Raw genomic sequence first — 238,221 nt, 5'->3', positions numbered from 1 at the left:
TGACATTTGGGGATTAGCCATTTGAGGGTTGCAGGTACAGCGTGGGCAGAGTCAGCAGTGGGATTTATTTTATGCGCATCTAATACATCTCGTCAGAACGCCCCCCCCCCCCCCCCCCCCTTCTTGTAGGGAACCCCCTCAACTTACGGGAGACTTTAAGCGCTGGAACTGGGTTTCTTTTCTAAAAGTTCCCTGACGAGGCGCGAGTGCCAAAATTGTAAAAAGATGAACGAATGCGTAAAAAACAGCCGAACCATCCCCACTTTGTGACCGGTTTTCTCAGGAAGGAATAATTTTGAAGTATTTGTCATAGTACCAGGATGGGATTGAGGTATTTACAACTAATATTTCACCTTTAGTTGGAAACTGGATTGTTCTCAAAAAGTTCCCTGGCGAGGCGCGGGTGCTCAAATGTCAAAAGACGAAAGACATGTTTTCTCAAAAAGAATTTACTTTGGAGCATTCGCCATTATACCAGGATGGGCTCGATGGGTCTACATTTGATATTCCACCTTTAGCTGGGAACTAGGTTTTTTCCCTAAAAGTTTCCTGGCGAGGCGTGGGTGCCAAAATTTCAAAAGATGAACGAATGCGTAAAAATAGCTGAATCATCCCGACTTTGAGACCGGTTTTCTCAAAAAGGGTTCAGTAACGTATCAACTTCTTTTTGAGTGGGGGAGGGGGGGCAAACCAGCCCCCCCCCCCCCCCCCCCCCCCCCAGGGCCGGGGGGTGGTGCCCTTGGTATCCCTTGGGCGCCGCCGGTCAGTGTTTGCCCTGCCCAGTGGCGGCTGTTTCGGGGGGGGGGGGGGGGGGGCAAAACACATGCCTTGACCCTCACTCTGAGAACTGGGGGGTAGTCGGTTAAAAGTCAAGAAGGTAGGAGAAGCTCCTCCCACAAGCGTGATACGCCCGTTTCAAATCCCTCCGCAGTCGAAAGAAGAGTTCACTAGAAACGCTCCTTGTTCCGCTTCAGTGGATAGATAATGACCTCAGAGTGGTGCCAACTTGCCTTCGACCCCCGCTTTTTAAGAAAGCGACCTTTGTATTTATTGAAAGGGGAACCGAGCCCTTGAAAGCAGCCTTTGTATCCATCGGAGGGGGAAGCTAATCCCCGAAAGTCGTCTTTGTTTCCATCGGAAGGGGAAAAACTCTAATCTCCCTCTCGTGACTTCCACAATGCTAAGTCAAAGTCGAAAGTTAAAGCCAATATGTACAAAAAGGCAAGAACCTCCTCGCGCGTTGGCCGCGACGTCACGGAAACGATGGACGCTATTGGATGCGGAGGTGGCGGAGGGATATATGATTCCCTTTGAGGGGCATTTGCCGCTACCTTCTTAACCTGTAACTTACTATAGCGCCCAACTTGCCCCCCCCCCCCCCCCCCCTCCCCCCGGTCGATACGCCGATGAAAGGTTTTTTTTTTTTTTTGGAGGGTATTTGACATAGTACGAGAATGGGCTCGAGGACTCAACATGTTATATTCCGTCCTTAGTTGGGAACTAGGTTGTCCTCAAAAAGTTCCCTGGCGAGGCTCGTGTGCCCAATTTTCAAAGATGAAGGAAAGGGTAAAAACAGCCGAACCATTTCCACTTCGAGAGCAATTTTCTCAAAAAGAATTAATTTTGGGGTATTGGAAACAGTGTCGGACAAAATACTTGATAAAAGTATTTAAGTTACTAAATACCTGCTCCATAATGTATTTAAAATACTACTCAAGTTACTTTCACTGTAAAGTATCTTGAGTATAGTACAAATACTTAGAAATGTAATTCAATTACTTTTGAAGATACTTCCGCATTGCGTAATTTGTATCGACGCCAGTGACAAGCACAATTATACAGTTTCGCAGATCTGGTTTACCCGAATGGTTTATTAACACAAAACGAAAAAAAAAAAAAACAGAACATCGTAGGGCTATTTTATGCAGTCCAACTATAAGGAGCAGGAGCAGCATATCACTGATACATGTTACAAAACATTGTGGGACAAAAAAAAAATAGAGGTCGCTTTAGCTATTTGCAACTTTCACGACCCATAAGGGGCGCGCTGGTGCCTAGCAAAATGGCTGTCATCTATATGATGGTCATAGACCATCATATAGATCAGGGGTGGCCAAGCTGCGGCTCGCGAGCCGCATGCGGCCCTAGGCGTGTGCGGCTCGCGTCTACCCCCCCCCCCCCCCCACACACACACACACTCACCCGCCTCCCTCCAGGTCATACCAGTACTTCCCCAAAAGGAGAAATGGAACACGTTTTAAATCGAGAGACCGGTTGAAGTTTGGTAGCCTTGTGCTACTGCTACCTTAGGTGCAGTTGGACTGCTTTTGACTCGGATAGATTGAAAGTAATTTAAATTTCGTTTGTTTCGAAAAAAAATTTGCACCCCCCCCCCCCCCCCCCCCTTTTCCCGTGGCTCTTGGAAGTTTCGTGGTTTTGTTTGTGGCTCTTAGGCCAGGTCAGCCTGGCCACTCCTGATATAGATCGTACGACCATCTATATGATGGTCGTAAGCGGCGCGGTCGGCAACGCGTAATTCTAGTTTTTCTTTATACGAGCAGTATTAGAGCCTTACTTTATTTTTTCCTGCACGGAAGGTGTAGGCAATCACCCTTTTTGTGAAGCCGAGCATCCATGAGCTAGGAAGCGCGATTCTGACACCGCGGTACCATAATCGCTGAAAGTTTCGAATAGTGACATCGCTGAATATCAAGTCCTGCGGCGCACGTTAGACGAATCGTCGAACTACAATCTCTATTCCCTACATGGGGGGTTTACTATAAATGGATGACAAAGAGAGCCCAGATAATAGCCACGGCACTGGTCGCACCTTCTTCAGGTAGGTTGCGTTCAGAAAGGCACTCGACGCTGGGGGACGCTTTGTTGGCATTTTGAGAGGTCATCCTGCGCGTAGTTGGTTTCCTGTCCTGCTCTCTGTTTATCAATGTTCGCTTACAGACAGTGTCCGCGGGAGAAATAAGTGCCGGACTGACGACAAAAAGAAAAGAAAAAAAAAAACCTCGACGTTTTGCCATAGCGGAATCACATATATATATATATATATATATATTTGATTCCGCTATGGCAAAACGTCGAGGGTTTTATATACACACACACACACACATATATATATATATATATATATGGGTGGTTTCATCTCAAATCGTGCAGGCAAAAAGGGTCGAATTTTTAATTTCGATGAAAAAAATATATGTTATGGCGCCGTTTCTAAAACCGCAGTCGACACAAACCGCAAGTTCGTCGGATTTTTTGTTCTCGACTTATGAATTTTTAAAGAGGCCGCGGCGAAAAGCAGTGTTTTTCACACCCGTCGTGGGTCGGATGTTTCGCTTGATCTCCCGCCATGGATTTTCAGTCCACATTATATTATCTTTTTTGAAGCACTCTGTGGACACATTTAAAAGGCTCCAATACCATGAAATAATTTTAGGCCTTTTGCTTTTTTTCTGTAAAAATGTCAAAAACGCCTCCTCGGTCAATTGTTGACGAACTTTGACAATTAATTACTGGCGATCTACTTGGGTTACACCGATATTTTTGATGTCCACGGAGAGCCCAAAACACGCTCTTTATATTTATTATAAAATTCCTTGGCTGTATAAAATATCCTTCGCGGTGCGTTTACGTTAATATTATGCAAAAAACAAAAAGTACCATTTTTGAAATTGATTTTCTCAAAAAACCCATTTTTTATTTTTTTTATTTTTTGTTCAAATGTAGATATGATAGTTGTCTACACGAAAATTAAGCCTAGAAAGTGTATATTTTGTTTGCATGTTTTATATTTAGGCCTCAATATCGGAAAAAGACGTCTTTGTTTTGCAAGACCTAAGTCAGACATAGCGACCCATGCGTCTCTATGAATGGTGAAAAAGTTTTCTTGAATTTTCTTCGGCATTTTGTAATCAATTATAAACGAATTTTATGGTATTGAATATTTATGTATGTTTTGATAAGAGCGAGAACCATGAGATACATATCTAACCAAATCAGCAGGCCTAGTAGACTTTCAATAACCAAAAGGCACAGACGTTGTATTGTTTCGATTTATAAACCTTTGAAAGTAAACTAGCACGACTAGCTATTAGCTGCCATATTGCTAAGACAAAGAAAGTCACCACATCGTCGATATATTATATACAATTCTTTACGAAACCAAACACTGGGGCTTGTTCACCGCACATCGCACAGGTCACCAGGGAATGTCCTTTCACTTCCGTAATACACAAAAGTGGTGACACAGAAACGGTCCGAAACATACAGAGAGTGTGTCATGGAGAGGGGTAGGAAAAAGAATAAATAAATAGGAATTAATTTGCGCAACTCCGATCTTAACGAAAATTGCGTTAAAAAAAATAAAATAAAGTATTTAGGTTCGAGCGGTGGCAAGGCGATAGGTCCACGCCTGGTGGAGAGTCAGACAAAGACGTCGACGGCACGTAAAGGTAAAACAAACAAAAAATAAATAATGTAATAAAGACGGGAAAACCCAACCGCACATGGCAAGAACAAAAACCAACTCCCCCGGGCATTCCCTAAACGGGACGCAACCAAATGCGTGCGAACACGCTCTCTACATCACCGCCAGGCCGCTACGCAATGACGAAATAAACCCAACAACTGAACAGTACTAACAAACAGTTAGTAAGAAAAAAAAAAAAAAAAAAGAAACGTTCAGAAAAAACCGCACCCGAGAAACAAAGTTCAGCGGGGCGAAGAAACACACACGAGTCGGTCCCACGCGACATTGAAGTCTGGCAGGATGACGGCGTCCAGATGATGCTCGAATCTATTCCTCCCTCTGTTACGCACATCCACGATGGCTGTGCGGAACAGTGGCTGTACGAAAGGAAGTGAAGAATAGATTCGAGCAGGCAATGCGCGAGAAGGTAACCGAGACTATGCTTCAAGCTTCATATCGGGAGAGGAGCTTTCGAGGTAGTTTCTGCAATTACTCAAACTTTCTCTTTCCCCTTCCCTTTTTCAAAAGAACACGTCAGCCGGCGCTAACGTTTTATCTCGGGAGGAGCCCACTCTTCACAAACGGTTATAGTTGACAAGGAGGCTGACTTCGACCCAACTAGTCTCCGGGCAGAATACAAACACAAGTATATTTACCAACACGCTCGTTTTAATGTCAGTCTCCGGGCTTTGCTGTTTCTAAAAGAGATAACCCTTTATAAGGATAGAACGAGCGGGTTGGTGGGGGTAATTAAACTTAAACACTCCCTTCTCGTTTTCTTCCTCAAGTTTAATAGATAACCCTTCAGTGCTATCGAATCTCCCCGGAGAGAGAGAGCACGGCCGTTTCAAGGTAAGGATAGGGCGCTCGAAGCTAGGGCAAACAGGTGGTATCGTTTCACGCATGCACGGATGGCTGGTTTCAAATTTCCCCACATCCCTAACGAAACCGGCCCATCTTCGTGTGTGCGTCTGCGGGATTTCTGTCCCGCGCCGCCGGTTTTAGCGCGCAAGCGGCGTTGTTTTGCCTGGCAGAACAGTTGTTGACCGTCGACATTGTAAGGCCGTGGTGTCCTCATCCTTTCAGGCAACGATTCCTTTGCTTTCCCTTGTGCAATACTCTGACAGACTCCTCCTGGGTGGCTGTCACTGTTCGCCGCGTCAACGACACAATCGTACCATTTCACTCCTCGTGACACAGGGTGCGCTGCTCGCTTTACTCTCACGGGCCGTCCCATCTAACACAATGAGCGCGAAAGGTCGTGGTCATCTGCTGGCTCCGAAAGGGCGGGACGTTCATGGAGGCCAATGAGGGCCCCGAATCAATACGACGTCTGCCGACTCCTAGACGTTAAGAATTTACGACACCTGCTGGTCTGTTAAGAAGTGTTGCTTTCTCTTTTTGGAACTCCTCCGATGTAGCTTGCCGCCTATAATAAAATTTAAAAAATCAATAAATATATCAGGGTGGAAATACTGTGTTTCATTTTTATGTGAGAACGTTGAAAAAAAGAAAAAAACTATTTCCAAGCTCGTGAAGACGCGCAATTCGCAAGTGCATTTCGAGCCGTAAAAACACGTTTTTGTACGATATTGATGCTTAAATGTAGAACATACAAACAAAATATACACTTTCTAGGCTTGATTTTCGTGTAGAAAACTATCATATCTACATTTGAACAAAAAATAAAAAAAATAAAAAATGGGTTTTTTGAGAAAATCAATTTCAAAATTGGTACTTTTTGGTTTTTTCATAATATTATCGTAAACGTACCGCAAAGGATATTTCATACAACCAAGGCATTTTATAATAAATATAAAGAGCGTGTTTTGGGCTCTCCGTGGACATAAAAAATATCTTTGTAACCCAAGTAGATCGCCAGTAATTAATTGTCAAATTTGGTCAACAATTGACCGAGGAGGCGCTTTTGACATTTTTACAGAAAAAAAGCAAAAGGCCTAAAAATATTTCATGGTATTGGAGCCTTTTAAATGTGTCCACAGAGTGCTTCAAAAAAGATAATATAATGTGGACTGAAAATCTATGGCGGGAGATCAAGCGAAACTTCCGACCCACGACGGGTGTGAAAAACACTGCTTTTCGCCGCGGCCTCTTTAAAAATTCATAAGTCGAGAACAAAAAATCCGACGAACTTGCGGTTTGTGTCGACTGCGGTTTTAGAAACGGCGCCATAACATATATTTTTTTCATCGAAATTAAAAATTCGACCCTTTTTGCCTGCACGATTTGAGATGAAACCACCCATATATATATATGTGTGTGTGTGTGTGTGTGTGTGGTGTGTGTGTGTGTGTGTGTGTGTGTGTGTGTGTGTGTGTGTGTGTGTGTGTGTGTGTGTGTGTGTGTGTGTGTGTGTGTGTATGAAGTGTATTTTTGTGACCATTTCGCATTTACTTCTATTTGTCATTTTCTTGACACTGAAGTTTGCATTGTTGTCGTTGGTCCTTTCCCGTTCTGCGTTGCGCCTCAGTGCGGCAATCTCTAGTTCCGCAAAAACCACCCCTTTTGTTTGATGATTTTTTTGGGGGGGAACTCTAGAAAACAAAAAGCGTCTTTGGGAAGGCGAAGGGAAAACCTTCATTGTACGAACTTAGGGTGAAATATGAGTCACATTCGGCACAAAAGCGACGTTTTCACAAGCCCAATCTAAGTCACCGTAGGTTCTCGGAGTTGGGAACAGGATTTGGTTGCTCGAAAGAATGTTCACATTTGCTCGTGCCACGCCCACGCCACTTCATACTGAAAAACTCGAAAAATAGCGGAATGTCAAAAATGTATTTGAGATAATGAGTAGAAGATACTCAGAAATGTAATTTAAATCGAGTATCAAATACTCTCGCTCAAAATAATTTGCAAGATACCAAGATACTTCAAAAAGTATTTGAAATAGAGTATCTTGAGTAGGGTATTTGAGATAGGCACAAGTCTGCAGTACCCAAAATGAACCCTTTTTGAGAAAGCCGGTCTCGAAGTGGAGATGGTTCGGCTGTTTTTACACATTTTTTTATCTTTTGAAATTTGGTCACATGAGAAATTACACATAGTTCCAGGATGGGCTCGAGGACTCAACCTTTTATATTCCGTCATTGATTGGGAACTGGGTTGTCCTCAAAAAGTTCCCTGATCAGCCTCGTGTGCCCAAATTTCAAAAGATGAAATGTGTAAAAACAGCCGAACCATCTCCACTTCGAGACCGGCTTTCTCAAAAAGGGTTTATTTTGGGGTATTTGCCATAGTACCAGGATAGACTGTTGGATTCAATATTATATATTTCGGCTTTGGTTGGAAGCTATACGTTGTCATTAAAAAGTTTCCTGGCGAGGCGCGGGTGCCCTAATTTCAAAAGATGGGCGAAAGCGTTTAAAACGGCCGATCCATCCCCACTTTGATACGATAGTACTCGGTATGCGTTGATTTATGCAGTTTTGGCATGATGGACGCGGATGATGAAATTATCACCGCGTTTTAGCACCCTTGTGCCTGTGGCATGAGTGCTAACAGTAGCGCACAAGCGTATTTCCCATGCGCTGTGATTATTTCTAAAATGTATACTTATACAGTGGTTTTCGATGACGCTCAGGGAGCTTCTAATTTGAACAATATGTTTATCTTTCCAAATAAAACAATTCAACAATTTTAGTTAATTATACAACTTATCGTGACGTTTAGCCGTTGATATAATGACCCCCTGGCCGTATAACTTTCGTGATTATATTGCATTCGTGTAGCCTTAACGGATTTTCAGAACTGATGTGAGCCTAAAATAAACGCCCTGTATACATGATATAAATGGAATAAACTTAATATGGTTGCACATTCGGACGTGGTGTAAATGCCACATAAGCGATAGTTTCTTTACTTCGTTCCAACTTAAGTCCAGACGCAGCCGACGCTACGAGATAATGAGACCATTCAAGCAGCGTCAAAAGAGCAAGTCACTCGGCCTTTTTGTGTTATGATTCGTTAGTTGGCAACGGGTGCGGCTGTCACACAGAATAGGGTTCGAATCCAGCACGGCCCGGATCCTTATTATGACGAAAGCCTTGTACTCGAAAAAGCGACGGCGTTGTCCCCGAAAGATGGTCCTAAAAATACGTCATCAAGCATACGCCTCAGAAATAAAACACAAAGAAAAGCACAGCAACGCAGATGCCTCGTCACGGAAGCCGTCGTGAGGCCAGCGCAGTGGGGGACCGTGATGTCATCGCCGGAGCGCCGCGTGCGATCGGAAGACGTGGCGAGCTGCTTGTCCGCTGCGTATACGAATGCTTTCGCCTTCCTACCCGTAAGCAGGCTCGAGTGCTTCTGCCGAATTTTTGATTAATTCTGTATTCTTCTAAAAATTCCAGCCAATTTTCGACTTCCATCGAGCGTTTTTGTTCAGAACATTCTTGGACGTGCCGCGAGTATGAAAGTAGCCGCGAGCGAGTAACGTACTTAGTAGTTACTTTTAAGGCCAAGTAACGAGTAACGGCTTTTCGTTAGTAACGTGTACAACAACGTTTAAACAGCTTCGTTTTAATTCTAACCTAAATATGTGTCTATTGCGACAAAGGCAGATGGACAACCCGAAAAACAACTTAACACTATGACGGTATAGCAACGTTTATCGCTAAACACGTCAGTCAAGCTCTACATTTGTTAAGGTGAAAAAGTTAAAAGAATGAAAAATTTATAAGATGCTCGATCGGTACCGCCTGGGCAGGCACAACCGATATTAAAGCCAATTCGATATAAATTAATTGGATCCTTGGATCAAGTGGAAATTTCACCAAAAAGCCAATTGGGGACGAAAAAAGTGGGCCACACCTAGAAACAGCCCAGGAAAAACCGACAGGGAGAAAGGACCCCCAGAACCCGACACCACCCCTACCCCGCAAAGGGGCACAAAAGGGCAGTAGGTCGACGATGGGCAAAGGGCAACAAATGCACCCAACAACCACCACCGTAGTGATATTTGCTTTTCCTCGCCTCCCAAGGAGGAACCCCAATAAAGGGGTCCCCCCCTGAGTAGAGAGGGAAAGTCGAACTTTGCAGCTGGGAATGCCCTTCACCCAGAAAACACAATAAGGTTCGTTTGTTGAAACCTACAGAATCGTGTACAGATGGCTGTAGCTTACGCCAGCTAGCCTAAGAATAAGAAAGACAAACATATGATTCCCCCGCCCTTCTAAGCTCATTTTCTTCCCCTAACTATCACCAGGCAGTGTGGCATATCACCGGGATGACCTTAGGGGTATCGGGCAAAAAAAAAAACAAAAAAAAAAAACTAAGAAAAGCACTAGAACTTTCGAGGAAGGTCTAGAGAACTGCTGTCATTTAAAAAATGACACAAATATTCTTGACTCATCGCCAAAGGAAAAATTGTTCGCCCCCGCGAGTGAAATTTCTTACCTTACGTCGAGGAGGTGAAGAGCATTCCTGTATGTTACACGCTTCCACAAATACAATGTAAAAAAGAAAGGCATCCGGACCAGTAGATTTGCCGAACACGCAGTAAAACAAGGGCACTCCTCGTTTGTAGAACACAGTGGACACCGAGAAGCCCTGGTGGTAATAAGTCTCCGCAAATCCAAACAACATAAGAGAGCATCAATCGCTCGTTGGCCGCTCTTCAGAGGTGCTGATACATACCGGGACTACACCGAAAGGGTTATTTCAAGCCCCAACAAAGCACTTTTTTTTTTACAAGTACTGTTGATTTTCATTAGGGATTGTAGCAGGGTGGAAAGTAACATAAAACGAGGCGTTAATGTACCAAAGAGTTACTCATTCAGAACACAAAGCGGAAACAAATGTACTTACAGAGTCTTGGTTAATAATTTCGTAAGGAAGCCCATTCCATTCTACAATCGTTCGAGGAAAAAAGCAGAATTTGAAATTGTTAAGGCGCGGTTGATAAGGTGCAATGGCAAGTGAGGTTCTTCCTCGGGTGGCGTAACCAGTAGAGAAAGTGATGTATTCGTCAACGTTATTTCATACTGCCCCTTAATTAATGAAATAAAAAACGAAGTCTGCATACACGGTTTCGTTCTTGAACCGGGACAAACCCAAGCTGTTAGATAAGCTCGGAAATGGTAACATTTTGACCAGACGAAACATATTCGTTCGATTTCTCGGCGCGGCTGGCGCGGGCGCCGCGCTAAATGATACGGCATAGTGATACGGGAAGTTCAGGCGGAGTCACGCGGCCTATGATTGGCCCCGGCCGCACGTCGCTTTGGCTGCGTTCGGACGTGAGCTGAGTGTTTCGGATTCAATGTGTCCATTTTTTGTTTAAACTTTTCATGCAGAAATACTTGAATACCTTCCGTGCCCACCGCGTATCATCCATTTCGGTCAACGTTTACTCAAATTTCAACTTACTAATTAGCTCACTGCTTTCAAAAGACGACCAGCCCGATACCCCGTGTACACATGCATTTGGTGTCTTTCCATGTGCTCCCAGTGTCAATCTGCCTACGCTTCTTTGTCGAATTTCTAATCCTGATTGAACCACTGATTTCATCCAGTATCCCATTGCCAAAAGACAGGCCTGGCACCATCACTGCTTTCCATATACCTCTGACCACTTCATATATATTATAATTCCACAGTGCCCTGAGCTTCATGATAGATTCATTTATTTTCCCTTTTCTAATTATATTCTCTTCGTGTCCCTCTAGATATTTATCTTCCCTCATTAAGCAAGACTCCCAGATATTAGTATTTTCCTACATGGTCTATTACAATGTCTTGTATCCTCATGGGTTCCCTAGCATTTCTTCGTGAAACAGCATTACACCAGACTTGTCACTTCTAATATGTAAATCCGGCAATAGCCAACGCGGGAAGGCACAGAACCCATTGTCAACTTCGAGCTTTAGAAGCAGAGAGAACAAAAGAGGCAGGAGAATCCCAGATTCAGCTCTTCCTGAAGCACAACACTGCCTTTCCTTCGAGCGCGTCAGTAGAACGACTCTTCAGCGTCGCCGGAAATGTATTCTCAATGAGTGGGGAAACATCACTGATGAAAACTTCGAGAGGCAACTCGACTACTGAAAAGAAAAGAATAAACCATGAAAAAAAAAAAAAAAAAAACAGTTGCGTATTTGGTCGTCAGAGTAACGAGAAAAGTAACTCGCTACTTTTGAAGTACTGTAACGCGTTCTTTTTGAGAATCAGTAACGAGCAACATATTTAGGTACTTTTTGAGCGAGTAACGAATAACGGTATTTAGTTACTTTTTTGGGGTAGCGTGAACATGTCTGTTAATTAAATCAGAATAATTTTATTTAAATCGCTGTAGCCCTACAATAGTGTTTTTTTTTTTTTATCACTAGGTGTATTTTTAAACATGACCGATTGATTGATCAATCCGCCCGATCGCTGAAAACAATGCGGGAGAAATAATTAATGTAAATTTAGAGTACAGTTTAATCAGCAACTTTTTAGTCAACGCCGCCATAGCCTACAAAAATAACTTGACATTTTTAGATTAGTGGATAAGCTTTAAATGCTTTTTCTTTTGCGTTCTGATTACATTTTTGCAATATGACATTACTTTGTTCTTTCGCTCGATCTTGTTTACTTGCACAGGGCATTACGTAACTGCGAACGGAGTGAATGGTAGAAGGAGAGCTCAAACGTTCCGATTTACCCTTTGTGCTCGTGTTCAACCTGATCTAAATCGTTCTTAATAATCCCTTCATCTAAATGAAAAAGAAAAGTGCACGTAGATAACATAAAATAATAGACAAAGGGTAAATAAAAACAATATTTTTGGGGATTATTTAAGCGGAAAAGGTTTGATTTGAATCGTCGTTAACCAGTATGATCTAAATCACGATCTAAATCAGGATTTTAGCCGCGATCTAAATCATCTTGATGTTTAATCTTCACCCTGATTCTGCAGCTTCGTCATTCGTTGGGATCCTTCGTTTTTTCGCCGTGATTGGTTGTCTCCGTGTTCAGCAAAAAAGGCAAGTTGGATAAAACGTTTATTCTTGTGATTCTTGTGCTTCTTCGCACTAAAAAGAAGTAAAAAAGAAAAAGGTCTGCGTTTTTTTTTTTTTTTTTTTTTTTTTTTTTTTTTTTTTTTTAGAACACGAAGACAGCCAATCACGACGAAAATTAGAAGGATCGCCAGCAACTGACGAAGCTCGGCATATAATTAGATCTAAAAAAAACGATGTGCGCAAGTACAATGCGCCCCCTTGTCATATTTTTTGTCCAATCATATGACGACCTCGTCGCACAAAACAAAATAATTATCTGCCCCTTTGCGCTTATGTTAGTATGGCATTTGCGAAGTAAATTTTTATTATTGACACAAAGTAAAACAAATTAGATTATTTCGCTTTTGAATCGAAATAAAAAAAAAAAGAAAAAAGAAAGACAAGCAAGAGGGTGCGTGAGAACGAGATCTACTGAAAATCAGTGGTCGAGAACAGAATCTCGACCGCCTATCTGGTACCTTATCCGGAAAATCTGATGAACTTCGACCGGGTCAATCCGCCTGGACAGCTTTTTTCCTCAGCCCCCACCATGCTTACACATGGTAAATAAAGCTATTAAGCGTTCCGTCCGCACTTCCAAAATTTTCCGCATTGCGCTTCTTTTTTTTTTTTTCTCAGAGGAATCGGGTCGCCTCTAATGAGGCGCGGCAGTTGTCAAGTGTCCCACGAAAAAAAGGGGTCAAGGACCCGGAGTAGCACTACTAACCGCGGCCGCTCCTCTGCTCCTGTTACGTGGCAGCGTCGCGTCCGTATCAGACGGAAAGACTCGGAAGCGCGATCTCCGATATCCACACACACAAAACGAGCCCACTGTCACTGTCAATCACGGCAATCCCCTGTTGGTTTCATTTAGTCTCGCATGAGCGACACGGAACAACAACCATTCCCGCCGTCGCCGACGACACACACACACAATCCGGCGGAAACGATACGGCGCTGCCGCGCATGCGCAAGAGCGTGCCAGAAGGCGAGGCCGCTGGTGCACAGCTTTCCGACTCCGGGAAAATCTCCGCGGGCTCCGATTTGTTTATGTATCCGTGAGTGATGGAATTTGTACCTTTTACGTCGGTGCCACTGGGAATCGGATGAAGCCATCGTGCGAGCGGATCAACGAAGCGACCGGGCCTTCGAAGGCGACTGCGACACTCTCGGAATTCGGTTCACGACGACGCCGAAGAGCATGAAAAGTGGCGACGACGGTCGGACCGACGTTAGGCCTAGCGCCGTGCTGTGTTTTCTTCCGCCGAAATATGGGTTTGTCTTCCCGTCGCTAACGAAATGATGTCCAAGCAGGAGGGAAAAACGCACCAAGCGCCGAGCCAAGCGAGAAAAGAGCCGAATTCCTGGAGCCAAGCCATCTACGACGCGGTGGTGACGGCCGACGACAACGGAAATTTGAACTTGAGCGTCGACGGAGGCTCCGACAGGGGCGATTTCGCCTACTTCAGTTGTGTCAATTCGGAAAAGGCGAATTTCCTGAGTGGTCGCATCGAAGACGGCGACACGATCTTGGAGATCCAAGGACACCGTGTGGCCGGATACACTCGAAACGACGTGCTGTCGCTGCTCAGCTACAGCGCACGAAACGACAGTGCCGTCTCGGTACGAGGCGTCCGAGCAGGTAGGTCTTCCCAATTAACCTCTTGAGACGTCATTTTTCGTCCTCGTTCTTTCGCGTCGAGCGATCTGACCGAATTTATTAGTTAGTATATGCAGTGACATGGAGAATATTCAGAGCCCGTCGCAGCGCTCCAAGCATGTGTTGTGTGCTCGCGCCTTTTGTAATGGCGCACGCAAAATCGGCCGAAGACGTTAAGAAATAAAGTACGCATCCAAAGAAACAAACACTCGCAGGTGCGCTTCGAGGAATAAAAACGCGGAAACGCGGCTGCCAAAAGGAATACGATCCCTTTGAAAGATCAACGCCGATAGTGCGGCGCGCAACTGATATCTCCATTACTCCAAATCTTTTTTTTTTTTTATTTTTTGTCGTTTGTGGCCGGTATTTTTTTTCCGTGCAGCAAGTTTAACCACTTGAAAGGAAAAGTTTTGAAGAGCTCTTAATACTAAAAAGAACCAGAGAAAAAATATGCGTCTTTTTCGTGTTTAAAACGTGCCTCGATTCGTGTGTTGCGTCGGCATTTAGGCGGTGAGCTCTCTAATGCCATGCATTACGTCTTGGTAATGAACGGTTTGCGTTGTGAACTCACCTTGTGCGCGTGCCAACTTTTGCAGGGTACCTTACAAAAGACCTGCGGCAGTACCTGAATACCCGATTTCAGAAGGGTTCCATTGACCACGACCTCCAGAACACAATCAGAGACAACTTGTACTTGCGAACTGTACCTTGTAAGTGAAACTGTTCCTTTTTATTTACTTTTTTTATTTGGCGTGCCACGCCTGTTACCAGTAAGGAAATGTTTGCATTCGTCGTTTGTTTTGAATTTTTGTACGACCCTTGACATGAAACTTCGGTTGAGGTATGGGTAGGGCTCCGTGTTTTCGGAGTTTATTTTTTCGTGAAATTCGGAGGGTGTTTTTCGGAGTTTATTTTTTAGCGAAAATTCGGTGTTTATCGGAGTTTATTTTTCGTAAATCCCCGATCCTCAGAAATTCGGAGATTACTATCGCAGTGTTTCCTATTAAAAAATAATAAGTAATAACCGGATGCAAACGTATGCCATATAAAAAATGAAACATTCTCGTATCAATTAAGATTTCAATTATTCAACTTATCAATTAAGATAAGTTAAATTTGGCGTTGGTGTCATTTTTTTTTTTTTTGGATTTTGGTTGACAGTGTTTTGTTTTAACAATGTTCTGTTTTTGGATTTTTATGCTTACCTGCCTAATTACTGTTTGTCTTTGTGTGCAATTAGATGTGTGTGTCCACTCCCCTCTATAGTGCCTTCGGGCCCTGAGGGAATGAATAAATAAATATATAAATAAATAAATACTAGTTTGTCCCACGACAAAAGTCGCACACAAGTGTGGCTTCCATAAACGTCGATACCTTAAAATCAATAAACTGCCGGAGGTAGCCGCAAGGAAGCTTGTAGTCATCCCATCAATCTATCCCGCGGCTGCGCGAGGTGGAGTGGTTAAGGATGCAATAGAGAAGTTTCAACTGCCCCTCTTCCATATTTTATGCAATCTCTATGGTCCATAGCTTTCACTGTTACCCCCAGAAACATACCATCCCCTTTCTCTAAATCCCAAATCCCATTGCCCAAACTGGAAACCAAAAGAGTGGCTTTTGTCGCGACACGAATGGTACGATGACCTGTTTCCTTTTATTTATTCACTTTCCCACAGCGCCAGGGTAGCATTACAGTAAAGGGGGGGGGGGGGGGGGGTATTAATGTGATACATTTAAGCAATACAAAGGAGCATAACAGAACACGCACATGCATACCCAGTACACGGGAAACAAAAAAGAAAACATTTGTCACAATGCAGCAAAGAAAGCGTCATTGTCCAAAATGTGAACAACCTCCGAAGGCAATTGATTCCATTCGCTAATAGATTTGGGGAAATAAGACGATTTAAACTGGTTTGTGTTACATTTATATTCACATACCTTTCGTTCGTGATCGGCACGATGAGAGATATAATGCGGGCGGGAAATGTAGTTTTCACGCTGTATACCAATTCTGCAGTGATAAATGTTATGAAATAATTTTAGCCGTAGATTTTCCTTTTTTTTTTCATGAGATTCTCAGCCTAAGAATTCCTTCAGACTTGTCATGCTGAGTCGCCTGTTATAATTCCCGGAAACATATCTAGCCGCTAAGTTTTGACCTCTTTCAAGTTTATTTCTATCAACAGCAGTTGGTGGGTCCCAGACTGTACACGCGTGCTCGAGAACAGACCTGATATAACCCTGAACCAATCTTGACGAGACAAGCCGTAAGACCCCCCTTTGACAACGGTCGGAGGCTTGAAAGATAATTATGGTATTATTTTCCCAGGACCATTCTTCCTGCGCTGCTAAAATTAACAAAAAAAAAAAAAAAAATTGCTTTGGGGCGCATAACAATTCGGAGTTTATCGGATAAATCCGAATTGCCAAAAATTTTACCGGCGGGTGTTTTTCGGAGTTTTTCGGATTTATCCGAAAACACGGAGCCCTAGGTATGGGTTAAGGAACATGAGGGACCATTTGGAGCTGAATTATAGGGAACTAGTTTTGTGCAGGTGTGCCTGGATATCTTTATTATTTATTCATTGATATATTGTATTTACTGTACACCAATATTGTGGCCCAAGCAGGAATGTATGTAATGTTTATGCAGAACTATTCTACCAAAAATTATACAAAGTGGCCTAAAAAAAAAAAAAAAACACTTACAATGTTCTTTTTTTTTTTTCTTTTTTTTTTTTGTTAAAAAACAGTTATGCAACACTGGACGCTCATTTTCCGCCGAAATGTAGCTCCCAACGGCCCGGATAAGGTGCCAAAGTTTCCGAGCTTGGCATTATTTAATTAAAAAGTTCTAAGCAATTTTTGGAAATTGTCAACAAAATATTGGCGCTCGACGAAGTTTGCAAATGCATGGAGTTGATTAGCTTCAGCTTGCTGGAGCAGTCCCCACTTTCCCATTGAGACTTTCAGAAAATCACTTATAACTTTTCATTCGGATAAGAATTATTTCTGAAACTTTGGCATCTGGTATCTTACCGGTAGCGCAACATCTGGGCAGAGACTGAGTGTTTGGCGATGCATAGCTTATCTTTGGGGTAGAAAAAACACCGCCTTAAAATACTGGGCGAGCGCCCACTCCACTTTTGCTGAAAACTGGGCTAATTTAGGCATGGGCGCTTGTCCAGTCAAATCGGGTGCTTAATGTACAATTTGTAGAATTCCCAAGTTTGGGGAAATGTTAATAGTGGGCGCTTGAACTAAGTGGGTGCCTCAGAGATACTTAATGGTAAATTTGTTTCGGGGGCACGCCCTACAGGGCAACAAAAGGGGGGGGGGGGGAGGGTTATTATTCATTCACTTGGAGCGTCAGCATGAAAATGATGCCTGTACTTGCTTTATGCCATTGGTGTGTCACTCATTAAAACATATTTAGTGTGCTCAGTCTATTTTTGTACTTCTTATTGTAATCATCTCCTGAACAATAGCTGATGAAATCTTTATGACCATTACGGTTGTCATTCTATTACCTAACAAAAGCACTTTGAACTTTTATTTTTTTAATGAGACAAATAGTAATGTAATCTGTAAATATTAGGAGCATTTATAGCACTGATGGCAACCCTTGTATGGTGCGTCGTGTTTATGCATTGTTATATGTCGTGCGACTGTGTGGCATCATGAAGCCGTTCTATTCACAGATTACTTATTGAATAGTATACCTTACCAAAACTGTGTGAAATATAAATTGATTTTTATCTCTTGGCAAGGGTCAGCTGTACTGTTACACTCACGTCCCATTAATTAATATGAATACATCGCTATAAAGACAAGTTTTGGGGACAAATTGGTTAAGTGCATGCATTTTGTCTCATTATTATGGACAACTCATATTATGGAGGATTTTTTAAGCAACAGAGGTGACCGTATAGCCCTCGATTTGCCTGAAAGTTTGCTAAACACACAAGCAAACATCGCTGAAATAGCAACCCAAATTTTTTGCCAAAATAAATATTTTCTGCAAAGTTTTTGAATTTACAATTTTGGTCCTCACCATGCTTTTCAAACTGAAAATCTCTACTGGCAACAATGAAAAAGTGACGTCAGCAGAAGGCAGGGGTCCACTCTTTGAACTGTAGACTTTCTTCCCAATTTATTAGGAGCCGTTTCATGGTGTCAAATGTATACTTTGGAAGCTTGTCAAATGCTCCTCATAGTCCATTTATAGACTGCCAGCTTGACCTGCAGCCTGCCTTTCACTGACGTCACGCACTGAAAAGTGCAGGCATATTTTAATGTTGGTTTTGACATCATTTTCATTTCCCGATTTCTCAATAACTATTCTGAATTTTGCGATACTGAATAGCGTACCCTAAAGGGTAAAGTCGGATGATTTCAAAAATATAGTCAGTTGGGGTAGCTCAAAAAATTGACGGAGTACCCCTTTAACAGAAAACACCGTAGTAGTGAAGTAAAAAAAAAAAAGAAAGAAGGTTTAAGTGTCATTTTGTAATGGAGGCACCATGCTTTTAGGCACCACGAGGAGTCCCAGGGAAGGAGAGGTGAACGGGGTCGACTACACTTTCCTGACACTTGAGGATTTTGTCGCCCTCGACAGGAGTGGAAGCCTTCTTGAAAGTGGAATATATGAGGGTAAGTCTCACTTCCTTCTATGGCAGTGTTCTCAAAGCGTTGTGTTCATCCCTGACTGCGTCACTTCGACTTACATTCTTCCCATGTATTGCAATATGTGAACTGATTCATGTGGGCATGACTGCTGGCATTGCTTGCTTTGCCCATAGGTTCTTGTACACATCTTGTGTCGAGATTGATGTCCTTCTATAATTTGTTTCTTTACTAAAACTCGTTTGTTTTTTATTCTACAGTTGTGGGTAACCTCATTGAAATTACTTTGTTGCACCATAAACTCGCTTAGAAGACCGCAGAATATTTACTTTGCAAGTATTCTGGGGTATTCTTGGCATAGCATTCTTTCGGGAGAAGAAACACCAACTGACATTTTATCCATTTGATCCTCTTGGAAATTGAAAATTGCTAGGTCTCCAATTGTTTCACCTTCCCTTTTATAAAATGACACTTTTGAGCATTAAATTTTGTGCTTTTAAGAATTGGGCTGGTTCTAGTGAGTGGAATTACCTTTTTTTTAATGTAGTTCTGTAAGTTCATGTAGTATCTAAACATCCTGAATTTAAGCGTACTTGCATTTTTGTAACCTGTTTAAATGAGTTTGTATGTGCTGGGCACCACCACTGAGGAATTGGTTTTAAGGCTATCGGTTACTCTCAAAGGCAAGTAATGTGTGCAGCTAGAATCAAAAGAATCCATTACACTCTCCAAGAGCTTTAGTAGGGGTCACTGGCAATGAATGTATGAAAACGAAATAATCGTGATGACTGCTTTTTATTTGTTCTTATTGATTACCCTTGTGTTATACAGCTTCATTGTTACCTTATGCCAACAGGTGCACATATGACATTCAAAAGCCATACACTATGTGTGGAGGAGACCTTTTCAATAGTGAATGATGCTGTGAGAATTTAAATTAAATCTTGGGACAGATATAATTATTTTGCCATACCAGGCTTTTAATCTTAAGCATAGTGTCAAACCAAAAACAGACAAGACTGCATTATTTTTGCCCGAGCCAGAATTTAATTGAAACACCGCCTCTTCCCATACAGCTTTAAATCCTATTCCAAAATGGGCTTGCTGGTTTTGTTCAACTCACTTTAGGAAGTTTGGAACTTTGCTTTCTTGATAGTGTAAACGACTTAATTTTTGCGAAGACCTAATTTTCGTGAATTTTGCAAATCGTCTGAAATTTGTGAAAAATAGGCCCTGCGAACAGTTCCGATAAAATGTAAACACAGTGGAATCTATACGAGATCCCACCACGTTGGAAAAATTAGAACTCGCGAATTATTCCAAAACTTCAGCTCTGACCTATATTGCGAAATATTGAACACGCAAAAAATAAGTTGTTTACAGTATTTGACATTTTGATAAAAAATAAGCCTAGTTTCTTTTTTTCAGTAGAATATGTTTTTAACGCAAATCTGGACCAGTTTGAACCATTTTTTTTTTGTATTGTTGTGATTGAGCCATTTTCCTCGAATTGGAACAAAAAATGTTTGGGATCAACAGCGTGCTCTAAGAGTTCCAGGCAGTTGCCTACTTTGTGCCTGCTTTGGGCCCACCAATTTGTAACATCCCATTCATTGCTGCAATAATATTGAATCAAGTTGTTCAAACTTCAATCGTCTATGGCATTGTAACACTGCACGGGCACAGTTTATTTTTTATCAAGTATCTAAAGAAACACAGTGGCCAATTTTACCTTGGAACTAATAGATTGTAATTTTTCATTCAAATGAACTCCTTGGCTACTAATTATGAGTGCCACTTGTGCCATCCATCACGAATCAATAGGCCCAACTATGCGTCTCGCTCGTGTTCTGGAGCTTGTTTTGTGTGCTCTCCGGCATTTGGCAGCGCTTCTACTATTGCTGTGTCCTCTTCAAGTTATTTTGTTGCTTTTTTCAAATTTTATTTTAGCAATTTTTTCACAAAAATTTTAATAAAACATTGGACATCTCCAAGTGTGGGGAAACGTGACATGGCTTCAACTTTAGCTGTTGAAGAAATACAGAAACTTTTTTTTTGAAAGTGATGAGTGTTTCATCATTTTTGATGGCGAGTCGCACCACCCCTCCAATGACTCGGAAACTTAATTCAAAATCAGCGATTCACGCAAAAATGAAGCGTTTTTTGGCCTCCAGATGTTGTTTGTTTTTCTCCACCTTTCCGAATGTTTCCAGCAGTACCATACAGTGAACAACTACAGAATGGGCACATTAGATGGCCAGGAATTGACAGTGAGAGCAACAAAGAACATCGAGAGGCCTACAAACAAACAAAAAAAGAAGAAAACTTGAGTATGCAATGGGTTAAGATGTTACGAAAAACAAGAACCTAATAGTATACCATCTTGCCATAGTTAATGCCTATGTTGAGTATGGTGCCTTGGTCTAGTGTTTGTTGTGCCTCGTTTACTTTCCTAAAACTGCCAATAAAATTAATCGAAGTAAAAAAAAAAACAATACTTCACTAGCCGAAATGCCACGAATAAAGCTAGGCCATCACTCGGAAAGGGCCATTGTACTCGTTGCCTGCTTTACCAACTTCATGGCTATTGCATGAGCTCAAGGTGTCACTGCTGCTTGCTACACATTAAAAAGCCAGACTAGCAGTTGTACTCAACCGACCCAGTTTCTTGTCTACAGCGGAGACACCAGACACCCATTGGGGCTGGCTAAATTCTTGCTGTCTAGACCAGGGGTCTCCAAACCCTGGCCTGCGGGCCAAATCCGGCTCGCGGGAGTCTTTTGACCGGCCCGTGGCTGGCCGCAATCCTTTTAATGAAGTCCGGCCCGCCGCCCGCTTCCAGCAAGTCTGCTGCTACCAACGCAAAAGCGTGCACAAGGAAATGGTGCCTCAATGTAAACCAAAATACCAGAAGAAAAAAAAGGCATGTTTTTTAATGATAATATTTGTTGGACATTGCCATCACTATTCTTAGTACCATGTTTTATATATGGAATTATGTATGTTGAAACTCCTTTGAGTTCCCGTGTATATTGTGCTTAGAGTCCTTTGTTGTATCTATTGCATATTGTCAGCATCAGTTCTATCATTATTGCCAGTCTTCTGCCCTGTGTGCACATGCCTAAGTTCCTATGTGCTTTGAGTTATGCCTGGTAGGTTTTCTGGATCCCAATTATTTGTGTCATTATTATCTAACTATTAAATTTAAAAATGAAGTACAGTCAAACTTGTTTATAACGAACAGCAGGAAACGCTACGATCAGTTCGATATAGCAAAAATCATTTATAATGAACTTCCATGTTGCATTGGTTGTAAAGCGAGAGCATCTCTTTCTTTCTCATCTCTTCGCTTCCCCCTTGTAACTACGTGCTGGAAAGTTTTTTTGTTTGTTTTTTTGCATGCGTGCAGAGTTTGTTTTTTTAGCTTATCTCCCCTTCTGAATTGTTTCTGTTTGTGGGCAACGATTTTGGGATGAAAAGTATTATTGTTTTGTGCGTGCATGCAGAGTGTATTTTTAGCTTTCTCCCATTCTGAATTGCTTCTCTTCGCTCAATTTTGTTCGCAACTTGAGCTTTTGGAATTTTCTTTTCTTTCCTATTTTTTTTTTGGGGGGGGGGGGGGACAGGCTAGAAGATGATTGTTTGCGCATTTTTGAAAGCCTTTGTGGGGGGAAGAAGTTCGATATAGTGAATATGTTGTTCGTTATAAAAAGTACTTTTTACATGCATTTTTATTTAACTTTACTGTGAGTTCGATATCGACAATAATTCGCTGTATGTGTCTTTGTTCTAAACGGGTTTCACTTTATATGTACTTATCCACCCTTTATTTTAATTGTTACTTGTAGTTTTTTTATTTCTATGCTTGTCTAGGGTAATTAATTTAGTTTTTCCTCTTTTATAATTGTTTCTTTATTTACCGGCCCTCGAGACAGCGACAGATCCCCGATGCAGCCCCTTAGCCAAAGTGTTTAGAGACCCCCTGGTCTAAACATACAGCAAAATTAAGTTGCTTGCTATAGCGATGGCATTAGAGGGGGAAAGGTGTGGGCCTTGCCTTGTGGGTGGTATAGAGCAGACGCAGGAGAGTGACACCCTGTCCGTTGACCCCCCCCCTCCCTCCAATTGAAGCTTCTCCCAGCCGTTTTCTCCTGTTTGACTATAGTGATGATGTGAGCCTTGTACAGTAGGCTCGCATTATTAAAACTTGGATTTTTACACTCCTGGTTAATTCCAACAAATTTCAAAATTGAGGTTTTCCCGTTGTTTTCCTAATATATCATTAAGCCGCTTAATTTGGACTGCGTTTTCATGTAATCTATACTTTGTTCTAGCGGCCCTGTTGAGCGCGTTTCTTACTGAGCACCGGTGCACTGCAGAGAAGCAACACCCGCGGAGCTCGCTTCTGCGGGCGGTGCTTCTCCGCAGTACACCGGTGCTCGGTAAGAAGCATACTCAGCAGGACTAATAGTCCACAGTAGCCAACTTTTTGCTGGATGGACAGACTGAATTTTGTTTTGAGGCATCATGTGCTATCTAAACACACTTCATAATAGACAACATTTTTGAGGGATGAGTAAGCTTATGTCATAGATGTCACCTATGTTTTGTGTGGCATACCCGCTTATGATCAGTAGGCCGGTGCAGAAGAAATCATCAAATATCTGCTTTGAATGTGTATCCATCGTATAACAAATCACAGATTAGTCTCACATCATATTTAGATGAATTTCTGATAATTCAAACTTCCAGCAGCCCAAACAAAATGCGTTGTTTCGTAGAGTTTGAATTAGTGAGTGTGCACCGTAGATGGTATCAAACAGACGCAGGCAAGTGTGTGACCTCCTGTCCGTCGTAGGGAACCACTACGGCACCCCGCGTCCCCAGGAGGAGGGCCCGTTCCCGGCCCTGCTGCCGGGAGCCCACCCGTCCTCGGAAGGCAAGCGGCGCAGGAACCGCTCCAACGTGGAGGCGATGACGGCCAAGTCCGTGGCTCAGGACCCGCCCCACGGCACGCTGCAGGACGCCCGCAATGGCAGCCATGCACCCCAGGGAGACGGCCCGGCCCACAACTCCCAGGGCAACAACTCCAGGTCGGGGGTTTTCTCTTTTTATTCTCAGGGAAAGTTTATTTTGTGGCATACTGTAAACTCTCGAGCAAGCACCCATGCAAAATTTTGAAGCAATCATCTAAAACTAGGGATGGGCGCTTCGTAGGTCAACAGTATGTAAAAAAAATTTGTTCTTAATGTTAAAAAATTGAGGGATGGGCACTTATTGTGGCATGGGCGGATGCTCGGTATTTTACGGTGTGTGACCTATCCAAAACTAAGTAAGTTTTTTGGGAGTTCAATGTTCCTTTTTTAAGACCACGCACTTGTGATTCGGTTTTCTTTGAATTGGGAACGTGCTTATACTGCTTCAAATCGAATAGCAGTGTTGTCCCTAGCTTGAACACTCTGAAGAGAGCCAAAGTGTCGTGGCTTTTCCTTGCACTCTGAGTGCTAAGAATGATTCAGCACTAGTTAATTTAAGCCACTATTTACACACCCCTACTTTGGATTTAAAGCCTCAGAAATTATAAAGCTTTTTCTCAGGCAAAAAAAAGTTTGGTACTTGTTTATGACAGATAAAAAAAAAAAAAAAAGGTCCTTTGTTTGGGGATTTTTCTGCCTTGGAAGCTATGCATAGGGAATAGTTATTGCTAGCAGCTTGTATCTCCCATATTATTTTTTAAGTGAGGACCACGTGCCCTCAAAGTTTGGTTGGGCGGCAAGGGCATCAGATAAAGGAAAAGATTGCTTTTGTAAGCATTGGCAGTGCTGATCTCCTAGCTTTCAAAACTATCGATATCCATGCTAGAGTGCATATACCGTAGGTGTTTTTGTTTTCATCTCAACTGTAATAGAATTTGTAATTTTGATAGAAAAAAAAAAATGTTCTGAAGACATTCTTACAATGAAAGCAGGTGCAAACAGCAAGTTCGGTGTAGTTCTTATTTACATGTTTGACCATTGATGTGGCCAAAACAAAAACTGCTGACATCTTTTTTTCCTTACTCCTTAAACTACTGCCTGGAGGGTTTGTTTGAGATGCACTCAGAAGAGAATTTATTATGATGTATGAATTCAAAGACTTAAAATTTTAGAATATTTCGAAATGTCAAATTGTGTTTCTTTGATGATTTCTGCCAAAGTTCGGAGGCTTTTTGATGTGGACTATTCAATTTTTTTTTTATTAATTTTGATATTTGGAGGAAACTAAAAATAAATCTTTTTATTGATTCAATGGTTTATATGAAAGACCAGGAAGGTTAATGTGCATTTGAATAAACAACAACTATCTCAAAGACTTGGGCAAAGGTAAAATAGTTTTTCTCAAAGACCCCATTTTTTACTTGCTTAATTTTCTTTGTTTTAATTTACAGCCAGGTATTATTGTGGTTAGCATAGATTTTAATATTTTATGTTAATATATGTTGATAAAATGCAACGGTAAATGCCTGTAGTTGAGCAGATGCTGTTCTGGCTTTTCAGGCTTAGGGGGTACCGCACCGGTAAAGTCAGACCCCAGAGCCCTTGAGAACTGCTCGTCATAGGGCGCATAACACGCTTCATTACCTGACTGCCTTCACTTGTTGCTGGCTTTACAACATTATTTATCTTCTACTTGAGGGAAAATACTGGACAGGCTCAGTTTCAGTGGTTTTTTTTTAGAGACATTGGAGATGCACTAATCCTTTTCCTTGAACTCTTCACACAAGTAACCACTTGGGAAGCCTCTGTTGAGCGGTCCTCAAAGGACTTCAGCAGCATTGTCGGCGCTTGCTCGGGGGGATGAGGGCTTCCTCCGCAGAGCCGTGATTGGGTGTGGTGGGCGTGTGCAGATGTTCCACGCCGGCGTCCGTGGTGCACACCAACGGCGGTGGGGTGGGCGCCCCCAGAGAACAAGGCAACTCGTCCTTTGACCTGGAGCCCCTTCCCGCGTACTGGGAGAAAGCCTACACCGAGGACGGAGAGCCCTACTTCATCAAGTGAGCCCCCCCTCCTCCTCTCCCAGAATCGAGCCCTTTCTTTGTCTTGACCGTCCGCATGTCGGGGCTCGTGAAGGAAGGCAGCTGCTTGCTTTCGTTTTGTCATAAGTTAAACACAGTCGGAGACTAAAGTCCTGTTCACACATGCAGCATAGCACTACCTCAACTCTATTGTCAGCACAGGAAATAGCACCGATATTGCTGACTCAGTACTGACTTCCCGCTCTAGTATTAGTGATACAACGCTGCGTCGGTGTTATGTTACATTCAAGTCAGCACCGCACAGTGCTGATTTAGCGGAGAGCACACTTAAAATCATACGCATATTATGTGAAAAAAGGAGTAGGTTAACTTTCGGCGTACAACCGAGAAACGTTTAAAAAATGTGTGATTTTTAGATTATGTGACCTGGCAAACTTGTCCTTGCAGCGAGGGGCAATGAAGTAAAGATGAGTATCGTTCCCAGTCAGCATTGTTTGGTAATCTCCAGTTGTAGCTAACTAACCCCATTTTGCTGGGGTCATCATTGGCTTGGGCACTGCAATTGCTGAAGTCTTGGGTTCCTTGTTTTCAGATTAATCCGAAAAACTCCAAAAAACACCTGCTGATAAAATTTTCAGCAATTTGAATAGATACTATTAACTCCAAATTTCAATGTACCTAAGCAAAAAAAGAAAGACAGTATTTTACGATTGATTTTGGACAGCGCAAAGGGCCAGTGGTTTTGAGAAAATGTCACAGCACTTTTTTTTAAAATCTCGGACCATTGACAGAAGGAATCTTACCGCTTGCCGTGTTTGCGCGATTCTAGCGCGCCCTTGATTGTAGCACAGGTAAATTTAGCTCTCAATAATCTTAAAAATAATTTGATGCTGATTGTATCGCGTAGGTAAAATAATGAGTGCTGAACACCACATACCTGAAAGACACTTTTAATGGAACGCATAAACATATGTACCCACACGCACAAACAAAAGCAACCACACTAGTTGCTGTCGGAGTCTGGCGGAAGTTCCTTATCGCTGTCCACGGACCACAAAATGTCATCCTCGCTTCCATCCATGACGTTGGAAAGGCCGCACTTTTAAAAGGAGCGTACGACCATCGCCCGCGGGATTGCTTTCCAGGCATTGTGCACCCATCGCGCCAGGTCGTCGAGCGTCGCTTTCTTCCAACGTCCTGCTGGCGTCAGAGCGTGCTCGCCAGCAATGAGCCACTCGTTGTGTGCTGCACGCACATAGTCCTTCATCGGCTTGTTTAAGCACACATCCAGCGGCTGCAGTTGAGACGTCATCCCGCCGGGGTGGTCACCAAGTCGGTGAGGCATGCCGCAAGTTTGTCCTTGACACGTTCGCTGATGTGGCATCTGAACGAGTCTAGAACCAGCATAGAACGCACTCCCAAGTCGGCTCCTGGCCTCTTTCGCCACACGGCATCAATCCAGTCTATCATAAGGCCTGTGTCCATCCATCCTTTTGGGTGCACGCGAACAATGACATTCTCCGGGAACGTCGCATTGGTAGGCAAAGTCTTCCTCTTGAAAATCAAAAAAGGGTTCAACTTGTGCCCGTCCGCCATGCATCCTAACATCGCAGTAATCCGGTGTTTTTTGTTACCGGTTGAGAGGATCCGCACCTGCTTGGCTCCTTTTGTTTTGGTAATTCGAAAGGTTATCGAAAAACATAGGCGTTTGTTCTGCGTTCCCAATTTGTCCGATCATGTGGCCCCTGTACTGTCGAAGCTTGATCACAAAACGTTAGAACGCAACCAACTTCTCTTCATAGGCTTCAGGTGGCTTTTGGCAAATGCTCGTCCGTCGTTGGTGACTAACCCCTGCTCGCTTTGAAACAAGAGCGAGGGATCTTGTAACCTCTAGCAAGCGCGAGGGCTTTCGCCTTGATGATGTCTGAAGAGAAGGGCAGCTGCTTCAGACGCAGGGAGTCCTCCAGCTCTGGAAATCGTCCCCGTTGAGGGCCACTGAAGCTTTTCCTCAAGGCTTTGCAGGCGAAAATCTTGTCTCTCTGCTTCCGCCAATCGCGCACACACGTTTCCGGGACGCCCAGTGATTGAGATGCTGCTCGATTACCTTGGTCCTCAGCAAGGATGATCACTTTCCGTTTGAATATTGCCTCGTAGTGAAATCGCTTCTGTTTCTCCAACTTGCCGACGACCGCAGCAGCTCCGCTCAAGCACACAGTGACACGAGACAGCACGGCGCTTAGACAATACGAAAGTAAAAATGGCGGCTCGCGAACGAAAGAAAAGAAAAGAAAAAACGCGCACAAAACACGTGATAACGTGACAGATAAACGGGAAGAAATATAGCGGCTGCACACTTCCTAACAAGCGGTGGCATGCCCCACCTAGCTGATATTTTTTACTAAAGATTTTCTTTTTACTTCCAATTTTTTTATTTTTTTTGGGCCCGATTGTACGCGCATGCAGTTTCGAGCCTGAAATTTCGGGAAAAAAGTGTGCGTTAAAATCGTGTAAACATGGTATCTCACCAAGGTTCATCAGAACAACAGGTCTTTCAAGTCACGACAAAGGACACTTTCCCGTTTTCCAGTTTGGGCCATAGTGCTCCTTAGAGGAAGGAGGGGTTGTGTTTTTGTAACTGTGAAGGCTGTGGACCATAGAGGTTTCATAAAAGGGGGAAGGGGGGTGGGCAGTTGAAGCCTCTATATTACACCCTTTACCGCTCTGCCCAGCGCAGCCGCGGGGTGGTTGGTGGATAGGATATGATGAATACAAGCTTTTTAGCAACCACCTCCAGGAGTTTATTGATTTTAAAGTTTCAATGTTTATCGAAGAAACACCTGTTCGCAACTTTGGTCGTGGGACAAATTAGTGTTGCCAATGACAATGTCACCAATGCCAAATCCAGTTGAAGAAATATTGATTGATACAAGCTCGTTCTTTTGAAGCTAGCACACGCTTACACCCAGATATAATTATTTTAATAAAAGAACACTGCAAAATTAAGCTCAGAATTTCGGAGAAATGGGAATCGAAGAAAAATAAACTCCGAAAAACACCCTACAAATTTGGCGAAAAATAAACTCCGAAAACAAACAAAATCCTAATTATCTTTCAGGGGTGGGGCACCACCCCGGATATTGCCGTATGTGCGAACCGGCCTTTAGACATACAGAAACGCAGACACATATATTATGAGCACAGGGTCACAAGAGATTCAGTGCACTTGATCAGCTTTGTCGTTACCAGCACTCTCGCAAAAAGATTACGACCGCCACAACATTGTGTTCTTTACGCTGCTCGATTCTCCCTCTCAGCTCCTAGCGTTGGCTGCACCCCGGCTTAAGGGAGGATGCAGGGATCAACTCGCGAAAAACATAAAAAAAGTTAATTTTTACAAAATAGACTATTTCACATCTATGGGTCTTCCTCTATGCCCTCCCAAAGTTTTTTTGTTAAAAAGTATTTCTGAGTGCTCTAAATAATCACTTATATGGGGTCAGGTAGCAAAATATTGCTTCCAATCCGTGAAAAATCTATGTTTTTCAAACCCTCCTTTCTCCGCGCCTGTGCTACCAAGCGCGGCCATCTTGGTATCTATGGGAAGTATATTTTGTCATCTTCCTACCGTATTTACTCGAACCTAACGCACACTTTTTTTCCGGAAAAATAGGTCCCAAAATTGCATGCGCTCTAGAATCGAGTACGACCCAGAACTGCGCTACCATATCTCCATCAACATTTCAAAATGGCCGATCTATTGCGCGTTGAGAGGCTTAGAGCGTAGCCAGCGCTTAGCGTAGTCGTGTGTTTCTTGCGTTCGTATCAGCATGGAAGTTCCAACTGCAAAGACACGCCGCATTCACCATGATTCTGGATTCAAAAGGAAAGTGATATTGTTTTCGGAGAGCGATGGAAATCGGGCCGCATCACGTGCTGTTAGGGTTCCAGAAACTTGCTTGCGGGACTGGCGCAAGCAGAAAGAAAGGATTTTGGCCAGCAAGTTTCAAAGATGAAATGCTTTGGGCCATTGACAGCGACAAGGAGTCGTCCGACAGCGATGACGAGTGATGCATACTGCCCCACGGGCGCTGCCCCGGACCGGCGTCATGATAACGACCTTGCCGGCGAGAGACGGCGCCGTTCATTTCATCGCAAGATTGACGCATTTGGAATAAACCTTTGTTGTTCCAAGTGAGAAAAAGGTAAATTTCTGTATCCAACCTACAAAAACTGGTGTGCGTAACAATCGAGGGCGCGTTAGATTCGAGTAAATACGGTATTTCCCGCGCTTACCGTCTCCTCAAATGCGAACTAAGCACATAAAAAACACAACTTTGGAAGCCTCCCGGATGGAAACAGCGGCCTCCGATTGGCCTTCTCTGCTGCGCGGGTCGGGCGCGCTCCACCATTGGCCGGCGGAGTGGTTGCCCCTAGCAACAGCGCTGGCGAGGCCGATATCTGGGAGAGCGTCGTCTGCTCCTACGCCGCTTTCGCCTGCTCGCTTGCTCGCCGTAGGTGCTTTTTATTGTTTCGGGTTACGCTGTTTTCTTGCTCCCGCTTGGACTTTTTGGCGCGATCATGGATCGACGATTCTTCGAAAAGAAGCACGGTACGACGCATCGCTTCGGCAATCGCAAGCGGAAATCCCCAATGGCCAAGAATAGTAAGAAAACTTCCCTCCTGCCGCCGAGTTTCGAAAGTGCGCGTCTTGTTGAAGCGCAGTTTGCTACGGACGGCTTGAATGCACGGCCTAGCACTTTGCGTCCTGTTACTGGCGTCGAAGACATGGCCTCTACGAGCACCGATTGCACCATTCAGGCACATTTACAACCAAACTTTGTTTTGGCGGAGGAGTCTTGCGAGTGCGCTGCTGCGGTCCGCGAGTCATTGAGTTCAGTGTCGGCAACTGAGTGGAAGATGAATCTGACCGGCGAAGGTTAGAAACCCGCAAGTGCAGAGTCATCTGATGAGTATTTGGTGGTTCAGGTCACGGCACTGAACGCGCTCCTTAGCGAGACACCATGCCCAAAGTGCTTGCAGCCGAGTCACTGTCGTGCAGCGAACAAGGCTTGGTTTGGCGGTGAAGATGCTCCTAACTTGTTCTACGTGTGGCGTTGTCTCTAACCATTGGTCATCACCGCGACAAGAAGACAGCCGGGCCTTCGAGGTGAACTTGAAGTCAATGCAGGCCGTGAAGAGTGTTGGCAAGGGTGCAACTGCACTGACAGAATTTTGGTCTGTTATGAACGTGTCACATCGGGGAATGCACCACAAAACATTCCAGGAGCACCTCAAGTCCAAGTTCAGCCCTGCCGCAGATACAGCTGCAGCAGGTGTATTCACTGATGCCGTAAACGCTGTGCGCAAAGTGTACGAAGAAATGGACCCAACCTTCACAAAGAATGTGACTGTGATATACGACGGCACATGGATGACATGCGGTCACACATCCTACATAAGTGTGGGTACCGTGATTGAATATTACACAGGGTTAGTGTTGGACTCTGTAGTTCTTTTAACCCTTTGCCATGGGTGTGCAGTGGGCCCAAAGCCAGATGCTGAGGGCTACAGCCAGCGGGTGCAGTTGCTCAAGTGTCAAAGGAACACTGGAGTGAAGTCGGGCAGGATGGAAGTTGAGGCGGCCCTGTTGCTCTTTGGACGTTCTCTAGCCAAGAACGACTTGCGCTACACCAACATTGTATGCAACGGTGACAGCCACACTTTTCTGGCCCTCGGCGAGGATGCGACTTGCGGGTTTATTCCGTTTCAAAAGAAAGACTGCGTAAACCACGTGCAGAAGAGGATGGGATCAGCTCTGCGTGCCCGCATTACCAAAGGCAAGAAAGGACAACCCTTGGCGGAAGAGGCGGCCTGGCGCAGGAGCTGATCAAAAGGCTCACCAGCTACTACGGCATGGCTTTACGAAGCCACTCTGACGTTGACGAGATAGAGCGAGCGGTGATGGCGACGTTCTATCACAACTTTGACAGATGAAGAACCTCATCATCATCTTTGTCCGCCTGGACCCATGAGCTGGTGCAGACATCGAGTGGCAGAAGCTCAAGGCGAGCCTCAGCCAGCTCACAAGTACAAGCTGGCGAGCCATGTTGCCACTGCCCTCCTGCCGGTGTACCAGTGCCTCTTCGAGTCTCAGCTCCTTGACCGGTGCGAGGGAAAGAAGACGCAGAATGCAGCAGAGAGTCTTCACTCGGTAATCTGGTCGGTGCTTCCAAAATATGAGCACGCCTCCCTGATTGCAGCAGAGACCGCCGTCAGCGAGGCAATCTGCAAGTTCAACTGTGGTAGCTATCGTGCCTACACGGAGTTTTGTTCTTCCCTCGGCATCCGACCTGGAGGACTCGCCCTTCGTAGGGCAGCGGAGAAACACACCTCGCGAAAAAAGAAAGCTTCAAAAGCTCTTGAAGCAAAAGGTCAGAAGCCAAAGAAGGGCCGTGCTGAATAGGTTGTGGAAAACTACGAGCCTGGTGGCTTCTAAGGTGCAAAGCAGAACCTAGAACTTTAGAGACTGTTTCCTCTGAACTTTACTTTTTGCTTTCCGCTCAGCTCGTGGAGCTGATATCTTGGCACCCGCTTTGAACATTTTTGTTTCATTTGTTTCATTATACTCTTTGGGCTATGCTACAGCTCATGACATTCTTATTTTTTAGATTATTTAATTTTTACTCTATGAGGGGGTTCTTTGTCTGCATGTCCTTTGTTCCTGTCCAAACCAGGTGACAAAAATTAAAAAAAAATTATGACAAAAATAAAAATAATTCAAGAATGTCATGTCTTCTAGGATACATTTGGGAATATTGTCGTTGTAAAACAACCCTTCTGTTGTATCTTTTTAATTCTGCAGGCTCTCCACAAAGACCAAAGCAGAAAAGTTTGATAAATCAAAAAGTAACTTAGATAAGAAAGGGATATTTTGGTTGTATCACCATACAGGGCATTACCAACATATGTGCCAAATTGTATTAGAATTATTAGAAAATTAGAAAAGTTTCTGTCAATCCCCACTTCGTCCCTTAAAGGAGCTGTGCAACGATTTTAACGTTGAAAGAATTGTCATTTTCTGCTTTTGATATTGTTCACTGTGTCACAAATGGCAGAAAACACACCTCCTTTCATCGCAATGTTGCGATTCCACCGCGTAATAGCGAGGCAAAACTTGGAATATTTCTCGACCTGCAGCCACGAGCGGCGGCCATGAGAAACAAGCGGCGTGACGTCACTTGGGTCGTTGTAAGAAAGGTAGCAAGTTGTGCGAATACCTGCTCGATAAAAGGTAACTTTTTTTATAAATCTTGTCGTTCCAACATATATATAAATGCGTCAACACCCTGGTATCATCGACAAAACTTTTATTATTCGGAGTTTTAGTGGCGCCATCTATCCTAGGTCCACAAAACCGCGAACAGCTGCCAGAAGCCGGAGGGGGAGGGGGACAGCACCGGACGGGCAAGGACGGGTGGTCACGCGGTCGCGAGCGGATGAGTTCTCGCTGCTCGCTGATGGCTCTAAAGAGAGAACTTTTCCGGAACTCCGCGCCTACTCTAGTGACGTCACTGTGCACGTGACCCGGAAGACGATGCACGAGTTGAGAGGCGGCAAAAACCTGGATCTTTTTCATTTTTTTAAATAAAAACTAGGGTATCCAGGCAAAATCTGTTTTCTGTAGTTCACTGCAGAAGTGTCAGGCATCAACTTCCACAATTATTTAAGCAAAGCCCTGAAATTGTTGCACAGCTCCTTTAAGCCCGACTTACAAGAAGTTTTTCCGCAACTTAGGAAAATCCTTCTCGACACCCTTCCCGTTTCTCCCTTTCCCACGGCAACTTTGACGGAGGGAGACTCCGATCTTATTCCGGCTTATCCAGCCCCGAGATGCAGCAACAAAAGGATTCCCCCGTCGAGATAGCACTGGGAGAGGGGGAAATGGGAAGGGTGGCGAACACGAGTTCCCTATCCCGCAGGAAACCTTTTTGTAGGTTGTCCTTTAAGGTGAAACAAAGCATAGTGGTGGTTTGTGAACAGTGGATGGATCAAATCAAATAGTGCGGTCTCATTCCTAGCTTCCTAGAAGGTTGGCATCTCTTGTTTTTCCTTGCACTGGGAAAGCTATGAATTATGTGGCACTATTTGATCTGAGCCACTATTTGCACACCCCTAAAGGCTATGTTACGCTCCAACGTTTAGCGTAGCAAGCTGGCGTAGCCCAGCGCCCAGAGATACTGATTGGTCGCAGATGTCGAGTTCCTGCTCGCCGGGCAGTGAAACGTGCACATTGCGCTACGCTGCGCTACGCTGCGCTCAACGTCAGACTATGACAGAGCCTTAAAGTATGACCCTGCGAGTTGCTTCTTCACATCCAGAATTTTTCAGTTACATTGAGATCTTTCTTGAGAAGTAGGTTGAAATTCTAGAGACACTCTGTGAGAAAAAGTCAAGGCCCCCAGGGTTTATGTCTAAAATTGATAGCAAATTCCATTCTTTCTGCAGCTTTGGGAACAGGGAGCCTAATGTGCTTGCAGTATAGCTTGTCCAACAAACAAAAACACCGGAAGTTTTTTTTATATATCTTGTAATTCGTATTATGGATATTGGCCAATACCGTCATGAATTATATTAGTGGTATAGCCAGCTTTGTCCTGCCCTCAAAAAAATTGAAGTGGAACCAAGAAAAAAAAGTTATAGAGATTACTATTTGCATGTTAATATTATTAGTTTTTGGCAAGGGGGCCTTTACGTATTGAAATAAGAGAAAGCACAATGCAATTGTTGTAGGATTAACTTGTCACATTTAAAAGTCGCTTTTGGAAAGGGGGGGGGAAGGGTCGACAGCTGATATGTTCGCCCTTATAGAAGAACCTTGAATAAGAACTAACATTTAGTTTTGCCTTTTCTTTTGATTTTAGCCACAATGCAAACACGTCACAGTGGCATGACCCAAGGTTGAGTGAATCTCGAGTCTCTTACGATGGAGAATTTGGTAAGTCCTACTTTTATTTGTTTAAATCGGGAAACCTTGTTAATTCATAAGCATAAAGGGAGGACAAAATCTCCAAGTAATTGCAGTTTGTTTGACTTTTTTTTAGTAAGTTTGTAATCCCTTTTTTAAAAATAATTGTTTTGGCTCTGTCTTCTTTTAATCGTCTTTCTTCTGTTATACTAAATGAAAACCTTGGTATTGCACTAATTGGTGGCCATCATTGTTTGTTTACACAGAGCTGCCGTACGGTTGGGAGAGGATTGACGACCCTCACTACGGAACATACTACATCGAGTAAGTCATTCAGTCATTCCATTTTAAGGGCAAAGCTCCTTAGGGTCTAGCCTTGTCCATCCGGCGTCCGTGCTCACATCGATTGCTATCCCATCTGTCTTCTTAAAAAAAGGAAAAATGTTTGCGCATTCGACAGGATTCGAACCTGTGCGGGGAGACCCCAATGGATTTCTAGTCCATCGCCTTAACCACTCGGCCACGACTGCGGGACGAGTAGGGTGCTCTCAGATGTGGTAGTAACTCAAGAGCTGGGGATGTCACGGATGGAACATTGCATGTAGCCGCTCAAAGTCTATACAGGAGAGGGCGCTGCAGTCAAATGCGTATATAATCGCGTTAAACTTTGCATGCATTGGCTCAACGTTTATGGACGAGAGGGCGCTGCGGTCAAATGCTCAAATGCATATATAACCATGTTCCATACCACACATTCTTTTTCTGACATGGATGAAAACGATGAGAACCACTGACTCTGCATTTCACCGACCATAAAGCAGTAATAATGAAGTCGAAACGCAACCCGGAACTCAGCTTACCTATGAGCAATAAAAAAAAAAAGAATCAGCACTACCTATGAAAAAAATCAGTATCATCAGCACCACCAGAGCTTCGCCCCAATCAACATCATTCACCACACGGAGATGGGGTCATGTTTTACTTATACAGCTTGGTGCAACGAAGCAATGTGGGACATTGTCACTTGCCACTAGGCTTAGCCAATCTGTGCAACCTTTCTTCGCTGGCTTGTGGGACTGGGAGTGGACCCACAGCATTTGTCAGGTTCTCACGTGGCCCCTAAGGAAGTAGCTCGTGCTGAAGCGATATTGTTCAGTGTTGCTCGCATCATCCGCTGGGCCCTTGTCTTTGCAGCCACGTCAACAGGAGGACGCAGTACGAAAGCCCGCTGCCACACACGAAGATGCAGACATCCCCTTGTGAGAATTTGTTTTTGTTTGCACGTCATAATTGTCTTTCTTTCGAGCGTAAAACAAATGCAGTCATTACGTGACAAAGCGTTTTTCTCTTTTTTTATCCCGAGGTAACAAAAAAACTGGCTGGAGCCACGGCTTGAGCATGTAGAACGTCGTAGCTGGTTTATGCTGAGTTAAAAGTAACCAAAAGGTTCATAAAAGGAGAAACAGTGTCTCTTTACTGAGCCCGAATTTTTGACAAATCATTAGGGTTACTCATCGCTTTCTTGCATGCATTGTTAAGCGTACAATAAATGTGGCATTTCAGAAATAAGTGCTTAGCAGTTAAGTTCGCACTGGTTCATACCTGCCCATGTTCTTGCTGGCTTTAGTCGTGTACTTCTTTCCAAGAACGCTCGATTCCGAATCCTACATTGTTGATAGCTTAACTTGTACAGTTTGTTGCGCCGAGACATCGGCTTTACGACTTGCTTCACTCTGCGCAACCACACCCATTACTTTACGATGCAACATTTGAAAACCAGCAACCCGCATCGAGCCTTTAGCTTCTTTACCCTTGTCCCGATCCCATACAGTCCCATTTCTGGGAAAGTCCCCGTATACTTCGTTCGCCCCCTAAGCTAGCAGTAAATGAGGGCTACGTGCTCGCCGGGCCAATCCACTGCCTCCCTTTTATCGCCCGACGCCTGTCACCGACCGCGAGTGTGGGAGGGAGCGTGTTTGTGCGGTGAAAGAAATGTATGACTTCCCTAAGCTTCCACTGCAGTGTCAGCTTAGGGGAGGTTGGATCATGGCGGGCAACTGCCCGAGTTTGTCGTCTATTGAAGTGCAATAGGACGTTTTCTGTTTTCCGTCGGGCAGCGGCTGTTTTACGCACTCTTGGCTGCTTACGACCAAGTGTCTTAAAACCTCTCGTAATCTCGTTCGATGAGGGAAGACACTGGCGCAACGGCCACCTTTCGGGTGGCCGTCAAACACTCGGCATTTCCGTGAATTTCTTACTTTGTTTGCGAGTTATACTTTTTTTATTGCCTCGAAAAACTTTTGACCAAACTATAAGTGACCGTTTCCCATAGGTAGTACACACATTTGATCTCGCAAAAACCGCAAAGTAAAATAAAGTTCCAGTTCCACCTCATAGATGGCGCCAGCCTATCCTCTCTTCGAAAGAGGTAACAAGAACTCCGTCGCAAGCAGACGCAAACCAGCCTTTAGCCGATTGTGGCACGTTTCGTGTCGTCCGTTTTCGTACCACACCTCACAGCCGGGACGTCGGTTCGGTGATTCGCGGTGCCTCTTTTGCAGCGTCTCTCGGAGGCCCTGCCCCGGGCAACGGCAGCCTGGGCGGCACGCTGCCCCTGCGCCCATCGTCCCCTCAGCCGACGCGGCAGTCTCCCGGCGGCGCGGCCCGCCCCACCCCGCCGCAGTCAAGCCCGGACGCACGGAAGGACGCCCCGTCCTCGGCCGTCCCCCTAACCGCCGCCACCCCCACCCCCCGGCGAACTAACCGTGAGTCGCGCGGCCGTGCCCCCTGCACCCCCCCCTCCCGGCACTCCCCGCTCTTCCCCTGCCTGCCCTGCCTGAACGACGGGGGCAAGCACCCGACTAACGCTTCGCCCCCGTCCTCGGAAGAAGGCGCTTCTTCCGCCGGAGGAGGGACGGGTCCTCCGGCAGGGCCGCCCGCCGTCCCGTCCCCCGGGGAGAAGAGGGCGGAGCGGACAAGTCTGCTCCAGGGGGCCGGGTCGCCCGGCGCCGCTCGGCAGCAGCGAGCCAACGGCGGGAGCCACCTGGGGCCGCCGCCGGCGAGGGGGAGGGGGACTCGCGACGACACTTCCCCTGCTTCCTCCTCCCTCCCCGCCACAGGTAGAGCACCTCCCCCCCACCCTTTTTGTTGTTTGGATTTCGTGGTTTTTTAGGTTCTTTATGCACACCAACTTGCGGCTGTGGCGTTGCACCGCTGCGACGGTGCTGCCATGGCACTGCACGTGTGCAGACGCATCTTTCGTGAGAAACCAATTTCTGCACATGCGCAGTGCCTACGCCTCGTGCGGGCGAACGCAAACCCGTTTGTAAGCAACGTGTTGGTTTCTAGGAAGCTCCCGCAGACCTAGCTCGGTCGCGTTTGTCGTGCCCTAGCAAGTGAGTCGTGGGAAATGGTACCGGCAATGCAGCTCAGCTTTGTTCCTGATGCTCTCCCTCGTTGTGCGGCTCTCTTATGGCTTGACATCATATAGCACGGTACCAATGTAGCATTGTGTGCAATGGAAGGGGGAGGTTGTTGTCAGGGCTCTATCTCGGAAATGTCTGCAGTCACTTAAAGTGCTGAGATTCAAAGCCTGAACAAGAATGTGTGATGGCTTGATCTATAAACTGAAAGACAGCTGCAAACTGTTTATTTCTTTCAATTTATTCTTAGCGGCTTGTGTTGTGTGCCACCCTGCAGGCCACAATGACCACCACGGCCGCCTTCCGTACGACTTCACGCGAAACCCGGCGGAGCTGCAGGGCGACATCATCCACTCGTCGCTCGTCAAGAGCGCCCGGGGCTTTGGCTTCACCATTGTCGGGGCGGACGAAAACGACTCGGAAGAGTTCCTCCAGATCAAGAGCATAGTGCCCAATGGACCTGCCTGGGCAGACAGAAAACTCAGGACCGGTGAGTGCTGGCCGCTTGACTCTGAAGCTTTCGCTTTGTCCGAAAAATGTCACGTTCAAAGCGATAGCACGTTTTACTATCCATGTGGTGATCGTTAGCTTCTTTATTTGAATGCGAAAGCATTAACTGTCCCATGGAGCGAGTCGACGTGATCAGCCATGCTAAACGGCAGATGAATTCCCGAAGCCTCGATCTGAGGCATCCCAGCTTTGAAACCATGCAGAAAGCCACGCAAAATGGCAGTGATATAAAGCCGCCGAACGTCAGTTTCAATTAGCGCCATCCCATAGCACTGCATGCCCGTACCGGAGCAGAAACGGCCAGGGCGCCTACTGATCCTCTCGGCGCATCGGCCATTTCTGCTACGGCATGGGCACGCAGCGCCGAGAGGATCACAAACGACCTCGGTGCCGAGAGGATCAGAAGTGGCCGCGGCGCGAAGAACGACATTCATGCTTTTGCATTCACAACTCGTAATAAGAAGTGCTTAAGTGTACCTCAAGCCTTTTTTTCCGACAGTGAAATGTTTGAATCACGGTGACATCATCAATGATGTAACACCGCAGTTAATAACTTTTGTATTTGTGGGAAAGGATTATGTTTTTTCCTCTTAGTGTTTAGGCATGTATACGTATTGGCCACAACCTCTAATGAACTTGGGAATAGAAAAATAGCAGACATACTGACAGTGGTGCTCAAGGTAGCTTCTTTTCTTTTTTTTACTGCTTCCTCCATCCAGTTCTTAGAAGATGTCAAGGTGAAAAAGCGTTGCTTTGGAGGATACAATAACTTGTTCCCTATTGAATTGCTTTCAGAAACTTTTTCTGGCATCAGGCCTTCCATGACAGTTTATTAAAGGTATGAAACTGCCAGTAAAGAAAAGTTGCATACGCTCCTAATGCTGGTCGAGGTGTTTTGAGTTACTGACATATAATAAAATAAATATTAAGGTAGTTTGTGCCTTTTTGTAAATTGACACTGCAATAGAGGTTCTGCTCTTAACAGTTTCAAGTAGTACAGGAAAAAGCAACATTAATTTTTCCAATTTCATGCACTTTTTGGTTGGGACTGCCGTGGCTCTCTGTGCCTTCGGCAGAGCATAAACTTGCACAAGTTGGTGGTGTGTGGCAAGGTAAAAACAGTGGAGAAAAGACTAGGGAGTTGTCTTCAGATAAGTACGGCCGATCATGTCCAGTTGCCATTTTTAGTTTTGACGAAAAAAAAAATATTTTGTTAACTTAATGCCCAGCAAAACAAAACCATATTTTGTATTAAAAAAAAAAAAAGTGTTGCCTTTGCTAAAACAATTTAAAAGCACACTCGATCCGAAGCACTTTCTGCAGATTGCGCAAAGTTGTAATTTTGGGCACGTCCCCCAAAACAGCTGCTGTGGCTGTGGGTCTGGAAGTATCTACCGACAAACTATGCATAGGGAGGATCGACCGAAAGTATTTACCACGCAGTATCGACATCGTTAGTTTGAAAAGAAAGATGAAACGGAGGTATCGACGAGCATGTAGCTTCCACAACACTGTCAGCTTGGTGGTAATATCCCTAGTCATCGCCCACCCCCCTGCCGCCTGAAATTCATAAAAAAAGTGGGGTGGGCCATGTCTCGGTGGGTGAGCAGAACAAGTTTAAAAAATTGGAAAAAAACGCCAAGTTTAAAAAATTGGAAAAAAACGCCCATTTTTTGTGCATACCTAGCGTGGCTACACAAAAGATACATTAAACTCAAAACTCAAATTAGTTTTATTGTTTTATACACAAAATGCCCGTAAAAGAATATTTTACTATTGCGAAGTTTGTTGGTTGCATACGTGCCTTGAACACTGCCGATCAGCATACGTTTGTTCCGTGAAAGCACGTTACACCGCTATGTTCTGCTCTTTACAAGAAAATAGAAAAATTAACCAGGTGCAACGAGCGAGCGAGCGAGCGGACTAAAGATGTGACGAAGAGCAATGCTGAGAAAGCAGAAAGTGTGGCGATCGTGTGGGCAAATACTTTGGCGTCAGGCCAAGTCGGGCGCCTTGTCAAGCTCTTGCGCAACCTTGCTTGGTGCATACATGCATGCGTTTGTTCACAGCATGCTATCAACACGGGTTAAGGCGGCGTTGCTGCGTGGCGTGGACGGTAACAAACATGGAGCTCGAAATGGGACGCTCTACAAACATCTGTGTGCGTCTTTCCAGCAAAGCTTTATTTACCCGTTGACTTTGTCTTAAACATTGCAAAACCGCCGTCGCGACGTGCCAGGAGAAACAGGTTCACGGCGACCTTACTTCGGCGGAGACAGACTTTAACTTTACACTCCGCGATTACATTCCAGGATATGGGGCGTTCGCTTACCTTGCAATCCCTGAATGGGGTAGTACTGCTTGTGTTATCTTTCCGACTTTTTTTTTTTGGTAGATTTTTTTGTATGCAAGACAAACTTTTATTTTGTTATCTTCATCGTTTTCTTTTCGCACGGATGCACTACGACGTCGAGGTCGCTCGCGGAGGAAATGCATAAACAAAGGGAAGTGTCTTTCTCTCCTTCGTTTTACACTGTCACGGACATTCTTTAGCTATAAGCTCCGCAACCGCGTCATTTCAGTAGGATGAATGTCCGCGGATCGCGGAGTCAGCGTTGGGTATTTGAAGGGGTGGGCAATGACTCGGTGTTCTTTTGGAAATCAATATTGGCCCAAGAAGTGGGTATTACGGTAGTGCTCCCTGCGTTCCGTTGGCTGAATCAACCATTTTTGTGTTTTGTGGCCTGCCACAACGGCGGCTCTCTTGCTGCGCGGAGCCACTTCGGTTGCCTTTATTACGTGGTTAAAAATTAATTTTTAGATCTATATTTACGGCACGAAGCAAATTTGTAGAGTGGTCGCTGAAGTCATGTGACTGGCCGCTATAGTCGCGTGATGCTTGTGCTCTTTCTGGAGCTTTTTATGGGCTCTGAAACTTTGTTATTATTCTTAGTTTTAAGTGCAACAAAAAAACTGGAAGATATTTTGTTGCACGTTTTGACGTGGTGCTTGCACTCCCGAAAGAGCGCAAGCACCACGTGATAGGCCTGTGCGCCGGTCAGAAATTGACGGTGGCGGCGCGCAGGAGTGCTCTCTTCTGGCAACAACGTAGAGAAACGCATTCAGTTGGAGCTGCACCAGGCTAAGCGTGTAGCGTCCGCGTGGGAACTCTTGGGACTTCAGCGGCGGCGCTGAAGAGCTTTGGCGTAACTTGCGGCGGCAGACAGGTCTACCTTGTGACCAGTGGCGGCTACCGCCGGCATCAACTACAAATTCGTTTTGTGCCGTAAATATAGCATACATACTCATAACTAAGGACAAACTATCGAAACCAGAAATATTGCCCAAGGAGCTCAGCGGGAATTGGACCCTCGACCATGCAATCCGGAGTCTGACGTCTTTGCTCGGCGCCACAAGCAGAAGACGAATGAGAGCGCAAGCAACTGGACTAAGCATGACTTGCCGGCGACGATTGCCCGCGGTAGCTCGCGCATGTCCGCTGCAGGTGATACTGGGTTCAGCATACAGTCGTTGACCAATCTTTTGGACTTCGCAGTGACCGAGAAAACGTCCGAATAATAGAGCAGTCGGAAAAACCACTAGATTAAGAAACTTGCCTTTATCATGTCTAAGCTGGCTTAAAAAACCCGTAAATGGTGCCTGCACGCCTTGTTTGAGGTTACGCCTCTGCTTGCGTTCGGCAAGTTTCTATTAGCTTGAGAATCACTGCCTTCTTTCCTAGCGTTACGGTCGAATACTTTCTGCACTTTTAGCGACACATCGTGGCAGCGGAAGAACAGATGGGGCAATAACGTCCAAGCCAGCATAGTCCGAAAACATGATTCACCGAAACAAGATCGAGATGAGAGACGCAAGTCCACGTCTGCAATGGCGAGTAAACAAAGCAAAATGGTGACAACAATGATGATGATAATGACCTGCAGCTAGAGAAAAAAAAGCCGTGCAGCATCACCTAGCAGTAGGACTTAGCAGTACTCAAGTAGCGCTGCCAAACCAAGCCAATCCACGTGCAGCCAACATAGAATCCAAAATGGCCGCTTCTCGGTGTTGTTTCCGCTGATCGCTCGTGACAATGTTGTCCGAAAAATTTACCATTCGGTCTTTAGGCTTTTCGAAACATTGGTCGTGATCATGGACTATTTCTATTCGGTAGGTCACGGTTCCTCCTTTAGGTCCGAAATATCAAACAAGTCCGAATTGTCGGAATCAGTCGGCAACTGTACTCTATTCAGCGTTCTTAGTCCGCGGGCTACCATCGTACGCGAGTCATACTACCATACCTTATCCGCAGTCCACTGTCGAAGTCCAGCCATACTTAATCCAGCATACTTAGTCCGCAGGTGACTGTTGGTGGCGATTCATACTTAGTACGTTGTACTTAGTCCACGGGCGATCGTTGATGGGGAGTCACAGTTAGTTCAACGTAATTATACTTAAATCCCATCGCAACCAACGTAACAATCCGACGGAGGCAAAAAAGCCGCGCAAACAGCGCATCGTCACGGCGCTTGTTTTCTTTGTGGCTTTGCTACCTCTGGTCAACCAATCGTGCTAAAAAAAAAAGAAAGCTCAGAATCACAGTGCCTTCATTGTACGTGATTGGTTTCAGTCGGCGATAGCCACCCTATTTCTGTCCATGAACCAACTTCGTAGCAGACGAACTACTGTCTTTGCTTGCGTTAGCCGACTATCTCTCTAGGAGCGCTATCTTTGCTCGCTCCGCAAGAGACAAAATAGATCTCACTCTCGTGGTGACCAAAATCGGACCCCTGGTGCATTTGTTTCCTCTACTCGCCCCACATCCTATTTGCCACTTTTAATTGTGCTTTCCCCTCCGGTCCTGACCTGCCTGCCGCCTCTGTGCGTAGTTGTTGAAATTGTCGTAATTGAGTGACCACATCACAATTCGGCACCCGACGTGTCCTTACCTGCCAACCTTTGCATCCGCCCGTGTGCAGGTGACGTGCTGGTGTACGTGAACGGGGTGTGCGTGCTGGGCTACACCCACCAGGGAGTGGTGTCCCTGTTCCAGTCAATCTCCCCTGGGGAGATGGTGCACCTGCAGGTGTGCCGGGGGTACAGCCTGCCCTTCGACCCAGATGACCCCAACACTGAGATCGTCACCACCATGGCCGTCAGCTCTCCTGATGCCGGTGTATCGCTCCACCCTCGGCGGCCGGACGACTACCAGGTGGGAGGGCTCACTTGCGGCTTTGGCGGGGAAGCATTTTGCCAAAAGAGACCCTTTTTTAATTGATTGATTGTTTGATCTATTGACGCCATAAATAGGCACCGAAAAACATGTAATCTCGGCGTGAAACGAACCTCGCAAGACAATCCCCCCGCTCTTTCCCAAATCTGAAAAACAAGATAAATTCTAAAAATCAAATTCTACCTTCATTTTCTCCTTGAAAAGAATGAAATGTTACAGTAGAACCTCGTTGATACGTTTTTCAGGGGACCGCGGAAAAAAAGCGTATCAACCGGGAAAGCGCAGCAACCGATAACGCTCTTAAAGGCACTCTATATGAGATAGAAAGCAGCTCTTATGCAATGGTTTATTTTATGCACTTACCGAACTCTTTTGGACTCAGACACGTTCACAAAAGCGCGTAATATCCACCTGCCGCTTCGAATTAATGGTGTGCAGTAAAAGTCGTTTCTCCAGAAGCCGCATTCCCCTCTCACTCTCCGCGCAGTCATGAACGTTTACGTAGCGGCGCAAGGTGTCCAACGCAGCGGTCGCGTCCGCAAACGTGGGTGCAGCGTAATCGTTCGTTTTTTGCTCGTCTTCATCACTTTCTTCGTTGTCGGCAGTAGTGAGGTCGGCCACAATGTCCGCTATGCTCTGCGGTTCAGAGGTAACGACGTTGTCGTCAAGCGACGCATATTCGCAGTCGGTAATGGGAGCTCCCATTTTTGCCATAGCATCTTCCATTTCTCGAGAATCATCGGCGTCTTCGTCAGCGTTGTTTTTTGTTAACGCTTGTACTTGCCCCGCGCATTGAAACCCGCACTTGCGGAAGCAGTGGTGCACAGGATGGCAATAAAATTTGATATACATGGTAATTTGGTAAATGTGAGGGAGCTAAAAAAACAGCGACAGCAGCCTTGAAGGTGGATGGAAACGCCGCGAAATCTGTGACTACTGCAATTGGCCAGCCGGTGCCAAGGTCAAGCGCGGCGCTGGGCAACCGCGGCAGTCAGACATCTTGCCGACTTTCTCGCTGAGCGTCCATGTTAGAGCCACAGGTCTCTGCATTGATGCAGTGACCTGTGGCTCTGTTCTCGAGCAGATGGCCTCTAAGTAAGAACACCTTACTTAGAAGATTTGGAGGCTCAGAGAATCCTCGAGGGTATTCTGAGGAAGCTCCGGGTTCCGAGGAACCCACTTCGAGGATGCACGCTCCAAACGGTGCATCCCCTTACGCAGGACATCTACTCGAGCAAGAGCCTGGAAGAGCTGGACGGCGGGGAGTCCCGCACGAGGCCGGCCAAGTCCATGCCAGACCTGAGCGGGTCGGAGCGGCCCCGGTCGCAGCCACAGCGGCACAACAGCGCCGACCTACTGGCCCCCGGGGGAGGTCCGGACATACTGGACTTCGGGGCGTCCTCTCCGGTCGGGGGCAAGCCCAGCCAGCCACCCCAGTTCATCACGGTCGAGATCGTCAAGGGCACTTCCGGCTTTGGCTTCACCATCGCCGACAGCGCCTATGGGCAGAAGGTTGGTGGGCACTCGCTCGTTTGGGACTCGGTCGGTTATGGTCGCTTAAAAAGAGAGGGCAGCAGAGAGGGGCTTCGGTCATCCCGCCTCCGGCTTTCTACCTTTGACGACGCTTCAACGCCTCGTGCACCTCGAGTGCGTGCGTAGCCAAATTACGGCGGAAGGCACGGAGCGCATGCTAGAGACCGGGCTTTCCAAAGATGCCTTGCCATTTTTGTTTTGTCGCGAATATACATTTCTAAAAAACAAACTTTGGCGCCAGGGACAAAAGAACCTTTTTTTAGCTCTCCCTCTACACTGACGTGGCTCTCATTTTCTGAACCATGCAGACCTACCGTATATGACTGCGCACAGACACTGAGTTTAGCGGCCACCGCCAAATTTAGCGCAACTTTCAAACTCAGAACTGTGAGTCCGATAGTTTGTTTTCATCACACATTGCTACCTTGTCCAAACCCTTCCTTTGTAATGCCCTTGGAAAGGGACCTTTGAAGGACACATGCAAAGGAAAAAAACATTTTTTTAAACAGCTTAGATGGAAAAGGATGTTATAAAACAATTTTACAATGAAGAAACAAAACTTTTAGAGCTATATTTACGCCGCTAAACGAATTTGTAGTTGGCGCCCGGGGGCGCCGCGGAAACGTGGCCCTTATTTGTCACGTGGTGCTTGCGCCCTTTCCGAAGCTTCCTTTGGCTTCCTAAAGTAACTAATTCATCTTTGATTGAAGTATAACAAAAAACTAAGAGTAATAAGTAACTTTTAGAGCCCAAAGGAAACCCCTGAAAAAGTGCAAGCAGACGTGATAGACCTCTGCGCCGGTCATATGACGGCAGTGGCGCCCCGAAGCAGACGAATTTGCGCGGCGGCGGCAACAGCAGCTTGAAGAAACTCTTTGAAGTGGCGTCGCACAACGTTCTGCGTGCGGAGTTCTTCGTTGTTAATTCATTTTATAATGTTCTTTTTCCATCTACCCTGTTTAAAAAAAAAGTTTTTTTTCCTTTGCATGTGTCCTTTAAGGATAAAATAAAGGCAACAAATGAAAAGAACTCACGAAAGAGTACCGAGCACAGTGCGAAACGCATCACACATTCCGTGTCTTCTGGGATTATCTCGTCTAGAGCGCGACCGGGGCCGCTTTTTAACCACCGTTGTCCTTTCCTCGCCCCCAGGTGAAGAAGATCCTAGACGAGCCCCGCTGCCAGGGGCTGCAGGAGGGGGACATCCTGGCGGAGATAGAGGGGCGGGACGTGAGGGGCCGGCTGCACACGGAGGTGGTGCAGGCCCTGAAGGACTGCCCCGTGGGCCAGGGCGCACGCATCACCGTGCACCGGGGCAGGCACACGGCCGCCTCCCCAGCCAAGGTCAAGGCACGCGCCGCCAAGGTGAGCACACTCTGGGACCCGGAAAGCCACTTGATGAGCTTCTCTTGTCGGAGCGTGTTCCCAAACTGGGTTCCCTAACTGGGTTACCTCGGGAGCCCTCGGGTGTTGCCCAAGTTCCCAAATTTGCTTGACCGCCCTGCACCAAAGTAGAAGCGTTCTCCCCATTCAGGTGCTATTTTAAAAGGCCTGAGCGTGACTGAGATGCCTAACTTCGTGGGGAAAATTCCTGAGTATGTGCGCTCATCTTTACAATGTCTGTAGGCTTCTGCGGTGCTTTAATGCAAAGGTTTTACAACTTTTTGTTCTTAAGGAACATGTATCTGCCTCAAATAGATGCCAAGGAACTCCCAGTCTCGTCTGAATGCAATAAGGCAGTTAACAAGCCTTGTAAACAATACTGTACATACTAGGGACTTCTTGGCTCATGGCTATGCATCATTGGGTGACTCGGATCTGGTAAACTATTGCTTAAACTAGAGATATACTTTTCTTAGGGGTCGGGTCGCTTAAAGAAATTTGGGAGCTCGGTGAACCCGTGATGGTGGTCCGGGGAACTCCTGAGTTCCCGGAACCCGGTTTAAGAGCCTATGCTTTAGCGCACTAATGCCAAGATCAGGAGGAGTTTCTCGGCTATCGTGATGAAAATGGACAGTGTTGGCTGGTGCAATGTTTCAATGATGCTGCATGGTGCTCCAGCGTATGCTTTAGCCGCTCCATCCTTGCTCGAAAAGCTTACAGCGCAGAGTGGATATCAAACGCACGCCTTCGAGATCCAATTGAGGCAGACCCTCTGACATCAGCGGGTATCCGTACCCGCTGCACGTGGCAAGATTCTGGATCTTGCCAGCACGTACACCGCATAGGCACGTAGCCTGCACCTCGAAGGCTGTCGGCTCACTCTCCGGGTACGACGACCGAAGAACCTTGTGGCAAGCCACCGGCAAAAACACCGGGTCTCGCGTAAACCAGAATCGATCACACACAGAATAGCTAGTGCGTCCCACCCCACTGGCCAGGGTGAGACCGAGCGGCGCGACCGAGCAGCGAGCGAACGGGCGACCGAGGGCAAGAAAGAGCAGGTGGCACCCTCTCCTTGCCAAAGCCAACTGCAACGAGCGCCCGCGTGCTCCATTCGTTTTCGGCGTCATGAGGCCCGCCTAGTACAACAGGCTCTCTACAGCCGACGCCGTAGAAGTAGAAGAGCCCGTGTCGGGAGCTCCGACACTCCAGTCCCCAAATGTTGGGAAGGGGGGTACCACTATCTGTCGAGTAGCCATGAAACACTCTCAATCTGCATATAACTAGACTGAAGGTTTTGCAGTGTGTGGAAATCAAATCTATGCACCATTTATGAGAGATGGTTGCTTCAGAACATTGTCATGATCAGTGTTTCAGGCACGCAGCAAAAGAATGATGCTCAAAATATATGCTGCTCGGAAGTGTTACAGGTCTACCCAATAGATGGTGCCAGCATGGTACCTCGTAAGCAGGTACAGGCAGTAGCAATGCCGTCTACCAAATGTGCGAACGGGCCTTTACGATTTGAAAATTCGAGTTTCTCCAGCTCTAGCTGCGGCGTCAAGAAGCTCGGAAGACCCCGTTTAACTCCGTCGCGGACTGTTTTTAACGTTTTTGAGGACGGCAAAGCGTTTACTGTGGTTTCGGACAAAGCTTCAAGGAGGTGGCAACAATGATTTTAAGCATCAAGTTGGCTCCAGCGTCCCGAGGGGTTCCCCCAACTTTTAAATTTCCTGAAGCGTCGCTGTCTCCGAGTTTAGTGCTGTTCCAGTTCAAACACTGTTTTAGTAGATCTGAGTCACTCATTATAGCATAACTAAGAGCCACTAGTGTGCGCCTTATTGTTTGCAATGTCTGTAAGCTTCTTTGCCGCTTTAAGGGGGGGGACATGGGCCTAAATTTAAAATATTTTTGAAAAAATTATTTTTTCAGTTTTGAGGTTTTCGGTTTTAGAAACTAATTATACACCCTTCCACCAAATTTCATAACCATATGCCAAATAGTTATATGTTGATATAAAATATTTTCAACACATCGTGAGGCAGTAACAAAGTAGAGGAGTTCAATGTTTGAATGCATTTTTCTCAGTTGCACCTTTTTCTGCAAACTTCATACGAAGGACTCTTTTGTTTCAGGTTGAAAGTCTTCGGATACCACAATCAACATGTTTCTCAACTGAAATTTACTGGGGAATCGGGCTATCTAATTTATTTTCTTTTAAGTTGAAGTCCTCAGTGACAGTTTTCAAAAATTTACATAGGGCAGAAAATACATCTCATATTTTGAGGTAATAACTTTTCCTGAAATATTTACATTTAAGTTATTAAAACTAGATAGCCCGAAGTCCCATATTCATCACTTTATATTAAAGCAAGCAAAATTGTGCTTAATAGCTTCATTTGCATACCATAGATTTCTTAACAAAGAGTGGCACATCATCTTATGCAGGCATATAAAATTGACTTAGAGAGCTGAAAGTTTGCACAGTACATCTATGTCTGAAGTTAAATCTCCCCTGAAAATTCCATTCTGATCACTTCAGTAGTTCAGAAGTTTGACCTCTAGCCAGTGTCCCCCCTTAATGCATTAATGCTGGGACCGAGATGGGTTTCTTGGCTAACAGTTAAAAGAAATAGGGGTTCCTCGAAGTCAAAGAGTTTGAGGACACCCGATTTAGTGGATCTCTCGAAGACCATCTCTGTCTTGCTGGGTGACGGGCCGGCAGGGAGCTCAGTCGCTTTTGCGCTTTTCAGGTCCGGCCGTCGGAGGACTTCCTCTCGAAGGGGTCCAACTCCACCTTCTCCCACTTTGCCCTCAAGAGCTACCACTCAGGTGAGTGGGAGCGGCACTACTCTATCTTTGATTTGTAGGAGTGCGGGAATATCTAAAATTTATAATTTAACATTTTTGTTCTTTTATTGGTACTTGCACACCCCTTTGCGGACACCCCTTTGCGGAAGAAGCTCGTTGATGTTTTTCAGGGGACCACAGTAAAAACGAGAAAAATGTATCTGCCGACGCTTTGCGGGCCCACCATAAAATTCCGTAAGACGCCCTTCTGAAATAAAGAGATGAGTAGTAAAGAATCTTTGAAAATGCGACAGAAAAGTTTTATACAAGACGTTACTCCTTTGCCATACTAGCGTGGCAAAGGCAGTGGGAACACAAAATGCGATGAGAGAGTGTGGAGAAACTGTATGTACATGAGGAGACTGGTGGCACGAAGCCGCCCTGTGTCGTGCAAGGGAAAAGCGCCTGGGCGCTCTGGGGACAATCTAATGGTGGGTGCCGTCTTCTGCGGTTGCAGTGTAAATGGGACTTTCTCAGAGCCTGTTGGAGTGTGAGACGCAGTGGACGGAGCTTGCGGAAAACAGAATTACGAAAAAAAACATTGCAATAAAAACGACAAAGAACAGAAAAGAGTACAGAGACGGAACACTGTCTGTCAACTGCTTATTTTGGAAGGAACGCCCATTGGCGTGGTCGCACTAAACAAGAAATACATTGGCGACGCTCCGTCCGTATACTCTTCTGTGTCCTTCGTCGTTTTCATTGCGCTCTTTTTTTCGTAATCATGTTTAACCAACTCGTCCAACTTTCTACCGGTAAACAGAACAATTGGAACGCAGCAGCGCCGAGCAGAGCCATGGTGCCAGCTCGCAGTAAAAGAAATCCAAAAGCTCAAACATATCTCAACCTGTTCCGGCAAAGGAAACGGCGGCTTTCTTTTTTGCCGCTCTTTCTTGCGCTCTTTCTCCGGGGTCCAGGGAAGTCCAGAGTGCGCTCGTTTCACCAAGTAGAGCACCGCTGCTCTGTCCGAACATGTGACGTTTTCTCCCCCGCCGTGAGACGCACGGAGGCATTCGAGGAAGAAGTTCGGCTGGCACCAGTGTCTAATTGGCAAGGAGAAGAGCACTGTGTCTGCGTTCGGATGGCAGTCGGCCTGCAAACTTCCATTGCTGACACCTACCCTAATATGGCTAAGTGCCAGTGGGCTGTAAATTGCATTCTGGATTAAATTGGTGATAAACACCGGGACACTTGCTCAAACCCCGCGAGACGGGAGCTGATACAGCCGATTGCAGACACTGCAAATTTGCCTTTCACGGTGCAATAAATGCCACAGAAACCGCTACAAACTCCCTTGTCACACATACCGGTACCACAGACCTCGCTGTTGATGCGATTCCCGTCGGACACCGTGTGTTAGCCGGCAGGAATCGGGGGGGGGGGGGGGGGGGGGGGGAGGGAGGGGGGGGGGGGGGGGCGAATTTTCAGAATTTTTTTGTTGGGGATATTCAGCCAAAGAATAAAAGAGGATAGATGGTTAGATGGTCTCTCTGGGGAAGCCCTCGATCATAGGGGTTTGTTGCGGTATACTATATGAGACGGGGAAAGACTCTCACGCAACAAATTATCTTCCTTGAACTTTAGTGGCTGTAGAGAACTACAGTCGAGCCCGGTTATATCATACCTAGGTATTTCGAAATATTGTTTATATCGAACAGTCCAAACATTCCCTTGGAAATCGCATGTAATAGGATAAGAGAGTTGTTTTTCTGTATCGAACTCCCATGGAGGGGACACTAGATATAGCAAACAAAGCAGGGCTGCCCTGCCCGTCCCTTCTCCCTTGGTCGGATTGCGCAGGCAGCGAGCACATAGCTTGCGTTGCGGGGCTGGCAGACCACCAAGCCAGCATACGCGCACCACGGGAATACAGAATACGCAACAAAAAAGCAATTGGAAGGATGGCAAAAGCAAGGGGAAGGGCACGCGCGCACCTAGGGATGGCAGTGAGTGCCCACTGTTGGAAGGGTAGCGTGCACTCTTTCCCCGAACACAGTCCTTAACCACAAGATAAAATAAGCAAAAAAAAGTCTTTTTTTAGTCGGTGTGTCCAAAACGGTTGAGCAATCGCACTTTGACTGCCTTATCTTTGGTTACCTTTTTCTTTCACAATTTTAACTTTGCCCGTGTTTTTTTGTTTTTTTTTCGTTTTTTTTTTTTTTTTTTGCTGCTTGAATTTAGTGAGGTTTCTTTTTTGTTGCTTGCTTAACTTTATTCCATGGATCCAGAGTTTATGTGGCTCGCTTTTTTCCCTTTCATTTTTTAAAATTATTTTCGTGTTTTGTTGCCGGCGCTGTGTTGAGGTCGTGGTCAGGTGTAAACGTTGAGAAAGTAAACATGTTTTTTGCAAACACCATCGGGTAATGCTGGCTGCAGTGGTGTTTGTGATCTTCCCCAACTAAGCTCTACTGTATTTAGCGGCTCTTAGAGGCTATTTGGTAAGGTCCGGTTTGTCGCGGCCTTCAGTATTAGCAGACACCGCAGAAATTTCAGTTGGAGCTTAAGTTAACATATTTTTGTATATCAAATTATTGATATATCAAACTATTTTACGATCCCCTTTGAATTCGATATATCCGGGTTCGACTGTACTATGTTTGCTATAGCATAGATTAAGTTACTTTATGGAACAGATCTTATAATTAGGGGGTGAACTGTATTCCCAATCAAAGATAATTGGGGGTGACCTATACTCCTAACTAAAGAATGCTGACTTACGTGAGTGAGCAAAGTGTCTAGGCGTTCCCCAACGTCGGCTACTGCTCCTTCGATTCCGACGCAAAGCTGCGAAGCTTGGTGCGGTTCTGGTCGCCTTTAGAGCGGTTCAAATTGCCTTAAGAGTCTAGTCTAAGGTTATGCCTGCCCGGTCAAGAAGCTTGGTGTAGAGGAGCAGAGCAAAAGGAAAAGGGCAGTCAAGGCCACATAGCCCAACACATTGTGTTCGGTTGCAGTTTCTAGACATGACAGCCAAGAAGTCGAACGCAATGAACAGAAGGTTAATACAGATGTCCCAACGGCATTTCACAGGGACCATCGTTTGTGGACGTAGCAGCAGGGAGAATGCGTCAGTTGACACCGTATCAATGAGGTTCTACTCTCATATAACACAGTACAACTCGTAACACACACTCTAGTTATTTGCAAGAATTTGTGTTTAATGAAGATCTTTTTCCCCGCACGGTTTGAAAATGTGTATCACCAGATAATGTTGTTTCACTCCATGCTTCTGAGTTTTTATTTCATTTAGACACAGCAAGGCTATTGTATGTGGCAATTTTTATTTTTTGTTTCTTATTTGCTATATTTTGCTTTTGTCCATATTTTTTATTTTATGTAACAGCGTTTTGTGTGTGCATCATTTGCTGCTTTAATTTTATTATTTTCTACTTTTCAAAGTGTGATTATAATCACTACTATCAAAACCCCTAAGTTGGAACTAATATTAAGGCAAATAAAACTAAAATTAATGTGTAATTAACGAGCAGTCAGTCAGATTGCCACTTATTATTGCATTAACCCTTTGCAGCTCTGTGTCTTTATTCCTTATTTTGCTCATTACAATTGCCAAAGAACTACGGAGCATTCCGAGTTGAAAGAAGAGCTTTCGAAGTCTCCTTGAGAGCAGACGATTTCTCCGTAGTCTCGAGAAACGCCGCTTGAAACGAGCAGCCGAAAGAAGTCGTCCTCCGGTCATTGGTTCCTTGCAGAGGGCTACGTTCCGGCCTACCAGGGCCAGTACCGCAGCAAGACGCCAACGGCCGAGCTGTACAGTTCGCGGGACAAGGAGGCCGTGGTGGTGAGCCGCCCCAAGACACCCCTGGTCGACACGCGCCACTGGACCTCCTCGGAGCAGCACTCCCCGGCCGATGACGCCCACCCGAACAACAACAGTTCTGTCGACGAGGCCGGGCCAGCGCCTGCAACCACAGCTTCCAGCCCCGCGAAGCCACCTAGGACCGGTGCGTTTCATTCCTCTGGTTGGGGAACCGATCGATGTTGTCGTTGCTACTATTCTTGACCTACCGCACCAAAGGCCAGTTCATACATGCGCTGTGAAACGAGCCGTAAGGATCAGTGCCTGCACATAGGAAGCTGAAACTTTTACCGAATCTGTATTGAGGTGGTGCATTTTAGCCGGTGAAATGTTAGAGCATAGCTTCCTTTCTGCGAAAATTGAGATGAACAAACTTGCTTGGGTTGTTGGCAGACAGGTTTGCAGACAACAGACTGCGTCACCCGCTCCATCACGTCGTATCATGCGACGGACAAGGCCAGCAGACGACGAATTGCGTCATCCACTCGCTGCACCTGTCGGGAGATGGCGCCAGGAGTTACAAAAATCGTTAACCGAATCGTCTACCGTCTGTGAGTCCGCCTGCCGTCGATCTTGCAAGTTTGTTGGATTTTTCACAGAAAGGAATTTATGGCTTGAAACTTCATCGGCTAGAATGTACCAGCATAATGCATGTTCTGTGAAAATTTGAACCTTCTGTGCGGAGGCACTGAAATTTCTGGCTCGTTTTAGACCGCAAGATTCATTGTAGCCACCCTATATACCGCAGCACTAAATCAACACTAGGAACAGCTCTGATTTGCTCTATCACTAATATAGCGCGTAGTCCATGGTGTATCATCAAGGTCAACGCCATTCCCAGCACCGACTAAAATGCACTGAGATAGCATTAGCGCAGTGGCGTGTGTGTGAACAGGCCTCAGTTTAAAGGAACACTGAGCACCCAACCCCTTTATTTTTTTACAGCAATAGCTGTCATAGGCTTTTCCCACCAGTGGAAAGAATGTTTGTTGTCGTAGCGCGTAGGGCATCTGACGTCGATATTGCCAACTGCTTGAAAAAGACTGCCCACCATCGCGGTGCCCCCAGGTTTCGATCCTGGGTCTGCTGCGTGTGTGAAGCGGGTGCATCAAAATCTGATTTGTTTTGTAATTATGTTTTCCTACGGACAGTAAAAGAATGGAATTGTCTGCCAAGTGAGATTGTTGCCTTTCAAAATCCAGATTCGTTTTTCTCACAACTCCAGCATTGTATCTGATTGATTGCACTTGTGTTCTTTTCCTTGCAAACCAAAATTCTCTTTATGTGTGCCTATATCCGTGCATGAGTTTGTACATATTATTTTTTGTGTAACTTATTGCCTTGCTTATCTGTGGTTGCTTAAGGGGGGACACTGGCTAGAGGTCAAACTTTTGAACTACTGAAGTGATCGGAATGAAATTTGCAGGGAAGATTTAACTTCAGATGTAGGTGTACTGTGCAAAATTTCAGCTCTCTAGGACAAATTTACATACCTGCATAAGATGATGTGTCACTTTTCATTAAGAAATCTATGATATGCAAATGAAGCTATTAAGCATCATTTTGACTGCTTGAATATAAAGTGGGGGATATGGGACCTCGGGCTATCTAGTTTTAATAGCTTAATTGTAAGTATTTCAGGAACAGTTATTACCTCAAACTATGAGATGCATATCTGTCCTATGTCAATTTTTGAAAACTTGGTTTTTTATCACTGAAGACTCCAACTTCAAACAAAATAAAGTAGATAGCCCAATTCCTCAGTAAATTTCAGTTCAGAAACATCTTGATTGTGGTATTAGGGTACTTTCACCTTCGAACAAAAGATTCCTTCGTATGAAATTTGCAGCAAAAAGTGAAACTGAGAAAAATGCATTCAAACATTGAACTCCTTTACTTTGTTGCTGCCTCACAATCTGTTAAAAATATTTTATATCAACATAACTATTTGGCGTATGGTTATTGAATTTGGTGTAAGGGTGTATAATTAGTTTCTAAAACTGAAAACCTCAAAATTAAAAAATGAATTTTTAAAAAAAAATTTAAAATTTAGGCCCATGTCCCCCTTTAAATTTCAGTGTTTCGTTTTTGATGATGACTGCCCCTACTGTAATGCCGTATGGAGCGCTGTAGGAAATAGATGAATAAATAAGATACATAAGTGCACGGAGCAACTGAGAAGCAAAGTTTTGCTCCTGTTTATTGAACACTCAATAAACGGAAGGCCAGCTATGTCTATCGATAATGCATGGGCTAACTACGGCAGTGGTACAATCGTTCTCGATACACGGTTCACAAAGAGCTACGCCTGATCCGTGGGCAGATATATGCTGGATTCCGCTGGCAATTTACGGGAATTAGTATATCTACAGGCTAAATAAGCTATTGAGTGTAAATCGGGGTGGTGAGGGCAGGGGGGCGTTGGAGAGGCTTTATCTCAACTAGCTTCATTTTGCAACAATGTTTTTTAAACCAATTGTAAACGAAACCTACAGTATTTACACGATTGTAAGTCGACTCGATTGTAAGTCGACCGCCCCCCCCCCCCAGAATGCACATCAAGAAAAAACAAAAACAACTTTAGATGCGCGTTTTATTGCGAGCACGTGAGAACGGCAAAGTATCTGTTTCGGATGCCGAGCCTCCAACACGCGATCTATGCCTTCTGGCGTGCTTTGGCCGCAGATGCACGCGCGAGGTGCATGAGATGCCCAGGCGTTATCGAAACTAGGAAGTTCACGCTGGAGGCGGGACAGCTGGAGCAGCTCCCTGTCGTTCTCACTCCATCCGCGACTAGACTATGACTCGTCCGCACTGGTGATGTCAGTCCCGTCATTATCACTGCCACGTTCTCGAAGCACGTCGGCGGCGGCGTCTAACGAAATCTTGCACTTCGCAAATGATCAACTGCATCTTCCGCGCTTGCTCGGCGATCGCGTTGGACGTCACGGGTAGGGACCGTTTGCACACTTTTGCGCCGTACGTTGCAAGCCTGACCTCCAACTCCGGAAGGCATCCCCACCTGTCCAGACTTTGGACTGCGGAAGCCTCTTCGTTTGCCGTCACATCCCGCGCCACTGCAGACTCTACTGGAGCATCACCCACTCCGACGGGTCAAACTTGCATCCACCAGCGCACTTGGTTGCTTCTGAGTGAAGAATGGCCATAAATGAGCACTGAAAACCTAAACTGCCCCGATCAAGCGTGTCAATACAAAATAAACATAGTTCGCGCTCCAGCATGATCTCGACACTCGATCAAACGATGTGCGACCGTGAATCGCGTGAAAAACTGCGAAGGGAAGCCGCGGGGTGAGTGAGCCGTGAGGCTGTTCCAGCGGCCTCCGGAGTTGCCAGAGTGGCTCATACAAGAAGTGCCGCCAACCCCCGGGAGTCAGGCGCGCCGTGCACTGTTCAAGTCGAGCTCGCTCGTAAAGACCTGCGCTTCCGAAAGTCGCAGGAAAGGTAAGACAGACGCAGGCGATGTTGCGAGCGGACGACGTTGCAAAGGAGCAGACGACGCTCAGATAGTGGGTCGCGATCAGCCAATCAGGGCTCGGCGTTCCGACGTCACCGCTACTTCCTTTTTCATGCGCAGAAGACGAAATTGAGCCCACTTGCGAGGCGTATGTTTTGCCTGTTATACGAAACCTGTTAAAGAAAAGTCAAATTCCGCTCCCATCAGTGGATTCTGAGATTGCTTCTTCGACCCCAGAAAAGAGGAATGCTTCAGAATTGGTCAGATGAGTCGCAGAACATAAATAGAAAATATTTTGCTGAAACGTTTTTTGTTTTTTTCTGGAAAAGTTTTTTTTTTTTTTTTTTTTTTTTGGAAATGGTGTTTTGAGGGGCAGTCCAATGTCCCTTTGAGAGTTAACAAAAGCCTGTTTAATTTGAAGCTTGCTCCAAACCTGACCACCTGTGTTGTCGTATTGTAAACAACTGGCCATTCCTAAATTTTTTTTTTTTTTAATAATGTTGAGGGAAGTTATTAGTATTAGATGAGTGCTTGTTTTAAGCTTTGTCAAAGCCAGTTTTGGTCAAGTGTTCACTTATAAGCTACATCAGAAAGCCCTTATGGGGAGTCTTAAAAAGCCTTCTTTTTTTCCTTTTTTTGCAGGTCAGTATGGTGCGTGGTACTTCGAGCCCACTCGGCCGCAGGACTGGGCTAGCCAGAGCTTCCGAGAGGCAAGGCCAGTGAGCCTCGGTCAGCTGCAGCAACAGCAACAGCAGCTTCAGTTACAGCAGCAACAGCAACTTCAACAGCAGCAGCAACAACAGCAGCAACAACAGCAGCAGCAGCAGCAACAGCAGCAACAGCAGCAACAGTCTTCACCGAGGTGGTATTCTTCATCCAGGGCAGACTATGGAACATCTTCCTTATATGGACACAAGGCGGCCATTAGCAATCCAACGTGAGTGTCGTGATGCTGGACGCTGATTCTTGGGCTGCGTTTAAACAACTGGGAAAGTTTTGTTCAAAGATCACAGGAGTCAAAAATTGTGCGTGCATATTTTATGCCACACAGTTTATGAATTTCAGGCAGCAGGGGGCTGAGTGATGACGGTTGGTAGAAATCACCACCAGTCCTCAACCAGGCATACTTCTTGCATAGTGACCTCAAAATTGGTGCGAGTGCTGTCTTTGTCATCTGTGGCGAGGCTTTTTTTAGAAATTGATAGCGTTTCTAGGGTTATTAAACTGTGAAATCCTGTGTGCCTGTCTGTCGTGGCTCAATAGGTAAGTTTAGCCAAAAGTCTTTCCCCCTCTAAATTTAGCTGGAAAATTTAATGGAAGTATAAACCGCCAGGTAAATGCTTCCCCGCTAGGTTTAGCAAGGAAATCGAATAAATGTAAGACTATACGCCGGTTTATTTAGAAAAAAAAATTGGCGAGAAAACGGCACTGTGCCGAGGTATACCGAAAGCACCGAGCTTGACGGACGTTCAGAGAAGTGCAAATGATCTCAAATGCCATTGCATTACATCGCAACAGCCAGAGCGAAGTCATTGTCTATTTTTCTAAAAGTTTGGTACCCATGATTTTAAAAGGGGTGCCTTAACATCGTTCTCGAAACGATTTGTGTGCCTGTTAGGTCTGACCATGGTGTCTTTGAGCACACCTCTGACTGCCGTGCTTGCAGCATCCCCAAAGCAGTCCCTCAATTTCCACTCGACGACGACGTAAAAGTGTTGCGCCGTTGCTTGCTGTGATCTTGAGGGAGTGCGGTGTCGAAAGTGGACAGAAGGCGAAGTGGAACGCCACAACGACCCTCGCATCCGCTTTGGGGCCACTTTCGATGCATGGGCAGGGTAGGGAGGTAGACGCACCAGTCAAAGACTCATTCCTGCCGTCGTCTCATTTTCGAAATGATGGCAGGTCTCCCATGAACCCACCGTCGGACGAGAGGCCGACCCCGCCGGCCGTGTCCCAGAAGGACTGGTCGGCATCGACGGCGGACAGTCTGCTTCTCGGCCGGAGCTGGAACTACGGCTCGCCGGACTATGGCTACTCCCGCGGGCCGTCCCAGCGTGCCGCGCCGGTCCGGTCCCCGCTGTCCCCGGTGTCCCAGCAGCTGAACAACAGCCACATCAGCACAGGCAGTGGAGGCTTCTACGGCCTGTACGGATCCCCCACCCTGGACGGCATCTCGCCCTCGTTCCCTCAGGTGGGCTTCTGGAGGCCACTTGCGTTGTGCTCACGGTGTAAAATATCTGTGGGTGCGGACACCGCACGCGTCGCAGCTGCCAGGTTAAGGGAGGAGGTGGGGAATAAATATGAACTTTCTTATTTCTAGAGATATCTGAACGAAATTTACAGGGTGTGTTTATAGCACAGACATAAGAGTAACTGCAAAGTTTCATGGAGCTGTGCATATTATTTCTCAAGTTACAAATATTTATCAAAATCGTCCATATGCATTCCTTATCCCAGGTCTGGAGAATTTGAAAAAGGTAGTAGCGGCGTAAAATTTGTTATGATTACCCCTGGATACATTCCTCAGGGCATAACAGAGCCCTTTTATTAAATTTCTTTGTTGAAAAATTTTAACGCAACTTTGAATTTTTGTGTAGTCATAAAACCCACATTCACCAAATTTAATTTTTTTATTATAAATTTTTAGCGCAGTTTTCTAAAAAAAGGGCTCTGTTATGCCCTCACAAAGTTATTAGAGAACAGAATAAAAAAGACAGCACAAAAATCCATTCATCAGTTCCTGAGATATCGCTGGGACAAGCAGCCACGACAGTGAAAAAATCCATTCTGAGAAAACAGCACTTGAAAGTTGCACCCAGATTTTCAGCTTTAGAATGACCCTGCAGAATAGTCAGAAGTGTTCTTGTGCACTTTCTTCTTGTTCCGCCTTTCCAAATTCTCTTGATGTCGTTTGCTGGCCTTGTGCAGACGTAGGGCATCTTTCCCGGCAGCTCGTTGGAGGGCTAGATGGGTCGGCTGAAGTCCCACTGCAACCGATATTTCTGCAGTTGCCTTGTAGCAGCCGGCGTTGAACCTAAACACCGCTTCATGCAGTGCAATTTGCTGGCATAGCTCCAAGTTCGGCTTGAGCAATATCACAATGTCTAGCTTCTGCTTCGATCTCCTCACGTGTCAGGAAATGCGTCCGCAGATGGGTGCTAGAAGACGCGCTCCTACTTGTCGCGGCAGGCGGAAGACGGGCGCTGGGACCCGCGATCTCGGGAGGAACCACAACGGTCGGCATGCTCGGCACTCCAGGCGTGAGCGGGGCGATGCGTTCTTCCTCGACGACAGCCGATGGCACAGAAAATCCATCACTGGAGGTGTTGACGCGATCATCATTGACGGCACGCCGTGCAGAAACTTCCTAGTTCGCCATCCGCACTAACTTCATGGACCGCTTCCGCGCGCCAAACGCGCGCACCGTCTTGTACTTCGAACCCCGCATCGTGTGCGACCACGAAACAGACGGGCACGCTACACGAAACTACTCAAAGAAAGTTCGGAAAACGATCGTAAAGATGGCGAAAAACGAAGTGGAACTGACTAAAAGAGCGCGTGCAAGCAGACCACTACCAAAAGCAGACGACGCGAGCGGCAACAGCAGGAGAAACGGAGGAGGAGAGCGCTCCGCGCGCGGAGAAATCGCGTCCCAGCCAATAGCAGTCGCGCGCTCCCCCGCACGCTCCTCGAGCGCGCGCTCTGTCCAATCGCGTTCTTGCGATTGCGACATGGAAGAACGGCGACAGTGCCGTAACCACGCGGCCGACGCCATTTTGGGAGCTGGCAAAAAAAAGAGAAAGAATTCACGTTCAAAACAAGACTAAGATGGCGGCCGTCGGTCCAACGCTTTGAAAATGGCGAGCGCGCGAAGTTGGGGTTGATTTTGACGTTTGACCGTCACTTGGATGCTATTCAGGCCTCGTAAATAATTGTTTTTAAATATTTCCCCATTGTATTTGGTGCTGATAATTACAGAGAAGGTAGTTTATGAGATATACAACCGAAAAATAAGGTTTTCTAAAAATCGACTTTTTCGCGATTTTCCGGTTTTCAAAGCCCGCGTCCCCCCTTAAGTCCTCGTCTCGATTGCAGGCAACGCCACCAGATGGCTCTTACGTTAGGTGGCTGGTGGTAGCCCGTCGCATGCCACAGCCTTTTGGCACTTGCGCTGCGCGTGTTGCTTAAACACAGCTTCATCCTTGACCCTAGTTTCAGGCCTCAGTGGCAGCGAGAACAGCTTTATGAATGCAGTGAAGCGGAGAGATCTGTGGTGCGGTGTTTGAGCTAGCGTCCGTCGGGGTCGTAGCTGACGTATCGAGCAGAAAGCACACACGCCCAGGTTTCCTGGCAACGAGGCACTCTTTTACAGCGGAGCCTTTAAGGGCTAGGTTCCCCAGGATTGTGTCCGGTATGTCGACACAAACCTACCTGGACAACTACTGCCATCTATAAGCAACGGCGGCAAGCACACAACCAGTATGGTTTCCGCCATCGCTCGTACATGGCGGCAACCTTTCCAGCTATAATAGAAGAATGGATAGTTGGGCCCATTGGTGGGGATTCATCGTAGGAAACGGTGTGAAAAACAGACGACGACGACGAAGAAGCACACAGTGTATCGAGTACAGCTCCGCTGGTCTTCCTTCTTCACGAGAGTGGAAAGGCTGAACGATTTTTTGTTTTGGCTCGCTTCTTTTTTCCTCAGCTGTGCCATCTGGCCGGTCAGGACGCCATTGACCAGATAAAGTACCATAAGACTTCTGGTCAATTGCGTTGCAGCGTTCAGAGTACTGCGTGTCCTCACCTTATCTTACACCGTGGTTTTACCCCAGCAATGAGCTAGTTGGCGTCGAAAACTTTTGTCAAGTTTTCTGCCTGTTGGTACTGTCCAACATGGCCTTGCTTCAGGTAACGAGCTGCAGCAGCATTTGCAGAATTGGTAGTCTTGTGCAAATAGCGGATTTTGAGTTCGAAGCGAGTAGTGGTTTTGGCCGAATATTTTCAATTCGAATATCGAATAGTTTTTTCACGCTTTTTACTACCATTGCATAATGCTTAGACGAAAACCCAGCTAAACTTGTGAAGATTGTTCCACGTGTTCATTTATAAGCTAAGATTAATCTATCTATATTTATGAACTGTGACCTCAGAAGGTCTGGTGTCTTGGGGTGGCAAGTAAACGACGGATTTGACATAAAACGAATCCTGTAAAGATGGCCAACTATACCCAATGGAGTTAATTTACAAATCTTGCTTTATAAAATATTCTTTCTTTAATCTCGAGTTAAAAAAGAATGAATCGTGCATGATGAACACAGGTTGTAAGGGCATCTCTGCCTAGCATAGTATTCTCTTGCATAACAGTTTAATTTTAAAACTTTTACTGCAATGTAGATATACACATTCACAAAGTTTTCATTTATTTTCAAATACAGTCGGCACAGGCGCACCATCCCGCCTTGAATGTATGCTTTACTTCCAAGCATGCAATTACGATATTCATACTTTTCCAAGCGTTTATCGCGGCGGGTTACCCCGTTGAGTGCACTTCTTACCAAGCACCGGTCTGCTGCAGAGAAGCAACACTTGCGGAGCTCGCTTCTGCGGGTATTGCTTCTCCGCAGCGCACCGGTGCTTGGTAAGAAGCGCACTCAATGGGGCTAACCCGCCGCAATCAACACTTCGAAAAACGCGAATAGTGCAGTTTTTCTCGAAGCGAATATCGAATAGTGTGTTATTCGGAACTACTATTTGAAATTTCGAATATTCGCACAGCCCTAATAATTGGGGTGCCTCGGATTTCAGTGACGTTGGAAGAGTCAGTTTCTAATTTAGTAAAAAAATTCTGTGGTTGCGCAGGGAAGTGTTGACAAATGAGGGTTAATATTACTGCGCTTCTTTATTCCCATTCGAACTGGATGTGGCCCACCTTGTTTCGTCCTATGTGCAATCACTCTCCACTGCTTTCTTTTGTCTCCTGGCAACTTTGGGAGTGCAGATGCTTGTGCTTTCCCTATCCCTAACAACTAGGGCTGGAGTGCCCTTGTAAAGCTGCAGCTGTCACTACTGTCAAGACCTCTCATAACGAAGTCAGTGGGAATCGTAAATCACTTTACTATATCCGCATCTTCTTTATATCTGACTTTCATAAAAGTAACACAAAAAAAAAAAAAAAAAACATTTTGGTGCATTTATTGTGCCTGCAGAAAGCAGTCGAGGCTTCCCTTTGCGTGCTCTCTGTTAGATCAAAGCTGCTTCTCGCCGACTGCGAGAAGAAGCTCCGATCGAGGGAAGATCCTGCGAGCTACGTATGGACCGTGATGATAGCTGTGACGGCCTCCGCGGAGGGGAGGATGCAGTTTATGCGCAGTTTGTTGAGTATGGCATGCTTTTGTTTTAAGGAGATTGCCTTTTTCTTCCCCATTGAGGTGCCAGTGGTGCCTGGACTTGCTATTGTCGAGTGGCGATGATTTGCCGAATCAGTGCTTGAGTGAAGTTAGACTTTCGCGCAGAGTGACCATGCCGAGCAGGGATGGCGACAGGGAATACGAAGCAAACAAAGAAACGTGCACAGTAATAAGTTTGCACTCAAGGTCATGTTTCGTCGGTGTAAACGGCCTAGATTTTGACTCCTTGCAGCCGGCAAGGAGTCAAAAGCTTTTACCGTCCGCAAACGTCTTCTCCTCAGCTACCTCACCATGCTGGCCACCCAATGCAGGCAGGCACATTTGTGCCAATCTGCCCATTGGGCGTCCGCCATTAGATTGCAAATCAGCATGCCAGGACGGCTTCTCCGCGTTTGATGTAGAAAAGCCGCTTGCCAAATAAGGAGCGGGGAGCAGATGGCGATGCAGAGGCCGCCGCTGCTGGCCTTTGCAGCATTCCCGTTCTGGGTGGCTTTCTGAATTAGAATATTTTTTAAAACTATCTCTAATTTTTTTTCGCTCTATCCGCGAGAGCTGCTCAATTTTCTTCGCTAAAAACGGACACAAATACATTTAAGAAATGATAAGGGGAATGAGAAATCGAATTCGCTTTGCTATAGCCGCTAGGTCATCATGACCGACTTCGTTATGAGTTGGCGCAACAGTACCACCACACGCTCCTTACGGGACATAGCTTTTCAGAAATTCTGTTGTGTTCTTATTATGTAACACTACGGATATAGATTCAATGAACTTTTACCTAGGTGTATCAAAGGATAACCTTTAAATTTCTCAGTAGACTGCTTGTAAACGGAACCTACGCGAAGCGCAAGTTTGTCTACTTGTTGCACAGGGGTTGCAAAGATGTCAGAATGCCGTGCTCTTATTGACTGATTGAAAAAGAAATAAAAATGGTGGTTGAACCTTAATGCATCTAGTATTGAGGTCTACCCTCTATCCTTCTAATCAAAGCCGATCAGAACTCGGCGTCGTTCTGATTTCACCACAACCCCTGCGCAAGAAGCAGACGACCTGCTTTCCTGCGCCATTTCTGTCAGAAGACTCTTTCAATTATAATTTACTGCCGCTTGACAAGAAACAACCCTTCTCGTTCAGGACGGCATCTCGGGCAGGAAGCACTCCACCTCGTTTGAGCACGAGCAGCCCGTGACGTCGGCCGCGCTGCGGCAGAACTCGACAGGCTGCGACAGCAGCCACAGCGACGCGGTGGACTTGACGGTGACGCTGCATCGGCAGGAGAGCGGCTTTGGCTTTCGCATCGTCGGAGGCACCGAGGAGGGCTCTCAGGTGAGTCCGGAGAAATGCTCGGGCTTTGTTTCCTTTTAGGTCTGAGAAATCGATTTCAGCCCCCAAAATATCAAATTTCCACGCATATTTCGCTGCATATTGGCCACTTTCCACTTTCTTGATGTCAATCTTAAGCTCTCGTGCAACTTCCGCTTTATATTGTTCATTTTTCACTTGTTTGTTAGTCTGTTTGATCACGGTGCTGCACTTTGTCAGCTCTTGTTGGCAGAAACAGCCAAGTTGAAGTTGGCGCCATTTGGAACTATTTGTAGACAACGTTTAGTCCACCAAGCTCACTTCAGTACTAAGCCTATGGGCAAAAAACCTTTGCGCTCAAAGACCACGAGAACGGCAGACGGCCTCCCTTCTCGCGGTCGCACTCGAAAAACATGGACCACAAGGACAACTGGAAAAGCCATAAGAATGGGCAGATGGTGGCCATGTTGGCTATAGCGCAACTGGAAAACCCGACTAGAGCCTCAGCCCAGCTTGTTTGTTTCATAGGACGTGGTATCGAGGCTACAGGGCAAAATCAAAATGACCAAAATGGCGGCGACTAAGCTCGTGGCGCTATCACGGTGGCTGTTTTGTGGCTGTAAACTGAGGAAATTGCACAAATTATGTCCGAAATATGGAGCAGTAAGTTTTATGGCATCCGAAATTTTGGTCAATGTTATACATTAACTCTACGGGGTGAGTGACGGTTCGGCGAAAATGTCCGAATAATTGGACGTGTCCAAAAACTTGGCGTTCGAAAACTCGGTCGGCAACTGCACATCTAAAATAGGACTTCCCGACCTTTGGTTTTGGCCCGAGGCTGCTCGGGCGACATCGTCTTGCTCTGTCGCCTGCCGTTTTAACATTTAGGGGAAGGGAAGAGTATTTCCTGCAATTTCGGACGAAGCTTCGGAGAACCGGCAACAACGATCTCGAGCGCCGAGGCAGCCGAAGCGCGGTTGCTCAGAAGCGTGGCTTCTCTGGCGGTACTGAGGATGTGGGGTTCTCTTCAGGTGTCCATCGGCCATATTGTACCCGGCGGGGCGGCGGACTTGGACGGCCGCCTGCAGACCGGCGACGAAATCGTGTTTGTGGACAGCCAGAATGTGCTCCATGCCTCCCACCACCACGTGGTGCAGCTCATGGGCAGTGCCGCCCTCAACGGGTGCGTCTCCCTCGGGCTGCGCAGGAAGGCACGCTCCTTGGGTGAGTGCTCGGCCCCTCTCCACCGGCGGGTTGGAACTGCGGTCGAGGTGCCCGCATTCCGAAGGAGGCTTATTGTGAAGAAGCATGTAACCGAGATTTTGGTTGCACATCGAAAGATCCCCGGGTGGTCAAAACTAGTCCACCACTGGGGTGTGCCAGGTGTCCGTAGTTACCGAACGGACGAATGCCTCGCTGTGGTATGTCGCAACTTCAAGAATTAGCACGAGCTTGCTAGGCACAGTTACGTCTCCTTGACCCTTTACGAGTAAAGACGGTGCGGCGTGAAATATGTGCTACGCGACATCCTATTCAATGTTGTCCTTCAAACGACCACCGGGCTTTACGCATATTATGCACCGATTGAATTGGCGCATGTTTATGCATCAATTCGAACGGCGTTTGTTGTTTGACCTTCTTACTAAATTTAGTGGGAAAGGTGATAGGTCACGTAATGTAACTTAACACCGAAACTTCTCAAGTCCAGGCCATAAACAGGTTCCACGTTAAAAGACAGACTTCCATTTAGACACGGTGGAAAGAGGAAATGGTGTGGAGTGTTGTGTCCCTCCCTGCAGTGGACTCTCCACACCGGACCAACAACTGCGAGGTGACGTACCCGTACAACGTGACCGTCATGCGGCACGAGAACGAGGGCTTCGGCTTCGTCATCATCTCCTCGGTGGGCAAGGCAGGCTCCACGATAGGTACGCACACCTCTTCCTCATTGTCACGGGGGGGGTCAAATCCTGCAAAAACAGTTTGCACACTAATATGAGAGAATATCTCCAAAACTGTTAGCACTGGAATTGTTATTCATCATCCACACCCGCTAGCACTGAGACATCTCGCAGCACCAGGGTTCTGTTTTCTCTTTAAAGCAGAAATCATGCAAGAAAATTTTGTGTGCTAATAGTTAGCATAGTTAACACTAGAGATCCTCAGGGCCAGCTATCAAAATTTGATATTGAATTTCACATCAGTGGATCCAGTAGAACCGCCGTAATGGCAGGTGTCATTAAGGTCATGGCGTGGTAACAAAGGCTTCCGGGACTCTGTCTAAAAGGCCACTTCTTGCAGCTCTTTGCTTACGACGTCAGGTATAACCTGAAACCACGACAATTTCATAAAATCTGTCGAACTGCGCTGGGGCAAATCTGTCGGCCCGGGAGGGTCGTTCTCCGAGGCGCCAAAGTCATAACTGATATCCGAGCTGCCGACTGTGGCTAACGCGCTGCTGCTTGGCAAGGCTGTAGAGCAGACATTGAGTTCAATTCTCCCTTCAACTGGTTTTGATATAAATGGACACTGTACCTACTAAAATTCATGTTATTACAGTGTTATCTTTTTTTTCTTTTTGTAAAATTAAGAAAACATGTAAAAAAAAAACAAAAAAAAAAGCATTTCAAATTGCCTCTTTTTAGACTTTTTTTTTTTTTTTTTTTTTCCTGGACATTAGGTAAATCAGGTTGATGGTTAAGTTTATTTCATAACTTCGAGTTCATAAAAGAATTGAGCCCTACGGGCGTCTGTGGGAGAATTAGAATTTGTTTGTTAAATCGGGAATTTCATGAAGTTGGGTTTCACGAAATTCAGTTTTAGCTGTACTGCTATGGGATACACATTAAAGCCCCTGATTTAGCAGTCTTAATGCGTCGACCAAAGGGACCCCCAGAGCAAAGGCTCCAGTGCAAAGGCAAAACCGACTTCCCATTGCCCGAACGTCCGCGCGACAAATTTAACCGAAGGAGAACATCGCATAAATATGGTGACTATTTATATATTGGTTAGACTATAGGTTCTCAGACTGGGTTCTTGGGAACCTAGGGGTTCTTCAGAGCACCCTCACATGTTCCCTCAGCGGCCAAATTTTCTTGGCCGTCCCTGCAGCCACTCACTGATGCGTAACTATGAACCAAGACTCCTTGATGGGCACATTATTGTTCACGAGGTCTGTCGGCCTCTGCACTGTTTCATCACGTCACTGCCTAGACCTAGAGGGGTTCCTCGAGGTCAAAAATTTGGAGAACCCCCCCGGGTTAGATCGGCAGCTTCAATCAGGTTCGAACCATGGAGACTCGGATGTGTACGGAGCTGTGCAGCGAATGAAATGTTAGTAGGGCTTTTACGGCGTCTGCCTTTTTGGGCTCGTTGTGCCGGGCGAGCGTCGCGTTTGAGAAAACCAGCGGAGCATGCGCGCGTTTATTGCAGGTGGCTTTGGCACCGGGAGAGGGTGAGCGCAGCAGCGGTACAAATGGTGGTACCCTCGCCCTTTCACCGATAACAGTAGCGGTCGAGGCGCAACACGTTCGGCCAATCGCGGTTGCGCCGGGGGTCATGCGGTCACTCTCCTCGCCACATGTTCTTTCTCGCCTCTGGTTGCTCGTTCCCTTGACGGTCTGAGCCTTTGCGTGCAAGAAGCGTACGTCGGAGCAAGCAGCGGCTGTTCGACGGCGTAAATGCGCTTGTGAGAGAGGACGTTGCCGACGTGCAGGCATCGACGGGCTCACCCTGGGTGTTGGGATGGAACACATTTGACGTCGAAAGCGAAGAGTGGACTCGCTGTTGCAACTGAGCGATTTGTGCAGCGAGTCCACGAAAACGTGTTTGGTCCTGTCTGTTCTGCGCAATCAGTTGTGGTTTACGCGAGACCTGGTGTCTTTGCCGGCGGCTTGCCACGAGGCTCTTCAGTCGTCGTAGCTGCCAAGCAGCATGACTGCCTTCAAGGTGTGTGCTACACGCCTACACAGAGTTCAGCAATCACTGCGCAACGAAGAAAAAAGAAAGAAATGTCAGATGACTGTGCGACGCAACATCATAGAAACGTTGCACCAGCCAATACTGTTCATTCGCATCACGTCGCGTGATCGTCTGCACAGTTTTGTTTTGAGCGTTCTCACGCCTGTCTCTCTCGGGGTGCAGGGCGCATCATTGAGAACAGCCCCGCCGAGCGCTGTGGCCAGCTGCACGTGGGGGACCGCATCCTGGCGGTGAACGGGATCAGCATCCTGGACATGCACCACGGGGAGATTGTGAACCTCATCAAGGTGTCCGGCCTCTCCGTGGTCCTCACCATCGGGCCCCCGCTAGGTAGGCGCCTGGCAGTGAAGTGTGCCCCCAGAGCTTACGGCCTCGCGTACTACCAAGACATTTGTATCTCTCCTCGTCTTACGCTTGACCTTTGTTTTTGCAGATGACACATCTAGCAATGCCTCAGTATCACAAAGGGTAAGTTTTGCCAGCTTTTGTGGAACTGTGTTTGGAACATTGAGCCAAACTTAGGGTGGGCGTGAGTTGCACATGTTCTTCCGGCGTCTACACCGACGTGCATGTTTGCTGTGCTAGCTTCCCAGTGAGCTCGTGAAAGTATGTCGTTGGAGAGCAGTTCACACTCGAGTTCTTTTGTGGTCAACAGCTGGCACGAGCGAGCAAACCTATCAATCTTGGGCTTTCCTGTTTGCTTGTAATGCGCGAGTCTTCTTTCGCACGCCGAAATTTAGGCAAAATAAAGTTATAGAAGGAACATGGAGTGAGGCATGCTCTGTAAGAATGTAGTAGTCACTGTCAGCATTTTTACGTGCTTTACTGGTGCAGACATGATGTAATGCAGCTGAAGACTTTTTGATGTCAGTTCTCCTAGAACCTAGCTTAAAGGGGCCCTGCAATCGTATTTAAGCGTCTACCTTTTTTGCGGTTTCCACGTCTCTTGGGGTTGGGGCAAGCCAGCGGGCATGGAGAGGGTAACTAAATATCAGTGCGTCATATTTTAACCGGACGACGCGGAAACCTTCTCCACCGACGAGGGCGACCCGCGGTACCGAAAGCGCGCAAAATGTGACATCTTTGGTCCTGGGCTTGTCACTGGTCAAAGCCGCTAAGAGCTTTTTTTTAGTCGAGATACAAAATAAAAGTGTCGCGAACCGTCTCAATTATGTATGAAAGTAGTTTTTGTTCACTATTTTAGATCAGAAAAGAAACAAATGCAGTTTAGAAAGTACGGAAATGAGAAATGACCCGTCGACATACCCGCCACCAAGCGGCGGAAGAAAACGGCGCATACTAGAAAAGGCTAGTGGGATGAGGCTGCGACAAACGAGGAGCGTAGAAAGGTCCCGGATGTACGCGGCGGCGCTGTGGTCGTATACCGGCTCAAGAATCCGACCGGTTCCGAGCGTTCCGAAGGCCTTCGGCGCGGGCCCTGTTGGCGATTTGGCCATTTGGCGGTGCTCAGCGCAAAGTGGCTCCCGTTCTGAACTGATCTTTACCCCGTGTTTGCTGTCGTTTGTGGCCAATGAAATGTTATGCCGAATTAGTGTTTAGTCGCGCTGCAAATGCGATACGAGCTGCCCTGGCCGCCCGCTTCATACAGCCTATCCAACACGTGCTTTAGTGGCGCCCTCTCGAGCCGTCGACACGGAGTGCGGCAGCCGTGAGCGCTCGATGAGCTCACTACTCCTCCTCTAGTTCAAGGCCACTCAAGGCAGGACCTACGACGTCATGAAGGAGGTTATTTTTTGCTTGTTTTTGTAATTCTAATTTGCCTATAACTTTTAAAATAAAGCGAAATTTGAGAAAAGAAAAGTTGGATTAAGTTACTACGTTCAGTACGCTCGGGTTCAGTGCAAATTAAAAAACCAGTCAAAAAGTCATTGCAGGGCCCCTTTAAGATGTGCTTAAAATAGGACCAAGAATGCTCAGACACTGCCCCACCCCACTCCTTCTCCCCTAACAAGTAACACACGGACAAGGAGGAGAGAACACACAGGACGAGGCACTGACTATCAACTATCTATTCAGGAGACGTACAGAGAAATTCATGCGAGGACTACTTCTTCTTTTGCCTCTTCTCCCCATCTGATTTTTTCTCTCTGCTCAAACGTTGTCTCTCTCCCATCCCTCTTTTGAGCTGGCCTCTCTCCGTGGTTTCCTTTCTCTCACTCCATCTTTCCTCAGAGCTCTTGTGCGTCGGGGGCCCACGTCCCGGCAACAGATCGCTGGCACCCCACCCTTTCTTCTGCTGTCGAGGCTCTCGGCTTGCCCGCCCTGGACGGCTGTCGGGGAAGGTGTGCTTCTCTCCTGTTGCCTGCTCTCTGCCTTGCCCGTCTCTCTCTGCGTTTCCCCAGCCGCAAATCTATTCGTACAGGACAGACAGCGAGGCTCTTTAAACAAAATATGCGAAGGGGGAAGTTTTTCTTTTTCTTTTTAGCAGTTTGATTGGAAGAAGGGCATCATTAAATTAATTTACTGTGAAAAAAAAAAAAAAAATTAGAGCTATATTGACGGCTCAAAACAAATTTGTAGTTGGCGCTTGCAGGAGCCCGCAGAAAAGTTGCAACTAGCAGTCGCGTGACTGCTAGTGGCCACGAAAGAGCGCGTGGTGCTTGCGCTCTTTCAGCAGCTTCCTATGGGCTCTAAAAGTTAGTTATTTGTCTTCCTTTTAAGTGCAACAAAAAGCTTTCAGCCTTTCCACTCTGGTGAAGAAGGAAGACCAGGGAAGCTGTACTATGGTGGGACGACTTTTTGGACGACCTCAAGGACGCCGCTTAGAGGACGACCTCAAGGACGACCTCAGGGACGACGTCTAGGACGACCTCAAGGACAACATCTAGGACGACCTTGAGAACGTCTAGGACGGCCACGAGGACGACGTCTAGGACGACCTCAAGGACGACGTCTAGGATAACCTCAAGGATGACTTTTAGGACGACTTCGAGGATTACGCCTAGAGAAAATCAGCCTTTCTACACTGGTGAAAACCAGAGTGGAAAGGCTGGAAAGGTGGCTGTTGTGTGCATGCGGGTGCCCGGAAGAAGACAAGTTCTCGTCCGTCGGGAGCGATTTTTATTTTGCGACTGACGAATTGCTTCGCGGCAGCTCGCTGTGCCTCTTATCAGGAGCGCTGATAGCAGGGACCGGAAACGGAAACACGACAGTGGCCACTTTCTTTATGCGACAGCGGCGAACCAGACAACCTGCGAGCCGGTTGTCTGGTTGCCGCCGTCGCTCGTAAGTGGCGGTAGCTGTCCAGAGTTTTGTTTTGACATTTATTTGGTGACAGACACGGAACTGGGGAAACGAGCCCTTAACAGCTCCGCTGTAAAAAAACAAAGATTAATAAGTAACCTTTAGAGCCCGTAGGAAGCTCCCGAAAGAGTGAAAGCACCACGTGATAGACCTGTACGCTTGTCAGAGATCAGTGTTGTGCCCGTTACCGAAAAAAAGTAACGAAATAGCGTTACTCGTTAGTTTGGTAAAAAGTAACGCGTTATCGACCTACGTTACTCTTTTACAAACGTAACGATATACCGTTACCGTTACTTTTCAAAAATAACGAACGTTACTCTTACGTTACATTTACGCAACGAGCTTGAGTCTTACCTTAGAGCGGTAAACCGGAACCCACTGCCTGCAGCGGATATGGCACCCCCCCGGTTGCCGCCATCTTGCCTGTTTGCCACATTAGTGATCACGTGACGTTAAGATGGCTGCGCCCAACGGTGGGGCAGATCAGATTGGCCAGATTGCGGTCAGCAGATGGGCAGGGCACTCTGGGGCTGCGTTCGAATCTTACTCGGATGGCGCCGAGTTATTCCGGCGGATCAAGTCACGTGACAAGACAGATGCAGCAACAAGGAGGTTACAAGTACTAGGAGAGGGCACGTTGCAATATTGGTGAAGCCTAGTCATAAAAAGTTTAAACGATGTTGTGGCCAACGTGACCGTAGATCTCTTTAGCTATTGGTGCACGTGACATGTCACGTGTGAGATGGATGGTTGACTGTAGAAAGACACCTTGCAGGCTTGCGCGCGCTCCGTCCGGTAGGTTTTATCAGATCGAAGGCTGGCCTGTGGTGTATTCTAGTACCCCATAGCTAGACGAAGGCTAGCTACGGTCACGTGATGTGGTCGCGTTGGCGTGGTAAGTGAGGAGAGTAAGGAGGAAAATGAGAAAGAGGCGAGGCGTCAAGGGAGCGTGGCTTGTGGAGGCTACACGGCTGTCGTCATGCCCTCTCCTAGGCTTCTATCGTCCTTGGGCAGCAACCACTGATCAGTGGCAGCAACGCTGGACGCGGGTAGGTTTTCGAACGCAACGGGTGCGAGAACTCTACCCAGGAGTGAGATAGAAGCTGCGTTCGATTTACTTGCAGCTCCTGCACCGGTGCAGAAAAGTGTGGGGTGGTGTACTTCCGGTCGTATCTCAATACATATACCGGAAGTAGACTGCCCCACACTTTTCTGCACCGGCGCAGGAGGTGCAAGTAAATAGAACGCAGCTTTTATCTCACTCTTGGGTGAAGTTCTTGTACCCGTTTCGTTTGAAAACCTAGCCGCGTCTAGCGTTGCTGCATCTGTCTTGTCACGTGACTTGATCCGCGGAATAACTCGGCGCCATTCGAGTAAGATTCGAACGCAGCCCCAGAGTGCCCATCTGCTGACCGCGATCTGGCCAATCTGATCTGCCCCACCTTTGGGCGCAGCTATCTTAACATCACATGATCACTAATGTGGCAAACAGGCAAGATGGCGGCAACCGGGGGGGTGCCATTTTTGACCGCTAATTTACCGCTCTAAGTTTACTCAAGCTCGTTGCTTTTACGTTACTTTTCTGTTCGAGTACGTATGTTTGGCAGAGATGTATGATAAGCCTCCTTAACAAGCTTGGATAAACATAAAAATTTACAGAGTGGTTTCATAGTGTTTTGATGCGCGAAGCAGCTTAATTTTCGGCATGCAGATTAGGCATTGAAACTGTAAATTACCTGATTCTGTCTCCTTTAGTTGATACATTTCATTCAGACCTGCTGGCCATGGCGACGGTCTTTCGTTATTCATGCCCATCTCACGCGCAGAATGAGTCGGAGATGTTAGTCAATCGGTTTTTATAATCTACAGCATGCGAACGAGGACTGCTGGAACACAATCAGCCAACCAACACCCCTCATCTGTCCGCCGGTTTTAGTAACAGTCCTGTTCATACTATTACCAGAGACTGATTTACTTCATTATGTGGAACAGGACACCGGTTATTAGCACACTGGCTATAATCACTTGCTGCCTCTTACCAGCAGTAGATCTTAATTTTTCGGTTAAAAAAAAAAAAAAAAAAAAGGTTTTGTGTTTGTAAGTTTTCTTTCTAGGTTTAAAACTTTTTTTTGTATTTTTTTTATCATGACCTTAGGGAATTAAAGACTAATCAAGCGAAAGATTCTTCTGTGTACAAAAGTGGGTCAGGAACTTTCAGGCAGCGAGGGGGAGAGCGAGGGTAAAAATATTCCACAAAGGTTGTTTTTTTTTGAAACTAGAGAAATGAGCAAATCGCTTCGCCACTAGTTGTCCACTGTTGTAAACAGATGTTTCTCCACGGCTTCCCCCCCCCCCCGCCGTCCACTTCTGCTGCACAAAGCAGGGTGGGAAGAGGAGGGAGGGGACGAGGCTGTAACGCAGTCGTTCGGTCAAGCCTTGTGGGTGGTGACACTATGAGAAAAAAAAAGAAAAAGGAGGATGAACGGAATTAGCTGGTAGCCGAAGGTTTTTTTCGCCTTCAAAAAATGAGCTTTTTTTTTTTTTTTTTTTTTTAACTTTACTGTGACGGATGCTGGTTCCGTGCAGCGATAAGCTGGTGCAGGATTTCGAGACAAGCTCGTGCAGGATTTCACCAGTTTTGCTCAAAAGTAACGAGTAATGAAATTTGACAGCCGATACGGTAAAAAAGTAACGGAAATACTTTACTCGTTAGTCATTCAGAATACTAACGAGTATGTTACTGCGTTAGCGAAAAATGTAACGCGTTACCAGTAACGTCGTTACTAGTAACGCGTTACCTCCAAGACTGTCAGAAATTGACGGCGGCGACACACCAGAATGTTCAATTCCGGCGGCGGCGTGGAGAAAAGTCACTTTATGACTTTTCTAGAATCTTTTATTTTTTTATTTTTCGACTGGACAGGACTCGTGAAGGTTTTTTTTTTTATTTAAAACAACATTTTAAATTACTTTCTGTGTATAAAGAAAAAATGAAAGCCGTTTACAACTGCCTGTAACGCCGAATTGGAGCGCAGCTCTTGAGGAGGAGGAGGGAAGGGTACTGAGGGGAGAGTATACCCCTCCTCCCTCATGATCCTGCCTGCTACTCCTCCTCTCATCCTCCTCCTCCACCTTCTCCTTCACTTCCTCCTCATCCTTCAACCTCCTCCCCTTGTCTCCTCCTCCTCCCCTCCCCCTCCTCCACCTCCCTCCTACTGCTGTCCTCCTTGCCGCTCAAGCCGGAAACGGCCGCCTAAGAGCTGTGCTCTGAAATATAGAATCAGAACAAATATTGTGGCAGGTTGACATTTTATTGATTGGGGACCCCCGGACCTGGGGGGGTCACATAACCTGGGAGTGTCGCATGACCTAGGGGGGGGGGGGGGGGGGGGGGGGTCACGTGACCTTGCAATTACGCCGACGGTGACGCCGCTCAAGCCGGAAATGGGCGCCTAAGAGCTGCGCTCTGAAAAAAATTGGTTCAGCCGGCAGCGTGCCACACTTGCCGTAACTTGCGGAGGCGTAGCGTGGCGGCGCACAAATCTACCGCGTGACTAGTGGCCAGTCACGTGACTGCTAGTAGCCACTTTTCCTCAGGCTCCTGCAGTAACCAACTTCAAAGTCATTTCGCACTGTAAATATAGTTCTAAAAATTTCTTTTGTTGTAAATTCATTCGTTATCCATCTTTTTACATCCAAACTGTTTAAAACAATGTTTTCTTTTAGCATAGGTCTTTTAAAGTGTGCCAATACAACAGAGTGAGGGCCGCTTCACATATTTGCGTTTGACTGCGATCGCTCGTAACGGCTTGCGACGAGAGAAGACACCGGCGCCTTCTGTCGGGCAGCCTTGGAACCCTTCTTATCTGCGTACAACTAAACCGAAGGTTTTGTGGTACTTGCGAAATAAAATGTATGCACTATCTACGAGAAACAGTTGCTTTTAACATTGTCCGATTTCTTCCGAACCTGTGGCGAAAGAATGAGGCATAAAATATATGCAAATCAGAAGCACTCGGGCGCCGCCCGACAGACTGTGCCAGCGTGTTGTCTCGTCGTAAGCCGCCACAAGAGGTCGTGGCGCAGTCAAAACGGAAATGTGAACCAGCCTCGAAATGCTTTCTCACTACAATGGCAAGCAAAATCATATTTACCGCAATATCCTGAGAGATGCCCCACCCCCGAAAGATAACGCGCCCCCTATTTTTGGCATCATTTGCTATCTTTTAAAAGCCACCGAAAGGTAGCCCACTTCTAGCAATTGCAGGGCCCTGGCCAATGGTGACCGTGGCAGAAATGGAGTTATCTAGCCATGGCGGGAGATGAGCAAACACTGCTGACTGGGAAGGAAGGAAAGTCTTCGGTTCATCTCCCCTCCCTGCAATCACGAGTGTTGCAGGTCACAAGATCTAAAATTAGCGTTTCTTTCCAATTTTTTTTATCGCACATTGAAAGTTAGACCACTCCTTATTTTAACCCGATTTACTTTTGATTTTGGGTGGGTCATCTCTCGAAATATTATGGTAACGTTGCTTGAGGGCATTGTGGTGTTTGGAACCCACTCTCGTGTGTGTAACGACTGGAAAAATGTAGCAGCCGGACAGGTACCGATGGAGCTTTCCTGCGAGGAGCTTTTACAGCACGAATTAGTGGAGCGGCTGATACGCGTGACGCAGCGTTCCTTTCCTCTAGAAGTATGAGCAGTCCAGAGCCTGCCATTCCTTGCAAGGCTGCAACTTCACATGGCGGGGACATTGTTAGCGATTCTTACACGGAGGTAGGAAGTTTCTGGAGGTGACACGACACCACCAGAGGTGAAGCCGGGGGAGGCTTCCGGTTTGGGGAAGCACGCCCTTGACGACGACCATAAACGAACAAAACCAAAAGACGCCATTGGTCGGAAAGGATGGCCGATTTGGCGCCAACTGCTGTTTAGGTCACTGTCGGGGGTTCCCACCGACCGCGACCTCTACTTCTGGCTTCACTCGGGATTTTCTTGTTTGGCTGGCTCAAGCCGGAATGTCGCCTTCTTTTTTTCCTACCTTCATGGATTCTTGGAAAACTAGTTTTAGACAGTCAACCCCACAATGGGTCGTGAGGTGCCATTACCGTACTGCCTTGCGCCGTAGCGACGCAGAACTGACCGTACCTGCGTCCATCGTTCGCCGCAGAATCGTTTGCTATGACTTGCATTGTTAGGCGTGTGTCAGCACGGGGTGCGACGATGCCATTAGTACGTAAAGTTGAGGCTAGAATCCGACGTTTAACAAAGAAGTTTTGTTACGGCGAAGGTTCTCAAACTGGAGTCCCCAAGTTCGCAAATGTCGTTGGCCATCCCTGCCCTCAAGCAAACTGTCTGCCCATTTAAGCACTATTTTAGCAGACCTGATTCATCCACTGATGCTTAACTATGAGCCAAACACTCCATAGTACTGCCGAGACCGGTTATAACGAAGTAGCGGCTAATGCTAATCACGATTTCCCATTCCCTTTTGCACTTTGTTAATCGAAGTCGGTTATAATGAAATAGCGGATATAGCGAAGTGATTTCCGATTCCCGTTGACTTCGTTATAACCAGTCTCGACAATACAGACATTACTGTTTGCAAGGTCTGTAGGCTCGTCCTGAACTGCTTTTTTGCATTGATCTCGAGATCGGGAGGGGCTCCTCGGCCCCGAGATTGAGAAGTTTGAGAATCCTTGTGTTTTGTCTCTACTTAGAAGAGAATGGAGGATGGCACTTGAATGTAAATCCGGGGTCCTGGCGTTCCTGACCGCGACTCCCGCCCCCGCAGGGAGAAGACATGGGTGCCGCGGTGCGGGGCGAACCCCTCGACTGTGGCAGCACCGTGGGGGGCGAGTACCACAGCGTGGAGCTGCAGCGGGGGGTGCGGGGCTTTGGCTTCAGCATTCGGGGGGGACGCGAGTTCCACAGCATGCCCCTTTTTGTGCTGAGGATCGCCGACCAGGGACCCGCCCATCTCAGCGGGAAGCTGCAGGTGGGTCTCTTTCACACTGCCGAGGGGCCGCCCGGTCCTCTTTGGCGTCGTGCGCAAACTACGGTGGTGCTTCTTTAGCTATCGTCGTCCTCGCTCATGACGTAGTAGGGGAAAAAATAAAAAGGAGACTGGGCGGACTATGCAGATTCCTAGGCTCGTATAGCTCGTCTGCTCGCTTTGTGCATTTGGGTCTTGCGATAAAACCTGTATTGCGCATTGTGTTTATTTGGTAGAGTGATATTTGGGGTGCGAGATTTTATCGTACAGTATCGTACATCGGATAACGAAAATATAAAATCTAGCACTTTACCCCAATACAAAAGTTACCACAGTGAACAGGGGCTCTGGTCTACACTGTGGGACCAAGCAAGACCAAGGGATTGGAACATTGCCACCTGCTGCGATTGCCCAGCTCTGCGCCAACTTGTTTTTGAGTGAGGGGGCAAACCAGACCCCCCCCAGGGCCGGGGGGCGGTGCCCTTGGTATCCGTTGGTGCCGCCGGCCAGTGTTTGCCCTGCCCAGTGGCGGCTGTTTAGAGGGGGCAAAACACATGGCCCTACTCTGAGAACTGGGGGGGCAAGCGCCCCCCTTGCCCCCCGGTTGGTACGCCCATGCCACTGACCAATCAAAGCAGGCTGCGATGTCCCTGTCCATTGGTCCTGTTTGGTCCCGCCAGGTGGGTTAGGGCCCTAGGGTGTAATTTTTATTATCTGAATGAGAGGAAACTGAAGCAATCCAAGCACCACTGGCATGTGAAGTAAACACTCGAATGAAATTGACTTCATGTACCCTGTTTGTTTCATTCTGTTTTGTGAGTGCAGGTCTCTTCCAAGTTGATTGCTTTTTGCATTTTGAAAACCAGTAAACAAATATTTATCCGAAACAGTTGACTTCAAACTGCCTTAAAATGAGAGAAGAACCTTGGGGCTTGGCGGTAGTGGAGGTTTGTTTGTGGAAAGACAGCCGACACGGTTCCGACGCTCCTTTCAGGTGGCTGACCAAATCCTGGAGGTGAATGGGATCGATACCAAGAACATGACGCACGCCAACGCCATCAACGTCATCCGCCAGGGGGGCAACACTGTGCGGCTGCTGGTCAAGAGGACCTGCAAGGGGCCCTCTCCCCTCGTCGGTGGGTGTGCGGGCTCGGTCCTTCCGGGCCATTTTAATGACTCGCCAACTCGCATAATAGCATCGTCAACTAGTGCCAAAGAATTTGGGGGGGAATTCACCGTACGGCATTATTTGCTTTTTATGGCGACAGCTGTTATGGGTTTCCCCCCCCCCTCCCCTCCTCTTCAAACGATGTAGTGCGTGAATGCCCCAAAAGCCCACCGCGATCTTCTCCTGCATTCAATCCTGGAGTTGCCGATAATGAAGCGAGCGCGCTCTTGCAGAACCACGCCAGCTGCTTCAACGCACTGCCTAATAAACCTCACGTGCCGAAAACAACTCCGCATAGGAGCCTCGCGCGGCACCTGCCAGATGGCTGCAGTTATGGTCAGGTCACATGGCACCACCAGAGCCTCTCCCCACGTTTGCGAGAGCGCTTCTGCGTGGATAATTAATTAGTGTGTCGCTGTCCGAGCAGACATTGGCGACGGTTCCTCCAAGTAAGGTGTGAGATACGCGAGGATACATCAACGTTCAATGAGGATTCTGACTGTACCGTAAAGTCGTACCAAGCTGACCATCTTAAATTTTTTATTTTGGCAGTTGTATTACAGTTGTGCGTTTAGCAACACCAATTACTTTTATAAGAAAGTATACTGTACTTCGTTGGAGCATAACTTGGCAAATGGCCTTAGTGAGGCAATCGGAGCACTTGAAGCGAGGCGCTAATAATGCACCGTTGGTGCACAAACATGAAGAGGTGTTGCTCGGATTGGCTTATGGGGGCTGCAGCATTTGTTGTTTACCAAGTTAGGTTGAAACAGAGTACAGAAGTTTCTAAAAGCAAACATCTAAACCAGTGCACTGACCACGTGTGCTCATAAGGAACTTGCTGGATTTAGCCGAGTTATTTCTGCACACTTTTTCTCCGGGAAAACTAAGGCTATTTCTAGGGGGCGGAACACTGTTGCGGGGGGAAGTTTCCCAACAGTAAAAGCAAAAATGGAGAGGAGGGATATTGCAGCTTTAAGGGAGGTGCAGCCTGCTCCAGCTATTCTGCAGTGGCTCTCAGTCAAGAGTCGCAGTATCACTAAATAAATAAATAAAACTATAAGCAGGTCGCTGCACATAAGAGTACAAAAAACAACTGCTAGTTTTATTAATCTACTGCAATTAGTCCGAATTCATTGTGGAGTCGCTGTCGGTGGAGATGGACAGATAAATGCAACCGTATCATGCCATATATAGTGTAATTTGAAATGAGCCATTTAAGTTTAACATTGCAAGCCTAATTTGCATATTTGTTTATTGGAGAAACGTTGTGAAGTACAACTAAAGTGAATGATGCCGTGCATTCGTTCTGGTCATCGTTCCTGTGTCGGGCAACAACCGAAACCAAGCAATGACGTGGTGCGCCATTTGCGCCATACTATGCCAAACTGCTGACCCTGCTACTTATTTCACCAAAATGAGAATTTTCAGCAATATTGCACCAAAAGATCAGATTCTCATCAGCAAAACTTATACTCAGACCTCGTAATCAATGGCTGAGGCAATGCTTTCTTCAGTATGGTTGCCTATGTGTGAAAATAGCTTGGAGCATTGCATTAATTATTACAGCTTGGTCCATAGTTCATATACGGTTGTTAAGAGGAAACATGTAGCTTATTGAATCGGAGTGTTTCTAGTTTTACGGGATAGGCCCGTGACGAAGGCATCTCTCTGCGTGTAGTGGACAGCCCCCAGTCGTTGCTGCACCCCAACATGTCCGGCATCCTGAACGGGCCCCTCAGTCAAAGCTCTCCCCGAAGCTCAAGTCTCGTGAACTCGCCTCCCCAGAAGGACTGGTACAACTGGAACATGGACACGTGACTGAGACATAACTGGGAAGGCGGGAAATAGGTGGGTGCCTCTTGGGCTTTGCACGCTCCGCTCTTTAGGCGCAAGCCGAAGCTCCAGGGAAACAGGCCAGCTCCAATTTGCACGAATATAACGCGAGCATGAATGTAACGCGAAGGCAAGTTTTGGTGCCCTCAAAAAGATTTAAAAAAAAATATTATTACTATTATAGCGCGAGTGGAGGCCGTGTAAATTTGCCGCTTTTGGGGGCATAGCAGAAGTAAAAAGGCAATGGAAATCGAAGAAATATCAGTTTATGTTTTGACTGCTCGGGTCCTTCTATTTACAATCCACTTGGCGACTTCGCAGATATGCAACAACAGCACCGCACCGCTTGTCTGGTAGTTCCTTTTTCTTCGGCGTGAGCTCCTCGGCAGCCCACGAGCAAAGCAAGGCATGAAGCAGAAGCACCAACGCACAAACACCAGGCCACTCTGGAGCAAAAACTAAGAAATGCACAGGCAGAAAAAAGATTGCTGGACCCGATACACGATCACTCATTCTTGTTCTCGTCCCTTCGCATGAACAAACACCTCATCAAACACCTGGTGTTGCACGATTGCGTAAACACGGTTCGTGGTCTTGGCTTGGCTTGTGTTGACTTGGCCTGGCTTGACTTGGCTTGAATTGGCCAGTGCCCGCATTCTCGCGTGACGCGTTTTTGTGGCACGTTTTCTGGCTTGCGTTGTACAAACACAAACGCAATAAAAATGTAGATTCCAATGTGTACATTTTACCGGAATTGTTTGCGGGACCTATTTTTCGCAAATTGTAGGAGATTCGCGAAATTCACAAAAATTAAGTCGTTTACAGTATTTCTTTTTTCATATAAAACAACTTTTGAAGTGTTTATGAATGAAAAAACTTGTATATTTCATGAAAGTCATTAACAGCCACGAATCGAGACTTCTTTTTTCTCATTATTGCAGTTTTGTCTATTTTGGGCAGTGACTTGTGTCCCATTGATAATCTGTCTGTCTGCTCTCTTTGCAGGTTTACCATTATGAGTGTGGGCATCCGAAGCCTGGCTGTTCAACATCTTTCTCCTCGGCATCTCATCTTCTCCACGTTTCAGTGCAGAACACTTTGTGGTAGCTCGGTGCCATTCCCTCGTTTTAGAAACTTTCGACGGCGCTCCTCGGTCCCAAGAAACACTGGAGTTAATCTGTTTTCTTTCTTTTTGTTGCTCTAAGTAACTTTGTTTTACGAGCATTTTGCAGCGGATGCACTAAACGTGGGGAGCATTTTTACTATAATAACGTCTGTCACTTCGAAAGTGCACATAACCTGCAAGTGGAGTTAGATACCATGGTAGCAAAGGGCATTGCACGTAGTGGCCTATCTGTTATGCACCCTGCACATGGGGACACTCGGAGGTACCGTACGAGTCTAAGGCGGTCGGAAAAAGGCGGCGCCATCAATCGCCCTTTCCGGGCCGTAGCTGCAGTTGCATTTGACCCGCTGGCAGCTTGTAAATACAGCTAGCGTGCAAAACGTGGAGGGGTGTTCGCGGTAGAGGAAAGCGTAACATGCTTTGGGGATGTGTTTTCCAAAATGCCTTTCCATGTTGCTTGTGGATGCCCGGTTGTTTTCTTGTCGCAGTATGCTCTAACAGATGCCGCAAACTAGCGTGCAGATGTGAAAGCAAATTAAGCCTTCCAACAAAGTACACCAACTCAACTTTCCGACGTGTGCACACGAACCGTTGACACGGCTCATGTGCAGACGCTTCACCTCGTGCGAATCTGGTTTCCGCGCATGTGTGGGCAAACCCGGGTTTGTTTGTAAACGGTGTGTCGGTGTATTGGCTTCTTATCGTTATCTCGTCAGGATTGCCTCTGGCAGTGTTCTTTGCCTAATGAGCTTCATGGATAGAGCAATTAAGGTGTCTCTTTAACCAGGTCTGATGTGGGAAAGAACTTTCGATACTCAGTTTAGTGTCTAGTGCTTTCAGAGAACAGTGTTTAGGAGGTACCGCGGAGTTCCGTCCTTTGATGAAAGTGCAGCTATGTGCAACATGCTCCTGCTATTCTCTTGCCAAGGGTACCAATGAGCTATGGCAGCTCGATCTCTGGGCTCTTACGGTGACAATGAAGGATCTAACGGCAATATGCCCAAAAACTAACTAATGCAGCTTTTCCCCAACTAGACTGAGGCTAAGGCTCGTGATTTTTTTTATTTTTAAAATTATTTTATTCTATCGCGAAAGAGCCGGTCAAATCAGAGGCATGCGCCTTTTATTTTGTGCAGCTCCTCTGTCATGAATGTAAACAAGGTTGTTGCAGCGAGACTGGCGTTCATCCTCGAGCCAGTATTTTATTGTCCGTCATTACACCGTTAACTGTTGCTGTATGTGTGCAAAGGGGAACGTTTGCTGTAAAGACCCCCTTAATTAAGTTTGTGGTTGTAAAAGTTCCTCGTTGCATTCCCGCAGGTCCACAGCTGCATATCATTGTTACGGGGTGTGGCATTCCTCGACAGTATTTAAATTTCCGCGTTATTTATGGTTGCCGCGCTGCCATGCTTTCGCTCGTGAAATTTTGTGGTGTCATTCCCCAGATTACTTGACTGGTAGGCAAGTTGCAAAAGCAAGCCTCAGAGATAGGCTGTACAGGCACAAACTGTTTCATGTGTTGAGAGAACTTCTACCTACACGGAAGTTATTCCAGATTAAACAAAGGCCGGTTTAGTTAACAATATTAACGATGTGAAGCGAATTCTATACTCTCATATATGTTGGTTTGAAAGTACAGGAAGCAATTGTAGAAAATTGCATGTTACTGTATTCGTTGCAGGGGTATTGTTAACATTCAGTGCGAGAGAAGCTTTGTTTAGTACATATTTGAACAGAGCCGTCTCCAGCTTTTTTCATGCTGCGACCTATTATCACGAGTTGGAAGATACAGGTGCAAAGAGTCTAAAAATGTGCGCTGGAAGTTCGGTCGGGAAGAAATATGTACTCGAGCAATTTGGTAGAACAAGGTTCATAAAGATAAGCAAACATTGCTAGTAATTCAAACATTGCTAGTAATTCTATCTTTTAAACAAGATGTCTGTTGAGACTAGAAAAATATTTTCCAAGTGCCTCTCGTGCCCATACGTGAAGTCTTGCAAATACTGCCAGTCGTGGCATGATACAGCTGCGTTATTCGCGAGCGAGATTTTAAGAGTTCGGTATGTACACTTGCCAGCATGCCTCTAAAGCTTTTCTTGTTGTTTTCTATTTTTTTTTTCATGCACATCCTCATCACTTTGTCTTATCATGTTTCTTTTTCTGGCTGCAGAGAGCCTGGTCATTTGTGACAGATTTCACTCTTTGTACATTCTTTGACAACCCTGAGTATTTTAATTTTTCTATACATACAATTTTACTTTATTTTTTAAAGTATGTTCTATAGGTGGCGATGATATTCTGTCTGAAGGAGCAAAAAACGGGAGCAAGATTGGCACGTTGTGTATGGTACGGGTTGGTGGGCGAGGTTCGGGTTTCAAGGGCTGCGTGTTCTTGAGTGCGTGCCATTACAAGGTGTCTGCTGTAATATTGAAGGACGAGCCCCCGAGAATAAATTCTATCTGAACTATGGATCTGCCGAATCTTCTTTCAGCGGTGTCGTGACAGTTACAGCGTACTGGTTGGTCATTTGAATGGGGACCAGTACGACCACAAAATGCGAGTTGTGTGATTCGCAAATGTTCCATATTTTAAATGCAAATAGAACAGTATTTCATTCAATTTGCGGGGCATGTGTGCTAACAAAATATTTTAAAAAATGCCCCGAAAGTGTGTCAATTGTTCGAAAATTAATTGCAGTTTCGGGCAGTATTGGACCTTGCAAGTGTGTTCTTTAGAGTCATTTACGAGAATGCGGTAACGGGCATATAATAATCAACGATAACTTTATGGCCCCAGACAAATGAATGACGGTTAATCTGCGACATCTCTCTTAGAAGTTGAAAAAAAAACCTCGTAACATTTTGCAGTAATGAAAGGGAAGGTTGCAATTCTTAATTGGCTTTGTGAGTTAAAAAGACATTTAGTTGCAAAGAAAGCATTGTCTCGAATCGGCTGCATTAAAGGCCGGCCTACGCACTATTCCCTCTCCCAACAGGAGCAGGCCTCTAAGCTACTCCCTCTTTCTCGAATGGAAAGGAGGATTTGAGGGAAAGTTTCCCCCTTTCTGGCCACTCGTGAGCCTTCAATGAAAAAAAGTTATCAAAGTGTGCGATACTGTTTTTCTTTTCCTCAGCTATCCTCCATATATGGGCTAAAAAGCCCCTCGTACATATTTTTTTAAAACCATCCTTGGCATTTCCAAGCCAGCTGAAAGCTGGCTTGGAAATGCTGCCGAAGACGTCACTTTTTAGCCGAAGACGTCACTCAATGCTGCCGAAGACGTCACTTTTTCTAGTTTAGGTGCGAAGCATTCATAAGGCGAGCTTTAGCGTTCTCTCATGCAAGTCTGGTGCGTAGCCTCGAGGGAACATGCAGCGTGCAGTCGGCGACCACTATTGAAGCGGGGACTTTCCACGGTGTCTGTGCTTGGTGGCAACAATGCGAGCTACGCCTACTAGGAAGGCGCTTGCTTTCCTGCTTCGTGCGCTGCCAACGCGGTACAGGAGACAACGGCGGGTGCGGCAAGGTTGGGGCGCGGCTGAAAAACGAGAGCGCCGGACCCAGCAGCGGCACGAAGCCAGTCGCCATTACACGGCAGCCAACTGGCAGCTCAAGCGCCAGTTCAGGGAGAATTCGTTTGGTGTGGCGTAGAACGTGTGTGAAAGACTGGTTTCGGGCAGGCGGGGCCTTGGGAAAATGCCCCGCATTTAGCGGGCAGCACGACAGAGCTACCGCAAAATTTTAATTAGCGATTATGTCGCTCCTTGGGAAATTTACAGAAGCATTTTACACGCGAGCTGGGGGCTTATGTCCAAATTCTTGCAGCCTTCCGAGTTATAAAATCTCCTCAGCTTCCTTTTAACATTGCATAAACTATTATAATGTACTGCTCCCTTAGACGTGTCAGAGAATGTGTTGCCAAGAAAAACTGTTGTTACTCAGTTTACATATATCGTTTAAATCGGATTCTTTATGTATTTATATTTGTAGAATCTACACTAGAATAATTTATATGCAATTTGTACTAATAATATATTTTTATTTAATTTACAGTGTAAAGGGATACTGAACCAAAATTTCAAGTTCACAGAACAAGGCTGGACGGATAGGCGGGACTCTGCAAAACCCAGAAACATCACTTGTACAGTAATATCTAACGGATCACCGTATTTTTGGAAAAGTATGCGACTGAACACTGTCGACGAGACAAGTCGCGTCACGATTCTCATTCCCTCTCCTCGCTGCGTCTCGCCGAGCTGGTGAACCAAAGCGAGGAGGAGAAAAGAGAGGCTGCTTCCCCTCATTCTCAAATTTTCCAGGAGGACAATGACATCAAAGACCTCGCTTGATCGCACCCTTCTTTTCCAAAAGTACGGCCATCCGCTTGAGATATCGATGTACGAGTGATGTTTTGGAGTTCCTAGCGTCCCTTCAACACATCTGCGGCCTTATTTCGCAAAATCCAAATTTCGGTTCTGTATCTTTTTAAATCTCTATCCCAGTCACACATCTCTAGTTCTGGGTATTCCTGCAATGCCTGGCATCCGGGTTCCAAGGCAAAGTCAATTAATGAGCAGTGCAAAACCTGTCGGCACATAGCGTACTGCAAAATTATGACTCTCCGAGTTTGTCACCTGTTGATATCCAAACTGTATGGAACCTGAATTACAGGATTACAAGGTCTGAACACTGCCATACCTATGTTGAGATTACTATTGTATGTGAGTAAAAATCATCAAAAATATGATGTTGGCCATAAGTTCTCAAACTGGATTCCTAGGAACACGGGTGTTCTTCAGGGCTTCCCCAAGTTCCCAAAACTTTCTTTACCGTCCCGCTTCTTAATAAAATGTTTATACGGGTCCATATCACAAGAGCGAATGACATTTTAGCGAACGGCGACATTTGAGCGAATGGTCGTTTTAGCGAATAACGGGGGCGCGCGTTAACCCATCCGTCGCGCTGCGCTTTACGCCGCTTCGCGGCGACAGTCTGCGGCAACTGATTACAAAAATATGAACTCATTTGGCCCACCCGAAACCGCCGCTTCGCGGCGTCCGACTATTCGCTAAAGTGTCGTTCGATGAAACGTGGGCGTTCGCTAAAACGTCATTCGATCAAGTGAGTGCCTCCCGGTGCGGTTTTTGGCACAGCCCGCCGACCGCGTCGACGACCGGAGCAGCGAGCTCGCTTCCCTGTGCGACACTAGATAACGGCGCTGACGGCGCGAGCGTTGGCGCGAGCCGCAAGCTGCACTCGCGGGGCAAGGAGGTTGCTCGAAAACACCGGAAGAAGCGAAGAGAGAGGCTTCAGATGCCATAGCGACGGAGGGACGCACGCACGAGTCGTTCACGTGCGTGCGTCCCTCCGCTGCGTTGGAAACAAAGAAACAAACAACCGCAACGACAGACCAATCGCAGGTCGAGGAGAAGTGTTTGCGCGCGTCTCCTCTGCTCCAGTCGCGGGCCGGCCGGCCGGCTGCTTCTATTCCGCAAACATGGCGTCGGTTGTGATCGTCGTCGTAGACGGCGTGCATCTCATCGTTCCGCGTAAAAGCGCTATCCTTGACTCTGAATTTTCGTTGTGTGTCGCTATGATAACCCAGAACGTACTAGAAGGGAAGATCCACCTACTCGTGCGGCGATGTCGTGGCGGCGCTCTCAAGACGGCAGAAACGCCCGTGTCGTCGTGTTTGTTTACTTCGACTACAGTGGTGATTTCTAAGCATTTGTGTCCTCGAACATCGCCCGGAATTCTTATTTGGCGCATTTCATGCGTGTGCTCAAGTTCGAGGTATTACTGGCGCGTACGTATGAAGGATGCGAATTTTCACGCGTTTTCATCTTGGAGAAAAGTGATTAGGGTTAGCAATCCTGAACGCTCGCAACGTCCGTCCGCAACCCGCGACGCCGTTAAAAGGCTGCGCCAGGCAAAAGCCGCTAATTTCTTTTAAAATGAGTGACACACTTGAGACATAACTGTGCTAGTCTATTGAAATAAAGACTTTCCTCAAACTAAGCTTATTTTTTCATCTAACATAAAATAAATTCTTTTACAAAGGTAAGTTGTCTCATGGCATGTATTTTGGCCTGAAAAATTGATGTTTTGGTTATAGTGCGGTACCGCTTATAGTGCGGATTTTCGCGACTCCCGAGACATACGTTATATGCGGTCTACACTGTACTGTTAAAGCAGCAATATTTTAGCAGATAAAGGCCACCTAGTGGTGCACATCTCTGTGCCAAACACTCCCTCATATGGGCATTGCAGTTTAATGGGCCTATAGGCTCGTGTACCGTCTAATTGCACTAAGACCGAGACTGAGAAAAGTTCTTTGGCTACCACTCGAAAGAGACTAATGTTCCTCAGACAGGAATGTTTGATAAGCCAAAGGGAACCTCTTGCGAGTTCTCTTTCTCTTGTACAGACGTGTTTTATATTGAATTTCCAGTGGCAAGGTCGTTGGTGAACAGTTACGAGAATGAGGGCACTTGAACATGAAGGGACCAAGAGCAGTTTGAAGTCTAACTTTGCTTCGTGTTGCAGATAAAGACACGGTGTAGCCTTTGAACACTACAACGTGGCTTGAACCCAGATAAAATCCTAATGCTCACGTTGACATTTATTAATCGAGCCCGTTGAGCGTTTAGCGCAGATGCCAGGCCATATCGGTTTTGCATCGATGCTTTAAACCATGCAAGAAAATGTGAGCACCTTAATTGGGTGATTGGCTCCGAGCACCTCGAACTGTAGAATAGTTTTTAATGCGAAAGCATTAACTGTCCCATGGAGCGAACTGACATCATCACCGTCTGAAGCTGCGGCAAACGGCACGTTCCCCTGACCCAATGGAGCGAAGCCTGTCTGTAGCAGAAATCTGATGGATAGGCTCCTGTTGGCTGGTGCGCATCATAGTTTCAAGGAACGAGGCTCCCATTAGCTCTCACATGGCATAGTTTCAAAGGACGCCACCAGAGAAGCCCTCTCTATGGCGTTTACAGTGCACGCAGCAGCCCGGCCGCCGGTAAGAGGGAGCTCCTGACCGCAGAGCCTGCATGGGCAAACTCCGGAGAGGCTGCACGCCCAAGCTCAGCTACACGAGAGCGCGCGCTCGGCCGTGGGCCGCTACCTCGACAGTAGCGAAACGTGGCCGTCCACGCCAGTGCGCCGCAGATGAACTAAGGGAGCGAAAGAACGACATTCATGCTTTTGCGTTCACAACTCACAAGTGCTTAGGTGTCCTTGGAATGTTTTGTGGCTCGAGCCTAGCTAGGAGAAGCTCGCATTGAAGCACGCTCGGAAGCAAGTGCTCCAGGGCAGTTGCCCAAGTTCGGCAAACAAAAGTGCCCGAATGTGGAGAGGGAGGAAAATAATTGCAGAGCCCTTCCACTTCACGTGAAGATGGGAGACCAGCGAAGCTGTTATATTTACGACGTCCAAAACAATGCCTAGAGGATGACGTCTAGGACGACCTCGAGGACAATTTCTAGGACGACCTCTGCATTGTCTAGGATGACTTCTAGGAAGACGCCTAGAGGACGGCCTTAAGGAAAACCTCGAGGACGACTTCTAGGATGACCTCAGAGATGACTTCTAGGACGCCTAGAGGACGACCTCTCAGACGAACTCGAGGACGACCTCGAGGACGACTTCTAGGTCGACCTCAAGGACAACTTCTAGGACTACCTCGAGGGCGACGCCTAGAGGATGACGCTTAGGATGACCTCTCGGATGACCTCAAGGACGATGCTTAGAGATAACAAAGGATCAGGACCTTACTATCTAATAATGCCAAGGAAGGCTGACTCATGCTGGTTGCCCCCTTTTTTTATTGTTTATTTATTTATACTTGCCACGACAATGGGGAGTTTTCTGTCAATATCCGCGGATACATTATTTCCCAGATCCTAGCGCATAACAGGTTCGCTGTAAAAGGGAAATTGGCAGAATGTTCATCATTTTATTTCAACACTTTGCACCTGTGTAGTTCAATGCTACCATCGTATTCATTTCTCAAGTTCAGTTCTGCTCCTCTTGTGACTTTGGAACTGACAATCTCAACTAAAGCTGGGGGTGGGGCACTATTTGGCCTCGCGCTACGAGCCCGCAATCTCTTCGGCGACTCGATCTTGACTTCGACTTCAAGCCTTCTGGTGCAAAGACGCCGACGTTGTGGTTACTGACAAGGTAGCAACGGCAGGGAGGAGCTTTGGTTGCCCTGCCTCCAGTGCGAGCCTCATACCTTCGATGACGCTTCGACGTCTCGTGCACATCGAGCGTGTAGACGCAGCCGAGGCACGGCAAGAGGCACCAAGCGCTTGCCAGAGACCGGGCGTCAGAAAGACACTCCCTGTCATTGCCATCCTGTCGGCGACTACAACCACCGCCGATCGCACTCGTGCAGTTATAGGCGATGCAAAGGACGGGGGTGCTGGGCACGTACTACCCATGACTTTAGTGACGTGGCGCAACCGGAGGCAGTCGCCGTCGTTTGCACGACGAGCGTCTTGAACCTTTAGGAGCTCCGATATAGAAACAGCTTCTCGATGCACTTCTTGCCGACCAGCGAGGCATACTCCTCCACTTCCGCTTTGTCGGAGTTCCCCTTAAGCTGCCTGTACTGTCCATACGGGATGACGCCCCTCTTGAAGAGGATGGACACGTCGTTCAAGTCTGTCACCGCATTCTCGTCCTCTGAAAAGAAAGACCACTCGAGTATGAGACCAGTACAGGTAAATAGTCACCTACAACAGGTAGAACAGCACAGGTGTTGTCACTGAAGGTTATACTAACGTGTTTTGTACAGAAAACACTCAATCATGATCGTTTATATCGAACTCGCAAAAAAACGTCTACCAGTTAGATGTAGAGGGTAATTCGATAAAAAAGTTTTAATGGATTTGACTCTCAAAAATCCAATTTCTGCTGACATATTACACAATGAAGTAGTCTTGCATATTCTGCTGCTTTTTCTTCATTGCATCCGCGATAACAATATTTTTCTACGCTATCGACGAACTCCAAAATGCCAAGGCCGCTGCCTTCTATATTCGCTCAATAGCGCCGAACTATGCCGAGAGCACGGAGCACGTCCTAGCAGGAGCACCTTCTCCTGCAGAGCGCCGTTTTGCTCTGCAAGTTGGCTTTCCCCTGAGAGGCGGCTGCGTTGGGGAAAAGCCAGCTAGCTGGCTCTTTTTTTTTTTTTTTTCCAGGCGGCTGCAACAACTCTCTCAGAGCCCTCCGCAAAATAGATTTTTTTCTTCTTCTTCCAAACAATAAACGCAACCGCCAGAAAAAAAAAAAAAAAGACAGCGTGTTTTGCAAGCTGGTTTTTCTCCAATGCGACTTCTCGCATTGGGGGAATGCCAGCTTGCAGAGCAAAACGGCGCTCTTGGCAGTTCGATATATCGGTAGCGGATGCTATTTTTGTTCGATGTAACCATAGTTTTTGCTTTATAGTATCACTGTAACATTACTGTGCACAAAAACTGTTCGATATAAGGAATAATTCGATGTAAACAGGTTCGATATAGTCGGGTTTGACTGTAGTGAACAGTCACATAACCACGTTACAGCACAGGGATTAGAAAAGAGAATTTAAGTATTCAAACGCAATTAATCATAATAAACCACAAAACAAAACCCTCTAGAAAAAAAAATTCGATTTGGAGAACAGGAAACAATGCAGGAACACACCAGCCGGAGAACCCCTAGGTACCTACAAAGAGGATTCCGTGTTTTCGGAGTTTATTTCTCGTGATATTCGGGGGGTGTCTTTCGGAGTTCACTTTTCGCTGGGAATTCGGGGTTTATCGGAGTTTACTTTTGTTAGATTCCAAATTCTTTCAAATTCTGAGTTTATTTTACTGCGTAAAATAAAAAAAAATTCAAAAACAAAATATATAAGGTCCAGGTACCATCACCCGTCGTCCCGAAGGAACCTCGACGTGCTAAAAGGCAAACCCCTTTTGTCAGTAGTTCTAGATTTCAAAGGGAAATGAAGTTGTATCTCCTCGGGACCACTGACCTTGTGCTTTTATAAAGTTTAGTTGTAAAACTCCATTGTTTTTTCTGTTTATTTTCTCGCTGTGACCTCGAAATTCTGAGTTTTTCAGATAAATCCAAATTAACGGAAAATTGACCGGCGTGTGCTTTTCGGATTTTTTGGATTTGTCTGAAAACACAGAACCCTACCTATAAACTATAACATTTACCACTTTCTTGCCAGCGTGTTTCGTTATTCATTGTAAAAGTGTCTCAAGGTCGTAGCCATTGTGAGAAAGGGTTCTATAGACCTTTGCAGAAAGAGCCCTCTGGCCGCCGCCATTTTGCGACTCGAGCGACCCCTATCAGCCAAAAATTTCTGCCACCCGCCTGCGCTGTGGAATCCTGGTCAGCGCTGCTCCCCACCTGCATTGTGCATTTGGAGTCTGCCGGCTTTCCTTAAAAGTTATTACTTTATTTTCCTCTTCAGGAAGCTTGCGGGTTTTGTGTTATCTTCCACTGTGAGAACCAGGGAATACCAGGACTCGTAGCCTGCTCGGCCTTTGCAGGAAACGAGCGAAGAAAGTGAACGTCAAGCAGCCCGCGACGCAGGCCGTTCGACGTTCTTCGAGGATTATTTCCATTGGGATAATCTCCAAAAAGCCTTCCCGGCTATGTTCCCGGTCTTGGCGAGAAGTAGCTGATAGTGTCCGGGGTATGGGGACTGAATAGACATATTCGTTCATTTGCTTTAGTGCTGTGTAAAAAAGCATGACTCTTAAAAACGTACCTCAAGACAAGCCGGATTCTCTCCGATCGTCGTGAAGTGACTATCGTCAACACTGCATTTTGGATATACTGTGTTATTTTAAACCTTTCTCAAATCCTGTTCGGATAACACGGCACCGTGAGGTACGTACAATATATGTTGTTCGATTGATGAGACTCGTTGAATTTCATGTTGTGAGCGGGGAATGCCCATGCAGTTCGGCTATCCTGTGGTGCGGTCAAATATTTTAGGCAGTTAAGACCTTATTAGATTGACATGGCTGAGTGTATGGTGCCGTTAAAAAGATCAACATAAGGTGAAACAAACATTCCAGTTTCATTTGTTCTGTCGCGCACGGACTCGCCAAAAAGGGCTTTCATTTGTTAATTTTTGTTCCCAAAAATAATGCAATGCTTTCTTAAAAACTCAGAGAAATTCTCTTTGCCATAGAACACAAAACAAAAAATAAAACGGGGCAATTTTGCAATTTTGAACACAGCCTACTGACAAGAAAACCCACAGCCCAGCGCAGTCAGGCAACACCGATGTACACTCTCAAAACCAGGGATGCGCGCTGTAAATCGCTTCGTTCGAGACTGCCGCTGGAAAGGTCTATAGTTTCGATGAATGTGTCTACCGGTATCAAGTTGTCCGCACATAGTTGTCCGTGGCTCCCTCTTTGAATGATGTTTGTGAAAATAAATTCACATTTCAAGCATGTTTCGGAGATCGGTTTTAGCTGAAAGACTAGGGCAGGGGTTCCCCAACAATCTCGAGGAGTCCTCGTCTACTCTGAACGGCAGTCGAGGAGCACTTTCTGGAATCGGCACTGCTGGTGTTACGACGTCAAGTTGCCGGGAGAAATCGCCTCATCTGAAGCGGGCCTTAGAAGCGCACCCAATGGAGCTAATCAGTCGGGATCAAAACTTTTAAAACTATGAGAATCGCAGTTCATCTTGAAGCAAATACTGAATAGCATACTATTCGAAACTACTATTAAAAAATGTGAATATTTGCACAATCCTAATATTTTATCTCGCAGATACTACAAAACCTTCAGTCTAGTTATATACGCAATTGCATGCCAGTGTGTTCTTTGTTTTCTCATCATAAGCGATCGCAAGGGAGCACAATGCATTCGGTCACGCTCAAAATGCCAGTGTGTCAACCAGCCTTTAGGTGATTACTATGGTCAGATACGAGTTAAGAATGCACCAGAAGCTCCTCTCAGACTCACAGCTTCATCGCCGCCGCCAGCCTGTGCTCCTCTGCAATGAGCAAATAGCTTGCTACCCGAGAGGCACGTTGTAAATCGCTTTGTTCAAGACTGCCGCTGGAAAGGTCTATAGTTTCGATGAATGTGTCAACCGGTATCAAGTTGTTCGCACATAGTTGTCCATGGCTCCCCCTTTGAACGATGTTTGTGAAAATAAATTCACATTTCAAGCATATTTCGGAGATCGGTTTTAGCTGAAAGACTAGGGCAGGGGTTCCCCAACAATCTCGAGGTGTCCTCGTCTACTCTGAACGGCAGTCGAGGAGCACTTTCTGGAATCGGCACTGATGGAAGCAAGTGCTGCAGAAACCTACAAAACTTTGCAAACAATAACATAAACAATAGGGACTGTTCAGCTCATAGTTATGCATCAATGGGTGGCTCAGATCCGCTAAGGTAGAGCTCAAACTGGCAGTAACTTTATGTTGAGGACGGTCGCGGAAATTCGGGAACTCGAAGAACCCACGAACCTGAGGAAAGTGGAGAAAGCCTCACCTTTGCTTCTGTCCTGCTCGAAGCGAGAGTACTTGTTGATGTCCAAAAGCGGCCTGCACTTCTCTATCGGGTGCCAAGTGTACGTCTCGGGGCACAGAAGGTACGACGGAGAAAAGTTGCCCTGGAAGAGGTGGTGGCTTCGTTGAGTCTGACGCCCCGTGCGCTTAACCAGTTCCCTAACTGTGCTCCAGCACTGAGAGATGGGGGTGACCTACCTTGTACCTCATCTTAGGGCAGGTGTGAATGTAAAAGCCCATGCAGTAGTCCTTGATCTTGGGGCAGATCTTCTGCAGCTCCCGTGTGAAGGCAATTTCTCTGAAAAATTAGGTAAATGAGTAAATGAGTACAGTATTGTCACGATGATCTGCAATCGGCAGCAAATGACAAAGGCGTATTCACTCAATGAGATAGAAAGATTTCAACGAAGCCGGGCCTTGCGCTTAGAGCCTGGCGCGCGATGGTCAGGCACACCACTGCCCCAGCGTCGTCGTCTTCTACGTCAGATTATTTTGCGGTTTATAAGTTGCACATTTTTTACAAAATTTCCGTCGGTGTGTTTTATACAACAGTGCGACTTATATGTACTTTTTATTTCCAGTATGCACCTGAATTGTGCAAATTTGCTGGGGGGGTTATATTTCTCGTTCGATTCATTGATGAGAATGTTGAAACTGGCTTCCGCTTGTGCGTATATTGTGTAACGATACACACATGCAGGCTTATCAGTGCAGTTTTGCCATGCGTACCGATCAAATATATATACCGTAGAATACCGTGCATCCGCCCATTCCACATTAAGCGCCCATATCCAAATTTCTAAGATCTGAGAAAATATGCACAGTACATTTATATGTAAAATTGATGACCGGACAAGCACCCATTCCCCATTTTTTCGCGATTATCTCTAAATTTTAAGTGGGCGCTTGCCCGGTATTTTACGGTAGGTGCAACATGATGGTAAACAGACGACTTGCATTGGTTCGACCTGGGTTAATTCAACTTATCGTTTAATTCGACCTTGTTTCCAAGGCCCTGGCAAAAGCCCATACATTTCTATTAAAAAAAAAGCTTGTTATTTCGATCTTGAAATATAAAATATTGGTTAATTCGACCTAGAGAGAACCGGCAGTGGTCAAATTACAAGCACGATTGTCCGTGTGTGACACAAAAACGGGCCTTTTTGTTTTTTGAATTACGCAGAGGGCAAGTTACAAGCGAGATCAGAGGCAGCCGTCAGCAAAAAAAGTCTGTTTTCAAACTGCTGCTTCGCAGCGGTGTGGGAATGGTTGCCAGCAGCGGTGGCACCGGAACACACACAACCAAAACAACCATTGCAACACTGCTGCTCCAACGCACACAGTGTTGCAATGGTGCTGGCACCCAAGCACGCAGTGCTACAATGGTGCCGGCGCCGGCGGCCATTGGGCACCGCTGCCACCGCCGCATGCGAGAAGGACATACACGGCCACACACACCACCGTGTGGCGGTGTGTGGCAACTCATTATGAAAAAGTTAGCCCATATTCAGAATTTTGCACAGATCTTTTAATTTGACTTTCGTATAATTCAACCCAATTTCGCATGTCCCGTCAAGTTCAAATTAACAGAAGTCGACTGTACCAACTTTTTTATGAAACACCCGTTTATAGGGGGGTGCAACTTTTAGACCAGAAAATGCAGTATTCATTTCTGTAATGGCGCGGGCTGGGTGTTCTTGCACTATTCCATCTTGAGGGACCCCCATCTCTCTCGACCGATTGCAGAGGAAACCTTCCCAGTATTGGCATTGATGCAGTAAAGCAGCACAGGAGCCTATGGACATTTTAAACAATGACGCACATGCTAGATTGTGTTTGGGGCCAAGTTATGCATCAGGCGGTAGCTCAGATCTGCTAAAAGATACTTGGAGGCAGGGACAGTTCAGGAAGTACTCGTGTACCCAGAGGGGACTCTGGGGAGCCCCTGGCAAACCAGTTTGAGAGAACCCCCCGCATAGGTGGTCCAACGACAATATATTATGAAAAGCTTAATATTCAGTTATCCCAAGAGCCGCTTTCGGACAACAGTGTGGGATGAAACTTCGCAAATGAGGGTAAGCTGGTCTTAATGAGTTAATTATTGTGGCTTATCTATTTGTGCGATAAATTTCTTTTTACGAATGATTTTGATGTGATTTACAGTAATATTAGTAAAAAATAATGACAACTAATCCTACCTTATTTTATGAAGTAATTTTGAGGACCAAAATCCACAAAATATTTAAAGGGCAACTCCGCTCAATTCCGAAGATTTCGGGATAATGAGTGATTTCGCATTAGAAAGCACTAGTAAAAGACACATCATTTGCTTCGCGAAAAATGGGATATATATTTTTAAATCTAATTTTAAACATGAGCAGAAATCAAAACTGAAATTTCGGTTCCGTCCGGCAACATTGGCATCGGGCCGCCAACAAACGTGGCTGTCACGTGGTACGAGATGTCACGTGGACACCACTGAGCGCCAAGAGGAAACGTTGCTGACGTCACCTGCTACGCTTGTCCGGGAAAGTAAAAACAAGCAAAAAGGGGCAATGGTGATGACGATTAGCTCAATGTTGGCTACACCCACGCTGCAGCCTTGATTGCGCTGTTGGTTGCGCCTCAATTCGCCCGCTCTAGTCGGCCGATTTCGGCAACTTGGTGAGTCGCAAAGTTTGCCAGACCACTTAAGAAACATTCAGACAGAACTACGTCGTAATATTTGACGTGTGGTCTTCCTAGGTGATACTGAAGAGGACAGCATTGTTTTTTCGAAAACAAAAATGAAGCAGAGTTGCCCTTTAAAGATAATGTTCCACAAATCATGACCTGGTCATCCAAGTTCATACCACTGTAGCAAAAGTGAACATTAAAAACTTGGCTTAAGTCCCTAGAGTACACCAATAGAAACAACATGCTAAGTATCCTATCAAATTTTTTCACAAAATCAGGATACAAGTACCCTATACAAGAGGCACACAGTAATAATGTCTCCCAAGTGAGGAAAGGTACAGAAAAAAGACATTCTTAGGATGTCTTTTAAGATGTGTTGAACATTACCCTCCATTCCTCAGATTCGGGTATCGTCATGCAGGACCGTGCACAGGAGCACCTGTCATCTTTGCGAGCAGGTTCTCGTGCAGGATGCTCGATGCCTACCTGAGTGAAGCGTATGTCCCGAGGGAAAGGAAGCTGTAGTCCGGGTCGTAAAAGAGGTAAACGGACGACACGCAGGTGGGCAAGATGTCAATCACTCCGACGGCAATCAGGTCCCCATCGAGCCAGTACTGCTGATGGAATGAGCCCAGGCTGTAGGCACCTTTCGGTTCTTGCTGTGGTGGGGGGAGAAGGAGTTGCATCAGGGTGAATTGCCAGGCACGGGCAAGAGAACTTAATGATGGACTCGTGGCCAGTTAGTATGAATGCTCTAAATTAAGCTGCAACGTTGCCAATAGCTGTCGCCGAATCGAAAAGTATGCTGTCACAGAGCCTAAAGGCTTTCTTGGTTTATGTGACTGCTGGTTTAAAAATGTGAGTATTCATTGACTTCAAAGCAACATCAGGTTCAATTTGCTGAACATCAATTCTCCAACACTATGTGCCATAAAATAAACATTTTAATTAATAAGTTAATCAAAACCTTTTTAGTAATTTAGCTAACTAATTATTCAATTCTGCCTCTTCTCTAGTGGCCCCCAATGCCACCAAGTTAGTCTCGGAGCTAAAAGAACCTTAACTAGTACACCCCCCTCCCTCCTTGTTTTAATTTTAAATTCTGATCTCTCTAAAAAAAAATTAAAAAAAAACACCCTGTATGCTAAGTATATGCAGAATGAATGCAGTTCAACAAAAATGCGACACTTCGTTTCAGCTTAAGTCTAGATGCAGCCGATGCTACGAGCTCATGGTAAGAGTCAAGTAGCGTCAAAAGCGCAAGTCACTAGGCCTTTTCTGTTTATGATTGGTTCAGCGATGATACAACACGTACAGAAACAAGATGAGCGCTTCTAATGCTGTCTGATCGGTCCCACCAGCTCGTAGCATTGGCTGTATCTAGACCATGGTGTAGGATACATATTGGTGTGGACACCATGCGCGTTGCAGCTGCCAGATAAAGTCCTCTCCTTGCCTCGGTTGTGAGCGGCGACACCAGATGGCTCCTCGATATGCGGCTAATGGCAGCCTGTCGTGGGCCCGGCTTCCCACGCTTCCTTGTGGGAAACGTGCTTGTTTTTAAAGTCGTCTGGGTGAGCCACTTCGAGTGAAACTCGGTACTTATGCTACGCATGTTGCTTAGTGACTTCATCATTGACCCTAGTTTCGTGCCTCAATGGCAGCAATAGAGGTTTTATGAACGCGTTGAAGTGTAAAGATCTCTGGCACGGTGTTCGAGCCAGCGTCCGTCAATGTTGGAGCAGAGAAAAACACAAACCCAAAAGCAACTTTTTTTTTTATATTTTTAGTGTTGCTGTTTTGACGGTGGAGACGCTGCCGGCTTAGGCTACTCGGGCACGTGCCAAGAGGACTTTATCCGGCCCATTGCATCACAGTGTTCATGGTGCTATGTGTCATAACCTATATATCTTGCACCGTAACCTGGACTTAAGGGGAAAAAAAGTATAGCTAGAACACGCGAAAATACCTTTAAACACCACGAAACACTGAAGTCAAAGTGGAAGCGTAAAAAAATCTATACGGAACAAACCCCAAAGAATGTTGTGGGAACAATGCGAGCGTAAATTTGAATCAAATGTTTCGCTCGGTGAAATACTCCATGTACTCCTGCGCATGAAAAAAGAAGCTAAACTTGAGTTCATGATCATAATTAAACCATGTTCACTACTTTACTCCAATGTTGAGTGCAACTATGCATTTGATACATATCCTTTTAATTTGTAGCCACTTCTCACCGCAGACAATCGTATTCTTGGCGTTTATTAACATTGTCATTCCAAGACTACTTTTTCCGCTTCTTCTGGCTTTCTTTTAAAAATACCGCAGCCCCTGAAACATTCTTTGGAAGTTCTCATACATAAAACATTTCAAGGCTGGTTCACAAACAACTTTTCTTTGAATGTGACCGGGTGTGTTGTGCTCACCTGCGATCGCTTCCGTTCTTCGTACATTTCCTCGTTTTTTTGCACATGATTTTTTTGCCGTGAAAAACTTTTGACAATGTTATAAGCGACCATTTTTAACGATAGTACATATATTTGGCCGGCAATTGCAAAGACACTAGTGGATTTTTAATTTGAGGCGAAAGGTGGTTTGGCCCAATAATTTCTAATCAAATATTGAATAGTTTCTCTGAGCTTTTCACCAACATGCTTAAACGAAAACCCAGCTGAACTTGTATATTTCTGAGTCAATTGTAACCTTGCTATATTTTTGGACTGTGGCATCAGAAAGTCCAATGCCTACATTAGGATGGCAAGTAAATGACACATTTGACATAGAATTAATCCCACAGAGATGCCCAGCTGTACCTAATCAAGCAAAATAATAAATCTGCTTGCCATATGCAAATAATTCTTAGATCTCGAATATAAAAAAAAAAAAAAAACGACGATTACAAAATAACAAAGCAGGTTGTCACGACATTCTCTCGCATTAGAGCCACAATTTATTATTGAAGATAATACTGCATTGCAGATCAGTATTTCCACATTTTCAAATTTTTAAATCAACTGTCCCACTCTGAAAGTATGCTTTTCTCATAAGCGCGTGACTGCGACATACTGTAAAACCCTTTATTTTCGCAGCCCCTATTTTTCACAAATTGTTCACAGAGGACATAATCGTGGCCACTAAAGTTTGCGAATTCCAGACGCCTGCATTGAAACTCTTAAGGACCGAGATTTCCGCATGCCCTTAATTTCGCAAATTTTTCAATTCGCGAAAGTTAAGAACTCGCAAACATTAAAGGACACATGCAAAGGAAAAAAACATTTTTTTTTAACATCCTGGTTGGGAAAAGGAAGTCATAAAAAAATTTACAACGAAAAAGAAAAATTTTTAGAGCTATATTTACGGCACGATACGAATTTGTAGTTGGCGCCCGCAGGTGCCGCGGAAAAGTGGTCGCTATTTGCCATGTGACTGGTCGTTATTTGTCACGTGGTGCTTGCCCTTTTTCGAAAGCATCCTATGGCCTCTAAAAGTAATTTATTTATCTTTGTTTGAAGTATAACAAAAACTAAGATGAAAAGCTCAAATACACCTAAGCATTTCTTATAAGTTGTGAATGCGAAAGCATGCAAGCCGCTCATCTGCTCCCTTTGTCATCTGCAATCCGCTCCCTTTGTCGTCTGCTGCGTACTAGTGCGCATGCTTCGGGATCTCGGAGGCCATGGCACAGCGGCCAATGGGAGCCCCGTTGACGCGCGCCAGCGAATGGAACCGAAGGCAAATCGCTCCTATTCGGATCGCAGAAACCATCAGCTGTTTTCGCGCTTCAAATGGATGACGTCAGCTGGCTTTATGAGACAGTTAATGCTTTCGCATTAATAAGTAACTTTTAGAGCCCGAACGAAACTCCTGAAAAAGCGCAAGCAGACGTGATAGACCTGTGCGCCGCAACGCTCAGCGTGCGGCGGCGGCGTGACTTTGCGGCGGCGGCGACGCAGCGCGGTGATGCACAGGCCTACCACGTAACCAGCGGCAGCTCCCGCGGGCGCCAACTACAAATTTGTTTTGTGGCGTAAATATAGCTCTAAAATTTTTTTTCTTCATTGTAAATTTGTTTTATAATATTCTTTTTCCATCTAGTAGCTTGTTTAAAAAAAAAGTTTTTTTTTCTTTGCATGTGTCCTTTAATGGTTTTACAGTACATACTTTTCAAAGTGTTGATCGCTGCAGGTTAGCCCTGTTAAGTCCGCTTCCTACAGAGCACCGGCGTGCTGTGGACAAGCAGCACCCTTGTCCACAGTACACCGGAGCTCAGTAAGGCCTGCTTGAGATGGGGCAATTTTCTAAGCAATATTGGGGTTGCCAACGAGTTGTTCCCTAGATCAATATGAATTGCTGACATCCAGGTCTGGCTCGAAACAAGCGAGCAACTCGGAGCAATTCAAAGACGTTTGAAGCGACAGCAGCCAATCAGGGACGTGATATTTTCACATAACACCCAGTACCGGTGATGATATGAACTAAACACTTGGTTCTGGTTTGAAATTGATCGTTTTTGGGAATAAAACCGTTTCAAAAATATAAGTTGATGTTCTCAACGCCATTTAAATGTATAAAAAAAAGGTTTATAGCGCGTAACTGTGTGTCTAAATGGTGCAAGAAAATAAAATTTAATGATGATGATTTGGTTGCTGCGTGTGAACGCGGGTGGCCCGTGTTGCTGGTAGTTGCCGGGAGAAATTGCCTCATCTGAAGCGGGCCTTAGAAGCGCACCCAATGGAGCTAATCCGTAGGGATCAAAAGTTTTAAAACTATGGAAATCGCAGTTCATCTTGAAGCAAATACTGAATAACATATTATTCGAAACTACTATTAAAAAATGTGAATATTTGCACAATCCTAATATTTCATCTCGCAGATATTACAAAACCTTCAGTTTAGTTATATACGCAATTGCATGCCAGAGTGTTCTTTGCCCGTTTTCTCATCATAAGCAATCGCAAGGGAGCACAATACATTCGGTCACGCTCAAAATGCCAGTGTGTCAACCAGCCTTTAGGTGATCACTATGGTCAGATACGAGTTAAGAATGCACCAGAAGCTCCTCTCAGACTCACGGCTTCATCGCCGCCAGCCTGTGTTCCTCTGCAATGAGCAAATAGTTTGCTACCCGAGAAGCACGTCTCGCTAACATTTGTGGGGATAGGTGCACGGCACTCGCTCAGAAAAGGACAAGACGGGCTGGGCAAAGAGAAAACACACCTTTATCTGAACACGTCCGAAATCGAGCAACCGCCCTCACTTGTCCTGTGCCGCACAAACTTCTTTCTCTTCCACAAACCCACGCGTCGCATAACTTGTTGTGGTTACTGCCTTTTTTGGTTGGTCTGGGGGAGTGACTTGGTGCCATGGTTGGTACGGGGTGATGTTTGTATTTGGGCGCATTCTTACTTCGTATCCGACCATACACCCTTCCATCTTCCCAGACAAAAAAAAAAAATAAAGCACTGCTGCAGGCTGTCTGTCCCAGTCACGAGATGAAAAGCGCAAGCTGGTCACTGCACGTTTGCGTTACCTGCAGTGGTGAGTCGACCAGAAATCGTCGAAAGGAGGACTTGTTGCACTCGCTCTCAGTGTCCTTGTGGATGCACATCTGGTACTTTGCAAACACCTCCCAAGACTGCCGGAATGTGTCGTAAAACTCCGCTGCCTCGGAGCACGAGCTAACCGTCTGCACCTTTGAGGATCAGACAACACTTTGTCACTTCTCCAAATGGGTGGACGAATGGATGCCACTGGACATACCCTTTATAGTGTCGGATGGTAGCTCGCACCACCTGGCAGCCTAGAAATTTTTCTACCCCTCCTTTTAACATTTCAACAAAAAAGTCTACCCCCGGTTACACTGTCTAACCCATTACTTTGTGAGCAATTTCACACTTCCCTAGACATTTTCCACCAATTTGCTAATCCCCTTTTTGCGACTGCAATTTCTTTAGCATCTCTTCTTCCATTATTGTCTGCAAGTTTCAGTTCTACACACCCTTCATAGGGTCGGCCACTTAAAGGAGCTGTGCAACGATATTCAATTGGAATGTTTTTCTCGCTACACGAGCTCACTGGCACACCTGGGACTCAAGGATACTCACACGCAACGCCATTGGCCAAGAAACTCCTTTGTTGCGGTGTAATTTCAAGGACAAAAGCGATCATTTTTATTCAATCTCTCCTTTGCAAAATTTGATGACGTAACTCGGGGATTGCAGTACACCCAAGTGACGATATTTGAATGCGTTTCATAGATTGGACCCGAGCATTGCGTGGGCACTCGACTTGGGCTCGTGACAATTGCTAGCTCGAGAAGTATTCGGGTTGTGACCCGTGTCCAATCGCTGCAACGATGACAACAGCCGAGCTATAACAATGTCTGGAACTCAGCGCGTGTCCTGCGCTTTGCCAACCCCAGCGCGTGGCTATGATCAACACTGGCGGCATATAACCGGCTCCAGATCTCGTGGCCACTTGTTCTGGCTGCGAGTTGAGGGGGTGAACGCTGCTCGTTTTTCTTTAATTTTTTTCTGGGACTTCTATTGCGTGGGGTGAAAAACGAACGCGCGTTTCATAGGTCATTAACGTTAGGGATCCCTTTTAAGTGGTATTTGCGCAAAGCACAAACATTGTTGCATCGCTCCTTTAAGTACTCGGAATAAACTATAGACGCAATTGAAACAACTGCTTTTATCCCCCCGATAGGCCCAAAGAAAAAGGAAAGGTGGGACGCAAAAGTACTAAGCATCCTTCCTTGGGTTCTGCCATAGCCCATTACCTACCAATTAAACACTCTTCCTTGTCAATGAGTCTCCTAAACCAGGAACAACGTCTGTGGTCAATGCCACATTTCATAGCCCCCACTAAGGCTGTAATACGGTATGCTGGGAGCATTGTGAAATGCACTGAACCTGCCAATCAAAGGTAAACTTAGTGTAAAAGCTGACCACCCACAGATCTGGGACATTCCCAGTTGTTTTGGCATGCACCGAACCTGCAAAAGGCTTTCCGCTGTTGCTTTGCTTTCACTTGAGAGCAATCCTGCCATACCTGCTGTTCTGAGTAGACAAATATTCCGCCAGATAAAAGCAGAAAGAGCTTTACGCAAGGACTTGCAGTGAATTCTGGGCCAAACGTGAAGCTCGACTGCAATGACGCGACTGATCGCGCACATGGCGAGTCGTGAAGCCAATCGGATGTCAGAGATTCTTGCGAATACCAGGTGGCCTCAATCTTAACTGTAAAGCTGATGGCACACTGTCATGAACTTAGCTACCTTTCCTGTATAAACTTCAAAGCCTCCCAACCTGCAGCAGTGCTTTTCCTTGCAACAAGAGGTCAAGGCAGAGTCGTCTGAATACCTGCAGAGGACTATTGACTAGGAAGCGGCGGAAGCGCTGTTCGTTAAGCTTCTCCAGAGGGTCTTTGTGAATGCCTCTCTGGTAGCTGCAGTAAGTGGCAAAGGCTGAACCAAAGGAGTCTGCAAACTCGGGGCAGTCGGGAGAATCCTGCACCAGACGCACCTACAGAGTGGGCGCGGCAGGAGATGCGTAAAACAAGGTCACTTTGCAATCACCACTTTAACAGTAAAAGCAAAAGAGGCACAAAAAGTAAGGTAACCGATTTCCCTTGTCAAAAGTAACAGCAAACAGACAGTCCAGGAATCTACCATGATCCTCTGCAAAATGACGTTGCCTGTGAAGATGTATTCCCACTACTGAATGTGGTTGTTTGCAATATTGCAGCTAAAGTTCGAGCTCAAGCCAAGCAGCTAAACAAATTCCAAAATGTCTTTTGGACTGATGCAAGCAAAATGAAGAAGTAGTATTACTATAAAATCCATATTTATCTAAGCTTACCGTTCATTGATGCAACTTCAGAGCCGCGGTCACAAAATTGTATGCCAATAGTACTATCTCAGTTGAGGTGCTTGAGTGCTACCTAGTTTTGGCTGTTGGAATCATGGATTTTGAATTTGACCAATATTCAATCGAAAGTGCCCTGGGAAATGTGAAACTAGGTTTCTTATATTCGACTTCAGGCTAAGAATTCCACAGATGCTCTGCCTCCAGGGTGAGCATTCTGCCTTTGACAACACTTTGTCACATGCAGAGCCAAACAACACTTTGTCACATGCAGAGCCAAAACCGATTGGAACGCGACGAGCATATGCTGGAGGCATAGCTTCCACCAAATCCTTAGCCTGACACCGACCATAGTAATAGCTAAAAAAGCTCATGCAGCTCTGTACATGTCATATTTCTTAAGTTGCAAACTTGGACGAAGTCATCAATTCTTACCAGATCCATGGTATCATACACAACTTTAAGCTACTCGTGCATGCATGGTAAATGAGGGACATGGTTGGGCTTTACCATTAATGCTCCGACGCCTGTCCTAACATTTTGAGATGAAAACTGTTGCCTTTCGTGTGTGTTTATTTGTGCAACAGCTTAGGACCCAGGCCAGCCTCAAATGATTCGGCTAAGTGTAATGGTGGTTGTTATACAAGCCAAATTCCTTATAACAACATTATAATTAAATATTTTTTCTAGAGCGTATTACCACTCTAGTTTCCAAACAACCTCGGGAATTTCGTCAGCCTCACTGGTTAGAAGAGACTTCAGTCATAACCCAGATCAAAGTCTCTAGTAAGAGTATCTGCGTTCTGCATACTCCTTTCACAACAGACCAAAATCTTCATCATTTTCAAGGTCTGTTGTAATGAGTTCGCACCGCAATACCGTTCGTGGGTCCTATTAAAATGTGCCAGGTGTCGCAGCTAGCACATCTTGAGGTTTAATTCAGCCTTCTAAGAAAATGCAAGCTTATAAAAGTGTACCTAGTATTACAGAGACAAGTCAGGCTTGCCTTTCACCAAGCTGTACAGTCAAAATAGAGATTTCAAATCGTGACCCACTCCATTGTGCCAGAAACTCTCCACACTAGAACAGCAAATTGGGCTAGTTTGTCTTGCATCTCGAACTGAACGCACAAAAACAAGGACAAAAGGAAGGAAGAGACAACACAAGTCGTAACTATGCCTTGCGTTGTCTCTTCCTTCCTTTTGTCTTTGCTTTTAGGCATTCAGTTCGAGATCTCCCACTAAGTCCTGCACATCCTTGCAACAAAACAGCATGATGGTTTACAAACTCCGTCTATGGCACCAATTTAAAATGTAGTGATGCCACATCAGTAGTGGTAAAGACAAGATTGTTAAACTTCAAGAAATTATTAATGAATCAGTTCCTGATTTCACACTTGCAACGTGTCCAAGGCAAAAAGTGATTTATATTGTGGAGGAAGGGACTAAGAATGTAGTGTGCACATGGACACTCATTAAATAAATTTTTAAAAGATTTGCATAAACTATAATTGAAAAAGAAAAACAAAGAAAAACAACTAGTAATTAGTAACTGACCTCCAGCTTGTGGGCCGCACTGTCAGGAAGAGGCTCAAACAAAAGATCCTCCAGCGTCTTTGGTTCATTTTTGGGCGTCTTTGTACTCAACATACTCTGCAACAGGTGGTCGGGCATATGACGATCAGAGTCTCGCCTCGCAGTCACAGTATGCTCATTTATGATCGTTGCATAAAGCCCGTCATACCTTCTCTGGGAAGGAATTTGGATCCTTGCTCAATTCCATCAACTTCTGGAGCTTCCTTTCCCTTCGAATCTCTCGAGCTTTTCGGCACCTTGGTTTGTTTGGATCCGGTCCCAAGCCTGGTAGGATTAAAGATTGCGATGAGCCCACATCGCAGGGGTGGTCTCAAAGATTCTGTATCAATCCTTTCAGAAGCACAAAGAATCCCATTTGTTTGTGCTCCATTCAGTCACTCACAAATGGGTGGCTGAATGGAAGACATACATGAAATGGGCTAATGCCAGTTAACAACCACTTGTAGCACTGGTTACATCAGGTCATGATCACATGATCTCGTGAGGAAAAGGAGGATTGTCTGGTCTTCTCTCTATCAGCTTCTTTTTCATGGCCCCTAGAGCACTCAAATAAAGTGCACAGGGAGGTCGTCCTTGACTGACGACCTCCCTGTGCATCCTGTCAGATGGTGAGAGGAAACTTCGGGGGGAGTGCGAATGTGGAATGCTAATGTGGTTCGGTAGCGCCATGAGTCGTTCTGCGCCAACGAATGTGGGATGCTAATGTGAATGAGGTTCGGTAGTGCCATCTGTCATTAGGCACCAAAGGTAAGTGTCAAGACTTTTATCATTTTTTTAACCGCGCAAGGATGTAATTTCGTTTTTTTTTAGGATGCTTAGAGTTTGTAGATTGAGTTATGACCATAAAACGAGGATCCCAAAAAGCACTTTAGTGCCCCTTTAATGTGCTTTGCAACCTTACTAGCGCTTACCACCCTCCAGCGAAGGTCTCGTGAAACACTTAAATCACACATTGGCCGACATGATTTTTATGTCCAGTCACGGACAATATGAAAAAGCCCAGGCGAGTGCGTGGCTCCGAAAACCTCCAGTACTATTTAAATGGAAGACTGCCGAGTTATCATCGAGGCTGTGGTGTAAACGAGCAGCATTTCAGCGGCTGTTCGATTTTTGTCGTTGCTCCCCACTTGGTCGGCAAACGATTGCCGAGTTAAAACCAACAGTAGTAGCGCTTGTTGCAATAAAGTAAAAAATGCTTATCATCACTTATTCATCAAACGCCTCACACCTCTACGTTTGGCGTTAAAATCAGCATAAACTCGACAAGAGCTCGTCAAGCAGGGGAACGACAACCATAATTGAACATCCACTGAAACCTCGATAATGGTTAAGCTTTCTTCTTATACATGGTAGCATAGGCCTTCTTAGCCAATCATTGGCCTGGGATTTTTCGTATTGTTTGCGACTGTATGATGCAACAATATTTTCAATCCTTCGAGACACTCTTGCCTTTTTTGGGCACCGAGTTGCCACAGGCTGCAGTGCTTGTGGTTTCACGCAAAGCTTCGGGTCTGTCGTTCCCTGGCATTTTGGAGTCTGAAGAGACTGCAGGATGTTCCTCCTTCGAAGCATCTGAACAAAAAATAGATTGTTAAAAATGAGTTGATGTGCCAAAAGAAACAAGTAGTCGGCATAAATTCAGTACCTGTGGCTTGTATCAAGCTGGGAAGATCTATCTGCACATCCGATTTCTTGTGAGAAAAGTCTGGCATTTCCATGATGCTGTCGCCTGCCGACTCGCAATGGCTGTACTTTTCTACGTCGGCCTGAAAAGTTTGCGGGAACTTGTGGTGCTTTTGTTTCAAAAGAGAAGTGGACACAACCACAAAGGAGGACCCAATTATGTAAGAAAGAAATGTTAATAAACAGAGGAAAATGCGATGCTGGAAAAAGGTCTCTCGATTCGTGTCCGGTCAGTGGCATTGCATCAAACGCCCGTTTCGTGCGCTTTATTTACTTTGTATAATGCTGCGCCAAAAACTTTTTCCAACCTCAAAATAAAGAAACACCCTTCAACAGTGTAAAGTCATCACCTTCAAGTTGTCATCTCCTTTGCCAGTGGAAAGAAACTTGTGCATCCTCTTCAGTATCTTTTTCTGGGATTTGGAAATCTTAAAATTCTGGACATCTAACCTGCAATGTGAATATTACGTGTACTCCCATCCTAAATCACATCAATTCTCGAAGCTTACTTTATGGCATACTGACAACAGCACGTCTTCTGCATCATTGGCTTGTAACAGTATTCGCCAGACCTAGGAGAAAATGAAGCAGGGTTTCCGACATGTCATTCATTGGAGCTTTGACAATGTTTCATTGCTCTTCTTTCCTTCAGTTCTGTGCTTTCTTACCTTCTCCACCCCCGGTTAATTAAGTTGTCATATATCTCCGCAGTCAGTCTGTGTGCCCACATCCCTGAAAAAAAAAAAAAAACAATTTTTTATTTTTATTTTGACAACCAGTTGTTGGGGATACAAATACTGGGACTCTGCTTCGAAGAGTGCAGGCTTTCCGTAAGCTCCAGAATCAACAAAGCAGCGATTTATTAGTCGCAACACCACAACATGGAAACGCAGCAACCCCACACTTCTAAATGAGGTACACTGACCCCAAAACAATAGTGCTGTTGTTCTTGGCGTTACAGCACATTAAGAATACCACGATAATCGAAGGGACACTGCCTTCCTGCTGTTCACCATGATGCCTTCGCTGCGTGCTTGCTTGTAACAGCATCACAAATTATGCAAGAAAACGCATAATGGAAGACGAAACAAATTATCTGGAAGACGTGTCTAATGGCGTTTGCATTCTTACAACGCGCTTGTATCTCTTCCCTAGCTTTATAGAACTTCCGGATTTCGCAGCTTGAAAGCCAGCTTTCTCGAGATATCCTCCTGCGCACACACACGAGTCATGACAGATGTTGCACGCAAGAGCTTACGGTTCGATGTGTAATACACGAAATATTGGTAGTCGCCGAAAGCTGGTACTTCTTTCGAAAGACACTGATGAGAATATCATGTATTAGTAGTGCGTACCACAGCTGAAACTGGACGACTCTGATTTGCAGTAGCCACACCTATGACCGCTGTGCTCGTAGAAATATTCAACGATGCCGTAATCAGCCATCACAACACAGGACCGGGACAGTCCACACAGTCCACAGCACCCAACGTCAAGTCAAAAACAATCCCCCGATTTCATTAAAGAACGAAAAGAACGGAAGCTGTCAAGTCTGTCACCACATTCGTCAAAAGATAAATACAATTAAAAACAATAACGCCGCTGCCGATTTTAGGCAAATTGCGGAAAACAAATGTAAGTACACAAGAAGTCCGACGAACACACGATAAGCCAGCGAGTGCAGCGAGTAGAGAAAAAATCAGTGGATGACTCGTTGAAATGGCTGGATCGAATATACGGCTTTTAATGGGCGATAGCTTGTGCCATCTTGCGTACAGTTTAGCCATCACCGGTTTAACGTTCAGGGGCCCTAAACTCGTCAAACACAAAGTTGGAGCCGAAAGTTCGCAGAGCGCGCTGATTGGACGTCGGCGAAAAAAGCGCGAAGTCATCGTCCTGATAGGCCAATCGGTGCGCTCCGTCAACTTCGGCTCCAACTTTGTGTTTGACGAGTTTAGGGGCCCCCATAGTACCGTACGCCGCGTCCGCGTACGCCAAATAACGCCAAACGTGCTACTGGCTACTACGCTAAGCCAAGAGGCCAAGACTAGCCAAGACGATCCGAGTTTTAAAATGGCGACTCCCTGGAACGCAGGGCGACAGGCCGCGGAAAACCTAGCGATTGACTTTTGTCGGTTTGGACTCGTCGTCTACTGAGATTAATTTGTTTTTCATTTGACCGGACACACGACGGCTGCACGAGGATAACTCGGTGCCGTACGGTTAGCATTTTTAGGGCAGTTCCTTACAAAAACTGCCGCAGTCATCGGCGGCTTTTCTATGTGAAGGCGGCTTTTCCTATGTGGATACAGAGGAGTTATTCGCCACCTTTCCATAGGTGTTTCTCTCTGACGACTATGTCGGGAAACGAATGAAGGTTCTACTGGCTCTACTGTGAAAGGATCCTCCGCTACGTGAGTTACGTCTCTTTCTTTTGCGTCATGTTTATTCTGAGCACCTGCCAAATGTGCATGACAGTCCGGCGTGCTATTTGGAGCACTTGCTAGTCATTAGTAAGTTCGTGCCAGTCCAAACTAGGGCTGGAACTTGAAGTGTGGGTTCCAGTCTCAAATATATTTGCGATGACTGCGGAGACTGCAGTCCTAGCAAAAGGGCAGACGGAGCGTTGTCAGTGTTGTCACTACTCTAATCACTACTGCACCCTGCGCGACACCGTTAGCGCGAACTAGTGGTCGCCAGTTTTTATTCCCACTTTTCTCTGAGAATGAAAGGAATATCATCCAGAACTATTCTTGTGGTGGAAAGTAGTCATTTGGGGCACTAACCTAAGCGGTAAAATTTGATGCCCGCCAAAACTCTTAAAGGGGTAGGGAAACGAAATTCCAGCACTCATTTTCTAGCTTGAATGTGTTACATGTTGCACCCTAACCCCAAAAGCACCAGTCTTCCGTTGAAAGGCACACAAAAAAATAATTTTAAAGCTAGATAAACAATCTTTCAATGTGCACCTGGTGGATGCATGCGGAGCCTATTTGGGAGGTAATCTAGCTACGTTGGGGAACTTGCTACGTAGTCGTGACGTAGCAGATTCCTTCGGAGCCGCGCCGCTCTTTGGAATTTCAACATTTTCCTTCTTAGCTTTCCTCCTATTCGCGTCTCCAGCCTCCGCTAGTGAGGGTCCCCCGAATCTCCTGCTCAGCGGGCACGGTGGAACTGCTCGCTATCGTGGCTCGCGAAATGTCATTTCCGAATGCAAACAATGCTCGTCACTGTCCCAACCTAGTGCTGTAGCCGGTATGGGATTGTACCTTACGGGAGAGTATTAGTATTGCGCGTAGAAGCCAACGCAAGCGGTGTGCGTTGGCACTAGAGTTGGAAGTCCCACATTGTGCGTGCGCCTCCTGGCCATGCACCATCCAAGACCGCAATTTTGGGCTCCGCGCACGCGCAGTGAGGAACACGCAAAGCTAACGCAAACACACAGCACTTACGTTCGCTTGTATACGCAATACTAAAACTCACTACTGTTTCACCGGCTTCCAACGCCAACGAAACGTGCTTCAGTTATCAGACACACAAGAAGTAGGCGTTCCTTCGAACTGGAAAGGCTGAGATTGGAAAAAAAATGACGGAGCGTAAAAATGAAAGTAACTAAATGTTATAAAAAAAATTAATATATTTTTTTTTAATTTTTTGGGCATTTGGTTTGGAAGAATATTGGCGGCGACTTACGTTTTGCTGATTGTCAAAAGTCACGACTTTGGTAGAAAAATATACTTTAAACACAATTAATGTAATTTTACATGGATTTCTCACAATAGCTAGAATGTTTTCATTGACTTTAGACTATTTTTATTTTATTACTTGGTAATTAAAAATGCTGCAATAGGCACCAGTGATGATAATTAGCACACTTTTGATTGTCATATTTGTTTGTGCGTTTGAAACTAGATCATAAGCAACGCTGAAAAATTATGTATTGCAATAGCTGAATTTTAATAGTATTATCAATATCAGTCGCGGCAATTTATGCCCCCAATGAACGCCAAGATCACAAAAATATGCCATTTAACCATATTAGTCTATCCAGAAAGGTATAATCTTGTTTTCTTTTTAGCATATGAAAAACTTTGACATCGTTATCATGATAGACAAACAGTCAAACACTGGGTGTAATATAAAGTCCTATGCGTTACGCGTTGCTATAAAACACACTTGCACACACTTCAGCTGTCTAACTCGGATTCCGTCTTTGGGTTGTTGCAGTGAGAACAGCGTTTGTTAATTTATACATTTTGTGGACATTTGTAAAAATTGAAATTCTCTTATTCCTGCCCTGTGCTGAGAATAATGTTAAACCAATTAATCATCTAAAGACCCAAAAACCCAGTAAAAGGCCCGCAGTTCATTATTTCCCATGACAATTTTTTGAGGGAGAAAAGGCAGCGAGAACGCACAAATATCGATCAGCACTGATTTTTTCAACAACTACAAATTTCAGCGTGGATCGGATATGTATGTCACAAAATAAAGTTTCTGCGAACAACTTCTCTAACTAAATAATTACGATGTGAGACACATCTTGAGGTATGAAAGAATCCGAAATTAAGACCTACATCGAGAAATTAAATCCAAAATAGAGGCTAGTTTCGGTTTCACTCCAGAATTAAAATGCGCATCCTTGCGTAAATATTACGCTAAACACCATTCTTGTTTTCAGAGTAAAGAGGTGACCTGCGCCCATAACACCCTAGCTTCCTCATATTACCAGAAATAATTTGTGTCGCTCAGTAGTGCCAGCACACTAGACAGGCTCAACAGCGGCACGCATCTCTAACCCTCACTATAACCGCCGTTTTGGAAAATGGGTGGCACCACCTATAGTTAGTTGGAGTCGCGAATAGCTCAACTCACAAATCGCGCATTGTACCAAACGGTTCAAGAAAACGGAAAGGAAGGGCTCCCCGCTTTCTTGGACCCTCGTTTGTGCAACCGGACACAGCCATTCTCCCCCTAGAAGATTAGCCCGTCGCTCAAAACTCGCACAAAAGTTGCTTTCCCCACCCTGTTCAGCCCCAAGCTGACAGTGTTGTGGAAGCTACGTGCTCCTTGGGCCAGCCACACGCTCGTCACCCCACAGGTACTTCGAATGGCTCGGTTGTAACGCGCTGACGCTATTGACACCACCACAACGCTGACAGATTTTGAGTCGGGGCTCTTGTAAAAAATTTAAGAAAAACTTGTCCCCTGCCCGCTCCCGCTTTCGCACCGCAGGCTTAACCCAATTCCAATAAAAATGAATAGGATCATGTGATCAAGTGAAAATTTCAGGAAAAAGCCAATTGGAATTAAGGGGTTATAAATGAAACCAACTATTGTATTGTACAGCCAGTGGAACGGCCCGGGAAAACCAGTGGTACTAAAAGTACCCACTTGCTCGACTCACTGTCCGGCTCCGCTACTAAGACATGAGTGCGTCTCACAGCGGGTCCGACGGTCACTGAATGGCAACCATGAACCATCCAGCCCCGCCGATCAGTGATCACTTTTATATCCCTCGGCTCCCCTGGAGATCACCCCCGCCACCATGCGGGGGCACCTCCCTACGTGGGAAGTTACGAGGGGCACCACCTTCATGATAGCTTCCCCTGGTATGGACCCTGCCTCAGTGGCTCCGCTTCCATGGGGTAAGCTAGGGTTCCCAGGCCCTTTTTGTCCCCCCCGTCCACATGCGGAACCCCAGTGCTAGGGTTCCCCACCCCAGGTGGGGGGGTTTTCGCCAGAGCCTCCGTTGCAGCAATAAAGCTGGCAGGGCGCACCACGAGCAGGTGGAGGTTGACTTCCCACGCGGCAACAACCGCGGGGGCTTGCGCCCCACCACAACGCTGACAACGCCACCAAGGGCAAAGCTCATAACCACGCCAGCCTTGCTATGTCAAGTATGTGGGGAGCCTTTTCTTTCTGTTTTTGTTTGCGCCAAACATTCCATGATGCATCGCGCTCTCCGTTCGCTTCTCTTCGAGCGCTTGCTCGAGTGCACCGTTTGGAACAAAAAATATAGCCAGTTGTTCAAAATACAAACGTGCAATTACCATTTACGGTTATTATCCGTCATGCTTCACTCATTTCCGAACGAAATTTGAATATTTCAATTTTTGTTTCCGTACCCCTTTAAAGGGGCCCTGCAAGGACTTTTTACTGGTTCTTAATTCGCACTGAACCTGAGTGCACTGAACGTAGTAACTTAATTAAACTTTTCTTTTCTCGAATTTCACTTTATTTTCAAAGTTAAAGGTTAATTAAAATTACAAAAACAAGCAAAAAATAACCTCGTTCATGACGTCCTTGGTTGCTTGAGTGGCCGTGAACTAGAGCAGGGGTAGTGAGCTCAGCGAGCGCTCACGGCTGCCGCACTCCGTGTCGACAGCTCCAGAGGGTGCCGCTAAAGCATGTTCTGGCTAAGCTGTATGAAGCGGGCAGCCAGGTCGGCTCGCATTGCATTTGCTGCATGTTTAAACACTAATTCGTCAGACACTTCATTGGCCACAAACGACAGCAAACACGGTGTAAAGATCAGTTCAGAACGTGAGCCACTTCGCACTGCCATACCGCCAAAAGGCCAAACCGCAAGCCAAAGCTGCTCGCCAAAGGCCTTGGGAACGCTTGGAACCGGTCGGATCCTCCAGTCCATACGACCGCAGCGCTGCCGCATACATCCGGGACCTTTCTACGCTCGCCGCTCGTTGGTGCCTGATCCCACTACATCTTTCTAGTATGCGCCACCTTTCCACCGCTTGGTGGTGGGTATGTGGATGGGCCATTTCTTGTTTCCGTACTTTCTAAACTGCATTTGCTTCTTTTTTTTAATCTAAAATAGTGAACAAAAACTACTTTTATAAATAATTGAAATGGTTCGCGCCACTTATATTTTGTATTTCGACTAAAAAGTAGCTTTTAACGGCTCTGACCACTAGTAAGCTCAGGACCAAAGACGTCACATATCGCGTGCTTTCGGCACCACGGGTCGCCCTCGTAGGCGGAGGAGGTTTTTTGCGTCGTCCGGTTAAAATATGACGCACTGATATTTAGTTCCTCTCTCTATGCCCGCTGGCTTGCCCGAACCCCAAGAGACGTGGAAACCGCAAAAAAGGTGGATGCTTAAATATGTTTGCAGGGCCCCTTTAATGTAATATGCGAAAAAGCTCCTATGTTGTGTTCGCGCTAACCGTTGTATTCCACTTACCTGCACTTCCTGCACCAGCTGCACTCAGTGCACACAACCATATTCCATTTACGAGCACAGCCTATCTCAAAATACAATCGGAAGTACATTGCCCTTCACTTTGCATCACACTACACTTTTCTGAACAGGTGCAGGCCAGTGCAGATAAGTCGACTGAGCCTAGTGTTGCAAAGTGTACAGAGAACAACCTTTAGGGCCAGCACAGTTTGCATGTCTTGAACAATTCGAATTATAATTGTACATACTTAAAATTGGGCAAGCTAACGTCATATCGCAAAAAGTTTAGAGGTGGTGAAATATTAAAAACAGCGAAAACGGCGGCCGTGCATTTTCTATACTGCACACTGGTTTCTAAGCTTGCTCCTAGGTGGTCATTGTTCATATATTTCGTTAAAATTATTACTTATCGCAATCTTCCTGGTCGTTGTCAGCCTCTACTATATCATTCTTAGTGTTTTTGCATTCTGCAAGCCACCTGGGTGCGAGCTCGCAAATCATCGTGCAGACGTCAAGGAGGGTGGTATACGGGTAGAAATTGAAAGAGAGGACGAGGTGAGAGCGCGCTGAGACGTCGGAACATTGTGCTCTGGTTGGAATAATTAGTGGGTAGATGAGAACCCTTGTCTTTTCTCGCTGTTTGAAAGCGAACGCCCAGTGCCGAACATCGGCGTTGAGACGCGTTCAAGCAGTGTGTAGAGATCAAGGCAGTTAGCCTTGCGTCTGCCCACTAGTTGTTCCAACCAGAGCTCGGCGTTCCGACGTTCCCGCTCACTCTCATCTCCTCCTTTTCCTCAATTTCTCCCCGTATAAGACGTGGGAAATGTGCGGCCACAGTTTTTGCTATATTTTTAATATTTCGCAACCTCTAAATTTTGCTCTAAAAGGAGAAGACATAAAACTTCTTGCGAAACGACATCCGCGTGCCCAACTTAAGGTATGTACATTTGGAATTAAAATTTTTCAAGGAATGTCAAATGTGCCGGTCCCAACCGCCGCTTCTCGTACGTACGGTTTGGTCTCGACATGCCGACTTCTCAAATTTCTAGGTACCTCCCGGCCCGTCGGTCGAGCTGGCCATGTCCCGTCCGCCCAACCCCAACCCTCCCAACCCTTTCGGAAGTCCCGGGCAGTGGGTCCCCGGCCAACCCTCGCCGCCGTTCGGGACCCCAGCCGAGGCGTTGCCGGCGACTGCTGCCCTGACCCCAGCCTTCGGCGGCGATGCGTCTCAGCCCGGAGCCGGGACGGGCCCAACCGGTCCAGGCACTCGGTCCAGCTTCGGCCTGCAATCGCTCCTCTTGGGGGCCGGACGGGGGACGCAGCCTTTCCTAGCCCGACCAGAGGCGGAGGGGGCCGCTTCCGCCGCATCGCCTTCGCAGCGGATGTCTGCCGACACCCCGGTTCCGACCCCCGGGGAGTCGACCGAACCCGACGCAGTGACGACAGAACCCGAGGGGCGAGAGGGTGGGCCCCGTGCGATGGTGCGGAGGCTTGGACGGTCGCCAAGTGCGTCACAGAGACTCCCCGCGCGGGCAGCGGGGAGTGCCGAGAAGCGCTCCTCGGGAGGCACGAAGGTGACGGCACTTCCCCTTATCGGCGGCGGTCCTGGTGTCTGCACTACGCGTCCTCTTTACGACCTGGTTTGCAGTGTCGTCCCGTAGACACTGACCAGATTGGGTACGCTCTCCGACGATACGAAAGACCCGGACGGAGCGCGTGGCAGAGACGACGGGGGCTCAGCACGCGTCGTGGACGGTTTGACGTCACTGCAAGGGGAGTGAAACGTAATAATGCGGCCAAACTGAACCGGCACAAACCGATGAAGTACCTTCCCCCCGCTTGGGGTGACATGGAATTGCATAAAATGCCAGCAGCGCCCCCATCAGCCGCCGTCTCAGCCTCGTGCTCAGAGTGGGTCTTTTGTATTGGTGGAGCTTGCGCTCATTGTGTTTATATGTTGAAGCAAGAGCTCTGTCCCTCGGTAATTTCTCGCGGCCCTCAAGATTGGCCGATTTTACGGTACGGCTGTCGTTCGCAGGCTTTGAGCTGCACTTCGCCACAAAAGCAACAAGGGTGTGGCCGCCGCACCCCGCAGCGTGTTGGCGACGGCCGCGTTCCTGCTATGGAGAACTTTGTGATTGGCTTGCCGACGACTTTTCCTCGTCTTTCGCATTTTCAGGATTACGGTTTTTGTTTTACCATCGTGCCCGGCGTTTCGGAGGAAGCATAGAATTTAATGGAGTTCCCGCACGCCTCTCGGCTGCAGACCTTTTGATTGTCTGCTACAGCTTGGTGACGCAATCTCCGCGCCACTTGGCTCTTGGGTGTCGCTCTCTCTGGGCTCCATGATTGCATGCCAGTTGCACCTCGAGAAAGAATAGCTTCTCGTGCGCCTCCCACTCCTCGCCTTCCCTGAGGGCGGCACTGGCCGGCGCTGTCGGGGTATGCCGGGGTCGTAAAGACCAGTGGAAACAGCAGTAAATCGTAAGCGCTCGCATCGGCGGTTTCAAGAGAAAGAAAAAGGGCAACAGAAATGCGGAGAAAGAAAACGTAGGATATGTCAGACGTGTCCGTCGTGCCGCGACGACTTGAAGGCATTCCGGCTCTTGTCAACTTCATTTATTTTTATAAATTGCGCGACGCCGGTGTTTTTTACAAAGTGAGCTAGAAAAAAATCTGCTTCCTTCACCCGCATCAAAGTGTCCCTAGCGATGCGGGCTCGTCGGGGACCATCAACGTCTGTGTATACACCGCACCTTTCCGAAGCAGCCAAAATGTATTGGAAGATGGGAGACCTTTTTCCCATTAATAAATGCAGTGAAATCTTGTTAATTCAAACTTGCGGATAATTCAAACTAACATGCGGGTGCCCTCCTCTTTGTTTCTAGGGAGGCAACTCCCGGTAATTCAAACTTTGGATTATTCAAACAAAGTTTTGGTCCCTCTCGGGTTCAAGTTAACGAGATTTTACGTACATGGAGTCCCTGGGGCGCGCGTGCAGGTGATGGCGACCCCGGAGGAGATTGGCCAGCTCACGACGGTGCTGTGCAACGGCCTGCCGGCCGAGCTGAATGACCGGGAGGCCCTGCTGGAGCACTTTGGCCAGTTCGGCAGGGTGGCCAGGATCACCTGCAACCCCAGGAAGGGCTGCGCCACCGTGCGCTTCGAGGACCATGTGAGTCTCGCTATGGCGTCTGGCAACGCGTCTTTGACCCGGCGCGTTTGTCGTCCCGTCACACCGCTGCGTTGTAAAGTCCCCAAGCGGTAACGGATATCCTCGCGCGAGAACGGCATGTCGTCTCTGTGGGACGTCGCAATCCCGGGGATCAGCCATAGAAACGCCGCAAGAGTGTTTGCGCTCATTTTGCTCTCTATTCGAACAATAGAGACTAAAGAAAGAATGCAAATTTACATTCACATTGCATACGTTTTAGATGGAAGTAAAATGCGGATGACGTCGACACCTGATACGGACAATGCGCCGAGCATGGAGTATTCAATGAATAGCACTTCTTGCTAAAGTTCGTCCAAACCTCCTTTCCACGGGGGAAAGACCCTTCTCTCCCCCTTCCCCACCTGCCAGATTACGCCGTTTCTGAGCACGGCCTAATCCTCCCGAATAACGAGTCTGGAGAGCTGAACGTGCTTAAATGACCTAATGAGATAAACGCGGGGCTTGGATCAGACACGAGTGATGCGTCCGCGTTTGGCCAAGACTCGGTTTCGATCGGCTGTGGTGCGAGTCTCCGGACGCGGCACGGCGAGGCGTGCCGTCCCGATTCGCTCGGCTTTATGCTCAAAGATGGCGACCGACACTGGCCATGTCTGATTAATTTCGGCATTGTGCGGTATCGTGAAAATGAATTTGGTCGAATGCATCCCCCGCCTGACCAAGTGTCCCTCATGTGGTGGTGTGCAGCAATCGGCTGAGCTGGCCAAGAAGCGTGGTGCCCGCATCTCGGACCGCTGTGCCCCGCTCCAGATCTTCTGGTGCTCCAAGCGGCGCCCGTCCAGCGACGGTGAGTGCCCTTGTCTCTCGGGAAGGGTCCCTCCGGTGACCCGGGGTTTTTGGAGAGATGTCGCCACCGGCAACTGGGCGACAGAGAAGTGTGCCGGAATGACGTGCCTTTCCAAAGGCAAAGAACTGACTTCCCTTTCGTGCGAGGGCAGGTAGGTTGTTCGTCAAATGTGGGGCAGTCCACTTCTACAAATCCAAGTGCATTTACGCCATCGCGATAAGTGTGTCGCAGCGGTGGCAGCTCAGAACTTGCATAATTCGCCATCGTTGTGGTGTTGCTGTCGTTTCTGAATATCCTCCGGATGATGATTTTGAGGACTTTCATGCCCTTCATACTTTTGCTATCGATTGTACTCCCGTGCCTGATCCATACTCTATCTAGTGCGAGCCTCCTCAATGCGCCGTGTCTAAAATTCTTGTTTTTCGAACCCGCTACAAACTTTCTGAGGTCTGGCTATACAACTTGCAAAGTCGTCTGCTCAAATGGTCGTGTGCATGCGCTGGTACAACAGGGTGTGAGCTACAGCCACTTCAAAGGTGATAACAGCACCCCTTCCAGCGCTTGACCTTCAGCACATGCTCGTTGCATTTCGATACGTGCTCTGACTGCGCGTGCATGCTCGAGGTGCCGTATGTTTTTGCAAAGGACGACCACGCTGTTCCCCCGGGAGATGTTTACTAACAGCAGTCACTGTAAAAAGTGTTCTGTCGTAAAATCATGTCGATACCTATTGATACAATTTTATGCATGAACAGAACTATATGCTATTAGTCAATAAAACGGCATAATGGCAGCGCATTAACGTCACGTCACAATATCACCTACTGTAAAATTCCAAGCGAACACCCACCCAAAATGAAGAGATGAATGGTGAAAAACATGGGGCGGGCTATGTTTGGGGATGCCTCAGCAAAATTTTGTCAGAAATAATGATAAGCACCGGGGCACCCGCTACAAATGATGTTACGTGGGAACTGATACTTCAGATCGCGGACACGGAAAATTCGCATTTCACAATGCGATAAACACGCCAGAAGTCGCTACAAACTTCTGTGTCACGGGAAAGAATACCGCAGGTTGCAGACACAGCAGATTTGCGTTTCACAGCACAAAGGAACCGCAGAAACCCGCTGAGAACTCGCTTCTCACGGGAACAGATACCGCAGATCGCAGACGCAGCAGATTCAAGTTTCGTGGTGCAATAGACACGCGGGAACCCGCTTCAATCTTGCCTGTCACGGAAACCGATATCGCGCGCGCAGATCGAGGACAATAACGCGGGAATCCGCTGCAAACTCGCATGTCACTGAAACAAATCAAGCAGATTGCAGACGCAGCAGAATCGCATTTCACGATGCAATATACACGCGAGGACAACTCACACGTGTTAAGCTAGGAATCGATATTGCACGCGCAGATTGCAAACAAAAACACCGAAATCCACTAAAAGCTTGGAAACGGATACCGCTAATCGCAAACGCAGCAGATTTGCATTTCACGCACGCAGATCGCAGACAAAAACGCGGGAACCCACTTTGAACTTACTTGTCATACCTATCGGTACCGCAGATCGCGCCATTAACGCACCATTCCCGTCGAACATCGCGTGGCGTCCGACGGGAATCGGGGGGGAGGGCGATGTATCGGAAACTGTATACTCAATAACATGGCTTTATTCCCCATCGTTCACCTGCGACAAACTTGTGTGCTTTTCTTGGCAAAGTAATCCCCGTAGTACATTTAAGACGCCAAATTGATTCAGTCTACTTGGATTTGTCAAAGGCATTTGACATGGTGTCTCATTCGTTGCTATTGCGTAAAATGGATCACTATGGAATATGTAAGTCATACTTGATGCTTTTTGAAAGTTGTTTTTCTAATCGTACAATAGTTGTACGAGTCTCTGGTTTCTTTTCGGGTGAATTTAGATCAACTTCTGCAGTCCCTCAGGGGAGCAACATGGGCCCCCTGTTTTTTTCTCATTTTTATTAATAATTTGGCTGAGTGCAATGAACAGTCTGAAATGCTTCTCCTTGCTGATGACATTAAGATCTTTCGAGCTATAAAGTTGACGAGTGCTCTCTTCTACAACATGACATTAACACCGTCTCATCATGGTGTTCAGCAAATGGGCTTTGCATCCACCCAGCAAAGACAAATGTGATTTCACACTCTCGTCGACAAGTGCAAGTTAAATTTTTGTACAAGCTGCACGGTGATCCCATTGCTCAGGTGTCAACAGTCCGAGACTTGGGGGTGTACATTGATCAGTCACTGAGTTTTAAACACCACATTGAAAGAGCGGCCAATGAAGCAATGAAGTTCCTTGGTCTCATAACACGCATTTCGAAGGAGTTGACAAATCCTAGCTGTTATTTGTCACTCTTGCGGGCTATCGTGCGCTCTCGGCTAGAGTACTGCTCAGTGGTATGGAATTCTGTTCCTCACTATTTGTCACTTTCTTTGGAACGAGTACCGATGAGATTTGTTTGCATCCATTACGATCGTTACCTTTTCAGAAGAGTATATTACTCGTACGATAGAATACTTCACCACATTGGGTTAAGCAAACTGAGTGATGGAAGAACATCCTTCGATCTGTGCTTTCTCCACAAACTTGTCCATGGTGTTGTTGACTGTGCCGATTTACTATATTCGATCAGTTTTCATGTCCCCACACTATGTCGTTCCTCACCACTATTTTATCCTGCAGTTAATCTCGAAAGTCCTGTCCAGAGAGCACAATGGTACAACTCACTTGAGGCACCTGGTCTGAGCATCTTTGATTGTTTTGATACTTTTCTTCAAACTGTGAAAAATTTGTCCAAAGCCTGAGTGTACTTTTTTGTGTTGTAGAGTCATGTATTATACAGTCATGTATAATATTTGTTCATTTATTTTTATTTTTTTCCTCTTTGCTTTTTTTACCTATTTTCACATACTTTCTTTGCTTAGTTTCCTTTTGTGCACCATGCTGAATGCGTCATGCTGTTTGTGGGCATGTATGAAATAAATAAATAAATAAACAAATACCGTTCCCAGCAGATAGTTGAACAAAAAGAGTGGGTGGGTGATCCTTCAAACGTGGGCATTCGCTCGGAATTTCACAATAGCCGTATGGCGAGACGGCCGAGGGCCGGCTAAATAAATACAGGGCGTCGTTTCGATGATCGGCGACGAAACGATCGGCAACAAATCGTTTCCAGACTGTTCTTAAAGGGGTCGTCGAACGTTGTTTGCGGCCGCTTCGATGCCAAACTCTTGGGGCGATTCGGCGCCGCAGCCCGTCGCTTTCACCTGTAGTTTCAACGGCAGACTCTTTGGCTCGGGAGAAATTGGGAACGGCACCACTCGGTTCGTGTTGCCGTTGGAATATTGCTCGCACCGCAAATTGATAGAATCTTCCGGACAGCCGGGACGGGACCTGCCCGCACTGGTGTCCGCAACGAAGGTGGAGCACCGCCCCCCACCAGGCCCCAGACACGTGACTTGACGCCGGACGACTTTGTGGAACTTCGCACCTCGGAGGAGCAGGCAGCAGAGTCGCAGACGCCAGCTCCGTCGGCACCCGCTCCGGCTGCCGCTCCAGCTGCCACTCTGGCATCTACACTGGCGCGCAGGGCGGCATCTCGGTTGACCAAGGTGGCGCCGAGGAAGGCCAGGGCGGCTCTGGGTCGGGAGAGTGACGGTGGCACCACAGCACTCGGGGGTGAGTGGAAACAGTGGTCGCTTCGCCGTGCAAACAACCTGTGACGGTGAAGTGGCTTGGTTGAGTATTGTTGCAGCTGCTACATACTTGTGTTGCCACAAAAGACTTGTCGGCCCAATTTCAAGAGGCGTCGCATGATCGCGTAATCCCTGTAAGTTACGTCATGTGGCGTTATTTCATGTGGTTTCATGTTGTCATTTCATACGGTCACCTGACACAGCGCCACGACCTATAGTGGCACCAACCGCAAGACTCTTAGTGACACCACCCACGTGGCCACATGGATAGTGTCAATTTGGAGCAGGTGCGGCGGCTCATCGTAGGTTGGTTACAAAAATTTTAACTTGCCTTGTGACTTGTTTAAAGCCGATTGACACAGAATGTTTCGTGTGTTTGTGTCGGTATCTCTATCAGATTACGCCAAAAGCAAAACAGGCAAGACAAATCTGAACTGGTAGACATACATAGACGACGTGTTCTGGGTTCGTAATTGGCATTGTGCAAAGTTTTGAAGTTAGCTAAGATTTCTGTCCGGCTTTTCCCGGATGGTGCAGGGCGGCCGCGAAGACTGTTCTTCCGTCGCAATGTTGCCAAGGTGGCATGCCAGAAAGTAGAGCGAGCCGAGCGAGCTTGTGGCGCGCGATGCCACCAAGCCAAGTCCGTTGAGCTTAGGGGTATACATTGGTAAATTACTTCCAAAATGTAATTTAATTACAATTACTTTGCTTCAAAAGTAGTTTGAGTACAATTACAATTATTACTACTGTAAAGTTCCGAAAGAACGCCCATCCAAAATGAAGAGATAAATGATGAAAAACATGGAGTGGGCTATCTTTGGGGATGCCACAGCAAAACTTTATCAAAAACCGACTACAAACCACGTGATGCAGGAACTGATACTGCAGGTCGCGGACACCGCCTATTCGCGTTTCACGATGCGGTAAACACGCGGGAATTCGTTACGAACTCCTGTGTCACGGGAAAGAATACCACAGGTTGCGGACGCAGCAGATTAGCGTTTCACGGTGCTAAGAACCCGCAGAAATCTGCCGAGAACTCGCATTTCACGGGAACGAATACTGCAAATCACGGACGCAGCAGATGCAAGTTTTATGGTGCAGTAAACACGCAGGAACCCGCTACAAATTTGTCTGTCATGGGAACCGATATCGCACGCGCAGATTGCGGACAAAAACAGGAATCCGCTACAAACTCGTATGTTACGGGAACAAATACCGCAGATCGCGAACGCAGCAGAATTGCATTTTACGATGCAATATACATGTGGGACCAGCTCGCTTGGAATCGAGATCGCGCACAAAAACGCAGGAATCCGCTAAAAACCTTATGTCATGCGAACGGATACCATAGATTGCAAACGCAGCAGATTTGCATTTCACAGTGCAACATACACGTAGGAACAACTTGCGTGTTACAGGAGCCAATATCGCGTGCACAGATTATGGGCAAAAACGCGGGAACCCGCTATAAACTTGCTTGTCATACGCGCCGGTACAGCGAATTGCGCAGTTGGTGCGACTCCCGTCAGGACATCGCGTGACGTCCTATGGGAATCGAGGGGTGGGCGATGTTTCGGAATTTTTATGTTGCAGATATTTAGCCAGAAAAACGGGATGGGCGATCTTTTGGGGGCGGGCGTTATCTCGGAACTTTACGGTATATGAAAATTAATTCATTACAATCCAAAGTACTTTGGAAAAGTAATGCAATTACTTTACAATTACTTATTTCTGAGAGCGACTCCACTTGGGCCATATAACTTTAAATGAGTTGTTTAGAATGCAACGCATTTGTTCATTCCTTGCCCCAACGTTTGAGGAGGGGGTTTAAGCATCGTGGTATAAATGTCACATATTGTACTTTCCTTTTGTGAATTTTGTTAAGTTAATGATAGAACTTGACAGTTTGAAATAATAAAGTCTTACATTCTTATATTTTCAATAAATATTAATAATTTCGTTCATTTACTCGAAGATGCCAGATCTTTAAAGTAGAATTGGGTTGACACACTTCTGTTTGCCAGGCAAGTAAAAAATGCGACAATTAGCCATATCCGAATATTTTAATTATGTAAATACAACACTACAATCCACACGCGCCAGTATGACCACATTCACATACAAACGTTTCATGTCATTGTAAATTATTTACATTGAGTTGAGATTATAATGTCTTAGAAATTTATAAGAACCGAATCGGGCCCCCGATTCAATGGTGACAGTATTCACAGGTGCGAGGTCAGTCTCACAAATGCTTAAGCAAACATTATCCAAAGTAAAACCAACACGAGACAAACTTGAAAAAAATACTAAGGAACAAGTACTGGAAGAGGGGCATAAAAAACTGGCAAAGAGAGAAAAATAACTTGATAGACGATTAAAATCTCCAACTTTGGCCAAAAGTGGAAGCTGCTTCTTTCAGTATTTTGGCATGTTTACACTGTTTGTTTTCTGCTCGCACCGCAGACAGCGCCACACATCACCATTGAGGTAAGTTCCAAAGAGGATTGTCTCTCAGCCTGCAGTGTAAGCAACAAAACAGCGAACAATGCAACGCTATTCCTGTTGTACGTGTGTGTGAGTATGTGTCTATGTGTGGCGAGTGTTTTACAGGGAGCTAGGCCACTTGTGCGAGTGCTACCATTACCTAAAAATTATAGCAGCACCAGCGTGCAACCAACTCTAGTTGGTCACATTCAATATTTCACAATTCCCACTTCCGTTGCGAGTGGATGAGGTCGCAAATACAGCTTTAAAGATTTCAAAGCATGGATTGGTGTAGATCTCTCATTTCCCGGACGCAGTAATAAATCTCCTCCCTTCATTGCGAATGAAAATCCCTCGTTTCGTTGTATGTTTGAGGTAAGAATATCTGCTCGCTGCAGTCCGGCAACGGGTATTTGAGTGGTCTGTTTCAGGCCGCCGTACACGAGTTCCCCAACCTGTATGCGTGCCGCAAACGAACGAGAGATAAGTCCATCATGGGATGGCACTGTCGCATGTAGCATCCGACGCAGATTACTGTGCCGTGCTCTCTTGCCACTTACCTTTTTAGAGCCGGAGTGGCCTCCATGTTGGCACGCATGTTGGCACGGTCCAGGAGCATTTTTTACAGCGAAGCTGTTTATGGTTAGGGTCTCGTGGATTTTTCGTGTGCAGCAACAGAAACGACGTTGCGGCTTCGTGACATCATGTGACATCATGAAACCGTGACATCACATGACATCACGAGGTTGTTTCACGTGACGTCACATGACATCAAAAGGTTGTTTCATGTGAGATCAATTTCCCCGCTAAATTTAGCAGGGAAATTTCCCCGTCACGTGTGTCTAGTTTCCTCCAACTCCTGAGGGTGGCGATAGTCCTCGACATGTTTGTGCGTACCGTTTGTCATGATAACAACCTACCAAGACAGTAAATCTGTTCGTACCTTTATCAAAATTCTGTGTCACGTCTGTGTCGTGTGCTAAACAGCTTCGCTGGTCATCCACCATCACAGAGTGGAATGACTCATCATTTTTTCTTTCTTCATTTCTGTGATGCGCGACCCGTGGAGACATCCTTGAGAGGTGCGAGGGGGCTCTTGGGGGACTGCGCAGGAGCAATGTGGCTTGGCGCTCTCGGAGTGACTCCAGTCTGCGTGCCTTTTTGTCTCAAATCGCCGGAGGACGGGACAAGGAGGGAGACAAACGAAGCGCTTAAAACAGTCTCGACATGTGGCCGTGCTTACATTGGGGGAACTGACGGATGCTTTCGGTAGAGTGGACACCGTGAGTTCTTTCGGTGGTGGATTGCCACAAACATTGCTGCGAGCGTGAGCTGGGAGATAGAAATTTTGGGAAAACAAAAAGCAAAAAAAAAGGACACTTTTGAGATTTTTAGCATCAGGTACGCCGTCGAAACAAAACATATCGGTGCACCGTCGTTACAGTAATCAAACAAAGAATTGGATTACATTGAATTGTGGTCTTGATTAGAATGTTTGTATGTTTGTCTTTTTTCGCATCAAAGTTAATGCGATAGAAGCGCTTTGTCTCCTTTCTTGTTCCGCTCTTTGGCACTTTTATGCTTAATGCAGTGTATACCAACCAGCCCACGCTTCCATTCTACTGCCCCTTTGTCCTCCAGAGGAGTCCCTGGCAGGACTCTTGACGCAGGCGGCCCACAGCGTGGGAGAACGCTACAGGGTGCTGGACGCTCGGGACAAGATCATACGCCTGCGTGAGTACACCTGCTCTGTTGGGCTGGCTTTCTGCGGGGAGGGTCCGCTGGATGCATGGGATTCTCTGCACACTAAGAATCCGCTTCTTTGCCCGGGTGCAATTGTGGCAAGTTCCTTGTTTCGTCTAAAAGTTTATCTCGGTTTCCTTACAACTAGAAAATTGGCATTAGAAGGTTGGAACCATTTTTGCAACTTTAATTTGGTGTATCCGTGGCTCGGTAAATTTTTTAAAATGATTGTAAATGCGTTCTCGCTTTGATTACGAACGTGGTATTTTCGCCCATAGAAAATTCACACGTTTGCACAGTCCAGGAGCATTTTTTTCCTTTCTTCCTTTTTTTTTCTCATAGATTCCTCTTGTCGGGCAGCAGAGACAAAGGCAACATGCTTGACAAGCATGTGCCCCTCCTACAGTTCGGCAGTTTGAACATACAGTCAGGGGTCTTTATAACGAATTCCTCGGAGTCGCCGGAACCTATCGTCGTAAAAGCTGCTTCGTTGAAAGATTAGAGGGTGGCAAGCTTCGGCAATGGTAGCAGCCACCGCCACACTTACTTACTTTGCGCACCTCGCCCCGTGTGTCACTTGAGAACAACGATTTATGTGATATCAGTTTCTTTTTACTGCGAAAATTTATTACACCTTGCAGGGTTGCATATTTCCTTTGTGCACACTGCACACTTTAGTTGCTCAATGCACTAAGGAATGGATGTTAGAGTAAGACCCAAGAGGTTCCATCGAGTTGAACAAGTAGAAAAAGGGAACACGAAAAATATATCTCGAGGAAACACTGCCTTTGGGAGGTGGAGGGGCCGGGGGGGGGGGGGGGGGGGGGGGGGGGCAGGTGGTTCTCAGTTGTCCAAGGGGGGGAGACTGGGGCTGCTTCTGCACAATAAATATGAGAGCCATGAACAGCGCACCATTTATGCCAACCACGCCCGAGAACAAGAATCATGGAGAGCTCTTCAGTTTGGCTCGACAGTTCTTTTTAAAACTGGTTTTCAAATGGGGGTCCGCGGACCCTTTCGGGTTCCTGAAGGCCTTGGAATCCCTGGAGGCTTAGAGCAGGGGTTGGCAACCTTTTACAGCAGCGGGCCGAGCTGTTGTGAAGCCGATACTGAGGGAACGAAATGGCAATTGGAAAAAGGGGGGGGGGGGGGGGGAAGATGAAGGAAAGGCAAAAAGGGGGGGAAAGATGTTCTCTGCTTGGGAGCAGACAATGTCATTTGGAAGTGCTCCTTGTTTCTGTCTAATCCCATTTGATGTCAGAACTGCAGTGTGGACCTTTAGTCTGTATAAGGGGGTGGTGCTTTTGTGGTGCCATGTCAGGGGCTGAAGGAAACTGTCTCGCAAGCCACATGCGACCCGTGGGCCGCTGGTTGCCAACCCCTGCTTTAGACCATCAGTCGAGCCGAGCACTGAACCTTTTTTTTTTTTATTGATGCTGGCTGCCCCATAAACCTAATAGACGAAACGATGTCCAAGGACAAAGGAGGATTGAATATTCTGTATTTCAAGGCTGCAAAGTTGGTTTGCATGCATTTAGCTTTCTTCATTTACCCTTTTGGGGGTGAATGCAGTTGTTCAATACTGCACCCCTCCCCCCGGCGGCCGTCCCTTTCTTTCACCCAGAAGGGGGTCCTGGAAGCTCTAAAACCTCGAATTATCCTCAAATTCTGGGTCAAAACTGGTGCACTCGTGGCACTTGGGGTGGCTTCCTCGAAAATGAAGCGCGGGAACTCGGGCGAACAAGTCAGTCGGCCAAGTTCTCATTCTTCCTTCTTCGAGGAAGCGCGAGAACTCGAGTTCGTCGGCTCGGCGACGGCCCGAGGCTGGAAACTCAAGACGCTTGTGTTGGCTGCTGGTTTAGTAGATTCGTGTTCTTGGGTTGCTGCCTTTCTCGGCTCCGACCCCTTTGGCGGCAGTTCGTCCCAAAAAGCCGCTCCCTTGCCTCCCTCCACCGGAGGTGAAGTGGCTGAGAGCCACTCCGACCGAAGTTCTGGCTCTCGTGCAGGGTCCCAGCGGCAGAGCGACCTGGCCACGGCCCGAGCCACGAGGGGAAGCTGCCCAGACATGTGCCCCGAGAAGGAGCGCTACTCCCGCACCCACCGCAAGCTCCTGTCCAGCTTCGAAGTCCTGGTGAGGCAGGACGGGGCGCGTTGACGGCCGACTTGCACCACTTCACGGGAAGAGGGTGCACGATTGCTCGAAGCAACGCCAAACTTCCTAGGAACTTTTTTTTTTTTTCGGGTGTCCGGATAGTGCTTGTACATCACTAGATGAAATTTTCTCCAAAAAAACAATTTGACTACAATATTTATGTTGCATGATCCATTTGAGCAAAGCCCAAACATGCTTCTGCTTCGGGGCAGACATCTCAAAAGAGAAGCACCTTTTGGATTCACTCCCGAGTCAAACTTGTGTTGCAACGTAAATGTTGCGCCGAATTCTTTTTTTTTTTTTTTTTTCGGCGGGGGGGCGGCGAGTTTTTGCAAGGTAAGTCTGAGGCTAGCCTCAGACTTAATCACAAAGCTCGGCCTGGGAGCTGCCAGTTTCGGCCGAGGGCGCCGAGGAAAAGTGGCTGTCCGTGCCTGTGGCATCTGCCATGCGGAGTTTCTGGACTGGATGCATCTCTCATTAACCGTGCTTGATGGAGGTACCGCTCTCATGACGGATGTCCGTCGGCGGGGGAGTGCTCTACCCCTTTCGGAGGGGCCCTCCGGCACTTTCGCTCGAACGGTGGGAGCCTCGTAGCAACGCACGCGTCGCTCCGCAGCCGGGCAGCGACGGAGTGATGGACCCATCCCGGATGGTGAAGGAGTACAGCCGGTCGTCCGCGGACCAGGAGGAGCCCCTGCCGCACGAGCTGCGGCCCCCGCACGTGCTGCGCCTCACCATGGACTACCTGCTGGTGCACGTCATGGACCCCCCGCACCCCCCGCCCGTCGGGGAGTGGTACGACTTCATCTGGAACCGCACGCGCTCCATCCGCAAGGTGGGTTCCGGGCTTGGACCTGCCCGCCGCTGTCGCGGTCGAGTCTCGCGGGGTCATTGGGGCGGATTCGTATCTCCAAAAGTCAGAAGACGCGACTTGGATTGGGGAAGGCGACGAGCGCGTCTTTGGCCAGTGCATTTGCCGCATCCTCGAAAATGGTCTTTCGACGTCCGCCCGACGACGTGGTCGAAGCGTCACATCGTCGTCGGCCGCAGTCTTGCGGCGGCAATGGTGAATGTGGCAGACGCCCTATCTGCCGTGGGTCGCTCTCTGGCTTGGAGGTTGACGGAAGCTTTGGCAGCCGGGGGTTGGGACGCCGCGACGACAGTGACGCTCGCATTCGCTCGTATTTTCTGCTGGGACTTCTAGCTCCAACCGCCAGTGTTGCAACGTTTGGCAGCGCGACACGCCGGCTTCTTTGACATTGTTCGTTGCCCTTTCGACACCACTTTTGATGTCTGGGTGGGGCGGGACACTAAGCACACGAGTCAGAAACACGTTTCAGGCACCGTGGTCGAATTGAGGGAGCGCCGCCTTCGTCGAGGTGGGTTGCCGAACGTGCTGCCGACACATGTTCGGCAACCCACCCGGCTCGCATGTGCGGCGGAAGTTTGTGTTTTAGACAGGTGCGCATTCACGTGAGAGCCGTCGCGTCGGGTACGTTAACGACCCTGGGTCGGCAGTCTAATCGCGCCGGCTGGAGTGGCCCTTTAAACCGAATTAAAGTACATTGGGTATAATAGTAGCTTGAAGTAATCAGAAGAGTAATATGAATGTTAATTTAGCTCATAATAGATCAATTGGTGGTATAATAACTCGAAGTAATAAAAAAGGTCACCAAAATGTCAGTTAGGCTGAATTAAAGTCCATTGTGTCAATAGTAACTCAAAGTAATTAAAAGAGTAATCATGATGCCGATTAAGCTCATAATTAATCAATTGCTTGAATATGAACTCAAAGTAATGAAGAGTAATCAAAACGTCACTTAGGTTGAGTTAAAGTTCACTTGTTAAAAGTAAATGAAAGTAAAGTCAAAAGAGTAATAATAATAATAATAATAATAATAATAATAATCTTTATTTTTCGGGTGCCCTAAAACGGCCGAGCGGCCTTCTCTTAGGTACACCAACTCGTACAATAAAACTCAAACAAAAATCCTACTCATTAAAAAGAAATAGATATGCATATACACTGACGCGCTATGAAGTGACGAAAAGTTCGTCCAACTGACAGCGAAATGTAGGCAGGGGTGTGGTGATGTCAACTTGGGGTGGCACAATGCTGTTATACAATGTCTGTAAACGAGAAAGAGGTGACACACGGCATGGTGAGCAAATATCAAAACAGGTGAGCTGTCTCGTCGCACGGAAAGGAACATGGAAATGGATTTTACTAACAAGCCATGAAGAATCAATGGCACCATTAATGATCTTATGCAGGAATACCAAGTCAAGGACTGTTCTTCTGTGTGATAAAAGCTTCAGCGAAAATCTATTCAGTAAGCATTCATAGTCATAATACACACGTCGTCCAATCCATCTATCATAAACAATTCGAACAAATCTTTTTTGCACACGTTCTATGATCAAAGCCTGTGTTACAGAAATTGAATTCCAAATCACAGAAGCAAACTCAAGCCTTGAAACCACTAAGGATTGAAAAAGATGTATTGAACAATGGGGCTTTCTAAAATGCTTGGTCAAACGCGATATAACTCCTAGAACTTTCATTGCAGAGCTGACAACAAAAGAGACATGATTTTTAAAAGTTAATCCGCAGTCAATTAACACACCAAGATCCCTTACAATTGACACTCGTTCAACTAATAATGTGAATTGAGCTCATAATAGATCAATTAGTAATAAAATAACAAAAAAAAAAAATCAAGAGAATCTGCAATATGTCAATTAAGTCGACATAAAGTCTATTGAGTCAACAGTAACTCGAAGTATTCAAAATGGTAATGATAACATCAATTGAGCTCATAACAAATCACTTGGTTGATTAGCTAAAAATATTCAAAGGTCATCAAGATTTCACTTGGGCCAAATTAAATTAAAACTTGGGTTTGGGCTAGTTGGTCCATTACTGAATAAAAGGTTAAAAGTGGGAACAAATGGGGACAAAGAAGAAACACGGACGGCAGGAGCGCTTTTAACCTTTTATGCCGAATTAAAGTTAATTTGATGAATAGTAAGTTGAAGTAATCAAAAGAGTGATCATGATGTTGTCTGCGCTGAGAATGAATCGCTTGGTTCGATAAAAAACTCAAAGTAATAAAAGAGTGAGGAATATGTTAATTAGACCAATTTGAATTCAAACGTGTCACTAGTAACTCAAAAGTAATCAAGATATCAATAATACTGATCAAAATTCAATTTTGTGAGTAATATGTTGGGTCAAGATAAAAATTAACCACTAAGTTGATTGAGTTAATTTAATGTCAATTTGGTGATTAATAACACAAAGTAATCAAAGGAGTAATCAAAATCTTAGCTGAACTTATATGATGTCACATTTGTCAATAATAATTCAAAGTAATCGACTGAGTAATGAAAATAAGCTATTCACGTCAATATATCTATGTAATCAGAATGTCAAATGAGCTTCTACAAAGTTTTCTTTTTGTCCATAATTCCTCAAAGTAATCGAGAGAGTAATAAAAAATGCTTGTTGAACTTTCATCGTGTAAATTCTGTTACTAATAGGTCGAAATAATTAGAAGTGAGAGCCATACACCAACTCAACTTTAAATAATGTCAGTGTGCCAACATTAGTGCAAAGTAATCAAAAGAGTAATTAGAAATTGCAATTGTACTTATTTCATCTGAGTTGTATCAATGATAAGTCGAGTAAAAAGAAAGAGTTTACAAAACATCCATTTAGCTAAAATAAAGTCGAGTGCACCCCAGTTACTCGAGGTTACAAAAAGAGTAATCAGCATATCAATTAAGCCTTGTTAATTGTGGGAATAGTTACTCCCAAGTAATCGAAATAGTGATAAAAAATCAGTTGTCCCCAACAAAATCTACTTGTATAAAAAGGTGTAAGCAAAACATGACCACTGAAGACAAATAATTGAATGTACAGTAGGCTCGCGATAATTCAAACTCGGATATTTCATACTTCCGGTTAATTCATACAGATTTGAAAATTTTGGTTGTCCCGCTATGTTTTTAATGTATTTATAAGTCGCTTAATTCAAACTGTCTTTTGGCTTAATTCATACTTTTTTTTTTTTTTTTTTTGCGGCCCTGTTGAGTGCGCTTTTTTCTGAGCACCAGTGCACCGCAGGGAAGCAATACCCGCGGAGCTTGCTTTTGTGAGTGTAGCTTGTCCGCAGTGCACCGGTGCTCGGAAAGAAGTGCACTCAACGGGGCTCAAGCGGGCACACAGTAGCGGAAAACGGCGTTCACATTTCAGTCGAGCCCGGTTAAGGCCCGTTCACAATCTTGCGACCGAGTTAGACCGAGAGAGACCAGACCGGTTTTTAAGCCTCTTATGACTTCTTAGGACCAGCTCCGCTGCATCGAATCCGGTCCTAAGAAGTCGCAAAAGGCTTAAAAACCGGTCTGGTCTCTCTCGGTCGAAGTCAGTCGCAAGAGTGTGAACGGTCCTTTATATCTCACCCGGGTATTTCGAATTATTGCTTATATCGAACAGTCCAAACATTCCCTTGAAAATCACATGTAATAGTATAGGAGAGTTGTCTTGTATCGAACTCCCATGGACTCCCATGGCGGGAACACTCGATATAGCCAACGAAGCATGGCGGCCCTTCGCTTCTCCTGCGGTCAGATCGCGCCCGCGGAGCACATAGCTCGCGTTACTGGGCTGGCAGACCGCCAAGCCAGCATACGCGCAATGGGGATACTAAAAAAAAAAGCAATTGTAAAAAAAATAAAAAGAGCAATCGTAAAAAAAAAGTGGAGGATGGCAAAAGCAAAGGGAAGGGCATGCGCGCGCCTACGGAGTGCAGGGAGTGCTCTTTAGCCCCAAAATAAAATAAGCAAAAAAAAAAAGTCTTCGTTAAGTTGAGTGTGTCGACAACAACGATTGAGCAGCAATCGCACTTTGAACGCCTTATCTTTGTTTACCTTTTTCTTTCGCTGTTTTTGCTTTGCACTTTTTTTCCTTTCTTTTTTGTTGTTTGAATTTAATGAGGTTTCTTTTTTGTTGCTTGCTTAACTTTATTCTATAGATTGAGCGTTTCTGGTTTTTTTTTATGCGGCTCGCTTTTTCCCTTCTTTCCTTTTCTTTTTTTAAATTTGTGTTTTGTCGCCGCCAATGCTGTGCGGAGGTCGCACGCGCGTAAACGATCGCAAACACCTTGCAAATATGGTCGTGTAAACGGGAGCAGTGTTTGCGATCTTCACCAACTAAGCTTTACTGTATTTAGCGGCTCTTAGTGGCTCTACTTGGTAAGGTCCCGTTTGTCGCGGCCTTCGGTATTAGCAGAGACACATAGAATTTTCATCTGGAGCTTAAGTTAACATATTTTTGTATATAAAATTATCAATATATCAAACTATTTTACGATCCACTTTGAATTCAATATATCCAAGTTAGACTGGAAAATATGGTACTTTCCATAGGATATTCTGGGGGGAGGGGTATGTGAGCTCGTTGGACTTAGCTTGGGGGACCTTTCTGGCAGGACCTGACGCAGCAACACCTGTGTGAGCCCTCGTGCGTGTCCCTGGTGGAGCAGTGTGCCCGCTTCCACATCCACTGCGCCTCGGCCTTGTGCGAGGAGGACGTGTCGGTGTTCGACCCCCGCATCAACGGGGAGAACCTGGCCAAGTGCCTGCAGACCCTCAAGCACCTCTACTACGACCTGGGGCTCAGGGGCCTGCGTTGCCCCAACGAGCCCGAGTTCAGGGCCTATGACGTGCTGCTGCACCTCGACCAGGCCGACACCGTCAGGTAGGGGCCCCCTCCCCGCGGCGACTCCTTTGTTCTAGACCGCAGCGTTACCAGGCGAATGGGAAGAGGTTCGAGGCAGATAGAGGTTCCTCGAAATCAAATGGTTTGAGAACTGCCGCTTCATGTGGTGCCTACAGGACTGGAGTTGCCTGTTTGATTTCCTCATGCCGCTTACGCCTCTATTCGTCGAACGTGATCACGTGGTTCTGAAGCGTTAATGTGCTACAAAGAAGCCATTTAAGTTAACAGTGCTATAAACCATAACTGTGAAGCCTACACTCTAGTGAAATGCAGTTCTTGGGCCTCCTTGTGGGTGGCACCAGCTTACAAGTTTGTTCTCTCGTCACGAGGGATCGCCCTGCGGGATCGCCAAGCTGTGCCTCCCCTCGGGCGGGTGGAGAAGGTGCCGCACAACCGAGATTTCTTAAGCACGTCAAAAGATTCTCATATGGTCGAGGTTAATCCTTAGTCCGCAGCTGGGGAATGCTAGATACCCTTTGCCGGTTTGGCACATCAAATTCCCGAGTCTGACTTTGGTCCCCCTGCAGGCAGGTGCAGGCACTGGATGCCTGGGTGCGGCGTTCTGCCCCGGTGTGCCTGGCCGTATCCGCCCTGGGGGCTCTGAGCAGCGGCAACTGGGTGCGCTTCTTCCGCCTGGTGGGGGTGGCCCCGTACCTGAGCGCCTGCCTGCTGCACCGCTACTTCGGCCGGGTGCGCCTGCAGGCATTCCACACCCTGCTCAGGGCCTTCTGCCAGACCAGCCACAGGGAGGAGGTGAGCCACGCCCGACTGCCGCCACTCGCCGGTCGCCTTTGCGGCACGGCACGGTCGAGCGCTTGCCGGCGTTTCGCACGTTGCCATTTCCTCGAGGCCGTCAAATGAAAGGAACTTTTGCGAGAAGTTGCATCTGGATAAAACGAAATGATGGACCCTTATCACCGTTGAGTGACACCAGTGGCCGCCGTATTTTGGGCATAGTTTCCTCTGCCAAGCGTGCCATTGCATCGGAGTTCACGGCGAGCGAAGATGTAGTGCTCGTGTCGAATACATTTGGACTTGAGTATGCGCCGAATGCTGGCACGGCACTTGGGTCTAATGAAAGCTCAAAGTGCGCGTCGAAAATATGGCAGCCTCGGATAATCGACCTGGCGGCTACGGTAGGGCACCTGCTGTCAAAAAAGATCTGTTGTGCCTCATCTGTGCAAGGCATGTATCGCATATGCCAAGGCACGATAAACCTTCGTAAACCTGAAGCTTTTTCGGGTGAAACCAGCTGAATATACAAATATCAACCATCCATACAAATGAGAAGAGAAAATAAAATGCGCATTCAACCGCTGGACTACCAACTGTTTAATGAGACTTTTCTTCCTCTTTGACTAGCTTTGTTTGTTCTATTTTTCTTTTTCATTTGTTTCTGCATTTCATGATAGTCCTCTTCTTCTCCGACTAGCTTATGCTTCCTCCTCGATTCTCTAATTGTTAGAAGTACTGTCGCCTTGCACAAACGTTTTTTCTCTTTTGGATAGGGAGACTGATAGTGAACTGACGCACTCGTCTTCTTTCTCTTCTGTGGCCAAGGCCTCCAACACCTCGCGGGTAAACTGATTTCTGTGGTGCCCCAAGATGGTGACATGATTGAGGTTGGCCTTGCACGAGCATGCACAACAATGTGCGGCTAGGTTCCCTGCTGTCAAGTTTTTTCAGATTGCTCGCATGTTCCTGTGTTCTCTTGTTAATGCAGCGCCCCGTTTGTCCGATGTACCACCGCCTTCATGTCAAAGAATGTTGTAAATTACTTCCTTTTTACATGGGCTGTATTTGTTCTTGTGATGGGTGCCGAATACATTTCTTCTGTTGACTTGCACCTGGTTCACTTTGTGGCACATCAAATAGGCTTTATTCAGCGCCGCAAAGGAACCTAGTCGCAAATTGTCGCGCATGCTCTTTAACTAGCAACAAAGCTAGTCAAAGAGGAAGAAAAGTCTCATTAAACAGTTGGTGGTCCAGTGAATGAATGTGCATTTTATTTTCCCCTCTCATTTGATAGGATGGTTGAAATTTGCATGTTCAGCAGATTTCACCCAAATATGTATCGCCAACTAGCTCAACTTTTCACCGTCCAAAGCCTTTGCAACCTAGAAAAATAACTCGACGAACTAAGCATGGACGTGACAGGAAAATGTTGCCCTCCCAGATTAACTTCTGAAGCGAGCAGTTGCGCTTCAAAAGTTAGTCTGGACACTGCCAGTGGAAAGCATTTTGTCAGGGCACCGGTCTGGCAACCGCGTGCATGCCCTTTAAGGCTGGGCCATCCAACGACCCGTGCGCACCGGCGGTAAGACAACAGTGTCCGGTGGTCATATACTTGCAAATGTGCACGGTGTGTCTTGTACTGTTAACCCTTTAATGGTGCAGTTTTTTTTCTCTAAAAAATGTTTCCTGGTGATTGCATTTTGTTTCCAAAGGAATAAAAGAAAGGGTCAATGCACAGGTTATTTGTTTAATTATCTAGCGGGAGCATGTACAGTGCTTGCAAGTTAGACTTAGAAGCATGAACGAAGATAAAAGCGAAAAGGTGGCACCTCCCATTCGGTTTCATTTTGGCGCATCTACTTTTGGGACATTCTAACGGCTTCAGATTCCTAACTGGAGGTATTTCACAGAGCTTTTCTGTCGGATGATGAGCTCATCCTCTAAATTTAATTCCGAAAAGCGTCAGAAGTCTGAATTGGAAGAGCATGTGCTCCCATTCTCACTACCGGCAGAGGGGTCGGTATACCTAGTTAGCATCACTTGTATGGAGCGTCTAATTTAAAAGCTGTAAATAACCTGGAAAAGTGAAACACTGTGCTAATATAGCAATTATAGCTTGCCAAAGGCATTTAAAATAGCAACACCTCCCACTCTGCGTGCAGTTTCACATTTAGGCAGGCACTTTCAGATGTGTAATCGCCGCCGTACATGCACGGCGATGACCGTCAAGAAGTTAAGGGAACAGTAAACTCTCAAAAAGCTTTTTTACGTGCAGTACCATTTATGAGGAAACCCTACACAGTTTTCTGTCCATGGCTCGCTTTGTAACCAAGGAAGCAGGTACACACATCTTTCATATGCTTAGGTCAGTAATGTACCCAACGAATGTGATATAATAGATTAGCTTCTGAATCGGAAATACAGTTAGCAGGGGTCTTATATTTATATGCATGTTATGTTTATATATAGAGTGTCCAGAATGGATCCTAGTGATGTAAAACGAGCCGGGAAGATTGGCGCTTGCATAAAGATAGCTTAAACTCACCGAATGCGCATTTAGGTGGTGGATGTCACCTCGGGGAAATTTTAAGGCATAGCTTTCTTTCTGCAAAGAATGAGACCAACAAATTTGCCAGGTTCAACGGCGGGCGTGTTCCCAGACGACCGAGTTAGCGATGGATGTAACGTGTGGTGCCATATCCTGATAGGCGCAGCGACCATACGGTGAATTTCGTCGTCTGCTCGCTGCTCGTGCCTGCAGATGGCGCCACAAGTTACGACCATCGCTAACTCTGTCATCGGCAAACACATTCGCCATTAACCCTGGGAAGTGTGCTGGCCTCACCTTTTATAGGAAGAGAGCTACGCCTTAATATTTCACCCAGTTTGGGGTGTTTCTGAGTGTTCTGTGCGGGAGTCGTCTGGACCATGACACCGTGTCCTTCCTGGGGAGCAGTTCTCGCTGGAGTCTCTGGGGCGTCAGCTGGGCTTCGACTCCCCGTCGGAGGTGCGGGCCTACGCCCGAGCCCTCGGCCTGGGCTGCAGCGAGGACGCCCTGCTGCTGGACCGCTCCTCCCAGATCCAGACGGAATCTGGCGGACCTCCCGCGGGGCGCTCCAGGCGCCTCGTTGACGCGAAGCGCACTTGCTCCGTGGGAGAGGTGCGTACTTGGGAGGCGGGAAAGTGTCAGCTTTTTTGCAGTCATTTCTTTTTTTCCTTTAGAACGTGCGCCCCAGCGGTGATTATTTTTTTTCAAAGGTATAGTGCAAAAGAAGAGTGCACTATCCCGTTGGAAAGAGATTTAAATTTTTTCTTGCCATTGTTTTTGAAGTTTCTACAGCTGGCAAAGCCTTTTTGAAGCGTTTCAGAGTTCCCTCTTCTGCTTCTCTTGTTCTGTTTTCTTCTTTCTTTTTTTGTTTCGCGATTGCAATGTATGGCCAGCAAAGCTTAGGGCCGTTTGGCCACTGGCCAGGCTTCACTCCCTTTTTTCAAGGCCAAATCAGAGTTAGCCTCAGTAAGAATCCAATCCTTAAGTTCAACGATTTTAACGTTGAAAAGAGTTTGCAGCTTGTATTTTTTATATTTTCTGTCTAGGCACAATTGACAGAAAATGGGCCACCTTCCCCCGAAACACCGCAGTTTTGCCATACGATCGTGAAGAAAAAAGTGCATTATTGGCCGACCTGCAGCCGCACGTGGCAGTTACGGGAACTACGGCGTTCCATCATTGGGAGTACACGGAAGTCAACAAAACCAAGCCTCCTTCGCTGCCACGCTTGCCATCAGCATCGTAGCAAACCGTTTTTTTTCTCGGTCGCTCGCAGCGACCTTTGGCAATGGTCATCCTTCAAAAGACGGTCGCGGAAAGAACAGCTGGGGGCACTGGAAACAGAACCCGACGGGAAACCGGACAATATGCCCAGTGACGTCGCCCGAAAGACGACACGAGAGTTGAGGAGTACTTCGACCTCCAAATTTTTGAATTTTTTAAAATTAAAACGGCACGTGCGGAAAAAATTCTTTTGTCCTTTGTTCAATAGGTGACGTGGATCAATTCCTGCAGTTATTGGTCAAGGTCCGACAATCGTTGCACCGCCCCATTAATAAGCCGAGGTGGCTTGACGGTGGCAGCTTCATCCGTTTCCCCTTGCAGGTGGTGAACGGCGGTCCCCTTCCACTCGATCCCACGGCAGACTACCGACCCCACGACAGCTTCTCGCTGGATGGCGTGCTGCGCGGCATGGCTTACGACGCCAGGGACCAGGCGGCAAAATGCGAGTGCTCTCGGGGCCTTTCCTTTTGTACTGTTGTATACCGACTCGATCCCCACTTTGGCTGCATTGCGAGGTTTCCTAAGTGTCGCGGGTTCGAGTGTGAAATGTGAGGGGGGAGACAGAGAATCGTTCGAGACTGACCCTAACCTAAAAATTAATTCTCGAAGGAACAGGGAGCACGATCCAAGCAATGTGTTGTGTAACAAAGAGGAACCATGATGTAAATATTGCTCTAGAAATCTTTTCTTGGGAAAGGGGGATGGGAGTTAGTTTACTGTAAACAACTTTATTTTTAATGACAGGACGGGCACTAGGGTATTTAAAGAACTTCATTTTTAATGCAAATAGAACAGTGCTTGTTTTCTCTTTCTTGCTTGTCCTATTTGTGCTTTTTCATTTCTATTGAGATGCACCAACTAGCCGAGCAACGCACTTTACTAGACCTATTTTTGTGAGCTCAATATTTCGCTAATTTAGCTGAGAGGTAGTTTCGGGAATATTTTGTGAGTACACAATTTGGCGACGAGGAGTGCTATATGCTATGCATTCATTACCTTAGGGTTAATCATTCTTGTAATACCCATTGTGAATGGAACCTACTCTGACCAGAGCCTCATTTCGAGATAATCAAAAGAACTTCGCTTGTGGCATTTTGTTTGTGCCGGTGCTCATCGGTAACTTAAAAGCACGAGACTGGGGCATTTCCAGAGCATAGCTCTCGCGCAATTGCCCACTAGTGAACCAAGAGTCGTTGCGCACCCACCCAAACAAGGGGTAAGCGTAGGACAACCGGAAGTGTCTCTTTCACCCTGTCATGGTGGCCGGAAGTGGCACATGCACCCTGTATAGGTGACATAGGTAGAATCCCGCAATTAATTGGCCCAACTCCAAAAATTGTCGCACCACCCCTTTAAGATGCGTCACCCTGAGTTTTCACCCCCCCCTGGTGCGCCAGTCTTGGGAGTGTGCATCCGACAGCGTCCAACGTGTCGTACAGGCTGGCCCAGCGAGGAGGCCGAGCCGGGCGAAGAGCCTGTACTAATCAAGGGACCTCAGGAGCCGGAACCTCCTCCACAACAGCCTCCCCCGCCGGAGGTCCCCATCGAGGTGGGTCTTATGCTTGGTCGGGGGCAAAGGCAGCTCCCCTGGGGTACGATTTTTGTCTCAGCAAGAGTGAGATCTGATTTGGCTCTTGCCGGGCAAGCCAACATATCGTTTGCAGACGGTTTATTTGCTGACACGAGCGAACAACGAGGTTTGTCTGCTACAAAGCCCAAAACCACCGTACGTCTTCTGCTAATGGACGGTGAAAAAGTTGGAAGTTTGCAACGAGCTGAGTGCCGCGGAAATTGCGATAGTTTGCTCTTTTACCTCGGAAGCGATTCACAACCCGTGATTTCTTTGGAAATCTAGAGTCTGTTTTTATACGTGGGTCAATATTGATCGGTGAATGCAGGAGTGCTCGCGACAAGTACATCAGTGGCCACGAGACCTCTCTTGTCATTATGTACCGGTGTGACGTTCTCACCAAAACAAGATACTGCTCACTCGTAAGCTCGCAAACGGGCCAAGAAGTTTTCATTATTCTATAACTCGCAACTAGTAGAAAGCTGGGACTCTATATCAAATCAGTGGACTTGATAGCTCTTTCCTGGGGCAATAGTCGAACCCCTGCGGTCATTGCGAGGAGCTCTTCTCGCTGCTGGGGACTGCGCCTGCTCAGTCGGGGATTAACCCACCGGAGAGCTTGGGAAGCTCGACTTTTTTAATGTGAAAGCATCAACTGTCCCATGGAGCGAAGCTGGCGTTGTCTTTAACCGTCTGTAGCAGTGAAACGACAGTTAAATTCCCACTGGCCAAAAGCACAGCAACTTAGATGCTTCGTCACGGAAGCCGGCGGTGCGCACAAGGTCAAAGTGGATGTGCCTCAGAAATAACACAAAGAAAAGCAGAGTAACACTGATGCATCGTCACGAAAGCCGTGGAGCCGGTGGCGTTCGTTGCGCCTGCGCAGTGGGAGAGCGTGATGTCACCGCCAGAGCGCCGTGTGAAAAAGAAAGACATGGCGTGCTGCTTGTAGGAATGCACTGCTAGTAGGAATGCTTTTGCCTTCCTACACGTAGGCATCTGCAGAATTTTTATTTAATTCTGTATTCTTCTAATAGATTCGAGCCCATTTTTTTACTTTCATCGAGTGTTCTTTTTCAGAACATTCCTGAACGTGACACAAAACTCTAGACAGCTACCACCATCTATAAGTGACGGCAACAACTGGCTTGCCGGTTGTCTGGTTGCCGACGTTGCTTATAGATGGCGGCAACCTCTCCAGCCTTTCCACTCTGGTTTCTTTTACAGGAGTGGAAAGGCTGAATTTCTCTAGGCGTCGTCCTAGAAGTCATTCTCGAGGACAACGTCCTTTAGGCATCGCCCTCGAGGTTGTCACAGAAGTCATCCTTGAGGTTGTCCCGAGAGGTTGTCCTTGAAATCGTCCTAGAAGTCATCCTTGAGGTTGTCCTAGACGTTGTCCTGGAAGTCGTCCTTGAGGTCGTCCTAGACGTTGTCCTCGAGGTCATCCTGGAAGTCGTCCTTGAGGTCATCCTAAACGTTGTCTTTGAGGTCATCCTAAACGTCGTCCCTCAGGTCGTCCTAAGCGTCGTTCTTGAGGTCGGTCGTCCTAGGCATCGTCCCAGGCGTCGTCCTCTAGGTGTCGTCCTCAAGGTGGTCCTAGAAGTCGTCCTAGATGTCGTCCTCTAGGCGTCGTCCTTGAGGTCGTCCCACCATAGCACAGCTTCACTGGTCTTCCTTCTTCACCAGAGTGGAAAGGCTGAAGGTTTTGCCTAACCAGAAATATGAGGCAGTTATTTTTTAACGAGTTGAAGAGTGCAGGTGCATGCTTGAGAAAGCCCAGTGTTTGCTGGATCTGCCTGGACGACTTTAAAGAATTTAATTTGCTTTGTAGCGGCCCGCTAGAGTGAAGAAGAAGAGGACTACTCACGCCCGCAATCGGGTGCGCATGTTGTGCTCCCATGCCTCGAGCCATTCTAATCCTACGGATGTTATAAAGCGTCTGTTTCAAACATGACGTCTCACGACTCCACAGCTTAAAGGCCGACGACCAGACCAGAGATTCTGCAAGGCAGAATATTCTTCTCACCATGGGGGAGGAGGAAACTGGCTATAGTGGACAGGGTAGAAGAAGGGTGAGGAGGAAGCGGGGGAAAAGTGAAAAGCACGAACTGGTCGTCGGTCTTTAAGTAAGATTTTTTCTAGATAATCGTCCTTATGGCATGATTCAATGCATCTTAGTTGGCGGATTCTTGTTTGGGCTAAATATTGTTGTCACTATTAATCAGCTTGGATGTTTATAACACTTAGTTACTTCGGTTTGCGCGTAGTGTAGCAAAAACCTTGCGAGGAGATGATGTCAAGAGGAAGTCTGGTGTACATTGAATCCACACAAAACAGTGACTTTATTAAGTTTTTTTATAGGCAAAAGTGTATTTAAGTTTTTCACGCACGGCTGTGCCTTTCGTTTTGCTATCTGATTCATTCGATCTTCCACGCAAGATCCAGCACGGAGTCTTCATCTTCACCCCGAGCAAAGACAAATTACAACTTACGCAATGACGTTTGACTATGTCACGAGGGCTTACGCCAGGTTGTAACCATGAGTTACCGGGGCATCCATACTTCGCGGGAAGTATGACAACAAATTCAAGGAGTAGCTCTGCAGGCAACAGACAACAGCAGAAGAAGCATGATGACTCACAGTTTTATTGCGACGTTGTAAAGTAAGAAAATGTAGTCGTAAAGTGTAAATTGGCCTTAACTATTTTGGGCTGTGTACCTGCATGCAAGAGTAAATACAGTAAACGTTCATTAGTTTGACCTCGGTTAATTCGACCTTTCGTTTAATTCGATCATGTTCAAAAGTCCCGGCGAGCGCCCATACATTTTTATGGGAGGAAAAGTTGGATAGTTCGAACTCGGGAAGGCTCTGCATCGGATAATTCGTCCCGAGCGAATGCGCGCGAGCTCACAATGCACGGCATCACGGCAGAAAAACTACCAACGTACATCGAAACACGGGCCCCTTGCTGCAAAGCCGAACATGCGCAAATATGCGCCTGCTCCTCTACGCCGTTGAGATGTACCGTAGCAAATGACACGAGCCAGCGGAACCAATCTGGCATGGAGTAGCATGGGGAACATAACACGTGGTCGGGCGCGGAGAGAGCGCGCGCCCTCAAAGCGCTTTTCTGTAGCATCGTGTGCGGTCCACATTGTGCGCCGGAAAGCGCGAGTCCTCTTTTCCTTCTTTTTCGTAGTTATTTTTTTCTGTCGCCGACGGTCTGGCAGCTTGGCGCCGAAATCGGCTCGTAAAGCATTCTCAGCGCGCGCTCTCAAAGCGCTTTTCTGTGGCATCGTGTGCATCCATCTTGCGCGCCGGAAAGCGCAAGTTCTTTTTTCCCTTTTTTTTTTTCGTTATTTTTTTTATTTTTTTTTTTGCCGACGGTTTGGCTGTTCAGCGTCAAAGTCAGCGCGTAAAACTTACCTTTTTTTTTTTTTTTTGTATGCACGATTTTTTTGGGTCTGTGACGTTTAGTTATGCTGTTTTCCGGAACATGCCTTAGAACACGCGTTTTAAGTGCAGAAGGCAGCAGACCATCTGTGAGTACTGTGGAGAATAAAAGGAAGTTTAATTTTAACCGTTTTTTTGTCCTTTTTTTAATTCGATCATTCAGATAATTCAACCATATTTTGAGGTCCCGTCAAGGTCGAATTAATGAAAGTTTACTGTAACATGTTAGAGCAGTTTAATGTGCTCATCTGCCGCAGGGCTCGGGATATTGTGATAGTGACTGTTTGGCAGTTCGCTATGCATCATTGGTTGGCTCTGATTTTCTAAAAAAGTGCCTAAACTGTAAGAGCACTCCTCATAGGGGCAGAATGGTCGAAGAAATTTGGGAGTTTAGTGAACCCTCGAGGAACCAGAACCCATGTCTTAGATCATGGGTTCTGAAACTGGGTTCATGGGAATGCGGGGTGTAAGGTTCTTTACGGTTCTAAAATAATAGACGTGACTTTGGTCCGGGCCTTTCTAATTTTCTCGGAAAACAGGCTGTATTTAAAAGCAAAACAAGGAAAACAAAATCATAAGTATTCTCACAACAACAAAACTAGAGAAAACTTAGCTTAAAGGGGCTTTGCAATCCTTTTTAAGCATCTACCTTTTTAGCAGTTTCCATGTCTCTTGTGATTCGGGCGACCCAGCGGGCACGGAGAGAGTAACGAGATATCAGTGCATCATATTTTAACTGGACGACAGGGAAACCTCCTCCTCCTACGGGGGCACCCCGTGGCGTCGAACGGGCGCAGCATGTGACGAAATCGTGACGTATTTGGTCTTAGCGTCAGGCGAGGAGAGAGAGCTGCCCCGTTCCCGAGCAGCTTCTCTCCTCGGCCTCACCTCCTTTCCCCGTCCTCCCCTCCCTCCCACATTCCTCAGTCACCGCGGCAGGGGGAATCCTCCGGCGCAGGAAAAGGGGTGACAGAGGACCAAGGATGTCATGAAGGAGGTTATTTTTTCATGTTTTTTGTAATTTTGATGTGCTTATAACTTTTAAAATAAAGCGAATTTTGAGAAAAGAAAGAGTTCACTAAGTTACTACGTTCAGTGCGCTCAGGTTCGGAGCAAATAAAAAAACAGTAAAAAAGTCGTTGCAGGGCCCCTTTAACCCTTTCCCTACCATGGACGACCTGGGTTCGTCCACACTGTTTGTACCGTTCCCCCCGAAGACGAGCTGGGCTCGTCCACGTTGATTCGGGCTCCAATACGCTACCATGGACGAACTGGGCTAGTCCAAGTGTTTCTAGTGAGCTTTACTGTGGATAGATGGCGCTTCACGGAAAATAAAAACCTGGTAAATTTCTGAATTTGGCAGAACATTGTTCCAACGGGGATTTAAAAATGGCGACGTCAACTTCTGGTCGCTGCGTTCATAGTGACGATCTTGCCTCAAAATTGGGGCGAAAACGAAGATATTGTGACGTCTCTTCAGATTCAGAAGACGAGGAAATGAATCTTTCTTCGAACAGCGAGAGCAATGCAACTGAGTTATTGGATTTGAGCTCAGACGACTCCGATTTTGATGAGGACATCGTGTCGGCTTGGACTAAAATCAATGCAGAAAATCCCCCTCCACGTTTTGCGTTCACTTTGCATGCTATGCGATGTGAACTGTCTGCAGTGCTGCTACGCCCGGCCTGAACGTCCGTGTGCAAGGTGATGTGAACTGTCTGCGGTAATGCAGTGAAGCGGAACTTTAGTCCCTTTTTTTTTTTGCAGTGTGTTCAAAGATTTTTCATATAATAAATATTTTGGCATTTCTTTTTGGTCTTTGTATTGCATAATAAATTTATAGGGTACATAAAAAAATTAGGTATTTTCAAATCGTTTTTTTTTTTTTCAAAATTTTTGCGGTAAGCAAAGGGTTTAGAAACTAAAGAAATCCACATTCACTCCTGTCACAGTCGATCGAGCGAAGAGTTCGTGGCTCATTGTTCGATCCCTGCTCGGTCCCTCAGGTCTCCTTGGTTGCAACTGTGGATGAGCTTGTCGAAAGACCTCGGTTGACTTGTGGCTTGCGGGTTGTGCAGCAAAGGCGTTGTGTTTCCGCTAAGGACCCATGACTTCGTCAGAGTTGATCCTTGCTCGGGAGATGTGGAAGCTGGCCACCCGCGCCGGATCAAAGCTCTTTTTAATCGTGCTCGATCTAGGCCTCTTTCTAACGTCTCTCGGTTCGAGCCTTCTTCGAGCGCCTCTCCTTTTCTTCTTTTCTTTCATCCTACTTTCTTTTCTTCTTCGAACGCCGTCTTCACTTCTGTTGTGTGCTCTGCACATGCTTTTTCTGCGTTTGTTTCTTCTTGCTTCTTTTCAGTTCACGTCTTCACACGGGGGTCCCCTAGAGTGCTACCTTAATTGCAGTTAGCAGGAACACGGGAACACGTGGCATCGGGTACTATCGGGACGGCCAAGCGCGCAACTTCAGCGTTGCGGATGCGCTGCAGTCGAGCGCCGTATTGTTAAAGTCCTCCGATAGTACCCGGTGCCTCGTGCTCCCGTGTTCCTGCTAACTGCGATTAATGTTCCCCAAGCTCCCAAATTTCCTCGACTGTCCCTGCCTTTAAGTAAAGTGTTCTTCTAGTTTAAGTGCTATTTCAGCTGATCTGAGCCACTCACTGATACAAAACTGTAAACACTCTTTAGCAAGCACATTATCGTTTAAAAGGTGTCCAGGCTTCTGCACTGCTTTATCACATCAATTCCGAGACTCGCAGGGGTTCGTCAGTTGCCATTCAAGCAGTGTCGGCGGTAACAGCGTTACCGATAATGCTTTACTGTGTTTGGTAGCATAGTCGTTACATTTTCGAAGCAGTAACAGCCAACATACTTACTTCACTTATTTCGAGTGACAGGTACATGCCTCGTTAAATCTTTTTCCTAATACTTAAACAAATGTTATACTTAAATTTGTTTAGAGTTCCTGGGTGCGAAGTTATTAGAAGTTTTTAGCGTCTTCTTTGCATTTTTTTTTATTAGTATTTGGGTGGAACCGTAAAAAAGCTTAGGTAATTACGTTAAGTTTCTACATTAACATGTTCCTTCAAATATGGCACTTATGCATACCTGTAACGTCCTAGCAGAAAGGATGTTTTCATTTATAAATAAAAACTTAGTAATGCAAAAGTAACGCACAATACTTTTTATTGGTAACGGTAACAGTAACACGTTTCTTTTATTTGCGAGTAACGAGTAAGGTATTTCGTAACTTCTTTCTGGTAACGCCTACGATGCCTCATTAAAGGCAGATATGAGTTCTTCGAGGTCGAAAAGTTAGAGAACCCAGGATCTAGGGAAGAGGCGACACCTGTGGTCATGGCAGTGTGCCCTTTGGACCCCCCCCCCCCCCCCCTGCAGGTGGTGCGGGACGTGGCCCGTGACCTGTTGGACGAGGCGGTACAAGAGCACGTGGAGGGCCTTGGCCGGGACTTCCTGCTGGGCCAGGTGGCGCACGCCACCGTGGCCAGCCTCGTGGCAGAGGAGACCTGCAAGATGGCCAAGTGAGTGGTGACTCCGGACAGGGCCACGACGTCAAAGCGGATCTGCAGAGGCGACGGAAACGCGAGGAGGCAGTGGCATCGTCCGCCGTACTCCGTTGTGGGTTAAGAGAGTTGGAACGAGCTTCTCTCGTAATGCCCTTCACTCTTTCCTCTTGAGCAGAGTGAATGCTAGAGAGAAGATGAGAGAGAGGAGACGAGTTCACTCTCCTCCTTTCCAGTGTTTTCTCTGCTAAAGTGTAAAAAATGGAGGGCTTTGTGCGGTCACCGATCGTCTGTAAGCGTCTCCACTCTTCTGCCCGCTTTCCACCCCGCCATGCGTCAAAGGGGGCCAGCGCACTTACGACGAATCTGCGCAGGAGGCATTAGATAGCGAAGGCTCTCCATTGTTTTGGGTTGCTCCCCCCTTTTAATCTAAGCTCTCTACTGCCTGCGGGTGCGAGCAACGCCATCCGGGCGTACGTGCATTGGCAGTTGCCTACCCGTCCTTGGTGGAGCGACTCCAAGCGTTCCCCTTTTTAATCCTGCGCCCGTAACTTTGTCGTTTGCGAGCCGATTTAGAAGCTCCGAGCCAGTGGAACTGCATCCGATAAATCAAACATTCGGTTTAAAAAATTTTGAGCATTTGTGATGTTGCCCGGCAAAATTCTCGTGGCGTGGAGTAAACTCCCCGGGAGAATTAGGTTGCATTTGGAAGGCATGAGGCAGGCTTTGAGACCTCCCGAGCCTGTGGAGCGGTGAGCATGCCACAGAGATGAAGCAGAGGAGCGCAAACAAAACAGTGTATCTTTTATTTTTAAGTGATAGAATGGACGAAATGGCAAAGATATTCTCGTATGATATCCGTAGAGAGTGCGTAAGTGCTCTAGCGTTTATTTTTGTTAATTTTGAGAGTTACCACACATTGTTTATAAAGAAGAAAAGGAAAGGGATGTTGGGTCGGCAGTTTTGCTGGAACTACGCAGCAGTAACGCCTGTGCTCAAACCTGTCACCAGGCTCGAAGCGCGCTGGGTGAGCCCGGTGCGGCAGATTGGTATATTGCGAGCTCGGTTCCGACGCTCGTCGGTTCCGGCGCACGGCTGTCGTATAGTACAAGGCGTCGAGGCGGCCCAATCTCCCACTGCGCAAAAGCTGGCCCCTCTCCTCGCTTCGTCTGGCATTGCCGGGAAACGCAACTGGTGGCCACTTGGCCCGAGCGGCGGCCGCGAGGAAGATTGCAGTTCGAGCGCCGTCGCTGACGGACGTGTCGTGCCCAGGGAGTGCTGCCAGGAGGCTTTTCTGGGGGCGGAGGAGCAGCGGCTGCAGGAGCTGCTGCTGGCCAAACAGCGGGACCGGGAGCGGCGGCTCGGGGCCCAGGAGGCCATCGCTGGGGAGCTGATCGAGGAGGTCCTGATGGACGCCGCACGACAGGCCTGCAGGTGGGACTGCAGCCCACACTTGTTTTAGCTCTGAGGTCCTCCGACATCTTGGGGAACCCTTATCGACTGTGACCGAAGAATCTCTCGTGGTTTTGTCATTGCTGCAGTAAAGCAGTGCAGAGGCCTACAGATCTTAAATGCAGTAATGCGCATACTGTTGAGACCGGCTATAACGAAGTCGGTTATAACGAAATAGCGGATATAGCGAAGTGATTACCGATTCCCGTTGACTTCATTATAATCGGTCTTGACAGCACTGGGGCTTGTGTGGCTCGCAGTTATGATTCCTTTACCTAGGGGCTGGAGCAGTTGAGGAAATTTAGAAAATCGGGAAACAGGCATGAAAGCACTCTAAAGAACCCTTGGGTTTCCTAGGAACCCATTTCTAGAACCCATGGTTGGAGTTATCGAATTTTCAGCTTTGTCCCTCCCCATTTTTTGAGCTGATAGTCTTTGCTGTCAACGACATAAAAGCAGCGTTGGTGGTGGATGCAGCTTTGCCTTTTTGATGGCCCAACTTGTTTTCGAGAGATCGCGACGAGTTTGATGGTGGGAAATGAACGGCTGCAGAAACTTGCTTTGGGAATCGTTCACCAGCACGGAAAATACTCTGAAAAGTACCGTGCTTTCTAGACTATCCACTCGTGCCTGCCGGTGTCCCACCGTTCAAAAGTGCGGAAAAACTTGAATGTGGGTTCTGTTGTTATCCTGAATTTACGAAAGCTAGATAGCTTACTGGAAAGGATAAATTCTGAATATGTACCATAACGCCTCGAGACATATTACCGTAAATTTCCTAGTGATCTTGTAGGTGCCATCGCGACTTGTCTGAAAGGGAAAGACACGTAGCAGGCATGAGTTTTTGCAGCCCTGATATACCCGTGGTCGAACTCATTCAATCCCGTCGTCAACGGAGCCACTCGCCACGATTCTGCGTTTTACTGACACAAAAAAGGACGCCAATAACTACGCATCGGGATGCAAACTGATATGGGAAGTGCTGTTGGCGTTCCGTTAAAGTGCCTCGTTGATTATTACGCACGCTTCATGCCGCAGGAGCTGTCACCGGGAGGCCCAAGAGCGTCTGTGGGAGGAGCAGGGCACGGCGCTGCTGGGGCAGCTGGTGCGTGAGGTGGCCGAGGAAGAGGCCGCCCTCGCAGCTGCGCAGGTCCTCGCCCGGGAGCAGGCCCTGCACGAGGCTGCCACCCGGCTGGCCGACACCTGCCGAAGACGCCACCTGCTCGGGACCTGCTTTGCCAGGTACGCACGTTGGCGGGGGGAGGGAGGGGGGATGTCACCCTTGCTTCCGACGCTCTCTGTCGTACGGCAACATCTGGGAAGGTTTGCAACTGCTGCGATCTAGCAACGTCGGTCCGTGCCGCGTCGTTTGCGCCTGTCGCACACGGTTATATCGAGCCAGTCCCGCAGGTAGAGCAACGCGGTGGGAGGAGATCATCTGGCCACTTCTCACTGCCCCTGTGGACCCCTTTTGCCCAGGTGGGTGGAGCACTGCGAGGCGGAGCGTTGGCGACGCCTGGCCAGGGAGACCTTCCCGGCCTGCCCCAGTCTGGGCCTGGACCCGAGGAACCCTGCATTCGGGCCGAGCCGCAAGAGGGCCCGCCTCTCAGATGACGTCTTCAGGGGGCTCGGTGGGTGCCTTTTCCGATGAGGGGCTTTGCGGAGCCGGTTCAAGTCTACCTAAGTGGGCCTAAACTGACCTCGTCTAGAGCGGTCTGGAGCTGTGCTGCCTGAAACGCGTCTTGGACCGCTGCGTTCACCATCCTATCCCTCCCTCGTATCGGAATCGGTCTCCAGTGGCCACAAATGACGTCGCGGGAGTTGGTGCATCAAGCTGTCAGATGTCGCACTCCCGAAGGTCAGGCGTAGAAATGCTGGCGAAAAGGGCGAGCAGATGCTAGAGTCATTATGGTCGTCCTATCTCGCGTCTTCTTTGGTTTCCACCAACTGCCAATTGCCATTACCGTGTGCTCCCTCACGTAGCGTGGCTCCTTAGCACCTCTTAAAGGGGTCGTGAAACATTTTTTTCTTATTCTGAGCTATATGTCCTTTATTATACCACCCACTTTCATTCTTTTGATTGTTCAGGTTCATTTACTGGCATAGAAAAGATCATTTTGGCTTCACGGGGAGCTTTCCGCTCCTACAAATATGCCCAATAGGGAATTTCTATTGTCCGTGCAAGATGGCCGTGTAGGCCAAGCCAAAGCGTCGAATATTGTTTCAACGGTGGCGCCATAAGGACGTCACACACGCGAGTCATTGGATGACATCTGACATCATGCTCAGATAATTGTAAGATGGCCGACCCCATTGAACTCTAGCATCACCCGTTACACTGCAACCGGCTTTTAGGTTTTGAGCCGTATGCCGACACGGCATGTTCTTTGTGCTACCCTGTGTCGTGCTATGGAGGAGAGTTTGAGGAAATCGTTTGCAACTTTGATCGACTGAGCCATGTCCCGATACGCGTTGCGAATGCATGCTCACTTTGACCAGAAAATTACTGATCTGCTCGCAGAAAAAGGTTGAGGAGGCTGGAAATGTAAGCGAAAGAAACTCTCTTTACGTACTTGAGGAGCGGCATGTCAAGCTACTGCTGAGGAAGATCATGGTAAAGAAAGATTAATGGAAAACTCCCGACCATAAAGCCGGTCGTGAAAAACTAACATGATGTCCTACGGCTTAACCCGCGAAAAAAAGCGGCCGAAAAGGAACGTGCCGATTGTGGTCACGCATGCGCATCCCTCCTTGCAACTGACTTCGCGAAGTTCTGGGTTCAATACTTCTTGGAATATCCTTTTTTTTGCTTCACTCTGTTTTATTTTTAATCCACAATGAGGTTCCACAACAACATTCCACAACGAATGCAAGCCACGGCGGGACGAACAACACAATTACGATAATTGCCAAATGATAGAAGACCAGGGATGTTTGAAACCGAAACTGTATCCCAATCGCGCAATGTAGTAGTGTCCGACTAATACAAGAACACCAATAAATAACTCAATGTTTTATCACTCCCAATTTATTATTTGAAGATTAAATAAAGTGTAATATAATATCTGTTCAACCTTTTTATATAGCTACCATGTGGTTTTCTTGCTGTTGCTGCCCTTAAGTTTTGCATGGTCATTACGGACGGTCCAAAAAACACAATTTTAGACATGGCTTATAAAATGCAGATGCTATATTTTGTCATAATTACTTAGGAATCACCACCTTCATGGTTTATTTAATATAAGAAAATTAATATCCAGCAGGTACATTTTCTTTTCTTGACCCCTTTAAGGGGGGACATGGCCTCGGAATTCAAAATTTTCAGAGAAAAACGTTTTTTCAAAAAATTATATGTTTATGCTTATTAACTTCCAAAGAATGGTTTCAGAAACTTTTATTTATAAACATGCAGGATTTATCTCAGAATAAATTATTTTTGACATGTCGGCAGCCCTCCGAGTCAGCAGGGAGCAAGCTTTTTGCGTTTTTTATTTAGCACTGCTTCATACTCATTTAACCTAGCCACAACATCTCACCCTCATTGGAAGTGCCATTTACTCTAGATTTAGCCCGCAGAAGCTTTCCAAGTTTACAAGTATCAATGGCTAGGAGGACCCAATACATCCAAACAGAAAAAATTTTGAAAATTCGGTATGAGCAATCTTATTGGTTGAGACCCGAAACAGGGTTTACGAGTGGCCCTGCCCGGTGACATGATATTGTGTCATCTTCAGTAACACCCTTTCACAATATCTTCCACTTCAGACCCTATTCCTGCTTTGCTGCTCTTCCTTATTATGATTTGCCTCTTAGTTCTTGCCAGTTTATTTGTCAACGAATGCCCGCTACAAACGTTAGCTAGCCTACAAATGACACAAACTGGTAACTATTGCCAGGGGAACAGGGAAGTCTCAAAGAGGAAGGTGCTAACAATGCACCAGGTGAATTTTGCCTACCTCAAACTCGCAGAAAAGAAAGAACCTAAAATTGAAACTTCGAATGCATTTTTCTCAGTTTCACTTTTTGGCAGGAAATGTGGTACGAGGAAATGTATCATTGGACATTTTGAAAGAGCAAAGATTTCATTCAGTGGTGTCCTTGACTGAAATTTCCTGAGGAACAAGTTAAGGTACTCATAACCTGAAAAAGCTAAATTCTTCATGACAAAAACTGAATATTTTAAAACTCAGAAATTTGTTAAAATCGTTTGCTCTTTTTGGGTGTTATTGTTTTTTGCTAGAATTGCATTTTCTACAATTAATTTTTACCTTAACTTGCACTGTGGGTATTCTACTTCATATCAAACCAAACATTTTGTGGATTGCATTTATTATTTTTCTTAAATACATTTCCTAATAAAGTAACCTTTTTCTGAAACTTGTTAAGCATAGTATGTTGTAGAATTGGCCTATAAGACTGAAACTTTAGATGTCACCAATCCTAATGGGGTTCAATTCACCCTGAAAGTTTGAATCACTTTGGGACAATGGTTCAAAAGTTGACCCTCCCAGGCCATGTCCCCCCTTAAGGATTATTTGAACAAAGTTTTTGTCCCCCCAATTCGAATTAACGAGATTTCACTGTACCTCCGTGTTACTGCTTGTAACTGTCTGGCGACACAACCCCACATACTATTCAAAATGGCAGGCATTCTAAATGCAAAATGGTTCTGGTTTTCATTTGAACTTCACTTTATAATTAACAAAGTTTTATTATTTCTTGGCAGAATTAATTTGTTTAGTAACAGTTTGTTAGTACCTTTGGGAAAATATATCCCATCAATGTTCATATCGATGCCAATGATATTAAGATGTGCTCAAAGATATTTCGTACCAATTTGCTTATTATGAAAGAACTGAAGTGCATGTGGACTTTGCAAAACCAGACAACTTGGCTATGCATGATGACAAACCACACTTGGCCACATTGTCTGATGGGTGTTAGAGAGGCCTGCACGGTCACGGGCCCGTCTTTGTCTCGTCAGAGCGACGGCTGTCCCCTCTGGGCACGCACGAGGCAAAAGCACTTCCTGCGAGACCGTGGCCCTTCCCATTAGAAACACACTTTTTCTGACTTCAAACACAAGAGAAAGTTTGCAATTTAATACCGGATGCCTCCCAAAGCTCCCGGGCAAATCGACTGCAAGTGAGCATGTTTTGCGTTGTCATAAGTAAAAAATTAAAAGTGGGCGGAGGGGCAGAGACGCTTGCAGACAACCAACGCTTCTGTCAGCTCCTCGCAGCTCGTATTGCAAACAGGGCCCATGAGCCACATGACGCTGATTGAGCGAAATGGAAGCTCACTGCAACCTAGGCGTGCTGCGGCGCTGCCGCAGTCCCATTGTTTTTGCTTTCCGCACGCTCGGTCTACCGTCTGTCACGGTCCAACGGGCTCCGAGAACTACCCCACCACATTCTGTGTTACCACTGCCTCTTCCACTTCTTTTGTTAAGTGCTTGAATAGGGCAGGTATGTCATGAAATTTACTGTCGTCCCCCCCCCCCCCCCCCCCCCCCCCCCAAAAAAAAGAAAAAAAAAACTAGTGCAATATTTATGTCGCTAGTCACATTTTGAGTGAGGAGCCATCCTGACATTTTGGCACGTCGACCCAAAATAGTAGCATGTTTTAGAATCGGTCCTAGAGACACTGAGCTCCCAAACAAATATTTGTAACTGCCTTAATTGGAGACACGAATCATAAAATTAACCTCCCCCCAAAAAACTAAGTTTTGTCGCAAAAATTACATTGCGAGGTTCATCTTGGGTGAAGAGCGATTCCAAAGTTTTGGGATGTCGTCCCGAACTAGGCACTAAATGTAAGTGCGTCACAATACTAAGAATGAGCCTCGCTAATAAAGTGCAGAAAGAGAAATAACAATTTTTTAAGGAAAGAGTTTTTTGCGACATACTTGTCACAAAAAACCCACCCATGACCCCGCTGCAGTCTGACTGGCATATCCATAAGGTTCCTCGGCCGCTCCGCATCCTAAAAAAGCACGAGGCATGTCGGCGAAGGCTGCGTGACCCCCCCGCACCCCGCTCTGAAGGCCCGCCACCCACGAACCCCACGAACCTGCTCTCCGTTGTCTTGCAGAGGCGTCCCTAGCGCTGCGCCTGCTCTCCGAGGAGTTGGACTGGGCACCCCTGGACCTGTCCCGGGAGTGGGGACACCCTTCGAAGCTGGTTGTGTACCTGCCAGAAAGGGACCCGGGAAACGCGCGCGAAGCCCTGGCACGGGTGCAAGCCCGCCTGGGCTGCCGCCCGAGCCCAGACGCGCAGGTACGCCGGGGGCCGGGGCAAGGCCTCGAGATGCCCGACACGCGCACCGCGTCTTACGGTTGTTTTAGATTCCAGAGCTTCGCTAAACACTATTACGAAAACGGGATAATGCGGCTAAGTCTCTCTCAGCACCCACCAGGCGTCTCGACGAAGCAAGCGTGGTAGTGAAGCGGAATGTGTTGCTTCGCAGTGATGTGGCACAGGCGAACTTGGTACGCGTTTCGTGCCTCGACGGTGCGACCGTCGTGGTGCGTGGCATCTGAAAGAAAGTCCGACCAAAGCTGGCTCTGGCGGTCGAGGAACCCAAATTTTGCGTCTCTTGCAATCGCACACCCCAGTCTTGACCCTGCTGCATCGCATCTCCTTTGTTTCTGCGAGCCATGTCCTTGTTTTTCACCTTCTGCACACTTTTCAACCATAGGTGTGAGTGCTCGCTCAACACCGATAAAGACACCGTAATGCTGGATTTTCCTTGGATCGCCTATCGGAAGCCGACACGTGGCAAAGAATAAATGTAAGTGCCGGGTAGGCATTCGCCCGGGTCTTTTGTTTGGTCAGTGAGGATGCGAGTTTCAGCCAAACGCCGGTGCAGCCTTTGTCGGAGACGCCTTCATTTTATCAGTACATTGCCAGAAACTACTAGAATCCAGCCGTATAACATCCTCGGTGTTAAAGAGCGTGCCTGAAATATGGGGGAATTCCTCCTGTGGATTTGGAGTGGTTCTGGAACACTTTTTCTTGGTATCTTTTTGCGCATGCAAGGGCACGCTAGCATTTATCTGCCCTAAGGGTGAGAGAATGTAATGTTTTTAATGCGAAAGCATTAACTGTCCCATGGAGCGAAGCCGGCGTTGTCTGTGACCGCAAAAAACGGCACCTAAATTCTCTCTGTAGCAGCAGGAAACGGCAGCTAAATTCCCATTGGCTGAGCAAAACGGCAGCTAAATTCCGATTGGCAGAGCGAAACCATACCTAAAGTCCCACTGGCCAAAAGCACAGCGACGCCGATGCTTCATCACGGAAGTCAGTGGGGCGCCTGCATAGTGGGCAGCGTGATGTCACCACCGAAGCGCGGCGCTGCGCCAAGCTGCGCACTCCCGCTGCTGCCTCGCTCAGCGGCACAGCAGTCACCAGCGAGCCAGGGCGGTCTTCGTGGTGCACCGCTGCACTCCCTGCCAGCGCTGTCTGGTGGCGTTAGAGGGCAACTCCGCTCAATTCCGAAGATTTCGGGATAATGACTGATTTCGAATTAAAAAGCCCTAGTAAAACACACTACGTCGTTTGCTTCGCGAAAAATGGGATATATATTTTTAAATCTGATTTTAAACACGAGCGGAAATCGAAACCGAAACTTCGGCTCCGCCTGGCAACATTGGCCTCGGGTCGCCGTGTACATGGCCATCACGTGGTACGAGATGTCACGTGATCCGCGGCCCAACGACGGGCGGGATTGGGGCGGGCGTGTGGCAGGCGTGAGTGTCGTCTGCACCGCACTCTTCGCCACGTTTTGGTGTCTACGGCATTCGATGACGTCTGCACAACTGCGGCATAAGTGTGCGCGCACGTGGTGTCCGTAGTGTGGACGAAACTCCGAGAGACAATAATCACAATCGGTGAGACGACGACGGCGGTTGTGACGCGGAAGACGGCGGTAACGGCGGGACCACGGCGGGCGGCCGGACGGCTCCCAAGACACGCGCTGCGCAGGCGCGTTATGCCAATCATGTGGACACTGCTGAGCGCCGAGAGGCAACGTTGCTGACGTCATGCGCTAGGCTCGCCCAGAGAAGTGAAAACAAGCAAAAGGGGGCCATGTAGATGGCGTTTAGCTCAATGTTGGCCCCGCCCATGCCGTAGCCTTGACTGCGCTGTTGGTTGCGCCTGAATTCGCCCGCTCAAGTCAGCCGATTTCGGCAGCTTGGCGAGTTGCAAAGTTGGCCGGACTGTTTAAGAAACGTTTAGACAGAACTGCGTCGTAAGATTTCACGTGTGGTCTTCCTAGGCGATACTGAAGAGGACTGCATTGTTTTTTCAAAACCAAAAATGAAGCGGAGTTGCCCTTTAAGTGGACATTAGTGCTTTTTGCATACACAACTTACAAGAAGTGCTTAGGTGGCCCCGGAATTTTTTTAATCACTTCATATTAACCGGCTGTTTTAACGTGACTCACATTGGAAAAACCTTTTTGCATCGCCAACGGAGTTGAGGTACTGGGTTCTGACCTTCAGGGTTCTAGTCCAATGGGATACTGCACAAGGATAAAAAATCCAGGCTGCATACCTCGTAAACCCAGCTTTGTTTGTTTCTTATTTGAGAAGGGGGAGGGGGGCAGCTATGTGCCCGTGACCATGCAGTTTTCTTAGAACAGTTAGCCAGAAAAAAATCGCAAGTGCATATGTGGCAATAAAAGAAAGAGGAACTCCCAGACGGAGGACAAAGGAGACAAGAATGGAATTGAACTGTGCTTATACAACAGCAATCAAGAAATCATTGGAAAGAAATTTAGATGTATCTTAATCCTACGCATGAAGTCAGGGGACACAGAATGGGCAGTGTGTTTTGAGCTCCTCCCACCTTTGGGTTGACAGATTTTCCGGCAACATGGGTACACAATTAAAAACGGCGGACACATGGGGGACGACACAAACGTCTGTGTCGTCCCCTATGTGTCTCCTTTTTTTAATTGTTTAAAAGCCACCAACACGTTCAAATAGTGCATGGGTACACGTATACCAGTGATAACCATGGTAACCCAAGCCGCTCCACTAGCGCAGTAGACTGGTAGCAAGCAGTATGCGGAGTGAGAGGCGAATGATTTCATTTATGCCGGGTAATGCATTCTTTTGTAAAGGCAACTGGCCTTGTCATCTTATTTACAATACAACATTTCGTGCTGTCCTAGGCTTTGAAAGTACCATATTTTAAGGTCTATAAGTTGATCCATAAAATTGTATGGTCAGTGTGGCGAAACTGCATTAAAAAGCCCGCATAGGTGTACAGTAAACTTTCGTTAGTTTGACCTCGGGTAATTTGACTTTTCGTTTAATTCAATTGTGTTCAAAAGTCCCAGCGAGCGCCTATACATTTCAATGGGAGGGAAAGTTGGATAGTTCGAACTCGGGAAGACTGCAGAAAAACCACCAAGGTACGGCTAAACAGGGGCCCTTTGCTGCAAAGCTGAACGTGCGCAAATATACACCTGCTCCTCTACGCCGTTGAGATGGACCGTAGCGAATAGACACAAGCAAGTGCAACCAATCTGGTGTGGAGTAGTGCGGAGAACATAGCATGTGGTTGGGCCGGAGACAGCGCGTGCTTTCAAAGCGCTTTTCTGTAGCATCGTGTGCGGTCCATCATTGCGAGAAAACGCGAATTCTCTTTTCTTTTTTTTTTGTTATTATTTTTTTCTGTTGCTGATGGTCTGGCCGCCCGGCGCCAAAATCGGCTCGTGAAGCATTCTCAGCGCGCGCTCTCAAAGTGCTTTTCTGTAGCATCGTGTGCGGTCCTTCTTGCGCGGCAAAAAACGCAAGTTCCCTTTTTCTTTTTTTTTTTGTTATTTTTTTATGTTGTTGATAGCAGTGTTGCCGAATTGTGGGGAATTTCCCTTATTGTGGGAAAAAGCATGACAGCTGGGGAAAAAGGGAAACCAGAATTTAAACACTTGTAAAACGTGGGAAATATTTTTTAATACGAAACTAAACCAAAATTTCGTAATTTTCTTATCTACATCGAACAAGAGAAAGGAAGTGGCACTAGCTAGCAAAGCAGTTTGCTGTTTTGAAGAGCCAACCTAATTCATCACGACTTACATCATGTGCCTGCTGCAAGCCTGCCGGTATAGTACTGCCGGTTCGCGCGCTTTTCTCACCGCTAGCTACGCACACTAATCCTCTGTCAGTGCGACAGATCATGAATTGCACAGTGGGTGGGGTCCCTTTCACAGCATGAAAACGAGCAGGCAATTTTTAGTTTAGTTAATGGCCCGCTTGCCTTTATTCAGTTCCCCTGGTTCATTCAACCAATGTATTGTGCGGAAAAGAAGGAGAGGGGAGACCAGTTTGCCGAATGCCAACTACATTTCGTAATTTATGCAGTGCAAACTTCCGCATAACAAAAACGTAGGGGAGATGTTGGTGCATTTAAATATACTTGGTGTCATGCGTATCTTAAAAACGACTTCTGTCACTAAAATGGTGTTGTGGGAAAAAAAGGGAATTTTCGCGGCGAGGGAAAAACCGAAGTGGCAGTGCGGCAACACTGGTTGATGGTCTGGCCGCCCTGCGCCAAGGTCGGCTCGTAGAGCTTCCTCGGCGTGCGCTCTCAAGGCGCTTTTCGGTAGCATCATGTGCGGCACTTTGCGCGTCAGAAAGCGCAAGTTTTTTTTTTTTTGTTATTTTTCTTTGTCGTTGACGGTCTGGCTGCCCGGCGCAAAAGACAACTCGAAACACTTACTTTTTTTCTTTTTTCTTTCTTTTGTAGTGCGCGATTTTTCGGGGACGTGCTATTAGATACGTGTTTTAAGCGCAGACGGCAGCAGACCACCCGTGAGTACTGTGGACAATAAAAGGAAGTTTAATTTTAACCGTTTTTCTGCTTTTTTTTTAATTCAATCATTCGGATAATTCGACCAAATTTCAAGGTTTCGTAGAGGTTGAATCGACGAAAGTTTACTGTATTATTATAGCAACATCCTATGCGCAACTGAGAGCCAGTCTCAACATTCTCTTCAACCAATCAAACAAGAAATATAGCCTCCATCACAAATTTCCGCAGTTAAGTTCCATACATACCGTAAAGCTCCGAAAGAACGCCCACCCCAATTGAAGAGATAAATGGTGAAAAACATGGGGTCGACTATCTTTGGGGATGCCACAGCAAAACTTTATCAAAAATTAATGAAAAACACCCTGGCACCGGCTACAGACCACGTGACGCGGGAACTGACACTTTGATTGTAGACACCGCAAATTCACGTTTCACGATGCGATAAACAAGCAAGAATTCGCTACAAACTCCTGTGTTCGCTACGAACCCCTGTGTCACGGGAAAAGATACAGCAGGTTGCGGACGAAGTAGATACATGCTTTATGGTGCAAAGGACCCGCGGAAACCCGCCGAGAACTCGCATCTCACGGGTACGAATACCGCAAATCGCGGACTCAGGAGATTCAAGTTTCATGGTGCAATAAACATGCGTGAACCCACTGCAAACTTGCCTGTCACAGAAACCGATATCGCGTGCGCAGATCGCGGACAAAAACGCGGGAATCTGCTATGAACTCGCTTGTCAAACGTGCCGGTACAGCAAATTGCGCAGTAGATGCGATTCCCATCGGACATCGTGCGATGTCCGACGAGGAGCGGGGGGTGGGTGATGTTTCGGAATTTTTATGTTACAGATATTTACCCAAAAAACGGAATGGGCGATCTCTTAGGGGCGGGCGTTCTCTCGGAACTTTACGGTAACGAAAAAAAAGATTAGACGTTTACAATTCTCGATCGTGCTGAATTAGAGTGCAGCTCTTGAGGAGGAGGAGGAGAGGGTATGCCCCTCCTCCTCGCCTGCTGCCCTCCCATTTAGCGGGGAATTTTCTCTAAATTTCCTGCTAAATTTAGTGAAAATTTCTTCAATAAATTTAGCAGGAAAATCTAGCGAAAATTTTCCTGCTAAATTTTGTGGGGAAACTGAATTGGTGTAGAGGTCACGTGACATAAATTTCCCCTCTAAATTTAGCTGGGAGACTTAACCCGCTAAATTTAGCGGGGAAATTTCCCCTCTACATTTAGCGGGAAACTTTCTTGTAATGCAATGCTCGTGGTTACGCCGACGGCGCCGACGCTCAACCTGGAAAAGGACGCCCAAGAGCTGCACTCTAAAATGATTATAAATTGGGCCGTTGTACAAGACACACCGACGAAAATCTCTGGAAAAAAACGTGGCTTATACATTGGAAAGTATGGCAGCTCCGAAACACATTCTGTGGTAAAAACAAATGGGGCGATGCAGCCACAACGTAACGTCCCCTCTGCAGGTGGAGACCCTGGGGGGCTCCCGGTGGAGCGTGAGCGTGGTGCGGGGCCCACTGAGTGCGGGGGGCCTGGACCACGTGGGGAGGCCCCGCCTGCTGCGGGGCGCCTCGGCCGTGCTCTTCGTGGCCACCGGGAAAAGCGTGAGTGCCCCCGGGCGGGTCGCCTTATCTCCTTCCCGTGTGCCGCTTTGCAACGGTGGTCCCAGCAAGGCCATGTTGTCATGGATGGGAAAGGATGGACGAGCGTAAAACTGAAAATAAAGGTTCAATTGAGAAAGCAGTCGCGAGCGTCCGGGTGTCGGCGTGACATCTGGCTAGCGCGAGGGACTGAGTCGGCAAGGCCACATTGGTCTCCTTATCTTTCAAACTCGGCATCCCTCCTAGAATAATGGAGCATTGAACATTAGGGGTAAGAGCAAATGAGAGTCTTCTAGAAGGACGGAGTAACGTTCCCTCTCAGCCTCGCATGCGGCGATACAGTCTAAGCTCGTTATAACAGACCTCGATTTTGACCAAGATTTTGGTCTGTTGTAAAAGGAGTATGTTGTATGCAGATATGAAGTTGAGCCATTGGCGCATAGAGGAAGACCAATCATACTTCACAAATCGGTATGTTATATCCAAATGTCTGTTGTAACCAGATCTGTTATAATGAGCTTAGACTGTATTGCTATGGTGCTTGGAATGTGCCTTCAACCGGCGTGTGTAGCGTCCTGTCAAATCCACGCATCGCAGGTGCTTCTTAAGTGGCAACAAGCAACACCGTGGAAGCCGCCGTGTCGTGCCGATGGGTGTCGCTATCCTGGCAGTCGGAGCTAAAGGTTCCGGTAAAAAGCATGACAGAGCGCAAGCGTCGGTCATGCCTTCTCAACTCCTGACCGCCAAGGCTTCCATGGACCGCCAAGCCGGAGGGTGGCCCGCAGTGGGACAGGCGTCTGACACACCCAATACTGCCGCTACGACATTGCCAGGGTCGCCACCTGTGACGGCACGATACTTCCACGACTTGGTCGGGCGGAAGTCGAGGGGCTTCTTTTAATGGACCAGTTGGAGGCCTGTTTTAGGCACCCCGGTATTGCCAGCAACGCTTCAATGTACGCGAGCGAGCGGCAAAACGTCGCTTGCATGGTCTGCATACGGTTTATTTCGACCGGAAACGATCGAGCCAAGTGCCGTATAGAAGAGAACGGAATCGACGGGAGCTCAAAGGACTTCCGCTCCTCCAGGCAAAGCGAACGTGCCCGACCCGTCATCTGCTTTCTCTCTTTGCCCTTTCGTCTCCCCGTTTCGGGTTCGTCTCTCAACAGACCGCTGACGTCAGCGCTCGTGACTCCCGTCCTCGGTTCCCCGACGGGTCTCGAGCTCCCAGGTGTAGGGCGTGCCCGGTCAACCAGCGCCTCGAATCGCCGCTTCCACGGCACTCGGAAGCCGAATTCAACCAACGTATCGGCCACTCTTTTCCGGGAAGGAGCGGACTCCAGATTTTGTAGTCGCCGACGGAACACGAACGTCGGAGAGGTGCTCGGGTCGTCCCACCTCCAGCACGCGCTGCCTGGCTTAGACGACACTTTGCCGTATTACGAGCCTCGAGGTTGTGCGCGAAGCCAAAGCATGGCGGAGCGCAGTGAGCGCACGTGGCAGGCCAGGCATCCGGAAGAGATTCCCCGCTGTTTTCGTCTTGTCAACGATTGAAGTCCAGGGTGCCTAGACGGATGTAAGCAAGAAGCCATAGAAAAAAGAATAATTTTTAATGAGAAGCCGCAGTGAAAAGCGGGCAGGCAGTTTTTTTTTAAACTTAATTTTCGGGACCACATTGAATTCCACTACTAAAGCGATTGCTGATTATGTTTTTGTATTGTGCATCCCCCTTCGTGAAACGAGCATTTTGAAGTTTCGCTCGAACGACGTCGACGACGTTGCAGTCCCAAGCAGCGTAGCTGGGTGTATGTTCATGAGGGTTCGTGAGGGTTCGTGAGGGTTTTGATTAAACTGCTTCTATTGGTGAGAAGAGTGCTTTGCATCGGTATATACAGTATAGACCACTTACAACGTAACCGCTTATAGTGCAGGACCGGGTATAACGCGGCTTTTTTAAACCACCGGTTCGCCTCCCATAGAACTCCATGTATTTACATACCGCTTAAAATGCAGGCGCGCGAAGGGAAATACCGGTTATAGTGCGGTTTCTGGAAGAGCCCGGCGGCCGTGCCGACTGACCGGCGCAGCGAGCACGCTTCCCTTTGCGGCGCTAGATAACGGCGCGAGCCGCGAGCGGCACTCGCGGGGCAAGGAGGTTGCTCGAAGAAACCGGGAGATGCGGAGAGAGAGGCTGCAGTTGCCATAGCGACGGAGGGACGCATGCACGTGTCGTTCTCGTGCGCGCGTCTTTCCGCTGCGATGGTTGGAAACAACCGCAACGACAGACCAATCGCAGGTCGAGGAGAAGTGTTCGCGCGCGTTGCATGCCGGCAGTGCGTACACACTATTGGCTCTCTCCTTTCCCCCCCCAACCTCTATTATAACGCTTCTCCTCCTCTCCGGTCGCGGGCTGGCGGCGTCTATCCGCAAACATGGCGTTGGTTTTGATCGTCGACGTAGATTGCGTGATGGAGGCTCATCGTTCCGCGTAAAAGCGCTACCCTTGACTGTGAATTTTCGTTGTGTGTCGTTATGATAACCCAGCACGTACTAGAAGGGAAGATCCACCTACTCGTGCGGCGATGTCGTGGCGGCACTCTCAAGACGGCAGAAACGCCCGTGTCGTCGTGTTTGTTTACTTCGACTAGAGTGGTGCTTTCTGTGTTTTCGAACATCGCCCGGATTTCTTATTTGGAGCATTTCATGCCTAAGCTCAAGTTGAAGGTATTACTGGCGCGTACCGTATAAAGGATGCGAATTTTCACGTGTTGCTATCACCGGAGATAAGTGATTAGGGCTAGCAATCCTGAACGCTCGCAACGTCCGTCCGCAACCCGCGACGCTGTTAAAAGGCTGCGCCAGGCAAAAGTCGCTCATTTCTTTCAAAATGTGTGACACACTTGAGACAGAACTGTTCTAGTCTGGTGAAATAAAGACTTTCCTCAAACTAAGCTTTATTTTTCACCTAACATAAAGTAAATTCTTTTACAAAGGTAAGTAGTCTCATGGCATGTATTTTGGCCTGAAAAATTGATGTTTTGGTTATAACGCGGTACCGCTTATAGTGCGGATTTTTGCGACTCCCGCGACATACGTTATATGCGGTCTACACTGTATTGCAGTTGAAGGCTGCTAAAATGCAAGCTGTATTTTATTTTGTATCTTCTTCTGACCTTGTGGGAAAGGGGGGGGGGGGAATATACGCTTGCGAGCGGGCTGCGAGTCGCACTTGAACTTGTAAAGAGCTACAGTTTGGCTGCCCCCGCTGTGGACGGTGGCAGTTGGCGTTGACTGAGCGCCGCCCCTCGCCAAAAGCGGAGGTGGCGGTGCAGTGTGCGGCCTCGCGACCGCCTCTGTGGGCAGTGCGGCCGCAGCGTTCCTCCGTCTGCAGGCCGGGCCCCGCCTCCGGGAGCTGCTGTGTTGGGCCTCCGTGCTGCGCCCCGTGCCTTGCGTGTGCGTGCTGGACCTGTGCGGCTCTCAGGAAGAGCGTTCCGCGCTTGGGGAAACCCTGGCGCTCTGCAGCGCGGAGCGTCTGCTGCCGGAGGCCTGCCGCGTGCTGTCCACGGACGACCGCCCCTGCAGGACCCTCGGCAGAACGGTGGGTGGTGCATCGCAACCATGGTGCCTGAAGCACAGCTCTGACTGGCATGTTCGCTGCATCTACAAATCTAGTTCCTTGATTTCCACCCGGCGACGCAACAGAAGCATCCTGCCGTCGCCGGCCGCAACCCAGGTGGTATCGCAGCATCGGTGGTAGATGTGGCAGACAACTGTTCTGCCGCAGGTTGCCCTCCAGCCTTGATGGTTGGTAGAAGCTTTGGCGGTTGGGAGTTGGGATGCCGCGACGGCAACGATGCTCGCGTTCGCTTATACTTTTTCCCGGGACTTCTAGCAACAAATGCCAGGATCGCCGTGTCCAACAACATGACACACCGGCTTCTGTGGTGTTATTTGTTGCCGCTTCTGGACCACTTTTGATGTGCAGTACAGCCCGTTCATAATAGCTTTGTTCGATGTACCTGCACCTCCTGCACCAGTGCAGAAAAGTGTAGGGCTGTGCACTTCCGGTCATATCTCAATACACACACCAAGTGCCCTATGCTACACAACGGAACCAAGGGACCGGGACAAAGCCGTCTGCTGTAATTGTTCAGTGGCGCGATGTTGATCAGTCGCAGCAGACGATGTTGTTGTGGTTCCTCGGTTCCACTTGGGTCCCGCCTTGCGCCAGAAGTGCACTGCCCTGCACTTTGCTGCGCCGGTGCAGGCAGGTGCAGGTAAATCGAACAAAGCTAATCAATGCCGCCAAAATCTAAAATCAGTTTGCTATGTCTGTTTTTCACTATGTGTGAACTTGGAAGAAAAACAAAAAGAAGAGAAATCAGCTGCTTCAGCACGAAATTTTAATGCACTCCAAAGTAGCCGTCGATCCGTGACTGTATGCGCCGCGTAAGGGATGCCGTCAGCCTTCACTCGCTGAATTGTGTCAAAGTGCAGGAAAAGGCTTTGTACGACTCCAGCTCACTCAGCACCAGCGAAGTACTCTCTCTCGGAGGGTATCCGTTGCGGCGAGAGCCGTTGCAGCAGACGCCAACTTTTTTTCCAGAGTTTGTCGTTATCCTCGTCGCTATCGGTAACTGCTTCCGCGTTCAGGTGGTCCGGGGAAGGACATCATCCACAAAATGCGGGGACTGTCATGGCCGGCAGCGATAGATTTTCAGTTCTGGTTGGCTAAGAGAGCATGTCAAGCCTTCTATCTGCGTCTTGTGCACGCCCTGGCTCTGCCCGCTCCTCCCATTGACCAAAGTCTCTCTATATACGGCTCTGGCCAGTTTCGCCGTATCCATTCGTACGCGAACGAGTTGGTCATTTGAGCGCGTTGGCACCGTGTTACGAGCGGGGTCACTGTAAGTATGCACGGCTCGGACGAAGAAGAGTGAAGGGTCACGGTGGTTTTCCCCGGTCTCGGTGCAGGTGCAAGAGGCAGTGCGGTGGTGCTCAGAGTCCCGGGTGGCGCTGCCCCAACTCCAGACGAGCCGCCTGGGGGACTTCGTGGAGCAAGGGGTGTCCCGTATGGTGTTCGACGTGGCCTACGCAGCCCTGCCAGACTTTCAGGGGGACTGGCAGGTGGGCGCCTGGGTACAAGGGTTTGCTCCGACGACTATCGTCGGCAGGCGGGGGCAGGACGGGAGGTGCCGCGGGATTGCATCTGTGACGGCAGGACAGTCAGGCGGCCAGACTGGAGGGGGCTGTAGGCGGTTCAGTGTTTCCCCGCCAGGTGCTGTTGGTGTTGTTAGAGTCGCAAATAGGTTTCATACGACTGATATACAAAAGGTACTTTGTCCTAGCAGAAGGATTCTCTGACATTTGTGGCATTCTGCCTCGAAGAGCCTCAGAAAGTGCGTACAGTCGGCGGTTTCCTCCCGTTAGCAATGTGGCCGTCCCCCTCGCAGCTGCCGACGAGGCTGGTGGACCTGTACAACGCGGTGCTGCGCCACCTGGCTGCGGTGGCAGCCTCCAGCAGCCTCTCGGACATGAGCGTGGAGTTCCAGGACGGTGGGTGCCTCCCTTCTCACCCTCTCTTTTTTGCCGCTTGTTTTGTGAGATTCACGCACGCTGCTGGAGAACAAAGAGGGTTGTCTACTTCAAGGTTGAGTGTCGGAGCTGTCATTTCTGGGCGAGCATTTTCGAAGTGAAAATAAGCAAGAGTAGCAATGTCACTGTCGAAGAAGCGCGCTCTTTTTATCTAAAGCTGGACCAACTCGGATTTGTTTCCAGATTCTCCTTCTTTTGCAGTGGTCATGGAGTTGAATTTAAATAGTCGGGGAAAACTTGGGAAATTTGAAAGAAGTGATTTGGAAGACATTCTGCCAGGGCTCTTGAAAGACACTCTGCCAAGGCTTTGTTTTGCCCTGACAGCCAGAGAACAAGTAATAGTAGTCTGAGTGGTTGTTAAAACGAATGCAAACACAATGGCTTTGACGTCCAAAGTAGCGACCCCCATTTTTGTGTAGGCCAGGGGGCCTTTGAGGAAATACTGAATAGCAATTTGCGACGGTTGTAACTTGATACTGTCGCAGATAGAAAAGGGTCGACAAGTGTGAAACTGAAAATAATGGTTTAATCTGCGAATTTGTGCCAGAAACAGAAAAGAGAATGAGTGTCGAAACAGCAGAAGCGAACGTCGCGGCGTTGGCATGACAGCTGGATGGAGCGAGACATGTGAGAGTGATCCAGCAGAGCCACTCTGGGCTCCTCGTCTGTTACCCTCGGTGTCTCGCGCATTCGGCCTAGAATGTTCGAGGGTCGAACACTCGGGAGACTGACTCGGCGGCAAGGTCCTGTTGCCCTCCTCATCTCTTGCACTCGGAGTAAGAGTAAACACGAATCTTCGAGAAGTTCGGAGAAGCATTTCTCTCAGCCATGCACGCGGCAATAGTATTTAAGATTTGGCTGTTTATAGAAACCAAAAAGCATGGGTGCTCATATAGTGTGTTAGAAATTTTGATTGGGCATTCATTTAATAGTATTTGTTTTCAATCTGGTTTTTAATGTAATTTAGTTTTAAAAAAAGGTAGAGGTTTTAAATTAAAAAAAAATGTTAGAGGTGATTTCGGCATTTTTGTGCCTGCTGAATCCAAATATCACGACCACTGGACCTAGAAATATACACATTTGCAAGTCCGGCTTCAGGGCACCACCATCTTGCTCACTTGGGGTGCGCTTGGACGCGCCATAATTCGATTACAAAGCCTTGCTAAGGCGTCATAATCGGATTATGGCTGAGCCCAGGTGCACCCCAACTGAGCGAGATGCCCCTCCCCCCCCCCTTGAGGGGCCCGCTCGCTCCCCTGCTCACGCAGTCGGTTTTGCACAGGGCGCAGAACAAAGGGGGAATGCAGGCTGTCTCTAACTCCTGGCTCCGCCGATTTTTGCTTTTGGACTTTTTGAAAGAATCCCACTTTGCGTTGAAGAGGCTCTGTCCTGTCCCTCTCGTTGTTAGTATAGTTTGCTTATTTCAGCTAAGTACACAGCAGGCTTGTCTTCTCACAGTGAAGCTGTTATCTGAAAAAAAATGCATCCGTGGATGTTAACAAAAAATTTCCATTGAAACGGTGCTCCTTCGTTCCGATTGGTCGTGGCAAGTATAAATAAAAAGAGGGGGCAACTCGCATGAGTCAACCTTCCTTGGTATTATTAGATACTATTGAGGTCCTGATCCCTGTAATCATCTAAGGTCACCGACTTATCTCGGCTAAGGGTACGCTCTGACGAGGCTGAGGGCAGAAGGCGCTGATCTAACCTTCTTTTCTTTCGCTTCCGCGATGCTGATAAATAGACTTAGGCTCAATCGGAAAAAAACTGTCCATGAGGTGTGCCTCAAAAAATTGGGTTTAGAACTTGCCCATAAGGCAATGGTCACTTTAATCACTAAGAAATAAATAAAGACAATTAAACAATGAAGTGTACGTGTCTTCATTGCAATCATATGTAGATCGTATAGATGTCGTATAGTTGTCGTAAAGATGACAGTTTCGCTGGTCCTCCATCTTCACGTAAAGTGGATGGGCTCTACAATTTTTTTTTCTTTGGTAGTCAGATGTTTATTGCGGCGCCACTTACATTGGTGAGACGGGTAGAAGAAAAAGCACCCTTTTCAAGGAACACAGAAGACATGTTGCCAATTCAACATAAGCTATACGGGCGATCATGCTTTGGATTTTTACTAGGCATCGACCTTGCCACGGGAGCAGAGGTGGGGGCCGCTGAAGTTTGTAGAATCGTGGTTTAACCGCCATGAGTCAACCGGATTTTTACGGGGTTTTATAGGATGGGTAGACTTGTTGGCCCTCTCCATCATGGCCCTATATATGTGCCCCTAGTGTTTGTGTGTGAACGGTTGCTCTAATTTTTCAGCTTCGAGATATTTTTACAGCAAAGCTGTTATGCACTATGACCTGGGAAAAAATGTGTGTGATGATGTTGACAGAAAACTCCCCATTGGTAGTGGCGAATATGAATAAGTATAAATAAAAAGAGGGTGCAACCTACATGAGTCAGCCTTCCTTTGCGTTATTAGATAGTGAGGTCCTGATCCCTTGTTATCACCTCTAGGCATCGTCCTCGAGGTCGTCCTTGAGGTCGTCCTAGGCGGCGTCCTCTAGGTCATCCTAGAAGTCATCCTAGAAGTTGTCCTCAAGGTCGTCCTCAAGGTTGTCCTCTAGGCGTCGTCCTAGAAGTTGTCCTTGAGGTTGTCCTAGAAGTCGTCCTCGAGGTCATCGTTAAAGTCGTCCTTGAGGTCGTCCCTGAAGTTGTCCTTGAAATCGTCCGAGAGGTTGTCTTAGGCAATGTCCTCTAGGCATTGTCCTCGAGGTCGTCCTAGAAGTTGTCCTTGAGGTCGTTCTAGACGTCGTCTTCGAGGTTGTCCTAGAGGTCGTCCTTGAGGTCGTCCTAGACGTCGTCCTCTCGGCATCGTCCTAGATGTCGTAAAAATAACAGCTTCACTGGTCCTCCGTCTTCACGTGAAGTGGAAGGGCTCTACAATTTTTTTTTTTTTGTGTTGCTGCTTTATTTTTTTGTGACAGTATAGCTATCCTTCTGTTTTGTCTGGCCAGCACGCATTGGTAACACAGTGGTACGTCAAAACGCGGAGGGAGTTATGTGCTGTGAGAAAGCTTTTAAAGTTGGTGGGCCGCAACTACAACGACAGTAGAACATTGAGCCACCTCGCCCGTATTCCTGTAAATGAAGCCTGCTCCATTTTCAAAAATGACAATGCAGCTTCACTCATTTTATCTTAACAGCGCCTCCCTAATCTTTGCCTGAGAGTCCGTACTGCCGAGCTCACCTTACTTCATCATTGGGGAAGGGGGGGGATATTAACGCCGTTGAACCTTTCCCCGAAATAAAATCCTGTCTTTTGCACTGCACACAGCTGTAGAATGACGACGATTCTTGACACCAACAGCCCACGAGAAAAGTGTGGCGGGACCACAGCTGATGGCGGACGTCAAGTTACTCCTTTCTCTGTTCGCCTCAGACAAACATAGTTTCAGCCATACACCATACTTTGAAGGCCTTTTTTTTAAACTAGTCTTTATGTGAAATCAAGAATCAAGGGTTTTAATGCAGAATTCCATTTTTACGGAAGCAAACCAGATTTCGCAGAGTCGTGTCCTGAGCGCCTTCTGCCACAGTGAAAGGTGGCCAGCTCCTACTGTAACACAGGGCGCTTAAAACGTTCAAGACAATGACCAAAAAAAAAAAAAAATCGGGAAGCAGGAGAGGGTCTTGAGATGTTGGAGACGCTTGGAAAAGGCTTTGCCAGCTGCAAAAGGCTTTGGAAACAAAAAGAAACAAAAAAGGCCTTAGAAAAGAATCTCCGTGGCAGCCGCCGAGTACGAACACCGGTGGCAGCTGGAGCCACAGGGACAGATTTCAGCGCATGGGCCGCTCACCCCCGGTTTGCCTCCAGGGTGCGACTGGAGTGCCCCAGACCGACTGGAGGCCCTGCAGGAGGCGGTGCTGGGCCTGCTCCTGCCTGCCCCCGGGGCCGACCTCTGGAAGACCTCGGCTGTCTGGGACTACCTGGAGCTGCTGTGCGGGAGCAATGGCCCCCGGGGCACCGCGGCTCTCCTCTTCGCCAGGTGAGGACATGCCCGCTTACCCCCTCTTCATCGAGCGTGTTTACCGCATTCTTGAATGCAGTGTCGCGACGTTGCCTGAAGCGATCGTGGTGACGGCGCGGCAGCAGAGGTGTATGCCCGTTCTGCTGTAGGTCGGTCTGCAACCAGGCAGTTGACGGGAAACTAAGCAGATGCGATGACGGCGAGCCTCGCGTTTGCTCGCATTTTGCGTGGCATTTTTACGATCAACCGCCAGAATCGCGACATTTGACGGCACGCTACGCTGGCTCTTGCGATGCAGTCTACTGCCATTTTGAGGACCACTTTCGATGTATGGAAAAGATGAGACAGCAAACAGACCAGTTGGGGGTGCATTCCAGGCACTGTAGGCGCAGGAACTGGGATTGCGAAAGCCTTCACTTTCGTGGTTACTCGGACAAGTCAGTGTGCTGTGCAGTTTGTGTGTTGCAGGGGGCCTTTACGGCCGGGTTCGTTTGGCTCTGGGAGAGGAGGGTATGGAATGACCGTAGTTTGCAAATTGGCACCTTTTGGGGTCGATGTGGGGGTAATTTTTGGCGAGGAAGGAGTTTCGGCCGAGTATGTTTTGAGACACATCCGGTGCATGGACCGAGCTGGCTGCAAAGCTGTTTTGTCCGTTAACGAGAATCGCCATCTGAGTACTTGTCACAGTCTAGCTATAATCGTGGTGGCTCATCGAAAGTCGACTGGGAAACTAAACGTCATGTGTGTCCAATCATCTTGTCCACTAATAGTCATTTGATCAAGAATAATCTAACCAATAGCGTTGTGTTCTCATTGGCGAAACTTCCACCAGGCCTTGAGCCTCTGCTTCGAGCAGGCTAAGTGGCTCCACTCGTTGGTGATACCAAGTGCCTGCTTGATGCGAGAGTTCACAAGAGGCGCCCGGTAGCACTGTCTCGCAGAACAGCAGCTAGTGGGAAATAGTCTTTCTTTCCTCGCACGCGTTGCACCTTGTACCCGCCGCGCTGCAATCATATTTGCGTCGGTGAGGTCGGGTACATGGGGTCTCTGCCACGCACCTCGATAAGTAGTCGGCTCTCCATTATGTTTCCGCAGAAAGTTGGCGAGGACATCTCTGACTTGGTCGAGATAGCCACGTCGAGACCAGACGTCGTCCAGCGTGCGGACTCGACAGCTTGTACCCGTTCTTGCACTTTACTCACCTGCTCTCTTTCAGTTTGGGGTTTGACATCCGAGCTGAATGCCTCAAACTTTGTGCCGAGCCTAGTGACACGCTTCCTGCACATCGAGTGTACATTCTTGAGATGGATGTATGCAAAAAGATGCTTTGCCCAGTGGCCTCCATTCATGTATCGGAGACACGTGTAGTAGTCCCGCTTGGTTCTGGCCTCTCGCGCCTCGAAAGAAGGCTATCCAATGTCGCTTTTCACAAGTTCATTTGTTACCCGTCTGTGGCATCCCAGTGATGCACGTCCAACCTCCTTCGGTGGTGCTCAAAGAATTATCGAAGCTACCTGGAAACGCAGATGGCAGCATTTCTGAATGTCAATCCGGGCACAGCAACAGCCTTCCACAGTTCTCGAGCAATGACATATCGGTCGCTGCTCTAGGGGCTCCGCCATCGCAGCATGTTCTGCTTCCGTACTAAAAAAGTCCCGAGGATCTAGTGGTGCTTGGTTGGGTAGTCCACCGAAGCCAACGACGTTACTCCAAAATATTTGTACTTGGAGAGAAGAGATAGCTACACCTTGTAGGGTAAGTGATCCGAGGTTCTGCCAGAGAAAAGTACTGTCAGGGATGGCATTGAAGCATAGTTGGAGTTGGTCTGCTGCAGTTTCACATGTCCTCTACACTGTCGGTCACCAGAATGAGGTCATTTGCATAGGCGAGTGCGAGCAGGCGTGACTTCACCACACTGCCGTGTTGGCGGTGCACCAGAGAAAAACCAATGCCCCCCCCCCCCCCCCCCCCCCCCCCCCCCCCCCCACACACCTCGGTACTGGCCCAAGAGCCTTGTCGCCCGTTCCACTTTTCTGGATTGCAAATTTTTTTTCTCCACATTTTTGCAAAACAAGTATTAACAAAGTTTTACTGTACAACTTTGGTATCTTTCTTTTGACTGCGAGGCTGCATTTTTCGTGCAGGATTTTTGGTGCAAGTGCCAACTCAAAATAGGTTGCTTGAAAAGGATAGAGGGGGACTAGCCACCGACAGAGTGAAAACGGCGGGGCACGTCTTGGGAACGCTTCCAGCACAAAATAGGCCCTGTTCTCATTTCGTCAGTGGCTCTGGGACAATCTGGGAAAACCCCATCCCTAGTTGCCATAGACATTTGGCGAGTATGCCCAGGTAACGTATGAGCATCTGCATTCTCGAACTTGCCGGACGAGCCAAGAAAGGGTGCGTGTGGGGAGTGGAAGATTGTATGTGATACGAAGGAGGATAGTTTGTATCCAGTTTGGAAGAAAACAAGAAAGTGGGGCTATGTCGATCCTCGTCCGAAATTACGGATTGACCATGTTTACCGATGGATGGAGAACGGGGGACGAGCCTTTCGAACGTTCGGCCTCCGGTGCGTGGTTCGTGCCTTCCACCGTGCTCCGGCTGTTCACGCACGCTCGAGGTGCACATGACACCGAAGCGTCTTTGAAGGTAGGAAGCCCGTGCCGGAGGCAGGCCAACCAGAGCTCCATCCTGCTGTTCTTGTCCATTGGCGACCATAAGGGCTGCATCGATGTATGTACGTTCTGGCCTTCGGGGCCTGCTGGCGGGCCTTCTGACCCGCGCCCTCGCCCTCCCCCAGCGCCGAGGAGACGCTGCGCCGCCAGGCGGAGGGTGGCCTCTCGTCGCCAGCCGTGTGGGTGGACATTCTGCACGACTGCTTCTGCCACTTGCTGCGCAACTTCGACCACAAGGTGAGCTGCCGGCGCCACGAGGTTCCCTCGTTGCTTCGAAGACTGCGACGCCGCGTGTAATCGGCAGCCAACAAGGATCTCGCTCTCGCCCGCGACTAAACTTGACCGGTTTGGCCGTCGACGGGTCGATCTCTAGAGCTCCGGTTCATCTGCACTCCGATAAAGATTGGTACTGTTTTTTCCAGACTATAGTCCGCGCACTATTCGAGTTTAAAAGTTGAAATTTTACACGATGTGGACTATCTACAAGTGCAGTCGAGGTGACGCTTGACCTATGACTTTCATATTAGAGTGCACCTCTTAGGCGCCTGTTTCTGGCTTGAGCGGCGTCGCCGTCGGTGTAACCATGAGGGCACATGACCCCCCAGGTCACGTGACCCCCTGAGGTCATGTGACCCCCTGAGGCCACGTGACCCCCCCCCCTGAGGCCACGCGACCCCCCTAAGGTCACATGACGCCCCCTGAGGCCACGTGATTCCCCTGAGGTCATGTGACTTCCCCCGAGGTCACATGACCCCCCCCCCCCCCCCCCCCCGAGGTCAGGTGAACCCCTGACGTCACACGAACCCCCCCCCCCCCCCCCCCCTGAGGTCACGTGACCTCAAGGAGTCACCTATCCCTCAGTACCCTTCCATCCTCCTCCTCAAGAGCTGTGCTCTAATCCGGCGTTACAGGGAATTGTAAACGGCTTTCGTTTTTTCATCCCAAATTTGCCCCCGCAGACTTCGCACCGAGTGCGGACTCTACAGTCCAGAAAATATGGTAGATATGTTGAAATCAAGTACCGGACGATGCTCTTTTTGTCGCCTACTCCGGCAGTCGCAGTCGATCACAACGCGAAAGACTCGAGCGAGCTGGAAAACACCGCTTCCACACATAGAAAGATAGAGGGCAAAAGTTCATCAACATGGAATCCAGCAAGGTTTTTGTGCGACCTTTGTGATTTTGAATGGAAATAAAATGTACGAGGCACCTGGCTGTGTTGGAAAAACACTTGTATTGCAGTAAAGGAGTAGAAAGAAAAGGAAGTATATACACGAGGCTAGACAGAGTAAATTTTAGTCAATAAGATAACGGGCGCTTGAAGCCTGCTTAAGAGGGGACAATGACATAAATGTAAAATATTTTCAAAAAAGTGCAGTTTTCAAATTTTACATTTTGGGTTTTATAAACCAGTAATGCACCCTTTCGGAAAATATAGAAAGCATATATTGCACATTTGCGTTGATACAAAATATTCTGTACAAGATGGCAATGCACGTTGCATTCCGGAGCCATTCCAGTGAGTTATCAGCCAACAATTATAAACTGTTTTCAAACACCAACCTCTCCGTGCTCAATGTATGGATGAACCCTTGATCGGAGACCCTCAAGAAAGGAAAGAAAGGGGCTCGGTGAACGGTGCAAGTTTACCGGTATGGTCATAAAAAAGTTGACGAAACTATATTATGCATGTGCCCTGAAGGTGAATCCCCAAAAGTTTAGGCGATGCAGAGAGGCGTGTTCCTCCTGCACTCTTGCTCTACTGGTGAAGAGCCCCAACATCAGGGCTGCCTTCAAGGAAAAGATTCATAGTGCCATCACTGGAGGCAATGAGAAAGCCACAGCTGCACAGCCCTTCCTGCTCTATGGAAATTGTAAAGGATTTGGTTCCTCCGTACAACCATTTACCCTGGCACGACCTTCTCAAGAGATCTGCCAAAATGATGACTCGGAATGTGAATGAGTCATTCAATGCTCTCGGCTAGGGCTAGTGTTTGTAGACAGACTTCGTGTCTCGATGAACGATAGAAACGGCTATTCTACTCACAGTGCTCGAGTTCAACTTGGGCCCAAAGGACTTTGAGGGGGATCTTTTCGAGACAGGGATAGAGCCTGGAGTGACCAGATGCGGCACTTTGACAAGGACGTGCAATCTAGTGTCTCAAAAGCAAAGCAGAAGGCACATGGCAGAGTCTTCCAAGTGGCCCACAAACAGGGGATGCTATAAACAATCCTCAAGAGACTAAGGAACCAGGCAGCTGAAGGACAGACCTATTTTGCTGGGGCTTTTGAGATGGTGCAGATTGTGAGAAATTAATAAAGTAAAGGGTCTCAATGTTTGAATCCATTTTTCTCAGTTTTACAATAATGTAAACTAGATAGCCTGAAGTCCTACACTACCCACTTTATACTCGAGCAATAAAATGGAGGTTTATTGGCTTAATTTGTATACCATAGATTCCTTAGGGAAGAGTGCCACAGCTTCAAACACAAATGTCTAGCTTCTAAGAAAAATGCCTTAGAGAAGTCCAAGTTTGCACAGTACCCCTTTTTCTGATCCTCAATATCCCTCGCAAATTTAATTGCAATCTTATAAATAGTTCAAAAAATAATTTTTAAGCCAGTGTCTCCTCTTAAAGGGAAACTGAAGTACTAATCAAAAAGCATTTTCGATTTCATGCTCTATGTTGCCATAAAAACACTTTTAAAAGAGCTGTGAAGCCCTACCTTCCTTGGAGTGAGTAAAAGGAGGATGCCGAAAAGAGCAAAAGTGGCGTTGCTGCGACGTCCCACTGTTTTGACCGTTCGCTCTTGGTGCTGACTCGCTTTTTTTCCCCCCACCTTTATCGATAGTTACAAGTGGAATGGTCATGATATTTGAATTCATGGGATGAAACTATGTAAGAATATAACTCCCACTCATTTTTTTTAAGACGCTCCTCAGCTTCTTTTTAACGAGTTTCTATACCCGTTTTCACCCCAAGAACCATCGTATAAAAAGTCTGGCACCTGGTGGACCATTACTAATTTCTCTGTTTATGTGGATAAAGAGATATGTAGGTGAATGCTAGATTAGTTATATGTTATCTTATCAAGACCTACACGTTTGAAATGCCAAAAGCTTTTCTTTTTACCTCCGACAACCAACTCTCGTAAGAACTACTTCACACCGCGTACGAACAATGCGCAAAATTATTTTTTTTTCTTGAAGGGAAAACGGGTATAGGTACACACTACTTCTGCTCATGGGTTAGCGCGACTTTAAAGTATAGTCAAGAGGGGTTCGTCGATCGACGTAGGTGTCGCGGACTTGCGAGAAGTGACAGTTTGCTTAGGAGAGGAAGAAAGTTGTTGGCCAGTTGAACCGCGGCGGCGACGATCGTTGCCGACGGCATCCTTCCTTGCAATTGAGCAGGCATCTTCAAGCTTCGTGACCGAGCGTCACAAAAACCTCGACGCACCTCCCTTGCTCGTTTAAACTTCGCTTGTGCCTTCCCGTCTTCTCCTTTTCTGCTCTTCTCTGAGAGCGATCGTGACGGCGGCACCTCTCTCCGTAGGAGCTGCTGGTGCACTACCTTCCCGAAGAGCTGAGCCGCTTCTCGCTGCCCACTTCCTGGCAAGACGTGACGGGACCCATGCCCAGCCCCGCCAACACGGGTGCGTCACCCTGCGGCAGGTTACGTCTTTGTTCCCACCGGCGGGGAATCGCTCGCCCAAAAGAGGCGTATTCCTCGAGCTGCACAACGCAAGTGGCTCGTTCAAATGTTGCGGATGGCGATTACTGCGCAGTCCACTTCCAACGACACTGCCTCGGTGACTCCGAGGCAATGTGGCGAAGCATTCTGCCCCCTTCCCGACTGGGCAGGCGGGACTTCGTACCAACCTGGCTTGTTTCTCTTTATTCGGTTTAGTGGGAAAACGGTGCGCCTAATGCGACTTCGTCCGAAGACGGATGAAGTTGAGGGACGCATTACGTGCAGCACGTCTTTGGAGCTCAGGAACGCTCGTAAATCGACGCCGTAGCATTCACGCTTTTTAGCTCAGTGCTTTTCGATGTACCTCCGTCGTTTGGTTTCGGAAAAGATGCATCGGCTTGTTTCGTGTCGTCAAGATTGGAGAGAAGGTGCCGCTCTCGTATTGCAGAGGAAGAGGCCGACAGCGAAGCAAGCGAGCCCTCCTCATCAGACGAAGAGAGCGTGGGCAGCGGGGAAGCGGTGGGAGGGGCCGAACCAGAGGTCCCCTGGGACCTGGAGCGGCTGGTGGCCCGCCAAAGGGCCCTGTCCAGGTCCCTCACATCCAGACTGGAGGCCCTTCTGGCACCCCCACTGAGCACAGCCCCAAAAGGCAAGTTGCCCTTTCGCCGGCCACTTTCTGCGGGCGGAGACTTTGCACTGCCGGATGTACGCTGCCTGGAACGTATCTGCTGCCGGCACGTTTGAAGCGATTCATACTTTCCGGTTTATAGGTTGCACTTTCGTATAACAAGCATTTATTCATTTGCAGTCGGCGAGGCAAAACCGCATCAATAAGCCTGCACGTGTGTACTCCGATTGTTATAATGTAATAAAAGAGAGGTAGTCTAACTGCCGCGGCAAATTTGCACACTTAACCACACTTATAGGAAAAAAATGCATATAAGACGCACCGAGATTATTGAAAAAAGTAAAGAGACTTGGACATGGATAACATGGTACTTATTTCTGCAGGGAAGTATTTTTTTGCAGATATGCCGCGAGGCAATAAAGTTGTCTCACAGCATGGTGATCGTGTCACTATAGTCACCAACAGCATGAGGATGATAGGGCGTCTCTTTTGTATGCCTGACACCCCCCCCACTTTTTTCGCCTTCCCCGTGTATTGCTCGTGCGTGCACTTGTGTAGTTCGCACTGGCAAAGCGCCAACCTACAAATCCCCAGTTGGCGGGTTTCAACTCCAGAACTGCAGGTTTGAATCCCCGGGTGGCGGGTTCGAATCCCTGGGTTGCGGGTTCGAATCCCTGGGTTGCGGGTTCGAATCCCCAGGTTGCGGGTTTGAATGCCGGCCAAGGCGTCCGCAATCCCACGGAGGCTAATGCAAAAAAGGCCGAGGTTTCAGTCGCACGTTAGAGAACCCCCAGGGAGTCCTTGTCATTTCGAGTCCTCCCCCGAGCCGTGCTACACTTCTTTCGTCAGTCTGGCATGTAAAACCCCCCAATTTGACAAATTCGGCCGCCCTGCCGCCTTCCAGGTGGCGAGGTGTGCGTCCGTCCAGAGGGCCATCAAGACGTGGAGGCGCTCGTGGCGGCTGCAGAGGAAGAGCTGCAGGCGCGCCGGAGATCATCGGCGCTGCTGCAGGCACTGCTGGTGACTGCGCTCGACTCCTGAGAGCTGGAGACTCGTCCGGGGAAACCAATGTGGCCCGCGCCGACTGTTGCGAACGATCGTGGACCTGCCCATTCGTTGTGTGCCTGTTTATGTACTTGCAACTGTTTTCGCTCCTCGGAGTGCCGAGGAAATAGAGTTTGTGAAATTTGGAACCTAGTAAGAGGCATCTTTAATTTTGGATCTAGAGGTTTATCGGTATGCTCCAATCATAGTTCACCACCAAGCAGACGGTGCGGTGGAACCTATGTTCTTGTTGGACTGTTTGGGCGTCTGGTGGTCGAGTGGTCTGGCGAGCACGTAGCTCTCCCCGCACTGTCAGCTAAGGGGTGAGCGGAGGATAGTAATACCCAGATGCGCCATAATTGTCATTTATTTATACGGTTAATAGAGCTGGTGCAAATGCTCCAGGCTTCATTGAAAGCTAATGCTGGGTTTATGAAGCGTGGATTATAAAAATTGAAGCTATTTTCATGTATAAGCATAAAAAAAGAGCTCTTGAAATAGTTTTGTTTTAGGTTTTTGCAATGGCTGTCATTTTGTTATGGAGCGAAATGAACTCTCTAGTGCAAATTTATTTACACTGTCTGAGCAGTCTTTTGTGGATCCAATCCATTTTTGTTAATATAATTTAATGTTTTATACGTCAAAACAATTTTTAAGATTAGATCATGGTTGTAATTTGTCGAGATATCCTCCGGGGTCATAATGCTGTTTCAGCCTATATTAAGTACAGACACAGTAACCATGCAGCAAAGGGAAAAAGGGGTTGGACAAAAATGACCAGATGAAACCAGCTCGTGTGCACTTGCCGTAGTACTATCGGGTACACTATGGGAGTGAAACTATGCTGTTCTAACGAAGCACCCAGAAGTGCAGCCGCGAGGTCAGCGGTGCTAGCTTTCCTTGCACATGCTCCTAGCTGCACACACACTTGGCCAAAACCTGCACAAGTACAATATGAACCAGTAATGTCTGCGTGAACTTTCAGCTTGCACGCTATCAAATAGCCAAAGCTTTCAAAATCAAGCAGCTAAAGAGGAAAATGAATTCACCAATCAAAGCATACCAATATATAAGATCCACTTAGTCTAAGCTCGTTATAACAGACCTTGATTTTGACCAAGATTTCTGTCTGTTGTATGAGGAGTATGTTGTATGCAGGTATGAAGTTGAGTCAATGGTCTGTAGAGGAAAACCAAACAAACTTCACAAATGGGTATTTTATATCCAAATGTCTGCGTAACCAGGTCTGTTGTAACGAGCTTAGACTGTACCTCTACTCTACTTTACTAGACTCTACTTGTTAGACTCTACTTTCAAAGGAGTCGACAAACATGGTTTCAGACACATTTTATTGCGGTAAAACTGGAAGACGGTAGCCACATTGCCATTGGCTACGTATCGGAAGCCTGTTCATGCTCCCTGCTATGGGAATGGAACAAAATATTAAAAACAGGAAAATCTCCTTAGCTGCCAGGCTAGATACTTTCGTATTAGTTTGAACAAACAGTATACAGGTACAAGGCATGCTTGAAGGGTGTGTGTGACTAAGTCGGCTGCACAGAGAAGGAAAACCCAAACCTTTCATAGTGCAAATTCATAAGAAAATATTTGATACAAAAAAAGCTTTTGGCTCTGGTCTTTTCCCCCACGCGTTGACTGTTCCAAACTTCGAGGGTCGCAGATATTCGCTTCAGACGGGACAGAGGCAAAGAATACATATAGTATAGTTAAAAATATATTATCTATAAAAGCAGTAATCCAGTATACTCCCTATCTGACCTTGGCTCTGTGGGAAGACAAGTATCTGTTTAGTGCTCGTGGAGTTCCTTCGGGGTGTCTTCCTGGTTCTGTTACAGGAACTAAGGGCTGGTTTGGACGTTAGTATCGGAGTGGGACTGACTGCGTCGCAACATTATTTACAGTCGGTGACAGGTTTAGGAACCAATGCTTCCAGTGCATGCTTCTTGCTTTCCACCAAGCTTTGGCCGCACGTGCGACGAAGTGTTCTCAAAGGCAGAAAGCTTGCGCTCGAGGCAGAGTGTCCACTGGCTTTTTAACCCGTCACCGACTCCAGGTGGTGTCGGCCACGATCAAAAATGGCGCCGTCTGCCGGGAGGGGAAAGAGGGAGGGAGAAGGGAGTCTCCCCCACGGAGAGGAGGTTTGTGTCACTTTTTCGTATACAGAAGCTTTAAGACCTATACGCACATTTGCATTTGAGTATGGAATGGCATTTTTATGGCAGGCAGCGCTTATGCACTGGCGCTGTGAAGCGCGCCATCGCAGAACCCACTGAAGTAGAAGTAGAGAAGAGAAACGAAAGTCGCGCGCTCGCCGCGCCCGTCGGCGAGGCGTATCCAGTTTTCCGTTCGGGTACGGGACACTGGTGTTTAGTTTTGGGGAGCGGTGGGTATTACAGGAGCGAGTTTTTCCGAGGCTGTGACAATTCAAACTCGATGGAAGTCAAGGAAGCTGGCCGGATAGTCCTAAGGTCGGCCACGTCGACGCCGTCGCCACGTTTCTGTGGATTTCGCTTACTATTAGTGAGCCGCTAGTCACGATGGCACATTCTTATCGGCTCTTGACCGCGACCGACTGTGTGTCAACGCAACTACATGTACCAGCTTGGTGCAGTCGCCATTCGTGACGTTACGCGTCCGGCCGCCGCAACTGAACGCATTGCGCTCAAACGCAAATGTGCATACGGGCCTTTATCCTCGCGGTGTGTCGTAGTGGAACGCAAGGAGTTGTAATGCAGTCAGTCTCCGTGCGAACCGGGTGTGCGTCCCCGGATCGAGGCGCTCATTCGAGTCCTCCGAAGCAGATGTACTTGAGCTGCATGAACTCGTCCATGCCGTAACGGGAGCCCTCACGTCCCAGGCCGGATTCCTTGACCCCTCCGAAGGCGCCCTCGGCGCAAGACATCATTCCCTCGTTCACGCCCACCATGCCCACCTCCAGTGCCTTGGCCACCCTCCACACCTGGGAGATGTTCTCCGAGTAGAAGTAGCCTGCAACACAACAAACCTCATTTCCTCCCTGCTACGAAGGTCACTGCGCGGGTATTGCGTGACAGTCGGTGCCAACACGACGTCGGCGCTTTTTTTTGCATTTTACTCGGACAGAGTATCCATTTGCACCAAACTTTGCTGTCTAGGTTACTTTCCTAAATGAAAACTTCCCGCGATGCTAGTAATTTTTCTGGCGGCCTTTTTCGTTTTAAGACTAAAACAGCAAAAACTGGCAATCGCTCGCTTGCGGCAAGAGTGTCGTGCAGAGTACGAGGCACTAAAACGAGGAACTTGTGCGAGGCCCGACAGAAATGGAAAGTGTCGCAAATCCCTAGGCTGACTCTGAAATTGTCCAAAAAAAATTGAAACTTGTCTGGGTCCTAAAATGTTTGTCGAAGGTATAGTTCAGTAAAGGTTTTTACCTAGCGAAACTTTAAGGTGTAGCTATGTTCCTGCAAAAAATGAGACCAACAAACGGCAGACATTGCCGTGGATAACTTGAGAATTGGGTCCGTGGTGCCATCTCCCGATAGGCACATCAAACAGACTACAGGTTATTTGCATTCAATTGAGTATGTCCTTTGCTTGCTGCAACACACTCAGTTAAAATCAGAAAGTGCTGAATACACTAGCACTCGATGCTAGTGAATTTAGTTTATTGTGTGAAAAACAGCAAAAAACAACTATGCTTCCAAATAACAGTGAGCTGCACTGTGCACTAGCACACAGCTTGTAACTTGTGTGTCTCGATAGATCTGCACCGCACAGAAGCGCACACAACGGCACCTAGAATAATGTTTAGCTTGAAGGTCATAAAAATTCCTCTATAAACTTGAAATGACCCGTAGAGTTCTTTTGTAGAACAAAGTAGAACAAATGCTTACGAGAAAAGAACCTAGTTAGTACCTCGCCCGAGGCAGGCGTAGCAAAGATTCATACCTGCGAGACCAACTCGAGTGGAGTTGGCAAGCTCCACCGCTTCCTCCTCAGTCTTGAACCTTGAAAAAAGAAAATGACTAGCTAAGACACTATCAAATGCAACGAGTTGCCATAGCACTTGATAAGGTGTTTTTAACGAGCAGCACTTGCTTTTGGAATGATTTGCAATGTGGCACATGGAGAAGGGACCGCCATGCGAACAACGTGATGATGAAATGCCCCCGCGCCTACTAGATTATCCTAATAACACGAGCACGTGGAGCAAAAGCTCATCGTTGGAGATGACTAATTTCCCACTGAGTAAACACCAGTGCACACCCCCCCCCCCCCCCCCCCCTGAAATTCAGCTGACTCTATGATATACACATGCACTTTGACCCCCCCCCTCCCCCACTCCACACCCCAATTCATGTGGACATCACAGCCACCTCAGCCCCCCTCCCCCGAAAAACATTCCTGGCTACGTCACTGGTAACACACACAACAGAAACTGTTTCGCAACGGTGCGACCAACACGAGCAAGCAAGGTTTGTAGAAGGTTCCCGTATCGAGCTGTCCCTTTAAAATGTATGCATTAAAAAGGATGCACACAAGGCGTCGACTGTACATTGTGGACTGCTTGCCTGATGATGGAAGCTACGGGGCCAAAGGTCTCCTCCTGGCACACAAGCATGTCCCTCTGCACGTCGGTGAGCAGCGTCGGCTCGAAGAAGTTCCCGCCCAGGCTGTGCTTCTTGCCTCCGAGGACCACCGTGCTGCCTTTCTCGACCGCATCCGCTACGTGGTGCTCCACCTGCCGTGCAAAAACATGCCATTTTTTGTTCTTTTCGACTCGCTCTTTTTTTAGACGCTCCGATGTGCGGGAGCAGTTTTCAAAATGCCAAAGCATTAAAAGATTGGCAGCAACCTTTATCTTTTAAGTACTACAGTCGAAGCTCGTTAATTCGACTCTGACGGTTCCTCGAAAATAGATCGAATTATCGAAGAGTCGAATTATCGAATATCGATCAAAAATGAGTAACGACGTACGTCACGAGAAGCGGCAAAAGCCAACCGCGACGACGGAGTTTTATTTCGAAAAAAACGCCGATATTTTCTGCTGCCGCATTCCCGTCAGACGCTTCGCAAAAACAAATTTCCGCATATCCTCAATGTGCGGCCACATCGTCCCGTCGGTGTCTTCAAACGTTGCGAAGTTCGCAAGTACATCGAGCGCAGCGGATGCTTCGGCAGGAGATGGGCGTGGCGGCGGCTCTTCGGCGTCACTCTCGCAGCTGTCGTCCTCCTGACCCTCGGGATGCTGAACCGATGCGATGACTTCGTCGTCAGTCAATTGACCGTACACAAGCACTCCATCATCTATCGCAACGTAATCATCGAAACTAACGTTTTCGGGTAGGGCGGACATTAGAGCACTGCACTCTTCGTCAAAGTTTTCATCTTCAATTGTGGTTGCCGATGTTGTAGCCGATGCAGTTGCCGATGTAGACGTAGTAACCGATGCAGCCGTCGAACTCGCGGTATTTCCATCACACGAGAAACCACAGTGACGAAGGCAGTTCGCGATGACCTGGCTTGGCATGTCCGTCCAAGCTTTAACAAGCATATGAATCGCCGCCAACAGAGTGACTTCATAGCGCTTACCCTGGTCCAGACAAAGCAATATTCTTGCCATGAGATGCTTGCGGTACAAGCCTTTCAGGTGTTTGATTATTCCTTGATCCATTGGTTGCAAGAGTGAGGTGGTTGCGGGTGGAAGGAAAATCAGGCGGATCATAGACAGCTCCGGCATTTTTGTGTGTGCACTGCAGTTGTCCGCTACTAACACGACCTTGCGCCCCTTGGACGCGAACTGGCGGTTAAATTTTTGAAGCCAATCTTGAAAGATCGCACGTGTCATCCAGCTTTTTTGTTGAAACGGTAGTCCGTTGGAAGCCGCGGGATGTTCCGAAAGCATCGTGGCGTCTTGGATTTCCCGATCACCAAAAGAGGCAGACGTTCCGTGCCTATCATGTTGGCTGCCACGAGCACGGTCACCCGCTCTTTACTGCGTTTTCCCCCAGTGCAAGGATCCCCTTTGAACGTTATCGTTTTGTCGGGGAGAGCTTTGAAAAACAACGCCGTTTCGTCGCAATTGAATATGTCCTCGGGCGCATACTCCGCAAGAATACGTGCGAGCTCCGACGTCTTCCAGTTTTCACACAAATCTTCATCCACATCGGCTCTTTCACCACACACGTGCTTAAAAATAAGAGAGTGCCTCTCCCTGAATCTTGCGAGCCATCCCTCGGAAGCACGGAATCCCTCGATGCCCAAACGTTCGCTGAACTGTTGAGCCTTTGCGCGAATCATGTCTCCAGTCATCGGAAGGTTGTGCGTTCTTACTTCTGTCACCCATTTGTAAACGGCTTCTTCGAGTTCTGGATGGGCTGCACTGCGAAGGCGTTTTCTTGAATTCACAAATTGCTCTTCTTCAAAAGCTTTCACGATTGCTGCTTCATTCCTAATGTAGGTAGCAAGCGTGTTTTTCTTGAGGTCATACTTTTCGGCGATTTCTTTTCTGGACAATTTTCCCTCCCTAACTTCGTTGAGTATGTGAACTTTTGTTTTTAAATCATTCGCTTTTCTTTCGACATTTTTCGGTATGAGCGTTAAACGCCGCGCACTCCAAAGAACAGAAACCAGGAACCGCGTGACAGCACGGTTCCTCTTCATCGCTCGCTCATTTTTCTCCAGTCTCCTTCTCCATCCTCCCGACGTTCTTTCTGACTTCATCGCTCACTCATTTCCCTCTCGTTGCTCCCGTCTCCTTCCGCGCGCCTCCCCACGTGATCGGGCCGGTGCGCTCTGACTGGGTCTTACCTCGACTAATCAAATCGGCCCTTTCTCCGGCGCGATGCCAGGCGATGCGCCGGCGAAAGGGCGCCTGTCTGCGCGGGCGCCCTTTCGCGGAGCGCGCGCGTGCTCGAGGCGTCGGAGGCGCCGACGGGCATCGCGCGTCTGTGGAGGTGTCGCAATGAGGCGCGGGCTCGCTGCAACGGCTGTTTGCCAATATGGGTAGGGACGCGTGTTGTGTTCTGAGGCGCCGTTTTAACCTTTAAACTTATAGTGTTAGCTTAAAAAAGTATTTCCCGGTTACGAAGATGCTGACTCCCGGGACGAATTATCGGGTTGGGGATATTTATCAGATCGAAATACCGGGGTTTTCTGCCTATTGAATCACGTACATTTCTGACGGTGCTAAACGGAAGGATCGAATTAACGCGATGATCGAAATAACGAGAGTCGAATTAACGAGCTTCGACTGTATAATGCCACCATGCCACCCCCCCTTTCTCTCCCCCTCTCCACATCGCTCAGACCAACCTTTAAGGTTGCCATGTGAATCGCAAGCAGCGTCAGCACATGTTGGAGACTTTGAAAGAGAACCCAACCAGATACTCCGCGTGCCCAGAGCGTCCGGCAACGCGTTGCTGTGCATGTGACTCGTAAGACGGCGTAAGCGTTGAGAGTGGTTGGCAGGCACCCAAAACTTCAATTGTTTGACAATATTTAAAAAAACGTTCAGCATTTCCACTCTCGTGAAGAAGGAAGACCAGCGGAGCTGTACTCGATACACTGTGAGCTTCTTCTTTGTCGTCGTCCGTTTTTTGCACTGTTTCCTACAATGAATTCCCACCGGCGCGGCCAACTATCCATTCTTTTATTATAGCTGGAAAGGTTGCCGCCATCTACGAGTGACGGCGGAAACCATACTGGTTGTGTGCTTGCTGCCGTCGCTTCGGTAGCTGTCCAGGTAGGTTTGTGTCGACATACACGGACACTATCCTGGGGAACCTAGCCCTTAACAGCTCCGCTGTAATAAATAACTAACCTATGCAGGCAAGGTTCGTTTCCAGTTCTTTAATCCAGACATGACAGGGGAACAACTCCCACAGTCATTTGACCAAAGTCCAAACATTGTTGCGTGGCCCCTTTAAGGGGAGATTGTTCGGATTTGTTTATAGGACATCAAATGTCACGCAATGCTACGAAATCAAGTCGTGGCAGTCACTTGAGCGTCGCGTGCTGTAAAGCATATATGGATGCATGGACAGACTAATTTCTGAGTAGGGATGTTTAGTGATGTTATTTTCCCCCCCGAGTCATTTTGGAGCACCTTCTGGAGCAGTCAAAAGTCAATTTTGGAACAGCAAAAATCTTATGGAGCACAAGCACACACTTCATTTTCATTCCTACCAATGCAAGCATTATATACTGAATGTGTTGGCCTGTCCAAATGTTAAGATTCATGTGTTGGCCTGTCCAACTAAACAACCATTGTCTACTTTGCTTTACTGCTTCTGTGCAACCTTTTGCAGGGCAGGTTTGGTTCCCTTAAAGGGGCCGTGCAACATGTTTTTGACTGGTGTTCAATTTGTACTGAACGTGGTAACTTAAAGACACTTTTCTTTTCTCAAATTTCGCTTTATTTTAAAAGTTATAGGCAAATTAGAATTACAAAAACAAGCAAAAAATAACCTCCTCCATGACGTAGGTCCTTGCTTGAGTGGCCGTGAACCAGAGGAGGAGTAGTGAGCTCATCGAGCGCTCACGGCTGCCGCACTCCGTGTCGACGGCTCGAGAGGGCGCCACTAAAGAATGTGTTGGATAGGCTGTATGAAGCGGGTGGCCAGGGCGGCTCGCATTGCTTTTGCTGCGCGATTAACCCCTTGCCTACTAATAACGAGTGTCACTCGTGCCGCCATTTACGGACCATAAAACCCGACCACGAGTGTGACTCGTGTTTCGGTTTGAGAGCTTGTTTTGTGAGCTCTGCGGCAGATGGCGGCACTACCCCTGTTGCTCCTGTTTACCTTGGGTTCTTTTCTTGTTTGCTTTGCCTTTTGACAGAGAGAGGGCGCTCCATTGACAAAAAATAAGCGCGCTATTGTAAGCAAGCGCGCCAAAAACATGTCTTCGGCGCGGAGGTCTGCTTTGGCGGACGAAGATATACAAAGACTTCTTTTTGAAAGTGATGATTGCGCCAGTATTTCTGACGACGAATCCTGCTGCCTTTCCGATTACTCGGAATCCGATGAGAGTTCAACGGACAGTGAGAAAAGTGTTGAAAACGATGCGAATCCTGGAAGCATTTCATCGACTTCGGCGTCTGCACGTCAGTGGAAGTGGGAGAAGAGGGACAACCAGCCTGCTCAGTTCACCTTTGTAGAAACCCCAGGTGTGTCAGCAAGGGTTCAACGCAGTCTTGGTGAGAAGACAAGCGCCTTATCTGCCTTTTCCGTGTTTGCAAGTCATGATTTTTGGGCGTCTGTCTCTGCTGAGACAAATCGCTACGCCGAACAAGAGATGGGCGACGAGGATCGCCCCAAGAAATGCCATGAGGAGCAATGGTTTGACACCACTCCGGATGAGATAAAGACATACTTTGCCTTGTGCATCATTACACATCGCACCCACTGAGAAGAAGAAGAACCCGACGCGGGCGTGCAAAGTGTGCACAGCCAACAAGAAACGGAGTGAAACAACATGGGAATGTGGACAATGCAAGGTGGCTCTTCATGTTCCTGAATGTTTTCAGCGCTATCATACTGTGAAGAACTACTGAAGAAGAGGAGACGACCAGAAGTCCTGGTATAGAGCAAGAGACTACGCCTGAAAGCCAAGGAAACGTTTTTCTTTATTTTGACGCAAATTGCTTGATTTAAATAAAGCTTTCTGTACGATCTTTAAAGAAAAAAAATGAGTAGGCAAGGTGTTAAAGACTGATTCGGCATAACAATTCATTGGCCACAAACGACAGCAAACACGGGGTAAAGATCAGTTCAAAACGGGCGCCACTTCGCGCTGCCATAATGCCAAATCACCAGCCAAGCCCACGCCGAAAGCCTTCGGAACACTCGGAACTGGTCGGATCCTCGAGCCGGTATACGACCGCAGCGCCGCCGCGTACATCCGAGACCTTTCTACGCTTGCCATTCGTTGGCACCTCATCCCACTAGCCGTTTCTAGTATGCGCTGTTTTTTCCACCGCTTGGTGGCGAATTTGTCGACGGGTCTTTTCTTGTTTCCGTACTTTATAAACTGCATTTGTTGCTTTTTTGATCTAAAATACTTAATAAAAACTACTTTCATACATAATTGAAACGGTTCGCGACACTTACATTTTGTATTTCGACTAAAAATAAAAAGCTTTTAGCGGCTCTGACCAGTAGTAAGCCCAGGACCAAAGACGTCGCATATTGCGCGCTTTCGGCAACGCAGGTGGCCCTCGTAGGTGGAGGAGGTTTCCGCGTCGTCCAGTTAAAATATGACTCACTGATATTAAGTTACTCTCTCCGTGCCCGCTGGCTTGCCCGAACCCGAGATGTGGAAAACGCAAAAAAGGTAGACGCTTAAATATGATTGCAGGGCCCCTTTAAACGCACAACCGCCAGTTGTTTAGTTGAGTGTAGACGCTCCAGGCACAATAACAAGATGCTGACTAAAGCAGGTATGCGATGGCTGTGAATGGCTATTTTAGGTACGGAGTCAAATGGAAATCAAATAGCATATCCCATAGAAATAATGTTTAACAGACTAATATTAAGCACCTAAATTGATGTTCTATTGAAGTTATAAAGGTTGTAACAAAAGTGTTTTTAATTCAGATAAAAACAAAGCTTTTGTCATTGGATTATAAACACCCCGGACATTTTATGCGTAGAACTTCATGATAACAAAGTCAGCATGTGATTATAATATGCCTTCTTAAATACAACCCAGCCAAATTCATTAAAGTTTTTCCCAACTTTCCATCCACTGCTCCAGTTAAGTTAGTTGTAATGTACTCTATTCACTGTGCCATCACGCAGATGGAACACTAGACGAGAGAGATGAGGTAAAAAATAAACCTATAGAGTAGTCCACACAAATATTTTTGCAATACCCAAATATCCTCGCTAAATCTCGAATCTGAAAACAAAAATCGGCCGAATATTGCAGTTTATGAAATTTCGGAAATTTTTACTGCAAGGTAGGATTGTAACGTCAGCATTTATCAAGATTTTATGACTTTTTTTATATACCAGACACCCTGTAGAAACGTGCTGCTCTGAAAAGGTGCTTTCCCCACAGCACGCGGGTGCATTGCAACGAAGCAGTACGAACAAAATCGAGATTGCTATTTCTTGCTTAACCGCAGTGCTGTGGTAGACTGTGAGAAACGTACATACTCAATGAGGCTAACTGACAAGCCAGAACAGACCACAAACATGAAAAATATTGTGACAGTTCAGAGTACTATCGGTGTTGCATAGAGGGTTCAAAATGAGTACGGAACCCCAGTTACAGTAAAACCTCGTTATAACAAAACAGGATATAACAAACTAATGGATATAACAAAGCAATTATAATTCCCCTTGCTTGCTAATAGTGGGAAGAAATGGACATTGGCTATAACAAACTAATGGTTATAATGAAATAATTACGACCGCTCCTTCAACTTTGTTATAACGAGGTTTTACTGTATATGACTTATGTGGGATCGCGTGAAATCGTTGTATGATCTCCGAGTCATATCGTCCGAAAAAACAATAATTACGGATACCGTGATTGGCCTCACACGAAAAAGACAAGTGGAGGTTTTAAATGATGTCTAAGCTAATAATCTGCTGCACTTTGACGAAAGTGTCCGTTTACGAGACATTGTTTGCCGGCGTGCATGAGGGAGCAAACATATAACTGCCCTACCCTCACAAAACGGGAATCTGAACACTCTACGGGTGCAGAACCGTACGAAGACAAAATCAATAAATATTGGGTAAATCACATATGCTAAATATAGCCCCCTTAAAATAGTCGTATGTTGGTTACGCTCTCTCCCTACTAATCGCCGAATGAACCAAACCCACTGGGGGTTACATCTAAGGCAGGGATCTCAGACACACAGTCCAAAGGCAACTGGCTGCGAGCCCCCTATTTCCATGTTGAGTGCTTGAAATGGCACGCGCCACAACGATCTCGTGTACCCGATTCATTTCTGCTCAACACGTAGCTCAGGCTATCCAACTATTCTGCTTTCATTTGCCTCGTGTTTTGCTTCAAGTCCTGCTTCTCAGTCTTTTGTCACGTTTATCACCCGTAAGACAATTCCGCTACCAGGCCACAAGCGCAATCTTTTTGCCAAAGGACGCACTTTGGCTGCACGAACTCTCGCTCGGCGGGAGCGACTGCCAATGATGACGCTACGAGTTCGGGACTCGTCGGGAGAGCGAGAACTCTCGTCAAAGATATTTTCTTTTTTTTCGAGACGAGATGAGCTCGATTAATTCCCTAGCGAATTCAGCAACAGGCTTCATCTCTTGTATTTTTTTTTTTAAAAAGCCAGCGCAATGGTGGGGCAGTGTCATCTTTATGTTAGGGGCGAAGCTCCTTAGGGTCTAGCCTTGTCCGTCCTTTCGTCGGCGTCCGTGCTCACATAAAAAGAAAAAATGTTTGCGCAGTCGACAGGATTCAAACTTGTGCGGGGAGACCCCAATGGATTTCTAGTCCATCGCCTTAACCACTCGGCCACGACTGCGGGACGAGTAGGGGGCTCTGAGATGTGGTAGTAACTCAAGAGCTGGGGATGTCATGGATGAAACGTTGCATGTAGCCGCTCAACGTCTATACAGGAGAGGGCGCTGCGGTCAAATGGGTATATAATCGCGTTAAACTTTGCATGCATTGGCTCAACGTTCATAGATGAGAGGGTGCTGCCGTCAAATGCGTATACAACCACGTTTTATATCACACATTCTCTTTCTGACATGAACCATTGACTTAAGCGGTGGAGATGCACTCTCACGGCTTCTAGCGGATCCAAGCTGATCCGCTAGAAGAACCACTGGCTCTGCATTTCACCGACCATAAAGCAGTAATAATGAAGTCGAAATGCAACCCGGAACTCAGCACTACCTATGAGCAATAAAAAATAATCAGCACCATCAGCACTACCTATGAACAATAAAATCAGTATCATCAGTACCACCAGAGCTTCGCCCCAATCAACATCATTAACCATGTGGAGATGCAGTCATTCTTTTTTTTTATCGCATCAGGCAAGGGCCTAATATATGAAACAATATAAACTATACCCCTATTAACAAATTAAAGCTAAGGATGTCAATGGCAAAACTGCAAGCTTACAAAATTTCTGTGACCTATCTCCACCCCCCGCCTTACGTTGGCCCTTGACCTTTTGGGGACGAGCTATCTGAACCCCCCACTCAAACGAGTTTCAAGGCCCCCGTTTTAGGGGTTTGAGCTAACGTGGCCTGACCACAACCGTACGTGAGATTCACCTTGTCAACTGCCTTGGCGTTGATGAGTGGTCCCAGAGTGGTCTCGGGCTCAAACCCATCGCCGGGCTTCATCTTCTGCTGGATGGCCTCTGCCAGGCTGGCCACAAACCGGTCGTGGATGCCGTCTTGCACCAGGATACGGTTGGCACTCACGCACGTCTGTCGCAGTAATGCGAGAAATATTAACGCAAAACGCACACCGACAACCACAAGGAAAGCAATGGAATGCCACGACAAGCCGTCGTGAGATGCGTGACGTGAATTCCACAGGAAACGAAAGAACATGTAATTAACCCTTTAACAATCAAATTTTTTTATTTTTTACCAAAAGATTTCTTTTGGTGGTTAGGTTTTGTTTTTAAAAGAATAAAAGAAAGGATCAATGTGCAGATATTTTGCTTAATTATCTAGTAAGAGCATGTACAGAGCTGCAAGTTGCTTAGGTTTAGAAGCATTAGACGAAAATATTCAAGGCGAAAAGTTGTCACCTTCTGTTCGGTTTTATTTTGGTGCATCCAATTCTTCAAACTTCCAGCAGCTTCAAATCCCTAACCGGAGGTACTTTATACAGAGCCTTTCTGTCGGATGATGAGCTCTCATCCTTTAAATTTAATTCCGAAAAGCGTCGGAAGCTTGATTTGGAAGAGGCAGCGTACCATTACTGCCAGAGTGGCTGGTATGCAAGGTGAGCATGATGTGCGCAGAGTGTCTAATTCGAAATCTATAAATGGCCCGGCAAAGCGCAACACTGCGCGATTGTAACATCTATAGTTCGCCAAAGACGTAACAAACAGCAACACCTCCCGTGGTGCACGCAGTTTTGCGTTTAGGCGGGCGCTTTCCTAAGAGTTACAGTGCCACCCACTTATAACGATACCACATATAACGATGTACCTCTTATAACAATCAGTTTCTAGAGTTTCTAAACTGGAAATGATCAATTTCTAGTCCAGATACAACGATAATCTGTTATAACGATTCAAATTTCGGGTTTTCTCATTATCATTATAAGTGGGTTGTACTGTATTACCACCGTACATGCACAACAGTCAAAGGAGTTTCTTTGCTATGCCAGAGGCGTGCAGGTAGCTATGTGACCATATCGTATCCACATGTTGCATGATTTGGTGTCATGAAGGTGGCGAAGTGAATGAAGTGAACACATTCTGTCTGTGCCACCACTAATCATGGGATTGAGATAAATCAAGGATTTTGATTATAAACTTACCGAGTTTGTGCCTCCGCTAAATGAATATGATGCTTTCTGGGTTTATGTCCCATACTAACGAAAAGCGTCTGGGATGTTGCGGCGATGAAGACTGAAGACTAATTCAGACAGTGGCGTACCAACTTGTCTTTGAGTGGGGGGGCAAACCAGACGTCCCCCACCGGGTTGGGGGTGGTGCCCGTGGTATCTCTTGGGCGCCGACGGACAGTAGTTGCCCTGCCCAGTGGCGGCGGTTTCAGGGGGGGGCAAAACACATGCCTTGCCCCCCCACTCTGAGAACTGGGGGGGCAAGCGCCCCTCTTGTCCCCCCCCGGTTGGTATGCCCATGAATTCAGATCTCCGGTAATATTCAACGTGCAGCCGTAGTCTCAATTACTACGTGCTGAATACAAACGTCCTGTATTGGCTGGGACAGTCTCATTTCGGAGGTTCATTTCTATCGTGTCAATTTGCCTCAATAAAGCCTCATGTCCCATTTTCGCGTGAATATATGCATGCCGGAATATCCTGAGAGATAGCCCGCCTAACATCAAGAGCAAATCGGACAAAAATAATGGGAAACTAACTTTTGGGGTGCCATAAATAAAAGTAGAAAAAGTGCTAGTTTTAGATTTTGTGACCCTCAAAACTTGTGATCACAGGAAGGGATGATGAACTAAAAACGACTGTCCTTCCCAGTCAGCAATTTTCTTACTAAATTTGGCAATCTTTACTTCGGATGGCAACATTTTCTTCTCTGTTGTTCAGGAACGGGGAGGAAAGGCACCCGTGTTCCCAGCAAAAAAGACACCAGAAAAATGCATGTTTTTAGATTGAACTGAACAGTGCCAGAGCTGTTTCCTTTGCTTTGCTTGCTTCCTTCCTTTCCTTTCCTTCCCTTCCCCTCTCCCTCCCCTCCCCTCCCCTCCCCTCCCTCCCTCCCCTCCCCCCCCCCCTCCCCTCCCCTCCCCAAACCTCCCATTTTCTACTAGAATGATGGTCACCTTAGTGATAAAGTGATAAGTCAGACTGTGAACACCAAGTAGAATAGTTAATTTATGAAATATTTGGAACTCGTCAATATATAAGAGGTGGTTAAACACTAAAATGATTGAATTCAATTCAGTTCAATACACTTAATCCTGGAGATGCATAGGGGCATGCACAGAAGGCCTTTCTGAAAGCCACTCACTTGACCGGTGTTCCTAAACTTGCAGGCAAGGGCACCCGTCACCGCCTTGTCAATGCTGGCAGAGTCAAAGACAATGAATGGCGCATTGCCACCGAGTTCCAGCGACACTTTCTTGACCGTCGAAGCACACTGCTTGAGCAACAGCTGCGAATATAATGCGAGACAACAAGAAATGAGTTGAGGCACTCATATAAATGGATATAACAACTTAAGTTCTAGTTTTACCAAAAACTGTTTAAAGAATGAACTAAGCGCAAAAACGCAGGCAAGATGACATGCAATAATCATATAAACTCAAGACTGGGATAAACAAATAAATAAGAGATTGTTTAGGGTTGTCCCATTGTTTTGTTTTCCCAGTCTTGGGTTAGACGTGGGTGTTTGAAGAAATGTTATTTGTTAGTTTTCCTCGGTGGATCAACACGTAACGAAGGAATTCCATATATAGTAGTCTCGTCGCTCCTCTCTGTTGCTTCCCTGCCATACGCATCTTTGCACGTGCACGAAAGATTTTCCCAAAGCAAGCGAGGTATCGGATGTTGCGAGTTCACCCCACATGAACTCTGCACCCCAATCTTGCAAAGCTACATTCTAAAGAACCAAACAGAGACCGTTAGATGTGCATAGTAAGTAGAGCCTCTAAATACAAAAGACAATTTTCAAAGGGAAACTTTTACCACATCGTTAAATTGTAAGCAAGTGCTCACCCAAACGTTGCGAAATAATCTTGAAAAAACTGGAGGATGGGCACTTGCTGGGTCCAAAAGCAAAAAAGCGAAAGGGGCACAAGGTAAGACGTGCTGGTCCACTTTAGGTCTGGCACGTGTGCATCAAGCATCATTGCATTGAATCAACGAGCTCAGATAAGCAAATGATGCGTAGGAGCATTGCGGTTGGTCACATGTGCTCAAAAGACCATGTTAGGTACTTCACATGCATTTAGCTCATTTTTTTTAAAAGCTTCAAAGGTGGGTGCTCATTGCAGTGATTTCCCTACACACCCCCTAGGGGGGGTGTACACCCCCCTTGTTTTTCTGAAGGCACCCCCTTAATTCGCAACGACTCCTCTATTCTCAATGCCCCCCCCTCCCCCTCAAAATTTAGACACCCCCCCCCCCCTAATTTCAATTGCTAAGGAAACCCCTGGCTCATTGTGACATGGGCGCATGCTCGGTATTTTATGGTAAAACATCAAAACCTCAAATGTCCGTACAAAAATAATGAGCCTGTCACTTCTCTACAGTAAAGCAAAGTTACGGCGAGCCTGTAATGCTGGTATACTACAGGTACTATTTGAGGCACTGATATACGGTAAACTTCTGTTAAGGTTTCTAATGCGTAACTGCATCCTAATGGAAGGCAACTCGGATTTTCTCGACCGTGTCAAGCGAAGCGTGCCGTGGCACAGTGGAAGGTAGCAGAGTTGGCCAGCTGTCAAAATGTGTGGGGGAAAAAAGAAAAGGACAGAGGACCAAGCGACGCTCCAGAAAGACGTGGCAGCGCCTGCCAAAGAGGTCGAGACTAGACGCGAGTGTCGACTGCATTCCTCGTAAAACCCAATTTCGCATACGACAGTTTGAACAATAGATCGAAATAAAGTCACAAATCCCTTTTGTGAACTGACCTTACTACTGTTCTTTGCTTTGCCGTAACTTGTCAAAGAGCGAACGTTACAACTCTCTCGAGCCAATTGGAGCGACGGAAGTAAGCACGTGACAGCCCTTACAATAGGTACAGGGCTGGGAGCATAACCCAAGCAGTCAGAGAAGAGGGGAAGGCGGAACTTTTATGCAGACCTTCTCGTGCGCGTCCCAGACGTCAGCTTTGTCTCCCTAGAAGTTTTGCCCGTCGCTCAAAATTCCTACGAAAGCGGCATTCCTCTTTCGTTTGCCCGTGGCTTCGACAACACTGCACGCAACTGGCGAGATACCGTACGGCCACGCGCCTCTCTCCGACATCCCAACAGGCTCGCCAAGACCGTAGCCTTCGCCTTTTGCGAAGTTACGGTGGGACAGGGCCTAACATAAAAGGTTGTAGCGCTAATGCCGATGACAGTGAGACCAAGCGACCACCTTTCCGACAGCGGAGGAGCCCGTGAAGGACAACGCTGCGACGTCGGGGTGCTCGCACAGGTGGAGGCCGACGGCGGGCGTGGTCGCTTCTGACGAGGGCAGGACGTTGAGGACGCCCGGGGGGAAGCCGGCCTCCTCGGACAGCTGGGCCAGGGCCAGCGCCGACAGGGGCGTGTCCGGGGCGGGCTTGATGACGCACGTGCAGCCGGCCGCCAGCGCCGCCCCGATCTTCCTCGTGATCATGGCGTTGGGGAAGTTCCACTGCACGTGCGCAACGGTTAGGTGCGTAAACGTCGACTGCACTTGTAGTTAAATTCGGTCTACCTCGTCTTGCAGTAATGCCCTTTGCACGCTGAATTTTACCGGGGGTTAATAAGAGCGAAAGAATGCTCACTTTTATCACTGCGAGCAGTCAAACAACTGGATGTTCTCGTGGCACCACAATGACGCCCCTTGTTTCACTGCTGTCCTGTTTGTCATCTGAATACAGTAAAACCTCGTTATAACAAAGTTGAAGGAGCGATCGTAATTATTTCGTTATAACCATTAGTTTGTTATAGCCAATGTCCATTTCTTCCCACTATTAGCAAGTAAGGGGAATCATGATTGCTTTGTTATATCCATTAGTTTGTTATATCCCATTTTGTTATAACGAGGTTTTACTGTACTGTGTATTACAAAAATTTTAAATTTAGAGGTTCTGTCTGCACTCTACTTTCCACGTTTTACTTTCCCTATGTATTTTTGTTTGCAGCCTCCTAGGAGTGTGGTCGTACCCTAGTTTTCAATTACCGTACCTAGACCGGGGGTTTTCAAACTCTTCAACCTCGAGGAATCCCTATCCCTAGCTTCTAAATGATAGCCAAGGAATCTCTTGGCATTGATGCTAATAAAGCCTACAGACCCTGTAAACAAAAATGCACGTATGAGGTGTGATAAAAAAATTCCCGGACTTATTTTGTAGCCTAAAAAGAGAGGGCAGCACAGTGATATGTGCGCAGCAGTAAAAAAAAATTGACCTTCATGTCTCCTTTTACTAAAGGGCGTCGCCCTGTGAACATTTGGGGCTGCACCAAATGAGTTTTTCTGACCATGTGCGAGGGCATAATGGCGATTTCACCATAGTAGACTGCAAACCAGAGCAAGAGCGAACGTCAATTCTGCGTCAAACTCGGCAAATATAAAACAGAGACCTTTGAAATGATTCAGCAGGCTTGCATCAAAAAGCAGTGAATTTTGCAAAGTGTTTCAAGTGGCACTCGCGTTTCAGGAACAGCAGAACATTGGTGGAAGATGAAGAGTGGTAAGGCGACCTTATCCGACCTCTCCTCGACTTCAGTGACGTTCTGCCATTAATGAGGCGCGAGTGCCACTCAAAACACCTCGCACACCTGACTGCTTTTTGACATAAGCCCTCTAAAAAATTTCAGAAGTCTCTGTTTTAGATTTGCCCAGTCTGACGTAAAATTGATGTTTGCTCTCACTTTGGTTGGCAGTCTATAGAGAGATTGCCATTACGCTCGTGCATGTGGTCAAACATACTCGTGTGGCACAGCTCCAGACGTTCACAGAGCGGCCCCCTTTGCACGAAGGTCCCTTCCTTGAACTGCAGTGCTTACATCACTGTGCTGCCCTCTTTATATGCTACAATGTAAGTCCCTGAAATTTTTTTATCACACCTCGTACTAGGGGATATCTATATGGCACATAATAGTATCAATGGGTAGCTTAGAACTCCTTAAAAATGCTTAAACACTGTTTCGGGCAGAAATAGTCCAGAACATTTGGGAGCTAGGCATACCCAGAAAACCCCGGAGTTTGTGGGAGCCCAATTCGAGGACCCATAACTTACTTTCCTCACTAGGAGACCAACTTACAGAGTAAACTTTCATATTACTGCGACAGCACGATTAGTTCAGATGGTTCTCACATGCGCACTCGAAGCGCATGCGACACAAGCACACTGTTGAATGTAAAAAAAAAAAAAAAACTTGTATCGAAAGCAGGACAACTCGAAGACCCGTCTTTCTTTCCAAAGCTGCCAGGTGACCGTAACAGTGTGGCATATTTACATTTCTGTCGAGGCTTCGTGCCCTGTGCTATCGTCACCATAAGCATGTGAGATGCAACGGAACGCACGGGGGTGATGATGGCAGCCACTCCGATTGGCTGCCTGATGAAGAGCATCTCCCTCCCCTTGATGGGGGCAGGGACGTGGTCGCCGTACGTTCTCCGTGCCTCCGCCGAAAACCATTCCAGAAACGAAGCTCCGTATGCCACCTCTCCTCGAGATTCCACTAAGGGCTTGCCCTGCAACGTAAGAAGGGTGAGACGGTTTTTGGCCGCCTCTCTTTAGGACACTAAACTGAGCTACCTTTGGCAACAGTTATCAGAAACGAGAAATGGTTGCAGGTGTGCAACGCTTCCGCATGAAAAACGTGGTAACAGATTGATTGCCGCAGGCGGAAGGAACAGACAAAGAGACTGAGAGGGAAAGAATCAGGGAAGTTTTTGGACAGAGTCGAGCATTCGGCGAGCGCTGTTCAAACAGAGAGCGCTTGTCAACTGCTCGGCACTCTCTTAAGGGACGAGAGAAGTCCATCTGTCAGAACCGGACTCTGCTTTCCACCACTCCCCTGGCTTTTGACGATCTAGTTTTTACCATACTTTTGGTATGGGAGCTGGGCACGCATGCAAGGAATTTACACTTTTAATGCGAAAGCATTAACTGTCTCATGGAGCGAGCTGACGTCATCAGTTGGAAGCGCGAAAACGGCTCCTGGTTTCCGGTGCCTTCGGTTCTATTGGTTGGGGCGCGTCGACGGGGCTCCCATTGGCCGCTGCACCATGGCCCCCGAAGCACGCACGCGCTAGTACGCAGCAGACGACAAAGGGAGCGGATGAGTGGCTTGCATGCTCTCGCATTCGCAACTCATAAGAAATGCATAGGTGTACCTCAAGCTTTTTTTTTTTTAGACCTTCTGGAACATGTACCTACATCAATTGGGCCTCTTACATTTTTTTTTTACTCCCCCATAAAAAGGCTGCTGTACGGGTATATTCCTCACGTTTTTCTGCCATCTTAGCATTTTCAGATGAGTTGGGTACATGTCCCAAAATCGGGTGCATAGTCGGGAGCATGTTGAGGGATCAGTACACTTTCTAAAATTTAGCTTTCCCTTTCCCTCCTTTCCTGCACACGCTATTTGTTGCATTCTCCCTTGACCAAAGTCATTGTTGCAGCACCCAGGGCAGTTAGCTGTCCCAGGGCATTTAGCTCCACAATGAGCATTCGTCAGATGGCAGAGACCATGACCAAGATTTGAACTTTACCAAATGGCGATCCGTAGGCCAGCACCCTGCCTAGGACACACCAAGGTGGCCTTAAACTTCTGTGTGGTCTAGTTAGTCCCAACTACAGTTAAACCTCGATGTAACGAAGTCGGTAAAATTCGCAATTTACTTCGTTACATTGAAATTTCGCTAAATCGAAATTTGGCTTTAACATGCGAAAAAAAAATTCCGAAACATTTTACGGGTATGAAAACTCACCGAAAATGACATTTATTTAGGGGCAAAGTAGTCCGCTAGTTTTGCTTGCGCCTTGTCCGACAGTAGCAGTGGCGTCATACGGCCAATACGGCGTTCGAGCGCCCAGAGCGCTTGCACGGCATCTTGCTGCCCATGCGACGCCGTGTACCTCCTCAGTACGTCCATTGCGTCGAGCACTTCCCGAGTGCTCGTGATCTCGGCAGTTTCTTCAGGATGGCGTCCAAAACATTTGCTTTCTCATCCAAAGAAATAACTTTACGTTTCCTTATGGCAGCAAGCACGTGAGTGAACCGCCCGGTTAAAAAATAAAGCTGTTTAGTTTAGGCGGTGCTAATGTTTCCAACCTACACAGCACTCTTGACCGCACAGTTTACTTGCCCCCTTGCGCCCACAGTGTGCTTGCGCCTTTGCTTTACATCACGCTCGCAAGACGATAATCGGTCTTCTCGGTCTTCTCCTAGATGGCACTGCCCGTGCGGTCGCGCGGTCGCGCCATCACGTCGCTCCCCCGCTGAAGTTGGCTCCCGCGCTACCCGCGATACAGTGGACTATGATGATCAGTGAATGTCAGTGGTGATGCTGTTATGCCGTGTTAACTTTTTGCTCGGCATTTTCTGGCCAGCCCCGCGGAATGCGCTTTGCCGCATGCCTCGCCGGCGCTACCTGCGCCGCATCCTCGGGCAGCCTAGGAACGTTGGAAGGCCTGTCCCCGTGAAGTAACCTATCAAGCGATCGCGTTTGCGCATAATTTTTTTTTTTTTTTTTTAGCCACAATTTTTTTGCGAAGTTGTTTTTTAGAGTTGATTTATTTATTGCCTTCTATGGCAATGGCGCTTCGTTATATTGAAATAGCAGCAAAATAGACTTCGTTATATAGAGACTAAAAATACATGGGGTCTATGGGCAAGAAATTATGAAAAATAAAATACTTCGTTAAATCGAGGATTTCGTTACATTGAAGTTCGTTATATCGAGGTTCGACTGTATAAGAAATCTGTGAGTACTATACCTAATTCTCACTTCCAAGCTTAGAATTAGAATTTCATACTTTTTAGCTTATTTTTTGTACAATTTGCAGGGTGCTCTTTATAGTTTACTTTTCTGAGTTTATCGAAGTTTACTTTTTTTTTTAATTTCCAATTCTCCAAAATTCTGAGTTTGATTTTATCTGTTTCCAATCTTTCAAGACTAAAAATAAAAAAGAGGCCGCATCTCCGCGTGGTGAATGATGTTGATTGGGGCGAAGCTCTGGTGGTGCTGATAATACTGATTTTATTGTTCATAGGTAGTGCTGATGGTGCTGATGTTTTTTATTGCTCATAGGTAGTGCTGAGTTCCAGGTTGCGTTTCGACTTCATTATTACTGCTTTATGGTCAGTGAAATTCAAAGCCAGTGGCTCTTCTAGTGGATCAGCTTGGATCCGCTAGAAGCCGTGGGAACGCATCTCCACCACTTAAGTCAACGGTCCATGTCAGAAAGAGAATATGTGGTATGGATCGTGGTTATATACGCAGTTGAGCATTTGACCGCAACGCCCTCTCGTCTATAAACGTTGAGCCAATGCATGCAAAGTTTAACGTGATTATATATGCATTTGACTGCAGTGCCCTCTCCTGTATAGACGTTGAGCGGCTACATGCAACGTCGGAGTGTAGCATAGTGGTTAAGACGTCTGTCTCGTAAGCAAGTGGTCCCGAGTTTAAACCCCCGTGCGGGCGTATGTTTTTTTTTAAAAAGTGGGCCGATCCCGGAGGCAGTGCAATCGATGTGAGCACGGACACCGGACGGATGGACAAGGCTAGACCCTAAGGAGCTTCGCCCATAAAATAAATATCTGTGCACAAACATATCCCAAATTAATAAAAACTCATCTGTATAGAGTTATATTTCTCCAGCTGTTTTTGGCATCGGTGCCCTTGCAATACCAACTGTCCCATGACAAATCTTGCAAAATAGTGTTCCTTCAATTAACGTCAATACTTTGAAATAACTAAACACTTGGATGTAGTTGGTGGGAAGCACAGAAGGTCCAGCTGCCCTGCCCCCTCCTATACAAGCTACAGGTTCATTCATAGCTTCCACTGTCATAAAAACACAACACCTCCTCCTCCTAAAAAGCACAAATAGGATGCTCCAAACTGGAAAATGAAACAGTGGCTTTTGTCTTGACCCTGAAGTACAATGAAGTACAATGACCCAATGCTCTGAACGAACCTAGACGAGATATATGGTAAACCCCCTTTTGTCAATGGCCCGAGATTTCGAAGGAAACTGAATCGACCTCCCCTCAGGACCACCAGATCCTGTGCTATAACAAAATTTATTCGTAAAACGTCATCGTTTTTGCTTTCTATTTTGCCATCGTGGTCTCAAAATTCGAAGTTTTTCTGATAAATCCCAATTGAAGAAAAATTTACCGGTGAGTGCTTTTCCGGGTTTTACGAATTTATTCAAAAACGCGGAACGCTAACTATAATGCACAAAGAATGAATAGACAGGTGCCTCACATTTTCGGCGGTCATAAGCCTTGCCAGTTCCTCCGTGTGTTGCAGCTGTAGGTTGTAGAACTTGAGCAGAAGTGCAGACCGCTCCTTCGAAGAAAACACTTAGTGTTCACGACAATTCAGGAACAAAGAAAACACGCCATAGTCGTGACAGTTCAGTAACAGACAAAACACGCCGTGTTTGTGACAGTTCGATAATTGGTAACGCCAAGAAAGTACTAACCTTGGCTGTGGTGTTCTTGAAACCTTCAAACGCTGAGCGGGCCGACTGGATGGCCTCTTCGACATCGTCAACCGAGCAATCGCTGACGCTACATATGACGTCTCCATTGGCGGGGTTGGTCACCTACAAAAACAAACTGAATTAATTGCATAGGCTCTCATGTGACATAAAAATCGCAGGAAAAGCTCCAGCCCCAACAGGAAGGAGAAGCATTTTGTCATGAATACCAGTTACACAAAAAAAGCTCTGCATAATGAGCAATGTGTATAACCTTGCACAAATAAGTGACCAGAGATCTGTAATTCCTACTAGGACAATGTCTCTAAAAAAATTGCTTAATAATAATAATAATACCTTTATTTTTTTCAACAAAAACAATGTTGAAAAGGTGACAAGAGGAAAAAGTTGCGACAAACAGCTTGCTTAGGACAATCAGTCTAAAGCGATAAACGAGCACTAGATGAGATTTTTAATCGGCAGCGCCTTATGCGGCTTGACATGTGGCGAAGGAATGGTGAATCTAGAAAAGACTTCACTTCTTCTATGGGGGCACTGCCTATTTTCCTCCGAAATGCTGCTGCGCATACAATTTGACTGCGACATGTCTCCAAACCTACTAGATAACATGCAGTAACTACCCTATACTACAGCACCCATAAAGAGGAATGCTAGCATACTAGAGGTGTGCGAATATTCGAAATTTCGATTACGAATCGAATATTTTCCTTATTCGAAACATATTCAATTAGAAAATTGCATATTTGGAAGTGTCCGAATATTCGGCCAAAGCCGAATATTCGGGGAAAAACGGCGAATATTCGCACAAACTGCGAATATTTGAGCAAGTAACGAATAATCTGCCTGCCACGCGTTACCCTATGAATATGTTTATTCACTGAGAAAGGCGTACGATGCGCGAGTTATCCGTCTGCTCCGTTTCTATCTGTCCGATGCCAGCAAGACAGGATCAGGTTCGGTTTCTTTTTCACCAAGCCCTCGTTGTGTGGCACTTGTATAGCAATATGTGATGTAACTGCACATTCTATAAATTGATACAATGAAATAAACCTCGAAAGTGAAATATAATTATAAAATGAATCTCGAGGGTGTTATCTAATATAAATGTTTGAAAATTAAAAAAAAAGAAAAAGTTAGGTGTGAGCAGAACATTGCATCGCCATTGACAACAACTCCTGCCACTCCCGCACAGTCAAAACTAAGATTGTCGCGAACCTTCCCAGGTTCGAGTTCGACCAAGTTTGACTTTTTCTAACTTTCAACGTGAGGTTTGACAAAGGTTCGAGTGAAGTTTGACTTTTGTGCGCATGCACAAAAATTGAAAAAAAATATAGTTGACACCGCCCGGCACAGGAAAAGTGCTACATTTGTTGGGTTTATTGGCATCACTGGTTCACATTAATAACTAATGAAAGCGTTAAAAGCGCATATTTTCGCTTTTATCTGGTGTAAACATTGGTAACCATTTCATGAAATATAAAATAAAGTACTTTATAAATTATTTGTTTCCCAAAATCCGAAATATTCGTGTAGCAGCCAGGCAATTACACTGTCCATAAGTGGAACTTCTTCGAACTTTAGTGAAATTTCGCAGGTTTCCCGAGTGAAAGGGTCTTTCTACTGGCGGAAATGTTGTCACGGCGCGTAGGGAGCACTTACTTTCTGAACACGTTGAGCAGTTAATTTTCTTATACGATAATTTGTAATGAGTGCATTACTAGAAGTATCTGCTGCAGCCCAGTAATATGCAGATGCATTGATTTTGCAAGATTTGCAAAATCAATGGCAATAAAACCTGCTCTTACCTCTTGTTTTGCAATCTTTTATTACTAAACAGATATTCGATATTCAAACCCCTTTTTTTGTCTTATTCATATTCGATTCGTATTCCAAAATTTCAATATTCGCACACCCCTATAGCATACTGATAACCTCCCTCCCCTCCCTCTTAGAATGGAAAGGTGGGATAATTTGTGCATTGCTACGAAAATAAGAGCCAGAGAACGGGACAAGAAAGGCAAGACAAACAAAATGCCTTGATTATCTCGCCTTTTACAGCGAAGCTGTCATGTGCTGGGATCTGGAAAAAAATGTGTCCATGGATGACAACAAAATACTTTCAGCCTTTCCACTCTGGTGAGGAAGGAAGACCAACAAAGCTGTACTATGGTGGGATGACCTCAAGGACGACTACTTGGACGACCTCAAGGATGACACCTAGAGGACGACGTATAGGGCGACGTCTGGGATGACCTGAAGGACGATGTCTAGGACGATCTCAAGGATGACTTTCAGGACGATCTCGAGGACGCCGCCTAGGATGACCTCAGGGACGACGTCTAGGACGACGCCTAGGACGACCTCAAGGATGACTTCTAAGACGATTTCTAGGACGACCTCGAAGACAACCTCAAGGAGGACTTCTAGGACGATCTCGAGGACGACGTCTAGGACGACCTCAAGGGCGACGCCTAGGATGACTTCTAGGACAACGCCTAGAAGACGCATCCTCTAGGCGTCGTTCTCAAGGACGACTTCTAGGACGCCTAGAGAAATTCAGCCTTTCCACTCTGGTGAAAACTAGAGTGGAAAGGCAGGAAAGGTTGCCCCTATCTATGAGCGACGGTGGCAACCAGACAACTGGCAAGCCGGTTGTCTGGTTGCCGACGTCGCTCATAGATGGCGGTAGCGACATTTATTTGGTAACGGACACGAAACTGGGGAAACTAGCCCTTAATAGCTCCGCTCTAGAACTCCCATTTAAACAGTGCTCCTTCATTCCGATTGGTCGTGGCAAGTACAAATAAAAAGATGGGGCAACCCACGTGAGTCAGCCTCCCTTGGCATTTATAGATAGTGAGGTCCTGATCCCATGTTATCATCTACGGTCACCAACTTATCTCAGCTAAAAGTGCGCTGTGACGAGGCTGAGAGCAGAATGCGCCGATCTAAATCTAACCCTCTTTTCTTTCGCTTCCGCGATGCTGATAAAAAGACTTGGGCTCAATCGAAAAAAACTGTCCTCGAATTAAATAAAGACAATTAAACAATGAAGTCATGTATGTGTCTTCAATGCAATCATATGTAAATCGTATAGATGTCGTAAAGATAACAACTTCGCTGGTCTTCCATCCTCACGTGAAGTGGATGGGCTCTACAATTTTTCTTGTCATGTTCCCTGGTGCTTTTAATACGATAGCGTAAAGGAGCTCATGTTGCAGAAAATCTGGCAACGGTGGTGTGGCGGAAAAGCCAGCGTTGGTGGCGTGACGCGGAAATCCTGATTGGCTGGTAGGGTTATGATGTCACAATCACATGACCTTGCGCGGGAATTGCAAACAATGTTGCACAACGCTCACGTGAAATGCAACATCATGCGTGGAATGAAAGTGATTAAAAAAAATGACATAATGCGAATTAATTGGTCGCCACATGTCTCAAGTGATTTTACCTAATAATTAAACTAATCCCTTTGCCCTAAAAAAAATGTTTGAAGAATTTTAGGTGGGATTGGAACCCATGACCCTCCAGTTGCAAGACAGACACACTATACTGACTAGGCCACGCAAGGCACACTTGCATGGCGAATGAGAAGGCGATGCGAACAGGGCCCGATAACGCTATCGCGCTCCACTCTTAAAGGCGAAGCATAAGCGTCCTCCAAGTTTTATTTTCGTGTAATTAATGGGATAGAGTCAAATCGTAGGAGAGTCTTCGTTGCTGACACTTTCTCCCGTGACCTTGCTTAAGCTAGGCCACGACCAACGTGCGCACCGGAGGTTCGTTTATAGAGCCATGCTTCAAACGGAACAAAGAAAGCACCACCTGTATATTTTTTTGAAACATGTTGCACGGTTACAGAGCATTTCTTGAAAGTGTGCACGCATAAGCATATCCCTTTCCTTGAATTGTTCACTCTATTCCATTTCATCTCACAATAAACTGCAGTAGATGCCACAAGCAACCGGAGCCAATACAATGTTAATTAAAAGGTTTAAAAAGCGCAAACAAGGGCAATTAAAGAACAGCATCTGTCCTGTTGTCTTTATCCTCGTTTTGTTTGCACACTTTTCAAACCTTTAAATTAGTATGAACCAACTAGCCCAAACCCAAGTTTTAACGTAGTACAATGTTGTTGCGTTGAATGATCTTTAGGGGAAAGCAGGGAGACCAGCAACGCGTGGGGCGAGCGCGTTGTCACGTGACAAGTTCAGAGAGCTGGATTAGATGGCTCGTAGCGTCGACTGGTCAAATGTAGGAATGAGTGTGCAGCCCCCGCCCCGACCTGCTCCCCCCCCTCCCCTCCCCTCCCCCTCCCCCTCTCCCCCCCCCCCCCCCCCCCCCCCCCCCGTCCCCTTCATGTTTTTTGCACCTCTGTTCCGACAGATAGTTCATTTACGTACCTGAAAAGTTTCTCCACTCTTTGAAGGGCACCACTTGCCGTTGATGTACGCAGACTCATTGAGCAAAGCGTATTTGTGGCGCCGTTGTTTGGACGCAAACTTGCAGAAGGACGACAGCAACGCCGGGACCTTGCGAAGAAAAAGCGAAGTTATGCGTGTGCCCAAACCAGCGGTAAACAAGACTAGAAACACGGGTCCACAAAATACTCATGTTATCGCTGCTTTTTTTTCTTCTCCCTTTTGTACGTGGTTTTAAATGATATGAAAGTAGTGTCAAAGCATAATCACGCTCACATTTCTTCGAAGTCAATAAACGCGACGAACGCCGTCTGCTAAGTTTTGTTTTGGACAGATGATCGGGACTGAGCGACATACCAGAACTCTCGACTTGTTCGCTGCCTGTATCATGTCTCGTGCCGAGGTCTAAGCACACTTTCAGGAAGCGGGCAATTGAAGGCAATTGCACGATGAATAAATAACAAGACGACCGAGGACCGGCAAGCCACTGTAGTCTGCCCAGTCTGCCCGTCGACGCAGACCGTCAGATACAAGAAACAGATCAAGTTGATTCAGCCACTCTAGGTGGGCCGAAAATATTCTAGATTTACAACGAAAAAGCAAAACTGCGTTATAGTTTTGTTATTAATTAATGTTTTAGATCTAAAATAATATTTAAAACTAAAATAATAGAGATATTTTTAGTCTTTAATCACTATTTGTTTTTAGGGGACAGCACATTGCAGTCACATTTTTTTTTACGTGGCCAAGTATTTTAAATTAATACACAAAATAAGATGTTATTAAAAATAGTTTCAATTCTTATGTTATTAGGATCCGAAAAAATTACTGGACTGCGGACTGTAAGCACCAGAGTGGGCACCTGTGCATCCATCCATAAAGCACTGAATAATAGTTTTATCCATCCATCTATTGAAGTTGCCCCGCCCACTTCTTTTTCATAATCTTTGTGCATGTGGTGTTTCAGTTTTCCCGTTTTTCCGTATTCGTCCTTCCTCATTCGGAACTTTGTCTTTGAGAAAACAAGCTCAAACCGAGTGGCCGAGTGACGCCAAGTTGGAACCTCGAGTAGTGATCGGAGCGGTCTGTCAACGACTCGAAACGTCACGACACGATGTCCGAGAAACCGAAAATCAGTCCGATCAAGGACTTCTTCGCCGGTGGCTTCGGCGGGATCTGCCTCATCTTTACGGGACATCCCCTTGACACGATCAAGGTAAGGTTTCCGTCTAAGTACTCCACACTTCTAACTAATATCTTACGCAAGTTCAGGAGGACGGTAAATCTCGACTCTTGACCTTGCTACTTGGAATTACAGGGCACCTATCCTTCATCATATCATATCGTTATCATTCTCGGGTGCTTATACTGTACGTACTTTTCTCTACAAGCTTTACGTCATCTAACAGATATCGCACGTGCCGCCACTTGTTGCACTGATTGCTTGAAACGGAAGTGCCGTCGCCTCTTTTATCGATCCAAGAGAAAGCTTGAATGAAAAATAAATAGAAAATGCTCGTCGGTGCAGGAGAAAATCGCGCTGCTACACTGTCCAAGCTATGTTACCTTGAATTCAGCCCGGTTGCACGGTACCTTATTTCATTTGACTCTACTTCGTTGTGCAGTGTAGTGCAGAGGAGTGCGCGAGCTGGAGTAGAGGCGGTCCAATCTCTGGCGCTCAGTGAGCGGCGCTGTGTGAACTTGATGGTTGTGCGCGAGCCCTGGCGAAGAAGAAGTCTGAAGCAGTTTTTAGCGTAAAAAGAAACTGTGCGCCTGAACCTTGTTTGTGGTCAGTGATAGTCGTCAACGCCTGACTTCAAACTGCCGAGAAAAAGAAATGTCGGGCAAGAAAAAAATAAGCCCCACAAAGGACTTCATCGCTGGTGGGTTTGGCGGATTTTGCACCGTGGTTTCGGGACACCCCCTCGACACCATCAAGGTAACAGGTTCAGATGAATGAAATAATCCACTGTCCATTCATTCTTCGAGATGGAATTGTTTGCTTTTCGTACCTTTCGCACGCGCCTTGCACTGTATCACATGCATGTGCGAGTGCACATGTACTGCATGTGTACATGTGAGTAGCTGCATGTAGACTTGCTTGTAAATTGTCTTGCATCTACAGCGAAGCCTGGGGAAGTATGGCACCTGTCAGCTATGACAAGCATCTTCGCGTGATTACGAATTATTCTTACAAATTATACTAGGGCAGATATCTGATGAAGTGATAGCATTTCGATATACAGCAATTTTAAAAAGGCACTTCTAAGTGTCCGAAATTTACGCAGGTTCAGAACTAGCTATCTTTTCGTTGCAATTAGTGCACCGACAAACAGTAGCTCAAAACATTCCTGCAATATGTACCCGCATGATTACCAGGAAAACGTGTCGGTGAACAATGTGGGGAACGTTGCTAGGTGAAAAACACTAATTAATCTTTCTGAAATTTACTTACGAGCATCCGGAGTCATATGACACTTCCTTGCTTCAGTTCTGGTTCTATTCAGTGCATTTCATTCACTGTGGCATGCTAATCATAAACGGTTTTACTTTTAGAAGCTTTGTAAAATGTCCATTGTAATTAGTCCACTTACAGTTGCTTCTCAAAATTGTCAGTGCTATGTCTTGCCACTGCATCAAACCTTGCCACGAGTAAAGTGCTGAATTTACAACCTTGTACTGAATATTTGGAAGTAATTAAAACATATAGCTTACCGTAGAATACCGTGCATCTGCTTACACCACACTAAGCGCCCATTTCCAAAATAGTATAGGATCTGAGAAAATACACGCAGTACATTTATATATAAAATTAAAGACCGGAGAAGGGCCCATCCCACATTTTTTTGTGATTATCTCCAAAGTTTGAGTGGGCGCTTGTCCGGTATTTTACTATTTTACGGTAGATATATTTATTTCTTTTTTTTTGGGGAGTAATTATATTTAATAAGGTACATTTGTAAATGTACACTTCAGTTATACAGTTACAAAAACTGTGTTAGCCTAATTGCCTTTTTAAGAGTAAACTTCTGCAGCTTGTAGGATGTAACTGTGAGTGAGAATTTCAGCTATTGAACAATTGCATGGATTTTTCTTTTCTTTTTTAAATACCCTATTTTTACAGCAATCCTATATTATGTCACAGATATATAGCCTTTCAAAAGTCAGTTTCTTTTTGTTACACATTTTTGAAATGTAACAAAAACCAACTCGCCTGTACGTCTACTCACTCTGTCTTCTTATTGTGTCTTTTTAGCACTTTTATCTTTCCCAAACTTTGTTCCCTTTTCACTCCCCAAAGGCGACAAATGAGGGGTACCCTTCTGCAGGAAATGTTTCTTTAGTCACAGATAGGATGAGAACACTTGGGAGGTTCAAATCAGCTGAAGAGTCTGTTGGTAAGATTGACTGACCACAGAAAGAATAAAACAAACTCGAGACAAAGGACAACAAACATTGACAAAAACATTTTTGTTGTCCTTTGTCCCGAGTTTGTTTTATTCTTTCTGTGGTCAGTCGAGGCATTCCAGTTGCCCTGCCTCCAGCATGAGCTCTCTAATGGCATCTCGTGAGGCTCGGGCATGCACGCGCAACCAAAGCACGGCAAAAGGCAAGGAGTGCATGCTGGAGGTGGGGCGTTCGAAAGAGGTGCGCCCCCTGCTGTGCTCACCTCTTCAGTGGCTAGTGGGTACAACAGTATAGTATAGAAAAATGGAAAGACCTGTTTTCGTCTCTGGAATTCCGACCATGATAGCATTGCCGTGCCTAGTCATCTATTCTCGACTGGCCACCTGCTGTAGCAGATGTTAGGAATAAGCCTTGACAGTTGTTGGTGTCTTCCGTGTGCCTTGACATTAAGAAACTCACGAATGCTGCTTTCATCTGCGCTCCGTAGAGGGAGACGCATTCTCTTCGGGGAGGGGGACGTTTCGCTGGACACTGTCACACTGTGCACTCCACGTCCAGTAAAACAATAAAATAAATTAGCAAAAACAGTTCCTGCCTCATGCTGCTGCTTGTCTGCTTTTGGGTTGACTCCTGTCAGAAGGCTGCTCCCTTGTCCTGCTCAATCCAGAATCGTGTCAAAAAGGCTGCATCCAGCTGCTATTTGTTACGATAATTCGGTGACATGTTGTACAATGATACCTTCCTAGTTTGGAATCCTGGCACACCCTCAGTTGTTAAATTTTGTAAGTTACTTTTTTTTTCTTTTTCTATAATAGTTTTGCAGAGACATGAGGAACACCTCTAGTCTTGAAACATGGTTGACTTTGGACCCTTTGTGACTGCAGTCTTATTTAAAGTTTGTTAGTTCAACACATCTAAAGGCGCAGCTTTTCCGCCACAACCTTTAATGGGGGAGTTACATGTTTTACTGCTTTCTACAAAATATGTAACTAAAAGTGTGATTGTCTGTGCTGATCCTTTTTGTGCATTATGAGCTCTTGCCACACTGAAGGTGGCCCCAAACCCTTTGATTGCTGGTCTGCGCGAGATAATCTCTGCCTCAAAAAGCAAGTTCGAGCTCCTCGGGACCCAAACTATGGGGCCATCCCTGGAAAGGGAGCAGAGGAGTGTGCTTTAAATAGGTTCTGGTACTGTCTGATATGTTCCCCATAAGGATTGTCTAAACACTGTAAAACATTGCACAAGGCAAAAATGGGAACACGAGTAAAACGATGAGGTAAATACCAAGCTACATATGGGCAATCGTGAATGTTCCTTCTGGGCAGTATTTTTTTTTGATGATTGCCCTAGTAGCACATTTAGCCCTGGGAATGTCTTTAAGATGTCCTAACATTCCAGGGATGTTGCTGCTTGGGTGGCTGCTTGGGTGGCCAGTGGCAGAGCCAGTGGGGAAACTTTTCAGCCCCCCCCCCCCTCCCCCCTTCTCCTCCCCTCCCCCGAAAGAAATTTTTGGCTACACCACTGCTATATGCGGCTGAGCGTGGTCATCTTCCGGAGTGTGAACACTGCAATGGCTGGCCCAATTACACTTTCATTTTGCTTGGCTATGAGCCTCTCATCCCACTCACATTTGTACCTATTTAGTTTCCTGAAAACTATCGCCATTTTTTATTGAATATAATCTTTGTGCATATATTAGGAGCTCAACCCCTACATTATGTAGTTCTACTAATGTTCATAATTTTGTTACATCACCAGCTACTGTGTTTGTTTGTTTTTGTCTTTAATAGATTGATATCACCAGCCTGTTTTGCTACGCCGCCGCTGCCGGCATGGATTTGCGGAAACTGTAGTCTTTGTGCGTGCTCGACAACTCCGCTGCGGCTCTGCGCTAACCAGGCCGGGGACGGCACTCGCGTGGAATGCTTGGTTTGGTCGGCATTCCTTGGTTTTGCAGCAGCGATCGTACAGCATAGCCCAAGTTCCAAGTTCTATTTGTACCTGTGAATTCATCAGCTTATCAAACTAATATCTCATGTCACAGTCTTTGACTTAATGGGCTTGATCTCCACCAGCTCATTCTCATTCTCACCATTGACTTCAACCAGGAACAAAGTATAATGGTTGTTAAATTTTTATTTAATCCTGGGACTTATTAAAATGTATCACCTTGCTATGTTGATTGCATTTTATCTGAAGTAAACCTCTTACGCACATGCTGTCAACTTTTACGATTTGGTTTATCAGCTCCGCCTAGTTTCTTGAACTCTGAAAGCCAGGGGTCATTGCTTTGAGATAGTGGGATATCCAGTTGCAAACAGGCTTGGGACAACACCCACGAAAATCGTGTTGTGTGTTGCGTCAGCTTGTATTAGAGGGATGAGCGAAGAATGTTGGACTTTCAAAAGAAAGTGTAAAGCAAAGACAGGATACCATGTACTCAATCATGAATTAAGATTTGTTATTTTTTTATCCTACTAATAGGAATAAGAATGATAGCAGAGTGGATCATTGGGCCAGTTGGTTCATGTCGCTGATTGGGAAGGGTGCGGAAAAAGACTGAGATCATAGACAAGTCGAACAAGAGAAAGTGCACTTGCAACTCAAGTTTATTCAAAAACACAGAAGGGCAAGCTAGTGTCTGTCGGTATACTGCATGAACATATATGACTCGGTCGCATGAAAAAGCATGGGAAAAGGATCTAAAGAAGCAGATAGTGATGCGCAAAAGTGAGCAGAGGCACAGCTGTATAGGTACCCTTTTTTGTTTTGTTGTATGAACCTAACTGATTGCATATTCACAAAGGCGCAATATTACCATATGACTGGCTACACTAATGTCAAGTCTTCAGTACTTACGTATATGGGAAGAAAATCAAAATAAATAATTGACGTTCATTTAAATTTTTATGACTGTTTTTAAACGGATTATTTAGAAATATTTATTCGGTAGGTGCTTACTGGTGGTTCTAAATAAAAAAAAATCCAACTGCCTAAGTTTATTGTTTCAATTTTTGTTGCAACAGAATGCAGTTTATAACAGTTGCTCAGTCCATTAGCAGTCATGTACTTTGTTGAGAGTCTGCAAAAACACTCGCAGCATGTTCCCCTGTTACAAGACGGAATGGGGAAAGTTTGGTAGCTGCAACAGTTCTGCATGGCTTGCATATTGTCTACATGGTGTGCTTTGCCTATACTACTTGCACCATCCTTTTGCTTGGTATAATAATTTCGTGATTGTTGTAAAAAGTTGACTAGAAGTGGCAATTACAATTAGTAGGATAACTCATTTTGTCGTCCCTCTCTCATTTTGTCAGGTACGACTACAGACCATGCCCAGGCCAGCCCCAGGGGAATTGCCTCTTTATGCCGGAACGTTTGACTGTGCCAGGAAAACTGTGGTTAGAGAGGTAAGAATTTCACCATAGAGGTTAGTCATCATTTTTAATGGCTGCTACACACATATAATGATCTTTAATTGACACAGTATTCAGTGCACATCCTTAAAAACAAATAACCTAAGGAAAATTGGAAGCGAAGTTGAAGCATCGTATCTCACACAACCGAAATTTTTACCACTCCGTTTTTATTGCTTAGTTTCGGTTCCTGTTTCATCTCGAGCAGCTGAATGGGCATTGGCTACCTTGAGGCATGCCAGGATCAGCCTCCCGAGGGGTTCGACAAGCACCCATGATGTGCCATTACCAGTCTGATGTGATCTCAGTATTAGAGGGGTTAAACCACTACACAGATGACCTGCCCTCATATGACATTTTCCGTTTCACTTCAAGACTCAAACTATTGCCATACGAGATAACCGAGCATGGAGAATCAATTTGCATTCTTGTTTCTGGGAGAGTATGTATTGCTTGGACGCTAAATAAATGGGGTTGTCTGAGATAGCATTGATCAAGTAGTAAATACAGGTAAAGTGAAAAGGCAGTGAGTGTGCAGGCGAGCTGGTGATAACTAAACATGTCATATAACACCTGAGACCGTGATGGAAGAAATTGGAAACTTTTTAGTAGAAGGAACAAACACAGAAAGGGACGTCTCAAACTCAGCTGAGTTTGAGACGTCCCTTTCTGTGTTTGTTCCTTCTACTAAAATGTTTCCACTTTCTTCCACCACAGTCTCAGGTGTTATATGACTTGACAGGTAAAGCCCTGCACGGATAAGAGTTTGATCATCCGCATCCGCAAACCTTCTACCCGGACCCGAACCACGTCCGCACTTGACCTGCACCTGACGTCATCCTGTCAGCTCCCCAGCCACCACCAGAGAAGAGGCAAAGGAGGAACTCCCCTCTCACTGGGGCTCTCTTTTGTGTGTCCCAGATTTGCTCAGATCTCGCTATTATAGAGGATTAACCCATCACTCAAAATTCACACAAAGGCAGCGTTCCCCTTTCTCTCTTGCGTGGTGGTGTGAAATGGATGATGTGACGTCAGTGCAAGGCATGTATATTTTGCATCCGCATCTGAACCGCATCCACTAAATTAGGAGCCCTCTCTAACCCATTGTCTATGCCAGGGGTTCTCAAACTGGGTTCCGGGGAACACAGGGGTTCCACGAGCTGGTCTCATGGGTTCCGTGAACACCCAAATTGCAAACCCTCTCCCCCCATGCCGCAGGCTGCGCGGCAGGACCATGCAAAGCGCCTTCATCTCACTTTGTACTGATATCGTGATTGATATGGTGGGGGATATATGGGAAGCAACACAAGCAAAATTGCCTATAATTGTGCATCTGTTGCTTCTCGGTCGCCAAATATGGAGCGGGGGGGGGGGGGGGGGGGGGAGAGGGAGAGGGAGAGGGAGGGAGAGAGGGGGGAGGGGGGGGTGGGAGGGGTTCCGCGGCAGCTTTTGAGGCTTCCTGGGGTTCCGCCAGACCAAAAAGTTTGAGAACCCCTGGTCTATGCATTCATGTTATATTATGAAATCAAGCGTGAATGAAGAAAAGAAGCGTCTGGATGGTACCCTATAAGCTGTTTGCTTATTTTTGTACAAAGAATTTTTCGAATAAGAATGAGGTGAAAGTAATTTTATCATATTTTGTTTTATCATATACTTATAAGCAACCGTTATTCGAGAGACACTTCACGTCGCTGCAAAGATTATCGCAGTTATGAGATTGTCCTTGGTGTCTGTGACCCACAACCCAAAAGATGTGCTAAAAAAAAAAAAAATTAATATATATATATTTTTTTTTGCTTTTTAAATTTATTTTAAGCAGATGCATTTTTCTTTTTTCTTCTAAAATTAATAAAAGACAGACTAATAACATTGTCAGTTTATTCAAGTTGAACTAAAAAACTAGGAAAGGAAAGGTGGTCAATCACCACATAGAAGTACTCGTTTATATGTGGTAAGACATGAGTACACCACTGGGAGAGTATGACAATATTCAATAATGGTAGTACCTCCTGATGATTCCAGCTAAAAAAAAAAAGAAAAAAAAAATGGAACTGTGCGCTCTGAACGACATAAACCACATAGCAGCAACTTGCTAATTGTAGAGAGAAAAAAAAATACAAGAACACACAGGCCAAGTTTTACTCGTCGACGAAGCTTCTCTCACTTTCTTGTGGCTTTCACATTTTGGGTTTTCTTTGTCCGAAGAACGTCTTCCGCTCTTTCCCTGCCAAGCAAGAAAACTTTTTTCCTGGGCAATTAATGCCCCTGCGTTTTTTTTTCTTTTCTTTTCTTAGGGGACAGCATTTTTGGCGAGATAGAAAACCCTAAAGCAATCTTTTGTGAGAATCGAGGCATACTTGGCGTCAGAAACAATTTTCTTCCCTATTGGCTTTTTTTTCTTTTCTAGGAGAGTAATTTGCTCCCACAAAACATTCAATGATGCACTTCCTATTGTCACTCACTTATTCACTCTACACTTTGCACATGTTTATGGGCCACCTTGACAAAAATGTCGATCCGGACTTGCGGAAATCCGCGTCCGATCCTCATACCCCCCCACCCCCTCACTGCTGATTTTCATCCTGAGAAATGGTTAGCAGGCCTCTCATTGACTCCAAGAATTATTTTTGTAAGGACAATGGTTGGAGGCACTCTAAGTGTTTGCTGGAGGGCCTCAAATTGTTATTCTTGAGAATGATGGTTCTTGAAAATGTCTGGTTGTTCTCGAGGTTATAATGTCATAATGTTCCTTTAAAAACGCAGATCTTAGGCGCCCGTTTCCGGCTTGAGCGGCGTCGCCGTCGCTGTCAGCGTAATTGCGCGGTGCATTATGGGACATTTCCCATGATGCAACGTGCGAGGAGGGAGACAAGGGGGGGAGGAGGATGAGAGTAGGAGAGGAGCTTGAAGGATGAGAGGAGGAGGAGGTGAAGGGGAGGGGAGGATGAGGAGGAGGGAGGAGGGATATACCTTCCCCTCAGTACCCTTCCCTCCTCCTCCTCCTCAAGAGCTGTGCTCTAATTCGGCGTTACAGGGTGTTGTGAACGTCTTTCATTTTTTTAAACTAGATTTTAACTAGCCGATACAAAAGAAATTCAATTTTTTACCTGTCAGTGGCTCTTTAGAGGTATGGAGTGTGGCACAGTTGGCACAAACAAGCCATTTCTGGCTTTTTTTCTATCTCATTGAAAAATTAAGTACTAAACCAGTATAGTGTGTGGGGACCGTTGGTCGCCCTTCCCCGATGGCGGCCGTGGTTCGGGACGCGCGGCCTGGTTGCCGTGAGTTCGAATCTGTTCGTGAAGCGTAGGAGAGCTGCCTGGCTTGGGGGGCTCTCCTCCTCACTCTCTCCCGGGGGGACCTTTTTCCGTCCCCCTGCTCATCCGGGACCTGGTTGTTTTGGGTGAGGACGACGCCCGCGGTGGGAGGAGGTCGACGCACGTTCCCGACATCGGGAACGTGGGGGACTCCTCCCGCGGATGCGATAGAGATCGGACGTGTCGCGAAGGACTTCCTTTGCCCGCTCTGGACTGCGCTCTCGGGACAGTGTCGACAGGGTGAGCCTTTTCATCTGACCTTGTCGACGCAGGGGTTTTGGGGACAGTGTGTCTTTTGGTGTTCCAATAAACACCGTTGGACCCAGTCCTATTGTGGTACGTGCTCCTCCTTTTTAGAGAAGCGATCAGTTGTGCGGCTGACGTTCGGACCCACCCGTAGCGGTGTTCTCGAGAGAAAGCTGCGGGGTGTGGGAGTAGGCTTGGCGTCTCCCGATTAGAGACCGCCGCTGAACCCTTCGGTTACCACCACCCGTGACCATCCCACAAGTGGGAAAGCTTGGTCTGCAGCACCAACTTAAGTGATAAAATATTGTGCTTTTTATACCCCATTCACACAGCAGCGTAAGTGTACCTTTCGCTAAGCTCCCTTAGCTAGAGATGCCTTTAGTAAAAAGCGTTCGGTATCGCACGGTGAATAAATGGAGGATGAATGCATAGATGGGTGGTACTGGTCATACTCTTTGTAGCGGCCTAATCATAACGATTTGCGTCATGTGAACTAGCATGAACGAAGAAGAAAACCCTTTTTACATGATGGATGGAGTAGTATGAGCTTGAACAAGCAGTGCAATGCACACCTCAATGCGGTCCAATGAAGAAGCTGAGATATCTATTCGAAGTGAAAGGTTTGTCTACGAACGATTCGCCAACGCATCCGCGTATGCTGTCCTGAAAAAGGTTTGTCATCTTTTCGTGCAGTTGGCTTCCTCGGACAGGTGTGTTATTGTGGCCACCATAACAGGGCCGAGATTCCAGGCAGTGTATTTCTATAAATGCAAAGAACCAGTTTATTGTTGCTGTTGTTTTGCTTTGTTACACAAGAAACCACTGGCGGCAGGCATCGTACAAGCTAACTCTTAAATGAAGTGCTTCCCTTTAAGACCTCTGAAAATAAACGTCTTACACCACCAAACATATGCACTTTGAGAAGCACATGCCAATGCTTGGAAGTGAGTTTGATAACATATGAAATTTCAAGCTCGATGGTGTTCTTTGTGTATGCCGTCGGGCTGTATTTTAAGTGGGCATAATTTTGAAATAGACACGTTCAACGGAACGCATGATGACTGAACCTGCTAGTTGAAGTTCATGCTTGAACTTGAATCTGAACTAGCGTGAGTATAAGTTTCTCGCTATCGTATTCCATCACATTTGTGTTGTTAATTAATCCAATAATTGCTACTTACAAGTAGCAATTACATTGAACAGCATACATTAATCCAATAATTGCTACTTACAAGTAGCAAATACATTAAACAGCATACATTTATACATCTGTCATTTTTTGTTTCGAGCTCTTGGGTTTGAAACTACACCCTGTAGCTGTAAAGGGAGGCTGGTGATCTCACTTTAACATAGACTCTTTCTTAGTTAATGGGGCCTTTATGTGCCCAGTGATAAAAATCTCCAGCTCCCTAAAAAAACCTTAACAAAAGGTAGCTTTATGCTGCCATGTGAATGGGATATAAGTGTATCAAAGGAGCTAAATTTGAAAAATTGCTGATGTCATGTTCATACTAACCATGTAGAGTAGTGCACTTACCCTTTCCTCTCTTGCACGCTTTTACTTTAGCCTCTGCCCCACTAATTCCTGGTTGGATTTAACTTTATGAAAGAAGAAAATGAGATTAATTGGACAAATGATTAAATTAAATTAATTATTTCAAGGCATTACACGCTTTATCTTTCCCTGTCTTGTTACTGGCCTCTTTTAGTCAGCCATCCCATTTCTTCCCAATGCTGTTAGCGTTCATTGCCCACATATAGACGCCATCTGAGAAAAGAAATGTCTTGCCCCAGGGCTTCAAGGGCCTCTACAAGGGCATGGCTGCACCCCTGACGGGGGTGACCCCCATGTTTGCCGTTTGCTTCCTCGGCTTTGGAGTTGGAAAGAAGCTTCAGCAGAAACACCCCGAGGATGACCTGACGTAAGTGCAGAACCATTTGTAATCAATTTGCCAACAGGGCGAAAGTTTTGTTTGTGGTGAGTTCCACTCGCAGAGCCAGACCATAGCCAAACTTCAGGGTTGAAACAAATTTGCTGTGCGAGGCATGCTCCAACTTGACCAATGGAAGGTGCTCTCGCCCGAGTTGTATGGCCAGGCGCTGGCATGCATGCATTGCGCAAAAAAAGTGGTATAATTGGTGCTGGTTGATAGAAACTGATGTAGCTTGCTACTGACGATTTCCACTAAGATCTGAGTTTGGTGGAGAGGTTGCAGCATGACTGGGAGTGCTCCATGGGGCCGGTGCTGCTTTAAATCAACGAGCAGAAGACAACCAACTTGATCGGGATCTGTTAGCAGAATTTGCATGCTTGAGGAGGAGTACTTTTAGCTTGCTTAGAATCTACCAGAGGAGTTTACTGTTGAATGTCACAAGCAGAATTGCTCTGCACAGTTACCGAAAATTGGAACATATTGGTATAAAATGAAAGAGCAGTGGAAAGAGCTTTTTAGGACTGGGTTGCAAAAGGAATTCTGCAACGTAATGGGAAGGAAGGTCTCTGCTAGTTTAGTTGTGTGCTGAAAGCTGCTTGAGCTCAGCGCACGAGCTTCAGCATAGGATGACCTCACGTTACTGATTTGCCGATACTTCATTTTCCAGGCTACCGCAGTTGTTTGCCGCTGGCATGTTGTCCGGAGTCTTCACAACTGCCATTATGGCTCCTGGTGAGAGGATCAAGTGCCTTCTACAGGTAAGTCTAACCAAAATAAAGTGGTGGCACAACAAAATTAAAAAAGCAGAGTATAACTCAAATAAGCAACTGGCAAGAGCGCTTCTTACAGTGGTGCCATTTCTCGCATAAACGAGAGTAAGAGGGAATTGTTAGGTTTTCCAATTTGTCCACATGTTGGGACAGAATCCAAAGAATTTGCTGGCTCTGGGTGGGTTGAGGTCTCTCTAGGGGGGTGCGACTTATAGACCAGAAAATATGATACCGTACACGTATTGTTGGCCTTCCCACTAGGCACAGGTTATGTTCAGTGTATTCGGTCTCATTTGTTTTTTCTCAATGTTCTCCGAGCCTCGAAGCCAGGCATCATTCATCCCTTTCCTTATCGTCTTCCCTTTATGCCATCTCAACTATTAGTATGGCAAAATGAAAAGATCTAGAAAAACCAGCATCCAAACGATAGATCTGCTTGTTTAAAAAAGTTTACCTCGGAACTGCGACTGGAATGGTCGTTCCGAACTGGAGACTCAACAGCGCATTCCCTCCTGGTCAACCGCATTGCATTGCCGCTTCCCCTCCTCCCCTCCCTCAGGTCCAGCAGGCCAGTGCAGACAGCAGCAAAGCCCGGTTCGCTGGACCTGTGGACTGTGCCAAGCAGCTATACAGGGAAGGCGGCATCCGCAGCATTTACAAGGGCACGGCCGCCACCCTGCTTCGTGGTGGGTCGCAGTTTCTCCTTTGGGAGGACTGGCAGTGCAAAGAAAAGCCCCCGTAACCTTGGATCTTGGAACACTAATTGGTATATTCTCCCCCGCAGTTACTGACGGGATAAGAGCGGCAGGGAAGCCTTTCACTTGTCTTACCTCCAGTGTGAGCCTCCTACCTTCGGTAACACTTCGGCATCTTGTGAGCTTGGAGTGCGTGCCTGGAGCCTGGACATTCGGAAGAAGTGCCCTGCACTTCTGGTCCTTTTTGCAACTGTAGATTCTTAAAGCACTTAGTTTCTTTATAAGAGCTGTTAGTATAAACCTATTCCCTTAAATGTCACTTTTGCTTAGTTGTTGACGTGCTTCTAAACTATCTTCAATGTCAACTACTATAAAAAAAAGTATATCTCGGCGGAGGACCTGAACAAGCACGCACATTTCACACAGCGTGACCACTTCGAGTCCATTAACCACAGTGCTTTCATACCGCCCTTTAGACACCTTTGCAAATGAAAGCTGGCACTCTACGAATTTGCAGCGTAAACCCGGGGGAAGTAAAGAGCAAAACAATTGCTGTGAGAAGCCTCAATGCTAGACATACTGCCATATTGACAAAAAGTTTGTTTGCCGTCAAGAAAACGAGTTGAAGCGATTCGCTGGCAGAGTAATATTTATCCTTGTGAGGGTCATTTGCTCTTGAATTCTTTACTTGTCACTGAATGTGTACATGCATTAGTGTTTAATCGGTGGTCGTCATCCCACTCTCGGCCAAATCATGCTCTTTGTGCTTGGTCTTCTCCACTGCTTCAAGTGGTGGAGAACAATTTTTATGGCATTAGGATTCCAAGGATCAAGCTGCGTCTTCATATACTACCAATATTTTCAAAGGGTAGAGTTAGTATGTATAAGCCAACACATGGCTCTTACGTAACGCCGCCGCGGTGGCGCTGCTGTCTGTGCAGCACATGTGCAGAGGCTTCTCTTCGATTTCTGCTTATGCACAGTGCCGACTCCCGACATGGGCAAATGCACTCTTTTGCCGACGGCATGTTGGTCGGTAGAAACTTTGCTGTATTACAGTCACGGACTGTACTGCTCTTTTATGTGCAGATGTTCCAGCCAGCGGCATGTACTTCATGAGCTACGAATGGCTTCAGCGGGCCCTCTTGCCTGAAGGCGGCAGGTAAAGATCAAAACATGTTCACCCCCTTGATTATCCTTTCAAGCAGCAAAAGGTGATACATCCTAAAGGGGGGTAGGGATCAATAGCGTGTCCTAAGTTCTACCACGAGATACTTGTTTGAGGATAAATGGGAGGAAGACGGTCCAGACCAACCAAAGACACCATTACTGTTGTTTGTGGAAGCTATTGTTTGCTTGAATTGGGAAATATAGAGTCTATGATGTAGGGGAAAATTAGACTTAAAAGTAAAATTCTAAGTGCTCTCAGCCTGTTAGATGTAATATCTAAACCAGTGGTTCTCACATGGGGGTCTGCAGACCCTTTGTGGTCCCCGGAGCCCTCGACAGTCAATCGAGCAGAGCATTCAAGCTTTTTTTTTTTCTTGATGCTGGCTCTATTACAAAGCTATTTAGACCTAACCATGTGTGCCAAGTGAGTAGGATTGATTATTGTCCATTTCAAAGCTCCAAAATTGGTTTGCACACAGTCAGTGTTTTTCATTCACCCTTTCGTCATTGCAATTCTTCGAGACCTCCCAATCCTCCCTAGCGGATGGGGTTTCCCATCACTTTTGCCGATCCAGAAGGGGTCCCAGAATATCGGGGGATTGAGAACCAGTGATCTAAACAGTTGCACAATATATGGGTTAATATTCTTTAATGGAAACAGAATTTTCAAAAACGGGTGCAGGCTGCCAGCTGAATGCCAACTTTGCTGGGTGTTTCTCGAGTTCAGCAGACATTGGCTGAGGGAATAGTAAGTTGGCTAATTAACTAAATCTTGTTTATTAACTTTCTAATTGGTTTTATGGGTCATGTTGCAATTTCAGAATGGAGGGCAACTGCTATTAGAGGCCAGACCGATTAAAAGAAAATGCAAAAGTTCATTAGTGTTAAAGATATTAATTAATCAATTTTCAAATTTTTTTGTCTGATTTGAAAATTGTGCACAGAAAGCACGTCGCGAGCCCTGCCCACAATGACGCTTGGAAGAGTGACTAAGTCACTCTTCTGAGCGTCATTGTGGGCAGGGCTTGCAGCCCGCTTTTTGCACTCAATTTTTAAATTGGGCTAAACAAGTATGAAAAGTTTATAACAGATTTTAGTTAATTTGCCAACTTACCATGACGCTCACTTCCTCAGCGAATGTCCGCCAAACTCGAGAAACACCTAGCGAAGGCAGCATTCAGCTAGCAGTTTACACCCTTTCAATTTTTTTTTTTTTTTTTAATATTATTTTGTACATGTGTAGATACCAAATCTCTACTGTACTAGAACATCCTGACGTTTAGGGACCTGTTGAATTCTTTGATCACAGGTATATATTTGGTCTGGTCAAGATCAGCTTTATTTTACATATTCTAATGGTTGACTGTTGCTTCGGTGACTTTACGTAACCCTGATTCGTACTGACTCGGCAGTGTTCGAGCTGAATGATTTATGCCTTTCCAGTTGTGGAGTGAATGAACCAGCATTTTACAGTCTTTTTTTTTGTTTTTTAATGTCTCCGTGATCAGCGTGGCATTTTTCTTATCATGTGCATTGGTGAAAACAACTCTTTGTGAGGTCATTCAGCATACAACTGGGAACGTGAATTGTTCAGCCAGAACTCTGCCAAGTCGGTACATTTTTGGGTTATGTGATTTCACCAGTTCCTGAATAGAAAAATTTATCCAAAAAAATTTAAAACTTCTTTTTTTTTTTTTTACAAAGCAGAGTGGGATGCGCTTTTGGGTACAATTTTTGGTTTTCATTTTGCTGGCACGCTATAAGGAAAGGGGGGTTGACATACAGTCGAGTTAATTTAAAATTGTGTATAAATTATGAATTAGCTGATTGCATGCCCAGACCAAAAATTTATCTTTGCTTAGATTTTGGAGTAAAAATTTGGTTAGTTTCATATCTGGTACATTATGTAAATAAGTTTAGAAATTTTATGTAAAATTTTGCTTTTGTTTTATGAGGAAACTGCTCAAGATGTCTTTGCAGCTCCTTTTTTTTTTTTTTTTGCTTAACCGTGGTGCCATATAGTAGATCAGGCCAAAGGAAATAGAGTGATGAAACAAAAACATATTAAGTTGCTTGAAAGCTTGTATGAGCCTTTTTCTCCAAAACTTCATTTCTGTCACAGAACTTAAGTTGTAAGAAGTATGTACACCAAAGGCTGGTTCAAACATTCGCATTCGGGTGTGACGAGTTGTAACTGCTTACCACGAGATGGTTGCCACGGCAACTGAAGCCTGCGCAATGCTTCGTACCGGAATTCAAGGAATTGTAACGTAGTCTATCACGCCGAAGTGCAAATGTTTGAAGCAGCTTTAATTGTGACATGCCGAGCCTTTTGGCATACAGAACGAATGCTTGATCTTTCTAGAACCATTCGTAGCAAGAGTATTAACCTTCCTCGGAGCAGATTGTCCTAATTTCCTGGCAACGGTGATTATTTGCAGTCGTTCAGATCTCAGTGTAGGCAAGACCCTGTTTGCCGGGGGCATGGCTGGCATCTTCAACTGGATGGTGGCCATTCCCCCCGACGTCCTCAAGTCAAGGCTACAGACAGGCAAGACCCCAACTTTGCACGTTGTCGTGCTCAATGCCTTGCTGTAGCAGTATTTTCCATACTAAAGAGACAAAAGCAGTGATGTGATTGCTGCGCCAATTCCGCCAAACTGCGCCAAGGGGCTAACCCTGCTACATCCTGCTACATTTCGCCGAAATATTGGTAATCTGCGCCAAGCCTGCGCCAAAGGAGCAATTTCCGTCGCCTTTCAAAACCGAAACTAAACTGAGTACCGTAATTGAGCATGCGTGAGCTAGGTGGCGCAAGCGGCCGCCCGACAGAAAGTATGCTGCATCAATCGCCCATCCGGTCTTGCATGGTTTTTCCCGCCGTTCCTCATTTCGCGCTCTCATGGGTTTCGTCTCTCATCCTCTTGAAAATATTTTAACGATAGATGCAAGCGTATATGGACGCCCCGACGCTAGCTTGCCGGGTACCAGCCATGCCGTTATGTTGTAAAACGAAACCACGTTTTTGCGCATTGGGAGTTACTTGTGATCTGAAGCACTCGCTTCTGAAAGAAACGGCCGTGGCAAAACTATTTTTGGTCCCTGCCTTCCAGTCACCGTGGTTATGACGTCGGGTGTTCCCGTCCACACATTGCTGCAGATATGGCGCTTTCTAAAATGAAACGTAAGGACCGCTGCAGGGAAATCAGCAATCCTGTCCTTGTTTAAATTAAACGCTACTACAAAAATCCCTCTAGCTCAAAGGCTGTTGTGTCGAAGTACTGTTTACCTAGGTTTCTCTTGGTGGGCTTTCTTTTGAGAGGGACCCCGGTACGTGAAAAGTCTGTCGCAAAAGAAAGTTTAAGAGAAGTTAGCTAAAGCAAAAAAAGGCAATGTCTGCACGCTGAACTCGCACAGCGCGCTTGTTTATCTTGAGTGCAGTTGTTGCACAAAGCGCTCCAAGAACTTTTTGACCCTTACTCGCGATGTCTTGCATTGACGCGCTCAGGTTCTTTTTTTCTTATTAGCTTTATTGTCTTTGTTTTGCTTTCGCTTTTTAACCTTTTAAATTAGCTTGTGCCTCGCATACTGGCCTGGTAAGCACGCGCCGCTGGACTGTTTTTCTTTTTTAATGCTGGATTGTTACATTTTGCATACAATTTTGGGGACCAGATGGCGACGGAGCGGAGTGGCATGGTTTTGGTTTCGATCGAACAGCCGTCTCCGCTTGCATAACGAAGCGCGTGCAACTGCAAGCTGCCGAAGTTGCCCTCACGTGCATGCGAACATGATTGCACGACATTGGTACCAGCCGGGACGCTTGCAATTCATTGCTTTACATTTGCTTGCTTCTGACGAAAATCTGGCGTGTCGGGAACCAGCAAAACGGTGGGAGACGTTTTGGAATTGCTCGGCAACGCCTACAGCACTGTACACTTGTGAGATGTCTCAATGTCTCTTTGGAGACATTGAAAGTGGACATTCATTACTTGCCGAAAGCTAAGCGAGGCTTGCAGCAGCCTTGCAGAAAGCTTCAACAAGCAAAAGGAAAAGCGCCCACCAGTCGTACTGCACCTTTTTCATATGTACAGTTTCGTATTGCATTGCAGTAGTTAAAGGGACACTGACAGGGTATTTATGCTCGCCGAGGTTTTTAGTTGTATGTGACATATGAGAGCTCAACTACCCAGAACAGAATTTGCGGCTCGAAATTCGGTTTCTTTCCGCCCGAAAACCGCCGATCAAGAACTGGCCGGTTCGAGTCTCGCTCACTCTCTTTTCCGCGGTCACGGGCCATTTTCTAAGGTATCGATGCGACCACCAAATTTAATCAAAGTCGTGGGTCACTGAAGGCACACACTGAATATTAAAAATAGAAAAAAATATGAAACCCATTTTTTGCGGCTTCTAAAAAGCTGCAAATACGTTAATTGAAAAAAAAGTGCCACAGACAACCGGAAACATTCTGTGCGTGCGTCGTTTCGCGTATCGTGGGACTCGCAGGGACGGCGATGGCAGCGGACGACGGGCGTGGGACCTCTATTTCAGAACTGTCGTTCGCGGTACCGGCGAATTTTGTCTGCCTTTAAAAGAGAGATTTGGGACTGGTCAAAAGAATTGGTATTCATCCCGTTCGACACGCCCGACCACCAAGCCGATTTGCACGAAGACGTCGCCGAGCCGTCGCTCCCTTCTTGTGGCTGAAGACATCGCTCGCGCAAACCTCAAGCGCGACGTGTCTACTTCAAGTTGAATATGCACGCGTACGATTTCTTTACTAGGTGAGAATGTCGCCAATGCGTGGTGCATCCCGACTTCGACCCGGGAGTGCTTTTGCTAGAGGAAAATTGGCAGAAAACTTTCCAACTTACAGTTTATCGGCTGAATTATTACTAAGGAAAGAGATACCGCAATTTCGATATGCCCCAGTAGCTCAGTGGGAAAGACGTCCCCTTCACACGCGGTAGGACCGAGTTCGATCCCCCGTGAAACCATTTTTTTTTTTTTTTTCAAATATTTTTTGATGTCTACATTTCTGTTTTTTTTTTACAATTATTACTGAAGAAACAAACAAAAAAGAAATATAAGAAACAAATGTTGTGGACGGCACGTCGCTGAATTAAATGGTATGGGATTTCCTTTTTGACACCTGCGAACTCAATGTAATCACTTTCCACAAAATGCAAGGAGCATATAAATCAGGTAGCGTCCGCTTTCCGAGATGCCCGTAAATGATCTACAGGAATTGCAGCCAGCCATTGGTCCCGATCCCGTTGATCTTTCGGAAACTCTGTCGCACAATGCCACTTCTGTTTCGGACGCGGGACATGTGAGCCAGCTCTTCACGCAACATCTTGGGTGTATTCTTTTCGGAGCCGATCAAGATTCACCACGGGCACTCACTACTCATCTCCAACTCCTCAGTGTACAAAACAACTCATCTTGGACTACAGAACAACGAGCGGAACGTACATAACTGCAAAAGAATCCCACGGCGAACAGTTCCCATACGCCGCATGTCGTCTGCTACCGGGAAAGAGAAAAAAAAAAAAAAAAAAAAACACACGGTCGGGTGTAGCCACGTGACTTCCGCCACTCACTCTCTTCTCTCCACTTCTCCGACCTCTGTCGGGTTTCGGTTCCGAGCAGTTGCGTCTTTTGGCTTTATTAAAAAAATACGCTACTCTGTTGCAAAATATTAAATGGGTAGTCCTCCGACACCATAATAAAGCGCCTGGCAAAAAATTAAAAAAAAAATTTTGGGGGGTGTCAGTGTCCCTTTAAGTGTTTCATCAGTCGGATACTGCTTCAATTTATTATATTATATAACTAGTGAAGTTTATGCTTTCATATTTACTGCTAAGCTGATCATTTTCAAATAAATTTAATATGTGCAATTTGGTTCTTATTTATCTATAGCGGGTACATATATATGTATAATTTAACTGAAGCATTGCAAGATATGTTGTGTCATTGGCATTTCAGTTAACAACTTGAAAGACTCACAGGTCGTCTAACTTGACCATAATTTGTTTATTGTGGCGAGCAAAGTGCCCTTCCTTTGTACAGCACTTAAAACAAATATTTTTATTTTTATACAAAAAACTGCTCCAAAAGCCACTTTTCGCTGCTCCGAAACACTGTTTTGGCTGCTCCAAAAGGTGATCCAAAACGGCTGAAACCAATCACATCACTGCAAAAGCCATTTTTCAAGATCTACTCGATCTCTTCGTCCGGAGTACAGGTTTTCTATACTGGCGTTTGAAAACCTGCTGGGGTCCGGTGTCGCTTTATCTGCGTTATCACAGGATGTGGCCTGTGGGAGTAACTCGGATCTGTTCGAGTAAGATTTGGAATGCAGCCAGCATATTAAGAAAGAGATTCATTGTGTTGAAATCACTCCGGTTACATGAGACCTTTCTTCTCCATATTAGTTGAGGAAATGTCGCCAGATAGAAAAAAAAAATATGGTAAAAGTCTGGGAATTTTTATGGTGAGCACACCGATTCAAGCGGGTTGTTTTAAAAAAAAAGTTCAAACTTCTATCGTGAAGAGATTGTTTCTCTTACAGTGAACAAGTTGCTGCAATGTATTGCATGCCTTTGCAATACATTGCAGCAACTTTTGCTGCAATTTTTTCTTTTTTCTTTTCAGTGATTTTTTTTCTTTTTTTTTCTTCTTTTTTTTCTTCTTTTTTTTCAGTGATTGGCTCTCTTTATTTAACATGCGTATGCCGAATAATAAGCTTTTGTTCCCAAATAATAAGGTTTTGTTCCCAAATAGATACACCGTGAAGTATACACTGCATTTTTGAAGTTGAGGCATACAGAACGAATGCTTCAAACTTCAAAAATACACTGCATTTTTGAAGTTGAGGCATACAGAATGAATGTTGAAACCAGCAATAATTTCAATCCTACATTCTTAAATCTGGGCACCTTTATGGGGTGAAATTGGAATTACCTTAGGGAGTGAAAGCTTATTATAACTTGAACCATTTTAAAATGTACACACCGTATCAATGCACAAATCTGTCGATGATTGCTAGAGTGAATAATATTCTAAAAATCTTGCGAGCATTCCTGAACAGATGGTACCCGCTACGTGCGTGACAAGGTTTTGTAAATAACGGCAAAAAAATGTTTGCACTTACTTGGTTCGTACAGGTTTCCTGACACGAACCAAGTTTGCCATAATCACCGACAGAGTGAGAAGGACAGGGCGTGTCTTCTGAACGTCCGGCCTTCAACGCATGTCTTCTGCTGTGCTTTGGCTCTGCATGCGCGCTCAACGCACGCAAGCGTTGTCAAAGGTGGAAAGCTAGCACTGGAGGCTGGGCAGCCGAAGCTCCCTCCCTGCCCTTCTCACCTTGTCAGTGACTAGTATAGTACATACCTTATTTTCCGGACTATAGTCTGCGGACTAATACATGTTTAAAATCCGATATTTTACCTGGTGCAGACAGGTGCGAACTATACGAGGTTTTGCTTTTTCTAGATTGTTCACTGTGATATGACATGAAAGACTTTACGAATAACAGAGTCATACCTGCCAAGTCTTCCGTATTACCGAGGCGACTCCCAAAGTTTGACCAATATGTACGGTTGTCCGATTGACGAAAAAATCTTGCCCTTGCAGACTATGCACCAGGTGCAGACCGTAGTCCGGAAAATACGGTAGTCGTAAAAAGAACCGGAGAAAAGGTGGTTAAGTCTCGAGTAGGCGACAAAGGAAACTGAAGAGTGCTCCGATTTCCTTCCACAGCTCCGGAAGGCATGTACCCCAACGGAATACGGGACGTGTTCCGAGAGGTGATGCGGACCGACGGCATTCGTGGGATGTACAAGGGCACCGCTCCGGTCATGATTCGTGCTTTCCCGGCCAATGCCGTGAGTCGCCGTCTCGCTTGCCACCGCATTGACTCAAGCTGTCATGCACGGTTTTTGTCTGTGTTCCTTCCACCCTTTTGGACATTCATTTTTGTTATGGAAAATATTGTGGTGGTTACAGTCTTACACAGGGGTAGGACAGCTACGCCATTTTGTGCCATTTGGATACATTCACGATGTTCTGCGCCTATCGACGACAAACGCGTGAAATCAACCAAAATAGTGCCACGCTGCGCCAAAGATCACGGCAACGCTAGATTTAGCGAAAAGTGAAAGCTCAATAGACAACTGTGGCTATTCTGTTGCCAAGTGGCTCAAGCCGCCACCCGATTCCTTGGTTCAGCAGTATCTGTCCATTCATCCATCCAATGAATTTGATGTATCATACATTGCACATGTACAATGTATAATGCAACGTAGCATGTAACATTTATGTTGCCGAGTCGTGCTCTTCCATTTTTAATCGAAATTTGTTTCTGTAAGTCGATACTTTTCTGTGTGCAATTTCAGATATTTGACAGTAAAGTTCTATACGGAGTGCAAGTCCGTCTGCTCTTTGCGCGCCTCGTGCGTTTGTTTACCCTCCAGATGCGCACACATGCTTTTGTTTCCTTCCGACCTCAACCAATGAAGCGTGCGCTTGCCTGTTTCGTTGTGGTGCATTCTCTGTGTGTTCTCTGTGTTGTCCTTTGGTTGCCGTAATCCTTCCTGCATCCCGATGCGCCAAAGGCGCTTTTTGTAATACTTTCTCTGCTTATTCCATACTTTCCAACACTTGTAGTACAAACCTAGTTTGCTCAAATTGTAACACATGGTACAATCACTGGCTAAGATGATTTCTTGAAAGGATGTCACAGTTACTCCTAGGGTGCTTCAAAATGTTTTTTTTTTATACTTTAGTGCTCCAAAGTGCAGGTTTCCCTGCTCCTAAGTTGCTCCAAAATGTAGGATTTCTGCTCCTAAGCTGCTGCGAGATGCGGAATTTTCTGCTCCAGAAATTGCTCCGAAACCAGTTTGGTCTGTCCCACCCTGCTTACACTATAACAATTTACTAGCAATGATAACATCAGAGGAAAAAAAAAAAAGATATTTTATCGAAATTCAGCATTATTAATGCGTCAAATATTACGATATGTACTTTGTATATATGAGAAAGACACTTCAACAATCCTATGCTTTTGTGAACATCCAATAGGAACATGCCTACAAACCCCCGAGTGATTTTCTCTGTTCATATTTCTTTTAATTGTGCCAATGTTTGTCTTTTGCAGCAATTATGGGCACCATAATAATTAGGAAGAATGGAAACTGCATAGTGGTGTGGTTTTTAGAGTTCTCTGAATATACTCCTTTCAAAAAGTTCATCGAGCAACATTGGCAGACGCCATTGCTTGGACAAGAAGCGCGTAATTGGATTGTGTCATCGCTGAATGCTGACGCTGCACTTGTTTTCAATGCGAGCTCCGAGCAGAATTTACGCCGAACGATGACGCAGGCCTTATGTCGAAGACATGCTCGGAGTATGTGATCAAGCAATGGCAAACAAGTGTTGGTGCCTACTTTTGAAAAGTGTCAGTTAGGAGTCCCATGCAATTAATTATTTTTCTAAATACTTAATGAGCAAGCCCATATTTTATGTTATGATTTTATTATTTCAAAATTGTTTTAGACATAACGTAATATTTTTGTAACACAGCTAAACTAGCATGATCGTGCATGCAACATTTTTGTGAATGGGGCCGTATTAAAATTGATAATATTTTACTTTGAGGTTTACTGTAACGACTCATAATAAATGACAATTGAATCAGTATCCCGTAACTAGGGTTCCAGTAAATATAATATAGTTAGTATCTAATTGCTTATCTGGAGTACTGTCGAGCCCGGTTATAACAAAGTCGAAATAGCGGCTACAGCGAAGCGATCACGATTTCCCATTCCCTTTTGCACTTTGTTATAACCGAAGTCGGTTATAACAAAATAGCGGATATATCGAAGTGATCTCAGATTCTCGTTCACTTCGTTATAACCAGTCTCGACAGCATGCATGAACTGTGATGCTCCAGTGTTTGATATGGTAAGTTACTGCACGTTACATTATCCTTCTTGCTGGAGTTTTGTCTCTACCATTTGCTCTGTGCTCTGGTCGAGCCTCTCTTTTAAAAACATTTTATCCAAACAAGGTCCCTGCTGCGGTGGCATTTTTCCTGCATCGTTATTTCATGCTGGGGTCAGTAGTACAGTTGAACCTCCATTTAACGAAACTCGATTTTACGAGTTTCCTGATTTAACGAACAAATTCGGATTCCCTGCACAGCCTATCCCGAAGAATGTCTTTCTCGACTTTACGAAGTTCCCGATTTAACGAAATAATTAGGGGGTCCCGGTGACTTCGCTAAATCGAGGTTCAACTGTACTGTCGCGATCGGTTATAACGAAGGCAACGGGAATCGGAAATCGCTTCACTATATCCGCTTCATCGTTATATATGAACTCATACAAATAACATGAAAAAAAATAAAAAGATAACACGGGTTGTCAGGAGCACATGTTTATCGAGTCTGCAGAAAGTGCTCAAGGATTCCCTGCATGTGTCCTCTGCTAGATCGGAGGACGGTGTCGAAGGACATGGTCCTTCGACACAGCGTGGAGGTTCGAAAAAAGATCCTGCTGCATACGGACCGTGTCGACAGCTGCGATGGCCCCGCGGAAGACGCCGGCGTTGGACGGCATTCTTTACGTTTATGCACACTCCATTGAGTATGGCACACTTTTTATTCTAGGAGATTGGCTTCATCTTCCTCATCGAGGTGCTGGCGGTGCCAGGACTCTCCATCGTTGAGTGGCGATGATTTACCGAATCGGTACTTGAGCGAAGTAGACTTTCGTACAAGAGCGATTTCACTGATCAGATGCTGACATGGATCACGAAGCAAACAAAGAAGTGCACATGGCACCGAGTTCGTACTCAGGCTTGTCTGTCGTTGGTATAGAGAGCCTAGATTTAAGAGATGGGGCAACTACTCGATCGGGGTCACGTGGTTTGTGGGCCACGTTTGCAAAATGAGCTGCAGCATGCAAGGAGTCAAAACTCAAAAGCGTTCACCTTCTGCAAGCGTGTCCGCCTCTCCGCCCAGTTTCCTCGCTACGCTGGCCACGCGACAATCAAATGCAGGCGTAATTACTGCTGCCTTTTTAGGGGCGAAGCTCCTTAGGGTCTAGCCTTGTCCGGCGTCTGTGCTCACATTGATTGCCACCCATCTGTCGTCTTAAGAAAAGAAAAAATGTTTGCGCAGTCGACAGGATTCGAACCTGTGCGGGGAGACCCATTGCCCAATGGATTTCTAGTCCATCACCTTAACCACTCGGCCACGACAGCGGGACAAGTAGGGGGCTCTGAGATGTGGTAGTAACTCAAGAGCTGGGGATGTCATGGATGAAACGTTGCATGTAGCCGCTCAACGTCTATACAGGAGAGGGTGCTGCGGTCAAATGCGTATATAATCGCGTTAAACTTTGCATGCATTGGCTCAACGTTTATAGACGAGAGGGCGCTGCGGTCAAATGCTCAAATGCTAATATAACCACGTTCCATTCCCCACATTCTCTTTCTGACATGGATGAAAACGAACGAACAGCTCAGCATGCTGCGGCTCAGCGTATCAGCACCACCAGAGCTTCACCCCAGTCAACATCATTCACCACGTGGAGATGTTTAAATCTAGGCTCTCTCCGTCATCTCTGCCAGAACATTGTCGCTAGTGCTCCGAACACCCCTAACGGCATGCCAGTATGGCAGTCCTAGACTTAATAAACTTTCCAAATTTTGTTATTTTTTTAAATTATCACAAAATTTCTCTTTACTATATCTGCGGGAGCCGCTCAATTTCCTTCACTAAAATTGGACACAAATGCATTGAAAAAGTGCATACGGGAATGGGAAATCGTGATCGCTTTGCTGTAGCCGCCATTTCGTTATAACCGTTCTCGACAGTAGTACTGCATTCTTCAACTTTGTTCTATTGGGATTCCAGCCGTCTTCACTTTTTGGGTATACAAACCACATTCGTGCGGCACTTTTATGCGGTCCCGTTAACACAAACAGCAGAGCTTATTGTAGCGGAACTATGGCCTTTTTTTTTCTGCAAAACATTAATCAATCAAACTGCCAAACTTTCTGAATTACGCTTATTGGGTTGCGCACCTAGCTGGGGCCTGCCCTGCCTTTTCATTCAACTTGCATCATAGTTACACTCTCTATATAGTTGACGAGAGGTTATGAATCCACTGAAAGCGTTACCTCCGTCACATATTTGTTCTTTGGCTGCACGTGGGACGTAGTGTTATCGAGGGTGGAAAGCTTGTGCTCGAGGTGGAGCATCTACTGAACTCTTAACCTGTTGCTGACCATAGCTGCCTCGTGAAAATTTGTATTCCGGAACGCAGAAAGGGCCCGACATTTTGGAGGCAAACCAAGCACACGGCCAAGTTTGTTGCGGTCAGAGAGCGGCACTACATCGTCTTTCTCTTTTTTTTCCTCCCAAAGGCCTGTTTCATGGGGTACGAGGTGGCCATGAAGTTCCTGAACTGGCTGGCTCCAGGTTTATGAGCCAAGGAGCAGTCTAGAAGAAGAGTTCCTGGGCACCGTCCGACGCCCGGCTTCCAGCTGGAGACTGCATATCAGCGAGGCAGAAAGTGTGCTTGCCGTTGCACGCTCGTCACTTAACAGTCGGTCACAGTGACGAGAGCGCAAGCATCAAACCATCCAGCTCGTTTTGTTGTCCGTCGGGTAGGCTCTGTGATAAGTTTAACGAAAGGCAGACTACACACAGTTTGAATGTCCGAAGTTCTATTAGCGGCATTTTTTTTGTGTTTGGGGCGAGGCTCGCCAGTGTAAGATTCACCTTGTTGCGAGCATACTCGTAGATACCGGTTTCGGTGAGCACTCGAGCATATCTGCTCCCATATGCACCGTAGGACTGTTTTGAGTTATAAGTGAGCCAGTCAAAAGTTTGACCACATTGGCATAGTCCAGATTTGATATAATAAATAGTTTATTGGGGTACATTTATTGGGGGTCTGTGGACTTCCTTGGTGTGCAATAAAGCCTTATTTTTAAGTATTCAAACACTCTCTTCGCACATTCAGTTGCTCTATCTATAGACACTTGTGTAATAGAAAGTTAACAATGATGGTGCATCCCACATGATCTGCAGCATTGTCATGGGGGCAGGCCATGTGTATATGTCATATCTTATTGTGTCATCTATCTTGTTTGCTATGACTTTAGTACAGCCAATACCTAAGCACATAATGTGCAAGCAAGGTTTTAAAAACAAAAAGACTTTTCTTGTGATCCACTCAATAGCAGAAATATGTTTCTACTAGTACTGTGTAGGGAAGCACATCCTCCAAGTACAAGATAATGTGTTGCTAAAACAATGAACTGCCATACTATTCAGGATTTTGCCTCTTAACAAACAAAGAAAAACACCTAATCTACCATTGCCAAATGTACTTACTATATCATTATCACCCAGTCTAGTATGTACCCTAGTTTGTAAATAAGAAAAAGCCTCATGTTGCCCTTTGCAAGTCTTTTCTACACATGTAACAATTGGGAAAAGTACATATGAGTTACTCTGCGACAGATGGATGGAGGAGAGAAAGTGGCCATGCAATCTTTATTGCTGCCTCCTAGCCCTGCACACCTGAAACTGAGGAATGCAAGCACTGATCTCTACTATAGGGGACTGGATGGTGCATTGAGCAGACAGGTATGAAGCTACCGGAAGTGGCTTGTCCCGGAAGTGAGCGCTTGGCAGGCTTTTCAACTCTTTCTAGTGCTGGTTCGAACAGCACTCGGGGTGCTAGGTTTTTTCTTGTCATCCCAAGAGGGCCTGCTTTTTGCAGAGTAACAGTGCATGCGGACCCGAGAAATCTCCTGGGAAGCCATTCAATGGGAAAATTTTGAGATTCTAGTTTATCAAGTGTGCGTATGTCCCACATTCAAATGCCTTATTCTCGGGATTTAATCCAGACGGGACTATTTGAACCCAATCGAAGACAAAAAAGCAGGGACCAAAATATTGGCTGAATGCACTAGGAAGCCCAGCGCACGCCCGACTTTTGGGACAGGCATCGAACTGCCGGTGACTTCACTTGCACCAGGCTCGGAGAGCAGCTAAGTGCCATCCAGCCCCCCATATTAGAGATCAGTGAATGCAACCTGTCGAGCTTTGATGCCCTTGTGCAGGTGCAAGTGTGGAGACCAAAGCAGGGTTTCTCCCCGTTACAGAACGTCCTCTACCTTAACAGCTTATTTTATGAACCATACCTTTTATAATTGTGTGCATATCAGTCAGCTCAGAGCAGCCAGTAGTAGAAAGGCTAACATTTTTTGTCTTTCCCTCACTGGTGTTTGGTTCAAACATATTCCACAGAAGCTTTTTTTAATTAATTTCTCCTTGTAGTTTTTTTCAGCATGACATATTTATTCGCACTCAAATAGACCTTTTGCCAAATTACTCAAGCAACAAGGCTGGGAACTTAGTAGACGCACTGCACATGCTTGCTTTATCCGTATAAAAGATTAGAAGTGAATAACCAAATTAAGGCATTGACGAAAGCATGTGCAAAGTGTTTTTAGATTTTTGCTTTAGAAAAGTTATTGCTACAGATGCCAGCACCATGCTG

General features: G+C 46.6%; 5 protein-coding genes across 15 annotated transcripts; 3 read left to right on the top strand and 2 right to left on the bottom strand.

Moving 5' to 3' along the window:
- Nucleotides 1-13,404: 13,404 nt before the first annotated feature.
- Nucleotides 13,405-84,528, top strand: LOC8039538 (membrane-associated guanylate kinase, WW and PDZ domain-containing protein 1). Of its 4 annotated transcripts, none has more exons than XM_042292088.1 (27): nucleotides 13,465-14,122; nucleotides 14,737-14,850; nucleotides 18,677-18,796; nucleotides 23,628-23,862; nucleotides 25,656-25,802; nucleotides 34,706-34,779; nucleotides 35,016-35,073; nucleotides 35,944-36,008; nucleotides 37,311-37,514; nucleotides 37,641-37,868; nucleotides 38,449-38,661; nucleotides 43,661-43,893; nucleotides 45,136-45,426; nucleotides 46,600-46,812; nucleotides 49,584-49,662; nucleotides 53,388-53,639; nucleotides 57,614-57,908; nucleotides 58,874-59,162; nucleotides 64,516-64,707; nucleotides 65,718-65,910; nucleotides 66,486-66,614; nucleotides 68,830-68,997; nucleotides 69,101-69,135; nucleotides 77,727-77,930; nucleotides 78,922-79,063; nucleotides 80,777-80,946; nucleotides 81,937-84,528. In XM_042292088.1, the coding sequence occupies exons 1-26, from the start codon at nucleotides 13,780-13,782 to the stop codon at nucleotides 80,914-80,916; spliced, it is 4,656 nt and encodes a 1,551-aa protein (XP_042148022.1). In that variant the 5' UTR covers nucleotides 13,465-13,779; the 3' UTR covers nucleotides 80,917-80,946; nucleotides 81,937-84,528. The 4 variants fall into 4 exon arrangements, with proteins under 4 accessions (XP_040354376.1, XP_040078402.1, XP_042148022.1 ...); XM_040498441.2 differs by having other exon boundaries at nucleotides 37,638-37,868; XM_040498442.2 differs by lacking the exon at nucleotides 37,641-37,868 and having other exon boundaries at nucleotides 13,405-14,122.
- A 5,475-nt stretch (nucleotides 84,529-90,003) lies between these two features.
- On the bottom strand, nucleotides 90,004-110,121 carry LOC115325525 (arginyl-tRNA--protein transferase 1). Of its 5 annotated transcripts, none has more exons than XM_029986266.4 (14): nucleotides 109,776-110,102; nucleotides 109,089-109,152; nucleotides 108,930-108,992; nucleotides 108,771-108,870; nucleotides 108,383-108,503; nucleotides 108,187-108,309; nucleotides 106,886-107,001; nucleotides 106,699-106,794; nucleotides 104,639-104,800; nucleotides 102,805-102,966; nucleotides 97,761-97,933; nucleotides 94,797-94,896; nucleotides 94,582-94,702; nucleotides 90,004-90,751 (listed from the first exon to the last, which is right to left on the bottom strand). In XM_029986266.4, exons 1-14 carry the CDS (start codon nucleotides 109,864-109,866, stop codon nucleotides 90,573-90,575), a joined length of 1,671 nt encoding a protein of 556 aa, XP_029842126.2. In that variant the 5' UTR covers nucleotides 109,867-110,102; the 3' UTR covers nucleotides 90,004-90,572. The 5 variants fall into 5 exon arrangements, with proteins under 5 accessions (XP_029842126.2, XP_042148020.1, XP_029842129.2 ...); XM_042292086.1 differs by having other exon boundaries at nucleotides 97,761-97,957; nucleotides 109,776-110,091; XM_029986269.4 differs by lacking the exon at nucleotides 104,639-104,800 and having other exon boundaries at nucleotides 109,776-110,121.
- Nucleotides 110,122-110,473: 352 nt separating this feature from the next.
- LOC8039529 (germinal-center associated nuclear protein) lies at nucleotides 110,474-180,372 on the top strand. 2 transcript variants are annotated; one of them, XM_029983909.4, is made up of 28 exons: nucleotides 110,508-110,642; nucleotides 110,759-110,834; nucleotides 116,671-117,195; nucleotides 118,623-118,796; nucleotides 119,541-119,640; nucleotides 123,053-123,349; nucleotides 127,498-127,590; nucleotides 129,606-129,730; nucleotides 130,368-130,586; nucleotides 135,244-135,512; nucleotides 136,061-136,286; nucleotides 139,225-139,428; nucleotides 140,422-140,542; nucleotides 141,540-141,649; nucleotides 148,524-148,666; nucleotides 149,921-150,082; nucleotides 151,139-151,342; nucleotides 151,580-151,731; nucleotides 156,194-156,378; nucleotides 162,411-162,548; nucleotides 165,937-166,143; nucleotides 167,520-167,672; nucleotides 167,999-168,101; nucleotides 172,021-172,192; nucleotides 174,978-175,089; nucleotides 178,410-178,509; nucleotides 178,996-179,196; nucleotides 180,080-180,372. In XM_029983909.4, exons 3-28 carry the CDS (start codon nucleotides 116,701-116,703, stop codon nucleotides 180,214-180,216), a joined length of 4,602 nt encoding a protein of 1,533 aa, XP_029839769.2. In that variant the 5' UTR covers nucleotides 110,508-110,642; nucleotides 110,759-110,834; nucleotides 116,671-116,700; the 3' UTR covers nucleotides 180,217-180,372. The 2 variants fall into 2 exon arrangements, with proteins under 2 accessions (XP_040078397.1, XP_029839769.2); XM_040222463.3 differs by having other exon boundaries at nucleotides 110,474-110,834.
- Nucleotides 180,373-181,551: 1,179 nt separating this feature from the next.
- LOC8039530 (succinate-semialdehyde dehydrogenase, mitochondrial) lies at nucleotides 181,552-211,266 on the bottom strand. 2 transcript variants are annotated; one of them, XM_029983912.4, is made up of 11 exons: nucleotides 211,136-211,266; nucleotides 208,663-208,791; nucleotides 204,242-204,364; nucleotides 204,022-204,105; nucleotides 200,101-200,271; nucleotides 197,962-198,222; nucleotides 195,890-196,033; nucleotides 193,491-193,649; nucleotides 184,791-184,960; nucleotides 184,168-184,226; nucleotides 181,552-183,228 (listed from the first exon to the last, which is right to left on the bottom strand). In XM_029983912.4, exons 1-11 carry the CDS (start codon nucleotides 211,139-211,141, stop codon nucleotides 183,020-183,022), a joined length of 1,515 nt encoding a protein of 504 aa, XP_029839772.2. In that variant the 5' UTR covers nucleotides 211,142-211,266; the 3' UTR covers nucleotides 181,552-183,019. The 2 variants fall into 2 exon arrangements, with proteins under 2 accessions (XP_029839772.2, XP_029839771.2); XM_029983911.4 differs by lacking the exon at nucleotides 211,136-211,266 and adding an exon at nucleotides 209,038-209,396.
- Nucleotides 209,513-236,653, top strand: LOC8039537 (mitochondrial carnitine/acylcarnitine carrier protein). Of its 2 annotated transcripts, none has more exons than XM_029983913.4 (9): nucleotides 209,513-209,896; nucleotides 215,406-215,498; nucleotides 220,862-220,989; nucleotides 221,669-221,759; nucleotides 222,331-222,457; nucleotides 223,556-223,628; nucleotides 226,078-226,187; nucleotides 231,401-231,525; nucleotides 236,072-236,653. In XM_029983913.4, exons 1-9 carry the CDS (start codon nucleotides 209,795-209,797, stop codon nucleotides 236,132-236,134), a joined length of 912 nt encoding a protein of 303 aa, XP_029839773.2. In that variant the 5' UTR covers nucleotides 209,513-209,794; the 3' UTR covers nucleotides 236,135-236,653. The 2 variants fall into 2 exon arrangements, with proteins under 2 accessions (XP_029839773.2, XP_040354371.1); XM_040498437.2 differs by lacking the exon at nucleotides 209,513-209,896 and adding an exon at nucleotides 210,088-210,619.
- Nucleotides 236,654-238,221: the final 1,568 nt, after the last annotated feature.

This window comes from Ixodes scapularis, unplaced genomic scaffold (assembly GCF_016920785.2).
Source record: "Ixodes scapularis isolate PalLabHiFi unplaced genomic scaffold, ASM1692078v2 PGA_scaffold2__306_contigs__length_199485367, whole genome shotgun sequence".
Lineage (NCBI taxonomy): Eukaryota > Metazoa > Arthropoda > Arachnida > Ixodida > Ixodidae > Ixodes > Ixodes scapularis.
Note: the sequence above shows the minus strand (reverse complement) of the source record. Positions and strands in the feature narration are given on the sequence as shown.

Coding starts and splice junctions, on each gene's coding strand:
- LOC8039537 (XM_029983913.4), top strand. CDS start 209,795: ATGTCCGAGAAACCGAAAATCAGTCCGATCAAGGACTTCTTCGCCGGT. Junction 220,990..221,668: donor CACCCCGAGGATGACCTGAC/GTAAGTGCAGAA, acceptor TTCATTTTCCAG/GCTACCGCAGTTGTTTGCCG. Junction 226,188..231,400: donor CAAGTCAAGGCTACAGACAG/GCAAGACCCCAA, acceptor TTCCTTCCACAG/CTCCGGAAGGCATGTACCCC.
- LOC115325525 (XM_042292086.1), bottom strand. CDS start 109,866: ATGGCTGATTACGGCATCGTTGAATATTTCTACGAGCACAGCGGTCAT. Junction 106,795..106,885: donor CAAATTCCTTCCCAGAGAAG/GTATGACGGGCT, acceptor CACCTGTTGCAG/AGTATGTTGAGTACAAAGAC. Junction 102,967..104,638: donor TAGTCAATAGTCCTCTGCAG/GTATTCAGACGA, acceptor TGATCCTCAAAG/GTGCAGACGGTTAGCTCGTG.
- LOC8039529 (XM_040222463.3), top strand. CDS start 116,701: ATGTCCCGTCCGCCCAACCCCAACCCTCCCAACCCTTTCGGAAGTCCC. Junction 119,641..123,052: donor GCGGCGCCCGTCCAGCGACG/GTGAGTGCCCTT, acceptor TCTTCCGGACAG/CCGGGACGGGACCTGCCCGC. Junction 172,193..174,977: donor GCGGCTCTCCTCTTCGCCAG/GTGAGGACATGC, acceptor GCCCTCCCCCAG/CGCCGAGGAGACGCTGCGCC.
- LOC8039530 (XM_029983911.4), bottom strand. CDS start 209,070: ATGATACAGGCAGCGAACAAGTCGAGAGTTCTG. Junction 204,365..208,662: donor AGAGTGGAGAAACTTTTCAG/GTACGTAAATGA, acceptor TTGTTTTTGTAG/GTGACCAACCCCGCCAATGG. Junction 193,650..195,889: donor AGTTTAGGAACACCGGTCAA/GTGAGTGGCTTT, acceptor TTACTGCGACAG/ACGTGCGTGAGTGCCAACCG.
- LOC8039538 (XM_040222468.3), top strand. CDS start 13,780: ATGATGTCCAAGCAGGAGGGAAAAACGCACCAAGCGCCGAGCCAAGCG. Junction 23,863..25,655: donor TCCCAGGGCAACAACTCCAG/GTCGGGGGTTTT, acceptor GGGCGTGTGCAG/ATGTTCCACGCCGGCGTCCG. Junction 36,009..37,310: donor GAAGATGCAGACATCCCCTT/GTGAGAATTTGT, acceptor CCTCTTTTGCAG/CGTCTCTCGGAGGCCCTGCC.